This window comes from Hypomesus nipponensis, chromosome 28 (assembly GCF_054491055.1).
Source record: "Hypomesus nipponensis isolate SF chromosome 28, ASM5449105v1, whole genome shotgun sequence".
Taxonomy (NCBI): domain Eukaryota; kingdom Metazoa; phylum Chordata; class Actinopteri; order Osmeriformes; family Osmeridae; genus Hypomesus; species Hypomesus nipponensis.
In genome coordinates this window covers 7,072,882-7,345,983 of record NC_140388.1, presented here as the reverse complement: position 1 = coordinate 7,345,983, position 273,102 = coordinate 7,072,882, and the positions used below count along the sequence as shown (strand labels likewise).

Here is a 273,102-nt window from a genome sequence, read left to right as displayed (position 1 = left end):
TAAAAATAAAAACTGAGAAGGGGAGAGGGGAGAAACGAACTTACTACGAGGGGGATGGAACAGATTAGCACCACTATGGAGGTGCCGATGAGCAGGATGACCATCTGGATCTCTGCACCTGCCAAGTGCCCGAAGCTGCGTCTCCTCCTCGGGTCCGCGTTCCGCCCAAGATCGTTCCCGAACGACATCCTTCGAACGTAGCGTCGGTGCATCCGAATCAAAGCCCCGCACACCAGCACATTACAAATCACCGTGGCCAGGATGAGAAGGGAGCTGAACCCGGCGTACATGTAGGAGAAGGCGGCGTCGGAGCTCACGTTGCTCCGCCACTCTATAAAGCACCAAGTCTGGGGGTATTGCTTCTTCACCTGCCCCAAACCCATACTAGGCAGCGCGCAGAAGAACGCGTTGGATATGTAGATTCCTAGAAGCGTCAAGCCCGCTAGCCGTTGGTCCACATAGTCGTTGTAGAAATAGGCATGGTTTATGGCCAGGTATCTCTCCACGGACATGGCGCATATGATGCTGAGTCCCGCCAGAGAGAAGAAGAGCATGATGAATCCGAAATACTGACACAGGGGGTCCCCTCCTGGCCACGAGCCTTTGACATAAGTCGCGATGGTGACTGGGCTCGCGAGCAGTGTCCCTAAGAGGTCGGTCACCGCCAGTCCACACACCAACGTGTAGAACGTGGTCTCTTTTTGTTCCTTTCGTGATTTGCACAAGACCACTATGGCAATAACATTACCGATCACACCGAAAATAAACATGATTGAAGGTATGGTCGGGACCATGGCCCTCGTTGTCACAGTGGTGTTGCTCATCTTACCGCCCTGCAACTGAATCTATAGCCCAAGTATGCCAGTCACAAGATTTCCACTATTTCCATTCAAAAACAAATGCCAAGTTAACGCACAAATAAGCCATAGCCTACACGAACCATGTCTGAAGTGTGAAGTTTTCATAAGTGCAGTTATCCTTCGCTTGCCTCTTGAGCTCAAGGGTTTGCATGTAGTCAAGATGCAAGTCGATGGTAAGTATCCAGATGGTCAAATGACAGATCAGACCCGCGATCTGGTGACCGCGCTCCGGTGTTGTGCGCTCCAGTGACATGTGGTCCGTGTGTTTCTGTGAGCTCATTAACAGCACTGCGCGCTTGCCCTTCCAGCTCCCCTCTACGAAACTTTAACAGCCCCGCCCCTTTTACTCAGTCCCCCCACCCTGCACCCCCTCTCACCCGCTGGCTCCTCTCCATAACTAGATGCTGCATATATCTGTACTCTATAGGCCATCTTAGGCCATCTAACACTGTAAGAACAATGGGCAGGTTGTAAGAATCAGAACAAAGACTATTGTGTGTTCTTGCATCTTCCACCAGCAGTCCATTTACCCTGACCTCACATGTGTAGAAACGTATCCCAATAAATGTATCTTCATGTGAAAATTGAGGTTGGTTATAATAATATGATCTGAAGCAGAGTTTGTTTTGTGTCTTCTGTGTATCACTTGTAGAGCTTGATCACATCCACCCAATGGGTATCCCTCGTCACTGCCCTATCACAGAGTAAATAAATACACTGCCTACATGACGTCAGCCGTGTCCCTGGACCTGGAGCGGGCGTGTGCCATGCTGTTATGGTACCTCCATGCCCCCCCACACCCACCCACGCTCATACACCCCCACACACACATACACACACACTTCTCACACACACACACACACACACACTCATTAATGCACGAACACACGCGCACATGAACACTTACAAATGTGCACAAAGGACCCAAGTCTCTGATTACGGTCAAAAAGGCCTTTGAAGTGAGATGTCTGATGCCATATTCTGCCTGTTTTTCATCTGTGTCCAGTAAAGCAGGCCTGATAGTCTGTACAGCCGTGGCCATTTAGCTTTTGGGAGCGACATACATTTTGTGTTCGCAAAGCTTTCTGGGCCTTGGCATAAAATGACTGCTAACATAATCTCAGTAAATCATATCATCAGCACAGGGGAAAGTGTGAACTCGTTTTAGCCAGGTGAAATCACTATCATTCTGAAGAGCAGATTAAGAGCAGATTGACAGCTGTAAAAGAGGGGATTATTTGCATATATTGAACATTTTCACCCCCAAAAAGCTTTAAAAAATAAGAAATGTGCCTTATTGTATTCCAGTATTCTATAGAAACATGTGAAAACGTTTTCCTCAAATACTGAAACAGTAAACTTTTCACAAACATTTGTCATTGCCAAAACTTATGGCCACGACTGTACATCCGCCCTGGCCCGTGGTCAGGGACTGGGCCACATAGCTGCCTGCCATCTCCCCCCGCCACCCCCATCCCCTCGCTGGATGCCAGAGGCCCAGACGCTGGGCTCCCATGAGAGAGAGAGAGAGAGGGGGGGGGGGGTGGAGATAGAGAGAGAGAGAGAGAGGGAGGGGTGTGGGGATGAGGGTCGGGGCTCCAGGAAACCTTGACATGGAGTGGAAAAGGATAGATAACACACCTCCCCCCCAACATACCCCCACACACACCCCCCCCCAACATACCCCCACACACACCTCCCCCCCAACATACCCCCACACACACCTCCCCCCAACATACCCCCACACACACCTCCCCAGGATGAGCTGGAGGGAGATAGAGGGGAACAGAGCTCCATCCACATGTACTATTTGTGGAGATAGAGTACATGGAGTATGACACGGGCCTGACCCTAGGACTAAGGCATCTCCAGACCCTCATCTACTCATCCCCTCCCCTCATCCCTTCATCCTCTCCCCTCATCAACTCATCACTTCATCTCCTCTCTACTCCTAGTGCTTACCTGTAAGCCAGGCTTGGACCTTGGATGTGCCATGCCGGTGTTTGGTTTGTTTGAACCCAACCCCTAAGCTGGGGCCCCTTAAACACACAGTAGCTCCACAGAGAGCAGGAGCATCGCCCTGACCTTCTGTGCTGCGACGCCGCAGGGCCTGTGGCGTTTGAGAGAACCACAACAACAGTGTCCGTCGCAGGCCAGCGCCTCTGGAAGATCTCAGGGGACTGGCGTCGCTAAGTGACGGTAAGTTTGATGTTTGAAGTTTGAGGTTTGACGGTAAATCTTTAAGCGTGTTGGTTCGATGCTGGTGAAGACTTCCATCTTCCTCACCAGCAGATGTCTCCCATGTGATTCAGGGTTCTTTCGTGGAACGAGTCCAGTTTGTGAAAGGCAAGAATACATTTGGTGTCCTCTTTTGCTGGTGTATAATCAGTGTGTTGGACCCTCTGTCCACACCGCCCGCCCCATCCCCATCCTCCTGCCCCCCACCCCCCATCCCTCATCTCCCCACCCCCGCCTCCGTCCCTTCACCCCACAGATCCCAGGCCAACTGCCACCGAGCTCAACAAGGTGCTGGTTTGTGGGTTTACTGTCCCTGTGTCCCCTATCTCTAAACACACTCTCTTTTTCAGTTCCAAGGAAGGCTTTGTGTATGTCTGTGCCGGAGTCGGGTAAACTCCTAAATAACATCCGTGGACGTGTTATCGTGGGACTACTTGTTTGCAGCAGTCCCAACAAACCATGTACACAGACAGGCAGATGTAAACTGTTTGAGTTGGCACCGTGGGGGGTTTGAGGCCCCATGCCAATGAGAACACACTGGGCTCCTGTCCCTCAACAGGAGCCCAGTGTGGGAGATGATTCACTGCTGTGGATGTATGGGTTCCGAACCTGTGCCCATCTGCCTCTGTGACGAGTGATCTCAGTGTCAAACTGTAAATGTACACCAACCGGTAGAGGATGCAAATTGACGTTGGAAGAGAGCTTGTTTGGGACATATGATACTGCCACCTGCAACTGGAGTCAGATGGCTGAGTGGTTAGGGAATCGGGCTAGTAATCAAAAGGATACTAGTTTGATTCCCGGCCGTGCCAAATGATGTTGTATCCTTGGGCAAGGCACTTCACCCTACTTCCCTCGGGAGGAATCTCCATGTACTTAATGTAAGTCGCTCTGGATAAGAGCGTCTGCTAAATGACTAAATGTAAATGTAACTTCAAAGCCAGATGTTTATAATATCCATAAGAATGTACATATGATATGAATACACATTTTCGAAGGGATTTCTTTTTGGCCGATAGATAGTTGTTGTCTGGGTTCCCATGCGAAATCTTGGTGGTTCAGTTTAGTCCTGACCCCAGTACTCTCTCGCATAATCTACACACACTTGGAGCAGGGGCCACCTTTTTTGGTCTGTGTCTTGTAAGACACAAGACGGTTCTTTGGCACCAACCTCTCTAACATTATGAGAACTAGCGCTTCTAGTCCTTGGTCATCCGCTGGACATTCCTCATGCACTATTTGGACGTCGCTTTGGATAAAAGCTCAATGAATCAATGTGCAGTTAATGTTGTCCCTGAGGAACGGCAGGTTAGTGCACTGGCGGGGATAGTTCACAGAGTCCAACACAGCCCAATCAAGTCGTTTTATCTGTCTCTGGTTCCATGAGCTTATCTTCCACGATTGCCTCATTTCTTAAACCCGGTGACATCACCACTGTTGACTGTGCAGCTTTCCACAGAAAGCAGGTTGCGAAACAGTCGAAACTCTCAGAAGGAAGTGTCAGAAACAGCTGTTTGCAATGGTTAATCTGGGTCACCCCTGGGGGTCGTTCCTGGCAGGACGTGGTCATCTTGATGCATAGCCCTGGCCCTGACTGCACATTGAAGCAGCGTGGAAACAGGTGCTTAGAGAGGTGGACTCTGGGCGGGCATACATTAAAGATCTCAGACTCGCCACCCAGACGTGACCGAAACGGCCAGAGAGAAACCGAGTCGACCGCTTGTTGCTGAGGTGAAGCCACCTATTCCCGGATCTCATGAGTTGTGTGATATCAACTCGGTAATCACATCTTCATTCTCGCCCTCTGTGGTTTCCTGAGTGTGGTTGTGTACTCAGTGCATTGGGACACTTCCTGTGCCACACCATGCTTGCACAGCTCAATTTACCAGGGAGAAGAACGTTCACTTTCATAACGATTGAATTCTCGGTCTCATTCTGGACTCGTGACATAGCGATGACGCACCTGATGTAATGGGGCAGTGCATCTTGTGTGTCTCGGGGGCTGGGCAATCCATGTGAATGATGGCGTTAAACAGATCACCGCTCTGCCGATCAAATTAGGTAAATACACGTCCTCCATATTGCCTTTCTCCACTGCTCCACCTGCTGTCCCCGTGGGCCACAATCCCCTGGAACCCAAACCCCAGACCTCGTCATCTGCTGATAACAGAATCATATCTCAAATGTCATTGGAACTCTCGCTAAGGGGGTGTTGGTGTGCATCATTCTGTGTTTAAATGAGGTTTTCTGTTGTGAGTTTAGGGTTTATGTGACTGGTGTTTCACTGGGCCGCTGTGCTGTGTGGGTTCCAGGTCTGGATGACTGTTTGTCTGGGCCAGCTGGGTTCCAGGTCTTCAGGAGGTCCAGAGCTACTCCTTCACCATCGCACCACGTCACTGCCTTCCAGAGCCAGAGCAAAGACACACAGAACATAGAAACACAAATATGTCTCTAGAAAGCTGGACTAGGTGGTGTTCTAGAAGGCTGGACTAGGTGGTGTTCTAGAAGGCTGGATTAGGCGGTGTTCTAGAAGGCTGGACTAGGTGGTGTTCTAGAAGGCTGGACTAGGTGGTGTTCTAGAAGGCTGGACTAGGTGGTGTTCTAGAAGGCTGGACTAGGTGGTGTTCTAGAAGGCTGGACTAGGTGGTGTTTTAGAAGGCTGGACTAGGTCGTGTTCTAGAAGGCTGGACTAGGTGGTGTTCTAGAAGGCTGGACTAGGTGGTGTTCTAGAAGGCTGGACTAGGTCGTGTTCTAGAAGGCTGGACTAGGTGGTGTTCTAGAAGGCTGGACTAGGTGGTGTTCTAGAAGGCTGGACTAGGTGGTGTTCTAGAAGGCTGGATTAGGCAGTGTTCTAGAAGGCTGGACTAGGTGGTGTTCTAGAAGGCTGGATTAGGTGGTGTTCTAGAAGGCTGGACTAGGTGTTATTCCAGAAGTCTGGACTAGGTGTTGTTCCAGAAGTCTGGACTAGGTGGTGTTCTGGAAGGCTGGACTAGACGGTGTTCTAGAAGGCAGGCCTGACTGGAAGACAGCTGCTCACAACCTGATGGGAAATTCTTCTGCTGAACTGAGGAAGGGGCGTTGTAAAGTGTGTGCGTGTGTGTGTGTGGGACCCCAAATGACTGGTGATCCCCCTGACCTGCTGCATCCGTGACCTCCGAACCTCAGGATAAGGGTCTGACACCCCCCCTCCTCTCCCCCTCCTCCCTGTTGATCATGGCTTCCACACAGTCAATGTATGTTCATAAAGGTGTATCAAATAACCACAACGAAAGATGGTTGCTTCATAACAGCAAGATTATTTATTTACAATCATATCATCATACCTGATAAGTTGTGCCACTGAAAATTTTTTTTTGCTCAAATGTCATCCACCGTGGTTAAGAAATGGAGCATGTCCCACTGATTGGAAGCTAATGGATGAACAATTAAATTACCCCGCAAATAAATCAAATTTGTGGCTGCACCGATCATGTAATTACATTTGGCATGTTAATACAAATGTAATATACAAGAGTGACTTGCCCTGCTAAAACAGATCAAATCAGTGCATATTAAAGAGACTTTAATATATTGTTAATGCATTAGTTTCACAAATTATTTTAAACAGGCAATAAAAACATTAAATTATAATGTGTTTGTTTTCCTAACTATTTTAAACAGGCAATAATGAAATGTTAAATATGCTGCAGCTGTCTTTCGTAAATAATACCAGATTAATAAACATGTTTTTCCTTGGTGAGGAAGCCAAGTGAAACATTCTAGAACATTCTTGATGATTCTTATCCATTAATTGCAATGGGAGAGCAGCAGTCTCTGCTGCCGTTGTTTCACCCACGGCAAAAACCTTCCTAACATTTACACACCACACCTATAAATCAAAAGGGGAGGAAGAGAAAATAGTCCCTGTGGATGCAAAGCAGGCCAAGGGGGAGGGATACATCGACTACAAAGGGGAGGAAACCGTCTCATTAGGCATTTTTTGGAGGACATGGAGATCTTCATAAGGCACGTCCTGTAGCTTTGTACTTTTCATGAACAGAACATGGTTCTCACAGTTTCTACTTTAACCAGTTATCCAAAAGGAAATACATATGAGAAGAACTTCTGGAATCAACAGTATCTACTGAGACCAGTGTGTGTACCTGAAAGGTCCGATATTGGAGATGAAGATGGGAACCTAAACTCAACAGATCCTCTTTTCCCTCTGTTGTTTCAGTGCAGCAGATGGGCCTGGATATCGGATCAGAACCAGCCCTGCGCCAGCGCTAACCTCCTACGTCAGTAGATGCTTCCAGAAAGCTGGGAAATGAAGGTCAGAGCACTTGACTCGGCCCGGACACCCAATAACCACACAGCAGAACGAGCTGCTTCCTGCCTGCCGCACGTCCAGAATGTTTAAACACCTGCCCGTGTCTCGGACAAACCGGCAAAATGTCACGTCCTTTCTAAACCCAGTCTGACCAAATAATACGCCGGAAGAGTTTGTTTGTCGGAAAAAGAATGTCTGGGGAAATTATCTTCTTAGTCAACGATGAATGCTCCCATGCTACCAAAACAAAGAAAGAAATAAGTTGACACTGTGAGATTCCTGACTTTGATTGTTAATCTGAAACTTCTTTTTTTTGGGTGGGTGCAGTCTAAATAACACACAAACACACAGGGGAACGCTAGCTCTCTCAATGTCAAGTTTGTCTATTCAGAGATTTTAAGGATGTAAGACAACTCGTTTACCCAGCCACTGCCATCAGAATGACACCAACCAACCGCATTGCTAGGAGACAGCTGAAAGGTTCTCTCCTGCAAGGAGTATTTCTGTGCAGTACTGAGCTCCGTCTCTCTCAAGGAGGTGATAATAGGGCCTCAGTCTGGTTGCTCTGGCGACCGTGTATTATGGTCTGCCCTCTTAACCTGCACACTGAGGTCAGCCGAGACATCAGCAGAACCAACAGTTTGTTGAAGTGTTGACAGAGAGGGTGGGTGATGGACATAAGATGGAGCCCATCCATATTTGCTCTGTTAAGAGTAGTTCGGGGGAGAGATACCAGAGGTAATTCCGCATGTCGCGTGTGATGTAGAAGATAAGTCCGTGCCTTGTGTTCCACGTTGATGCCATGTTCTGTGGGTCAGTGGGAAAGCTTACAGATGGTCGGCTTCCACATGACTTGCAATGTTAGAGTCAGTCAGCAAGGAGCCTGCAGTCAACAATGGCACTTGTTTGTGACTTTAAGTATTCAAGTCTCACATATTCATCCAGGACGGCATACCAGTCTGTTTCCCAAGGCCATGCCATGAATACTGAATAGTTCCAACAGAATTGTGGAGCGTTACAAAGTCCACAACAGGTCCTTTTCCTGTCCGACAACTTATCTCTGTGAAAGAGGCGGAATGACCAGGCCCTGACTGGGTCACAGTGCTGGCTATGAGCACTATGTGTTCATACCGCTGTGTTCACACTACTGTGTTCATACTGCTGTGCTATACTGCGGCGGCCCTCGACCCTGGTCCTGAGGGACCACTGTCCTGTCTGTTTGACATGTGTCCCTGCTCCAACACACCTGGTTCAAATGGGTTGTTATTTAAATCAGGTGTGTTGTAGCAGGACAACATCGAAAACATGCAGGACAGTGGGTCTGGAGGACCAGGGTTGAAGACCGCTGTTGTACAGAACCAAGGTCAAACCCTGTGGGCTTCTCTTCACGCCAGGCTGTTCTGTCACAGCAGGAAGAGGACATGCTAAGGACAGACCTCCCAGTCACAGTCCAACACAGAGCAGTGTCCCGTCAGGGCAGCACCTATGATCCTAATCTCATCTTCTGAGTGCTTCCTGATGGTAGGGCGTCGATAAGGCCAAGGAACGCAAGTGCATTCATGGCTGCAGAGAGAACAAACTGTTGTTTTCTTAAGATTGGCAATCAGCAGTGAGCCTAGGGATTGTGTAATATGCATGGGATTCGATCTCCTGGGAGAAGGAATCTCTCACAAAAGCTAGTCTCTCTCTCTTTTGCTCTCTCCCAGTCTCGCTCTTTCAGTTCCCCCTCCTCTCTCTCTGTTCGGTTTACACACTCAAATAAGGGTTTCTCTCTCACAGTACTGTATCTCACACACACACACACACACACAGCCTCTCTCTTTCTCCCTCTCTCTCTCAGAGGGAGTCATGGGAGTGACAGGAGAGGAAAAGGAGTGGGAGGATGTGATGGTCAGATTTGTCCCTCTTTCCCTCCATTTGCTTACATGAGGTCATGGCAAACACCAGTACCTAACAATCAGAGGCTGAGCGTTTGTCCACAACACCACAGAGTCACTGCCACAACAGGAACAGCTGCTTACCAAGCACACAGCTGCACTGTCAGAAGAATGGGATTCACAAATAGCATTTTATTTTTTTGAGAGACATAAATATTGTGAATGCACCAACAGTTTGGGGTTGCGGAGACCTCGCACACATGAAACACGGCAACTCGTATTTTGAACTGGACAAAAAAGGGGGCGAGTGTTCACTGATTTGAAGTGTTGACGTATGAATGTCGATGACGTGAAGCTATTTTACGGACAAGGAAAAAAAGCAAAGTCCTTGACTCTCAAAGTTCTTGACTGTCTCCAACGTTCATCCACGGTGACCAGCCACTTACAAGATGCTGTCGGAACAGTTGGTGAGGCGGCAGTTTAGAGTCCTACTAGGGTCGTGCTACAAATCCACCAATAGGAATCCAGTCTCGGGTCGTGATCCACCTATCCCTGCTGAGCGGCTACCCTGGCCTCGATCCGAGCCTGCTTCTCCATCTCCGCCCTCTCCCTGGCCTCCACCTCCCTCTGGATCAGCAGCCCCCTCTCAGACTCCCAGTCCCGCACCCGGCCCGCGTACTGCTCCAGGTCGGGCACCTCGGCCCGGGGCAGGGCCTGCTGGGCCAGGGCTGAGACCAGGGCCTCCAGGGGGGCTGCGTCCACCTTCCCCTGGGACTGCAGCTGACTGAGCAGCTCCTGGAGGAAAGGAGGTAGAGAGAGGAGATGCATAACGTTGAGAGGATTTCCGATTTGACCTTGGCAAACACCCGAATACACGCCCTGATCGTGTCATGACGTTGCCCACTAAAAATGTTTTGCCTTGTGCCGCTAAAAGATGAAAATTGACTGATGGGTGGATATTATTGGTTGAAATTGGTTGGTATGTCATATTTTGTTTTATAGGATGCAAAAAAAAAAGAAAAAACATTTTGATATAAGAACACAAAGAAATGCAAAAATGATTTTTAGTCAATGTTTTTGCATAATTGTTAAAAAGGTGTACATTATGAATGGGATGTGAACTGACAGGGTCAGAAAGACATTTATCATTTAAGCTCGACTTTAAGGAACGTTATACTGCGTCCAAGGTCCCATATTCAGGGGACGGTATTTGGCAGCTCTTTACGACGGACCGAAATACTCATTTCAAGTCGCAGAAAGGTCAAAGGTCAATCCCTTCCACATCTCTGAGCCTAGCACCCACCTGGAACCTGCCGGCATACTGGGGGAGCTTAGCCCTCTCTGCAAGGTCATCCTCGTCCACCATCTTCTCCTCCTTCCTGTCCTCCTCTCCTCCAGACTCCTCCTTCTTGTCCTCCTCTTCTCCTGGCTCCTCCCCTTCCGAGGAGTCCGAGTCGGAGGCAGAGGAGAGTTCCTTCAGCACTGCCTCCACTGAGTCAATCTGGAAGAGACACCCAAGTTACCAGAGAGATACATTTACAATGGAGGCCTAGTACTCTGTAAACAAGACCAAAAAAAACATACCAACTCTAGAAGGCAGCAGAGTGTAAAGACATACAAAAGGGAAAACCCCACGTGCCAAATACACACAAACAAAAGTTATGTTTCACATTGGATTGCCCATATAAACAGCCCCTCTACAACAGGACTGCTCACCAGTGTGCAAAAACGGTGACCTGAGGGAGCGCTATCACTGGCACACTCACAGGACTCTCTCTACTTCCTGTCTGGCTAACGTCCTAGTATCTGTCCTGACTGCATTACCAGCGGCCTGCTCTCTGACAGGACAGCCCCAGGCCCCTTGGGGGCCACTTCTCACACCCACTCCCCCTTCTCCAGACTCCCCCAATCACATTACTCGGCGTCTGAGCCCCCCCCCCCCTCCCCCTGACAGGCCGCCTGCCTGTGTGGCTTACAGAACCACGGATGTGACAGCGCGCGTGGGCTCCATCAACGGCGGGGTCGTGCCGCAAACAGACCCCCCTGTCGGACACGGCGCCTGGACAGTAGCAGCGCTCTGCTCTTTGCCTCGTCGCTGTGCGTTAAATGCGTTAAGACGGCTTTTAGGGAGGCGTCCGTCTCTTGTGATCTGGTGGGACCAGCCCTGCCAAGGGGCAGGCGGCAAGGGGCTGGGGACCAAGGGCTGGGGACCAGGGAGGAAAGCTGGAGGCAGGGGGGTGGAGGGCATGGGCTACAGCCTGTTTACAAGAGGGCAGTGGGGTTAAGGGGAAGCAGAGGGCAGGCAGGTGGAGGCAGGGGGTGGCTGGGGGGTTTATACAGGGCCATGGGGTCAGGGGGAGGCAGGGGGGAGGCAGGGGGGAGGAGGATGGCGGGGGTTCATTCTGCCTACCATATCCTTGGTCAGCTTGACGTCTCCAGGGGCTGCAGCCACTTTCTCCATGACGGCCAGGGCTCGGCCCACATACCCTGGGGTCCACAGCAGAGGCATCCCCCTGAAGACTGCATGGATCCCCTTGGACATCTCCACCTTACCTAGGAGGTGGAGGAAGGAAGGAAGGGGGGCAGGAGAGAGAGAGACAGGGGCGTTGGGGTGGATGGGGAGGAAAGAATAACTGCATGAGTAACAGTGACGGAGAGAAAAGCAAAGAGACAAGAAGAGAGACACAGAGAGAGACAAAGAGAGGGAGAGAGACACGGAGAGGCAGAGAGAGAGAGACACGGAGAGGCAGAGACAAAGACGTATACTGACCCAGCAGGGCAGAGCCCAGCAGTTGGGCGCTGAGGCCCACGGTGTTGTCCTGCTTCAGCCCAACGATCAGCAGCGACGCTCCCAGGCCTCTCTCCTCCGACACCTCCAGGTTCCCAACACAACCCACAGAAACACGAGGTCAGCCCGCGTTTACGGTCCACCAAACGCGACACATAAAAAAAAACCACTCTTACTTTCAAGCAAACAGAACCGGCGGAAAAGGCCCACTTTGCCATTTCGACCGAACTCAAAAGAAAACCTCGCTCACCCCGAGCTTTGGCTTGGTTGCCAGGTAACGGCTGAGGGCGTAGAGAGAGAGGATCTGAGTGGAGGGCAGATCACAGGCCTCCTGGAGCATCACTTCCTCCACCACTGAGCAGGCCCCTGGCAAGACACACAGACATCAGGACAACCAAGGCTACACACACACACACACACACACATCAGCGAGGTGTAACCATGTGTGTTTTCGGGGGAGGTTTACGTCTCTCCCGACAATGAAGTCGCACCTTTGAAGTCTTCCTCTTTAATATAGGCGTCCAAGAGCAGGTTGAAGCTGAACTCGTCGGGGAATATGCCATACTGGACCTGGATACAATCATAGCACAAAGATGGAATTAACTTGAGCACGACCACAGGACAGACAAAAGTCCAGTTCTGGTTCATTAGGTGCCAAAACACGAGGCTGGCATGGAGAAATATTTCCAAGTGTTTTTTTATTTTTTATACACAAGTAAGTAAGTATAGGAACAATGTACGTCTATCTCTTGCTCCTCTTGACGATATCCGTCTGATAAACATAAATATATTGAAATAATCCCAAACCAGTGTGTGTGAGCAGCGTGTTTTACAATATATTCATTCAGCAGATGATTTCATCCAAAAGAACATGTAAAGGGAAATTTGAACCTGCAACCATTTGATTTACCGTCAAACACTCTAACCAGTCAAACACTCTAACCGCCATCCACCACCGCCATCCCTGAGAACAGGACCAGCTGATTTCCCCGCCCCATCAAGCCCTCTAAGGTACCTTGTTCTTGAGCGTGTGCAGTGCCTTGTCTTTGACTCCGTACTTGAGGCACTGCCGCACCCAGCTGTGGATGGTCCAGTCTCTGAGGTACCAGCAGTTCGGACTGTGGCGGAATCTTCAAGAACAAGACCAGAGGGAAGACCAACCTTCTCAAAACACCCCCTTTTGACATTTCTTATTCCGCGTGGAATTATGACATTTTAGAATGCTGGCCATGACGTCATGGGGATGGAGGGTTCTAGAACATTGGGTTAGGTTCTGGGCAAGGTCTGTTGGGTTCCAAGGCACTTCGACCCAGAAGGCTAACTCACCAGTCACAAAATAATTCAGTACCATTTGATGGAGTAAATCCCAAAAGCCAAAACACCTTAAACAAAGGACTGCTTTCAGTTATATTCTAAATATGTAATACTGTTTAATCACATTACAGAGAGTGGAAGGTTCCAGAGTAGAGGCTTAAAACAGCAAACCTCCAACTGTACAGGGTCTAGAACAAAGACCCATGCATGACGGAATGTTTAATGTTCTTACATCATGAGGCACCAGTTTCAGAGAACAGAAGTTTTCCAAAAGTGAGCTCCTGGTTGAAGCCAGTGAACAGTGAGACGTAAGAACACACGAGAAAGACTGTTCTTACCTGTAAAGATAATACTCTGCTTGATCAACTTCTTCTCTGGATGATATGCTGTCCACAAACTGAAAAAAAGATAGAAAATGTGTATATTTGATTTTTCTCATGAATTCATCATTAGTGTTAGTAATGCCTATATATTGTTGAAATGTTGTTATATGGCCTTGTATAGACCGGGCCGGATTAACAATTTGATGTGCCCTGGGCAAGAAGGCTCCAGGGCCCCTTAGATGTCATGTGCCCACGGGCAAGTGCACAGTTGCCCTAATGGTTAATCCGGCCTTGTGTATAGCTCTACATACCCGTGATATAGTCAGAGAGCTGACAGGGAAATTTCTTTCGTAAATCCTGTCCATTAAGGCAGCCAGTTGAGCTGAACACAGAAGATCACAGTCAGAACACTTTGACCATCACATTGACAATGACCATTTTGCAAGACTGTCTAGCGGGAATTCAAATAACTTATTTATTTATCAAACCCGTGCTGTTTACTGTTTAACTTTAATAAGCACATAATCAGCATCGTTAAAGCGACACTGCCCCCTTGTGTTCAATTTATAAACACACATGTATTAAGTTGAACCACAACACGGGCAAGCGTTTATGCTGCATCATGCAGTTTAGTGGTCTTCAACCTTGGTCCTCAGGGCTTACTGTCCTGTATGTTCAGATGTTTCGCTGCTCCAACACACCTGATTAAAATAATTGGGTCGTTATCAAGCTAAGTAGAAGCCTGGTAACTACCATTCATTTGAATTAGGTGTGTTGGAGCATGGGATGGTAATTGGCTACAAATCATAGCTAGAAATAAGCTAAATTCCGTCTTGATGTTATGAACCCCTTACCCAGATTTTGTGGATCTTTCTTTCTCGCTTCCCACAGCGTTGTGTCTGTGTACGCTGCGGACAATAGCCATCTTCTACCTGTACGGGATTCGACCATGACAATAAATTAATCGGATGGAAGAAATGGAAACAGCAAGTTGCTGACATTTAGTATAGTCAATGAACTAGTTTGATCCCAAATGTACAAGACGTTAGCTGTATCATCACTGCAGCTGCTAGCTTGTTGGTAGCAAGCTGTCTAGCTAACATCACATAAGCCAGCATACAGCTACAATAACGTCTGACAATAAAGATAAATTGATGACTACACCATATCAAACAATCACTCAGTTCTCAACTGACAATATTAGAAATACACGCTACTATAAAATGTACCTGCACAACTCAAATATGCACTTTTATGGATAACTTTGACAGCTCCAAGGCAACGCTGTAGTACGGAGGCTGCCATTTTGAGCAAACCACTTGACACATTTTACAGGGGGTTTCATGAAGCCCGCACTATCGTGTCTATTCACCAAATAGACAAGCTAAAATCATAGAACATTTTTGTCTCAATTTTATCACTGAAAATTGGATTGAATGAATTTCTTATTTTTTAAACGCTGGCTTTAATGCCCAGAATTCTCGAAAAAAGAAATTGAACCCGCCACTTATGTTATTGGTATGGTCTTGAATAGCGCTACTGTGTGGACTCCAGGATCCAGAGAGATGTTGGTCTTGTAAGCTGAATTCAAATACATTTCTCGTGTCCCCGGTGTATGATAACAATTGTTTGAATGATAAATCGTGGTAGTTGCTTTGCTCTTTCAACAAAAAACGCATCCTCTTGACTTTTTCTGGCCAAAGTGTCATATCAATATCGGATGGTAGAGGGAGCTCTTGTGAGGGGGATGTGGTGTCCAGGTTGAGCACAGCACGCATGGAGCAAACTGGTCTTTAAACCAAGTTCCCACTGAATCACATTCACTCCAAAAGACGACGACACAGCAAGGACATTGATTTTCTGTCATTCTTTTAAATGTGACATCTTACATCTGCCTCACTCCTAAAAAATAAATAGATAAAGTCTAGGAAAAGCGTGCTATAAAGTGGTCTGGACCAACCTATTTATTCCACTTTTTGTCATTTAATAAATGATTAAAATAAGTGCATTCCTGCAGGATTTAAGGAGGTGTCAGGTTGAGCCTGGGCTGGGTCCCCCTGCTAAACAAAAGCGGGAAGAATTTGAGCACCCTCTGCTTCAGTGGCTGACCAGCAAAACAGGAAGTCCTCACCTGAGAACTGTGCCAAAGAGAACACACAGGAAGTGAACCGTTTTAGTCACAACACTGGTGCTGCTTCCATCCACCAACGGATAGACAGTGGCCTTGCTCCAGCTACCCTTTTACCCTTCTGGAACTTTGCCTTCGTAGTCTAGAATTAGATTCTAGAAAAGTTCTACACCTAGATTCTAGAACTGTCCTCTGTAACCTTTGTCCACTTCAATCACTGTGCCTCATAATGTAGCCTGGAACAGGTCACATCACCACCGCACAGGAAAATAGAGAAAGAGAGAACCTGCTGTTGTTTCTAAGCAAAGGTTTGGTACTGTGTTCGTGTTCCTCACAGCGTCATACATGTCTATATGACCTAATCAAGATAAGAGAAAAGCTTAACATCCTTGCATGTGTCGGTGGATGTAAATATTAGAAACTGCAGATTGGTGATAAGAATCCAGAAGTATCATTTCTCTATACCTTTGTGGTGATCATCCCCTCTGCTTCCCCTTTACTGTAAAACCCTTTGCAGATACAACAAGCCTATCTACGTCAGAGTAGACCTCTATAGAAGCCCCCTCTGTAGTCTTCTGTACGTTTATTTATTCCGTTTTTATCATCACATGAGTCAAGAGTTGGCTGATGGACCATGCAAAAGTGCTCCAGGTCTTGTTCATACGGTGGTTTGCAGTGCCCCAGACGGACAGGGAGTGACGTCAAGGGGGCCGACGTGAACCAGGCCAGGAGAGGACTCGCCAACTGGAGGATTGACATTCGCACGGGCGAAAGGAAGGAGTCTGTGTTTGAAAACAGACAATTGCTTTCTCAAGCCAAGTCTGGTCACATCACGCGGCGCAGCATTTTCCACAGGGCGCCACCATCACCCTGCACGTCGGTATACGCGTCGCACAGTTGTTAGAGATTGTCAACTCGTGTTGTTGTTTTTTGATCAGAGAGGACTGAAAGCTGTAAACTCTTAACAGCTATTGGTTAAGGAAATGTCCCCTGCACTTTACATTCTGGATGTCTTTTGTGTTTGGTGCACTGAGCACTACTGTATGGACAAGGCAGTACGCATGAAGGCACAGTCCTTAAAAGCACAGTGTAGCCCCATAAAATCCCTCTATCAATCAATTAAGTATTGACTTTCCTGTATGTTCAAAACATATCAGACTGTCTCTTGTCTTTAGATTGTTTTTTATGGAAGACAGAGACCACAGGTTAGGATGAAAGAAGAACTCTGAATCATTTCCATCAGACCAACAGTCAAAAGTCACATCACCTTTTTAAACCACAGGACATCTTTTCCCATCAATGCTTACAGAAGATGTATTGTGTGTGTCTGTGTGTGCGTGCGTGTGTGAGAGTGAGAGAGTGAGTGAATGAGTGTTCCCTTTTCACCCTCAGACTCAGCTAGTAACCCAAGTTTCAGTTCAGCAGACCTGTGGGGGTGTGTATGACTGTATGGGTGTTTTTGTGTGGGTGGGTGGGTGGGTGTGTATGGGTGTGTATGTGTGGTCGTCTCTACATTACTCAGAGGGCTTGTCTCTGGTTGAACAGGATGAGACAACAGTGCTCCCAAACCGCTGATCAGAAGTCAGCTTGGTGACCTTGTCGTCATTGTTGCAGGTAGAGCAGGTGAGCCCGTGTGGGCTGATCCTGGACCTGCCTGACACTCACTCAGTTCTTCCCCTAATTGTACAGGCTGGTGGTTGGGATGGAAACGTAGAGTAGAGGAGGATGTGAGGAGAGGGATGTGAGCACTTCCTCAAACCGTTCACAGTTTCAACTTAGGAATATGGTGTTCTCTGTCTCTCTCTCTGTCTCTCTCTCTCTGTCTCTCTCTGTCTCTCTGTCTCTCTCTGTCTCTCTCTCTCTTTGTCTCTGTCTCTCTCTCTCTCTTTGTCTCTGTCTCTTCGTCTCTCCCTCACTTTGTTTGTTTGTTTTCAGTCTGATGATGAACACAGCAAGTCTACCAGAATGCATGCGGGGGCCTTTATTTAGGAGGCGCTTGGCTGAGAGGCTGATAGAAGGATGTTGGTGATGAGGGTGGACGCAGCCCTGCAAGAATGACACCTGTACACACACTTCTTCATAGTGTTCTAGGAATGACCAATAGTGGAAGGCCAAGCAAATGTTACACATAATGTGTACTTAAGTATAAACATACCATAACAATGCTCTTTTTCCGCTTGGAGTACCACTGTTGTACATCATCAGTGAGGCTAGGAAATAACCTCTTAACACGGTATGAACCAGTGTATATAAAGCTCATACAACCGGTAGTTCTGACTTCAATATCTGAATGGTTGACAGCCATGGTATATGTATGAAAGGTCACTGCTAATGCCTTTTCATAGTTCAATAATATACTCATGCACATATATACAGAGGCACACACATGCACAGGCAAACACACAGACACACATGCCCAGACACACACACACATGCACAGACACATGCACAGACACACACACGCACAGGCAAACACATACACACACATGCACAGACACACACACACACACACATGCACAGACACACACACACATGCACAGGCAAACACACGCACACACATGCACAGACACACACACACATGCACAGACACACACACAGGTTCGGGGACGTCCAGTCGGGGCCCCCTGACCCCCACTGAGCGATGCTCTGTGTTGGTTGGTTTGTTTGGGACCTGAAAGAGAGAAGGGGAGATGGGGGTTTCTCTTCCCTTTCCTTTCCTTTGTAAGAGAAGCGAGAGATCTCTGTTCTCCAAGAAGAAAGGCCCGGTCTTTTTCAAAGTCCCTGTGATGGTGTGGTGTGGTGGGGGAGTGGAGGGCAGGTGGACAGGCCTGATCCCCTGATGGGAACAGATGTGTGGCTCCAGCGACAATGTTCATGCTTTGTCCTTGCTTAGGAAAACACCCACCCTTCCTGGGCTTCATTTAAACAGATCAAGTCACGATTGAACCGTATTCAAATCTTTAATTTGTTTCATAAATAGGTTCACAGGTGTGATTTGTTTCATTGATAGTGGCTCAAAATCATTACAGGATCCCAAACCCAATCATGTTTAACCAATTGAAACTAATCACATTTACTTCTCAGTCAATCGGAAAATCATTGACAGAATCAGCGGAAGTTCTGTTGGTGAAAGAGGATTCTGAACATCATCAACATTTTTTTTATTACATCCATTTTTGAATAAGAAAAATCAACATTGGTATCTCGATTGTCTGGAAACAGGACATGCTGAAATCTCTTTTCATATGTTTTGATCAGGTGTTTATTTACAGTGCACAGAAAAAAAAGAATAGTTCAAAATCACACAAAATATATCTTTGAATTTCCAAAATATTTGTCTTATATGTTATATACAGATAAACCCTGATTAAAGTCTTTCAATAGAGACATGTTTGTTCACTTTTTAAAATCAGCTTCACAGCTTAAACAATACAGTTACAACTTAAATTGTTCCTTCCTCCCTCTCTGAAACGATTGTTTCATTAAAAAACACTGTATTTTGTATGTATGTTACCTAGAGAACTACAGGTCCTTGAAGAGGAAGTCATTTGACATCTAACACCTCACGGTAACACCTCACATATTGGAGGGATGACGGAAGCTTTTGAAATGTTCTCCCTGATCCTCATCCTCATCATTCTGATCGCTCTTTACATCCTCCATTTCCCCTTTCTCTGGTTCATCTGGCTCTGATTGGTTCGATTCTGAAGGGGGAACTGGATCACCTGGCTCTGATTGGTTTGATCTTGGGGGGTAAATTGGATCACCTGCTTCTGATTGGTCTGGAACTGGGGGATAAAATACGTCACCTGGCTCTGATTGGCTTGACTCTGAGTCTGCATCATTTGGATACACCTGGTCACCTCTTCCTGGGTCTGACTCAAACACCCGTCTATCTATCTCCAGGTAAAGCTGTCTCGCAGTTTCTAGTGGGTCACCTGACTCATAAACCAGTAAACCTGTCCCTTGGTGACTCGCTCTGTCAGCTGGTTCTGTGTGTGGCCAGGGCACCTCTGGCATGCCTGGCCCAGGGGATCTCACCTGGTCAGCAGTGTCATCCCTCGGATGACCACCTGGTTCTGATCCAGTGTCGGCCACCTGGCCACCAGTAGACTGGCACACCTGCCTGACAGCTTGCCCTGGGCTGAGCTGACATGCCCGAACTTCCTCACCCGGCAAATCAGCTGGGTGTCTTCTCCCTCTCCCCCTCCTCACGTGGGTACCCCCTACCTCCCTCCTCCAGCCCAGTCTGGTACCCCCTACCTCCCTCCCCCAGCCCAGCCCGGTAGCCCTTCTCCCCCGCAGCCTCGTGGGGGTAGAGCTCGGGGCTGGACTGGCTCCTCCGGTAGAGGCTCTCCTCCTCGTCCTCCTCCTGGCAGGAGCTTCCGGGCGCGCTCTCCCCATCCGACTGGGACAGGCGCAGGCTGGGGCGGGGCAGGCCGTGGGGGCGGGGCTTCTGGGAGAGGTCGAAGGGCTCTTCCTGGTTGAGGCGGGTCAGGAGGCCCAGGGGGGCGGAGAGACAGAGGCGGGCCCTGCGCCTGAACACTGGAAGGAGGAAGGAGGAGGAGGTCAGATGGCTGAGCGGTCATGGAATCAGGCTATTAATCAGAAGGTTCCCGGCCAAATGTGTTGCGTCTTTGGGCAAGGCACTTCACACCTACTTGCCTCGGGGTGTCCCTGTACTTACTGTAAGTCGCTCTGGATAAGAGCGTCTGCTAAATGACGTAATGTAAATGTAGTGTAAATGTATAAGAGGAGGAGGATAAGAAACAGCCAATGCTCCAATGCGCGCCGTTCTACCAGTCAAGATGGAGAAGATAAAGCCAGAGGTACTAATGGTTTGACCTTGGTCAGGTCCTCACCTCTGCCGTCGAGGCCTCGGTCCATGATGCCGTGCTTGACCTTCATGTGGCGCGTGAGGTTGCCCTTCAGGGTGAACTTGCTTGGGCAGTAGAGGCATTTGAAGGGCTTGCTGTCGGAGTGGAGGTGCATGTGGCCTAACAGGTTGTGCATCCTGTTGAACTCCTTCCCACAAAGCTGAGAGAGAAAGAGAGAGAGAAATAGAGAGAGAGGGATATAAAGAGAGAGAGGGATAGAAAGAGAGAGAGGGATAGAAAGAGAGAGAGATAGGGTCAAGACATGGGTAACGATCAACAATCATAGCCCCATTTTATACATTCCTTTATAAATATTTGAGTTGAGTCTTGAAAAAGACAGGCCAAACCACAAAGGCTACATTTTCCCAGTGAGAAATCTGCTCGCAATGGATTTGTGTCATTTACATTTCACATGCCATTATTTCTTGAAACGCAGCCAAGGGACTTCACAGAGTGAAGTGAACACCGTCCAGGGATTGATCAAACTGCCCTTCCTGATGCATGGCAATCTGCTGGATGACTAATGCTTTCAGTATGCAGGGCTGGGGAGCAGTACGTAATCATGAATGAATGCAAACATACACGCGCACAGCGAACCACACACACAATGAGATGTTCACACACTACTGGGGAAAAGGAGTCAGACACATACACATGCTCTCTCTCTTTCTCTCCTGTCTTTTTCTTTGTTTGTCTCTTTTTCTCTCTCTCCACCTACTCCCCTCTCTTTCTCTCTCTCATCTCTCTCTCTCTTTCCCCTCTCTTTTTTTCTTTCTTTCTTTCTTTCTTTCTTTCTTTCTTTCTTTCTTTCTTTCTTTCTTTCTTTCTTTCTCTCTCTCTCGCTCTCTCTCTCTCTCTCTCTCTCTCTCTCTCTCTCCTCTCTCTCTCTCTCTCTCTCTCTCTCTCTCTCTCTCTCTCTCTCTCTCTCTCTCTCTCTCTCTCTCTCTCTCTCTCTCTCCCTCGCACACACACGCACGCCCCCCCCCCCACCAGAGGAAGCGTCAGTGAGACGGGGCCGGGAGGAGGGCTGGGAAGGGCAACTCCTGCGCTGTCCTTCCTCTGCATTCCTTTTTTTTTTTGTATTTATTAGGGCGGTCCTTTCCTTCAGGAGGATAGAGGGACTGTACACTGTCCAAGAGGACCGTGAGAAAACAGGAAGCCCCCCTCCCCCCCCCCCATCCCCTCCCCCCACCCCGCCCCGCCCGCCCCAGCAGCGGCGAGAGAAAGCGAGATGAAATCTATTTGCGGGCTCGCTCTCCAGGGAGGCTGTGTGGAGGGCGGGGGGGGGGGCCATTGTTTGAGAGGCAGTTTGTGAAGCGATATCCTTCCTATGGAGGAGAAGGCTGCCAGAAGCCTCCCCTTCTCTGCTATCTGGTCATCGTTTCAACCCTCCGCCAGCCGGCCCCAGGGTCATGCACTCTGCTGCCGCAGGCCCTCTGCACTGCGCTGCCCGTCCAACCCCAAAACACAACCACAACTGCCCACACCGTCCGTCTCTCAGACGAGTGAGGCCGCGTGGCGTCGACGACGACGAAAAACCGCAGTGGAAGATTCGTCCCAGATGAAGCGCTGACAAGCCAATTCCATGCGTGTGGGACCCTGTCCTCGGGGGAGGGGGGGGGAGAGACCCACCTTACACCTGTAGGGCTTGCTCTCGGAGTGGACGATCATGTGGGCCTTCAGGGTTTGCTTCTGGACGAAGCTCTTGAAGCACAGGTGACACTGGTAGGCCCGGACGTTGGTGTGGATGAGGACGTGACGCTTCATGTTGGCCAGGAGGGTGAACTCACGGCCACAGATGCGACACTTGTGCTCCTTGACCCCCTGGGGTGTGGAGGGGGAGGGGGGGTGGAGGGAGAGGGAGAGGGCAGAGGGCAGAGAAAGAAAGAGAGAGATAGAGAGTGAGGGAGATAGAGGAAGAGAGAAAGACAAAGAGAAAGAAAAAGAGGAAGAGAGAAAGAGAGAGAGACAGAGACAGAGAGACAGAGAGACAGAGAGAAAAGTTGAGAAAAACACCTTTGGACGCAATGCTGGTTGTTGCCGAGCATGGCTGTGCTTCGGGGATGGTACCTTGTGTGTGAGACTGTGCTGCTTGAGGTGATGCGACTGGATGAACTCCATGCCACACTCGCTGCAGATGTACGGCCTGATGTCCCTGTGCTTCATCGTGTGGTTCTGCAGCTGGCTGGGGTACTGGAAGGTCTTCTGACACTCCCCACACCTGGGACACGGCAGGGAGAGCAGAGGCGGAGTGTGAGGGAGCACGTGAGTGTGTGCGCATGTGTGTGTGTGTGTGTGTTGAGGTGACCCCTCGCGGCTTGTGTACCTGTACAGCGTGGGTCCTCGGTGGGCCGTCAGGTGTCTCTTGAGCTGGGCCAGCGTGGGGAAGTCCAGGCCACACTCCACACACACGTTCCCCTGGTCCCGCTCGTGCTTCACCTCGTGGGACTTGAGCTCACTGGGGTAGGCGAAACCCCGACCACACACCGTGCAACTGGAGAGGAGGGGAGGGGAGGGGAGGGGAGGGGAGGGGAGGGGAGGGGAGGGGAGGGGAGGGGAGGGGGGGGAGGGGAAGAAAGGAGATGAAAGGAAGGGAGGGGGAGAAGAGATTAGAGAAAAGAAGAAGATTCCACTTCAGTTGACACACAGATCGGCCACCATCAACCCCTGCCCCTCCTCCACTGCCGACAGACCCAACACTCAAGCAGACCGTCCTCCCTCACCTGTAAGGCTTGACGTCGCTGTGCTGCATCATGTGTCTCTTCAGGTGGCTGGTCTGCGTGAAGGCCTTGTGGCACACCTGGCACTTGTGCGGCCGCGTGCCCTGGTGGGTGAGCAGGTGCGTGTGCAGGTGACTCAGCTGCTTGAACAGCTTGCCGCACAGGCGACACCCGTGGGGCTTGATGCCGCTGTGGCCCAGGACGTGCGTGACGAGGTTGTACTTGGAGGTGTACGACTTGTCGCACATGCGGCACTGCCAGCGCTTCTGGTCGCCGCCCGCCACGTCCACGTGGTAGCTGTCGTCGATGTGGATGCTCAGGCCCAGCTTCTCCTGGATGCTCATCCCAGGACGGGGGCCCCGGTCTGGGCCTCGCCGGCCCGTCCTGAGGCCCTCTCCCGGGAAGAAAGCTCCAGAGGAGAGGTGCATGACAGGGCCGGGCATGAAGAAGGGGTAGGGGAGGAGGCTGGGGTGGAGAGGGGGGAAGTAGGGCGGCGGGGGGTGGAGGAGGAGGGGAGAGGGGGGCCAGACGGGGGAGGGGCTGAGGGGTTCCTGCTTGACCTGGACGGGCAGGCTGAGGCCTGGAGGCCCGGTCCTGGAGAGGGCCTGGTGGTGGAGGAGCCGCAGCCTGCTTAGGTCGATCATCCCCGGGATGGGCTCGCTGGGCGGGGAGGAGGAGTGGAGGGGCCGAGGGAAGGGGAGCGGGAAGGGGAGGTGGGAGAGGTCCACCGTCCCGTCCCCGCCGTCGTCGTCGCCGCCCGCGTCCCCGCGGCGACCGTCCGCCTCTCCGCGGCGGGGCTCGCCGTCCCGCGGGGCGTCCATTTTGACCGGCGTCCGTTTGCGCTTCTGGGAGCCCTCCCGGGGGCTGAGCAGGAGGCCGGGGGGGCGGAGGAGGTGCAGGGGGGCGTGCGGGCCGAAGGCGCTGTGGTAGACCTCACTGCCGGGGGGCGTGTCTGTGTATCGGGCCGGGGGGGAGAGCTTGGGGGGCCGCAGGAAGAGCGGAGGGGGGCTCAGGTAGAGCCTGTGATGGGGGAGGGGTCGAGGGTCAGGTCTCAGGGGCGGGGGGGTCCTGCCTGGGGGGAGGCCCGACGTGTCTGTCTCCATCCTTTACCTGGGAGGGGAGAGAGAGAGAGAGAGAGAGAGAGAGAGAGAGAGAGAGAGAGAGAGAGAGAGAGAGAGAGAGAGAGAAAGAGAGAGAGAGAGAGATTACCCATCATCGCTTTGGACTTTGATGCTGATACACAGTATACTGTCTCAAAACGTATCTAATCTAATCGGTGAGATTATCTCAACCAACAGTGTGTCATCATTATTATCAGGACATTTGGTCTTTATGGTATGTACAAAACTGCATGCACATTATGTAATGGGATACTTCATGAGCACATACAGAATTTACATAAACTGTCTCTTTTTGACTGAAAATACATTTTCTGTACATGGTTGGAGTGACTGCTGACTGCACGAGAAACAATCTAAAACCATTCAACCTGTCACCTGTCACTTCTCGATTTCACATCCCTCACCCTCTCTCTTCCTCTCTCTGTCTCGCTGTCACTCACTTTCCCTCTCACTCTGTCTCTCTGTCTGTCACTCACTCTGCCCCCCTCTCTCTTCCCCCCCCCCCCCTACCTTTCTGTCACTCACTCTTCCCCCCCCTTCCTCAATCTCGCTCTCCCTTCCCCTCTCCCTTCACCTGTTTGTCTCCCCTGCAGTCAGGAACCAGACAGTTAACCAGTTCACCTCTCCCTCTCAATCGTTCTTCGCTTTTCCCTCTCTCTCTTCTCTGTTCATCTTTTTGAATAGATGACGGGCGTGCACTTCTCTTTTCGCCCTCGCCAGCAAGTTGATGCTAAAGGGCGTGTGTGTGTGAGCGTGTGTGGAGAGGGGGTGGGCTGAATTATTCTAATGATTATTCTGATCTACCTCACGCTCACCAGACCCGTAACATACTGTACAGAAACAAGCTCATCGGTCATTTACAGTATTCTGTAGGAGTGGTACAGTATTGCAAGCCAGAACATGTGTCATACAGGATACTGACAAATTCTGGCAGATGGTTTTTGGTGTACAAAAGCTGGTAACGTTGATCATATTTACGTAGTATGGGAGTTTGAGAGTCTTATAATAACAGATGGATAAGGAGCAAAAAAAAGAGAGAGGGGGGGGTGGAGAGAGAGACACAGGGGTGGGGAGGATGGAGAGAGAGATGTGGAGGACAGTGCAGAGACAGAGCAGTTAGGAGGAGAGAGGAAGGATAGAGGAAGATAGAGGGATGAGGAGGAAAGAAAGAGATTGAGATACAGGTGACTAAGAATAGTAGTCCATTTCAGTTGCAATACGAGCTATACGTGGTTATGTGAATAAGGCTGGACAATGTATTTTTTAAACCCCTAAGTAATGAAGACTTTGTTAAAGATGTTATGTATGGAAATTGCCTGTAATTGACGAATTTCTGTAATCAAATTTCAAAAAAATAAAAAACATATATTATTATAGTGTATTTAGAGCTAGCGAAACCAACTAGCAAAAAAACCATCATTAGGTACTACTGTTTCTGACTCTAATGTCAAGGAACTGTGGATCGTCCATACAGGTCTATGTAGATCACAGAAGCATGTTGTCCATCTATTTGTTAAATTAAAAAAACAACCTTCAGACAAATACCATGCTCCGTATGTATCCTCCACCACACGCACCTTCTCCCCCTTGTTTGGATTCCACATGACGTCTCTCAGACCCTGTGTGCCCCCTTACCCCACCCCCAGTTGCAATCATACCACTATCCCCCACTATTCTCCTACACACTGGCTATCTAGTATGTACACACACAATACCTCCCCTACCCCCCCCTCCCTACCCACCACCACCAACTGGGCTCCTACCACCCTTGCAAATATCTATTCTTCTTAAACATGTCACCCACAAGAATACTGGACATAACTATCCAGTATGCACATAGAGACGACCCCCCCCTCCCCTCTCCAGCCCTGCCCCTGCCAGTGGGCATCCCTGGGCGGAGGGGGGGGGGGGGGGGGGCACTCCAAAGTACAGACCCCCAACATCCCCCCTCAAGCCCCTCCTCACGCAGGTGCCAGTCAGAGCCCTAGAAGCCATGTGGAACTCACCCTTTCTGCGCGCTGTCTCTCTCCGGCTGGGAGTGTGTGTGTGAGCGAGCAGGCTGGAACTCTGCAGCAGCGCTACCTGTCTCTCTCTTCTCTCTCTTCTCTCTCTTCTCTGGCCCAGAATCTCTGCCGACTGAGTGGCCAGCCCGACGACGGACAGCATTTGAAGTGACTTAAGAAAGAGAACAGGAACATTCACTTTGTTCTCGTTTTTCAGATGAGTACCTTCGGAGAGAAGGAAGGAAGGGAGGGGAGAGGAAGTCAACAAGCCGAGTGCCTTCCTGCAGAAAAATAAGGAAACTCTCGATAGACATCTCCATTTCTCTATGAATCAAGGATTTCCACAATCTCTGGATGAGGCAAACTGTGAACAATTCAAATAAAATATGTGCATAGTGCTGTTCGGATATTGTTTTGTAGTAAACTGCAGTAAACTGTAGAACTGGATGTTTGGAACCTTTTTGAACTATGAGAGGGATGGTGGTCTGGGCTTCCATTGGCGTTTTTGCGTTTTTCACTCCTAAATTCAGAACTTGTTAAATAAGATAGCATGCCCTGCAGCAAATATTGGAAGCAATAATCCCTAGGAGATCAAATAAAAGTTCTATGTCTATCTATTGTTTTGTAGGGCTTCCAGTAAACACCAAAAAAAAGACTAAATTATTCATGTTCAACATTCCTTACTGGACTAATATCCTGCAGAGGATCCTTTGCATTTTCCTCTCCATAATGGCTGTAGTCATTATAAATTCTTTACAATATTATTTTACCAGACGAGGTTGTACTGCAATAAGGCCATTAGATCTCAAACGATTCCACGTGTGTCTATTAAGAGCAGATCTCTGAACACCAGTCTGAGTTCTGACAAAGCTTCAAATCTACAATAATATAGCTGTTACTCAATGTCGTCTATACACTGGGCATGGTAGTCTTGGAATGGTGAACCATCTGTAAAGTGTCTTCCCAACCACAAGGGGGCAGCCATATCCCACATCTTGAATCCATAGAAACCAGAAGAGAGCTGAATGTCCTGACTTCCTCTGTCCTGGTTGTCAGATATCTGGTTTTACATGAGCCAAAGTTATATCTCCCATCATCGGAATGACTCATCTTTTTGATAGCTGAGGTGATCTTCTCCGAACTGATTAAAAGTGTGGTCTGGAATTAGACCTGATGCTTGTGCTCGTCAATGTCGTGACCACCAATCAGGAGCCGTCCGATAATCATCGTAATTGAGCTTATTACAGTTTTGACAGTGAAAAGACTGATGGTCGTCATCATTATCGTGTTAATGAACCCATTCAATCAATTAACCCAAGACCCTGGACAATGTGTGTGTGTGTGTGTGAATTCATTTATGTGAGGTGCTAACAAGTTAATTGGAAGGCCAATCAGGTAAGTGACATCGGTATGTGTCCATCTGTCTGTGCCTATGTGTATGTGAAAATATTTCTTCATAGAAATAAGCGATCAACGATAAGTCAATGCAGACTTGAATTGAGCCATTCAATTACAAGAACCACAGCATCTTATCGGTGGAAATGATCTCAAGCCTTGATTCGAATCATCTCCCCATCACCTTCAGCATTACCCTACCTCTCATCTCCTCGTCTCCCTCCTCCGACTCCCCCAACCCTCTCCTCTCTCTTCCTCTTCCTCCCAGACCGTCTCCCCTTCCTCTCCTCTCTCACATGCACGGTCACGGACCCAGGGCCGTCACTTGCGTCACGATGCTCCACCGCCGGCTCTGATTAGCTCCGCCTCCTCTGCCCCGCCCTCGGCCTGACCTGACCCTCCGGGCGGGCTCTGTCACGGGAGGGGCGAGCGGGGTTGAAGGGGGGGTGAGGGGGGCGCTAACGAGGCCTAAGTGGCAGTCCGCTCTGGGAGTCACTCTCCGAGGGCGGAGCAGGATATATAAGAGATGGAAAGTGACCAGGGAGGGAAGACAACCTGTGCAGTCACCTGGGAGAGAACCTGAAGTACGAAACCAGCGTCCTTCGACTGTACTACCTGAAGATCCGCAAGAGGTAAAGCGAAGCTCTCCCAGAGCGTGCTCTCCTAGAATGTTCGTTTTTGTCCGTCACTGGTTTTTCTACCCATCTTGTCTCACTCGCGAAAATCCCCACATCTCTTCCTCCCTCTCTCCTTCCCCCGTCCTCTGCTAGAGATGTCTGGAGCTGCCGTGTCCGTGGGCCTTGTCTTCCTGCTGTCCGTCTGTTCGGCCTGCTACATCTCCAACTGCCCCATCGGAGGGAAGAGAGCCATCATGGACGCCCCTCAACGCAGGGTAAGGAGGCGCAGGGTGTTTCCGAGGCGCCGGGAGGTGAAACACCTGCTCACAGCCAACCCCCCCCCCCCTACGGTTCTGCTGGGAGAGGGGTGTTTCTGCTCGACCGATGACACCATTGACGTTTAGGGACTTGTTATGTATGTTGGTGGGATCATGTTATGTTATGTAGGGGCTTGGTGTGATCGTGTTGGATCCTGTGTTTACTTGAAGTTCTTGTTAAAGCAGGACTGGGCTGGAATGGGGGAGACCGTTGGGTGACTTCCCGTTAGGATGGAACACTGTCACGTTCTAGAATGTCTAAAGGTTGCCCCCTTGTCTTTTCCTCCTCCTCCTCCAGTGCTTGTCCTGTGGGCCAGGGGACCGAGGCCGCTGCTTCGGCCCCAGCATCTGCTGTGGTGAGGGGCTGGGCTGCTGGCTGGGCTCCCCGGAGGCTTTGCGCTGCATGGAGGAAAACTACCTGCCCACCCCCTGCCACTCTGGGGGGAAGCCCTGCGGAGCAGAGGGAGGTCACTGTGCTGCCCCCGGACTCTGCTGCGACTCAGGTGCACACGCGCGTCATCTCCCGTGGCAACACATCTGATAGGCATGACAGCGCATCTGGTAGACATGGGAACGCACCTGGTAGACACGGCAATGCACTTGATAGGCTTGGTATCACATCTGGTGCACAACAGCATGGAGAGTTATATGCAGTGTGTATGCAGTGTGAGCGATCGCTAAATATGCGTTAGAAATAAATTAATTATTTTATCCCTGTCTCTTCTCAGATGGCTGCGCTGTTGACCAATCCTGTTTGGCTGAAGAGGATGGCGAAGAACTAATCAGCCAATCAGAAGGCGACGACTCCAACGACATCATCCTCAAGCTGCTGCATTTGACTGGCCACGCCGCTCCTCATCGAATCCACCAATGAGCAGCCAAGGACCTCAGGGTTCCACGGGTGTCTTTTGGGAGGTTGGGGCTGAAGGTGGGATGGGATATGTAGTTCTTGGTCATGCCTAGTTGTAGTTCTTTGGCCGTCTCACCTATCAGAGTGCTCAGTGACCTCTCCCCTCAGTCACCAGACAGAATACCCGGACAGAATCCTGTTTGAACCATCTGAGGTTGCCTTTGTAATTATACCAATATATTTTGTGTACTGCATGTATTAAGAAAGTTCACAGGCCCACGAGAAGGACAGTCCTGATCTGTGTGTCTTGGTAATAAAGCTTCTGGAAGAATCTTTGTGCATTTGTCCTTTTTTGTACTGGCTGCTCTCTAAGAAGCTTACAGCGCTGTGTGTCACCTTTCCTGCTACGTAGCTTTGATCAGATTTTGAAACGCTTGGTAAGCGTGAAAACTATCAGCTGGTAGTACTACAGTACAGTCACTGAAGTTGTTTATTGTCTCTCTGGTGCTCAGGGTTACTCAACACAGGCTGTGAGTGACCATGGTGTGGCCTGTCACTCACTGGCTCCTATCTGGCAACACCAAGCACGTCTTTGAGGTCTGGCAATGGAAATATATGATTGGTGAACCTTGATGTGAGCACTTTGGTTGCATCACACCAGGCCACACACACACACACACACTTAAACCTGCTCTCCCACACATACTCAAACAGACCCTCTCATTTACTCCCCCGACCACAACCACAGACACACACATTTTTCTCACACACACACACACATTATCTTGAGCAACTTTTATCATGAGTGCAGGTCACCTTTGAACAGACCAATTTGGTCATCCACGTTTAAATGTCACATGATAGTTGCAGAGTTCACACACTGTATGTGTACCGCATGTACTCTAGTAATGAATCTAGTTTGTATCATATTAACTTCTGTTAAAACCCAAACTGCCATGTCACCAAAGCCATTGTGTGTATTTTTTGCAACATATTTACATCCAAACACAACATTTGGATGTTTGATCTAGATCAACCATCATGCTATCACGACTGCATTATTGCAATGTGTATTGTGTCAACAGGATGAGGTCATCTGAATTGGTGTTGAGATTATATATAATATATAAATAAGATTACGTATAATATATCAGGATGATGCAATGACCGACCAGGTCAGAGAGATACCATCTACAGACCAAGTCAGAGAGAGAGACAGGTCCGACAAAGACAGGGTACATCAATCCTGTCAAGATTAGATATGTTGCTTCTACAATGGGAGACCCCCCCGCCCCCGTGTGTGTGTCTTGAACTGTTCTTCAGGTCTTATCTCCCCCCTCCTCCACCCCCCCCCCCCCCTCCTCCACCCTCTGTTTCTGAGAGTGTAGTCCACTCTGATAACACAGTAGAGATCTGAGGGCGGCGGTCTCAGGTGACACACAGATCCACTCACACAGATCCAGGGGGAACACAGATAACACCACGCTGGTGTGCTGGAGGAAAACAACCCAGGCAGCTCTCCTGTCATTCCCTGTCCTCATCCACACCATCCTTCTCACAGTCTGTCATTCCCTGTCCTCATCCACACCATCCTTCTCACAGTCTGTCATTCCCTGTCCTCATCCACACCATCCTTCTCACAGTCTGTCATTCCCTGTCCTCATCCACACCATCCTTCTCACAGTCTGTCATTCCCTGTCCTCATCCACACCATCTTTTTCACAGTCTGTCATTCCCTGTCCTCATCCACACCATCCTTGAAAGTATCCTGAGTGTAGGCTGGTGGTGTGTGTGTGTGTGTGTGTGTGTGTATGTTTGCATGTGTGTAGGTGTGCATGTGTGTGAATGTGCATGATATGTTTGTGCACATGTGCGTATGTATGTGTGTGTGAATGTGTGTGTTGCTGATGTTGCCACTCATTATCATTCTTATCAGAAGCTAAGAATACACTGACAACACACACACAGTGAATCAACACACACATAGTGAATCAACACACACATAGTAAATCAACACACACACAGTGAATCAACACACACAGTGAATCAACAAACATTACTGATCAAACCAACAGGAGAACGAGTGTTTTGTGAAGCGTGAAAAAACAAAACGTACATCATTAAATAAATGAGTATTAAGTTTACAAACAAACAACAAAAGCATGTCCATTTTTGTTTAGCTTTGTATTTCTTTCTCTCAAAAAAGTCTACTGAACAGGTTTACCTTCTAGAAGACCTAACCAGATAGCGCTTGAGTAAAGAGAGGAGGGAAAGATATGGAGAGGTCGTAATTGCCGACACCTGAAGTTAATAATTGAAGTGTTTGGGTTGAGGAGAATATAAGAGAGATCCAGCTGGACGGACCAGCCCCTGTCCTCTCTGCATCCAGCCACAATGCCCTTCTCTGGGAAATACCAGCTCGAGACTCATGAGAACTTTGAGGCTTTCATGAAAGCCATCGGTAAGGCCTTCGAAACTCTGCTGCAAAGATTTTAAGTCTCGAGTTTAAGATTTGTAGATTATTCTCAAACTGTTGGTATAATCTGTCGATTTGGGAATGCTTTTTTTGTCACCCATAAATGTATGATTTGTCAGAATCTGTTCATGGTTATGACCAACTGCTGCTAATGTTTCAGAGGAAGGGTGCACTGCAGGGGGGCTGAAATGGCCAGCTCTAATAATGCCTGTGGTTTCATGTCTGCCTGCCCGTCTCTCTCTCTGACTCCCTGCATGTCTGCCTGCCCGTCTCTCCCAGGTCTCCCCGATGACCTCATCCAAAAGGGCAAGGACATAAAGAGTGTCTCTGAGATCGAGGAGAACGGGGACAGCTTCAAGGTCACCGTCACCACGGGAACCAAGGTTCTCTGCAACAACTTCACAATCGGCCAGGAGGCGGAGCTTGAGACGCTCACTGGGGAGAAGGTCAAGGTAAGCAAGTGATTGGTTCAACTGACTCAATGAGATCTCTACTTCAGCAAGAACGTCTGGTAGAGTTGGGGTTGATGTTGTTGCAATTCCTTTGAGGCATGTCAGTCTAACTGTCTGTTTTACACCACCCCCTCCCCTGCGCTCGTCTTCTTTCCCTGGGCTCCAGTCTGTAGTCATGAGGGATGGGAACAAGCTGAAGGTGTCCCTGAAGGGCATTGAGTCGGTCACTGAGCTGGTTGATGCCAACACCATCGTCAACGTAAGTAATCAAGAGTGGCTTCACATCTTTCTGGAATGAGACCAGATTTTTAGTGGGTTCTTATCTGTCCATTTTCTCAATTAGTTGTGATATCAAATGGATGGCCTTGTAACAATAAATTGATCTGTTTTTGATATGAAGGTGAACTGGAAGTTTTATGACTGCACTCTGCTCTCTTTCAGACCATGACAGTGGCTGGCATTGCATACAAAAGGACAAGCAAAAGATTGTGAAACTGCACCATTTAGACAAATAAAAATATGAATAACAACTGTCCAATTCTTCCACTGAGTAAATTATACAATGGTTATTGTAGGTAAATGTACTTGAGGGCAGCTTGCTAAAGTTCTTAAATTACTAAAAGCAATGTTACATGACATTGAAACTCAAACTCCAGTGGCTTTAAAACAGTCCTTTTTTAATGAAAACAATTGTACAAAATACTTGTGAAATAAGAGTAAATATTTAGCTAAACAGGTGGTGTTTGGACTGTGTGGGACTCCTTAGAATGTGATGGTCTTGAGGTGATTTGGCGCTGTCACAGGGAGTGTAACAGCCATCGAAGCGGATCTCAGGACAAGTTAATTTTCAGGTGGAACACTCCAACAAAGTTGAGTTGCTAGCTAGCTCTGCGCTGCCTGAACTATAACCAGGTGTCCTAGTTATGGTCAAATTCCCCATTAATCTGCTCTAAACGCCAACATGGAAACCTGTTCCTGAACAGCTATGTTTCTACAGGTGTCACTTCAACCCTTATCTAAATCACAAATAATCATTAGCTGGTTGGTGAGCATATCTATGAAGTAAGATGTTGGAGTGAGGCCCCACAGAGCAGGATTCTACGGATACATGGGAGGGAACAGCTTAGAGGTTTACCATTTGATGACACACCAAAAGGTCGGACATCTGTATCGCTTTGCTTAAAGCGTCTAAGTGAATCCGTTATTATGAACAAAGTCGGGGAGGGGGGGTTTCTGGTCTAACGGCTGTACAAGGCCTGCCGGTCGGATGACCTGTGATGAGATCCCGGAGCAGGGGGGACTACTTCTTGCGGCGGAAGAGGTTCTTGATGCCCTCCTCCACGCCCGCGGGCTCGTTCATCACGCTCATGGGCTGGTTCTTGAGCGCTGCCTCCCTCATGCTGTGGTAGACGTACTCGTTGGTCTTGAACATCCTGAGCTCCATCTCGGTCTGCATGCGCATGGCCTGGTGGAGGGGGGAGGGGGGGGTGGAGGGGGAGAAAAGTGAGATCAGATCAGTGTATCCCCGTCCCCGCTGTCCATGCATAGGCATGCAGCATGGAGCCTGTGTGGGCGTGCGTGTGTGTGTGTACCTCCAGGTCCTTGGTGATGGGGTGTGTGGGCCCGTGGGTGACCAGCAGGATTGCGTAGGCCTTACAGATCATGCCGTGGCCCAGCTCGATGAGCCCTGCCTGCCAGTGGGTGACCCCAGCCCTCATGGTGGCCATGCCCAGGGCAGCGTTGTTGGGGTGATACAGCTTGCTGCCACCAGAGAGAGCAACAATGGTGTTGACACAGCACTCAGAGACAGTGATCAAGGACAATGTGTCCTCCAGAATCTACTTGTGTCTCTTGAGAAGTGCAGGAACTGTATACTAACTAGATAACAAGTATTACTACTAGTACTCCTTTACTAGTCAGCTGAGAAGAGCTGGAGTCTAAATCAAGCCTCTAAAATTGACCTCTGGGGAGCTTCAGAACTGTAGATTTCAGTCTAAAACCTCCAAAAGACACTCGTCTAACGACATCCTAATAACGATCCTGTCGGCAAGCTAGTTACGAGTGAGTTACGACTGCGTCGGGTGGCCAAGTCCTAAACACGACTGTGTCTCCAGGGACAGGGGACAGGGGTCTGGGGACTGGGGAGGTCTGGTTTCAGATCTCCCGGCGCTGTGCCACTCACATGTATCCCTCCACCATCTTGCGGGAGAAGTCGGCGGCCTCCTCGGTGTACTGCAGGTAGGCGAGGACCTCGCTGATGGTGCTCCACATCCTCAGCTGGTAGATGTGGGTCTCGGCCAACACAGGCTCCGTCTTCGCCAGACACTCCCTGCAGAGCTTCACCACCTGGGAGAGGAGGGGGCGAGAGGGGGTAGAGAGAGAGGGGAGGAGGGCAAGTGAGTGAGGGAAGAACAGACAGAGAGAGAGAGAGAGAGAGAGGTAGACAGACGTGTGTGGATACCCCCGACGTGTGTGTTCCGATGTGTGTGTACTTTCCGATGTGTGTGTCTGCCCTGGCGTGTGTGTGTGCTCTGATGGTGTGTGCCGTACCTCATGATAGTTCCCATCCAAGCGTGCTTTGTTCATCTTCTCCAGAGTCTTCAGGCTGTACTCGGTCATCTCTTTGACCTGCTCCTCAGGTACCTAGCACAGGAGAGGAGAGGAGAAGAGGGAAAGAGAGGACAGGAGGGGAGGGGAGCAGAGGACAGGAGAGGAAAGAAGAGGAGGGGAGGACAGGAGAGGAAAGAAGAGGAGGGGAGGGGAGGGGAGGGGAGGGGAGGGGAGGGGAGGGGAGGGGAGGGGAGGACAGGACAGGAAAGAAGAGGAGGAGAGGAGAGGACAGGACAGGAAAGAACAGGAGGGGAGGAGAGGGGAGGAGAGGACAGGAGAGGACAGGAGAGGACAGGAGAGGACAGGAGAGGACAGGAGAGGACAGGAGAGAAGGAGAAGAGGGAAAAGCCATCAGGGGATGTGTCTCAGACTGTAGTTTTCTCTTTTCATCTCTCTGTCTCTTTCTCCCTTGTTCTGCCACACATACTATCTGTCTACCTATCTCTCTCTCTTTCACTCTCTCCCATATACACACCTTGACTCCTTCCACCTCCTTGCCCCCGAGCTTCAGGTCATCTTTGATGTGGTTTGTGCAGTGTTCACAGGTGCAGTCGAAGTAGTACTGCTGTTTCAGCTGCCTCTGCCTGGCCTCTGTCTGGTTCAGATAGTCCACGTAGGACACGGTCAGCTCCTCTCCCTCGGAGATCTTCCCCAGGGCACGCAGCTCGATCCTGGGGAGCGGAGACAAGCGGAAAGGGGGTTGAGAAAGGCCCCTGAAGAAGGAGTCTATGACTGTAGCCTCCAGCCTGCAGGTGCAGCTGGTGTTAGTGTCACAGCTGGCAAGTGACTCAACACGGGGGCTACAGACATGGTCAAAATTGTGTGTGATTGGTGAACCACAAGGTGATCTGTGCACACATTCTTGACAGACATAGATTTCCCTACCAAATCTATCCTTGTTAAGTGATGTAATAGGGGTCTCTCGCATCAGTGCGATGATAGGTTTGTGTTATCATTGTGATGCTATATTATTAGGTGTGTTCGACTTCATGCAGCACCGGCGGCGCCGACAGCTGGCTGCAGTCGGCTGCCTTGAAGCTGAGAATGCCATTGGCTGCTTCAAGTCAGCCGGCCTGCAAGCGGCTGCAGGCGACGCCGGCGCTGCATAAAGTCGAACGCACCTATTAGCATGGCGATGCTACTGAGTAGGCCCCTGATTAGTACAACTGTGCTAAACGATAAGCACGGCGATGCTAGTGTGTGGTTAGCACGACGATGCTAAACGATTAGCACGACGATGCTACGATGCTAAACGATTAGCATGACGATGCTAGCGTGTGGTTAGCACGACGATGCTAAACAATTAGCATGACGAATGATTAAACGAGAGTGATGTTGAGCGAACACAGGCAGAAAGGGATTCTCTAGACAGGAAGTCCGTTGTTGTGGGTTTCAAGCCAGGCACAGATCCCTCCAGCTACATCCCACGTTAGTCAGTTAGGTGCGACTGATGTTGCTGAGGTGACACAGCTCTGAACTTTCACGTCAGTTTGGAACTTTGTTCCTGGTTACGAGACAGAGGGAGCGATGAGAGGTGAGGTTACTATAACGATGAGCAGTGTTCGGAGGAGGATGAAATGTTGAAGAGTTTGATTGATGATGTTTTTAGCGAGGAGAGTGAGAAGGAGGTTTTCTGTGAAAGAGACCCACCTCCTTTGGGAGTGATACATAGTATTCACAGCCGATTGGCTGAAAAAGAAAGCAGGAAGTACTTTACACCAGTCTACGGTACTAACACTCACACACACACACAGACACACACACTTCTGCTAAGAAAAGAACTGCATGGGTGCACATGGGATAGACCAGGGCCCGGCTGAGGGGCTGTTGTTCTGGTTGCGGACGTGGTTGCGGTTGTGGCTGCGGTACGTACTTGCCGTGGTTGAGGATGACGGTGCAGTTGGGCCAGCAGTCGTGGTTGACCAGACAGAGGTTAGGGAACAGACCCACTCCCACCGCCTGGAGACCCCTCTGGTCACTGACTGTGAAGCCATTACAGTTAATCTGGGGAGGGGAGAGGAGAGGGGAGGGGAGTGGAGGAAAAGAGAGGGCAGGGGAAGAGGGGAGAGGAGAGGTGTGGAGAGGGGATGGTCGGAGAGGAAAAGAGGGGGGATGAGACAGATGGTGTCAGTTAAAAAGATTGAAAGACAGAAAAAAAGTGTGAAAACAAGAGCAGGGAGAACGCACCACTCCAAAGATGTGTGAGACGGTGTCGACGGTGTGCTGCTTGCTGTGGCGCGGCCAGTAGTCCAGGAAGTTGTGAATGTCCACCTTCAGCTCCTTCAGGTCGTCCTGAGGCATGTCAGAGATGTGGTTCTCCAGGTCGTCCAGGGTGGTCAGCTGCGTGTCTGACACGACCGCTCCCTCCTTCTCCAGGCGCCACAGGATACGAGCGGCCAGACTGGAGGTACAGTGGTGGGGGTCACGAGAGGGGTCATGGGGTCACAACCCTGCATGTCCTGTGGTTCTCATGGTTGAACCATTATTTTCTTTTTTATCCCTCCCAGTCCCTGCCTAGCCTCTGCCTTCCTCTTCCTCCCTCTCTGCATTCACCAATTCTTCCCTTCCCTCTCTCCCACCTTCCCTCGTCTCCTTCTCCCTTCCCACGTTCTGTCCCCCCTCCTCCTCCTGCCCCACCCCTCCCTCCTCTTCCTTGTCCTCCATCACCTCCTCCACCTCCTCCCCCACCTCCACCTCGTCCTTCTCCCCCACCTCCTCCACCTCCTTCTCCCTCACCTCCTCCAACTCCCTCTCCCCCACCTCCACCTCCTCCCCCACCTCTTGCTCCCCCACCTCCTCCTCCCCCACCTCCTCCACCTCCTCCACCTCCTTCTCCCCCACCTCCTCCACCCCCACCTCCTCCACCTCCTTCTCCCCCACCTCCTCCACCTCCTTCTCCCCCACCTCCTCCACCCCCACCTCCTCCACCTCCTTCTCCCCCACCTCCTCCACCCCCACCTCCTCCACCTCCTTCTCCCCCACCTCCACCTCTTCCTTCTCCTCCACCTCCTCCTCCCCCACCTCCTCCCCTCCTCTTACCGGATGTTCTCGTTGGGGGCCTTGCCGAAGGTCTTGATGGAGGAACACTCCAGCTTGTGTTCGTTCCAGCCGGCGCGCTGGCAGGTACGGTCGCAGTACTGTGACCACTTACACTGACCACAGCGCTGCAGGGTCTGCTGCCGGCGGAAACAGCTGTGGCAGATTTTGTCTGCCAGACTGGAGGAGGAGAGGAGAGTGTTCATGAAGTTAATAATATGTATTTTGTTAACCACAATTCAGTTTTGTTTAATCCACCAGATAATCGTTTCTAAATCTTGCTCAGTAAACATGTTTGATCATGTTTACTCACTAGGCTAGGAGACAAGCCAGAAATACAGTACAGTTGTCAAGACAGTCAACAGTGCAAATGTAACACATAGCAAGACTGTGAATGAGCAAGAATTCCCTTTTTTACAATGTTATGAATTGACAGAAACGTTTGTCAAGAATGGACATCAGTCTGCAATATCACCGACAGTGAAGGCAAAGTGCTTTTACAAAGACGATCACAGCACAAAGCCTTGGTGCACTACAGTGATATACCATTCACTAGGTACAGTACCTGTCAAAGACCACAGCAGCAAAGCTCGGCTCGGAGAAGATCACATCTCCGGCCCACATCTCCTTGGTGGCCTTCAGCCCCCGGCCCTTCCCTGGAGAGTCAAACACCTGCACGTTCTCCATGGCACAGGTAGTTGGACGAGAGGTCGAGAGGAGGGAGAGCGAGAACGTGAGGACGCCGGCGAGAGAGAAGGGAAAGAGAATGAGAGCGACTCGTCAAAGGGGGTTGGGTGGATGGGTGGAGGTAAAAACGGTCTTCGATATCTATTCAAACAACTGCACATTCCACACCCGGACTACTAAAATAGACCACCACCTCTCGAGCCATGCCAAGTTGAACAAGGAGAAGGGGAGTATCTTCCTCACAGGGATTTTACGTAGTCTTTACTTGACTCTCAATTCAATCTACATGATTGAATTTCATCCGTCTGGCTGTCATTGTGTTTTATGACTAAATGACATTTAAGTCACGATTTCATAATTTCTTGCTTATTCCTTCTGCATTTGGTTTCATAAAAGCGAAATACCAGTGAACACACCATGACCCCTCACTCAGTTCAGTTGGTTTGCTCCAAGCCCGGGGGGTATTTTGGTCCATCAGTTGGGCTTGTCCATCAGGGGCTTGTCATGGTGACGCTGGACAGCTGGTTGGAAGCAAGTCACCATGTCCCCCTGCTCTACTCTGTTCTGGCACCTTCTCCCACCCCCCTCCCTTCTCTCTCCTCCCCCCGCTCTCCCTCCCACCTTCATTCCCTCTCTATCTTTTTCTACACTCTTCTCACTCTTTCTTTCTCTCTCTCTTTCTCCCACCTCTCTATCTCTCGTGGATTCCCAACTTTTCCCCCCTGCTGTCTCTTTCTCTTTCTCCCCCCTTCTCTGTCTCTCTCGATCTCTCTCTTCCTCCCCCACTTCAGTCTTGCTCTCTCTCTCCCCTCACCTGTCCATGTCTTTCTCCACCCCTCTCTCTCTCTCTCTCTCTCTCTCTCTCTCTCTCTCTATCATTCTTGTTCTACAATCTTTCCTCTTTTTTTCACCATTCTCTCTCTGCCAAGCTTCCCCTCATTCCTCCCACTGACTCGATTCCGACACCTTCGCCTCTGCTCTCTGGGGGGCTATCTCAACCTCAAAAGGACTGACGATACTTCAGTGACCTTTGTCTCACTCGAGCCCTCCTCCCCTCCTAAGGTCATCGTCTGAGACAGTGTTGTCAGCCCTGAAGCATGTGGGCACTGTGACTTGAAAATAGAGCCGTAGACACATCAGAGAGAGGTGAGGGTGTTTAAGCTCCCTTCGCTGTCATGGGACAGATAGATTGAGACCCAGTGGGAGGACAGTTGAGATGCTAGTTGATAATGAGAGATAAGGGGGACACAGATCGAGGACCAGAATGTCCTTTTATGCGTCGGAAAACAAAGTTGCGGTTAATAATAGAGCTTTCGTTCTTTTGTTCTAAATATAGTAAGGAAGGAGAGATTGTTTGATAATTGCTTGGGGAATTTGACCTGATCTCATGAGAAATAGTTTTCATATAAGAATACAGCACTATTTCATGGCATGCCAGTTACAATTTTTATTTATTTTTTTACGCTTTTAATGTGCCTCTCAGGTATTCATGCCGGACAATGCCCCCTAGTGGCCATGGAGCCTGTTTCATTCTAAACTTGTGAAACATCCAACATCCACCACCTCACATCCACGGCCCCTCACAGTAAAATATGGAAGGTGGCATGTGCATGCCACCAGATGGCAGTGTAATCCTATCCCATTGATTTCTGAAGGAAAAGATGAGCTATTTCAGCCAGCTGTCCTGTGTCCACCTGATCTTCCTAATGTGTGTGTGTTTCCTCCCGGCCCGTTGTGTTCCAGCTGTGAGCAGCACCTCTCGGCTCAGCTGGTCAGTCATTAGCATTCCTGCCCGGGCACGGAGGCCTGCTGCTTCCTGCACAGCCAGCAAGCTTTTCGTAGGCTAGCCCGCTAAATACAGGACACCAAAAAGAAGTAAAGCCCTTGCAAACCTCGGACCACAGAGAAGCATAGGTGGACCTGAAAGAGGGAGAGAGAAAAAGGAAAAGAAGGAGAAAGAAAGAGATCGAGTGGGAGAGAGGGACAGAGAGAGAGAGAGGTCAGAGGTTCAGGTAAAGGTGGTCCTTTAACCTCCGAACACTATGACCCCCCCTACCCCCCCCCCCCTCGACGACTACCCCCCCCTCCCCCCCACCACCACCACCCCAATCAGCGGAAGTCCCAGCATGTACCCTCCACGCCGTCCCCGCGAGGCCGCGGGGGCCTTTCAGCAGCTGCCTTGTCGAAAGCAAACAGCGTCCGCGCCACGACAAAGGCCGCTGGCGCTGGAATGCTTCTCTTTTCAGATGCCGTAATCCCAGAACACACTGCTGTCACAGCCCATCAGGCAGCAGGCCAGACACAGGCCGCCCTGGGTCAGAAAGGTGGGGTCAGAGACGGCTAAGTCAGCCAGGGCCTGGGTCAGAAAGGTGGGGTCAGAGACGGCTAAGTCAGCCAGGGCCTGGGTCAGAAAGGTGGGGTCAGAGACGGCTAAGTTAGCTAGGGCCTGGGTCAGAAAGGTGGGGTCAGAGACGGCTAAGTTAGCTAGGGCCTGGGTCAGAAAGGTGGGGTCAGAGACGGCTAAGTTAGCCAGGGCCTGGGTCAGAAAGGTGGGGTCAGAGACGGCTAAGTTAGCCAGGGCCTGGGTCAGAAAGGTGGGGTCAGAGACGGCTAAGTTAGCCAGGGCCTGGGTCAGAAAGGTGGGGTCAGAGACGGCTAAGTTAGCCAGGGCCTGGGTCAGAAAGGTGGGGTCAGAGACGGCTAAGTTAGCCAGGGCCTGGGTCAGAAAGGTGGGGTCAGAGACGGCTAAGTTAGCCAGGGTCTGGGTCAGAAAGGTGGGGTCAGAGAGATCCGGGAGGAGAGGGAAGGAAGGGATGCTCGGGAGGAGAGAAAGACAAGAAGAGGTTAGAGAGGAAGAAAAGAGGGCTGAGGGGAAGGGGGGGGAGTGATACAGGAGACGATGTGATATTAAGGTTGAGATTTTCAGTGGGACTTCTGTGGTGTAGTGACTGTGGAGGACATACCATCTAAGGGAGGTCATGTTTCCATCATTCCAACTCTCCAGACACCCCAGGTGTTGTATAAGAGCAATCAACAAAAACATTGACAAAACCACCCAAAAACACGCTCACCCCGCAACTACCCCAGACACAGCAGCCATTACCGGCAGCGAGAGAATTCTCGGAACGCAAACGCAATGCGTGTGGACATACATGTGTTGTGTTTTTGCCGCACGCGTGACACGAGTGCAGACGGCTTCGCTCCGTGTCTGAGGTGTAATTGTTGTGTAAGCGGCTAAGTACTAAGACCGGCCCCACTTCAGGGCATAGCTGCTTTGAGGTCCTGTGTCCACACAGGTAATTACCGGGGAAGAACAGGCCAGCTATGTTAATGGAGGTCTTTGATGATGTTCAGCGCGCTGGCAGACAGGAGATGGAAGGGTTGGACGTGCAGACAGGACACACACGTTAGCTTGTGGGTTGCTCTCTGGAAGGCGGTCTTGTCGGTTTTAGTTTTTTGGGGGGGTTGTGAAAAAATGCAACCGATTTTGTTTCGATTTGAAGAGGTTTCTTTCAGCAGGGTTAAAAAAGTACAACAGGAGAGAGAAAGGACATTCATTATATTTGTTTATTTTCAGTTGGACAGTGAACAAGATTATGCGGCGCTGCTATGATCGATTCTTTAAAAATAAATAAACACACACACAGGACACATAAGACATGGGGTCGGACCTGCAAATACTAGAGCACTCCAGACGGTAGGCTGAAAAGAACAAATCCCATTTCTATCCCCTCCTTCTCTCATCCCTCCTTCTCTACCACCCCTCCTCCTCCTGCCTTCCCACCACGCACCCTACGTGACTGGAGAAGAAACAGATGGACATCAGCCACAACGAGCCGGATCACTTTAAGTCATGGATGGGACACCTTCAGCCCTCTCCCCACGCATCCACCCTGGTCCACCCTTCCCAGGGAAGGGCTTGGCTTCACCCCAGGCAGGAAGGGCCCTGAGGACTGACCTATGTACCCAGACCAGGTGCCCAGCTGTGGGAGAGGAGCTAGGAGAGGCCTGCAGCCTCACCTCTCTATTCTGGAAAGGTCTGGACTGCGGGACACCTTCTCGAGGAGGAGAAGGGGATGGGGGATGGGGGATGGGGGATGGGGATGGGGATGGGGAGGAGAAGAGAAGAGAGAAGAGGAGAGGAGAAAAGAAGAGAAGAGAAGAGAGGAGAGGAGAGGAGAGGAGAGAAGGGAGGCAGATGGGGGGGAGAGAAGAAGTGGAGAGGAGAAACAGGATAAGGAGGAGAGAGAGAGGAGAGCGAAATTGAGATGAGGGGAGGGAAAGAAGAGGAGAGAAGAGAGGAGAGGCAGAGGACAGGAGAGGAGAGGAGAGGGGGGAGGCAGATGCGGGGGAGAGAAGAAGTGGAGAGGAGAAACAGGATAAGGAGGAGAGAGAGAGGAGAGCGAAATTGAGATGAGGGAAAGGAAAGAAGAGGAGAGAAGAGAGGAAAGGCAGAGGAGAGGAGAGGAACAGAGGAGGGATGGGAAGGAATGGGCGGCAGGTGAGAGGAAAGCAGGGGATGAAGAGAGGAGAGGAGCAGAGAGGTAGAGAAGAAAAGAGGACAGTCCGAGTCCGACAGCAACATGGACAATGACATCTTCAAAAATAATCTTGCACATGGCTCTTCTTCCCCTCAACCAACAGACATCCTCCGCTCTCCCCCATACCTCCCACCACACAACAGGCAGACAGGAAGCAGGAGGAAGGCTCTCGCAGTCTACTTCCTGTCTAGTCACCACCATGTGACCGGAAGACGGAACGTATTCGAAAATTGCTGACATCCAATCAAGTGCTGCTTTTGAGATTTGGACACTTTTAGCTCAAAATAGGTTGACAACAAAGAGGATTGTTTTTCTGAGTAGCTTGGAGATGTGTGTGTGTGTGTGTGGATATCTCCAGAGGTCTGTCTTCAGGACAGAGCTGTGCTGCTGTGTGTGTGTCCATCTCTGTCTGTCGGCTCTGACACACCACGACCAGATCTCACTTACGTCTGGACCTGAACAAAACTGTGTGTGGGGGGGGGGGGGGGAATACTAGAACATTCTTAACACACGTAATGGCCGTAACAATACATAGACAGCGTACACACAATACACAATAGTAGAAAATGTATAAAGCAAAATAATATATTTATATATTTATACATTATGCATAATCAAATGCAGCTGCATTCATGGAGGTAGATAGCAAAAAAGGGTCCCAGAGTTAAAAAGGCTAATTGAAGTTGTGCTTTGGGAATGACACAGAAAGCACCGTGACAGTGGGATTATAGGGTTACATGTGTGTGTTTCTGTGTGCTTATTACATAGAGGCTGTACAGTAAATGAAAAGAGAGAGAAGGGTGGCAGGATGCAGCTGATCTCCTTAAAGCACCCCTCCAGAGCTCTGAGATGGAGGAGTCTGGGCGGACTGGCAAGGATCCCATTGGTTGAAGAGGAGCAGTTGGGACCAACCATGTCCCTGCTCTGGGGAAGTGGGGGGGGGGGGGTCGACTCACACGAACAGAACAGAGTAAGGAGGGCACCTGCAGCCCTCAGAGGAAGACTCCCGAACCCAGGAACCATGGCAACCAGGCACCGATGCAGCTGTCCAGAAGGTTCTAGAAGGCCAGGTGGAAAAAAGTGTCCAGGTGTCAGACAGGTACAGAAAAACAGGTGCGTGGTTCAGCTGATGTAGCGGATGAAGAAAAACAAACATGGATAATGGAGACGTGTGGGAGAAAAGACAGATAAAGTAGACAGACCGGTGAAGAGTGACAGCTAGACAGACAGACAGACAGACAGACAGGCAGAGCAGACAGACAGGTGTAGAGTGACAGCCAGACAGACAGTCATAGCAGACAGACAGGTGTAGAGTGACAGCTAGACAGACAGACAGACAGACAGACATGCAGAGCAGACAGACAGGTGTAGAGTGACAGCCAGACAGACAGCCAGACAGACAGGTGACTGACCGGCTGCTTTGAAGGCCGTCTCCTCCGCAGCGGTTGGAGGCGGTCATGGCGTCGCTCTGACACTCGGCACACACCAGCCTCTCCCTCACCAGCTGGGCGCTCCACAGGCTCAGTCTGCACGCCACGCTCACCTGCTTCACACGCAGGAACGCACAGTAACTAGAGAGAGGGGGGGGAGGGGGAAGGAAGAGAGGAGGAGGAGGGGTAGTGGGGGGGGGAGGGAGAGGTGGAAAGAACCGGTCAGTTTGACATGGTGGTTGTTTACATATTCTTGCTAAACAACATCTCCGCCCTGTGCGAGAGAGACATCCTGACTAAAACTGTGTGACAGTCTGTGTCCCATCGCATCACTGGCGACTTCAAGCAGGACAAGGGAGGATGTTAGCTTCAGCCATCAGTCTTGCCTGGATATTAGCAAGAGGTATCCACAAGATGAGCTTCACGACCGCGACCAGACCGAGGTGATGAGTGGTGCTCTGGGGCTGGGTGGCGTTGGGTTTCCGACACCAGATGGATGGGACTTTGTCTGGCTCTTAGTGTGTGTTATCTGCAGAGCCAGCTGTGGCTTTTGGCTTGTAAAGAGAGACTGTGGCGTTTCCGTGTCCGGGCCTGTGTTATTATCACAATTACTAATCATGTTCAGGAATCAAACCATGTCGTTTGGGAGTTCTGGGGTTTTGGAGGGTCAGGGTGACGTGAAGCGTTCTGACTCTGCTTTCCTCAGCTGTGGTTAGGCTGTTCCTACTCTGAAACGTGAACCCAACAACTACCCGACAGGTAGCTTGGGTCGTGTTTGAAACACACAGACGTGCTAAACACCAACACACACACGCGGTAATTAGGAAGCTAGTCTGGCGGGGGATTTCCATCCTTCACCTTTCTTTCTTCCTTTCATTAAGCTGCAGCCTGTTCATGCAGAACACATCTAATACTCTCCAGCTCCACCCAGACAGACACACACGCAGTCCCGGGTGCACACACACACACACACACACACACTGTACATACCCCCCCCCCCAAATACTGTCCATACAGCTCAGTCCTACAGCACATTGTCACCTTAGGTAGACACGTGGGGTCAGGTGGGGGTTCAGAATCAGATCTGGCAACCCCTGTACATACTAACACCATTGTAGCGTGTCATTTCCTGGCTGTGGAAGAAGGGGGTGGATGTGTGGCTACACCAGCTGTCTGTGTGTAATCAGAATAAGGCTTTGTGATCCACAGATAATGCGTCACATTCATGGGAGTAATTCTGCTCCAGTCCTCTGATGCTTTGTCCCCGAGTCAAAACAGAGGTGTCAAATGTCCACTTTAATCGACACAGAAGGCTCTCTCTCCTTTTCTCTCTGGCTTTGCCTCTCTTTTTCTCCCCCTCACTCCTTCTCTCCTCTCTCCATCTCTCTCTCTCTCACTCTCTTTCTCTCTGTCTGTCTGTCTGTCTCTCTCTCTCTGTCTCTCTCTCTCTCTAACTCTGTCTCCCTCCTTCTATCCTCCCTCCCTCTCCCTCCCCTCTCCTTCACCCCCTCCTCTCTCTTTGATTCAAGGTTCCTAGAGTAATGACTTTGGATGAGCGCCAGTCCCCAGTCAGGGCCCCTCTCCTGGCTCCCCCTGTCTCTCTCCTCCAGGGCAGCCTCATCAGACAGATATTCACCCAGCGGCTCCGGGCCAGGCCTTCCAGCCTCACTAGTCAAAACAGTCTGTGTGTCAAGGCAACCTTGGCCGCATCGCTTCCTTCTAATCATCTGTGACCTCCGACGCGGGTCTTTCCAGAAGGTCTTCTGAAACCGAGCTCAAAGTGAGCGGGATGAAGGCCGATGCCAGCTGGGACAATGTGGTCCGCGTGTTGAGATAGAGAGCTGTCGTTATTGTGAGCACATAGACACATCGATGCCCTCAGGCATCCTTGGGGCAGGTTGACATGGGGATGGGCCCAGATTGGGTCCGTTTAATAACGCTGCGTATCTTCACACACACACACGTACACACGTACACACACTGGACAGACACACACACGGCCTACCTGGCCTTCTCCTCCTTCATCAGCATGTGAGGCCGTCTCCAGGGGTCCTTGAAGTTCCTCTTGAAGGAGTCAGGCAGCAGCTTAGCCACCTCTGAGAGGAGAGACGGACGAAGAGAGAGACACCAGGGTGAGAGGAGAGAGAGACCAGGGTGAGAGGAGAGGAGAGACACCGGGGTGAGAGGAGAGGAGAGAGACCAGGGTGAGAGGAGAGAGACCAGGGTGAGAGGAGAGAGAGACACCAGGTGAGAGGAGAGAGAGACACCAGGGTGAGAGGAGAGAGAGAGAGACACCAGGGTGAGAGGAGAGAGAGACACCAGGGTGAGAGGAGAGAGAGAGAGACCAGGGTGAGAGGAGAGGAGAGAGACCAGGGTGAGAAGAGAGAGAGAGACACCAGGGTGAGAGGAGAGAGAGAGAGGAGAGAGAGAGACACCAGGGTGAGAGGAGAGAGAGAGAGACCAGGGTGAGTGGAGAGGAGAAAGACCAGGGTGAGAGGAGAGAGAGACACCAGGGTGAGAGGAGAGAGAGAGACCAGGGTGAGCTTTGAAGGAACTCTCAACCCACTCACATCCTTTAAAACCTATTGGGTGTAGTGTCTTAAGGAAGCACAGGAGGGCCAAAAAGCACAAACACATCTGTTTTTCCTCCCAGCACACGAGGCCTACTGTAATGACAAGGTTTCTGTCTTCATGTTGTTGATAGTTCCAGTGGACGTCCAGAGACACCAGGACTATCTTATCTCAAAGCACCTTGACTGCACTCAAGCAGAGGATGGCACTTAAGAAGCAGTTGAATTATGAGACTCTTAAACCAAACCAAGTTTTGGAGCATTACTACTTGAGGGTCGTCTGAAGGGTATCATCAGTTCTGGAGGAAGGAGTGTCTAGTGGAAGAGCTGGGAGGGGCTTCACAGAGTGCTGTACTAAGATATATCTTGTATTGTACTGTGTTGTTACATATTATTACTATGGGTTGGGACGTATGGACTAGTCTGGTTTGACTTCAATCATCCAAACATGAACACACACACGTGCACACACACACTCACACACACACACACACACACAGACCAAAACCCTAACACTAACCCGTCTCACCTTTCGCCGAACTGCAGATGGCGTTGTTTCCGAAGCACCCTCGTCGCTGTTTGAGGTCAGGGCAGGGCGTGCCCCCGTTTCTAGGGGGCACGGTCACCAGGCGACTCCTCTCGGTGCTGCCCCCCCCACAGGGGGCCGTGCAAGGGGACCAGGCACCCCAGGGGCCCACCACGCAGTCGATGGCTGCTGGGGGAGGGGGGGTTGGGGGGGAGGGAGGGAGGGAGGGAGGGAGGGAGGGAGGGAGGGAGGGAGGGAGGGAGGGAGGGAGGGAGGGAGGGAGGGAGGGAGGGAGGGAGGGAGGGAGGGAGGGAGGGAGGGAGGGAGGGAGGGAGGGAGGGAGGGAGGGAGGGAGGGAGGGACAGGGTTCATCAATATCACAGATCAGCCTCAGGAGCAATGTGGGGACCACTGTCAGAACCACACACTTGCGTTCCTGGATCTTCTGCTGTGCGTTCTACATGAGCCATTTGTGCGTCACTTTGTATAAAAAGCGTCTGTTGAATGAGTAAAACGTCAAACGTTGATGACACACATAAACAGAATGAGGCGTCTGTTCATGAACACACCATGACTGGAACTGATGACCTGTTCTTTTCTCTCACCCTCACACCCTTCAGACACAAGCCCAAGAACAAGACCAAGGGCAATCTTGAACACGCCCGTGCATATACCTGTGTGTGTGCGAGTGTGTGCATTGGAGAAAGAGACAGAGACAGAGACAGAGAGAGAGAGAGAGAGAGAGAGAGAGAGAGAGAGAGAGAGAGAGAGAGAGAGATAGAGAGAGAGAGAGAGAGAGAGAGAGAGCAGGCTGTACTCCCGGTCATTCCCAGGGTCTCGTTGTCTCAGTGACAGGGTCCATCTACAAAGCTACTGTGGAATCTCAGCATTCCTGCACATTAGTGCTGCCAACCTGATCACTGCTGTTCCCACATACACCCCCCCTGTGGCCCACACACACACACACGTACACACAGACACACACCCCACGCACACACAGTCACACATACTCTCACTAGGCAGAGTGACATCATATGAGAGGCTTCCTAGCTAGTGCTGTACAGTAAAACAATTCTGGAGCCTGTCTCTGCTACTGTACTCGACTCCCCTACTCTACTCTACTCTGCTCTACTGCAGGCCCCTCTGGCCTTCGCTCCTGTTAAGCAGTCAACCAGTCACACGGTCAGCCGGTCAACCAGTCAGTTCAGCAGTCAGTCAGACAATCAATGATGCAGTCAGACAGTTAAGCAGTTTGACATCCACTTAAGCAGTCAGACAGTCTGCCATGCCCAGTTAAGCAGGCAGCCACTAGTGGGGGGGTCCATCTGGGCGGCTGGTTCCCACACCCAGAAGGAAACGAGGGCAGTTTAATCCACGCGCTAGGGAGTGCCACAGAGGTCACAAGGCAATTAGCTAACTGTGGTGGTCGGGGCTTGCATGTCGTTTATACCTCACACACAGCTTTCCCACCACCCACATAGTCAAACACACACACAGCCCTCCCCACAAACACATGCACTAACACACACACACACACATATATATATAGCCACCCTCAAACATACACACACACACACACGACCGTCTGGAGTTTTAAAGTCACCTTTGTCCCACGGCCAGAGAAAGTCCCGGCTGACAACACATGCCAGCACCCCTGACCCCTGACCCCTGACCCCAGACCACAACTGGCACTTGTTGCTGCTCACCGCTGCCTCTCACCCTTCTGATAGTTGGTCTTTAAATACTGTCTGAAAGAAGCCCTCTTCCGAGCGATGTCAGAAGCTTCTAACAGCCCTGGACCTTTGACATGGTGACCTTCCAATCATGCCTCCTTCACTGGATGTGGAGGCAAGAACAGATTGTTCTGCTCTCCTCCACTCTCACTCTGCTGTCAGACTCTTTCCCCCCTCCTCTATCTCTCCCTCCCTCCCTCCCTCCCTCCATACCCACCCCTCCCTCCTCTATCTCTCCCTCCCTCCCTCCATACCCACCCCTCCCTCCTCTATCTCTCCCTCCATCCCAGCCCTGCTGCTTCTCTGTCCTCCTTCAATTGGTGTCTCTTCCTGTCCTCCTTCCCCTCTCCCTCTCCCTCCCCCTTCCCTCCCTCACCCTGCCCATAGCTATCTGCCCCTCCCTCCTCTCTGTGTCTGATGGGAGCCAGATGTCCATCTTAAGAGGACAGCCCCACCCCCAGCAGGGCATAGTGGTTTCTCCCTATTAAACTGAGTTAATAATGTCCAGAACAGGACTAAACCATGTAAAAGGTGTTAATAGGGATGAAGTAGACAGGACCAGGCCGTAACAACACACCGCCGTGTTTCCTGCTGACACCTCTAATACCCCAGAGACCGACAAACACAACCAATTAACCAACAGTTCATTACAAACACATGACCGGAGGTTGGTTTGTAGCCCAGCTAATGTGATGGGAGGTGCAACACACATGCACACACTCAGACACACACACACACACATCAGTGACAGGTTGGGGACCCTTGTGATCCTCCCATAGTCGTGCCCAGTGATCAAGGAGACATAACACATCCGATCTCATTACTGTACACACACACACTCTTACACACTCACACACACAAAATAACAAGACTACAACTCCTGTGTGTACGCGCATGTGTGTGGGGGGTTGGGGTATGTGCGTATGAGCGTGTGTGTGTGTGTGTGTGTGTGTGTGAGTGTGGAAGGTGGGAGGATCTCTCACTCGTTTTGACAGCATCACAGGAATGCTGGCAGCAATCAAGACGAGGAGATCCTTCTCTCCTCCTCAGTCCCTCCTCTTCCCCCCCGTCCTCCTCTATTCTCCTCCCAAAGCTCTCATTTCCTCTCCTCTTCATCCTCCTCTCCTCCTCCTCTTCCTCCCCTCCCTTGCACGCCCTGAGGGAGGCAGCCTGCAGTACTGGCACTGTGCAGCCTGGCTGAGACAGTCAGCCAGGGATATGAAGGTTATGTACGCTACGAGCAGCTTGCCTGTCTCAACACAGACTGGAGATAACACGCCTGCCTGCCTGCCTGCCTGCCTGCCTGCCTGCCTGCCTGCCTGCCTGCCTGCCTGCCTGCCTGTCTGCCTGCCTGCCAGCCTGTTTGTCTGTCAGCCCACCTGTCTGCCTGCCTGCTCGTCTCCCTGTCTCTCCTCAGATCCCAGCCACATCAAGCCCCCTGCCAGCTCACCTGCTGCAGCTGACTGAGTCTAATGACAGACTGAGACTCCTGCCATCCTGCCTCAGGAAGTCTGCCTCCACACACTGTCTGTCCTGCCTCGCTTAGGATCCTGCACTGCCATCAACGATGACAGAGGACGGAGGGATGGACAGAGAGAAGGATGCCGTGTGAGAGAGAGAGAGAGAGAGAGAGAGAGAGAGAGAGAGAGAGAGAGAGAGAGAGAGAGAGAGAGAGAGAGAGATGGAAGTAAAGAGAAAGGTGGAACAGAGAGAGGGAGACCTGAAGACCACTGCAGCAAAACAAAGTATGGACGAGAGTTCAGGAGGAGAGAGAGAGAGAGAGAGAGAGAGAGAGAGAGAGAGAGAGAGAGAGAGAGAGGGAACACACGCAGAGGCGGTGTGACAGATAACATCTAGATTAGCACGACTGGCCTGGCACATTGATCCACACACACACACAGGTCAGAGGGCAGGGTCAAGTTGATAGAGTTGTGCGTGTGTGTGTGTGTGTTTGAGTCTAACTCCCTGTGCCTCTCTCCCTCTGTCTCTCACAGATGATACACTGGCTGGACTCTCAAACACATCCAGGAGAGACCCTTGGCATTGGAAACCATATCCTAAACTGACCTGGACTACAACAAAAAAAAGAAATCATTAGGAGACCACATCACCACTGAACAGACAGGCCTGCTGGACTCCAAACACACACGCACGCACACGCCATCCATCAAGTAAGCCGTATTTCACGAGGATGCAGTGCTATTCCCACTGTTCCAGCCTAGTCCATTCCAGAAGGTTCTAGTTCTGCTCTGGTCCCAGAGGATTCTGTCAGGTGTGGAGACACGTTCCACAGGCACACCAGCTCCAGATAATCACCCCCAGGCTGCTGGCTGTGATTGGTCAGAGGGCACCCACATGGAAGTCCTTAACAGCACCTGGGACGAACACGCTAGACCAGGACTTGACTGGTCTGAGGTCAGTGGAGGGTAGGGGGGGTTGCTTAGTGGTTTGGGGTAGGGGTTAGGGAGACGAGGCTGGTCCTGGATGACTTGATGGCTGAGATGACTTAACAGACTGAGGCTTGATTCACGAACAGCAGCCGAGAGATGGTGTCAGTAGTGGAACTCGGATCGCTTCGTAACTGCCGGTTTTGAACGGAAAAAGCTTCTAAAATGGCTGTTTTCAAGGTTCACCAACAGTCAAATCTGAGGATCTGTCTGCCTGTCTGTCTGCCTGTCTGTCTGCCCGTCTGCCAGTGTACAGATGCCTAGATGAACAGACTTCTAAAGGCAAGGAGGGATGGATGTGTGGAGCAATGGAAGGATACAAGGATGACGGAAAGCCATATGGCGTCGTTTACGTAACTGCAGGCGCTTCATACATACACAGAGCGCTCTGCGGGTGCCCTGTCAGATCCTCCAACAAGAGGGTCCCAGAGCAGCTGGAGGACCCTCCGACAGGACAGGCTGGTCTGTGGGTGCTCGCTAGACTGCTCTTTACCCAGAGGGCTGGCTGGAGTCGAACATGTGTCTAAACAGAGAAGGGTCGGTGTGTGAACCTGAGGTGTTTTTAAACAGACTGGGGGACTGGTGTGTGTGTGTGTGTGTGTGTGTGTGTGTGTGTGAGGTACGTGTCTGTGTGGGGGGGATGCGTGTGTGGGGAGGGGTGCTGGGGGTGGACGGGGGGTGGGGGGGTGGGAGTTGAAGCGCTCTGCTCTCTTTCTGTCACTTGAGAGACGGCAGTGAAAGGTAATCCTGCCCGTATTTGGCACTGTGTCCCTGTTCCTCTAAGTATTTCTATTTGACCATACTTGGCGTCGGTCGTGGGGAAGGATGGAACAGCGGTCTGGAGACGACGGGGGAAGCTTGTTTAACGTCGCAGATCGAGAGCGTTATCTGACATCTTTTACAACCGCATGCGTAGACGGCATATTTGTTCTCTCTCTCTCACACGCACGCTCTCTCTCTTTCACACACACACACACACCATCGGCTGTGTGGCCTTCTGCCGTCGCCCTCATAGGAGAGGCAGCATCCGTTCAAGGAGAGGTGGGACTGCCTGGGTTTGAACAGCAACACCTTCCCAGCCCCTCACTCCTTCTCCCCCCAACATCTCCCCTCTCCTCCCCTTCCTTCTCCCAGCCCCTCACTTCTTCTCCCCCCAACATCTCCCCTCTCCTCCCCTTCCTTCTCCCAGCCCCTCACTCCTTCTCCCCCCAACATCTCCCCTCTCCTCCCCTTCCTTCTCCCAGCTCCTCACTCCTTCTCCCCCCAACATCTCCCCTCTCCTCCCCTTCCTTCTCCCAGCCCCTCACTTCTTCTCCCCCAAACATCTCCCCTCTCCTCCCCTTCCTTCTCCCAGCCCCTCTTTCCTTCTCCCCCTATACCATCCCCCCTCTCCTCCCCTTCCTTCTCCCAGCCCCTTCCTCGTCTCTCCACCCTCCACCTAAACCCAACCCCCCAACCTCTCCCGTTTTGCCCCCTTTTTCCCAACCTCCCGGTCCCTCCTCTTCTCGACCGCAACCCATCCCTCCCTCCTCTCCCTCCTCTCCCTCCTGCCTCGGCCTCACCCCGGCCCCCGTTCACATACGTGGAGCAGCAGAGCTGTGGATCGGCAGAAGGACGCGTGCCTACAAGAGAATCCTCAGGGTTCTGCTGCTGTCTCTGCCGGGATTCTGGTTGGTTCCGTGGTACGCTGCTGGGTTTGGGACCACCAACAGTACCACAACTGGACCAGAAGACACTAAAGTAACATGACAAGTGTGTTTCCAACACAAGGCTCCCATCTTTCTTTGATGTGCATGCCAAGTGTGTGTGTGTGTGTGTGTGTGTGGTGTGTGACTTTGTGCGTGTGTGTATTCTCTCTCTAGGGGTCTGTAAACCCTCTCTCCACACATTTCCCCAGACCCCGCGGTATGTGCTTTTGTGCTCCAATCGTTGTCATAGACGGGTCCCTTCAAAGCAAACAATTATGTCAGCAATGAAGACTGGTATGTGCAGTATGTCTCACTGTGTCTGTATCACCTACACGCCAACGAATCTTGTCTCCCACTCTGGTGAAAAACAGTCTATCTAACTTGGAATTTAAATCTATTGTAGTGTTGTCGGCTACCCAACCACAAATCGGATGGGAGCCGTGTCAAAACTACTCAAACTGGTTGTTTATTTTTAATGAACACCAAACTTTTCTCATGAATAAGTTGGACGGAAATTGTATTATTGAAGCTTATTCCAGATTCAATCTAGAAAACATTTGACTATACATCCTAAGATTTTGACGCATGTAAGACAAAAGAACGCAACATGCACTCACCGGATATCTGGCACACGCGCTGGTAGTCCTCACAACAGTCCCCGGTTTTCTGACAGTATGTATCACAGTAACAAACCGTTTTTCGTTTAGTGAACTCAAAACATTCGTTGTTTCGTCCAGTACAACAATTTGGGCTTTCTCTCTCTCCGCACCCTGCTTCAGCTTGGATAAAAAACGACCCAGAGAAAATCACCAAAATCCCACAGACAAAAACTCCGTAGCGCGCTGGAAACAAAATACGCACACCCATGATGAAAACTTCACCGGACGCTTTTGCGTAATTCCCACTGACGACGCTGGCTCTCTGGATACGGGACCACAGTTGCCTGTACCACTATTCAAATTAATCTCTCTCCTCTGAAGTCAGATGTATTAAACGGCGTCTAATCAAATAGATTCAAACGAAGCATGGTGTTTGGTCACTACAAATTAATTCCTCCAGACAAGAAATCACAAAGAGAATAGTCTAACGTTTTAAACAACAACTGCAGTAATCCGAAAACACACGCGAACTACCAATTGGAGCGTAAAGAGTGGAGTTCGGGGTGCGTGCGCGCACATACTCCCCTCCCGCAGCCCTGTCGCCACCGCGGAATAACGCCCCTTTGAGAGGGCTTGTCGGGATATCATTAGGAGAGAGCAAGCGATTTGCACCCCCCCCCCCCCCCCCCGTTTCTCCGTCTCTCATTAGTTATTTAACACCAGAAGGTGTTACACTTCTTTATGTTTTGGTCATCCTGTTTTCATGTGAAGTCTACCTGCATTTCAGGGGATGCGCACTTACACTATAAAACCATAAACTTTACGTATTACGTGACCGACACGATCAACTTGGGTTTCGTAGTTTAAACGGTGTGGTTGTCGTTATTTACTCAACAAACTATGCTGCAATACTTCAGTTTCTGAAACGTGGGTGGTATGGCGCTATTAAGCCCATCGCAGTGGCGGAGATGGCCCCTCTTCAGTCTGAGTTGAGAAAGGAGCGACTGCCGCTCTTTGAGAGTCATAATGGCTCGGGAACAATACCATTAATTTACCCTCCCCAGAATGCCTCGGAACAACAATACTATTACTTTCCCTTCAGCGGCTCCGAGTACCCTAAGACTCCCGGGGGAGTGCTCGTGCAGAACTGATGGACCTACTGTAAAAAGCGCATCTGGGGACATTGGGGACCTCAAGATAAAGAGTCCGCGCGTGCGTGTCTGTGTGCGTGTGTTCATAGAGAGAGGGGGAGGGGCTATTTTGGCCCGAACAAAGATAGGGACGTCCATCATTTGTTTGAGGTGATCAGAAGGTCTCCTTCAACACCAGACTGTGTTGAGAGGGCTGTAGTCTGACTGGGAGGGAATTAGAACAAGGCTAGTGTCTTTGTAGGCAAGAGAGGAGGAGGGGGGGGGGGGGGGGGTTGAGGAGGGAGAAAGAGGTAAGGAGGGCAGGGAGAGTTGGAGGGGGGGGGGGGGTTGAGGAGGATGCAGGGGAGGAAGGAGGGGGGGGGGCGAGGGTGAGGAGTGAAAGAGGAGAGGATACGGGGGGGGGGAGACGTGTGGAAGAGGGGAGGGAGGGGGGGATGGTGGGAACGAGAAGGGTGGACGGCGACGAACGACAGACCGGCCCAGCTCCTCAACTGCACAATACCCCACTGTCCAGGGGAGGGGGACTTCACTCTCATCCCTGTGGTGTGTGTGTGTGTGTGTGTGTGTGTGTGTGTGTGTGTGTTCCAAGGATAAGAGAGAAGGACCGTGTCAGATGAAGGACCCGATAACACATGGAAGACAGGCCTCTCTGCCTTGGGTTTCCTTCAGTCCCTCTAGTGTCCAGAGCAGGTATTGCACCCGCACCACGGCATCTGTCAGTTCTTCGACACCGGGCCCCATTCTAGGAGCTAATGACTGTCACTCATCATCACTATGAGCTGTTCTCTGGGTATATCACTCAAGTCTGGGAGGACTCCCCTCCAAGCAGACATCTCCAATCCTCGTCTTCTCTCTCCCCTCCTCCCTCCCTGGGATTGCTTTCACCTCCACCTCCGTCCATCCCTACCCCCTCTCTCTCCTTAACCTCCTCCATCCCTTCATCTCTGTGTGTGCGTGTGTGAGAGAATGTGTGTATTTCGGTGAGTGGGACAGTTGAAACAAGCTTTTGCCAAGTTCTGAACAATGCCCGTCCTGTTTGAGGACACCCCCCCCCCCCTACCTGTCCCTGATAGTTTGTCCCAGGGCTGTGTCATAGCTGCGACGGAGAGGACGGGCCAACTGAACGAGGGGGGTGGGGGCCCTCGTACGAGCTGCTCTTGTTGCGAAACCACAGCGGGGCAGGGAGAAAAGAGGTATTGTTGCACAGGCAGAAATAGAAAGTCTTGTACAAAAGACACTGTGTTACACACACAACGTGACACATACGTACACATGTAGTATACACACACACACACACACACGCACGCACGCGCGTACAATACACAGGGTGAGTTCGGGTAATCTGGGACAGTTTTGGCATGCATTTTCTCATTGGAGCTTCCTGTTTATCTAGGGCCCTGACCCTTTCTGTGACACACCACTCGTGTTTGGTGATTTCAGTCACATAACATCCATGCAAAACCTCGAGTCCAAGTTACGTGGACTAAACATTGTCATAGCAGGGCACAAAACATTTTGGAGTTTAGGTGTCCCACATTACCCAATGTCCCAGATGACCCGAATTCACCCTACGCAGAGTTCGCAAGTCACAGTTGGTCACCCAGCACCGGGCTTGTATCGCACGGGGCGACACGACATCACACGACAGGCTGGCCTCTCACAAACAGGCGGAGAACGATTGCAGTCATGATGTCTTTTATTCCCCCCTGCCGAGCCTTCGCAAGCTGCAGGGGGTTCCTCACATTCATCAGAGCAGACAGCAGGGCGCATGCTCAGAGGGACCATTGATGGCACAACAGCATCAACAACAACAACAACAACGACGACAGCAGAAGCCGGTTACCATGGTATCTGCTGGCATCACGGCTCGACATACTGACAAGCTGGTGAATTATGGATGTGGTTAAAGTCTTCAATCAACAGTGGGTGAAGGCACATGGGGTGAGGGGATGGGGCGCGGATGGAGCACATAAAACATATTTTAAAAGATCCCCTCTCCTCCTTTGTCCCCCCCCCCCCCCCCCCCCCCCCTCCACAGACAAAAACAAAACACGACAACAAAAGCCCACAGAACAAACACCATGATGGAATCCAGATATATTGACGAGGCAGGATTCTGGAATGTGCGGAATGCTGGCGTGGAACGGAGCGTTTCCCATGAGGGTTCCGTGTCGGAATGCGGTGGTCCTGGTTGGAACCCAGAACCTTCTGGAAGTGAGGTAGAGGTGCCAAACCAGAACAGAGACCAGCTGTGATGCTCGGTTCTACACACAGAGAGATGAAGCCATCTGTCTCTGGGCAGAACAGGAGGGGGGGGGGGGGGGGGGGGTCATAAAAGGGGGGTGAGTAGGGGAGGGAATATGGGGGTTGGGGAGGTCAAATGAGAGAGTGGGGTCATATGGAAGGGGTTTAGCCCGTCGCTGATGACGATGATCTTCACTGAACGTTTCTCTAAAAGCTTTGACAAAGTGCACACAGCCATATCAACCCACACCTTGACTGAGTTACAGAACACTGCACAGGCTAGTCTCACACAGACACCCAACATTCAATAAATACATTGATAAAGACTCTGATCAATATATTCTGGATGTATATATATATAGATCATATATATATATATATTTACACACTTTTCTCTGGTGTAGTTTATTATTTAATGTTTATATGTGACGGGGTCCTTAGCAGCTGGCACCTTGACCCACAACCCCTTACTAATAAACAATATTAACTATCATCTGCACTATAAAATATAAATCATCAAAGTAAAACATTTGCACTGAAGGCTTGGTCTTGGTGAAGGAAGGGAATTCATGTGGCAGTAAACTGCAGTCTCGCTTCTCACTCATTGCATCTCAGGGACTGACCAAGGATCAGATCCCAGCCGGAATATAGATATTATATTATTACAATTTAAAAAGCATATCTGATCCGAGGTCAGGTACTCTGACAAGCGAGCTGGTCACCTAGGCAACCACCCTGTTCGCCTGTAGGAGATCCAGGTGGTCACCCAAGCAACCTCTCCCCAGACGGTCACTATGTTTTCCAGACGACGTTGAGGATCTTCACCACCTCCTCGTAGATGATGAACACGATGGCCACGTCCAGACACACCCGGCCCAGTCTGGGGACGGTCCCCTTGTAGAACCTAAGAGACGAGCACCATTCACGTGAGTAGGAACTACTGAGACCGTGTGACTGAGTAGTGCAGGAGAATTGGACAGTAGGATAGGAGAGAGGAGTAGTAGAGAAAGGGAGGAGGGTAGGAGTGGAGGGTAGTGTAGGAGAGTGGATTTACATTTTACATGTAGTCATTTAGCAGACGCTCTTATCCAGAGCGACTTACAGTAAAGTACAGGGTCATTCTACCTGAGGCAAATAGGGTGAAGTGCCTTGCCCAAGGACACAACGTCATTTGGCATGGCCAGGAATCGAACCAACAACCTTCTGATTAATAGCCCGACTCCCTAACCGCTCAGCCGTCTGACCCCCTGTCAGTAGGAGAAGAGGGTAGGAGGATAGTGTAGGAGATGTGCACTCACGCTTTAGGACCTTCATGTTTCATGATCTTCATAGCACAGTCCAGGGTGCTCTTATACTTATGAGCCTCCAGACCCTGAGAAGAGGGAGGTAGAGAGATAGAGAGGTTAGCCATGTCATCCTCCCAGTACTGTGCTGAGGGAGAGAAAGGTGGGCTCTGGGGGCGGCGGGGGGGGGGGGAGGGGGTCCTGTCCCATACCTGCATCCTGGTCTTGACCACATCCAGGGGGGTGTTCCCAAAGACGCTGATAGCCCCCGCGATGGCCCCGAACGTTCCCGTCACCAAGGGGTTAATGGCCTTGTCTGGGTTATCACCTGGAGGGGGGGGGGGGGGGGAGAAGACTTCTATAGATGACCAGGGGAGGGCAGAAGGAATGATCTCTTTCACTCACTCACTCATTCACTATCTGTGTCTGTCTCACTGTCTGTCTCTCTCTCTACATACACACACACACACACACACACACACACACACACACGGCGTGGTACCTTTGTACCAATTCCTGAGGGAGGTCATGACGTAGAAGCGGATGGCCTGGTTGGAGCCTTGCTTCAACACGGTGGCTGTCAGCCCCTGGTAGGTCCCCATCACACCTGCAGGGGATGGGTGAAAGAGGAAGGGAGGAAGATAAGGGGTTAGGATGGAGAGAGAACAGGGCCAGGGAGAACCCAGGTCATTCCAGGGGTTGTCTGCTGAAGGCATCAGGACATGCACTGCCCCTGTTTGACCAGCAGGTGTCAGCCTACTCCTACTTCAATCTTTCAAACAGCTTTCTCCTGGATCCTGGTCCCGCCCCCTCCCATCTCCATGTCTCACCCTGTGTTCTGATAATCTCTCGGACTCCGTGGAAGAAGCCTCTGTACTTGGGGTTGGCAGAGCTCTGGTCGTGGATAAACTTCACCTTGGGGAGAAATAACATGCGTGTTATGTGAGGAGGAGAGTGTGTGTGTGTGTGTGTGTGTGGCTGTGTGTGTGTATGCAATTGTGTGTGCATGTGTGTTTGAGGTAAGTAGAGAGCTTCATTGTTGCAGCATGGGAACAGTCACTCAAGGACCTGATAAGATATTCATGAGTCCATCTCTCAAGGCAGCCGTCTGTCTAGGAATAATGGACATGACCTCTCGAGGTGCTGCCTCATTCTACGAAAGGCCAGGCAACAATACACCAGGACTCGACAAACTCCTCGAGAAGCAGTCAGCCAGTGAGAAGCAGTCAGTAGGTCAGAAGCAGTCTGTCAATGAGAAGCAGTCGTCCGGTCAGCCAGTCAGCCAGTGAGAAGCAGTCAGCCGGTGAGAAGCAGTCAGTCGGTCAGAAGCAGTCTGTCAATGAGAAGCAGTCAGTCAATGAGAAGCAGTCAGTCAATGAGAGGCAGTCGTCCGGTCAGCCAGACAGCCAGTGAGAAGCAGTCAGTCGGTCAGAAGCAGCCGTCCGGTCAGCCAGTCAGCCGGTACCTTAATAGTCTCCATGGGGCAGACGACGACAATGGCCTCCATGACCCCGGCGCCCAGCCCACACAGCAGCCCCCGGGTGCTGTCCAGGCGGCCGGACTCATCACGAGCATGGTTACTGAGGAACTCAAACACTCCGAACCTGGGGCGAGAGAAAGGGAGAGACAGAGACCTTTTAGAGTCTCTCTCTCACAGCAGCACAGTCCTGCATCTCTGCTGATCTCAAGGCCGTACAGGAAGTGCTCAGACAGAGCAGGAAGGGACTGGGGCCTTGGAGACGGGGACGGTGAGAGTGTCCCTGACTTCACCTGAGACACACACACACACACACACACACACACCATCCCCCGGTGTTTCCGTTAAAAGAAGCGGTAAAAAAGTGCACCGCATCAGCATACAGCGGATGCCCGGCAACCGCTGCCATGGAAGCCAGCCCAGTGTTCCATCTTACCTCAGGAGGCGTCGGTGTGTGTGTGCGTGTGTCAGTGTGTGCGTGTACGCGTTGCCTTAATCAGTAAGAGGATGCGTCGCCAGAGAGTCGTTCACCAGGAGGGTTATTTATAGATGGAATTGAGTTGTGGCGATGGCATGACAAGGCATGATATGCTTGGAGAGGTGAAGAGGAGAGGAGGAGGGGGATGAGAGGAGGAGGAGGGGAGGGGGCCCAGGGGGAGCAGAGACACGACGAGAGTGAGGCGAGACACTGTTGATAAATGCTTCTGTTTTCTTCAGTCTAAGCCGAGCCCTCTACTGTGTGCTCTGTGGGAACGGCGACTCATACATCAAGCTTTGAATACTGTTGGCCTATCTTACTAACTGACTCTCCCTCCCTCCCTCCCTCCCTCCCTCCCTCCCTCCCTCCCTCCCTCCCTCCCTCCCTCCCTCCCTCCCTCCCTCCCTCCCTCCCTCCCTCTCCCTCTGATATTTGTCATTCTGCCTTTGCTCTTCTTTTTCACTCCCACTCCCTCTCTCTCTCTCTCTCTCTCTCTCTCTCTCTCTCTCTCTCTCTCTCTCTACTGGTTTATTGTTTGTCACGTCGTTAGTTTGACTGACAACCGTGTCACAGCTCACTATATCTCTCAGTCAGTCAGCAGCAAGCCCCTCCCCTCACATATCAAACCCACCCTGTCTGTCTCCACCTTCAGAGCGCTAGCACACAAGAGGTAGCCACTGCCCAGAGGTTTGGAGAGACTCCCCAAGTTTGTGTGTGTTCAGGGAAGGACTGAAGAGGGGGAAATGCTGAGAATAAATACGAATAAGTTACAGTTCAGAAGAATTTTCAAACATACTACATCTATTTTGAATGAATGAGCCTTGAAACCGTATGGTTCTCTATCTCACGGTGGCTCAATGCATCACTTGCTGCAAAGTGGCCTTTTGGACCAAGAATCGGATTGGGTTTTGGTCATTCAGAGTGAGTGGAGTGATGCCCTGGGCCCAGGCCAGATTGGCTCTTCTACCATCTCTCTCAGCCAATTAACAGAGGGGGGGGCGGGGCACTTTATCTTCAGAACACAACGGACGACATTCAGCGTGAGTCAGAGGCACTCTGGTCGTCACGGCGCCCATGGAGGGGGGCCCAGCCCGCATTAGAGCTCCTTCTACAAGGTTAGCAGGTACTTTATGATATTGGGGGGGGGGGGGGGGGGTGTAGATAGGAGGAGAGATAGAGGAAGAGAGGAGGGGAGATAGATGAAGAGAGGAGATGGAGGAAGAGAGGAAGAAGAGGAGGGGAGATGGAGGAAGAGAGGAGGATCATGGGCATTTTGGGGAGGCTTGGGGGGAGGGAGGCAGGAGGAGGATGGTCGGTACAGGGGGGAACCGAAGGTCAGCTGCACCTCTCCCTCCACCCTACCCCCCCCCGTCCCCGTCAAGCTTCCAGGCAATCAGTTAATGGGATGGAGGAGGGATGGGAAGGAGGGGGGAGGAGGAGGGATGAGAAGGAGGGGGGGAGGAGGAGGGATGGGAAGGAGGGGGGGAGGAGGAGGGATGGGAAGGAGGGGGGAGGAGGAGGGATGGGAAGGAGGGGTGGAGGAGGAGGGATGGGAAGGAGGGGGGGAGGAGGAGGGATGAGAAGGAGGGGGGGAGGAGGAGGGATGGGAAGGAGGGGGGAGGAGGAGGGATGGGAAGGAGGGGGGGAGGAGGAGGGATGAGAAGGAGGGGGGGAGGAGGAGGGATGGGAAGGAGGGGGGGAGGAGGAGGGATGGGAAGGAGGGGGGAGGAGGAGGGATGGGAAGGAGGGGGGGAGGAGGAGGGATGAGAAGGAGGGGGGGAGGAGGAGGGATGGGAAGGAGGGGGGAGGAGGAGGGATGGGAAGGAGGGGGGGAGGAGGAGGGATGAGAAGGAGGGGGGGAGGAGGAGGGATGGGAAGGAGGGGGGAGGAGGAGGGATGGGAAGGAGGGGGGAGGAGGAGGGATGAGAAGGAGGGGGGGAGGAGGAGGGATGGGAAGGAGGGGGGAGGAGGAGGGATGGGAAGGAGGGGGGGAGGAGGAGGGATGAGAAGGAGGGGGGGAGGAGGAGGGATGGGAAGGAGGGGGGGAGGAGGAGGGATGGGAAGGAGGAGGGGACAGAAGACAAAAAGGGGGAGGCATACAAAGACAAGAAATGGGTTGAACGAGAAGGAAGGGTTTAATAAAGGGAAGAGGACATGCCAGTGACCTGTGTGACTGTCTCTCTGTGTGACTGTCTCTCTGTGTGACTGTCTCTCTGTGTGACTGTCTCTCTGTGTGACTGTCTCTCTGTAGCTAACCGAGCTAACTCTCTCTGTGTCCCCCTCCCTTCATCTCGGATTCCTCAGGCTCCTTCTCCCTCTACAGACTGGCACACACACACTACACAGTTCCAAAGCAGTTATAATGGGCACACGTTCAGGATTTCTTCTCCAGAACCATTCAGTCCGTCTAGCCATTATCCACCCTTCAAAGCACAAATGTCATCCCTGTCTCCTGTGTAATTATGTTATTCTTTCACAAGATGGCATTTACCACCCCGAAACACACACCAAGTTAAGAGTGTGTGTACGCGTGTGTTAGACTGTGTATGTATGCTAGAGTAGGTGTGTGTGTGACAGTGTCATGTATGTGTGTAGTGTGTGTGTGTGTTACACTATGTGTGTGTGTGCGAGCTGAAGGCCAGAGGCTGTCTGTATGCAGGACAGACAAGAGCAGTCAGGCAGGGCAGAGCTGCCACTCAGCCTGTCAGAGTGTGTGTGTGTGTGTGTGTGTGCTTCCTGTCAGTGTGTGTGTGTGTGTGTGTGGAACCCATACCTGACAGCTGATTTGGGTATGGATCCATAGAGCAGTGAACTCAGCCCTCTGTACAGCCCTCTGACTCCATGACCCTGGACTGTCTGTTTCACACAGTCCCCTGTCAGAACACACACGCACACACACGCACACACAGAGCCAGTTAGCCTGACGCAGCAGGTCCAAGGAACATCTGCCTGCAAGACTCATTAGGACAGTCTCACATCCTCAAAGATATCTGTGTGTGTGTGTGTGTGTATATATGAATCTGTTCTCAGTCAAATAAACAAGCAGGATGACAGCCTGCCAGAATCACTAATGCACCTAGGCATGACGGGTAATTGGATAATTAGGTCCAGAGAGAGATGATGGAAAGAAATAGAGAAATAGAGAAGAAAGTGGAAGAGAGAGAGAGAGAGAGAGAGAGAGAGAGAGAGAGAGAGAGAGAGAGAGCGAGAGAGCGAGAGAGCGAGAGAGCGAGAGAGCGAGAGAGCGAGAGAGAGAGAGAGAGAGAGAGAGAGAGAGAGAGAGCAAGCGATGAAGAGAGGGAGACAGAAATACAAACTCAATGATAGAAACCAAGATATTAAGACAAACAGACTCCCACACACACAGACACACTCACCGATCCCCCTGTATTTGGGTGGGTTGGCCCTCTCGTCCAACTGGAGCTGGGTCTTCACGTACTCTGTAGGGAAGGTGATGCAGATCTCTATACCTCCTGCGATGCCACCTGCAACACACACACAGGTTACATCAGGGTGTCACTATCCTGGTTCTGTCTGTCTGTGTCTGTCTGTGTCTGTCTGTGTCTGTCTGTGTCTGTCTGTCTGTGTCTGTCTGTCTGTCTGTCTGTCTGTCTGTCTGTCTGTGTCTGTCTGTGTCTGTCTGTCTGTGTCTGTCTCTGTCTGTGACTGAGGGGGAGAGCGGTGGAGAAAGGGAGGAAGAGAGCAGGGGAGAGAGGGTGGGGAGGAAGAGGGGAATGAGAAGGCTCTCATGTGGATGAATCAGCAGCAACGCTCTCCTACCACAACAGAGGACAGGCCCATAGATCATAGCAACCTTCACTCTCTCCGGTTAGGATTCACACTTCTGTACTCCTCCAGGGGGGAGAGACGGAGGAAGGGAAAGATGAATGGAGGCATGTGGAGAGAGAGAGAGAGCGAGAGCGCGCGCGCGAGAGAGAGAGAGAGAGAGAGAGGCGAAGCTGAAGGCTAATTAAATTATCTGCTTTACCAGAGGGAGGGGCTCTATTACAAAAGCCAAGACCTCCATTAGATCAGTGACACACACACACACCACCTCATGTACATCTGTGGGTGTGTGTGTGTGTCTGCATCACCAGCCGTCTTTTTTCCAAGGTTTTGTCCATGTTGTTAAGGTTTAGGTTGGTTACAGGGGCTGATCTGTGGGAACCCAGCTATGGCAGGATTCTAGCAAGCATTCTAGCGAGTCATGATGTTTACATGATCCAACACACACACACACACATTTGTAATCTCCTAATCCTGGTGGGGTACTGTGTAAGGATCCAGTCAGGAGCCGATCAGATCACATGAGTGCAGCCCTCTGTGGTTGCGTGTGCGTGCGCGGCTCACTGTGTCTCAGTGACACAGCGACAATGAGCCCATTCACCTCCTACAGCAGTAGCCTGCCACATGAAGCTTTCTGGGCGCCTGCGAAGGCTACTGAGTGAGCAAGGACTGGATACACACAGACAAAATATGGACCTGATATTAGAGGGGCTTGTTTGCTTTCCATTCCATGGCATCCACGCATGCAAACACACACTACATGTGACCCAACACACTAACATGCACTCGCGCACATTCTCTCTATTTCACACGTGTCCGACACGTGCACGCACACTTGCACGCACGCCACTTAGCCGTGAGACAAAAATGGCTCAGGTACAACCATGGCGTAATAGACAGAGAGAGACCATTAATCTCTATCTCCTCGATCGTCCACTCCTCTCTCTTCTGTCTCCTACTCTTATTTTCTCTCCTCTCGCTCTCTCTCTTACACACACACACACACACACACACACTCACACACACACTCTTTCTCCTTCCCCTCGAAAGCTTTTTCTTTCACATACATTCTCTCGCTCCCTCTCTGTCTTTCCTCCCCCACTTACTCTCCCTCCCTCCCCTCTATCACACACACTTTTTGTTCGTTATTTTACAAGATTCCTCAACCAGACAAACAAGAGAAACACTTCATTCATCAACATGACGTGTTGCTCTCTCCCGTAGTCTCTCTCCCTCTGTCTCTCTCTTCTACCTCTTTCACTCTCCTTCGCTTCCTCCATTTCCCCGTCGGCCTCAGACCAGTCATATAATCAATATCTCCATGACGTTAGTGATCAACCACAGCCCTGCACCCACAACCACAGCCCAGCACCCACAACCACAGCCCTGCACCCACAACCACAGCCCTGCACCCACAACCCTGTACCCACAACCACAGCCAGAGCCCATCACCCACAACCAGAGCCCTGCACCCACAACCACAGCCCTGCACCAACAACCAGAGCCCTGCACCCACAACCAGAGCCCTGCACCCACAACCAGAGCCCTGCACCCACAACCAGAGCCCTGCACCCACAACCAGAGCCCTGCACCCACAACCAGAGCCCTGCACCCACAACCAGAGCCCTGCACCCACAACCAGAGCCCTGCACCCACAACCACAGCCCTGCACCCACAACCACAGCCAGAGCCCGCACCCACAACCACAGCCCTGCACCCACAACCAGAGCCCTGCACCCACAACCAGAGCCCTGCACCCACAACCACAGCCCTGCACCCACAACCACAGCCCTGCACCCACAACAGCACACATGATCTAGCTGCCAGAACTAATGCTGGAGTTGGATCATCTCTGCAGCGCATAATTGGCTGTCAAAGAAAAACACTGGCATGCATGTACGCACGCACGCACGCACGCACGCACACACGCGCCCGCGCGCCCTGATGCCCAATTCAGGTGAGGAAGAAAAAGATGTGCCATTGGACAGTTCATGGACCATCGATGCATTCTTCCTACCTGAGCAGCGTCAAAAAACATGACGTCCTATCAAATCTACCAGACTGAAACCCTCTGACTCCCTCCCCTCCAGCAATCCCCAGCGTCACACCCCCCACCCAGCACGAGGCAGATTTATAGTTTAATCAACACCCTTCCGACTTCACAGCTGGGCCTCTGCTTGAATCACAATCACACACACACACACACTCACACACACAACACTGTTCTTGCGTCCCCATGACTCCTTGTTTGAATCAGGGAATCCTTTGAAAGACAGAGACAGACAGACAGACAGACAGACAGACAGACAGACAGACAGAGGCAGAGTGACAGACGAAGACCATTCTGGAACACGGTGGATCCGTCTGCTCATTGAAGTAGGCCTAACGAGCTTGGGGGAACATCTGCTCCACCAACAAACGACTTCCTGTTTCCCTCATGCCGTCTGGAGGTGCTGCACACTGGAAACATGTAGGAGGACATATTCTATATTCATGTCCAAAGTCACAGCGTGCAGAGGGGGGCATTTGAACTTGCAACCTTTTGATCTGCGGTCAGACACTCTAACCACTAAGCTCCAGACTAGGCAGGTCTCCATGCGGCTCTGCAGTCCTGTTAGATAACACCCTGGCAGCCCCAACCAACCCTGGAGAACATCTGTCCCCTTTGAACCTTAATCCAGGCAGGTCTGAGGACACACACACACACACACACACACACACACTCACTACACACTACACTCTAAACACACACGGGTCCCCCTACATGCTCACATTACAACATACACGGACAACTCTCCGCAAACACACTCTAAACATACTATGAACACAAACACACACATGGGTCACTACATATTTAGCCAGAAGACTTCAGCTTCAAACACGAGTCATTAATAGATCCTTAATATTTTCTGTTTGCATCGTCTGCGAGATGAAAGGCATAATTAATCTCTTCTCATGCCTTTTTAAGGTCTGTTCCCTCAACGCAGCGCTACGTTTCATCACAGGAGAGGAGCCCATTAATTTTACATGGAAGTGTTTTTAAGTGCCTGGAGCCCTGGGGTGAGATCCTCCCCACATACCTCTGGGAGGATGAGGCTGAGGAACAGGTCTCTCTCTTGGAGGGTTGTGGACCTGTTACACGGAAGTGGCTCACAGGGAACCTGTCTTGCCCGTCTGCCTTCCTGCCTGCCTGTTTGTGTGCCGGTCTTCCTGCCCGTCTGTCTTGACTTCTTGCCTGTCTGTCTGCCTCTGTTGGACTGTCTGTCTGCCTGCCTGCCTATCTCTCCAGGGGCCTGTCTGATACAACTCCTCAACATACCGAGCCACTTTCAGACGTAACAGAGTTCATGATACCAGAGTACCCAGGGAAAGTGGCAGTGTGTGTCAGTGAGTGAGTGAGTGAGTGAGTGAGTGAGTGAGTGAGAGAGAGAGAGAGAGAGGAGCAAAGGCAGAATGAGAGAGAGATGATGATGGACAGGGTGGGGTTTTGAGTCTTGCTCCCTCAAGCTCTGGTGGTTCGTGAGGAGAGGAAGGGGGAGGGGGGGACAGGGGGGGGGACAGGGGGGGGGGACAGGGGGGGGTCCACTGTGTGCGGTGTGAGTGAGCGTAAAGGGAACGAGTGCACACTTTGACGAGCCCTCCGAGCCACGGAGGAGACAGCCACTCAGACAACCTCTCTCTCTCACACACACACACACACACACACACACACACACACACACACACACGCACATCGATTAAAGCTGCCACACAACACGGGAACGCACAAACACAGAGCAAATCAAGAGCGGATATCCATTAGAACCTCCCTCCCCCAGGCCACACCAGCAATCAGCTTCTCTCTCACTCAGCGCGTCCCACCACCGGCCTTCCCCATTGGTTGCTGAGCGGGGGGAAGAAGTGATTGTCTGGGTAAGAAATAGAGGACTTCCATTAAGCCGGTTTGAAGAGCCTCAGGGGAAACAACCTCACACACACAGAGTGAGGACGGGCCCCTAAACGGGATGAGACCCGGCCCCCTTTGGCATGTCAAATGGGATCTGAAAAGACAGCACAATCTTTCTCCTGATTTCCTCTCTCTCCCTCTCTGCCCTCTCCTCTACGATATCCATTTCTCAACTACATCTCTCACTCTCTCACTCTCTCTCCTATCTATTTCACTCTTCCATGGCTGTTATAGTCCCAGGCCCAAGAAGTATTCTAACCAGGTATTCTAACTAACTTCTAAGTATTCTAACCAGTAAGTATTAGGGCAGAAGCACCTCAAGCTCTGTGATTGGATCAAAGAGGAGGCCAACTCTGTCAATGGTTCATTGAGGAAGCTTTTCTTGTTGTTTGCCCAGAGCCAAAAGGATAACGACAAGGATACGCACTGCCTGCCCAGTTCTGGAGTTATGAGTACAGACAAAGAACAAATGTTGACGCTGGCACACACGCGCACACACACACGCACATTACACTGATACACTGATCTGCTGTACTGTTTGATAGCTCCTGGAGAAGTGCTGGTGAGATTTACCAAGTGTCCGACGGGCGTCAGGACCATGCTAGCACCAGACCTGGTGAAACATTGCCTGATTACATCAGATAACAAACTGTTTGACCTGACTGGTTTTATGGTTGAGTGATAGATCATTACTCAGGGCATGGCCCTTAGGAAACAGCCTACACTTTCCTAACAGACAGATAGCCCAGAGCAAACTACTGAGGGTGGCAGAAACACAGAGATATGCTGCAAACGTCATCATGTCACTCAACCCTCCCCACAGCTCAGCTAGTCGGACTGGTTAGCCTAGCAGGGGAGGAGGAGGAGGAGGGAGGTGGATGGGGGGGGCTCCCCAGAACCGGATAAGATAACAGGAGTCAGGAGATCACGACCAACATGGCGTAAACAACACGTTTACGCAACATGGCCCTCCTGTACATGGTACATGGTACACTCTGTCGAGGTCATGCTTGGAAGATCAATTGAAGTGGGGTGAGAGGTCCGGGAGGGGGGGGGGGGTTGTCTTCTTCACCAGGATGAAGAGAACCCTGAAAGGTTTCACCGTGAAACATCTCGATGTCTGAACTTCAGATATTGTACTTGGTCTTTCTCCTCCCTTTGAGTGTGTTCACAGGGAATGTTCCCTGGTCTCTCTGAAGGCTGTGGTGGCTGATCACTAGGGCTACAAGATAGAGCAACGTGTTCATTTAACAAATCCATTTATCCACAACGACAGAGACACAGAGAGTTACACCCAAATAGGAAACCCAAACCACGAGCATGTAGAGATAGAGTCTTCTTCTGCAATTGTGTACTACTACTAATACCCCTCATCATCGCATTAGTCTGGAAAACTGTGACTGTACAGATCACCATGGCAATCGAGATCCCAGACCGCTGACAGAAAACGTGTATTAGCAGAAATCATGCATGGGGACCCTGGCTGGCTGTAACTGCACACACACTCAGCGAATAAAACCCAGTCTTAGATTGGAGTGGGGTGATAAAGGGGTGGGGTTCATTCTTGTAGTGACATGGACACTCAGATACATAGTATGCATACACAGAGGGAAATACACGAAGAAGAATGCACACTCGTAGGGATACGCCCACACAGAATTCAAAATGTGGTTCTCTCAACTATAGCAACTAACTGTCTAATTTGCTGCGTCGTGCAGGCCAAAATTCCAAACCTGCTGTTGGCTAACTACGTACACATGCACCCTGCAGTTAGTCCGTATAATAACGCCCCTCTGTTACACTGTCTGGGCCTCGATTGATCATGAACTGCAGCTAAACCCCTCATTCAGTGTTGGCCAAGGCTTTGTGAAGAAACAGTCTGAGTCTGTTTCTTGGTAACAGTGGTCATTTCAGTGTTCTTGGTTTTCACCACGCATTGAGAAAGAAACGACGCACTACACTCTAAACATAAGTAAAGTGACGATTTAACTAAACTCAAAATCATGAAACACAGAGAAGAACCAATATGGATTACACACTGCAAAGTTCCACGTAAACTCATTTAAATAGAGGTCTGGTCTCTGACCCGGCCTTGGCCAAGCCAATAGGGGGAGACCTGATTAATCAGGTGACACTACAGAAACTGTTGCTTTTACCAATGCCAAGTTTAATACAATTGTTAAATATCTATGACTTCATGGCAATTTAACGGAATAATCGTATAACATTTATTCACGAATGAACTAGTAGGCCTATCCTGCGATATGTGAACTGAGACATTTGTCAGGGTTGGACTGTGGGTGCAACAATATCATGCGACTGGCACATTCCGTTTCCAACAACATTCTAACCTGCCCCGCGCTCAATCCAGCGCATGACAGCTTTCAAACATGGACGCGCTCACCTCATAGAAGTTGTTCAGCGGTGCATGCAAACGTTGTGTTAACATTGTCACTGTGCGAACGATCGGATTGTTGTTCTTGACTTTACTCGTGGGCTCGCTTTATTTGACTGATGTACAATAACATCGTTGTCTTTGAAACGTAACAGTCATCTGTTGCTACAGCCGTGTATGTGTTGGTCTTGGAGAAATTGTGCAAAAACTTACCTGCTAAAATAGCCTTGCCAGGATGAGTTAATTTAGCTTTTCCTCCGGGTGCAGCTGCTGCCAGACACCTTGGTCTATGAAATGGGCTGACGAATTGAGTATTTCCTTGCATCTTACTTCAAGGATTATTTCTATCAAGCCTTAGGCGAAAGTCGATCAAAGTAGTATTCGAGCTAAAAAAACAAGAACTAGCGCGTCATCAAAACCTTCTTAGTGCCAGAGTTCAAGCATGAGCACGGGTCAGTTCTGCTGAGAGCTGCTGTTTATTGATTAAAGTGACTTGCAAGAATCTCCGCGCTGACTCTCTTCTGGAACCACCGCTGGCTGCCGTGCGTGGAGGGAAACAAGGCGGCACCCACAGCGGAGAGAGAGAAAGAGAGACGGGTCACTTTTGTTCCACATCAGGAAAAGGGCGGGGCTCTGTTTCAGTCTCTCACTCTCTCTCTCTCTACGTCATGTTTACGTACTTCACTCGCTTGTAGGTGGAGTGATATTGGTTTGAAAAATCGAATTCGACAGGTTGACAGATCCATAATGTAATAGGTAGCCTAGATAGGATATAGAGCAGAAAACCCTGGGAAGTAGCACTTCGGTACCGAACCACGGTAGCACGAGAACTAGTCGGACAAAGGCGCCTTCTAAAGATCATCAATCTTTCGCCCAGTGACTGTCATTGTTAGGTTTCACACAGAGATCCGTTTATGCAAGCAGATTCAGTCCTCTCTAGCAACAAATAAAACAATCAAGTAGAATGTCGAAAAACACATCGAGGAGGGGGTGGTAATATAGCTCAATGGCAGAGTTTTTTAACAGGTCAGTTCAAAATGCCGCCTACTGAATGTCTCTTTGGATATTAAATGAATACATAGTATCAGCCGTGTTGAAAGCTGATGTGATTTCAAGGAGGGAAGAGAGGAATGAACAAAGGTACAATGATACATTTTAAAAGTATTTGAACGGGGCCAGTACCAGGAGGAACTCAACCGAGTAGGCTGTAGGGGCGTCTTTTCAAATGTTCTCAGGAACGATACTTCCCCGTTCAGTAACTCCGTTCAGTGCGTTAACTGTACCCACTCCCAAGTGAGTCAAGAGACAAAGACGAAGACGAAGACCAGATGTGTGTGTGTGTAAACTTTATTTTCTATCGTTCTGAAAGCATGACTTGTGCAGAGAAATGGGGATGCCTGCTTGCGCACAGCTAAAATGATTTCGTTTTCTCCATGACAACCCATACAGCGTAGAAACACTCAGGATCCGGAGGACACAGCACACCCATAATCCATATGGTTATTCTAAAACATTCTCATTGGTTGCTGAAACTGAAAGTAAACAAATCTCTAAGTCATTGCTGCTGCAAACGATCGTGCTGAAAACATGGGTTTTATATGTTTTGTACTCGGCCCTTTTTGTATTTTGTCATTTTTCTTACAAAAGTTAATATGCTTTTACAACTACAACAATACTCTATAGATAATACATATGGTATGGTATTTCCCATAATATTGAACTTATTTGATTAGTTAGGCTCTCAACATAGCATCTTAAATAATACATGGTTCTCCATACATTAATGAGCGTACTCAGAACCACTGGTACCGGGAAAAGGGTAGGTTCTGTTGACCTGGTGTGTTTCAGTAAATGGATCAGCTGATATTCTGTTCCAGTAAGCCAGTGGGTAGTTGGGGGGGGGGGGGGGGGTTGGGGGTAAAGGTTTCAGAGGATAGACAGGTGTAGTTTGAGCACATCATGGGTCCTACATCAACGTACTGGGTCACGTGAAAGAGTTGTGCTCCTAGTTGCAGTGTTAACAGCGTAATATAGCTTGGCAGCACATGCAGAGACAACAGCAGAAAAACACTTTATCCTCAAGCCATTGTCACCCTGAGTCCAGAACCGTCCAATGTGGTGTACCTCTGAATGACCCATCTATAGTGTCCAGGCTTATTTTTGATCATGTTACCATAGAAGAAGACACGATAGTCAGGCTTGAGTATGACGTTACCATAGAAGAAGACGGGGGTAGTCAGGCTTCAGGATTATGTTACCATAGAAGAAGAAGGGGGTTTCAGGCTTGAGTATGGTGTTACCACAAAAGAAGACGGGGTATTCAGCCTAAAGAAAATAGGAGAATCAGTAGTGCGTGTATGGCATCTTTCCCAGAAGTCCTTGCGTTGCCAGTGTGTGTGTGTGGGGCAGTGAGTTCCTCCACCCTCTGCTTTAGAACACTGTGTTCTTGTTCGAATGATTTGACCCAACCTACGGAACTCCACTGCCCAAGAACAAGCTTTACAAACAAAGCTAATAAGACAGCCATGAAACAAGACGTGAGCGATGAGCTGATTTCACTCCTCCCCCAGTCTCCACCCCCAGTCTCCTCCCCCAGTCTCTTCCTCTTCCTCCAGTAGATAAGGCCATTGCAGTGCTTTTGGAGGGGAGGGGGGGTCAGAAAGCTGGATGCCGTGGCCCACCCTCCTTTTCGTCCCGTCGCCTCGGAAACAAAGTCTCTTTGTCATCAGTGCTGAGTTTCATCTCTAAAAAAACCATGATTCAGAGTGCTGTTCTACCATTAACACAGTTTATGCGGAACAGCAGGAGTACCTGGATGGGGGGTGGGGGGGACGTAACTTATCTTCTGTGTTATTAAGAGTTAAAAGCTGACTTCATGCTGTATCGCGCAATTCCCAGTTCGACTGCTAGGTGGGGCGGTGGGGTGGGGTGTTGGGTGGGTGGATGGATGAGGATAGGGGTACATGGGGGAGGGGGGGGGGGTCCTTTGTTGCATGGAGGAGGGAGATTGGGAAGGGGGTGGTGGTGGGCGTGGGGTACTTCGGTTTCAGGGGTCTCCTCTACATACTGTCGGTTGGGCTGGGTGACACCCAGAGCAGCAAGGTTGTGGTTTAGGTCCAGTGTGTGTGTGTGTGTGTGTTTGTGTGGGGGGGGGGGGGGTCTACATGTTGTATCCGTAGGGCGTCTGGGTGGGGTAGCCAGGAGCTGCGTAGCCGTAGGGGGGGTAGCCTGGCTGGGGGGCCACAGGAGCCGGGCCTGCCGTCAACATCAGCTGCTGGCCTGCTCACACACACACACACACACACAACACAGGGTCACTTACAACAAAGCTAGACATACCCAACACTCCGGAAAGGACTACTGACCTACCAAACACTAAGAGAATGACCAAACACCTACCAAACACTATGGCTGCAGGTTCGGTCACCTCCTCTTCTGTCTTCCTCAGACCCTCAGCTTCCTCCAGCTTGTCCACCTGGCCACACGGACGACACAGACGAGGTCAGAACTGGACAGGCGGTCGACATTCACACACACGCGGGCAAACACACTACACACACACACACACACACAGGCAAGCAGGCACACACACACAGGCACACACACAGGCAAGGGCACAAAGAGATACTCAAGACTACGCACACATTTGCATCACTCTCTAGATACATGGCAGTGTTCTAGGCAGTCTAGAGCAGGGTGGGGTTATGCTATTGACCACTACTGCACTACAACACCTTTATCAGAGCAAATACACAGAGCCTCAAACTATAGTGCTTCGATGCCATACAACAGGAGAAGCATCTAGAAGCATGTCTCAGCCTAGGGCTCCACAGTGCCATTCCAGAGCCATTCGTCTGAGAGTCCTAGTGATCCTCTCCATCTGTGTTCTCTAAAAGGAGACACTCAGGCCATGCCCCGATGTACAACACTGTGTGTTCAAACAAATCTCCACACCAGCCGACAGTTAAGCCTGGCCACGACATGCTGGGGGTGTGTGTGCGCTCCTCTCATGACCACAGGAGGGCAGCGTTGAGCAGTGCTGGTGTCAGGTCAGGCTACAGGTTGTCTATCGGAGCTAGCTGGCTAGCTAACGCATGCAAGGACTTGTACAGAGATGATTCAGCACTTGGCACCAGGCTAGTTTCCCTAAAAAGAATTGAATTTGGAGGATTTTGTTCTAAATAGTGTCATACAAAACAGTACCTCGAATAATCATGGTGTGTGTGTGTGTGTGTGTACGGATCACCACCAAGCATGTGATGAGCTCACAGGAACTGGAGATGGCCACCCAGTCTGACGTCGGGTTAGATTACAAGCCGTTGTGTCTGGTAAGCATGACCAAGCAGTCTGTGTGTTACTGGTGACCATGACCAAGCAGGGCAGGGATTCATCCTGTGTCTGGAGTGGCTCCCCTTCCTCCTCTATAACCCCTCCAAGCTGTCGCTTCCCACCATCTGTGACCCATGTCAATGGGCAGGAGGTGGGGTGGGGGAGGAGACTAAGGAAAATAGGGGGGGGGAGGGGCTAAGAAAAGGAAGCGAGGACAGGAGGCCACCCAGACAGGATGTCCCCCTCGGCTAGCTGGGTTAAGGGGTCAAAGGTCGGCGAGGGGGGGTTAGAGGACCAGAGAGAGGGGTCCGCCGGGCCCCGAGCCAGACACCTCAAGGTGAGCTAGCTCCTCCATGCTGGGGCCCCTACATCAGACACCCGGGGGGGCTATGTTACCACAGGAAGAAAACAGACAGAACCAAGAGAGAGAGAGAATGAGAGACAGAGAGTGAGAGAGAGAGAGAGAGAGAGAGAGAGACAGAGAGACAGAGAGGGAGAGAGATGTATAAAAGAGGGCCAGAGACCGTCACCTTCTCCATCGCCTCATCCACCTGGAAGAGAAGCCACACAGATGACCCCGCGTGATGTCACAGGTCAAAGTTCACCGGAAGGGAGAGCGAACGATCGCTGAGCTCCACTGAGTGGGTTGAGAACCCCCCCAGGGGCTTGCCACCTCACACACGCACACGCACACGCACACACACACACACACACACACACACACACACACACACACACACACACACACACCACACACACGCTCTCATCTCAACATGGTTCAAATCTACACACACACACTTGCTGGTCATAGAGGTACCCCACCCGTGAAGACTGCATACATATCTCCACACCATGAAAACCAAACAACACGCCACGGAGTCACTGAGTAACCCCCGGTCACGGGAAACAGCGCGGGTTTCGAGGCGGCGTTCCGGGGGGGCCCACCTTGGAGAGGTACTCCCTCATGACCTGGATGAAGTAGGGCATGGCGAAGTCCACCAGGCCGTGCCTCCAGGCCGTCTCCAGCACCACGTCGGGCCGCAGCAGGTCGTAGGAGGTGAAGAGGCAGGCGGCGAAGCACTCCCTCCGGCCCTCCTCCAGGAACCACTGCAGCAGCGCCTCAGCCAGCTCCGCTTCCTTGGACTCGGCGGCGTACAGCATGGCGTCCTGGGACGGGAGGAGGGGAGAGAGGGAGTGAGGAAGGGGGAGAGGGAGTGAGGAGAGGGAGTGAGGAGAGGGAGAGAGGGAGTGAGGAGGGGGGAGAGGGAGTGAGAAGGGGGGAGAGGGAGTGAGGAGGGGGGAGAGGGAGTGAGGAGAGGGAGTGAGGGAGTGAGGAGGGGGGAGAGAGGAGAGGGAAAAGAGGGAGTGAGGAGGGGGGAGAGGGAGTGAGGAGAGGGAGAGAGGAGAGGGAGAGAGGGAGTGAGGAGGGGGAGAGAGGGAGTGAGGAGGGGGGAGAGGGAGTGAGGAGAGGGAGAGAGGGAGTGAGGAGAGGGAGAGAGGGAGTGAGGAGGGGGGAGAGGGAGTGAGGAGAGGGAGTGAGGGAGTGAGGAGGGGGGAGAGAGGAGAGGGAAAAGAGGGAGTGAGGAGGGGGGAGAGGGAGTGAGGAGAGGGAGAGAGGAGAGGGAGAGAGGGAGTGAGGAGGGGGAGAGAGGGAGTGAGGAGGGGGGAGAGGGAGTGAGGAGAGGGAGAGAGGGAGTGAGGAGAGGGAGAGAGGGAGTGAGGAGAGGGAGAGAGGGAGTGAGGAAGGGGAGAGAGGGAGTGAGGAGGGGGGAGAGGGAGTGAGGAGGGGGGAGAGGGAGTGAGGAGAAGGAGAGAGGGAGTGAGGAGAAGGAGAGAGGGAGTGAGGAGGGGGGAGAGGGAGTGAGGAGAGGGAGAGAGGGAGTGAGGAGGGGGGAGAGGGAGTGAGGAGGGGGGAGAGGGAGTGAGGAGAAGGAGAGAGGGTGTGAGGAGGGGGGAGAGGGAGTGAGGAGAGGGAGTGAGGAGAGGGAGAGAGGGAGTGAGGAGAGGGAGTGAGGAGAGGGAGTGAGGAGAGGAAGTGAGGAGGGGGGAGAGAGGAGAGGGAGAGAGGGAGTGAGGAGGGGGGAGAGAGAAAGACGAGACACACACACACACCCACAGACACGCGCGTACAGACACGCAGACGCGCAGACGGCTGACCTTGTAGAGCTTGTCCTTCTTGCAGAGCTCCACGCTCTGCCTCCAGCGGTGGGTGCTCTTGTACAGGTAGGCGGCGATGCGGCGGAACTCGATCAGCTCGTGCTTCTCCAGGCGCTGGGCCAGGCTGATGGTGTCAAAGTTATCATAGGCATCTATGGACGCCCTCAGGCCCTGAGGAAGCACACACACACACACACACACACACACACCGGTATAAAAGGCACGGTCGCGCACACAACTAGATCGTCACGCCGACAGAGGTAAAGTTACACGCACTGGGTGCACGCACGTTCACAGACACACGCGTTCACAGACACACACACACCTGGTAGTCCTCCTCCTCGGTCAGCAGGTTGTTGAGGGCCTCATTCACTCCCTGGTTGTTGTGGCCCTGGACAGATCTCAGGTAGGGCTTCACCAGCTTCAACTGGCTCATCTAAACACACAAACACACACACACACACACACACACACACACACACACACCCTCAGGAGTTAATTATTTCAGAGGTCTGTCATTTCTTATGTCTCTTTTTGAACTCCAGCTGCAGATCTCCGTTCAAGGTTCACCGTGGTGAAGCAGGTTGGCGTGGTTACCATGGTGGGGTCGGTTAGGGCGGTTGCCACGGTGAGGCGGGCCGGCGCGGTTACCTTGGTGAAGTAGGCGACGGCGCGGCTGTGGTCGAGCCGCGGGGACAGGATGGCGAGCAGGTCGTTCATCAGCAGAGGCTTGTAGTCCAGGTAGAACTGGAGAGCCTTGTAGTACAGCTCCACGTTGGCCACCTGGAGACACACACACGTAAGAGACACACACACACACGTAAGAGACACACACACACACACGTAAGAGACACACACACGTAAGAGACACACACACGTAAGAGACACACACACACACACACACACAAGCAAGACACTAAGGAGCTGAGGCCTTACTGTGGGGGCCTAACCGCAGGGTTCGATATACACAAGCAAACATAACATTAATAAAAAAGAATATACATACATGCATATACACACACACAGGAGCCCATATTGTACACTCAATACCACGGTTAGCGAACACTTGTTTACCTTAGCGATGATGTCCTTGAACGGGCCCTCCTTCCACGCGTCCGTAGGGTGTGACATCATAGTGATGACGGCGTTGTCAAACTCCTCGTACTTGTCATACAGGAACACCAGCTCCGCCCACAGGTGAGACTGCTCAGCTGCACGCAAGACCTGATTGGACAAGACGGAGGAAGTGAGTGCACTCGCAGTTACACAAGTGTGAGCCGGTTCCTTTATACACACACACACACACTAACCTCTCCACACCCCTCCATTCTTTCCACTCCCTGTCCCCATCCCTTGCCCCTCCTACCCCCACACCATCTCCTGCCTCATCCCCCCATCCTTCTCCCCTCCACCCCTCATCATCCCTCACCTTCCTCCATCCTTCTCCCCTCCACCCCTCATCATCCCTCACCTTCCTCCATCCTTCTCCCCTCCACCCCTCATCATCCCTCACCTTCCTCCATCCTTCTCCCCTCCACCCCTCATCATCCCTCACCTTCCTCCATCCTTCTCCCCTCCACCCCTCATCATCCCTCACCTTCCTCCATCCTTCTCCCCTCCACCCCTCATCATCCCTCACCTTCCTCCATCCTTCTCCCCTCCACCCCTCATCATCCCTCACCTTCCTCCATCCTTCTCCCCTCCACCCCTCATCATCCCTCCCCTTCCTCCATCCCCTCTCCCCTCCACGCCCCACCCCTCTCCCCTCCACCCCTCTCCCCTCCACGCCCCACCCCTCTCCCCCTCCTCCCACCTTGGGGATGTTGACCCTGGACCAGAACAGCTCCAGGTGCTCCCTCATCTTCTCGGGCCTGAACTTGGAGTAGAGGATGGCCAGCTCGGTGAACATGCCCATGTGGGCGCGCTCCAGCCCCAGCGCCGCCTCCAGCAGGCCAATCAGCTCCTGGAAGAAGCCCCGGTCCTGGTAGTAGCCAATCAGCTCCTCCAGCTCGTCGGCGTGGATCACGATGTGGAGGCCGCAGATCTGGGCCAGGCGGAACTCCTCCCCGTCCACGCACGCAAAACACACCTGGGGGGGGGGGGGGAGAACATCACATCAGGCCTCATAGATATACATGATGTAGTTAAGTTTGAGGTTCTTACAGGCGTGTCTGTATCTGTGAGGCCATGTATATGTGTGTTTGTATGTATACAGTATGTGTGTGTGTGTGTGTTTGTGATACACAGCATGCGTGTGTGTGTGATATACAAAGCGTGTTTGAGATATACAGTATGTGACTGATATACAGTGTGTGTATGTGATATAAAGCATGTGTGTGTGTGTGTGCGCGCGCGCCCATCCCACCTCCTTCCAGGTGCGGGTGCTGTTGGCCTTGCGGCCGCTGTCCACAGCGGCCTGGTACTCGCCCAGGTGCACCAGCGTGGACGCCAGCCGGGCGAAGTTGGACACGTTGTTGTAGAGCAGCCTGGCAGCGTCGTACATGGCCTCCTCAAAACACCTGTCCCCCACCTGGCGGGGGGGAGAGAGGACAGAGCAGAGAGATAGAGACACACGCGCAGTTGACCTGTTGTTTGTGGGGTGCGTTGGCGTCGCCATGGGTCTTGCCTGCTCTGTGTGGGTGTGGTTAGGGTGTGTGTGTGGGTGTAGTTAGGGTGTAGTTGGGGTGTACTGGGGCGTTGTCGGGGTCTTGCCTGCTGGATGTGGGTGTGTGTGTGTGTGTAGTTAGGGTGTATTGGGGGCGTTGTCAGGGTCTTACCTGCTGGATGTGGGTGTAGTTAGGGTGTGTGTGCGTGTAGTTGGGGTGTACGGGGGCGTTGTCGGGGTCTTACCTGCTGGATGTGGGCGTTGTTAGGGCCACTAATGAACTCCTCCAGCTCGGCCAGGCGGCTGGTCTTGGCCAGGGCGAAGATCAGTTCCGTCTCCACGTAGGACTCCCGGGCCTTCTTACGAGCCATCTGGAGGAACTTCACCAGGTCCTCCCAGTTATCTAGCACACACACACACTTTAGGCATGCACGTAGGTAGCCTTTTCTGTTCAGTGCCTTTTTTATGCGCATGTGTGTGTGTGTGTGTGCGAGCGAGCGGGCTCACCGTTCTTGCTGGCGGCGTTGACCACCTCCAGGTAGGAGGAGGGGTCGTCCGCCTTGATGTAGGAGTCGATGGCCTCCTTCACCAGCTCCCGCTGCAGCTGGGCCCTGGCCAGCTGGCTCCACACGGCCGGCTCGTTGCAGCGCTCCGCAAACTCGTAGGCGCGGTCCAGGTTCCCTATGTGCTCTATCAGGACCTGGGAGATGAGGCGGGGGACGAGGCGGGGGGAGGTAGAGGGAAGGGAGGAGCAAGGAAGGAAGGAAGGAGGGGGGGGGGGGGGGGTGAGCAATGCGGTGAGCGTTGGGAAGAGTGCGGTCTCGAGTGCGGTGGCTTCCTGCAGTCTAGCCGGGGGCGTGTTCTGTACCTGGATGGCCGAGGTGTTGACGTCAAACTTCTTGAAGATGGCGAAGGCCTCCTCGAAGAGCTCGTTGCCGATGGCGATGTTGGCGATGTCGGGGGCGTCGTAGTTGTCCAGGCGGTTGACGTACTCCATCACGCGCGTGCGGTCCGCCTTGATGGCCGTCAGGATCAGCAGGTTCTGGAGGTTTCTGGAGCGCGGGAACGGACACACGGCGGATGTAGCGATACGGAGACGAGGTGCGTGTGTGTGTGTAGAAGTGTATATGCGAGTGTGTGTGTGTGTGTGTCTTACCTGTGCTCGCTGAACACAGAGTTGTCCAGGACGATCTTCTCCAGCAGCTCGATGAGCTCGTTGGGCAGGTCGGCCGTCATGAAGGCCTTGACTGTGACCGACACTTCCTCAGGGTCCTGGGTCTCAGACAGGGCCGTCTGCACCACCTGGGGGAACGCAGGAGAACACGGGTGGAACAGGGGAACACAGGAGAACACGGGTGGAAAAGGGGAACACAGGAGAACACAGGTGGAACAAGGCAACACAGCGATGCACTGCCTACTAGCACAGGCAGACTAGACCAGATAGACTAGACTGGTATCCTAGCAACAGATAGACTAGACCAGATAGACTAGACTGGTATCCTAGCAACAGGTAGACCTGAGTGGGTGGGGGGGGGGCTGACCTGGTCTATGAGCGGCCTCCTGAAGGGGTTGTCCTCTTCTAGAACGTTGGCCCAGAGGTCTGGATCCTTCCGTCGGACCAGGTAGCGAGCCTCGCTCTTGAACAGGGAGTTGTCGTTGCACACCTACGGCAGAGAAGCAGTTCAGCGGCTCTTCCTGGAATCCTCACGGTTGTATCAACAGCACGCGCATGTGTGTGTGTGTGTGTGTGTAAACGTCGGCATGACCTTCAATAACTAGGTGTGTGTGTGTGTTTACACGTGTGTCTACATTAACCAGGTATGTGGGTGTGTGTATGTGTATCCCTCTTGGCAAGGTCTGTGTGTGTGTGTGTGTACCTTGATGAGCTCCAGGTCACACTGGCCCCTCTCGTAGGCCACACAGGCCAGGTGAGGGTCTCTCTTGGCGCAGTAGCGTCCGACCACGGCGCTGTCGTAGAACGTGTTCTCCTTCAGGAAGCGCTCCGGGTTGTTGTTGCTGTCGATGTAGATCTTGGCCAGGGCATTGTGGGTAGCCGGCTCCTCGCAGCCCTCCTGGATACGAGCCTCCAGCCACGGCAACAACAGCTTCAGTCTGGGGGAGGAGGAGGGGATCATGTGTCAGATGGCTGAGTGGTTAGGGAGTCGGGCTATTAATCAGAAGGTTGTTGGTTCAATTCCCGGCTGTGCCAAATGACGTTGTGTCCTTGGGCAAGGCACTTCACCCTACTTGCCTCGGGGAGAATGTCCCTGTACTTACTGTAAGTCGCTCTGGATAAGAGCGTCTGCTAAATGACTAAATGTAAATGTGTGGCAATCAATGTGTTTCAAAATGCCCATGTTAGTTCATTAATACACGTTTCTTTCTTATAATGACAATTTCAAACCATGACTTCACTACTGATGGACACACGCGCTCGCGTTACCTGTTCCTCTTCTCCACCTCGGCCACCAGCTCGTCGGTGGAGAACTGTCCTTTCACCACCGTGATCAGGTTCTTGATGACGTCCTCGGAACAGTCCACGTCCAGGAGCCCTCCGATCACCACCGGGAGACGACTGGGGTTCACCTGGAACGCATACGCACGCACAACATCAGCAGCAATTCATACATACACGTGCACACTCTGATAGACACTAATAATGGGTAAGATAAATGTGGATACTTCAGATCCTTGATCTAATGCTGTACATTCCTCATGCATTATTTCTGCCTCGCTTTGGATGAAAGTATCTGCTGAACGAACGTGTCTAGCTCGTATCACGTTCGGCGTTCAACATGAACAAACTTCCGTGTATATCAAGGCCTATATATCTTGTGTACAATCATGCCAAGTCTGGAAGGAGGAAGGTTTCCGGCACCTTTTGGACGTAGATCTCGATGTACTTCTGCAGAGTGTTGCGGTACAGGTAGAGGACCAGGTCGTGGACAAAGTCGAATCGGTCGCAGACGATGATGAGAGGCAGCTGGTCGGTCAGCTTGGCTTCCTGAGGGCGAAGAGGAGGGAGAGCGTCGGGTCAAACCACAAATGTACTGTGTTCACGAAGGAAAACACCCAGCGCTGATGTTGATGACACCACATCTTGGTTGATGAGGATAGATTCCTGTGTGTGTCTCCCAGTTGTGAATACCTCTAAAGAATATAAACAGGAGTCACCTGAAGCAGGGGTGTGGGTTTGTTTTTAAATGTGGGCAACCACCTTTTTCAATAAGTGAGGACGCAGCCACCTGTAATGTATTTGATAAAAAGTGTGTGTGCGGGGGACTTCTTGTTCTGACAGCAGTTTTCTAGTATCATGAAACCTGAAGTCACCTGTGAAAAAAGGAATTCCGCTTCAGACTTGTTCTCTCTTTGCTAAGAGACAACGTGTGGACCTGTTTCCCAGACTCCCAATGCCCACTCCATGTCCTTCCTGTCAGGCGTGGACACCCCTGGTGTTGGTACCTTGAGGAAGTTCTTGACTCTCTCCGGGTCGTAGCAGTTGCTCTCGCGGCAGATCCTCTCCACCTCCTTGATCTGGCCCGTCTTGCAGGCCGACTGGATGTACTTGAAGTGGACGTCCGGGTCCTGGCTGAAGTTCACGATCGACCCCAGGAAGTAGAACAAGCCTGAGACGAGGGGCGGGAAGAGAGAGAGAGAGAGAGAGAGAGAGAGAGAGAGAGAGAGAGAGAGAGAGAGAGAGAGAGTGAGAGAAACGTCAGAGAAACCCAACACAGAGGAACACGATCCATCCGTTTAGAAACCTCAGTGCCCCCACTGGAACCAGGGTCCTTCCCCGATGCCATGTCTCCTTAGTGTAGGATCCCCGCCCCTCCACTCACCCTCGTAGCTCTTGAAGGACTCGAACAGCTCCACCAGGGTGTTGGCGCCCAGCTGCTCGTGGTACTTGGAGGCCACCTGGACGCTCAGCTGCAGGTTCTGCCGGATGTTGGCAGACAGCATGGCTCTCAGACACTCCACGGAGTCCTCCACCGAGAGGGAGCCGAAGAAGTTCACCAGCCACTGGAGGGAGGGAGGGAGGGAGGGAGGGAGGGAGGGAGGGAGGGAGGGAGGGAGGGAGGGAGGGAGGGAGGGAGGGAGGGAGGGAGGGAGGGAGGGAGGGAGGGAGGGAGGGAGGGAGGGAGGGAGGGAGGGAGGGAGGGAGGGAGGGAGGGAGGGAGGGAGGGAGGGAGGGAGGGAGGGAGGGAGGGAGGGAGGGAGGGAGGGAGGGAGGGAGGGAGGGAGGGAGGGAGGGAGGGAGGGAGGGAGGGAGGGAGGGAGGGAGGGAGGGAGGGAGGGAGGGAGGGAGGGAGGTTAATATAAAACACAGAGACAAACACACAGGTTCAAATATAATTACCCACACACACACACACACACTCACATTTACTACCATGCCCACCTCTCCATCAAGCAGTCAAAATTGCCACTACGGGGGGATGTCGTGCAAACACACACTCGGCCGTACCTCAGGGTTGAGCAGGTGTGTGTGCACGACGGCTCGCTTGATGTCGTACAGGTCGGTGTAGTGCTCCAGCGCCCTCTGCAGGAGGCCGGCCTTCTCACACAGCTGGGCGATGTGGGCGCGGTCGTAGTGGGTAAACATCTGATTCCCCAGGATGGCATCTGCCACCTACACACAAACACACACACACCCAAACGCAGACACATAGAATCACACATACCAACAAGAATATGTAACTACATAACAGTAACCTGTATTGCCTTTATGCAGTTTATACCCTTATTGAGTGTGTGTGTTTTGTGTGTGGGTTGTGTGTGCGTGGTGTGTGTACCTGCGGTGCGTGTATGAGGTTCATCTCCAGTAGGCGTGTCTGAAGGTGGCCCTCCGCGGGCCGGTTGTTCTTCAGGGCGTCCAATAGGAAGGAGGTACACTGCTGGACCAGATTGCCCTCCATAAACACATCCACTATCTGCCAATCAGAACAGAGAGAGGGAACACAGGCAGCCAGTCACAGACGAGGCTTAGACAGAGGTGTAGACTGATACGGAGTTAGACAGGAGCTCTACTCAATGGTGACTTTAACGGATTTTGACAGAACCTCCTGAACAGAAGCTCTTAATTCATGATTAATAGGACTTCCTGTTGTGGAGGACCAATGAGAGAGCTAATGGAACTACTTCCTGTTGTTAATGACCAAACAGAGAGCTAAAATAGAAACACTTCCTGTGGTTGATGACCATTAAGAAAACAGGAGGAGAACATCGCTATCCGTCCCAGGACCAGCTCCCTTCTGATTCCATTTAGCACTTGAGCAGCATCATTTAGAATGCCAAACTGGCCCCAGATGTCCCCTTCAGCTGTAAGACTGCGTGTGTGTGTGTGTGTGTGTCTGTGATTGAGATGAAGGCAGACGGGATCAGTAAGCTGCTAGGTCTTCACAGGAGGGGTCAGGCTATGTATGTGTGTGTGTGTGTTTGTGTGTGTGTGTGTGTGTGTGTGTTTGTGTGTGTGTGTGTGTGTGGTTGACATCAGTAGATTGGTGCGTGCGTGTCTGGATTCCTGGCATAGCTGGTCCATCTGGAATAACATAGGGAGGCTCCCATTCCACGCCCAGAGAGTGAGCGTGCGCATGCACACCATCTAGGGCTGACTAGTCAGACAAACACAACGGTCAAAAATAAATGGGCCATCCAGAAACTGCTTTTCTGGGGTCGTTCACTATTCCAACCAAGTTCAAAGCTGTTCTCTGACTTGCTGAGTCCAATATAGTCACGTGGGTTGGTGGAAGGTTCTGTAAGGTTCTAGAATGTGCCCCCCCCCTCCTGGTTGGTGTAACTGGCTCCTACCTGGTTGATGTTGGCCAGAGGTTCTTCCTCCTGGACCAGCATCTGGGCAAACTGCAGCCCCTGGTCTGGACTGACCCGCATCACGTTCCTCAACAGGAACACCCAGTCTGGGCTGTAGTTCACCTACACACACACAGCATTCAGTACATCTAGCATGTTCCTTCTCTTGGACACGTCCCCGTTTCCCAGAGGCGAGGTACCTTCTTGGCGTAGAGCACGATCTTCTGGAACTGTCCGGTCTCGGCGAAACACTGGATCACCTTGCTGGGGACGTTGGCCCTCAGGTAGACGCTGAGGGCCAGGGTGGGGTCCGCTGCCTTCACCAGGTCTCCCAGCTCCTCAGAGCACTCCAGCTACACACACACACACACACACACACACACACACCACCAAACATCCACACATCCAAAGATGGGTATACCCAGTAATGTGTGTGTTTGTCCACAGCCTGTGTGTATACAGTGTGTGTGTGTGTGTCCCCATGCTCCTGCAGTCCCACCTTGTCCTCTTTGAGCCACTTCTCCAGCAGCTGCTTGCGTCCCTGCTGCAGCACGGGCCTGCACAGCTCCAGGGACTCCAGCCTGTTGAGCTGGCCCGCGTCGAGCAGGATGCCAAAGTACTGCAGCAGGGGGGAGGCCTGGCCCGGCTGGGCCGCCACGCTCTGGAACTTAGAGATGGTCTCCGCTGTGCGCAGGATTCCCTGGGGGGAAGGGGGAGAGAATGGAAACGTTCATTTTAGAAAAGGGGACCAGACACATTGCCCCATTTAGTCACCAAGAGAACTCCAGTCCTCCGCATCCCCAAAACAACACGAGTCCTCGTATCTCCACATATCCCCGGCCCCGGCCTCACCTTGGGGGCCGAGGCAGCCACCTTGGCCGCCTCAGAGTAGGATCCCTGGGTGAAGAGCGTGTTGAACTTCCTGCTGAACAGCTCCTCCGCGCCGGCCAGGTTGGACCTGACGGCCATCCTCAGGCCCAGGTCAGGGTTCTGGAGGACGTTGGTGGCGTAGTTGACGATGTTCTCCTCCTCTACACACACTGATAACACCTGGAGAGGGAGGGAGGGAAGGAGGGGAGAGAGAGAGAGAGAGAGAGAGAGAGAGAGAGAGAGAGAGAGAGAGAGAGAGAGAAAGAGAGAGAAAGAGAAAGAGAGAGAGAGAGAGAGAGAGAGAGAGAGAGAGAGAGAGAGAGAGAGAAAGAAAGAGAAAGAGAGAGGAAGAGGGAGGAGAAAGGGAGGAGGTTGAGGAGGAGATAGAGGGAGGGAAACAAGGAGATGGAGGGAGAGAAGAAGGGAGAGAGGGAGGAGGAGAGAAAGGGAAAAAGGAATGTTCCAGAAGGAGGGAGGATTATTGGCTGTACGCATAAATAAAGACCTTCTACCAATGAGAGATGGAAGGTCATCGGACCTCCAGCCCTGACGGCTCCCCTCACCTGGCCCTTCTTGTTCACCCCGATGATGCCCGAGGTGGGCTCGTGCGGCGCCGTGACGAAGATGGTCTCGGCGCTGATCCGGTTCATGTAGATACACACTCCGGACTCCAGGTCATACAGATGGATGTAGCCATACTTGGTGATCAGGTAGATCACACCGTGCTTGGTGCCAATCTGAGGGGGGGAGGGAGGGAGGGAGGGAGGGAGGGAGGGAGGGAGGGAGGGAGGGAGGGAGGGAGGGAGGGAGGGAGGGAGGGAGGGAGGGAGGGAGGGAGGGAGGGAGGGAGGGAGGGAGGGAGGGAGGGAGGGAGGGAGGGAGGGAGGGAGGGAGGGAGGGAGGGAGGGAGGGAGGGAGGGAGGGAGGGAGGGAGGGAGGGAGGGAGGGAGGGAGGGAGGGAGGGAGGGAGGGAGGGAGGGAGGGAAATGTCATATCATGACAGTAGACTGTGAAACGAACTGAAGGAGACCACTTCAAAAGTCAGTGTTCCACATTTCTGTTCGGGCAGCGTGCCAGACGGCTCTCAGGGGGGTCCTGAGCGTACCTGCATGGCGACGGGGAAGTCTGTCTGGGCCTCGGGAGGAAAGAACACATCCACAGCCTTCTTAGTGAATGGCTGGTTCCCTGTCGCTGGCTGGCCCACCTCGATGATGTGCAGCTGCAACACACACACACACACAGGATTATGACCAGGGACGACATGGGGACTGGTATGTAACGTGGGAACAACTCAAAGACCTGGGATTGTTTTGTGTGTGTGTGCATGCCTGTGTGTGTGTGTGTGAGAGTGTGTGTCTCACCTTGCCCCCGGCCTGGGAGCGGACGGCGAAGCAGAAGAGCGTGGACGGGGCCGTGTTGGTCTCCACCTTGAACTCCCCGAAGGCTGCGGCGTGGCCCTCGATGGGCTGCGACACCTTCCTGTCCACAGAGTACAGCTGCATGGCCCCCACCACGCGGTTTTGCTGTGTGTGTGTGTGTGTGAGAGGGGGAGGGAGATGGTGAGTGGGTAGGGGAGTCAAAGGGTCACCAAGAGAACTCCAGTCCTCTGCATCACCCAAACAACACAAGTTCTCGTGTCTTCACATGTTCATATCTCCAGCCCCAGCCTCACCCGACTGCTTCCGTGTGCCAAAATGTCACGTGCGTATGGCCGAGGTGTGTGTGTAAGAGTGCGAGTTGAATGTGCGCGTGTGCGCAGTACCTGAGCAGAGATCCCGATGAGCAGTAGCCACTTCTGCTGTTGGTCCGTGCGGTAGTTGATGATCTGGCAGCCGGCCAGGCTGGCGTGCCGGTCAAACACTTTGATTGGCTGCGAGTCGCCCTCCATGCTCCAGTGGTAGACGGCCGCGTCGGTCACCAGGGCCACGGTGTTGACGGAAATCCACTTCCAGAACATGACTTCCTCCGTCATGGTGTGGGCCTTCATCTTGCTCTTCATCTCGATGTTGAAGATCTGGAGGGTCTTGGCAGCTGAGAGGGGAGGGGAGGATGGGAAGGCAGGGAAACAGAGAAGAGGGGGGGAGGAGAGAAGAAAGGGGTGAAGACGAGTGGATGGGAGAGGATGGGAAGGAGAGAAGAGGGCGGGAGGGGGGGAGAAGGGGTGAAGATGAGCGGATGGGAGAGGATGGGAAGGAGAGAAGAGGGGGGGAGGAGAGCAGAAAGGAGGTGAGCTGGATAGAACCAGTCTAGCTTCCCATCCCAGGTGGAGCAGGTGGAAGAGGCGGGCGTGGGTGGAGAGGTGTGACAGACACCAGTCTGACTGAACACACGCCGCCTCCAGGCAGGAAGGAGATATGGAAACAAACAACACGTCTCCCCACTGTGTGTTCTCTCTGACGTCTATGTTGGATAGTATGGTGGGTAGTCCACTTAGGGGTGTGTGTGTGTGTGTGTGTGTGTGTGTGATGCGTGTTAGACACCAGCTCTTAAGGTCTCCTACAATGTTCAGAGTGAACAGTGGAACCAGTGTTAAAAACTCCTTTAGACACGCGCACACACACGCACACACATTTTGAGGTACAGCATACCTTGAATGCGACAGAGAATGATCTAGAGATAAAGAAGACTAGATTCTCGCTCAACATCCCATTCAACACACACACACAAGGTGTTTGTGATATCTGATGAAGCCGGCCACACGGTCTACCAGCATTCGACAGGACATGCTTACACACGAATAGTTCTCACACAGGTGAGTGAGTGAGTGAGTGAGTGAGATAGATAGATAGAGGATGAGGTAGCCAAGTTCGTTTGGTGGGGTCCAAACGTTCTGACTTCCAAACAGGGATTCAAATCTAGGGGGTTCTGAATCCATAAAGATATGTGTGGCCAGACAGATGGCTGACCAACACATGATTATGACCGCAACTACAGATCAGAATGGCTTTCATGAGACCAGACCACTATGACCAGAGGGGAGGAGGAACAGACAGACAGGCAGGCAGACAGACAGGAGGACAGGAAGAGAGGAAGAGAGAGAGACTCACCGTCTGAGAGAGAACAGAAAGCAGGGGGAAAGAGAGCAAAAGTGTCAATCGCAGAAAGGCAGGAGGGGATTGAGGGAGAGAGATGATATTAGGGAGAGAGAGAGAGAGACAGAGAGACAGAGAGAGACAGAGGAAGCGAGAAAGGAAAGAACGAGAATGACAGAGAGGAAAAAGAATGAGAGAAAGACAGCGAGAAAGAAAGAGAGAGAGCACACTTTGCATCATAAGTCAAACATCTTTCTAAAATAACAATGGCCGCGGCCCTCCTGCATGCGTGCCCGGGTTGGACGCAGCAGTGGAATATCCTCGATCTATTTCTGTGCAGAGACCTGAGTCATCCGAGCGTACGCACAGCTGAGAGAAACCAGGCCATTAGGACAGAGATAAACAGATTCTCTCTGCTGTAGCCAGAAGGGAGATAAGGCTGCAGCCGGGACACTCTGAACACAGGCCGGAGAACGACAAACACACTCATCTTTATAACCTGTCCATTTAGCAGACTTTTATCCAGAGCGGGATAGAGGGGATTTAGACCTGCGACCAACTAATCTACAATCACAGTATCTACCGCTGAGCTAAACCCCCCCCCCCCTAAAAAAAAACTACAGTCCCCGACGGTAATTAAAAAGCGACGGATCATTTCTATTCTGTTGCATGGCGTGGCACCCTCCCATCGACAGCGCGGGGGTCGTGCGGTGGTCGTGCGGCCACCGCGGGGTGTACCTTTGAGGGCGATGACCTTGCTGGTGGGGTTCATGATGGCGCTGTCGGCGGTGATGGGGCGCCGGATGGGGTTGCTGGGGTCGGCCATGTCGATGATGACCACCTGGTTCTGCTCGCCCACCTTCTCCCGGATGCAGATGAACTTGTCCGACTCCATGGTCAGGTAGCTGAAGCCGATGTTGGCCGGGTTCACCCCCAGGTTCTGCAGCTGAGGACCGTAGATGGAGATGTTGGATATAGAGCACCACCCCCCCGCACACACACACACACGAGGAAAACCTTACAAAAGCACATGTGTATGCAGAACCATCTAGAACCACACACAAACACAAACAGACGCAAAACCAACCCCCACACCAGAAAACCCCCACACAGAACCCTCCACACCCACACACACACAAACACCGATCCTAATAATAATAAACAGAACTGATGCTATTCAAGCAGACCTCGTTAAAGCCCCCTGCAGTTTCTCAAGGGGACTTGTATCTCTGCTGTTTTCTCACCGTGGGACAGGAATATAATACGCTGGGTCCGTGCCAGTATGCCTTCACGAAGACAGCCAGTTGGTACCCAAACAAACACAGCTTCTCCCACACACACTAACACACTCTGGGGGGGGGGGGGAGGGAGGGAGGGAGGGAGGGAGGGAGGGAGGGAGGGAGGGAGGGAGGGAGGGAGGGAGGGAGGGCTGATGGATTTGAGGAGTAGGGCAAAGTGTGAAGGAGGAAAGGAGTTCATAAGAGACAACAAGATATGTGAGACAGATAGAGAGAGACAGAAAGAGAGAGCAAGTCAAAGAGAGCTTATGCCATGTTTGCAGAGTTCCAGGAAGCGCTAAAGGGCAGGGTGGGGGAGGGAGGGTGGGGGAGGGAGGGTGGGGGAGGGAGGGTGGGGGAGGGAGGGTGGGGGAGGGAGGGTGGGGGGGCTGAATCACTGAGTCACCACAATCCACCAGTTACTGTCAAGTTCCTGCTAACAACATGTCATCATGACTGATACAGATTATGTCTGGAGGACCTCTCACTCGAGGAAATCACTAGTATTGACGGTTATAGTAGCGTTGTGATAGGGTTCCCCCTGTTCAGATTAACCTGGTTGGTTCTGAGCTGGTTCTAGTGGTCCCAGGCACTGAGGGTTCTAACTCCAGACCTCCCAGACCCAGCCTGCTGAGAGAGACTGTAAATACCAGGACATGAAAGGAGGGAGAGGAAGAAAAAAAAAAAAGAGAGAAGGAGAAAAAAAAAAAACAGCTAAACAACTTGAGGCCCAAAGTCCTGGGTTTGCAAATTCCAAGCATTTTTTACTCGGCTGGAGCAACCTACATATACAGATCGGAGATGATGAGGGGGGGAGAGGAGAAGAGGAGGAAGATGAGTAGGGGAAGAGGGGGAAGGAGAGGGCAGGCGAAGAGGAAGAGACGAGGAGAGGACAGGAGGAGAGCAAAAGAGGAAGCGAGACAGAGTTGGCATGAGAAATACTTAAGGAAATTGAAGAAAGGCGGGAGGGGCATATATGGTTCTGACCTAAATGACTGCACCAGAGGAGAAAGGCTTTAGGAGTCGAACTAGCCCTGTGGACTTGTGTCTGTCTCACTAACTACAACTGTGCAGCCCTGGTACTACCAAGGACCAGAGTTCTCTGCTGAGGTAGCACTATGGATGAGGCTGGGTAGCTGATCCGAGTGTCTGCTCAGAGGGACCATGACTGAGGGTGGGGACTAGGGTCACTGGCCAGAGAGAGGGGGAGGGTGGGGGGTCTCCCAGAGAGAGAGACAGAGAGAGAGGGGGGGGTAGTGTCTCTAGTGAAAGGCCATTTCACAGCCACGGAGTTACCATAACAACGGGCCACAGAGGGAAGAGGGTGCAGAGCACGTCACAAAGTTTCTCTGGCGCAAGAAGCCGGGGCAGGGGCGCTAACTGGGCCAGGGGCTGTAACCGGGGGAGACGATGGGAATGGGAGCCCACATCAAACCGAACGGAGCAGACCTGACAATAACTTGCTTTTGATAAAAAAAAATGTGCAGATAAAAATGCAGACAGGTTAACAAACAACCGTCAAACGAGGCTGTCTGTACTCCTACTGCAGCTGTGATGTGGTGGCCTAGCACCTACCAATCAGAAAATAGATAAGCTTACCAAATAGCTCTGACACAGTTGCAGAAATGGAGCATCTCTGCTCCAAACGGCTTTAACTGTAAAACTACCTTGCCTATCTTCTCCCAAATAGCATCGCCCTGTTCATGGAATAGAGTGAATTAAACGTCATATATTGTTATTGTTACAACTTGTTATGTCGCTTGTTGAAACGTGACGGCCTATGCTATAGTGGTATGATCTAAGAATGGATTAAAGTTGTTATGAATGATGCGTGTAAACACGCCAAAGGATAAAAAAAACGGTAGCCTATCTAATACACCCAGTTGCTGGAAAGCGTCATGCTGCATAAGGTTGTGTTCTCGATTCACTCATAAACTCAGTACCCTGAAGTGTCAAAACAGTGCTGTTTTTGTGGCATTACACGAATCCTACGATGATTCTCAGTGACAGCGACGTTTTCCAGTTGAGCAAACTGCGGCGTGATTCAGGATCTGCAGTGTGGGATACACCAATACGATCTGACTGTTCAATTTTTACAAGTCATCATCAACCCGGTAAAAACTAGGCCTGTGTCTATATCGAGCGCCTCCACGCAGACCCCTTTCAGAATCCATTTAAATAGCGGCGTGGAGCTTCTGTTGGCGGAGTTTGTAGAGACGAGAAACTGCCGTAGAAACGCACCCGCAATATTTTGTCGTATTTTGTCGCTTCTCCTTACCTGCAGATGTTCCTGAAATCGTATCGGCAGTATCTGTGCCATTCTTGAAGCTTTATGTTAGGATTGTCCACAGAGAGAAGGAAAGGGGAAGGGGACACGAGGAGGTATAATTGCGGTATTTTACTGTAAGTGCCCCAATTGCCCCAAAAGTAAAATGTTGATGTGCAGCAGTAGGGCACTACAGGCTGGCGTTGATATCACTCGAATTCACTGACTGCTCCCATTCAGTGCACCGTTTGCAACACTCCTTGGTCAGATATCCCCTCCGCTGAGAAAAGTAGTCCATAACTATTAGCTATTTAGCTCTTTTGGAAAACAATACGTTAAAAAAAACTGAGCAACGTCTTATATTTATGACAAACAGTTGAACGTTTTACTTTAACACTCCTGTAACCAGCCGGTATAGTTTTCAAGTAAATATAATGCAGAAGGGGAAAAAATCGGATGTGCTTCTTGTACCCCTCCGCAGCCCCCTCCCCCTTCATTTGTACCAACTTCGAAGTAAGAGCACGTGACCAGCGCCCCCTCAGTCTGGGATTTCTGCAAACTCAAGTGCTGATGATCAATGACAGGAATGGATGTTACCACATCCCTAACAGGGGATGTGTCAATTGTTGAGAAACATGTGTGGATTATAACGTCATCACAATTATAACCATTTATTGACACATGTCATAGTTGATATCAACGTGTTTCATGTAGTTTAATGAATTAGAGGGGGAAAAAAGGAATGGTAACCACTTTGTCCATAGTACAGTATTAGCCCCATCCTGTAAAACAGTGCTGATCAGACAACTGATGGATTCTGTCTCTCAGCTACGTCCTCAGTGACTCAGCCAAGTTCTCCTGCCTCACGCCAAGTCTGCAAGTTACATCTGGGACCGTAGGCTACAGGGCGAGGCGGGTGAATCATATCAGGTGTTAAAGTTTGTACCAAATAACCTTTGTGAAAGGAATGGAACCTTAATACATCGATGAACTACTCAGAAGGAAAGTGTGACATCATAGTTAAGGCCTAGTAGATGGAACAGCGAAACAACGCTTATTCACAGAACGAAACACACAGACAGAGCTACCGTTAACCATCTCCCATCACCCTAACAGAACACAAACACTGCATAGTGACAAGGAAAAATGAAAAACACAAACATACTCACCCGCTTCGACAACAAATAAATACGTCTCAACTTTTAATAGAACTGAAATGAATAGAACTGAAACAACAACAGTGAGACCCAGGTTGACTGTGGATTAAAGAAGCGTGTCTGTGTGATACAGAACGCAGAGCAGACCACTACGTTGTGTTTCATACAGTCGTTTTGGCTTTCCACTGTTTGCCCGTGGCTTGAGGCAAACTCCTCATGGCGCTCGTAGGAAGTGGGGTGGAGCGGGGCGTGAATCTACGCAGTGGTTTTGTGGGTACTGCGGTTCTAGCGGCGGGCAGAGTGGGTGAGGTACGTGGTGTGCTTGGCCTGACTCTTGCTGTCTATCAGGAGCAGCTGGTTATTCTTATGGTAAGATATGATGTCCTGGAGGCTAGAGAAGAACTGTGAGAGAGAAAGAGAGAGAGGGGGGGGGGGTATTTTAAGGAACAGGGAGAATGGGGGAGGTATTGTTATAATCGTTACTTGAGTGTACACTTTTTTTTTTATGAATCACTGTAACTGATCTACGACAGTGGCCTTCAACCCTGGTCCTCATGAATGGGTTTCAATCAGGCTCTTGCATAGGGCTTGAGTGACCCACTCATTTGAATCAGGTGTGTTGGAGCAGGGAAACATCTACAACATGCAGGACAGAGGTCCCTGAGGACCAGGGGTTGAAGACCACTGATCTGTGAAATCCCTCCCTCTCTCACCTCTTCGTCGTTTTTCTCCTCCTCCTCCTCCTCCTCCTCCTCCTCCTCCTCCTCCTCCTCCTCCTCCTCCTCCTCCTCCTCCTCCTCCTCCTCCTCCTTCCTCACCTCCAACGCACCCCCCTCGACCTCCACACCCTCTTAAGGCCCCCCGCCCCTCCCTGTATCCCTCCGCCCATCTGGCCCCTCACCTCTTCGTTCTTCTTGCCCTCCTTTCCCAGAGCGTAAACGCGGGTCTCCTCCAGGTAGCGTATGGGGATGTTGTAGACCTTGCCCTTGTAGAGCACAGCCAGGGTGTAGGGCTGGCCAGAGCTCTGGGCTTTACTGTGGCGGACCAGGAACGCCCCGTCCTGGGAGGAGAGAGAGAGAGGGTGTGTGTGTGTGTGTGTGTACGGGGTGGGGTTCCTTAAGTATTTCACAGTTAGCAAGCAAACTCACGACAAAATTCTCCTTCCTCCTGTGTGTGTATCTGTGTGTGTGTGCGTGTGTGAGAGAGGGAGAGAGAGGGAGATAGGGTGTGTGTGTGTGCTCTTGGGAAATCCCACCTTGTTGATCCTCAGTAAACGGTCTTCAGCAGTCTTTCTGTCGCAGTCCCCAGCAAACCAATCCATGTCCTGGGACACATCACCATGGTTACCACTTTGAGAACCCTACAACACTAAGAATTTCCTTGCAAATCCAGCTCACGGTGACATTAGAGAGAGACACTGACCTCCCTCCCAGTAGTCATGCCGGCCTTCACACTCGTCGGAGAACCTTGACAGAGAGACACAACAGTTCGACAACATACTCTGGAACTCCCACAGCGCCACACTCATGACTCCCAATGATGTCGTTTCCCCCCACCCCCACCAGGAAGAGGACTCACCTGCTGGGAAGGTGTCCTTGGTGGGAGGAGGGGGGGGCTGGAACAGAGAGGTTTGATATTGGTTAGGGGAATCCAGCCTTTACCCCTCGCTTAACCGGGTTAACCATGGTGCTCCTGTCTGGGGAATGCAACCCTGTTGACATGGAAGAGGCCTTTCCTACCTGGGCTTGGGCTCCTTGAGGCCAGCCAGGCAGGGGGACTTGGAGCTCAGGTTTCGGGGAGGCAGTTTGCCTGGGAATGTGGAGCGTCTGACGTCCAGGCCTGTGGCCGGGGCGGAGGAGGATGAACAGGATGAGGAGGACGAGAAATGGAAGGAGGTGGAGAAGGAAAAGAAGGAGAAACAGGAGAATGGGGGGGGCGGAGGAGGAGGAGAAACAAGGCGAAGGGAGGAGAAGGAACAAGCAGAGAATCATAAGGCAGGAGGACGGAGGAGAAGGATGAAGGAGGAGAAACTGTGGAGGAAGAGAAGGGAGGTGACGGGTGGAACAAGGGGAAGAGGTGGAGGGGACAGTGGAGTGGACTTCTTACCTGGTCGGTCTGCAGACATCAAAAAGGCACTCTGAAACACAGCACAAAAGGATTTCAGACTTGTTGATTGTGTGTGTGTATGTGTGTGTGTGTACATGCATTGGAGCATCTTAGAGGTGTGTGTGTGGACTCACAGACTTGGCTCTGGGGACGGGAGGCCTACCAACCAACACAGAAGAAGAAAAGGACTGGTGAACTGTTACCCTAGCAACACATCTTACCCATGGTGGAGGTGTGTGTGTGTGTGTGTGGGGGGGGGGGCTTACTTGAGTGCAGGGGGAGGGTCGGAAGGTGGCTTGGAGGGGAATCGCATGGGACCTCGAGGGGGAGGGGGGCATGCTGAAGATGAAGAAAAAAACATAAGCACCATCATCGTCATCATCACAAGCATGATCCCACCTGAAAGCCTAGTGTGTTTAAACAGTACTGACCCTCGGCAGGCTCCAGATATACGTCATCACTGTCTTCCTGAAACCCACACACACACACACATACACACACACACTGGCATCAGTACCACTGGCTCCTCTGACAGCAGATGTGCTTCGCGGGTCACGTTAGGTGCGGCTCACCTGCTCTTCGTTAGGATCCAGGTACACGTCTAGACAGGAAGTGAGAGACAGGAAGTGTGAATTCAACTGCTACTGGGGTCTGGTTTGCGCAGCCTGTTGGCTGTGCTATACCTCTAGTGGTGAGAGAATGTAATGCGGCAACATTTCAATTTCGACCAGCAGGAGTTAGGGAGCTCGTCGGAGGCGCTAAAGAGTTTTCAAGTTTCAAGTTTTATTGTCAGGTACACAGAACAACACAAGGTCAGACTGGGCACTGACATTCTTGGGACAAGACAACGCAAGCAACCTAGCACAACATAACATATAAGTACTAAGAACATAGATTTATAGATCTATGATAAGCTCAAATAAAATAAAATAAAAATAAAATAATAGTAAGAGTGGGACTTTCACAAGGGCGGCGTCAGGATTTACCTTCCTCATATTGAGACGGGGGGGCGGGGATTGGGGCGGGGACGGGTGCGGGGACCGTGCGCATTGGCGGTGCAGCAGGCTTGGGGGCTGGCTTCTTCCCTGGTTTAGCATTCCGGTGTACCTCTGGGGCTGAAGGGTGGAGGACAGAGGGGTGACAGGGAGGGCAGATGAGAGATGGGGGGAGACGAGATGACAGAGGAAAGAGACGTGTTGGACGAGAGAGGGATGGGAGATATTGAGGTAGAGAGAGAGAGAGAGAGAGAGAGAGAGAGAGAGAGAGAGAGAGAGAGAGAGAGAGAGAGAGAGAGAGAGCGAGAGAGAGAGAGAGAGAGAGAGAGAGAGAGAGAGAGAGAGAGACAGGGGTAGAGAAAGAGGCAAAGAAGTAGAGAGAGGTAGAGAGAGAGAGGCAGAGAGAGAGAGAGAGAGAGGAAGAGAGTGAGAGACGGTGAGGAGAGTCCATCTCACGTTTGGAGCAGTTGGGGTCGATGTAGACCTCCTCTGAGTCCTGCTGTTGCTGCTTCTGGGAGAAATGAGAGAGACGCTTACTGGACATTAGACACTAGAGATATCAGCAGAAGACAGACAGACAGAGAGACAGACTTGCAGGCAAGCAGAGAGACAGACATAGAGACGGACAGGCAGACAGACGACATTCCAGCTATTACCATCGGTGCTTTCTTCATTGGCCTAGGAGGAGGAGCATGCCTGTGAGAGATCGTGGGATTGGACGTCAGCCCTGCGAACACCAAGAGTGAGCCAATAAGAAGAGACTCCAGCAGAGGACCCGGAAGAGACAGAGTGGCATGCGTCTCTGTGTCTCATCCATACACGTGTTCTGTGACAGGGTCTCATGGCGTGAGCAGGGGAGGCTGAGAAGAGGTGTTACCTAGATACATGTCCTCCTCCACCGGCATGGGGGGAACCTTAACGGTCGGACTGTCACATTTGGGGGGTGCTTCATATGTGTCCCCGTCTTCCTCATCCTTACACACACACACACACACACACACACACACACACTGATGAGTTCTCAGAAGAGCTCACTCTCATGTAATGTGAATGTACTAACCTTCCTTACTTACAAACTCATCATCTGGCCAGCCATAACCTGCATTCTCTTCTGAATGAGAGAAAGAGAAGGAGAGAGTGGGAAATTGAGAGAAGGGAGAGAGGGTGAAAGGGGAGAGAAGGAGGAGAAAGGGAAGTGAGAGAGTGAGAGAGTGAGAGAGAGAGAGAGAGAGAGAGAGAGAGAGAGAGAGAGAGAGAGAGATGATGGACAGGGTGGGGTTTTGAGAGAGAAGGGGGGGTTGAGAGAGCAAGAATAGAACAGATCAGTCAAGAGCTGAGTAACTGAGGAACAACGTGCAAAGCAAGGAGGTTTACAGCTCACCTATTCTTTTAGGTGGAGCAGGAGGTCCGCTGTGAGAAAGAGAGAGGCGGAGAGGGGTGTGGGTGATGGAGGGGGGGGGGGAGTGGATAAATAAGAGATGGAGAAATGTCAGCTGAGTCACTGTGTATTCACCCTTCATTACATCTCAAGGCGAGAGGAAGGGACCAGGTGAAACTCACAGAACGTCTGTTGTTTGACTTAATAGAGGTATGTAAGATAAGATAACATATACCTTTATTCGTCCCACAATGGGGACATTCGGGAAGTAACCATTGTGTACTTACAGATTCTTTAGTTTTTCAAAGAAGCTCTGGAAAAACACATACACAGTTCACATTACATGCTGCTCAATGAACCAACTGCCACACCAAAATGATCCTTGTCCAGAGAATGGTCAAAATGGTTTATTTGCGTCACTCTTGTGGTGCAGTATCATATAAGGCCAGCAGGGGGCTGTGTTGGAGTGCCCTATACACCCCTACATTTTTTGAACCCTTCATTGCCACAGACAGAAGAGCGCTTCTGTTTCTGCTCCTTCTGGCACCAAAAATAAAGTTTGGGCTTGAAAGGGGTTTAATACCGAACGGTTAATTCAGATGGTTTTATTTCTTAAGGTACATTAAATGTTTTTATTGTATGTTTTCTACTCTATTCTACGATATTATAATCTGTTCTGGGTTTTTTTGTCCGAGAGGCAGTGGCGTGACAGGGCTGGCCCATCAGATCCCAGAGATAAACAAAACAGGCATCAAACCAGGAAGTGAATCCTCGGCCTCACAGGTCCTATTCTTAGCAGGCAGAGAGGAAGAGAGGATGTAAATGAGGGGGGGGGGGGGTGGAGAGAGATGTAGAGGTTGGGAGAGAGCACAGCTGCATCTGGCAAATATGGTTCCTCTCTCACGCTCTCTCCTTCGCACAGACAGACACACATTGAGGCACACACGCTTGCGAGCAGGCAAATTCACAGACAAACACGCACAGCACAGTGGACAGGTATTCACTCATCTAGTTAATGATTAGATGGCTGGTGAGAGCTGCGACAGAGAGACCCAGAAAAAGAGTGAGACCCAGAGAGAGAGAGAGAGAGAGAGAGAGAGAGAGAGCGAGAGAGAGAGAGAGAGACCTAGAAGTAGAGAGACAGACAGAGAGAGAAATCTCAAAATCTCTACACTTACTGACATAACTGACAAAGCAGTCCGCCTTGAGTGTTAAACAACAGAATGCCTAAAAGCAGCCATGTTTAAATATCTTCCTCTTTAACGAAAATGAGTGTTTTCTTCAGGGGGACCTGGTTACCTAAGCTGCAGTTAGGAGCACACAGACAGGTGTCCAGTGTTCATGTGTTTCCAGCTAATTACTGAAGCCTGCATTGTTGTGGGTCCAAGTGGAAAAAGGAAATGGCATCCTGGACGTTATCTGTTGCAAAGTGGCAATGGAAGAAACACGCTACCTTAATATAAGTATAAATAACTAGTGTGCTTTGAAATGCGATGAAACGTTTATTTATTCACTAATCGGGTATGCCGTTTGATCACAGAAGCATGATTACAACGAGGGCCATAGGCAGCGTCAGAGATCTGGCTGACATCAAACCCGGGTTAAGGTCCCGGGTTAAGACATCGAGACCCTTATTCTCGGAGTTAAGGTGTTACGTAAACCACCCGAGAATCTCAACAAGTACCAAAAACTTTCTACGCACCTGGGGCCTGTTCCATAAGAATTTACCGTTAAACTTGGTTTATGGAACAGGCCCCAGGTGACACGTTATGCTTGTAAGAAGTGGCGTAGTAGGCTGACTGATATTAAGCATAACTGTTGACTTGACAAGCATAACCGACCATGACACCAGAGGCGTTGTTAGACATAAACTCTACTGGGGCACAGGCCCCTATTCATATCCCTTGTTTTCTTTCAAACTTGCTGCGCACAATGCACTACTAGGCTATAGAAACTCCCCTCGCTTAACCCATACAACAGTTCAGGGACGCATGTTTAATATTATCTTTGGCAGGGACATCAATAGGCCTATGCCAGTGCGCAAATTGTTTTCGCATTCATTTGAGCGCAAATAGCCTAATGTTTTTTTGAGCTTCATGTAATACTGTTTTTATGTTTCAGTCAAAATAAGATGATCGGTAGGCATATAATTAAAAAAACTGAAACACAAAATCTTCAGTTTTGTCATGTTTTCTTAGACTACCTCAATTCTGAATTCTGACCATTCTAACACCTGGACTTCTGTGTACGTGCCGCAGTGGGTATTTGGCAAGCTCAGAAGAACGCACATGCATTGCATCTGCATGCATCGGTTTGTGTTTTCGGTTCAACACTTATACAAGCGTTGATTGGGATACTGCGTTTATTTTTTTTTCCAGGATTATCAATCTAAATTAATCCACTGACAAATAAAGTAAATTGTTAAAACTCACACTTTAGATTTTACTGGGGAATAGCAGATTTATACTGGAGCAGGTGCCCTATAGTAAAAAGTGTCTACGCCCCTGCATGACACCAGAATTAATAGTCTGTAAAAGACGGTAAACGGTTAACAGTTGTCGAGGATGGGTCTTAGGCTACGTATCAGATACTGCATGAAGTAACAAGTTTAATCATTGTCATCTACTGGTGTCTCGTTGTTTTTTAAGACAGAATAAAGTAGCCTGGCCTATGTCGTTGATTAAAATGTCTACTTATTTTACTCAACTAATACAGGTACTTCCCTTTAGGATCCGTGAAACGTTAGGAACTTCTTTCACATTTCCTTGATGTGCGCAACAAACAGGTAATAGGTGAGATCATTTTTAGAAATGTGCCTTACCATAATTGCGATGCTTCCTTAACTCATCTCATGAAGATCTTCTTTTGTTCCTGGTCCCAAATGCTAAAAGACATGCAGCAGACAGGAACACAGTGGCCTTAACTGCACTGGGTAGTTATCAGATAGCAGCCACTAGATCCACGCTCTATCCCCTTCTCGTCCCCTGACGATTTGCATACCGTCCGACTTGCAGGCTAGGCAGGATAGCGCCCTTCTATATGTAGCCTCTGGGTCACCCAATCGTCTTTGACATTTTAATATTTAGTATAATAAGGAAACACGTTTATTTCAAACCATTGTTTATTAAAAATTTGCTGTATTCAGTGGAAAACGTTATGATAAAGTACAAAATTAATTACAAACATTCGAACTATTTCAAAACCTCCGTACACTGCTATACAATAAAGTCGCTATAAGACTGCAAAAATACATGAATTACATAAATATTAACTTAACACAACAAATAAAACAAAAAACAAAAAAAAGTGCCCCATGAGTATGTCAATGAGAGGTCACGTGATATAATCACTCAAAGACAAACAGGCAAGAAAAATAGTTTTTTTTCCGGAGTGTAGTCTACTAAGTGCTTAGCAATCAACGACCGATTGTTTTATTGCGACAAACACGCCCCCGTCATTTTTCATATAAAAACAATATAGTAAAAAGTGTTCCTTGTTATTTTTTACATGTTTTGCCGGGCTCAACCCAAACACGCCATGAAGTACAGTTTGTAAGGACAAGAGCCAGATTCCAAAGCCCCTCCTTCCATGTCTGTCTGTCTGCCTCTCTCTCTTTCTCTCTCTTCCCTATTCCCTATGTGATTTGAAAGAATGCTTTGATAGGCTGATAGCTTTGACTGACGCCACAGGGTAATTTCCACCTGCAGGAGAGGAGGGCTGGTTGAGGGTGGAGGGAGGGAAGCTTCAGACTGTTGTTGACTCTGATCCAGCAGAGGGTCAGGGAAGTTAGTGTTCTGGTACCACTGTGTCCTGGTTCTGGTAAACGCAAGCTCTAGTACTTGTTCTAGTACCACTGTGTATTGGTTTGGTGCGAGGGAGGGTTTCCAAAATACACAGTGCCAAAGACAGCTTCCTAGTATTCACCTGGTTTTGAAACACAACGTTTAATGTACTGATTATTGATGCAGAGTGGCTTCAACTGTATGTGTGGAGAGGAATACTAGTATCCTGCTCCAAAGGACCTATCCTCAGAATACAGGGATGTCACTGTGGCCGAAGGGACACTTTTCTGAAGAAGGCGGAGCTTGAGGAGGTCCTGATCAGGATTGAGAGCTGAGCGCGCAGGGCTCTGCTCTTCAGCACCACGCCACAGGTTACCGAGGCCCTGAGAACATCTATACAGGACACCCCCGACGAAGGGGTGTGGAGGCAGTTCGGGATGTGCCTCTGTGACTTCAAACTCTCAGTCTGTCCGTGTGTTAGCTTGGGCACGTCTGCGTTGGTGCGTCTATGTGTGTGTCTGTGTGTTTGTATGTCTACGTGTTGGTCTGTGTGTGTGTGTGTGTGTTGTGTGCGTGTGCTTCTCAGTTGGCCTGCATCTTGCTCTTGATCCAGTTTGTGTAGCGTGTGACACGCGTGTAGACGCCGGGGACGTCCTTCTTCCCACATCCGTCCCCCCAGCTGATCAACCCCATCAGGGTCATCCTGCCGTCCTTAGGACACACCAGGGGTCCACCAGAGTCACCCTGGAGGAGGGGCGGGGGGGAGAGAGGGTAAATCAATTGTTCCCACATTGACCCTTTGTAAGAGAACCCTGGATAATATCATTATCATTTGTCATTTTCAGCGTGTCGAGCAGCCTTATGAATGAATTCCTTCCCATTCCTTCTCACTCCCCCCAGTGTGACTTATTGTATTAGCGGCTTAGCCCGCTGAGCTAAAGCCCCCGCTCACCTTGCAGGCATCGTCCAGGCCGCGGGTGTCCCCGGCACACAGCATGTTGGCGGTGACCAGTCGCCCTGACAACACGTCGGGCACGCAGCGATCCTGGGGCCACAGGCGCACACGGCCTCGCTTCACCCGCTCCGAGTACTCATGATCAACTGAGGCAGAGAAGAAGAGAGAAGAAGAGAGGGAGAGAAGAAGAGAGGAGGACAGTGTGAGGACAAGTCCATGGAGGGGAGGACCGGAGCATTATGGGATGGGAGGGACATATTTAGGGTAAAGAGAGGCATTGTTGTGATGCAACCTATAGCCTCGAGAAAGGGAGAGAGAGAGAGAAAAAGAGAGGAAAGAGAGAGAGAGGAAAGAGGAGAGAGACAGTGGGAGAGAGAGAGAGAGAGAGAGAGAGAGAGAGAGAGAGCGAGAGAGAGAGAGAGAGAGAGAGAGAGAGAGAGAGGAAAGAGGAGAGAGATAGTGGGAGAGAGAGAGAGAGAGAGAGAGAGAGCGAGAGCGAGAGAGAGAGAGAGAGAGAGAGAGAGGAAAGAGGAGACAGTGGGAGAGAGAGAGAGTTCCCTTACACTCCTGCTTCCTCCCGTAGCCTGAGATCTCACACTCGGTCCAGTCGGGCAGAGCCAGGTTGGGGTCGGGCAGGCAGGCAGGTGTGACCTCAGGGGACGTCACCGCACACAGACCGATGTCACTCTTCAGCTTCATCAGGACTGAGATAGAGAGAGAGAGAGGTAGGGAGGGAGGAAGAGAGGGAAAGGGGGAGGAGAAAGAGAGGGGGCAGGAGAGAGAGGGAGAGAAAATACAGGGAAGGGGGATGAGCGAGGAGAAAGGAGGAGAAAGGCAGAAAGGGAGAGATTATTTTGAGAAAGTGTTAGGATTATTTCGTTCATAAAACACACACAGTCTGATTGTATTTGTGTTTAAATAATAAAGTAATGACTTTTTTGGTTGAAAGAGAAAGAAAAAAAAGGCTAACCGATGTCATGGTCGAAGTTTTCATTGTCCTTAATGTAGTTCTCGTGAATCCAGTACTTCTCCACCTCAAAGATCTGCTCACTGCTCGAGTTCTGCTTCCGGAAGGTTCTACCCAGAACCACCTGTAAGTTCTCTGCTTTGAACCTAGAAGATACATCATGTCACATTACTTTCCGTGGTGTGTGTGTATGCGTGTGTATGTATGTGTCTGTGTGCATGTCCTATGTGTGTGTGTGTCTGTGTGCATGTCATGTGTGTGTGCATGTCATATGTGTGTGTGTGTCTTATGTGTGTACTCAGACTCACTCCTCGTCAAAGCAGTGAGCGGCAGACAGCACCCAGCAGCTGTCTATGAGGACCGCCCCGCACAGGAAGCGGTGCATCATTCCTCGGGGGCTGTACACGTTGATGACAGCCTGCCACGGCTGCTCTGTGATGTCACTCTCCTGGCCGCCGTAGATACGGAACGCCGGCATGTTCAACGAGTTGTCTGTCCGCTGGCCACAGGTTGCTTTAGGGGAGGGAAAGAAGGAGAGAGAGGAGAGGCAAAGAGAGGGGGAAGGGGGAGATAGAGGGAGGAGGGAAGAGAGGGAGGAGCACAGGGGGAGAGAGAGATGGAGGGAGGGAAGTAGAGAAAGAGGGAGGTGAGGAAGGAGGAGAAGAGAGCGTGAGACAGAATACAGACGAAAGTCAACAATGGACGCAGTATTATGGGATGTCCAACATACTGAGGGTTCTGGATCGAGACATGACAGACCACAAGGAGGATCAGGAAGAGGAAGTGGGGCTGACGGAGGAGAAGGAGGAGTACGGGGTGAGGAGGGGGGGCGAGGGGGAAGAGGAGGTGCTGGAAGAAGAGAGCAATGAGGAAGTGAAGGATGACAATGAAGGCGTGTGGATGTGGTACCTTTGGGATTGTTGTTGTTGGTGATGGGGGCTCTAGGACCCAGCGTCGTGATGCGGCCGGGTCTGCTGGCTAGAGACAGGAATGAAAGACACAGCCGTAATCAGAGAGAGCGACACCACATCTCCCTCAGACCAGCTCAGACTGCCATGCTATATCGACCTCACGCTACCTCAGACTGCCATGCTACATCGACCTCACGCTACCTCAGACTGCCATGCTACATCGACCTCACACTACCTCAGACTGCCATGCTATATCTCAGGGCGCAAGAGTCCATGTATCTCTGTTTCCTGGTTACATGGAATACACCAGTTACATCAGAATGATGACAACAGTGCTGTTATTTGCTCTCGAGATTTGACTCATTCAAATGGGTAGCACAAAGGGTGTCACCTGGTCAGCCAGGTGACAATGAGGAAGTAGATAAGGCCTGAGCAGGAACCAGAGTGAAGAGTGAAGTAACCGTTGGCCTGTAAACCATGGCAGGGTAGGGGAAGGGGGGGGTTGTAACTCACAGCATTTGGTGATGTCACACACGTCCCAGGTGAGCTGCATGTTTTTGTAAACGTGACACCATGGGGCCCTCTCTCCGTCAGGGTTCCTGGGGGGGGGGGTCATCAGAAGGGATCAGGAAAGAGGACGAGTGTGTCTTTTGTGTGTGTGTGTGTTTGTGGAGCGGGGGTGTAATATATTGTGTGGGTGCGTCGTGTGTTGCATCGTGTGTGTGTGTACCTGCAGAAGTTGTGACTGCCCAGGCCCAGCGTCCTGGCATCTGACCTCCACGCAGTGTAGATCTTGCGGGACACGATAGGGGAGTCCCAGGACAAACACTGAGACCCCCCCTTAGTGACAGCTGTGGTCCCCCTGTAGGACTGTCCCGACCCCAGCACACACTCCAGGTTAGGGCCTGGAGACAGAGAGAGAGAGATAGAGAGATAGAGAGAGAGAGAGAGAGAGAGAGAGACAGAGAGAGAGAGAGAGAGACAGAGAGAGAGAGACAGAGAGAGAGAGAGAGAGAGAGAGAGAGAGACAGACAGAGAGAGAGAGAGAGAGAGAGAGAGAACTTTATTTTCCGTCCCAAGTGTTACTACATAAAAACATATGTTCTAATACTGAGAAGCCAGATGGCTCCTAGTGAACCGGAGTGTTGCCCGTGGTTACCTGCTGGACACTTGGGCAGAGAGCACAACTCCCATGACACCTCAATCCCTCTGTAGACATAACACCATGGGCTGCTGTCACTGTCTGGGTTCCTGCAGTGGAGAGGAGAGGGGGAGGGGGGGGGGGTGAAGAGAGGGATGGGTGGGAGAGGTGAGGGATGAGCTTAAAGTCACATCAGGACTACAGTTACGCCCAATCCTAAAGACACTGCGCATGGAAGGTCCAGTTCAGCCTGGGTACTACCTGCAGAAGTTGTGGTTCCCCAGGCCCAGGCTGGCAGCGTCGGGCCTCCTGGCGGTGAATTTCTTCCCCCGCAGAGAGGTGGAGTTCCAGTTGATACACTCGGAGCCGCTGCGACTTATTCTCCAGGTGCCGCGGTAACCCCCACCCTGGCCCACCACACACTTCTCACTGGTGTCTACGGAAGGGAGGAGGGGGGGGACAGGGAACGAGAGAGGGGAGAGGAGGAGAGAAAGAAAGACAGAGGGGAAGGGAGGAAGAGAGGGAAGAGACGGAGAGAGAGAGAGGAGAGTTCAGTTCAAATGAAAAGTAGACATTGATATCAACACAGTCCAGTATGTGTGTATGTATGCACATATCGCGATGTGCGCCGCGCGGGTGAAATGTCCATTCGCGCCATTTCGCAAATGACCTTTGGAAAGTGACATCAGATCAAGTGAATGACGGTCGCTATGGCAGCCGACATGTGTATCTGAGGTGACGGTGTCTGACACCCTTCCTCCTATCTCTAACGCCCTCCAGCTGTACGCTCCTACATCGCGGTGACTAAGAGCGCCACAGCTAACACGACTGCGTTTGATGGTACCGCATCTACGCAATCATCCGTATGTGTCAGGGTGTTCAGGATTGTTCAGGAGAGAGTAAAAGCGTTAGAGGAATTGAGAGAGAGCAAGAAAGAGAGAGACAGAGAGAGGAAGAAAGGAAGAGAGAGACAGAGAGAGAGAGAGAGAGAAAGAGAGAGAGAGAGAGAGAGAGTGAGAGTGAGAGTGAGAGAGCGAGAGAGAGAAAAAAAGAATTTAGCGAGAGAGAGAGTGAGCAAGCGAGAGTGAGAGATGTGGTTTTGATTACGATAATCATAGTCACATGATAGGGCTGGCCTCTTGGCTGTGAAGCCAGTCCATAGTGAGCGTGAGTGTTCTGGGAATGAGCCGATGTTCGTGTCAGCGCCGAGGTCAAAGGTTTCACACCCTGACCGCGGTGACGGCGGGAGACACCCGGCGCCGACCAGCTTTCAAAACCCAAACAAGCTAGTCAGCGAGAGATGGTTATGTTTCATTCAGCTTGGTGTAGTGTTGGACAGGGTTGGATGTAGCAGGGTTGGATGAACAGTAACGGGGTTGGATGTTGCAGGGTTGGATGAACAGTAGCAGGGTTGGACGTAGCAATGTTGGATGGACAGTAACAGGGTTGGACATAGCAGGGTTGGATGAACAGTAATGGGGTTGGATGTTGCAGGGTTGGATGAACAGTAGCAGGGTTGGACGTAGCAGCGTTGGATGGACAGTAACAGGGTTGGATGTAGCATGGTTGGATGGAGAGGGGTCTTACCGATCTCACACTGGGAGCCCATGAAGCCTGGAGGACACTGGCACAGGTAGTCTGAGGAGTACACCGCTTCCTTACAAGTACCTCCGTTATAGCAGCGAGACACATAGCAACCTGGGGGAGAGAGAGAGAGAGAGAGAGAGAGAGAGAGAGAGAGAGAGAGAGCGAGAGAGAGAGAAAGATATGTTGGAATCATTAAACATTATGGGGGTGTCCTAGAGATTCAACCATCCACTAGACTAGAGCAGGCGAGACCAGACCAGGGTAGATTAGACCAGACCAGACCAGACCAGACTGAACTCTGTCCATCACAATGAAACAGGTAATGAGGAGAGGTGGAGGAGGGTATGAGTGGAGACAAGGGTGAGGGCTTGGGAAAGGAAAAACATAGAGGCCGACACAGCAGCCATTCTATTAAGTGTGTGAGTGTGTGCCTGTGATTGATGTGTGTGTGTGAGGGTTAGGGTTGTGTGCGTGTGTAGGTGTGTGTGTGTCCACTCACTGGTGACGGGCACAAAGTGACAGCGCTCTCGTCCTCGTGTGGAACAGCGACAATACTCGGCGCGCTGTCCGCGCCACCTCATCCACGACTCGCCATAGTTACGGACGGCTGCCGTCTCCCCATCCACACACCTCGCTAAGAGGATGCACACACACACACACACACACATGGAGAGAGACAGAAACAACATGAAGACAAGGACACACGTTTAAACATACTAACACTCGTCTTCACTTGGGATGGAACAACAATGATTGATGACAGAAAGAGAGAGGTGGGGGGGGGGGTGGAGAGGGAGAGCTAGAAAGAAATGGGTTTGTGAGGGGGAGTGACACATGACGGGACACGGGAGACAGGGAAACAGTGCAGTCTCACTCACCTCTGAAATATCGAGTCCCCCTCTTGCTGCGTCTGAGCTCAACCTGCCACACGGAGAGGGAGGAGAGGAGGAGAGGGAGGAGAGGAGGAGAGGGAGGAGAGGAGGTGAGGGAGGAGAGGAGGAGAGGGAGGAGAGGACGAGAGGGAAGAGAGGAGGAGAGGGAGGAGAGGGAGGAGAGGAGGAGAAGAGAACAGGGGAGAGGAGGAGATGTCAGGGAACAGGACCCTCTCACTAAGGTAACACACACTCACAGTAGTTGGGAGTGGATTTGCATGGAAGTTTCCAGCTTTTATCAAACACAGACAGACAGATAGACAGACAGGAAGCAGGATGGAGGACGTGCTGTGCTGTTACTGCAGTAGCAGTCTGTGAGAGTAACACTGAGTATAACTTGTGGTGTGAGGTGGCTGCAGTACCTACCTCGTCCGTTAGGGCGCAGCAGAGAGCTGACAGGAATATGAAGAGTCCCAATGTTCTGTACATGGCTGGAAACGCGCAGACTTCCTGTAACACATGAAGAAGAGTCTGTTGACATACAGGTGGTAGAATAAGAATTCACTCATCAGATCAAGCTAATGGGGACGGTGCCTAACACACGGCCAACTAGAATCATATATCATTCAGCGGACGTTCGAGGGTGAGGAGGGCCAACCAGGAAATGAACAATGGTCTCCCATGTCAACACAGACCAGCTCTGTGTTATCCATACTTGGCTTGGCTTTCCAACACGACAGAGGGCGACACCCTTCCTTCAACCCTCTACCCTGCCTCCCTCCCCCCTCCTAGCCAGGGAGGAGGACAGTGAGGCACTGGGAGCATGTGTTTGGGAAACGCGAGGTCACTTTCAAGTCCCTATAAGTTGTGGCGATTTCCTGTTATACAGAAAGTTGTAGCCGCGTTTTTGCCAATCAGATAAGGGTCTGCCGAGTCGTGTTGATGTTGGCTGGTGGTTGGTGTTGACGCGGTAACAGTCCAGCTGTGTTCCAGTGTGGTGAGGACAGAGCAGCACATGGTCGGGCAGGTTCGTCCTACGTAACTGAGACTCTCATATCGTCTCCACTGAGAAGCCTTCGTCCTTCTGCTTGATAAGACACGCACGAAAGAAGAAAAGGCCATTTTTGCCTCATCCATCGCAAACGTTTTGGTTTGAAAACGACACTGATCCTGGTTCTGTCTCTATTCTGTCATGGGTAGCAGGGGTGTGTCCTCCTGCACCCCCCCCCCCCCCCCCCCCCCCCCTCCCTCCTCCACTTCTTCTATTTGTGTGGAGTCTGTTTACCCCCCCCCCATCCTGAGGTAAACAGGATGACGGCCATCAACATCCAACCTCCCTCCCTGAGTCCAATCAGGACACAACTGACACCCACACTATGTGGAGACACACACGCACACACTCTCTAGGAACACACACACACAAACACAAAAGCACTCTCTGGACACGAGTGAGAAGGGGACCGTTTGGTGGCGGCAGCCTTGGTGGACGTTCCGCCGCTCTGTGTTGTTGCAGCTCCAGATGACGTTCCACTGCAAAAGGAGCTGAGCAGATGTCGGAAGACCAGAATGACTCACGACAATTAAAAGAGAGAGAGAGAGAGAGAGAGAGAGAGAGAGAGAGAGAGAGAGAGAGAGAGAGAGAGAGAGAGAGAGAGAGAGAGAGAGAGAGAGAGAGAGAGAGAGAGAGAGAGAGAAAGAGGGAGAGATGAGAAAAGTGTAGGGAAAAACGCCACGTGGCTTACTGTCTACAAGTTTGGGTTCTGACCCCCTGCCCACCAAACACACACACACACACACCTACATCCAAACCACCCAGAGCAGACGCAAAGCAGAGCTCCAGGGTGCTTCGCTGTCTCCTGTGAGCAACACTGAGTCAGCCTGGGAAACCAACGGGTGAGCGTGCGGAAGGAGGGAAGACAGATGAGAAATAAACACAGAAAGAGAAAGAGAGAAAGAGAGAAAGGTTTCAGAGACAATGTAAGTGATTCTGGGAGTGCATGCACACGCGCACACTGACACACAGCCATACACACCCACAGCACTACGGCCCACAGGCCCACACACACAGCTGTCGGCAGTTGAGTGACTCAGTGCGTGTGTGATTGGTCTAGTAGACAACAGCACTAGTGTTAGGATATCTGAATGAGGTAAAACTGCTTCGCTGGCAGCCGCACAAAGACACACAAGCACACACTCGGCATTACACACAAACACACACACACAACCACACACACATGCACACACCAACAGGAATGTAGAGCTAATAATCTCACAAGACACAAAGAACTGTTCATGGTTCCTGGAACAAAGACTTTCTACTTGGTGACAGACTAGTACTAGAAACTACTTTTTGCATTGTTCTACTTTATGCTCTCTGTCCGGCTTTCTCTGTTTCCTTTGAGAAGCCCCCCCCCCCATCCGGGCCCCCGGCCCCCCATTCCCCTCGCCCCCTGTCAGACCACTACATATGTTTCCTGATAAACCAGCTAGTCAGTGTGCGTTCTACAGTGTGTCCTTCATCTTTCTCTCTTTGTGTGTCTCTCTCTCTCACACACACACACACACACACACAAACTCCGGGGTCTCAGTTGTCTGTCACACAGCTGGTCTCAGGCACCAACTGTTCTCCATGCATTGTAAAAACATGCACAGTCACCCATGCAAACATGCACACAAACTGTAAAACAGTCAAAAGGCTTATCAGATGTAAGTACAGTTCTTGAAAAAAGCCTGTCTAGGTTTTCCAGTAAAAATGAGAGTGAAACGAATGTCCTTGTTAGGATTAGCATGGCACTTGTCTGTTCCACCCTGCTCATTAGTGGTTTAGTCTGGGCTGTGTGGACTTGAAACACTCAAGCCTGAACCTTCCCACAAGCCTCTGTGGGTCTCAGTTCTGAGAGGTATAGCAGTTTTTCTCCTGCTAGACTATGAGTCAGAATCGACCTTGTATGGCTAGTTGACATTGACACGACACCCCCCCCCCACCTTGAATAAACACACATACATTCAGTCTCCCACTGACCCAAGCCCCCAGTCTGTGGTGGGAAGATGAGTAGAGCCCCTACCAATGACTAAACGTTCTGTCCCGCTCTCTACCACAGCCACCACAGAAGAAGAAAATATGTGTCCCGCTCTCTATTACAGCCACCACAGAAGAAGAAAATATGTGTCCCGCTCTCTATTACAGCCACCACAGAAGAAGAAAATATGTGTCCCGCTCTCTATTACAGCCACCACAGAAGAAGAAAATATGTGTCCCGCTCTTTATTACAGCCACCACAGAAGAAGAAAATATGTGTCCCGCTCTTTATCACAGCCACCACAGAAGAAGAAAATATGTGTCCCGCTCTCTATCACAACCACCAATGACAAGCCAAGAATTGGGATCAGCATGACCTGCCTTAGAACCACAGGATCTGGGATGGGATCTAGTTTAATTTCTTTCTTTCATTTAGCAGACACATCCTATCCTTCAGTGGTGTGTAGATGAACTGGTGAGACTGAATACTGCCACTCCCTCCATCACATGCATGTGCACATATACACACACAAACATTCTCTCACACATACACATATACACACACAAACATTCTCTCACACATACACATTTACACACACAAACATTCTCTCACACATACACATATGCACACACACACAAACACACACCCTCACATACACACACACAAATTATCTCACACACACCAACACAAACTTCTACATGCACATACACCAGTTCTCTCTCTCTCTCACACACACACACACACACACACAGATTGTTCTGGCTCCACGGCCTTCCCAGAAAACAGAGAGGGTCTGTGGCCACAAGCCTCCCTCTCTGACCTGCAGGTGCAGAGACGCTCCAAACAGAAGAAGAGGGGGGGGGGGGAAGATAGTCGAAATCAACAACGAAGAGATGAAAGAGGAGGAGAGAAAGGGAGAGAGCGCACAGAAGAGAGAGCGGAAAGTAGATACCTCGCGGAGAGAGGTGAACGGAAGGCAATGGATGAGAGGGCAGAACCCCACAGGTCAGCAGGGAGGTGGTGAGTAGTCAGGGCTTTGATTGGAGAACGGTTGAGTCATCCAATACCATAGAACTGCACAGGGGAAGGACTGGAAGACAGATTACGGCTGGCATAGCAGTGCTGGGCTGGCAGTGTGATACAACAGTGTTACAACAGCAGTACAACAGTGCTAGAGCAGTGTTAAAGCAGGGTTGTAGGAGGGTTACAGCACAGTTTAAACAGTGTTGCAGTAGTGTTATAGAAGTTAGGACCAGACAAGCCAGGAGTCATACTGCTGAGTACTAACGCACTGAAGGGGCCCCTGAACTAGCAAACAATGACAGCTCCACGCTACCCCTGACTGACCAGAAACGCTCACACACACACACAGACAATGGATACAGTAATGAACTCAGTGACCCATACCCAACCCTCAGCAACATGATATTGCCATTTTCTGAAGACAAACACAGAACCACAAAATGAAGGTTGCCCACTGTCGTCATCCCCACCACACACACACAAATTTATATCTGTGACTAAGAAGTTATCTAAGAACACTGGCTACTTAAAATTCCTGACTGACAGTTGCAAAGACTCAGAATGTGATCTCATTCCAGACTGAATATTAGCTAGATAATAGAAGACTGCTGGACCGTGACACAGTGGTAGAGAATGTTAGAATGAAGGATGGTGCAGAGAAGGAAGGGAAAGATAAGTAGACGACTGAAAGAGTGAGTAAGATGTAAGCTACTAGGTGAATTCCTCCTGCTTCTTTCACCTGGGGTATTACGTCTCCCACAAAAATATCTTACTGTAGCCTACCGCGCCTAGTCAGAAGGCTGTGCATGTAAAGATTTTTGCAAAAAGACATTCTTTCACACAACTGCACACCTGATGCGTATTGAAAAATATAACCTACAGCAGCTATACCTCAATACCGCAACAACAAAAAATTGGGGGAAAAACAACACTTCGATATTGCAGTGTAGCCTACGGCGACGAAAACCCCCGTTTAAAAATCCGCGTCTTACCAAGTATTGTGCGTGCACCGGTTTGCTTCTTCTCCGTATCTCACACGTTAGAAGGCGTCCTTGGTGTTTTTGGAATATAGTGTTCTCGATGCCAGCCTTCTTGCCGTTTTATCCAGTGTGTGAGGAAGAGGGAGGGCGTTTGGGAATGAGCAATAGGAGACGGGAGGGCTCACAGGATGATGATGCTGCGTGGGCGGTTTCGGGACTGTCCCTACTCCCGCTGGCAGGTATCCGGCCAAAATTGTCAAAAGGTTCAATATGCAATAGTCACTATGATTTAAGACACGTTGACGTCATATTGAATGACCCAATATTACTGACCACTGAAGACCCGTTAAGCAAGCAATTCTGTGTATTCTATATCTGTACTATCCAACTCATGTATTTAAGCATGGCTGAGAGACAGAGTTTCACTCATGCCATCAGTTTGTCTTGAACTGATTGTTTGATCCGGGTACTCGACTAATACACCAAAGAATCAAACTCCTTTCCGTTGTCGTGAATCCTTCGGCCTGCCTTCTTCAGATAACCTCCCTATCAGTACGGAATCACAAAAGACTACCCTAACTATGTCTTTGTTCTTGATGTGTCTACGCCTTTTCACATGCAGCATCAATACATTGTGTGTAACCTCAAAATGTCCATAACAATTTATTGCCAAACCGGTAGAACTGTTAGTGATTGTGTCCCAGAACCGCAAAACTGGCATGTTTCATCATGTAAAACTGATGAGGCAAGTTACCAAACAACACTTTCACATCCAACTGCCGCTTCAATATACATCCTATAGGCCTAAAGCATGGTGGAAGAGAGCAGGGACTTAATGAAGTGGTTGGCTTCAGGGTTGATCCTATAGGACTTTAGAACCCTTCTACCAAACCCTTCCCTTTCCTCAGGAAGTCTACTTAGCCAGTAGAATGGCACCAGGTTCTATTAGAATGCTAAGCCATTCTAATTCAACTGTTGGGTTCTAATTCAGTGGTTTGGAAGGGTGGGGGACCATATTGACGGCTGACGCCTTGACTCGTCAACGCCATCTGTGTTGCATTAGTGAGGAGTCCAAGTTTGGATGAGGATATGCTCCAATACACACACAGTTCACCAGTCCTGTTGTCGTAGCAAACTGGAAAATGATGACGAAAACAAGAAAGAGTGTGCGAGAGGGAGAGGGTAGCATTGTTAGAAGGGCATTGCTAGAAGTCTTAAACGTTGGACTTAAACTATGTGGTATGGGGAAAAATGAAGCTCTGCTCTTGTCACTATTACCTTTATCAGTTATTTTTAAATTACACCCTATTTTGGGACCAGAGAAAATGAAACTGCACCATATTCGTCAAGCGTAAACAGGAAGTCCTACTACAAACACTTTAACTCTCGAGAAGCTAAGTGGTTCGTCACACACCACGCACACGTCAAGGAACACGCAAAACACATATGTATTGTCAACATGGCATTTCCCTCAGCAATAAACAGAGTATACAAGCATCACAGAATGAAGGGTTTTCCATTCCAATGAAATCATTTGGGTCACATTTGATCTCCCCACACTCCTAATATGTGACTAAATCAAACCGGGTTACTCTAGAATGCATCAGCGGATGTTTACTTAAAACACACTTCATATAGTGCACATGAAACAGTACAGACGTGTGCATTAGCTGGGTTACACGAGCAATAATAAGGATTCATCTTATAGGCCTTGTGACACACTGGTGTTATTATGGGTGTTACTCAAGTTCTCAGGTTTAACACCCCCCCTCGTATGTCGCTTTGGATAAAATCGTCTGCTAAATCAGTAGGTCATGATTATTATCGTCCCTTCTGCTTAGAAGGTAATGATACACTCAGCTCACGATACAATATGTATCACGATACTGGATGTACTATACAATACGTATCACAATATTTTGATCAACATTTAAAATTTAACTGAAATTCAATTAACAGATTTATTTCAAAAAATTAAACATTTTCAATCATTTTTTTTGTTGTACATATAATTTAATTTACTCAGTTCAAGCGATTTCTGTGAACGCAATGAATGCACGCATGACACAGGTGCTGGTAACTTATAAAATAGGATCAAACGGACGTCATATTGTAAAACTATTGCCATAAAAATACATATCGTAAAAATGTTGTATCGTGATGTATTGTTCCACGATATATTGTTACACCCCTATTAGATACTGTTACATACAGATAAATGTTCTACATTTTGTATTTAAAACTCTTATATGTTTACCGTATGCACCTTCCTGTCATAGTAAATTCCTTGGCTAATAAAGCTGATTCTGATTCTCCCCTCTTAGACATTCAGGTGTCTGGCTTGGTGACTGGGTTGTCTACAATGACATGCTGGACATCGCAAATGGTTCCAGCTCAGGTGTTCTTCCCAGCGGTGTGGAACCTGGGGTGGGGACAAGTGGTCAGCCTGGTCCCCTGACCTCCTGACCAGCTTCTGGCTAAGGCCATATGCCTATGTTGGGACATACAAACACTTTTATTAAACTTGTACTTGAGAAAACTGTGGTGACTGATACAGTAGTGTTCTGATTCCTAAATCAGATGTAACTGACCGTAAATGTGTAACTGACCCCCCCCCCCCTTCACCCCCTTCCCCACAGGGTTCCGCCCCTTCCTACCAACATGGAATTAAACACACACAGAAACACTCACACACAGAAACACTCACACACACACACAGAAACGCTCACACACACACAGAAACACTCACACACACACAGAAACACTCACACACACACAAAAACACTCACACACACAGAAACACTCACACACAGAAACACACACTCACACATACAGAGAAACACACCCCCTCCTGACCCTAACCGTAACCCACACACACATTCTGATGACATCCAAACATAACATAAGTGGGTGATGTCCTCTGTTGAACTATGACCTGCTTTGCTAACCCTGCTGAGTGGAGATGCGCCAATGCCCTGATAGGCGTTCTCCACATCCTTATTATTATTACAACATTGTATTTCAGCACACTATGAATCTATAACATTTTGTGAAAATAATGACAAATACCTGGAAATCTGGGATCTGTCTGCCAAACTGGACCTATGGCTAGGACCATAGGCCTATTTTAGGACGTACTTTTATTAAACTTGATCTTGAGAAAGATGTAATGACTGATACAGTAGTGTTCTGATTCTTGTAAGTGTATGGCTTAAACAGGATATCCCATCCTGCTTGACCCTTGCTTGACCCCACGTGGGGTCAAGCAAGGGTTTCATCATCTCTGTATGATCCAATCCATTGCGGCAACTAATGCAAGAGCAAGCAGACAGATCGTTAGTTGATCAATCTCATCTGCAATTACAGCAACTTGTTTGAAATAGTTTGTGGATGAAAAACTCAGAATGACCACGAGGTGTTTATAAAACAATAAATTAGACTAACTTCTCAGGAAAACCTCATGAATCAAGCTTGTTTGGTAAAGTGCATGAAACATTTAGAGTTTAGAGATCTAGGGATAAGATCCCAGCTGTGGCCTACCTCGGTGACCAATCGGGATTGAGGGAATTAAATACAGTCATACACGGTAAATCAGAAAACTGTTAAGATTCACTTGATAGCGAATCCTGCTGTTCACCATAGATGTTTTTTTTATTGTAATTTTCTACTCAGTTGTCTTCACAGCAGTTATTCACATGCAACTATGTTCTCTCGTCTCAATTGGCCAACGCATCGCAGAGGCGGACTGATGGTTTATGGACTGAACTGCTTGTAGGTTCAAAGGAAACATGAGAATCAGGAAGTGTTTTTTCGCCAGTTACAGTAGGCCTACATGGTCCCCGAAAATGAAACAAAGAAAGTCGTATTTATGGACATTGATCAATTGCCTTTTAAACGAGTTTAAGTAGTCTGGCTTCACAAAGTAAAAGTTTGTGTTAACTTGTGACGGTCAAAGTACCAAGGTAAGACTTTCCCCACTGTACGAAAGGTGTTTTGTAAGCGCGCAGTTGTGTTATGGCAGAGGATTTAAGGTCACATTCCAGAGCGATTAGAGACAACATGAGCCGGGTTTTATTATTTCTTAATACAGCATCATAGTTTTCGAATTATCTTAAAAGTTTGCATAACTTGGTTTAGTCCGACAGAGGCCTGACAGGGTAGGAAACAACATTGCCAGTGTATTTTGTTGTGCTAAAATGTCAGCTATTTTGTATCTGGTCACGCAAACGTATACATACCCACACATATAATGTAGCCCACATTCCTAACTAGCATATTACACGGTTGTTTAAAATCAAAAACAAAAAAAATACACATGCTAAATATTAGAGCTTTTACCTGTGAAGCATAGGCCTACCTTTAATGAGTTATTTTGTATTGACGTGCAGGTCCTGTGCACGAGTATGTGATTGGTATGTGACAAGCTAACATACCAAAAGCTATTAAGTCGCTAATGACTGGGGAAGATATCAGCACCAGTGGACAGTAAGACCTGTGAACGATCCATCAAGGATTGGACCAGAGGTTTTGGACAAGGTTTTGAACTGTGAAAGAACCATGAACCGAGTGCAGCAGATCCAGACCTGCGGTCTATGGGAGCTGAAGGAATGCCTGGGGAATGGAGGATTTGGAAACGTGACGTTATGGGTGAACAAGGTAAACAGTGTAGATGCATCTAGAATGCGTCTTTACTTTTCTTCTCTTTCAGGCCTCCTCCTCAACAGGTCGCCCTCTCAATCAGTCTTTTTCTGTCCCTCTCTATCTCTTTCATTCTATTTTTTCAGTTTTTCTTTCTCTCTTGTTCTCTCTCTTTTTCGATCCCCCCCCCCCCTTCTCTATGTGCATTATAACTCTTTCTTCTGAGGCACAAAGAGGTTGTTTCATCCTCAGGTGACGTCATCTGGGCGGTTGAAAGGAATAGAATGTTCTACTGCCTCTCCTCTCCATTAGCCTGTTCAAATGGGCTGGGGAAGTTGAATGAAACGATACCCAAGTAACACAAGCACCGTCTCTGTGTCACTAATAGGTTGGGTGAGATGCCCCAGGCTTGTGTTCAGGGTAGGGGACGATGACTCCATGAGCTTCCTTCCCTCCTTTCTTTCCCTCCATTTTGTATTTATTTCTGCCCCACTCTTCTCTCTCTCTGTCACTTTGGCTCTCCTTCACTCGCTTTCTCGGCGGGAAATGTCACACGGGCATCATCATCGTCCGGTCACTATAGATAACTTTCAGCCCCACCCACCGCCAGCCGGATTCAGAGGAAGAGCAAGCGATGCGGGAAGTGATGGAAGTGAAATAGGGTTGGAGAACTGCTGCCACTCCCACCATTGTGATGATTTCACATCCTGTTTCAATGGCAACTTCCTGAGTATCAGTGGTGATGGCATCCGTTGCTGTGTTTTCCTGATTTATTGATGATGTCATGTGTAATCGAGAAGGTAAAGTGGTCCTTTGGGTTGAAGGATTGGTGAGGGGGGCATGGCAGTGTTGGTCATGCACATAGTTTCTCAGAAGTGTACAGGTCACAGATGAATGAAGTAATTGGTGACTCAGACCTTAATCTTAAACCTTTGTATGTGTGTGTGTGTGTGTGTAGGACACGGAGGAGCAGATCGCCATCAAGCAATGTCGTCAGGAGCTGAGTGAGAGAAATAGAGAGCGCTGGTGTATGGAGATCCAGATCATGAAAAGGTGAGTGTGTGTGTGTTTGTGAGAGAGAGAGACAGGGTGTGTGTGTGTATGTGTTAGTATAAGAATGTTTGTGAGGGATTGTCAAACGCGGCCACCTTCTAGGTGCCACCTACAGCTTCCTGTCACACAGCTGGTAAAAGCCCCTGTCTCTGGCTCCTGTCTGGTCCACACCCTAACAGACAGATCCTGCACTGGTCTCTCTCTGGTCCTGACAGGTCTCTCTCTTGTCTTACCCGGTCCTGACTGGTATGTTTCTGGTCTGTCTTAGGTCTCTCCCTGGTCTTTCTGGTCCTCTCTGTTTTCTGTCTGGTTTTCCGGATGGTCTCCCTGGTCCCTTTGGGCTCTCCCTGGTCTCTCTGTGTTCTCTTTGGTGTGTCCCCGGTCTCTCTCTGGTCTCTTTCTGGAACATCCTGGGCCTCTGGTCTCCCTAACGTCTGGGCTGGGAGATACATTACCCAGCCACGGTTAGCCGGGCAGAGAGCCCGAGTCTGCCATTTGTGGACCCGTCAACATGTCCTGACGCCTCCTAGCAGGGTGGAAAATTCCATGACAGCTAGAGACATCCTAAATCTGTTCCCCAAAATCTGTTCCTCGAAATAGCCTCGAATACAACATTTCGACCCCACTTGTCATAAAGCTGACCACAACACGTTTAAAGGACATTCGAGTTTCTCCAGAGCGTGGGTTGGTCGTTCTGTAAAGGGCAGAGAACCTCGGCTCCATTCCGGAGCCCCTGGTTTGGGTTCATCTAGTGTTGTTGTTGTGGTTTCAGGAGGTCGGCTCGGGTCGACATGCTAATGTCTTTGTTTTCTTTTGAGTGCCGTATGCACTCGTGTGTGCGTGCGTGCTCGTGTGCTTTCGGGTCACGGTTTTTAACAAGTGTGTTGTTGTCAGACAGACATGGTCTCCACCTCAACCGTGGCCTGCTCCCACACATTGCTAGTGGAAAAGCCACAGGGCCGGACCCACGTGCACACGCACCCGCCCCATACACACACACTTGCACACACACACTTGCGCACACACACACACACACACACACACACGTACAGAAATGCACAGCACTTAGTATCGCAGCTCTGCATAGTAGGACAAACTTAGTAGTGCAATTGAACATGTAGGTACACACACACACATACACACACACACATGCTGATTTTAATAACACAAACATTCATTTCATTATTATAGGTTTAAGATTTTTAATCAGGCTTATGTTTCCAGTATTGTCTCTATGCTGGAGCTTATAATCAGTGTGTATTCACACAAACACACATTCACATATCCACACACATACACACACAGACACACACACAAACAGCCACACTCTCACACTCACGGACACACACTTCCATACTGATGCTGACTGGTTATGGCAGGTGTTGGTGTTAGTTGGTCTCGGTTCTATGAAGGATCACTAGGTAGGTGTTTAGTGACACTCTGGTTTTTATTGGAGTGTGTTGGAACTGTTTGTGACCATGGAAAACAGGTTGTTACTCTGTTATGCCAGGACAGCGGGCAGGAGAGATAGAGAAAAAGAGGAGAGAGAGAGAGAGAGAGAGGGAGTAGTGAAGAGAAATGGAGAGGGGTCGTATTGTTTTGTTAACAACAGAAAAACAGAATAAAGGGTGGGTAGATGTACGATCGTTTTATGGTGTCTGTCGAGGACTTATATAAATATGTTGTTGATGAGGTATTTCTGAAGTGTGATTCTGACAGAGGAATGACACATGGTTTCTTATAAGGAAAGATCCCTTGTAAAGCTTTTATTTTGATATTGAATTGTTGGGCTGTAATTATTTAATCATTAAACTGTGTAATTGTTAGATCAGAGAACCACAGAGAACCGTACAGATGGGACGATAGTTTGACCGAGCCATGTGTATTAACGACCACTGCCTTTACTTCTCCACTCTCTCTCCATCTCTATCCCCTCTCTCCTCTCTCTATCCCCTCTCTCTTTTATGTCCTCTCTCATTTCTCAATGTCTATCCTCCCTCTCTCTCTCTCTCTCTCTCTCTCTCTCTCTCTCTCTCTCTCTCTCTCTCTCTCTCTCTCTCTCTCTCTCTCTCTCTTTCTCTCTCTCTCTCTGTCTGTCGGTCTCTCTCTCTCTCTCTCTCTCTCTCTCTCTCTCTCTCTCTCTCTCTCTCCCCCCCCCCCAGACTGGACCATGTGAACGTGGTAGCAGCCAGGGAGGTTCCCGAGGGTCTCCAGAGGGCACTGGGGGTCAACGACCTGCCCCTGCTGTCCATGGAGTACTGCCAGGGGGGGGACCTGCGCAAGGTAGCCGGGACTGCTGTGTGTGTGTGAGTGAGGGAGTGTGTATGTGAGAGAGAGAGAGAGAGAGAGAGAGAATGAGTGTGTATGGGGTTCTGGTTGTGTGTGTGGTTTGGTGTGTGTGTGTGTAATGCTGAGTGTGTGCTTGTGTGCCTGCAGTACCTGAACCTGTTGGAGAACTGCTGTGGAATGCGTGAGGGTTCTGTCCTGATCCTGCTTAAGGATATATGTGAGTATTTAACAAGGCTAAGTGTATGTATGTGTGTTTGTGCTGGTGTAGCGGTTGTTAGTACAGACACGAGTCGTGCGTTGTGTCTGTGTATGCAACAGACGTGGTCTTGCAAGTTCTGTCAGAGTTTTCCGGAACGTGTTCATCCCTCACTAAGTATCGAACGCGCCACCGCTGACTTTCCAAGTGTGACCACTACCAGCTACACTAAAGAAAAGCTATTCATTGACGCGGGTGGCCTGTTTAGATACTTGAGGAGTGAGTTTCACCAATTCACACAGGCTACACTGGCAGTGTGGTTAACTTCCCGGATGGTCACTCACTGTGACTTTCTAGTGACATCATCCATGACCTAAACCATCGCCCCTTAGTCACACATACACAGACACACACACAGGGTAGGAAGCATGATCCAGCCACAGAGAGCACGCCTGATCTCACTGGAGGTCCCTCTATGGAGAGATGCTCTCAAAGTCACCTCAGAACATGACATATTAACTACCTCTCTGTCTCTGTCTCTGTCTCTCTCTCTCTCTCTCTCTCTCTCTCTCTCTCTCTCTCTCTCTCTCTCTCTCTCTGTCTCTCTCTCTGTCCCTCTCTCCAGCCTCTGCTCTGACCTACCTTCACAAGAGGAGGATCATTCACCGAGACCTGAAGCCTGAGAACATCGTCCTGCAGCAGGGAGAGAAGAGGGTATCTCCTCCTTCCTGCCTGTCTCACCCCACCATACCTAGTCTCACCCGCCTGTCTCGTTTCACCAGACCTAGTCTCTCCTGTCTCACCTCACCAGACCTAGTCTCTCCTGCCTGTCTAACCTCACGTCCCCTTCAGCTCTCAGCAGCGTGTCGTTACATAATGCTGGCCAGACATATTAAATAAACCAGAACACCCTGTTCTATTGTGTTCATCAAAATGAGATTCACCGTCATAAAAGATGTATTACGAGAGGTCCTCTTTCTCTCTGACCCCCCTCCCCCTCCACCTCTTTCAGTTGATTAATAAGATCATAGACCTGGGCTACGCCAAGGAACTGGACCAGAACAGCCTATGTATGTCCTTCGTGGGCACACTGCAGTACCTGGTACGTCGTGCACGCGTGTGTGTCGGTCTGTGGGGTGTGTGTTGTGTGGTATCTGTTCCGTTTTTGACCTCGTTCGGTAATTAGTCATAGGTCATAGATAGTGGGCCCCGATGACTTCTAGTGCCGGGATTCAAACTGATAAGAGCAGGTCTGTTTCTCTTGCTTAACCCCTCATCCCCCCCCCCCCTCTCCCAGGCTCCTGAGCTCATAGAGAGGCAGAAGTACACGGTGACGGTGGATTACTGGAGCTTTGGGACCGTGGTGTTTGAGTGCATCACAGGGTTCCGCCCCTTCCTGCCAACATGGACCCCCGTGCGCTGGTATTACTCACACACACACACACACACACACACACACACACACTCAAACACGTACAGAAACACTCACTCACACACACTCACACATGCAGAGAGACACACCCCCTCCTGACCCTAACCGAAACCCACGCACGCATTCAGATGACATCCAATCATAACGTAAGTCAGTGATGTCCTCTGTTGAACTCGGACGTGCTTTTCTAACCCTGCTGAGTGGGGGGTGCGGCGATGCTGTGATAGATAGGCCGCTCTCCACATCCTTATTATTATTATTATTACAACATTGTATTTCAGCACGCTATGAAACTATAACATTTTGTGAGAATAATGAAGAATGCCTGGAAACCTGGGCTCTGTCTGCCAAGATGGACCTGTGGGAGGAGCCATCAACACCTCGCTTGTGGCGTGTGTGTGCGTGTGTGTGTGCGTGTGTGTGTGTGTGTGTGTGCGTGTGTGTGTGTCTGGCAGGTCCCACACTGACATTCTCTTCATTTTCCTCCCCCCCCCCCCCAGCTATAACAAGCTGAAGCAGAAGAATGATGATGACATCCACATCTATGAAGATCTAGCAGGAGAAGTTCGCTTCTCTTCACACCTGCCCCAGCCCAACAACCTTAACAGGTACACACACACACACACACCTGCCCCAGCCCAATAACCTCAGCAGCCACACACACCTGCCCCAGCCCAATATCCTCAGCAGCTACACACACACACACACACACCTGCCCCAGCCCAATATCCTTAGCAGCTACACACACACACACCTGCCCCAGCCCAACAACCTCAACAGGTACACACACACACACCTGCCCCAGCCCAACAACCTCAACAGCTACACACACACACCTGCCCAAGCCCAGCAACCTCAACAGCTACACACACACCCCTGCCCCAGCCCAACAACCTCAACAGGTACACACACACACACCTGCCCCAGCCCGATAACCTCAGCAGGTGTGTGTGTGTGTCCCAGCCTGCTGCTGGAGCGTCTGGAGAAGTGGCTGCAGCTCATGTTGAGGTGGTCCCCCCAGGAGAGGGGCAAGGACCCTGACGCCACGCCCAGCAACTGCTTCTCTCAGCTGGAAGCCATACTTGAGCTGAAGGTACACACACACCACACACGTGTACACCTACACGTCTACACACACACTATACGTCTATACACACACATATAAACACACTCACACCACACTCTCCCTCTCTCTGTCTCTCTCTCTATGTCTCTCTCTCTCTGTCTCTCTCTCTCTCTGTCTCTCTCTCTATGTCTCTCTCTCTCTGTCTCTCTCTCTCTCTGTCTCTCTCTCTCTCTCTGTCTCTCTCCAGCTCGTTCATGTGTTGAACATGGTCTCTGCTAAGATGCTCGTGTACCCAGTCTCAGCCAGTGAGAGCGTCGCAGACCTACAGCAGCGAATCGCGAGTGACACCGACATCCCTCCAGCCAACCAGGAGCTCCTGCTGGAGGCGGGACTAGCCCTGGAGCCTAGCGGGAAGGCCGTGCAGTGTGCCGTGGACTATACTGTAATAGACCATCGGCACTCTCACACACACACACACACACACACACAAGGTCTGTTTTTTAATGCTAGTGGGGCCGCCCGACTAGCGTTCATATTTGACGTGTGTGTGTGTATCAGGAAGTAGATGGTCGTCGTGCCGACCTGCCCCTGGTCTTCCTGTTTGATCGTTCTTCATGCAGCTACGATCCTCCATTCAACCCACGCACCCTCCCCGAGAACATACGCTTTGTCCGTGAGTTCCCACACACACACTCACCCGCTCCCGCACTCTCACACACTCACTCTTTCAGCCTCCCTCTCCCATTATCCGTTTGTCTGACTTTCAACCCTTCCTCTCTCTCACTCTCCCATTCTCCATGTTTCTGTGACTTTCTACACCCCCTCCCTCCCTCCCTCCCTCTCTCTCTCTCTCTCTCTCTCTCTCTCTCTCTCTCTCTCTCTCTCTCTCTCTCTCTCTCTCTCTCTCTCTCTCTCTCTCTCTCTCTCTCTCTCTCTCTCTCTCTCTCTCTCTCTCTCTCTCTCTCTCTCTCTCTCTCTCTCTCTCTCTCTCCCTTCAATCCATTTGTCTGTGACTTTTTCTACACCCCTTGCCCCCCCTCCGTCCCCCCCTTCCCCCCTCTCTCTCTGTCTCTGTCTCTCTCTCTTTCTGTAGAGAGGGACCCTAAGCAGGTGCTGTCCTACAGCCCTCAGAGGAGGACGTCAGGGCAGGCGTGGCACTCCATCCGCTCCCTGAAGGAGGACTGGCAGCGGCTGCAACAGGGCCAGAAGGTGGCCATGTAAGACTCACACACACACACACACACACGCTCGCGATCATACACACACGCGCGCGCGCTCGCTATTTCTCTCTATATATTTCTCACACACACACACTCTCTCTCTCTCTCACTCACATTCTCCCGCTCTCTCCCACACACCGTCTCCCTGTCACACACACACACTATTTCACAGACGGTCGTGCGGGGTGTGTCTCTCTGTTGCAGCATGAGTTTGCTGAGGCACAACTCCTCTCTGTCCAAGCAGAAGATAGAGATGGTGTCCATGCACCAGAGACTGACCGCCAAGCTGGACTTCTTCACCACCAGCCTGCACATCGACATGGACAAGTACCAGGAGCAGAGGACCACAGGCATAGGTAGTGGATCCCAGGCATAGGTACTGGATCCCAGGCATAGGTAGTGGATCCCAGGCATAGGTACTGGATCCCAGGCATAGGTACTGGATCCCAGGAATAGGTACTGGACCCCAGGCATAGGTAGTGGATCACATGCATAGGTACTGGATCCCAGGCATAGGTAGTAGATCACATGCATAGGTACTGGATCCCAGGCATAGGTAGTAGATCCCAGACATAGATTACTGGATCCCAGGTATAGATACTGATGTAGGTGGAGGCTGGGGGTGTGCAGGTCGATGATGATGATGATGATGATGATGATAATGATGATGATGCTGTCCTCAGCCTCAGAGAAGCTGCTTGCTGTGTGGAGAGACATGGAGCAGACAGCGGTCAGCTGTGGCCAGGTAGGACTGGAGACATCCCTCTGTCCCCGCTCACGTGTGTGTGTGTGTGTGTGTGTGTGAGTGTGTGTGCGCGCTTATAGACGGCATTCTAAATGTTCTCAATCCGTTTTAAACGTGTGTGTGTATGCATGCGTGTGCATGTGTTTGTGTGTCAGGCGGAGAGTGTGAGTAAGCTGGAGGAGGAGATGATGATGCTGCAGACCGATATCGTGGACCTCCAGAGACAGCCCTGGAGGAGTGGAGAGGCCCTGGACACACTGTGAGTAAAGCCCATTCCTATTGGCTGAAGGTGGTGAAAGCGGTGATTGTGAGAGGTTGTCGGTCACGCGTGTGGGTCACGTGACTTGGGGTTGATCCCTGGAGAGGCAGGAAGTGATGTAATGAGCAACGCAGAGACACCTGTGATGAGGACCACCACCACCACAAACACACCACAGACTGCTTTCTCACACATCATAACTGCTTTCTCTCATCTCTGTCCCTCCCTCCCTCTCTCTCTCTCCCTTTCTTTCTCATCCTCTCTTTGTCTCTCGCTCTCCCTGTCTCTTTCTCAGTGAAGGCAAAGCGATGGAGCTGGTTCGTAAGCTGAGAGAGAAGCCCAAAGGTCAGACTTCACCTCCTCCTTAAAAAAAACGTTTCCCTTTCCATCGACCGTGCCATCGTACTGAGGCCGTCACATCCTTTACCCTACATCTTTCCTTCGATCGACCTCCCTCCACTTCTCTATCTCTCTCTCTCCCCCCTCCATCTCTCTCCCATCCCTCTCTCTCTGTCCCCCCTCCATCTCTCTCCCATCCCTCTCTCTCTCTGTCCCCCCTCCATCTCTCTCCCATCCCTCTCTCTGTCCCCCCCCCCTCCATCTCTCTCCCATCCCTCTCTCTCTCTGTCCCCCCCTCCATCTCTCTCCCATCCCTCTCTCTCTCTGTCCCCCCCCCCTCCATCTCTCTCCCATCCCTCTCTCTCTCTGTCCCCCAGACCAGAGAGCCCCTGGGGACAGTCAGGAGGTGGTTCGCCTGGTGGTGCAGGCTGTCCAGTTCTACGAGAAGAAGCTACGAGACTTCTACACACACCTGAGGTCGGCCCACAGTCCACGCTTCTCTGAATAGCTGGGCCCATCCCTGTGTGTGTGTGTATCTGTGTGTATGTGCATCCCTGTGTGTAACTATGCGTGTGTGTGTGTGCAGTAAGACGGTGACGTGCCGGCAGCGAGCGATGGAGATGCTGCCGCGGGTGGAGGGCGTGGTGCAGAGCATGGTGGAGAGCGAGCAGGTCCTCATGAACCTGCAGGAGAAACGGCAGAGGGAGCTCTGGAACCTTCTCAAAGTGGCCTGTGTGAGTGGACGCTGGGACACACGCAAGTCCGTACGCGCACACGTGCCCACGCGCGTACAGACACGCCCGCCCGTAGACACATACACGCGCTCGCGCGCAAACACACACACAGACACACATCCGCAGGCTGAGGAAGAGCATGGTTAATGTCATCCGGACCCTTCTCCTCCCCACCCCCTGCAGAGTAAGGTACGCAGCCCTGTCAGTGGCAGTCCAGATGGGGCACTCAACCACTCCTCGGTCCCCCCTCTACTGAGCCCCAGACACAGCCTACAGCACCTGTGAGTACACACACACACACACAAACAGAAACACACACAGAAACACACACAGAAGCACACACAGAAACACACACAGGTGGAGTTGAGAATGGACGTAGCTGTTGTGGATGTAGCTGTGTGGATGTAGCTGTGTGGATGTAGCTGTGTGGATGTAGCTGTGTGGATGTAGCTGTGTGGATGTAGCTGTGTGGATGTAGCTGTGTGGATGTAGCTGTGTGGATGTAGCTGTGTGGATGTAGCTGTGTGGATGTAGCTGTGTGGATGTAGCTGTTGTGGATGTAGCTGTGTGGATGTAGCTGTGTGGATGTAGCTGTGTGGATGTAGCTGTGTGGATGTAGCTGTGTGGATGTAGCTGTGTGGATGTAGCTGTTGTGGATGTAGGTGTTGTGGATGTAGCTGTGTGGATGTAGCTGTTGTGGATGTAGCTGTTGTGGATGTAGGTGTTGTGGATGTAGCTGTGTGGATGTAGCTGTGTGGATTTAGCTTTAGCTGTGTGGATGTAGCTGTTGTGGATGTAGCTGTTGTGGATGTAGCTGTGTGGATGACGCATGTGAATGTTTCAGGGACGAGTCTCTGATGGAGGAGAGCAGGACGTTTGAGAGCAGACTCCAGAGTCTGCTGAGAGAGACCACTCAGGAGGCCGAGAACGACATGCAGGTACACACACACACACAACGTAAGACCTACACACACACCCTAACACCTACACACACACACACACACACAACGTAAGACCTACACACACACCCTAACACCTACACACACAAACAACCACACAACGTAACACCTACACACACACATTTACATGTATTCATTAAACGGTCAAAAGAGTGAGTAGTAGTAAGTAGAGGGACATTCCCCCGAGGCAAGTAGGGTGAAGTGCCTTGCCCAAGGACACAACGTCATTTGGCACAGACGGGAACTGGCAATTTTCGGATTACTAGCCCGATTCCCTAACTGCTCAGCCACCTGACTCCGCACACACACACACACAACCTAACACCTACACACACACACACACACACATGCGACCTAACACCTAACGTAGGCCTCACAAAATCACTCAAATATAACCTCCCTGTCTCTCCCTCTCCCCCACTGTTTCTCTCCCGCTCTCCCTCTTCCTGTCTCTCCCTCTCTCTCCGCTAGAAGCTCAGAGACTGGTCCTGGCTGAGTGGAGAGCAGGATCTCTCCAGCGACCTCTCCTGAGTCCACTGCCAGGTCAGTCTGCCAGGCCGTGTCAACCAGAGTCCCGCACAGCTCCTGTTTTTGTAAACCACCTGCGCCCTGCAGTGCTTCAACCTGCACCCACCCTGCCCTCTAGTGGTCAGGATGAGCATCATCGGGATTGTGGATGGCGGCACGTGTTCTAGCTTTTGGGACACATCGTAGCGTAAAAACATTTGAGTTTATTTCATTCCTTCTCCATTTGTTTCAAAGTTTCTAGAAACATTTTGACATTTACCAAGTACCTTGGTTTTTCCAGGAGAAAATGTTGCTGTTGTAAATAACAGTGTTATTGTTTTAGTATTGTGTGTGTGTGTGTGCATAGTGTGTGGACTGGCAAGACAGTATACTTTTCTTACAGCCCTGAGAATCTTGTTGTTTTTGTTGTTTTTTTTACCAAAATGTATTTATTATGAATACAATTTTACAATCTGATGTATTGGTGTTGAAAAAAATTATTCCTGTCAAGTTTGAAATTGGAAACTTTGTTCAAACTGAGTAAAACATAATATGCATACACAAAACTGTTTCACATTCTTTATTCCATGAATTCCTTAAAAGTCAGTTTGAGGTTTGAACTATCCGTAACTTTCCTCATTTCAAGCACAGCACAGACACCAAATGAAACAAACGATTGACTGGATAGATAAGATGAAAAAGAGGAACAATCAACTGCTACAAGCCCCTCCCACAATGCATAACCATGGAAACCGACTCACGATGGAGATGTTTGAGGGTCACAAATTTCAACCAATCAATGAGTTACTACTAAGCACTCTGGATTTGCCATCCACTCGTATTGCAGTTTACTAATATCAGTTAAACAGATAATAAATACCCTCTGTACGTAGTCCGGAACTCCTGTTCTGGAGAACATATCTCTACGACGTTTGACAACATTACTGTTCTGATGTGCTTCCACAGCAGCTACAACAAACACAGCAAAAATCAAAAGCCTACTATTAATCTCTGTAGTGTTGAAGAATCAAACGATTATATAACACATGATCTCAGGCAAAGATGAAATGATCTCAACAGATTTGTACTAGAAGAGTGCTTCAGCCTTTCTCCCACAACACTTATTTGAACCATGGACCAAGTCGTTGTCATGACACCCGACTCCGTCTCACCTCCCGCCCTACTCCTGACCTGGCGTTGCCTGGCGACCCTTCCTGAATTGGAACTCCGAGACTCTCTCTCGTTCACTCCCAAGAGAACGCAGATGGTGGGCGGAGCCACTCGACGAGGGGTTGCCAGGTAACGTCCAAATCGGGGGAAATCGGTTCTCCGTCTGAGGTGAGGAGCCCTGCGGGTTTCGCTCGGCCTCGTTGTCGGGGTATGTATTTTTTTTTATGCACTTGATCGTTTACAAAGGGGCGTTGCTACGGAGAGAGCACAGAGATCTGCCGTACATCATATGGAACCCAGACAAAAAAAAAGAACAACTCGGGTAGCTGACAGTCCGTCTGTTTATTACAGTACTGCAGGTTGTAGACGTGGAGGGTGCCCGGGGGGAGTGAAGGGGTTAAGGCCAAAAAACGGGGTGGTGTACGTGTGTTTCTGTGCGCACAGAGGGGACATGTGACAAGGTGTGACAAGGGACTTTGAGGTTTTGTCGGAACCAGGCTCTATTCTTTCTTCTCTTCCTCCTCCTCCTCCTCTTCGTGCCTTCGTCCTTATGCCTCCAGCTCGAAGCCCATGCCCACCTTGTGTCCGCCGGCGTTGAAGTTCTTCCCGTCGATCAGAGCTGAGAGGGTGAGCTTCACTCCTACCGAGAGACGGGAAGAGAGTTGGGGAAGAGAGAAGAGGGAGGGAAAGAGAGGAGGGAAAGCGAGAGAGAATAGATAGTGGGGGTGTTATGTTGGTATGTCGGTAGGCAGGTAGCTGTGTTATGTTTGTAGGTTGATGGGTGTGGTGCGTTTGTATGCGGGTGTGTTCCAGGTAGGTGTGGCCCTGTCGGTTACCTGGCCGCAGGCTCTGTGTGTATCCAACTCCAATCAGGCTGGCGTTGTTCACTTTGGCCTGAAGGGGGAGACAAAGAGAGATGAGCAGTCACGCCATGTGGCGGCAGATGATACAGCCAACCAAGAGTGGACTTAAACTGCTAAAGGGACTGGAGAGAGGGCGGGAAGGAGATATAGCCAGATAGAGAGAGAGAGAGAGAGAGAGAGCGAGAGAAAGAGACAGAGACACACACATGCAGAGAAAGACACAGAGAAGCTGGTGTCTCTTGAGATACCGACAAAGAAAGACGAAGGGGGGTATTTCTCTCCTGCATGGGTTCCCCCCCCCCCCCCCCCCCCGTCTCTGCCTCTCAGACTCACAGACAGCGAAGCGTCCTTGTCCAGCTGGTACTTGGCCGCGATGCCGAAGCTGGTGTTGTTGCTGCCCGCCGTCCAGGCCAGGTTCACCCCCGTCTCCAGCTGCTCATTCACCTTCTGGTAGATGGAGCCGCCGAACTCGGTTCCGTCGTTACTGAAACACAGAGACACAGGTGAGGACCTGGGCTCCACGGTCACCCCCACTGCCCGGCGCTCGAGCCCGAGTGTCTAGACGGCGGTAAGGACGTTTTTTCCGACATCCTCTTTTCATGACTAAAGATCGTCTGTGGTTTCGTCCATGCCGATGACTACATGTAATAATAATGTACTTATTTAGCAGACAATTTCATCTCAATTAGGGGGGATTTGAACCGGCATTCTCTTGATCTTAATCTGCCGTCAAACGTTTTAACCACTGAGCTACACCCATCACCCACAGATAAATCGAGTCCTTGCTCGTTTCGCTAAATGTTCAGGTGTTTAGTGCGAAGCGACCTGACACAGTGAGTCCACTCACACGTTGGTGTGAAGCTGGAAGTCTCCCGCCTTGTAACCCAGCGCAAAGTTGTTCTTGGCCAGTTTGGACTTGGCCGTGTCGAAGGCCATCTGGTACCCGGCCAGCCAGCCCTCGTAGCCGAGCACGGCAGCGGCGTGCACGGTGGGGCCCGCCATGTCGAAGTCCAGATCACAGCCCATGTTGATGAAGTCCCGCTTGTAGGCGGTCTTCAGCTTGGCACTCTTCTTCCTGCGAAGGGGAGACGGAGGGATGGAAAGAGGGAGGGAGGGGATGGGAGGAAAGAACGAACGTTTGGCCGTGAGGGTCCGCCCTTGAACACAAGATCCGCCAACACACTAAGCAGCCTATCTGGCTGTGTCTCTGCGTGTCTGTCTGTCCAAGTCTTGCTAATGCCGTCTGTTCTGGGCCTGCTGTGCACAGGATGTAGTCAGAGAGACAGCTCACCCAGTGTTGGGCACGAAGGAGGTGTCCAGGGCCACCTTCAAACCCTTGGCCAGCTAGAGAGAAAGAGAGAGAGGGAAGGAGAAAGACAGTGAGTGAGTGTAAGGGGTTACGGGGGGTGGCAGATAAATAATTGACTGTCTATTCACTCCTATACCAGGCAGGCGGCCATCTTGCTTTCCAGAAGAGTCGGGTCCTCACCTGGTCTTCCACAGTGATCTCGGTGGTCAGGGTGTTGTCTGTGTTCCACTTCTGGTTGAAGCTGAGGCCCAGATCGCTGACCTTGTACTTGGTCTCCAGGTGGCCTCCGGCCTTCCCTGTGTCAGTGTTGCTGGTGCCAGAGGTGGCAAACTCCTGAAAGAGGGAGAGGAGGGAGGGAGGGATGTTAGTGAGCATTACCAGACGTACTGTCGAGAAAGCACTGCAGGAGACGTCAAACCCAGGACATCGACAGAACACGAGAACGCCGACGTGTGTTAAAAGACAGCGGCATCACCAGAGTGTGACAGGGGTTATGGAGAGGTGACAGTGGAGGGGAGGTAATGACATTATGGCTTTAGGAGAAGAGGGATGTAGTCTATCAGCTGGGACGTGGCTGCAAAGTTGAAAACTGGGGAGAAGAGCTCTCTCACACACACACACACACACACACAGGACAGCTTATCCTGCAACACACACACACACATTCTCTTACCATCTGACAATGAAGTCCACAGAGGAAGCAGGAAAAAGACAGGAGAGAAAGAGAGGCAGTTAGATAAGAATCGCTCCCTCTCTCACACACACACCTGAAAAAAGAAGCATCACTCGTGTGTCAAAGTTGATCTGATACATGCTGGGGTGTGATAGATCATCCAGTCAGAAGGGAATCATTGGTACGTTCATGTTATTAAAGTATTATCAAGTTAAAGTCTAGATCTCAACAGCTTGTGGGAGCTCTGTAGGCCACTGGTCAGAGGCAGGGATGTGCCCTGTTGACACGGTCACTCACACACACAAGCGCACACACACACACAATGAGAGACACACAGACACTCTGATCCACACACAGACATACACACATAGAGCCAGACTGTGAGTCAGCCATTTGGACAACACTGTACAGCCCTGGGGCATGGGGTCTAGACACAAGGCTTACAAACCTAGACGCACACACACACACACACACACACACACAGTGAGAAATAAATACACAGTACATTTGTGTGAGACAGAGGAGAGAGAGACAGAGAGAGACAGAGAGAGATAGAGAGAGACAGAGAGAGAGAGAGACAGAGAGAGAGAGACAGAGAGAGAGGAAGAAAGGAAGAGAGAGACAGAGAGAGAGGAAGAAAGGAAGAGAGAGACAGAGAGAGAGATAGAGATAGACAGAGACAAAGACAAGAGGACAAGGAAAAGAGAGACAAAGGGATAATAAGGAAACTCACAACTCCACTCTGGGCCTTGGTCTTGAGGTCCAGCTTGATGACACCGAAGCCTAGAAAAAAAAGAGGGGCGGGGAAGACAGGACAGACAACCAATAAGAAAGGGGGAGAGGGAAGGAGAGAGAGAAAGGAAGACAAACGTCAGGCCTCAGCTGTGTGTATGGACGTAGTGCGCGGTGGAGAACCAGAGGAAAAGGAGAGAAAAGGGGGAAGGCATTTTGGACTATTGAGAGGCAGACCCTGTGACCCCTAGGGACTGCGCTCCAGAAGTCAGGGGTCAGGAGGTCACCATCTGAGTCCTGTGCTCTTCTTTCTTAATTACCCCAGAAAAGGAGATGCGGGGGACTGTGTGTGTGCGTGTTTGTGTGGGTGTAAGAGAGAGAGACTGGTGAGCGCACGTGTGACTCACCATAACCCTTGCTGAAGAGGTCTTTGGCAGATTTGCCCAGGTCAGCGTATGAGGGGGGGACGGCCATTTTGACTGTGGAGAAACAAAGGTAAAAGGTTTATCACTTACACATATGCACAAACATACAGTACAGCAGGGCCACAGAGGCTAACACACACACACACTGCACTGTAAACAGCAATATCTCCACACAGCACAAGTCTATGAGTACACACAGGTTGCTACTCTACAAACACAAAAGTCCACAAAGCACCTAGATATGCTTCAGCATGGTTCTCTAGAAGGGAAACACTAGCACAGTAGCAAAACATGTGCCAACTGGCATAGTGTTTACCAACTACAGTAGCAGAGCATCAACAGATTAACATGTACTGGCCAACCTGCTGTTTACTTCAAGCACCTTCCCGCGGCTGGTGAAGAGAAAGCACTGATGGTCAGCCGGCCTGTTTTGATAGAAGCTATTCAAGGCTAAGGTAGGCTACAATAGCGGTGCATCCCAATACCCCGTACTAGCATACTACCATACTACGAAGTATGGATATAGTATAGCCTCCTGAATAGTGGATCAATCAGGTCCTGCAAGATACACTAAGGATCTATGCTAGGCTAGGTCTGGGTTCTAGGCTAAACTAGGCTAAGTCTGGTTGCTCGACTAAACAACGATGGGCTAGACTAGGTTATTTAATTATAGGTTGTCTGGGTGCCTGCTAATAGTCTAGACTACACTGCTTCATGTAGGTGCTATGCTAGGCTACCACTGGACCTGTGATACACACCACCCCCAATCACGTTAACCCCACTGATTCTCTGGCAGTATTCCTCTAGCCAGCAGCTAGCATTGTAATCTCCAATGGGATTGCCTATCTGTAAAGAGGCTGATGTTCTGTATTCACTAAATACTACAACAATGTTGACCCTCATAGCCTCGACAGGCAACATACTAGCCAATGCTAGTGGAGTTATATTAGGATTGGATGGGCCCGGTACATTGCATGGCTAATAGCTAACCTTCAGCCAAAGCATCCCATTGTTTGACTCTCTTCATAGAAGCACTTCATTAGAACCGCTTAACAGAACCTCTTTATAGAACCACTTAAATCGAAGGGCTTGTGGTGACTTAGTACGCAGGTAACCTGAGAAAGAGAGACGCCCCGACTTGTCCTCCTTGGTTGGGTATTATAATCAGGGTTGTGTAATAAGGTGCAACAAGGGCACATCCCCATGAAGCCTAACCTAGGTATGCTTGGCATTGATGCGGATGGATGGGTATAGCTCAGTGGTAGAGCATTTGACTGCACATCAAGAACAATGTTGATTTGGATGAAAGCATCTGCTAAATACATACCTACTTACATACATGTCCACCAAATCTGTTCCCAGACGCAGGCTTGTCAGCTGATTGACTGGGGCGGTTGGTTAGTTAGTTATTTAGCAGTTAAGTGTTAAGTTTGTCATCTGCTTGACACATGCACCCTGCAGTGTTAGCATGTGTTAGTATGCGGTGGAGGGGTCTTGCATGGTTGCAGTAGTACCCACCCTGATACGAGTCCACACCACAGAATATTGAGTGAGACTGGCCACATTTGGCCACTCAGCAGTTCTCACCACCACACACTTCACCGCACTATGCACAAGGCTACTCGTCATCAGGGCCCCGCGTGTGTGTGAGTGAGGGCATGTTCTGTGTATCAAGGTGACATTGCCATAGTGGGGCGTGTCCTTCCGCAGGGGGCTTCATCTCAACTCGTCTGTAAAATCACCTTTCTTGCTCTCCTTGTCTCCTCTCCTTCACCACCTCAGTCAGTCGGAAGTAAAGTTCCACCTCAAAGCTATCACCAACCACACCCGTAACTAACAACAGACCGTAAAGGAAATATAAGAGAGGAGAGAGTAGGTATAGGAGGAGGGGGAGGAGGGGTTGGAGAAGACGTTATCTAGAGCTGTGGGATCAAAGCTCAACGTAGGGACCATAGTCTAGGGACCCTGATGACAAGACATTCCCCCCGCCCTCTCTCTCTCTCTCCCCTCCCCAACCCACCACCTCTCGCTCTCCCCCGCCGCCACTCACCAGGTCCCTTGGGTGTGTGCTGCTCACAGGCCCCACAGCTGCCTTTGCTCTCTGCCTGCTTGACCTCTACTGTGACCTCCTCCGCCAGCGCCGCGCTCACCACGCTCACCACTGCCGCTACCTGCTCCTCTGCTGTCTCTGACATGACTCTTGGTGACGGAGGGGGAACGTTGCAAGGAAGGAAAGCACATCGTTGGCATGCATTCTCGTACTGTTCTCACAAACAACGGGAGACCTTTGTGTGTCACCAGCACCTCTTTGTTAGGTCATAATCGCTGGCTTTCTCTCAGAACCTAGGAAAAGGGGTCAGCTTGGCTTACGTGCAAATGACACCCAGATACAGCACAAATGAACCTCTGTAATTGACATCAGTGGGTCAACAGCTGTGTTACTAGCCCAGACTCACTCGGCCCTCATCGAGCGTCACAAACACAGGTCCCTTTAATGATGTTAAAGAGATACCATGATGTAAGGAATGAGAAGAGCTGCTAATGCAGTCACAGGCCATGCGGTTTGTGTTCTGCACCTCTGAACTGAACCGGCACTGACAGAGGGAGGGGTTTGGCGACGCGTGATCTATAGGCCACACGTGTGTGGGACTGCAGAGACTACTGGGCTGTAAACCACACACCCACACACACACACATATACACGCACACAACGGCTTTCTCTCATGTCTTCCTGCAACTTCAGTGTGTTTCTGAGAGACTGATTCTAGGGGAAGTCTGCTGACCTAGCTTGATTGCCAGCCTGTCTCTCAGTTGACCAACCCCTACAAGCACGCACACACACACATTTGCCCTTTCTCGCCTCCCTCCCTCCTTACCTTGTCCCTTGTTGCCCCCCTTCATTCCCCCTCTCCCCCAATACCTTGCTCCCCTCTTTTCCTCAGCTCCCCTAACCCCTGTTCTATATTCAGCCGGGGTGAACCTGACACTGCCACTCATGTGACCGTGCGGTTTTCAAAATGGTCGCTTTGCCCTTTCAACCATTCAGCACCTTTCCTATAACTCTGACCTCCACCCCCTAAACACCCACCCCTCCCACTTTCACACAAACCACACCTCTCTCTCCCTCTCTCTCTCTCTCTCTCTCTCTCATACACACACACACAAACACACACACATACACACTCTACGCCTTCCTTTCCTTCTGCACCCCTGAGAGGAGCACATGTTCGCTGAGCTCCTGGGGGTCATATTGACACCATGAATCACCAGCCACAAGACCGGAAAACACCTGGTGACATTAACAGCAATGTGGCGGCCCTGCTGAGCTTCCAAACCACAAGACGACCACAAGGATCGTCTGAGCAAAGAAGAAGAAAAAAAGAGACAGAATTTGCAAAAGCGTTCAAAACGACACCACCAATTACCCGCAGGTATTCAGCCTAGGTCTGGTGAACTGCTTTGTCACACAGTGTCATCCTGTCTCTTTATAATTCACTCACCAGACTCTATATCCTACTACACTCACCAGACTATATATCCTACACTCACCAGACTCTATATCCTACACTCACCAGACTCTACATCCTACTACACTCACCAGACTATATCCTACACACACCAGACTATATCCTACACTACTCAGCAGACTCTATATCCTACACTCTATATCCTACACTACTCAGCAGACTCTATATCCTACACACACCAGACTATATCCTACACTCTATATCTTACTACACTCACCAGACTCTATATCCTACACTCACCAGACTCAATATCCTACACTCACCATATTATATTGTACACTCACCAGACTCTATATCCTACACTCACCAGATTATATTGTACACTCCCCAGACTCTATATCCTATCTTCACCAGTTTGCCAAGCTGAGTGCCCCACTGGCAACCCCATGTTTGACATGTAGGATGAGGAATGTGTGTGTGTGAGATAAGGACGACAGCAGTCATGTTACACCTACTGAATTTATAGCCTGGATGTGACCCACAGGCCTGGGTGATATTGTTCATGTATCATGACCTACTCAACATGACATTCCTATTGGCCACACCAGACCCGACCAGAACCTGTTTTCCTTTGAGGTCTACTTTCATATAGTACTTGTAATAATGCTACCAGACCCTCGTGTCATCCAAGAGAACAGTTTTAGAGATATTTCAATATCACTGGTAAACCCATTGTCTAAATCATCTACCATGAGTGGCACAATACAAGTCACTGCACTTTACGGTAAGGTTGAATTACATGGACTACTATTTTGATAAATGCTTTAGAGGATTATTGTTTTTGTGTGACTTGTTTTTTATCACTTGTTTTTTTGTGTGATAATAATAGCTCACATAGTAGGCCTAGGCTACTAGAACCATATATAATTTAGGTTAGACTCCTATGGAGCATGTAAACGGATCAAGAAGGACTGTTCCTGTGCTTGTAGTCTACTTCTTACAAATAAACAAGAAAGTTGACCTTGAAACTTGGGTTAGATCGTAGGTAAAATCCCCTATCTCTTATTCTGCAGCTGTTGGCGCTAAAACATGGAGACAGCGGTTGGTTCAGGGTCTTTATCGACGTGGGCTTTTTGAGATTATGCTTTCAGGACTTTGGATAGCGACAGATACCATTACTTCTCAGGAGAAGGCAGGCCTAACGTTGGTAGCCTACTATAGGTTACATTTTATGACTTTTCCACATACAGTCGTTCCATTTTCACTTTCATTTAATCGCCATCCACTGGACTCCGCTCCACTCTCTGTTACTGAACGTCTTAGTGGTGGGTTGCCAATAACGGGACGGCAGTAGCAATTGAAAACTGGAATATTCATGGTCATTTCATGCAAACCACCGTGTGCGTGCGCAAAGAGCTGTCCCACAGAAGAGGATGAACCTGCTTGTCATTGTCCCCGGGACGGAGACTGTAGTAGTAGGCTAGGCCATTTTTTATCCCCTAACAACACTCGCTAAAACAACTACCCATATAATTTACAGCACGATATTGTCCTTTGGGATAGACAGATGGTCAGAACTCCATTGTTCATTCTTCAATGCATAAGGCTTTTTTTGTCCGTTTAACATTCGACCTACCCTCTAGCATTCACTTTTAAACTAACAGTGGTTTACTTAATGGCATACGAGTAGTTGTATTATAAGAAAATACAAATAGAAGCGTATTATTTCGCGCTGACATTAGTAGTTTGCTTGAAAGGCCTGTAAAGCCAATGCAGCCCTGGAACATTGCGGACTCGCCCCCCCTCCCCCGAATTTTACATGTTTCCCCTCCCGCAATAACTCAAAAAAATCACAAAGACACAAATACAACACCATTAAATACATAAACAGTCTAGACACTTAGCGAAGGAACGAATGCACTGTACACGTCAATTTCTCCTACCTTGTAATAGTTGAACGATGCGCACAGTTTCAGAACGCTGTGTATCGCGCAATAGGGCACAGTGAAGGAGAAAGCAGCGAGGGGCGGACGGACTGAGCAGGCGCATTCAATCCACAGTGAGGGCGGGGCCGTTGCATAATTGTCATTGAGGAAAGAGGCAAGGCATAAACAAACCGTTGAAACAAACAGAAGTTTCCTTTTTTGGGGGAATGTTTGTTATTTGCTATTGCTTCATTTCTTACCAAGAGGTGTTTTAAAATTGACACATCAGACTGGCTTGTCCTGCATCCAGGGGTGCTTTTTGGCAGTCCAAATGGTCATAAACTATGAGAGCGAGCGAGAGAGTATGCTCTACATCACTCTGATTCGTTGTATGGGAATATCCCATACAACGAATCACAGTCGGTCATTGGTATATAAGAGTGTCGGTTAAAAATACCCAAGTGTTGCTTATGTGACTATAAACACAGCAGACTGGACACTTCTGGCAGAACTGCTTTCAAGTATTATGTTTTAGCTAGCTTCACAGTAGGATGAGCTAATGGTTTGAAAATTGAATGTGTAGCTGGCCTACTTTGTAGCGATAGTTGTATGCAAAACTAATTGATTGAACTAAAGTAGCCTGGTCTGAACGTTGACGTTTCCTTTTAATCGTTTTCTTATGAAAAATTAGGAAACATATGTCCACGCTAGTTGTTCACTTGTCAGCGTAATGTCTGTAATGACAAGTTCAGAGCCTTTTTATCTGCTGTATGGGTCATCAGCGTTGCCATGGTGAGGAATTTGGCTTCAGTAGTGTTGACACTGCGTCATCAGTCTGCGTGTTGTTGACCAAGCAATCAACGTCAGTGGCTTAACAAGTGTCTTTCTTTTAAGATTTTACAGGTAAACTGAACGCACGGTCATGGATAATCGCTAATATCTGCATTTCGCTTTTTATATCATTACAACGTACTAAAAACACTATTTTCATGCTATCTCTGTCAACTCTGTTTGCTTAACTTAAATAGCCAGCGAACGATGGTTTACCTTAGCCTGCCATTAACGATAGCCTAGCTACTGTAGCTAGCCATGCTCACCAGAATCAAGTATTTCTGTTGCGTTTGAAAACTAGCTAGCTAGTTAGCTCATCAGATCTATATACATATAACAAGAGCATTCTGACTACTTCTTGATTCCTGTTCGTGAAGGTGCTTGAGTGATGTGTGAGGGACCGTCTATGATATCTGGGCCTATCCCCCCAGACCCCTCTCTGTTCCCTGAGTACTACAGGCGACCAGCCTCAGGTAAGATGTTACAGCATAACTTCTAACCTTCTACCTCAATTAATTTTCAGTGCTCATGCCCTTCATTGCTGAGTATTATTGGTCTGTGAAGTAGTCATTCATTCATAACGTTAACCTCACTCTCCCCCATCCTCACGTGTGTTCAACCAAAGCCAGGGGTCGCCTGGAGGGGAATGTTGAAGGGGGCCCTGGCCTGCTGTCTGGACCCCTGGCTCCAGACCCTGTCATGTACCCTGGCTTCTACAGTGCCCGTGCCCCTCGGGCCCCCCGCATCAGCCCCAACGCCACCCACATCCTGGAGAGGGGCCAGAAAGGTGTGGTAGGGGCCCTACTCAAACTGGATGGGATCTCTCTCAGCCCCAACCCTCCCAAACACAGTAAGGACAAACAGTACTTGCTTACAGGGTCCACACACCCTCCACATTATGACTTTTTCTCAAGTCACAGTTAAAGTTACTAACTCATATGTAGTAAGTGTGTAAGTGATGTGTGTTCAGTGTCAGTGACTCGTCCAGTTTTGCTTGTCAAACTTGATTTGCCTAAACTTGATCTGGGACAGCAATCCTTTTGCAGCCTTAACCAGGAAACTTACTCCATAAAATCATATACGCTAGGCCTACTTCATACTGAATCAGGTGTACTGTAGATAATCATTCTCATCTGGGTCCAGCCACTCACCCATCTCTGCAGGCTGTTTATTTAATATTGAATGCAGTTAGTATCTAAAGCAACATACAACATGCATACAACGTGCACCTGTGTTGTGTCCCTCAGAGCAGGTGCTCCGTGACTACGGGAAGGAGAACGTGCGCCGGCTCCGAGAGATCCAGAGGAGGTGCCGGGAACAGGAGGTCCAGAGGCAGCAGGCCCGCCCCGTGCCCGTTAAGGCCCTCTGGAGCTCCCCCAAGTACCAGGACGTTCCCTCCAGAGTCATGGCCCAGCTGCAGGTGAGGTGCCGTCCCGTGCGGGGCCCGGTGGAGATCAGCATCCGATCCACCGTCAGCAAGCATTCAACGTAGCACCCAGTCACTCTCGCACGGGTCTTTTTCGCGTAGACAGAGTAGCTGTTGACTGTTTGAGGCCACTTCTTGACCACTTGCTTCTAGAGGATTGTGAACGTTGTTATTCTTCACCGAAGTGCGGAAGATAAGGCTCCTCAATTTCTCCTCCTAGCAAGAGACCAGCCCTCCTGCCAGGCTGGAGTGTCAGAACTTCCTGAAAGCCCACTCCCACTGCGGCTCTGCTGGTCGCCCCCGACCACAGCAGGCCCCTTCACCCTCTCCATGTCCATCTCCTCGTCCCGCCTCACACAACAGCACCCACAGCCTGCAGGTGAGAGGATATTCTGTATCAGATGTGGGCAGAATAACATTCTGGGATTTTGGGAGGTTTAGGAACAAATGTAAGGTACAGTGATAACACTAAGCTTTCACGTCTAATATTGATTTGCATGTTTTTACGTTCACGATGAATTGACTTCTCTTCTGCCTTTTGTTGTTCGCGGTGCCCCAGTTGGAGGTGCGGGGTAGGACAGTGGACTTTGTGAGCCACAACGCCCGCGGGGCTAAGAAGACTGGACTGCGACGCTCCCAGTCTCTGACCAGCCTCAGCAACAAGCCTGTTCCCAGCGCTGTCAAGGGACAGGTCCCTCAGTAGTGAGTTCATCTCTGTTCAACACAAAATCACCCCTTTCCTACCCCTGTGTAGCACCAGTTTACAAGCACTGGGTGCTGAGATGTGTATATACCATCCATTTACCATGAACAGTGATGTTCTCTCTGAAATGTGCATATCATGTTTTTCTCCTTGCTCCCTCATTCACATACCCTCACTCTCTCTCTCTCTCACTCCCTCATTCTCACTCATTCACTCTCTCTCTCTCTCTCTCTCTCTCTCTCTCTCTCTCTCTCTCTCTCTCTCTCTCTCTCTCTCTCTCTCTCGCTCCCAGCCTAGAGGAGAGGAAGGAGCAGTGGAGGAGGGAAGCAGAGGAGAGGAGGAGGAACACCCCTGATCCCTCCGTCCCAGCTGGCCACACCCTGATTCCAGAGGGGGAGAGACAGGAGACTCTGCAGACCCTGAGAGACAGTACGTCTCTCCTCCTCCTCTCAGCGTGCCTACAGACTAGTCTTCCCATTAAGCTCCTTATCTTAGAAGGCACGTGTGATGCGCTCAAATGAACACTCGTCCTGATGCACGCTCTCTCTTTTGCTCCCTCTCTCCATCCCTCTCTCTGTCTTTCTGACTCTCTCTGTTCTCTATCTGTCTGTTTATTTCTCTTTTTCTATATCTTTCTCTCTTCCTCTCTCCTCCCACTCTCTTCTTCCCTCTCTCTTTCTCTCTCTCTCTCTCTCTCTCTCTCTCTCTCTTTCTCTCTCTCTCTCTCTCTCTCTCTCTCTCTCTCTATCTCTCTCTCTCTCTGTCTCCCTCTCTCTCTGTCCTTCCCAGCCCACAAGACTCTGGTAGCTGAGCTGCTCTCTCTCCCGGTGAGGGCTGACACCCTGAGCACTCGCTCGCGTCGTAGCCAGCTGGACCAGCAGCTCTCGGAGATAGAAGAGGCCATCAAGATCTTCTCCAGGGACAAGGTCTTCGTCAAGACCAACTCCTAACCTCCAGTGGCCAGGGGAAGATTCTGCCAGAGGAGAGAGGACTGAGGAGATGTCATGAAAGACTTGAAGGAACTGTGTTCTCTCGTTAGATAACTTTTATTTTCATAATGCGCTTACAAATGTTAGAAAAAATAATAATTCTGAATCTGAGTGAGCTTGTAAATAGTACAGACTCAAGAGCTGTTAGATGTGAATTGATTGAATGAAGTCATATTTTTTCCTCTTTGAGGTTAAGCAGGATTTCTTTGTATTTCATATTACTGATACTGAATGTATGACACAGTTTGATCCTCGATAGACTCTTGGGTGACAGACAATATACATTTTCTACTTTACAGTAGTCAGCTATTCTGTAGGAAGGTTTGTGGAATGGATATCAAATCAACTTTTTTCAACTGACTGGAATGTTACCCTGTATTTTCTTATAAATTGTGTTTGTAATGTCACTTGTGTGATATACTGCTGTTATTCTATTGAAACTACTGACTATAATGAATCTGTCATGCACAAATGTAGGATTTATTTTTGTGTGTTTTATAAAAAAAATGTTACTGGCCAGTATTTGTTTGGGGTGCTGTGGACCCTTGGACCATCTATTACAACATGGTTTTTGTTGTCTTTAGTTATTAATCCGTGGGTACATACAATATATATATATTATATATAGTATAAAGCAAATATATATATATATATATATATATATATACATATTTGCATATATATATATATATACATTTTAATACAAAACACATTAAACATCCTACTTGTGCTCCTCCATAGGCACGCCCCCAAGTTCTATGACGTGTGACGAATGCCCGGCTGCCCCCTCTGATCTCATTGTTCAGTAGCTCTAGGCTAACCGCTAGTTTAGCTAGCTAACAGATACTGCTGGTTCTTGTTAGTGAATTTGTGTGCAAGTACACATAAACACGACTATACAACGATGAGTAAAAGGAAAGCGCCACAGGAATCCCTAAATGAGGGAATTACAGACTTTCTTGTTGGTGAGTTATGGGCATCTGGCTATGGTAGCTCTAGCTGCTTTCAGTAGTCGAGAAGTGCAAGTTGGCTAGCTAGCTAGCTATCCTAGCTAAACAAGAGTCAGCGTAGCGAGCTGACCAGAACACAAAGACACTTCAAGCCTTTCTCAGGCTGATTGTGGTTTAAAGTTGGAATTTTTAAAGCTCCCTGTCATGTTAAGGTTCAATGACAGGCTCTGGATAAGTGTCTGCTAAGTGATTGAATGTTTATAATTTGGCATTGTAACCAAGCACCATGAGAGAGCTTATTAGCCTAAACCATAACCCCAAAACAAACAGCATGTGCTTCTGCACTACCCACTGACCGCAGTGAAATGCCATGCTTTTTAAAAAGCCACCTACAGTAGCACGCCACTGAATGTCCTTGCTCTCTGTGTCTGTGATTGTCCTAGAACTAGCCAACTATGAGAGAAATGTCAACAGAGCTGTCCACAAGTACAACGCATACAGGTAGGACGATAAATGTGCCGATTCATTGATACTAAGTGTTTACTTCTATTGCATGACTATTTTACCACGTAGATAAAGGGCTGAATGGTTGTACTATGTTATGTTCCACAGGAAAGCTGCATCTGTTATCTCAAAGTACCCCCAGAAGATTAAAAGTGGTACAGAGGCCAAGAAACTGGTTGGTGGAATATATCTTTCTGCATTTAATTGTAATGCAATAAGGAAGTACCACTCTCCAGTGTGAAGGCACAGAGTTTTAAAGTGTAAAAAAAAGTGCAAATAAATCACCTTACAAAATTTGCCTTTTTTCTCAGGACGGTGTCGGTGCTAAAATTGCAGAGAAGATTGATGAGTTTCTACAAACAGGCACACTCAGGAAACTGGACAAGGTGGGGGTCTGGGGAACGGTTTAACACAGCCCTTTATGTACTTGATGTATTTCCCCAAATTCCATCCTAAAAGACGTATCTGTGTTGTGTTTTTAGATTCGTAATGATGATACAAGTTCTTCCATCAACTTCCTTACCAGAGTGACTGGTATTGGGTATGTTCTCCTGCTCTACTGCACCTGAACACCTGGAATGTTGAAGATATTGTTTTCTAAATTGTATATTATCTATTCATCTAGACCTGCTGCAGCCAGGAAGTTCTTTGACGAGGGAGTCAAGACCCTGGAAGGTATGTTGAGATTGTTTCGATTTTTTTGAAACCTCACACTTCAGATGTAGTTGGACTGAAGACTTGAGTTCAAGGACTAATCAATACACTGCTGTATCTTTTAGACCTGAAGAACATTGAGCACAAGCTTAACCATCATCAGCAGATTGGGCTCAAGTAAGTGTGCTGGCTGTCCTATATACATAATACATACATAAAATGTGTGTAACCTGCATGACACTGTGTCCTGCTTCCCGCAGGTACTTTGAGGAGTTTGAAAAAAGAATTCCACGTGCAGAGATGCAGACGATGGAAGTGAGTGACTAAAGTATGGTCCGTTTGCACTGAAACATCTTGCATATCGTTGTGTTTACTTGAACCGTGTGTGTGTGTGTGTGTGCGCGCATGCAGGCGCTTATCCTGAAGGAACTGGAGAAGGTTGGCACCGACTACATCGGCACAATCTGTGGGAGTTACAGGAGAGGTGAGATGATGCAGTCAATGGTCAGGAAAGTGAAGGATCAGTGGGTGTGCATATTAATGCAGGCCCGGTAGCACTCCCTCTATGTAAACTTGCACGTCGCTGCACTGTTCTCTCAGGAGCTATGGATGATAACATCCGTGGGGAGAGTCATTCAAGGATGGGTTGCCATGCTGTATTATTGTTAGATCGGGGGGGCAATAGTAACAACATACCATTGTCTGAAATAATTCATGCTTTATGGTGATAACACCCATATTATTGTGTGTGTATCAGGTGCAGAGTCCAGTGGGGATATTGACATCCTCCTAACCCACCCAGATTATACTTCAGAATCTGAGAAGCAGGTATTTGTTCACCCCAAGCATGACCTCTGCACCACAACTCCAGTGCAGTGAACGGTCGTTGCATGGTCTCACACCTGCCTCCCCTTCTCTCTTCCCCAGGCCAAACTCCTCCATGACGTGGTGGACCACCTGGAGTCCATCGGGTTTGTGACCGACACCCTGTCCAAAGGGGACACCAAGTTCATGGTGAGGCCTGGCGGCGTTTAGAGAGGGGGTTGCTGGGTGTTGTTCGGTGTTCAATGGCGCTACGTCTGAGCTGGTCGCTGTGTCTCTAGGGGGTGTGCCAGCTGCAGCCGAGCGATGAAGAGGAGGAAGAAGAGTACCTTCACAGGCGCATTGACATCAGGTGACTGTGACAGCCGACCAGCCCCTCTCCTCTCAGCTCCTCATCTCTCAGGCTTGGTCCTTATTGAGCAGGGTGGTCAAAAGCATGGCAGGCTGTTTATGTTGCTGAAGATGTATTGTTTCAGTACAGAAATCCACACTAGTGTTATCAGACGCTTAAAGAATCTACATCCTGTTTTGAGTACAGGGTGAAGGAATATTAAGGAATATATGTAGTTATACATATGTGTCTCTTTTTCATATTTTTCGTCGGTTCTGCTCCAGGTTAATTCCTAAGGACCAGTACTACTGTGGCGTTCTGTATTTCACTGGGAGCGACATCTTCAACAAGAACATGCGAACCCATGCTCTGGAGAAGGGCTTCACCCTCAACGAGTACACCATCCGGCCACTGGGGGTCACTGGTGAGTCATGCACGCTGAGATCAAAGGTTAAACCTTGAGTTGTCCAGAGGAGCTTAGGACAGTGTGCGAGGGGTATGGAGGAAAGAAGTGTGTGTGTGTGTGTGTGTGTGTGTGTAGCACTGTGATTGCTGATGCAACTTTTTCATATGAGAGCATCTACTAACGATCACTGGGATGTACATTGACTCGTTACACTTTTGTAAAAGCACCTGAAAAATGACTACATTTCAAATGTCTTTTTTCTTGTCCTTGTGTATTGTCGCTCTGGCTAGGCATGGCAGGGGAGCCTCTGTTGGTGGACTGTGAGAAGGACATCTTTGACTACATCCAGTGGAAATACAAAGAGCCAAAAGAACGCAGTCAGTGAAGGGGCTGAGACACAAGCTGTTGTTCTCAAAACAATGATTCTGCGTCAAACAAGGCTGAAAAACGTGTGCACATTGTTGTTTTTGTTGTTTTGCTTTTTTAATGCTTTTTCTTGGTAAATCAGTGAATGAGTATTGATGAGACGTAGAAAATACAATATGGGTCAATGAGGAAAAGAAATATTGTCAAGGCAGAATTTTTACATTGTTTTACTTGTTCCATGATCATACATGACATCTATCATAGATGTCTATTTACATATATCATTTTCTGACAGATCACACAAACAAAAAAAGTTTATTTATTGGTGACTCTTTTGGTTTCAATCCAACTTAACATGAATAAGTGAATGAGTAGGAAAGGTGCTTAGTGCTGGTGTGTCTATCAGCAGCCTGTTTTGGCTGATTGCTTATTAAACTTGCTAGGCAACAGTGGTTGTAGCTTTGTTGACTACAGACACAACCAAGCCACCGGGCCATTGCACAGGGGTACCAGATATTTAGTTATGCTGTCACAGCTGTATACAGCATCCCTGTGATGGTTTTCCTCCAGACTGTCCATCAGGATTATATTTATTGTGCTTGAAAGATATTAGTCAGTTATTTGAAATGTAACTGCCCAACCCTTGATGTGGTTATTAATGACCTATATCTATTTCTGATGGCTTAGTCAGTCTAGATGTAATTTGTGTGTTCTTATATGGTGCTGCAGTATGCTAAGTTGGAACGTTGTTATTTTTATCTCTGTAGAGGTTAGCAATAGAAGAAATTCAACGTTGAGTTGATTCTTGCAAGCAGTGGAACAGTAACTTGGTAAATAGCATTTGTTATATTTCTTTTTTTTTGTCAAACGTGTTTGAATTGTGTATGGTGTGGATATGATAATAAATGTGAAATGTTGTCATTATAGTTTGAACTGTTAGCCTACTTGTTACTTGTACAGTATCACTGAAGGGGTGGGAACGTGCCTTTTCAGAAGCACCACATTTTCACTCAAATAAGGGCTACTCAGAATGTATAGTATGCTAAGATGGCTACGGTTAGCAGTGGTCAAAAGTGCCACTAATTGACATTTGAACCCAGGCCACCAAGTTGGGTCCTCAACCTGTATGGTGTGCACACGTATTACTTTTATATTATTTAATTTGGGCACAAATCTAGCCTACATGTCTGTCAAACCCCGTAAATATACTCTGAGTGTAGCCATGCTCTTATTCTGAAAGTGAATTCTAAAGGCAGATTCACGGTAATGTTTATACCCGTTGTCACGGCAACCAAGAACCTTTGTGAGCCGCAAAGCATGATGGTTTGAAATAAAATGCTGACAGAAATACCAGTGGAACCAGCAAAATTTGACCAATTGCTGAGATGCATGCGTTACTGTTAGCCAATAGGACGTAACTGCGATCGAGTGCTTAGTCAGTTACACACCCTCATCTTTCTTGTCAACCACTTTGCGGGAGTTGAAGCTGTGCTGTGACCAAGCGTTTCTGCAAAGTATACAACCAACCACCGTTGGGAATACCAGGTAAATTCGTCATAGCTAATCAACTTAATATTTTATTACAATTTGGCACGTGATTTAAGCTTCGAATTGAACATAGGTCGATTAAATGAACGGAGTTTAAACGCTAGGCATCTATGCCTTGGTCTGCATGGTTGTCCATCATTCATTTTTGCACGGAGCTAGTTAGATCTACTATAGTTAGCTCTAGCTAACTGGCTAACCAGTATTCATGTTTTTAGGAGTTTACTTGACATAATAACGTTGACATAATTACGTTGACTATCTAAGTTACTGCTAGCTATTTGTAAACATGTTGGAATTGTAACGTAACTAGAGCTAACCATCTATATTATAGGTAGCCTACCTCTATCTAAATAGTTAATTTGTAGGTCTTTAGATACTGGTAACATTAGTGAAGCTCATTAGTTAGCTACCTGAAGTAAGTTATAACAAAAGGTGGAACAAGTGAGACTAGTCCGATTTCTTAAGAGCCAGGCAGTAAGGCGCGCTCGTCACTCCCCCGACGAGATTTTCTGCTGAAAAGCAGTTGGAATCAGCAGCGGGCGGTATCCATAGAAACTACGCACAGAGCGGTAGTCAGCCTATTGTGGTTGAAAATGTTATGCAACATTGATAAATGATAGCTACATCAATGATATGCAGTGTGTCTGCCATTATGTAACTGGCACGAGTGCAAAACTGCTTGCTGTTGCTAAGCCTTGATCTAAGATGCTAAGCTTGACGTTTAGTGGGAACGCTGGCTTGAGTCGAGCTGCTTCACGAGTCCTTTCATCTCGCTGGCTTGGAGGCGCGATAATGCGGATTTGGATAGGATGGACTGGATTTTCAGCGGATCCTTTTCTTCCGTGTAGGCTACTGTTGGTAAAAGTAATTCTATGTGTTTTGGTCTCCCAGGGCAACCATGTCTGACAGAAAGGCGGTGATCAAAAATGCGGACATGTCCGAGGAGATGCAACAGGACGCCGTGGAGTGCGCCACGCAGGCTCTGGAGAAGTACAACATCGAGAAGGACATAGCTGCATACATCAAGAAGGTACACACCTGCCCATCATAACTGTAGATCACAATAGCCATCAGATTTTTGGCATGTTTCTAACATACCCGCCTGTGATGGTAATCAGAGCCAAGCAGGACTACTGCCTCACCTACTGTACTTATCGCATTGCATGACTGTTTAATGGAAAGCATGAGGAAGGTTAGGCCTATTTCCCAGTCTTTGGCTTCCATCTTTAAAGGAGCCATTAGCACTGATTACCCCTCCTTCAAAACGGTAATTGGTGACTGCCCAACTCTCATCTGTGTTAATTCCTACATGTGTGTTTGTGCCTCTCCCAGGAGTTTGACAAGAAGTACAACCCTACTTGGCACTGCATCGTTGGGAGGAACTTCGGCAGCTACGTGACTCACGAGACCAAGCATTTCATCTACTTCTACCTGGGCCAGGTAGCCATTCTGCTCTTCAAGTCAGGCTAAGGGGCCCTGCGCCTTGCCCCCATCAACTGACCATTAAACAGTGACTGACTGGACAGAAAGGCTCTATCATTCCTGGCCAACGGGCTCTGCCCTCTTCTGTGCTGCTTTAAACTTTGTTCCCCCTTTGTTTATGGAAAAAAAACTACAAAAAAACATGGCCATGTGAAACAAATGAAATCACTTGTATTTATTTTTGTTTTTCTATCACATTAGATTTGATGTCTCAGATTTCTTTTTTGTAATTAAAGCAATGTTTTTGGCTGGGTATACCTTTTGAGTAATTTGTTTCAGGTGTTCATGCTACCTTGTTGACACTGGTAATGTAAGACTGTATGAAAGCAGCTTTAGACTGTAGCTCTCTGGACCAGCTCTGATGGTTGCGTAACCAGGGTATGTTCTACCTGGAGCAGTAATATGGGCCATCATGCTACTGAAATAGAATTTCTACCCACTCCAGTCACACAGGCTCAGGTGATGGGGTTGGAATAGGAAAATCACAAGAGGCTTGTTTATGCTAATGTGGCATCCATGAATTGGACATAGCCTTGGACTAGGCAACAAAAGGGCTCAGATTGTAAAGATTTCAGACCTGCAGGAACATGCTGACAAATGACATGCCAGACCTGGAAACCACCATACTGTCCAGGTTTTGTACAACCTTGTCTATAAATAAGACTGCACTACAATGAATGAAAACACTTCAGTCCTCCAGCAGAGGTAGCTAAAAATATCAATGGAACCAAGAGTGATTTAATTAGAATGTTGGCAGGCCAACATTGACCATTTTGAAAATAAAATTTCTCGGCCTTCTCAGTTATTTATAAACCATTGGAGCATTCGTCACCTCTACACCCACATTGGGTACGCAAAATAACATTGACGCTAACAAAAGCCAGTGGCACGGGGCATAGGTCTGTGGTACTCTTTATTACAACACGTTTAGAAAACCAGCTTGTGAGGGTACACGCCGTTGGACAGGCAGAAGGATGAACGCAGGTAGCCCTTGAGCTGGGGGACCTTCTTGATGAGGGGCAGCAGCTGGGAGTCCACAGCCTTCTGGTCCTCCTTCCTCTGCTCTGTCAGCTGGTAACTCTGGGGGGAGGAGGAGAGGGGAACAGGTTAACACCATGCCAACTCCACTCACTTCCTGGAGGGCATCAACACAAGGCTGGAGGGATCACATCAACAGCTTTAGATGTTTCTTTTCTCACATTTAACAGGAGAATGGATTTAATACCCGATCACAATAGCATAGGAAACAATTAACTACCACTTGTTAAATTTGTGACTACCCCTAATTTGGAAGGCATCTGTTGTGGAGCGGGGCGACTACTGTACCTCCTTCTCTGTGTCGAAGATCTCGCCCTCCTGGTGGCGTGGTCTCCTCAGCCTCTTCTTCTTGAAGTAGGCGTCTGACAGGGTCTTGGGGATCTTCATGGTGGAGATGTCAACCTTGGTCGCCGTGGCGATGACGAACTTCTGGTGCGCCCTGCGCAGGGGGACGCGGTTCAGGGCGAGAGGGCCTGGGGGAGAGGAAGGGTACGGAAGGACTTGTGAGATCAGAACACCCAACATTGACTTAGAGCCGTATTGTGTTGCAAACAGGGGCAGGTTCTCTCACCAGTGACGAGCATCAGACCGCTGGAGAGCTGCTTCAGGAACACCACGCGCTAAGGGGAGCAAGCACACCAGTCAGTCCTTCAGGTCCACCGTCTCATCTCATCCTCGCCTAAACAGCTGCTGCCCAAGTACCATCCAAATCTACTAACTAGGACTGCTAAAAAACACCTGAAGATCTAGCTAAATTTACATCTGACCAGCCAATGAAAACCAACCCTCAATAATAAATGTCATGGACAAAAACAAGGGCAGTAACATTTAATAAGACATAATGGGACCACCAATTTACATAATAAATGTGCCGTTTCACAAAATTACACGCTCCCAATTCAATAGCATGAGTGTCCTCTGCCTATCAAGCAGCCCTTGACGTTTGCCACCCTGCAGGGCCTGGGCTGAGCGTGCGCGTCTGTGTGGGTGCACTGCTGTGTGCTGGCTCCTCTGCCTGCCTGCCTGCCTGCCCCCGCACTGGGCTCAGGGAACAGTCGTTTGTGTGTGGGATGGGGGGGAGAGGGAATCGGATTCCGACTGTGGAGGTGTCGTTTAATGAGTGTGAACGTGCGTGGGAGCACGCCGTCGTGAGGGTGAAGCCACAGCATTATGGGAAGTCACCGGCTCCACTACAGGAGATGGGGCGCGTGGGGGTCAGGCGCGGCTGTTGTAGGCACACCCGTCAAACCCACTTCAGGCATACACAGGCTGACCCCGGGGGAAATGACTCACCCGCATGTGCTGGAAGATATGCTGGAAGTGTGTGTGTGTGTGTGTGTGGTGTCCGTGCCTGTGTTGGGAGTGGTGCGTGTGTGTCCATGCCTTTGAACGGAACAGCTCACGCATGTGTGTGGGACAGCGTGTATATGTGTGTGGTTGGCGCTCACCTTCCCACGGTGGCGTCCGGTGAGCAGGACGAGCACGGTGCCAGGAGTGATGCTGGCGCGCAGCTTCCTCTTGTGCTGGCTGAAGGGCTTCTTGCCGTGGCTCTTCAGCTTGCGGGGCACGTCCTCTGTGGGGTAGTAACGGGGCTGGTGGGAGGGGGGGACGGGTACACGTCAGAAACCACCCCAGCAGCCATGTCCACCAGCAAGACAAGACCGCGGAAACCAAACACCGTCTTACAGGGAACGTCCCAATGACGGCCTCCACAGGTTCAGCCAGGAATATACAAGGCAGAGCAGTGCTCTGACACCTGTTGGGGAAGAGGGACTCACCATCTTGCGCAGCTTGACGACGCGAGTGCCTCCATTCTTGTCTCCTCCTACAGTCTTGGTGACTGTAGCGGGTGCCTTCACCTTCAACTTCTTCTCAATCTAAAAAGACAACAACAAAAAGTTTCAAACCACCTCAGACCATGCATGCCACAAATGTATAAGCCACATCCATAGCTTGAAATGTTTCATCTAGGGACAAAGCTTGCGGGCCCCATGCTGAAAAGTCGGCGGTTCAAATGCCTCCAGCTCATCCTGGGCCGGGGTCTCACCTTGGTTGTGGTGGTCTTGGTCTTCCTCTTGTACATGGCTCTGCGAGCGTACATGGCGGAACGGGAGTAGCGGCCGATGCCCCTGGCCAGAACCGGGTTCCGGCTCCCGTGTTTCCTGACAGCCTTCTTTTTATCTCCCTCGGCCATCTGAAGACAGGTAAAACACATTCGGAGTCAGGACGCTATGATCCCGAATACTTTGCTACTACTGGCTTGCTAGCTAAGTAGCTGCGCAACACCAGCATGCCAGTAAGTGATGCACAATAAGGCTTTGAATCGCACCTAAGAAAATCATTTTCATGGTGGTTTGTGAACATTAACAAATTGTAGGCGTTAACCAAAACTGAAAAACCGGCATGGGTCACTGTCAGGTAAATGCATGCATAAATTGCGGCATTACAGATGCTAACTAGCAGGCTAGCACCTTACAAACTTGAATTATGTTCCGGTCAGCCGGCTATGCTCGGTGAAGTCTAGAAATACCTTTATTATTACGTCCGTTACGTGCCTCAGAAATACAGTAGAACACTAACACAATTTTCAGGATTCAAACAGATACGTAACCCAAAGACAGGCAATAGGGCTTTACAACGCGTCCATCAAGCTATCATATTATCACAGGCCAAGCCTAAACATTAGGTAATATATTTAAGTTTTTGTCCATGAAATGCTGACATTTTCACAAATAACGGGTCTTTAACACAAACAGAATAGCCTCACTTCAAAGTGAAATGGTAAATCTACTTAATTCACCAAGATGAATACCGATTTTATTTCGGAACAAATGTGAGGAGAAGCCATTCCTACCTTTGCTATGAAAAAAAGAAAGACATCCGGGGATGTGACGCATATATTGACGTCGATTGTCTCGGCTACGTAACGAGCGTCCCTCCATGTTTTTCATGGAACTTGTAGTTCAGAGCAGGAGAATACGTTGTATTACAACCCACAGCTTGAGCCGTTTTCCAACTTTCTTACAGCAAGGATGTTTTCGTATAATTTCGAACTGCAACCACGGATACTCACATAAAATGTTTGAACTATAGCACCTCTGTAACTAAAAGCCATCCGTATTACATTACACATAGGCCTACTTTTTGATGGGACGGGGGTGAAGAGTGCATATGATAAAGAACTGAACAGTCTAACTTATGCTAGATATTTATGAGGTAGGTAGGACAAAGAATAAATGGCACGACAAATTCGCAATCAAAAGTTTATTGATATGATAAACAACATTATCCTGTATAGTAGGGTCCACAGTATTGACACATTCTTGGGCACTGTGTGCATCCCTGCCATGGAGTGAAGGGAACATAAAGAGAACGGGAGAGAGAAGTGGGGTAGAATCTGTACTGTCACATACAGTCAAGTTACATTTGGGAAAAAACGTTATCGTTTACCCTCATTCAATGGTTTTTATTCTAGAGGTATTTATGCCTTATAAGCAAGCAGTGTATTCAAGGCACACACAGAACCAGTCCAACGGAAAGCAGTAAACCTTGTTCATAGGAACTGACATACGTTAGCCCTTTAACAGTGTAAGGCCTCTTCACCAGAAGGTCAATGGTTAACACAATCATCTTGAATATAAAGTTGTTAAAAAAGTAAATGTTCTCACAGATACTACCATCCTCCTAATCTTTGCTGAACACAGACATTGTAGGAGTGCCTTTGAAGAGAAAATGTGTCTTCACGAGTGTATTTGGTGCAAATCTTCTTTTCAAGTTAAATTTAAAAAAAGTCTAATGTTATAGCAAGGCGATGGTGTGTGTTCATTGCACTGAATGTGTGGATGGCATTTCTGAATATTTCAATGAAAGCAGTCTGTGGAGTACTGTTTTGAAGACATGGCAACAAGTATGTGGACACCAGCCAGTATATGGACACCTCCTTCCTGTCAAAACAAATGTAATTCCCAAATCTTGGTCATTAATATGGAGAATTATACTGAGCATGGGTCCACATGTGCAAAAGTAACTTTACATTCTATTTTCCATGCGTACTGCTGAAGTAGTACACTTCAGAGTACGGACAACAGAAGAAAGTACACTTTTTAGTGTAAAGGGTTTGTTCTTCACTGGGTGTTTTCGATGATGATGGCGATGCCCTGTCCTCCTCCGATGCAGGCAGATCCTACAGCATACTTGCCTCCACGCCGCCTGAGGAAACCAAAAGGGCCATCCATGAAAACATAATTTTTAAAATATTCCTCACATTATAGCAAGGGATACATGTTTTGATAAACACGAAGAAAGCTGTGACCTGAAGAATCGAATGATTGGTTACCAGGTTTTTACGATAAATATGGATACTTTGTGAATTGACTTTCCTGGTATGATAACACTAAAATAGATATGGCGGTGTGTGTATATGTGTAGGCATATGTGCGTGCATGTTCATGTGTGTTTCTTTGAAGGTGTGTGTGTGTACCGATCTGTGTGTGTTCAGGTTACCTGAGCTCATGCACCAGGTGTGCAGTGATGCGAGCTCCAGAGGCTCCCAGGGGGTGTCCGATGGCGATGGCTCCTCCGTTCACATTGCACTTCTCTGGGTCCAGGCCGAGCGCCTTGGACACCGCCAGGTACTGGGCGGCGAACGCCTCATTCACCTGTCACACACACAACCGTCAGGACCGCTCTGGCGAATCGGATAGTTCTTGTGTATCCAAGCATGAAGTATTAGTATATGGTCAAAAAATTGTAGATTTTGGGATAATAAATGAATGAATGGATGAATAATTTCTTCATACCTCTACCAGATCCATGTCTTGCAGAGTGAGACCTGCTTTCTTCAGAGCTTCAGTGATAGCAGGAACAGGGCCTGTGACAGAACACCACATCTTAGCAAACCAAAATAGGAACGAGACTCCGTGGTGATCGACAGGGGATTCTAAAACCAACAGTCGCACCTGTGTCTAAATGAAGCCCATTACAATCCTTGCTAGAAAGGAATAAATCACTTCAGTCCCAATATCAGCCCTTTAATATCAATCACTCACCAATTCCCATGATGCTTGGGTCACATCCTGAGATGTGATAGGCCACTATTCTGGCCAGTGGGGTGAGCTTGTGTTCCTTCAGCGCATCCTCACTGGCTATTACCACGGCAGCAGCCCCATCGGACACTCCCTGCAGACAAGGAAGAAAGCACAGGATTGATTAAAACAAAGTGTTGCCAATGCATTGAACATCTTAAATAGTTTTGTTACCATCACTGTACAAAAGCAGGAAATTGTGGGATTTTTTTTTGTCTAACTTCAAGCATTTCTACAACTTGTTCCAGGTTTCTGGTCTGTTACTCACGGATGCGTTGGCAGCCGTGACCGTTCCTCCCTTCTTGAAGACGGGCGCCAGCTTGGCCATCTGCTCCAGAGTGGTCTGTGGGCGTGGGTGCTCGTCCTGGGTCATGGCCACCTTGCCCTTCCTACCCTTCACTTCAATGGGCGCAATCTCAGCTGTGTAGTGGCCACCCTCGTGGGCTGTGCATACGGACAGAAGGAGAACACAGTAAGAAAATAAGACTGACAGGAACCTGGTAGGAAGCCTGTATTAGGAACTACAAAAATGCAGGTATCTTGTGCTTTGGTAGGTGATAGTCCTTTACATTTAGTAGAAGCAGAAGGAATTGCATTGATCCCCAAGGGGAAGGAGTATATTCCTAGATGTCTTCCTCTGCGCTTATTTAAATGTGACATTAGATCTATAGGCATAGTCTTTAGGTCTACAATAACGTTTACAGTAACGTTTTTAGAATCGACAGAAAATATACATGAGCCATTTAGTGCCTCATGTCGGTCTGTCACTCGATTATCTTGAAATTCGGCAGGTGTATCACTCAGAACGCTACTTGTGCAGTGTCGAGCACGATCCGACAAAGAAGGCTTTGGCAAAATACTTGACAAAGTCCTTCCTTGAAGGGAACAGGGAGCACGACTGACCAGCTTTCCACTTCTGCTGGGTGTGGTGTGCGTACTGGTCGCACGCCTCTCTGGAGATCTCGTACTTCTCAGCCAGGTTCTCAGCAGTGATGCCCATCGGGATCTTGATGTGCAGGTCGGTAAGCCCCGCCCACAGAGTGTCCTCCAGCTAAGAGTCATGCACGCACACACACACGCACACACACACACACACACACACACACACACACACGTACCAAGGACTTCTGATGAATGACAAAGAACGAACTTCTAAGCCCATGTGAACAACATCTGCCCACAATTCACTCAAACCCTTTTCAAATAAACCTCAACGTTCTTGAAATATTGTAGGTGAAGATGTTGGAGTGCCTATTTCATCAGTACTAACTATGTGGCACGCATATTTATCGATTTGTGCTACTGTCTACGTAAATAAGGACAATGTGTTTTGTTTACCTTTAGATCAAATCCAAACTTGGTTCCAAAGCGAATGTTACGCACGGCATACGGTGCCTGGCTCATGCTCTCTGAGCCTCCGCACAGCACCACCTCGGACTCCTTTAGTTGGATTTCCTACACCCACACACACACACACACACACACACACACAATGAAGACAACATTTGTTACAGAAACACACACTGTTGCAAATCCAGTGACCTGACAACCTTCGCTGTTGAAGCAGAACAAGGTGACTCATGGATTTGCATCCATGACTCTGCTCGTTAGCAGCATGCTATGTGTTCCTGCTAATCCGTGTTTCCTAACAGTGAGTGTGTGCGGGTCTACCTGGGCACCGTTGATGATGGACTGGAAGCCGGAGCCGCACAGCCGGTTGACGGTCAGCGCGGGCACGGGGATGGGCACCGCGCACCTCAGGCCCACGTGGCGAGCGATGTAGGCTGCATCAGCAGAGCTCTGGAACAGAGGGGAGAGAGGAAGAGGGAGAAAGATAGCGAGAGGGGAAGGAGAGAATCAGTTCCAACCTTTAGTCAATTGAAACAATTTGCCGTTCGTTCCAGAGGTTTTTCTTGCTTTTGTTTCTTGAGCTGTGGTTGGGAGTCAGATGGCTGAGCAGTTAGGGAATTAGGCTATTTATCAGAAGGTTGCCGGTTCGATTCCCGGCTGTGCTGAGATGACGCCTCGGGGGAATATCCTTGTACTTACTGTAAGTCGCTCTGGATAAGAACGTTTGCTAAATGACTGAATGGTTGCTGTGCATGTGGTTGCTGTGCATGTACCTGCATGACGTTACCCACGATGACGCTGTTGACCAGCTCTGGAGCCACACCCCCAGCAGCCAGGGCTGCTTTGGCAGCATGTGCTGCCAAGTCCGTGGCAGTGTGGTCCTTCAGCACGCCGCCATAGGTGCCAAATGGGGTGCGCTTGGCCGACACAACAAACACACCTGGTGAGAGGGGTAGACTTTTTAGGATGAAACTAAAAGGAAGGAAGAATCTCTTTCTCCTTGATCTCCCTGATGGCTGGAAGGTTCTCCACATTTCAACAGTTTAAGAACCATATAAGACCCCAACCTCCCAATTTAGAACGAGCCACGTTCCACACCAGGAGATTGATATAAGACAGTGGCATATAGGTCACTCTGTACTGGATAGATGGGTCACACTGATAACAGTAATGTTGATACAACGATGAATAGTGTCACTGTCACCTTTGACCCATTTTACTCTCCTTGCCAATTTATTTGACATTATAAAACTCTATACTGTCATGATCGGCTTGCACCTGAGATTTATTCGAAATAAGGTATCTGCGTCACTCGTCTCGTTTCTATTCAGAAACATTTGTGTGGATTTCATTCATTTCTACTCAATGGACACAACTGTCAGCCTGTGCACAATGTTCACAAAGATAAATTTAATTTAAAGTCTCATCAGCAACTTCGATAGATTCTTGATAACTTGACAATAATGTCTGTAGTCAGTTCTCCAGATATCTAGCTAGTATTTAACAAGTTAACCAGCTACGTAGTCACTCATAATACAACATTTACATAAGTATTCTACACTCGCGTGCTTGCATGCATGCATTATGCAATTAACTTGCTTATATATTTTCATAATGTAAACAGAAATGTACCTCTGAGCAGCGCCATTATATTGATTCCACGACAATGATCAAGGGTGTCTGTGTCTTGAGGTACGTGCGTCCCGAATACACTTTTAGCTAAACACAGACAATCTTGACCTTTTGCCTACAATACATACTGATGAAAGTGTCTTAGCATTGATGGAAACACTTTCGATCATTTTTAAATCAAATTTTACGTATTTGATTATATATAGATATGTTTATAATACCGTAGTATACAATACAGGTCAAATGAAACATTGCTTTTTTATTCGGTGTAATATTTCTCATATCTTCTTTCAAAGTTGCAAAATTATTTTTTGCATTTTCCGACCACAATGCATTAGAAAGTGCGGTTTCAGATTCAAAACTTCGTTTACTTGATTATTCATGAACTGCACTGTACTTCCGTCCTGTGGCTGTCAAGGGGACAGCAATGATATAATTTGAAACAGACTTGAAAAGCTTTTATCAAAATATGCATGAAAAGTGATCAAAAGGAACCATGTCGTTAGCGATATCGCGTGCCCTGTGCAGGGTATTGACTCGACAGAATGCAACGCCAAGGTAAGTAGAGCCCTAGTTAGTGCTATCTTTGATGTACCCACGTTGTTAATAGCTAACACGTTGAATACACTGAACTAGAGCCGGAGGAAAGCATCTCTGGTCCTGTCACTAGTGCTTACACACCAGGTCGTTCCCGCATTTAATGATTCTTTATTTATGCTGTTGTCCCAGATCTGTGCTGGCAGTGAATGGCCAGGTAGCACAAGCTCCCTGGTTTGCTTCAGTTCTCACGTTGAAGACCTCAGCCCCGCTAAGGTAAGTGTAAGATCATCTGACTTGTTAATCCGCCACGACAAGAACAGCATCTGTAGGCTGCGATCTTAACACTTACCTTGATCGAACAGGGCTGAACCCAGGAGAAAGAAGAAGGTGGACCCCCGGAGGGACCAGATGATCAGGGAGAGGATGAAGAAGAAGCTGAAGAGGTTGGAGAAGGTTCCCCCGGAGATGATCCCCATCGAAGACTTCATCACTCCAGCGAAATATCTGGACGAAGCAAGGTATAGTTCACAATACGAGCTGTAGATTCTGTAGATACTGTGTGTGCTGGCTGGAAACAGGGCTGGCCACTGCAAACCGTTCCCGATGTTGATGGAGATGCGATCCATCTCCATTGATGACCAGCTAGAAACTTTGGAATGCTGTGGTTAAGCCTGGTGGTGAGCCGTACTGTCAAAATGTGTATTTGATTAAGTCATCATTCGCTTAACTCATCCAGTGTAGTCAGGGGTTAATGTTCTGTGTTGTTTCTCAGGAGCCGTGCACCAACTCAGCTGTCCTTCGAGGATAGCGAGAGGCGAGCTCTGCTGCTGAAGGAGTGGTCCCACTACAAACTGGTAAAACGACCTGTCAAAACCACTTGAGAATATGCATAATATAATGCATTAAAAAAGTCATGATTTCATTAAGACATACCAAGTAAGCATGACGTTGTGTTCTATGAGAGAGATATTAGGCCTATTCTTATGTGTATAGCATCCAAAAAAGGCATGTTTTATCTCCTGTGCTTCTCTGGGGGTTCTCACTGTGCTTCTTGTTCCCCCCCACTCAGAAGCAGCACCGGGCTGAGATGGAGGCTGTGGGCCAGGCCCTGGAGGCCCAGGCAGAGGCCCTGAAGGAGCTGCGGCTGGAGTCGGAGGACCTCTACCAGGCTGCGCTGAAGCCAGACCCCCTGCTCTTCCCCTTCAGCCAAAAGGGGCCCTGTTTCACTCCACCCAAGCCCCAGTACGAAGCACCGGAGGGCAAATACACGGACATCACCAAGGTCTACACTCAGTGAGAAGGTGGGATGAGGAGTAGTTGCATCTGGTGTTGCAGGTCCATCTTCAGACGAACTTGACGTGACAACGGGCCAGACGTTTTTATAAGATTTCCTCAGAAAAAGGATCACACCCAGGTGGATTGCGTCCGCTGTCACGTCTTTGCAACTTCCACAAAACTGGGAGGGGCTTGCGTTCGTCAGATTGGCAGTTCTATCACGTGTTAACTGCCGGAGGAAGTTGTTCTGTCCATAAAAAAGAAAGATGGTTGATTGCAACGTCTCACCGTAGTGTGGTTTCATCAGCTCATTCAGTGTTGTCATGTTTGAAAATGTAATACTGGGTATGTCCCAAAATGTACAACATCAAAACCCTGAAATTCATGTTTGTTTTTTATTGATATGCATTGATCAGATTCATGTATATTACACACACGGTGAATGAATGAATCATTAAAGGCCATTAACATACTTTGATACTGGTGTCTATTACAAAGGCTTCAGCAACACAATCATGCTAATTAGTTATTCCATACAATGTTATGGCTGTCTGGTAAGAGGGTGTCAACTCAAATTACTATGATCAAATGCTATCTATATTCCATGTCCCTTTATCTAGCATTTCCAAAGTACCAAAAGTGAAATTCTCAGGACAAAGTTTGACATCTTTAAACACTTGCTGAGCCCATTCATACAAGACCCTGAAGTGTCTGGCACAATTCAATCTCACAGCTTCACACAACCCTATATCAGTGCAGGAAATTGGATACCACTGGAGTACAGCCCATGAGGTCATACCGCCTTCATTGTAACCTCCACTGGGCAGAGAACCTCGGGAGGCTTCATGTACATTTCTGCAGCAAACTGGCATCTCAGAAGTCTTTAGCCCCACAGAGGGCTCGGGCAGTGCTGTGGGTGGGTGTTCAGGAGTCCTGAGGCTTGTCCTGGTTCAGGGGCAAGTGCCAATCTCTGGGAGGTTCTCTCCTCATCTCCCAGACAGGGGTAAACTTCCTCTGCTCTGCTACCCTCTTCCTCTCACTGCTCTGTAACGCCTCCTGGACAACGCAATAAAATAAAAAACTCAAGTCAAGGGATGGCTTTGAACCAAGTGAGCACGCAAGCACACGTGAAAGATAAAGGCAGTTTTCGTATACGCGTCACCAGTTGCTTGTGTCAATGAGTACATGAGAATGTGACATTCCACCAGACACATGATTGTGGCGTCTACTCTACCTTGGTTTCTGGGTCTGGATGTTTCTCCCACTGTTTGCACATGTTGAAGTCCTCTTTCCATTGCTGGCAGGACGGTGACGTGCCATGAGCGTAATAGTGGTGAAAACGGTTCCACAGGCTTTTGCAGTGCCTGAACTCACTCCAGTAGACATCACAGTTACGAGGAGGCTAGTGGAGGTGACACAGACACACGATGAAGGGACTGGTGTTTCTGGCTAATGTGAACTGACAGCAACAATTTAGCGTACCTAGCTAGCATAGCTCCCTCGCTGTGTTTTAATTTAGATTATATAACTTTACAGCAAATAACTTGTATGCAGTTTGTAATGCTGGGCATGTGATTAAATGTACGTCATGATAAAAATACAGTCTTTCATACGTTACCCTCCACATCGCTTCAGAGGCTGCCATTGTTTTTTTTTCCCCAAACAGACGTCACAGCGTAAAAGACGTTGAGTCACGAACCTTGCTTGGGGCCAATAAGAGGTTACGTACGCACACAGCTTCCGCCCACTGTCCGGAGCGATTCCACCGTTTACCGAAAAGCGTTTCTTATATACCAGAGCCATATAAAAATATATATTTATAAAAGATTTATATTGCTCTGTTATATATTAATTTACGGATCATTCCTGCACTAAGACAACAACATTTCAGAAATAAATTTAAGGAAGACGAATATACAGAATGTTCTTTATTTCAAAACAGTAGTCCTAATGTCAAGAGTTTATAAATAAAATAAAAAGCAGTCATGCCACTCACCCAAGATTGACATAATCCACAAGGTCCTAAATCCCAACCCAATTGTGAAAACCCTCAAAACAATGTGATGATTAGAAGTAGGCTATAGTTTTGTCTTCTAAACATTTGACAGTGGCCCTTCAAAATGAAGGACAGGGCAAAACTGGGGAATCCATCGGCTACTTTTCCCCAAAAAGAAAGTTAAATGGAACTAAATCGTGACTCAGCCTGTGAAACAAATAACCCAAAATTAAAACACACAGGCTGAATGTTGAGGGGATTCATATTGTGGATAAACTGGGAAATGATCATAATATGTTTAGGCAATGAAAACCCCTTCCTTTCTGATGCCCCCACAGCAGCAAATCTTTGCTCTGAGGGACCAAGCGACCGCAGTTGTCTTTGTGGCCTGCATGTATTTGTTTGTGTTGTGTTTGGGAGCGTTCAGAGTCTGTGTTAAATCAGTCCGGGCCTCCAGGTTAAGACGTAAAGCCTCATGGCTTCCTGCCCTTCTTGCGTAGTGACTGTCCCTCCCCAGAGAAGGCGATGAACCGGCTCAGCTCATCCTGGTGAGGACATACAAGACACATAAGCAGGAATTAGTCCTCTAAATGATCTATCTGGCTCAGGTATAACCGTGCAGCTTAGAGAACCTCACTATAACACGTACCACTAATACAGCGTGTCAAATTCATCTCTCGAAGCAACAGTTTGCCGTATTTCATTTACAATGAAAAAAACCCCCCAACCCAAGTTGTTGTCTTTATTGGGTGGTTTAATATGACGGTACGGCACTCACATCCTCCATGGTCCTCCGGGGCTGGGGTCTGGAGTTGCGGATGAAGGTGATCCTGCCCACCTTGTACTCGTAGTTAGGGATGCCCCTGTGGGCAGTGGAGGTTAAAGGTCAACACCATCGGTGACGTCATCACCGCTCATCGTGCCCAACCGGGAGTTTGCATCATCTGACATTCCTATCAACTCATCATCTACTGTAGGCAACTTCGGTCTTGCTTTCAATGTGTTGTATTCTACCATGTGAGTATGAATGGTCAAGCTATGTGAATGGTTGGTTATTTATGTACATCGGAATTTTTAATGTAAGAATATTCTTAGCAAAGTGTCTCGCAAAGACACGACTAGACTGACGCAGCCCCCCAGGTCTGATGGACTCTGTTAGGTACATGAAGGAGGCTTGTCAAGCTGATCCCTGAATGACTAGATGCAAGAGAATCATCCCGTTTCACCAACTACTGTTTACTCCCTGTGAACATCCAACAGCGCAGACTCTAAACACGGCTGACGTCTGTTCACCTTTTAATGTCGCTGGGATCAATGGGGACGGGGCTCGGCTCGATGCCCTTCAGCTTGCCGTCAAGGCGGTTGCCAGAACCAGTGAAAGCCTGCATGGGAATGTTTCGATTAGAAACGTATGCTTTGCTCCCATGCTCACTTGCGTGTATATGGTGAATACATGTAAAGAGAACTGCGACTGTCTACAACTGACCCGGAATCCCATGTCCATGTCAGCATAGCTGTTGGCGTCTCCTTCCTCCTCCTGAGAGAGAGCGAGAGAGAGAGAGAGAGAGAGAGAGAGAGAGAGAGAGAAAGAGAGAAAGAGAGAAAGAGAACCACTATTGTGAGTCCAGCCAACTGGGTCATTGTCTACATTTAGTTTGTAATCTAGTTTCTACGGTAGCACTCGTTTTTGTCGTTTTTAACCTAGAATTATCCGATATTTCACATCCGATATTCCCTATGTTGTTTGTACTGTGGCCCCTCCACGCCCTGTGGCCCCTCCCCTCGCCCTGTGGCCCCTCCCCTCGCCCTGTGGCCCCTCCCCTCGCCCTGTGGCCCCTCCCCTCGCCCTGTGGCCCCTCCCCTCGCCCTGTGGCCCCTCCCCTCGCCCTGTGGCCCCTCCCCTCGCCCTGTGGCCCCTCCTGGTGAGCTGCAGCTGCAGCGGTGCTCCTACCGTGGGCTCCTCGTGGTGCTGAGGCCTCCTCTCAGGCTCCTTGTACCCCAGCGGAGCGTCAAAGTCCACCTGAAACACCGGACACACATCCAGGTCACGGATATCCGACAGACAAAACTGTAGCTCTAACTGACACACATTTACCATGGTTGTATTTCGGACGGTTGGTATTACTGTGGCAGGGGGACTTACATTCATGTCACACTCGATGATGGACACCGCTTTGTCCGGCTTGGTTTCCATGACCCGTAACTCATAGATCTGACATGAGAGACAAGCAGGAGAGGAAGGGGTAAGGTCACATGACGGCATGTATCCCACGTCCTGAATTCCTACGGCTTCGTTAAAGAGACGTGGTCCACGGTCTGTTACCGTATTTCAATGTTTACCTTTTCATTGTAGTTGATAGCGATGACATCGCCTGTGGTTAAGCAGGCAAAATTTCTCAAGGCATTTTCCAACCTGTGACACAGAGAAACATAGCCACAGGTCAGTTTTCAACCAGAAATTGAGGTATTTAGGTATAATAACTTTGTGCCAACCTCTGTAGCAGAAATATTATTTAAAAACGATTCTATTCTGTCAGTTAACCCTTCTTTATCCAAGCTCAACCGTTAAAACGATATGGATATACCCAATAACAGTCCAATCTTAATCTATCAGTCTGTGTTTGAGATTCTAAACATCCAGAGCGTATGGAAGGCTGCTGTCGTACACTGCCTTGGGGTTGGTGATGTCCAGGAAGTCTGGGCTCTGGGGCTGGAACTTGGAGTATGTGGCCACCATGAGGTTGACACTCTCCACCTGAACCAGCCCTCCTTCCTCCAGGAGCAAGTTCTGCATCATCTACAGCCAGGACACACACACAAATAATTGCTTTATGATAGTATATCGGAGGTAGTCTATTCTCCTCATGTCATGTGTACACAGAACTGAAAAGGTAGAACAAGGTTTTCCATTTTCGGAACAAGTTAAAATAACGTAACTATAAACATGATTTATGAGTAAATATAGCTTTTGTTGTCAAGTTCAACAACATGGTTCAACTAACCCAGTGTGGCAAGTAACAGATTCCCTCATCTGCAACAAACTCCAGCACACCACAGTGAGTCATTCTGTCTGAGTTCTTGTTGGTCAGCTTAAACAGCATGGGGTAGGTGATGTTCAGTCTGCCTGTGTGGGGGAAAGAGATCAGAGCTATCTGTCAAAAGGATTTTTCTTTGAAGAACACGTCCGGGTAATGTTGGAGTGAGAATAATGGAAAGTAAGCTACTTACTGAGCTGGTCAAGAGCGGATGGCGGCATTATAACTACAGACAGAACAGAAAGCATACATTAACTTTGGTAGCTAGCAATTGCTTGTACTAAGAACGGCCCAGTTGAGCTCACATGGTTCAGTACAAGTGCTTCGTTGGAGTGATGCATTGGTGACATTACATAGCTACGTTCCGTCATTTTACTACGTGGACTGGACACGGCTACAGTGATACATTTTGTATATCTGTAGTATAATATCACAAACTTTTTCCTCCTTTCTCGACGTCCGACCGGTCGTTGGGACCTGCCAGCATAGACACCGAGTAGCAACGGTATTGCGTGGAGAAGCGGTTTTGGAAAGCCCGTGGAATAGGGTGATCAAACATGTTGAAGGAAAACTGCAACACACAAACAAATTGGACAATTAGCTATTTCAATCTGGATAGGTGCTGTTGTTAACAGACTGATTCAAGCGCAACAAAGCTATTCTTGGATATTTTACAATAAAATTGGACTGCAGTGACAGTGCATCTTTCTTTCGTCATGTTGTTGAACAGCTAACGTTAGCGATTGCAGCGTTGCTTACAGGCAAGAAAAAATCCTATGCTATACTGTCCTCAATGTTTGGTATTGTTATTACTTACCATGTTGACTATTGGGACGTCAACTTCCTTAGACCAAATAGTTTAATACAGGACCTTTTAGTATATCCCTGTGCAACTAAATAGTAACAGTTGCATCCAATGTTGTCTTCCTCTTCAACCACGGAAGTGATGTCATAGTAGGTAGTGACGTACAAAGCCCTAGATGTTTTTTTGTGTTTTGCTCTGTTAACATTAAGTAGTGTCATAATAACAATGTCTCTAAAGTAAATTTCCTGAAACAATATACATCTTTAAAACACAAATCCCATCTTCATTCAAAACCACACTTTAATACAAGTCTTACAAAGACCATACATACAGTATTGGCAGCATACAGGTTGATCAGAACAGGAGTAGTATAAAATCCACAATGGCTCTAACAGAGGTGCAACTACACATGATAATGACAAGCCCCTTCCTCTACCACAGAGAGTAGTACCCTGCTTTACACAGACATATAAAACACTCAGAGGAGAAAGCCCTGGGATAACCGCTGCACATCTTGTGTGTCAAAGGTAGTCAGTGGCACTGTAGGTGTTAGGTGTTTTGGTAGAGGTCTGAGTCGTGTTCGTCTCAGGAACGCCCTCCTGTCTGCTGGGTTACGGTTTGTGTGTGTGTCTGTGTTCAGACCGGTGGCCAGCTCTTTGCTACCTCTTGGTGCATGGCCTCAGGAAGCCACTGGCAGTAGGCAGACAAGAGGACTGCGGAGAGAAAGAGATACAAGAGAGGGAGACAGAGAGGGAGATGGGGAGAGGTGGGGGTTGAGAGAAAGAGGTGGTCAGTAAAAGAAAACAAACATATAAAATAATAATAAAAAAATATATACATCTATACATTTAGCACATAGACACACTCACATTGGCTGTTGTTCTTCCAGGCAGCGAGCAGGGCCTCTCTGCAGTCCACCGTTTCAGAGGCCAGGGCCCCCAGCACAGCCTCAGTCCTGGGCTGAAGTCTGGGAGAGGACACACCCTCTGGTTAACACTCACACGACCGTCACCCAACTCATAACCAACCTACCATTCATAGTATACACATGACACTCACTCCACACACATTGAAAACACGAACCCTTTTTTTAAATTATGGATTCCCATTGGCTGACGTCTTAGCGACAGCTAGCGTTCCTGGCCTACACACAGATACGTGGAGTGTTGTGCGGAGGAGTGTTGAGAGGGGTGGTGGGTGGAGGAGTTAAAGGGTGTGGTGTAGGAGGGCTACTTACTTGGCCCAGCTCTTCAGCATGATGGACGGGCTGGAGAGAAGGTGGGCACTGTGCCGCTTCAGTTTAGGACACACCTGAAAACGTGACACACGCAAATGTCAGTTCCATGGACGAGCTGATTCGTCCACACGAAGAAGCTAAAGCCGCATGACTGAGCTTGGACAGCCCTGGACGGTCACTATGGATGACTGACGACGGCGGGTCACTGTGGAGGGCCCAGCTCTGGACGATGCTAGGAGGATGATCGTGGATGACCTTGATCTAGAGCTCTGGGGGGTGTTTGGTCGGAACACCAGGGCAGTGAGGAGGGCGGACTCAACAGCTGTGTGCACACACTACCTGTCCCTCCAGCAGGAACCTGGCGAACAGCTTGTAGCGGTCAAGGCCTTCTGGGTAATCCATCTCCATAGCAGGAAGCTGCCAGGCCACACGGACTGTGGCGGGAAGAGAGAGAGATGAGACGAAGAGAGAAACAGAAACATGGATGAGGGACAGAAGGAGATTTAAATAAGAGAGAGGATGGAGCAAGGGAGAGAAAGAGGGGGAGGAGAGTCAGTCAGGAGAACGGTTAGACTGAGAGTCAGGAGACTGTCAGTCTAACCGTTAAGACAACAAAGGGAGGTGAAGGGAGAGAGCAGCAGGTGACTCACAGAAGGTGCTGGGACAGTGGCACCTCACCCTGCCTGTGGCCTCACACAGCCAGGGCGCCGGGCTCGACAAGGGAGAGCCAAAATGGCAGTACTGCGGGAGCAGGCGGGGCACCCATTCTGGCTCCACCGCTGACACACCTGGGAGAGGGGTGTCATTCGTGTTAAGTGGCTTTTACTGGTTGGGACCACATTTTGTGACAATGTAATAAATAAAAACACACACAACTTAACACCACAACAAAACACAAGCCAAACATCACCATCACAGAATTATGGTTTAGAGTTGATGTTATTGTCTGTTTTTGTTATTGTCTGGATTGCCCACGTTCCTGCGCGATCCCATCGCTGTATTCGACAGGAAGAGAAGCACTCATGGTCGTGGTGAACACACCTCTCATGTACATCTTGGTGGTCTCCATGACCTCTTGGTAGACCACAAACAGAGGCAGGGTTTTGAAGAGGGCGGAGGAGGGGTGGATGTACACAGGCTCGTCCAGGAGAGCCGTCTGGAATACAACAGCAGGCATTCACGACATCAGGAAGGAGACACAACCACAAATGATTCGTCAGCCCAGTCTGCTAAAAGAATACATCATTATGACTGAACATGGCTGGATCTCACCTTGTAGCCGTTCCTCCATTTGGGGTCCAGCATCTCCTCGGGCTGGACCCGTCGGGCCAGGTGGTCGCCCAGCCCCGCCAGCACCACCTGACGCAGGCACACTACCTGGCTCTCCGTGGGCGGGGCCATCTTGGGGTCCACGAACACGCCCACCGCCGGACACACGGCATTCACTAGGGGAGAAAGGCTTCTGCTCAGTGTTTGTCTGTGTGGGTGAGGCTGTGTGGGTGTGTGTGTGTGTGAGAGAGAGAGGCGACGTGTGTGTGTGTGAGAGAGAGGGGACGTGTGTATGCGAGAGAGAGAGAACACGTGTGTATGTGAGAGAGCCAATGCGTGCAAGAAATGGAGAGATTGTGTGTGTGTGAGAGAAAGAGAGAGTGTGTGTGTGTGAGAGAAAGTGTGTATCCTTTGATGTGAGTGTGTGTGTACCTGCGTTGGTCAGCTGCCCTCTGAGCCTCCTGATCTCCATCATAGCTTTATACCTCAGTCCGTTCTCCTCACAGAACTGAGCTGTGCAGCCAGCAAACTCACAGGCCCCCACGGCACCTACACACACACACATACACACACGCTATTCATCAGAATTCCCTAAGTAAACTAATGTACCAGCATGAGCTGCCAAAGGGTGCCACCAACAGGCACTGCAGTATAGAGACTAATTCTATTTAAAAGGAGCATTTGATGGCCGCTCGACTCCCATTCTAACGCTTCCTCACCCAGCATGACCATGAGATCCCCCAGGAGCAGCGAGGCTCCCTGCCCAGCCCACAGCCTCCTCATCTGGCCCAGCCGGGCCCGGCGCTGAGCCAGCTTGGAGCTCTCGTCCTCACTGCCGGCCGGTCTGGGGGGCACAGAGACACACTCATCTACATCTCCAGAACATTCTAGAAAACAAAACAAAAACTGTGCCGAAAAACCCCATGGTCGAATCACTCCTTTTTCTTTCTTTCAAGAACTTTGGATGATCCTTGATTTTCTGCAGTAATTTCTATAGCACTATATACTTATATATATATATATATATATATATATACACACATCGCTTTGGCTGAAAACCTCTTTGAAACAAACACAGCCCATGTCATATAAACCACCACCCTAACACTTATAGGACTATTCAAATCCCCCTTCAGTGCACCAGACGCCCCACCTGTCCAGGTCCTCCATGATCTCCCGCACCGTCATGGCGGCCACCACGGCGATGACGTAGGGCAGGCAGTCCTGCTGCCGGCCCAGGGCCAGCATCTTGGCGTAGCGCGGCGCCACGGGGAAGGAGGCCATGGCCCGGCCCAGGGGGGTGACGGGACAGCTCAGACGAGCACGCTCCATGTCCTTCACCCTGCGAAGAGGGGAGAGAGAGAGAGACGGTTAGGAAGAGAGAGGTGGAGAGAGAGAGACATAGAGAGAGAAAGGTGGAAGCTTACCGTCCAGTGCGCGGGGGTTCCTCCAAGGCCCCCAGGGAGACCAGCAGCTGCTCTGCTGCTACCAGGGCCTCCATGGAGGGAGGAGTGGGGAACGGGAAGTTCACCACCTGGACACACACACACAGATATTCTCTAGTAACTGTCTTTTCTGGATCTCTGTGAAGGGGTTCTGCGTTCTGTGAAGGGGTCTGAATAAGGTTCTGTGTTGTGGTACCTTATCTATATTGAGGTCTTTCATCTGCAGAACCAGGTCCTCAACAGGCCTGCGAGTGATCTCTGCCTCGGAGAACGGGCTGAAGTCTGAGAACACTGCCGACGAGTACAACCTGCACACACACACACACACACACACACACTTCAGCTACTAACACTAACAAGGAGACAACAGACGAGGAAGAATTTGCCTGCAAAACCAGCCAAGAGGCTTTTGTTTCCCTCTCTCAACAATCCTGACCTATAGCAGTGCCCGGGTTCCGTTCGGCCGGCCCTCCCAGCTCTCTGATTGGCCGAGGCCTGTGAGGTCCAGGTGACCTTGAAGGAGGACACCCCGGTGACACGGTCGTAGAAGCGCTTCTTGACGCGGCCGCAGTCCACCACGTACTTGATCCCCGGGATGGTGAGGGAGGTCTCCGCCACGTTGGTCGCCACCACGCACAGACGAGCTCCGGGAGGGGGCGGGCTGAACACCTGCACACACACACACAGGTTAACACACGCAGGTACACACATACACACAGGTTAACACACGCAGGTACACACACACACAGGTTAACACACAGGCAGGTACACACACACACGTATGTCTAGTCAGTGTGTCCTCACCTTGGCCTGCTGTTCGGGCGCCAGGAGAGAGTAGAGAGGGAGGACGTAGAGGGGATGGGAGGGGTCTGCTTTCTCCTCTACGCACACACACACAAAAGAAGAAACCGTTTCAGGGCAAACACATTATTTAAAAGTCGATTGTTTCTGGCTTTCTCAGCGGGAACACCCACCTGTGTTCCCGGGGTCGTCTCCTTCCTCCAGGAAGGACCCCTCCCCCTCCCATCCGTCGTCCTCGCCAACCCCCGCCTGCCGGTCCTCGCCTTCCTCGTCCATCGGGAGGGCCGAGTAGGTGTCCAGGTCGATCCGCGGCAGCGACTGAAGGATGAACACACACAGAACCTCAGTACGTTCCTATACACACACACACGTTCTGGATAAAGGTTCTGGACAGAGCGGCGAGGGTCCCTACGTACCACAGCCTTCTTCTGCTTGGCCTTCTTAAACTTCCTCGTCTCCTCCGAGGCGTCGGGCTCCTCCCCCTCACCTGAGGACACTCAGGGTTAATCACATGACCTGATGATATAATCACACTGGATATTACACTGTTTCACGTTAGCGTGCAACAGTGTGTAGCTCACCAGTGTCGGTGTGTTCCCTCCTGCAGGGGAAGGCCTTCCTCAGTCTCCTGCACACGCTTTGGACCTCCGCCTGACCCGTCAGAAACACCAGGATCCCCCCTGGAGACAAACACAGCCCACTGTCACTCACACACACCGGCTGTCACTCACACACACCTGCTGTCCCTCACACACACCTGTGGTCATGTCTGTGTCTCCGTGTGTGATTCTTTGTGTGTGTGTGTGTGTGTGTGCTTGTACTGAATGTCTAGCTGTGTGTATATTTGAATGGGTGTGTAAGTGCGTTGGATTATGTGTGTGTCTGCCCCTGTGTGATTGTGTGTGTGTGCTTGTACTGAATGTCTAGCTGTGTGTGTATTTGAACGGGTGTGTAAGTGTGTGTCTGCCCCTGTGTGTGTGTGTGTGTGTGTACCTGGGGGCAGCATGCGGTGGATCTTGCAGGTCTGGTGGAACACCTCTCCAGAGTAGTCCTCCAGCGGGGTCCTCTTGTTGAAGTGGACCGACACAGGAAACTGCCGGGCGTCCACCTTGAGGACGGGCGGGGGCGAGGGAAACAACTTCCTGTTTTCTGTGAAGTCCTCCACACGCAGGGTGGCAGACATGACCAGCAGCCTCATGGGGAGGCCTTTCTGTGTGACACACGCAGGAAACACCAGGTCACGCCAGACAGGAAACACCAGGTCACGCCAGACAGGAAACACCAGGTCACGCCAGACAGGAAACACCAGGTCACGCCAGACAGGAAACACCAGGTCACACCAGACAGGAAACACCAGGTCACGCCAGACAGGAAACACCAGGTCACACCAGACAGGAAACACCAGGTCACACCAGACAGGAAACACCAGGTCACGCCAGACAGGAAACACCAGGTCACACCAGACAGGAAACACCAGGTCACGCCAGACAGGAAACACCAGACAGAAAGGACAGACAGACAGCCAGGACAGACAGCCAGACAGACAGTAGGACAGACAGGACAGCCAGACAGCCAGAACAGACAGACCCGCTCACCTTGTTCCTCAGGGGGACGATGCGAGACAGCAGGCCGACCAGGATGTCCGTGTACACACTCCTCTCATGGGCCTCGTCTATGATGATCACACTGTACCTCTGGAGCAGGAAGTCCTACGCCAGAGACACAGGGAGAGAGAGAGAGAGAGAGAGAGGGTGAGAGACAGAGATGGCTGCTGTAGGGGCCAACATGAGGAGGGGTGAAGAATGAAGAGAGGAAAGGGTTGTTTTTTTACCTTTTGAATCTCCTTCAGCAGGACACCATCTGTCATGAACTTGATTTTGGTGTCACTCGTCACATTCCCCTCGAAGCGAATCTGATAGGACACCACCCTGGATACCAGCACAAGTGGAGGAGATTAGACTACATCATGTGCATTAGGATGACTTTAAGAAGGTGCCTACTTGTGACCTTTCACCCCAGATTAAGACTTAGGGTTGATGAGGACGGAGGAAACCCTGGTCGGATAACCTGATACTTAAGAGGAGTGGAAAGGAGGAAGCGAGGAGAGAGGAGGAGAGAAGATAGGAGAGAGGAGGAGAGGAGGAGAGAGAGAAGAGAGAGGATAGGAGAGAGGAGGAGAGAGAGAGGAGAGAGGACAGGAGGAGAGAGAGGACAAGAGAGAGGATAGGGTAGAGCAGGAGAGAGGAGAAGGAGAGAGGAGGAGAGAGGATAACAGAAAGGAGGGAAGAGAGGACAGTTCTCAGACCGTGTGGACACGTTCATCTCCTTGGCCACTCTCTGGGACATGCTGACAGCTGCCACTCTCCGGGGCTCTGTCACACCTATGATCCCACTTCCACTGGAGGGAGAGAGGAGCGACGGAGGAGAGAGAGAGAGAGGTTGGGAAAGAGAGGAGCAGCGCAGGAGAGAGAGATGGTGGGGGGAGAGAGAGAGACGTTTTCAAACATGCTCATTCATACTTTCTCAACCTCTGTCTTTACAGACGGCAAGACTGGGGGATATCGAGAGGAAAACCAACAACAGAAGGGTTCAGGATGAAGGAGAGGGGGGGTCGTCCGCTTGTGTACCTGGCGTAGCCGGCCTCGTACAGGAACTGGGGCACCTGGGTGGTCTTGCCACTTCCCGTCTCTCCACAGAGGACCACGAAGGGGTTCTCCTTCACCCCCTCCATGATCACCTGCTCCTCAGCGAGCACAGGCAGCCTCAGACGGGCCTCCTTCACACACACACACACACGCACACGCAGAAGGAAAATAATCACATGCTGCTTGTGAAGTGCACACAAACTATCACTTCATATGTAAACCTGATAACAGGAGGTCCATGTCCACACACACCTGTATCTGAGGCAGTCGGTCCACGGGTATGAAGACAGCCGGCTGGGAGTCGGTCTTACTCGAGCACTGGGCCGCAGCCCTCCCCTCTCTCCTCTCCTCCGTCTCCTCCCTCGCTTTCTTGACCTCCTCCTCCGGACAGGGTCGAGGAGGCTCCTCGGGCTTCTTCTCCTCCACCTCCACCTCCACCCCTCCGTTCTCCAACTCTTCCTCATCAGAGGAAGTGTCTAAATCACTGCTGTCGTCCTCCTCCGCCCTCTCATCCTCCTCGTCCTGCTGATGGGTCCACTTCCTCTTCCTGTTGGCTCCGCTTACGCTGTTGATCCTGGGCCCAGAGCCTCCCTCCTCCACCTCCTCCAGGGTCCTGGACATCACAGGGGAAGGCGGGGTAAGAGAGAGGCCACGTGTAAGTGTGTGTGTGTGTGTGTGTGGTTATGTGTGCGTGTGTGTGAGACAGACAAGAGTGAGGAAGGAAGGGTGTGAATCTGTACTTGTGCGTGCGAGAGTGAGGAAGGGTAGGAGGATCAGAATGTTCTAGTGTGTGTGTGTGTGTAACTCCATACTGTTTATTCTGGTACAGCTTGTCTCCTGTGCCCATCTTGGAGGTGGTGTAGAGCAGTTTCAGCTCCGCCTCAGGAATCTGCACCTCTGAGAGCTTGGTCAGGATGTCTGCTCTCTGCGACACACACACACAAACTGAGCATTTCTCAAAACAAACCCATTTTCCATCCTACTATAGACTCTGGAGAGAACAGTGTCTGAGATGACAAGGTCATGTTCTATGACGTTGGTGAGATGAAGAGGTCACTTTAAATTAGTGTTTTTTCGTGTTGGCGAGCGAGGACGCTTACATGAGCTTTCTTCTCTTTGAGCTCCAGAACTTTCTCCAGGTTCTTCCTCTGTTTCTTAGTGAGAGGCGCCTTCTTATGCACTGGCTTCTGCAGGCCTTTCTTCTCCTTGGGTTTGGAGGCTGGGAGGACCAGCGCGTTGCTCTCGTCCAGCCCCTTCAGATTAGCCCCATCTGGGGGGAGAGGAGGGAGGAGGAAGGGAAGTATAGAGAGGCTTCTATTTTTACTAGAACAGACCGGGTTTATAATAGCCAGATCATATTTAGATACTGATGTACCTAGATAGGAAATTATGTCTCTAACCCTAACCTTATCGCTCTCTCTCTCTCACGCACACACATACCTCCTTCCATCTCTCTCTTTCTGTCATTCTATAACTCGCTGTTGCCATCCATCTAAGCAGTTTCTGTGACCACTTCATATGAATGACTGTTTCTCACCTTTCAACTCCACGACTACATCTGTCACGGGCTTCCCTGCCTCCGGTGCCGGTCGTGTCTCGCTGTCCTGCTGCCTCCCCTTCCAGTTATGTTTCTTTCTCAGTCTCCCCATCTCGCCCAGAGATCGCTGTTACAAGAGCACAGACAGGACCTCTGGGTGTAAATAATGACTGTTTATTGAGCTGGACAGTGGAGACTTAATCGCGATGACTATCGCTGTCGTTGCAACTTGCAAGAAGGAGATGAGAAATATCTATGCCATTAAAACGTTAGCAATTAGCTAAGCTTAGATATTAAACACAATAAGGTAAACTACAAACATCAAACCTTCACACCAAATCTAATCAACCAGCTGGAGGGTTTTTCCGACTCCACTCACATCCAATATCTCACGTGTAAACAACAAGTGGTGCTGGTGTAGCACTTTAAATTGTCCGTCGCATTTCCTTGGCTGCGTACAAAGGTTCCGCTACAAATTTCACCTCATCAACTATAGTAAGGAATAGAGATGCCTGTAGCAACTATTAATACTTGGCCGTGAAATACACTATAGTATGTAATGGCACTGAACAATGTACTTAGTTGTACAGACAAAACTTTCTGTGGAGACAGGGAAGGACAAGACACTGCATACAGCTCTTTAATTTGATTTAAATGCCCACACAGTAAAACATAACATACACATATATGAAAAAATGCATTTCTTAGCAATAAGAAAATAACATAGCATGACTAATTATAATATAAAAAATTATTATATAAAAAAAAAATATGTCAAAAAAGGTCAAGTTTTTTCAAAAACCTAGACATGATTCTGTTTGATTTAAACTTACAGTTTGGATACAATAAGCAGGAAAAACTCCCTTTTTTCAGAATCTGCTATCCTTCAAAGGCTCACGCTCGCTCCCCAGACAGCCCTCCCCTCCCGTGAGGCTCTCGTCGGCGGTTCGGCGCGCCTCCCGCGACAACCTCTCGAACCGGCGCAGGAACACCACCACGGCCACCAGCAGCGCCGCCTGCAGCAGCACAAACACGCACAGGCACACCTGCGACGCCATCGCCAGGTCACAGTACCAGTAGTGGCAGGTGTCCAGCACCTCCTCCTCCGTCAGGTAGACCACCAGGCGCCCCCTCAGGTCAGGAGGGAAACTGCAGTTGACGTGGAGGTGTCCGGCCTTGGCGACGAGGCTGGCGTGATCCAAGCCGTCGCCGTTCAGGGGCCCGTGCGGCTGGCGCAGGAGCCAGGCGCGCAGGTAGAGCACGCCGCAGTCGCACGCCCACGGGTTGCCGTGGAGAGAGACGGAGCGCAGGGAGGGCAGGGAGTCCAGGATGCCGTTGGGGAGGGAGGTGAGCAGGTTGTCGTGGAGACGGAGGTGGGTGGTGTTGGACGGGAAGCGGGGGGGAGGGAGGAGGTGGTTAGAGAACGCTGGCTGCAGTCCACCTGACCCTTTTGGCAGGAGCAAGGGGAGGGGCACACCGACGACCCTTGAACTCCGATCCCAGACAGGACGAGTACACACAAGAGAGGAGGCCCCATCATCATCATCATCATCGTCTTCATCACCGGTCACTGTAAGAACAGAACACAGAGCTTCATCATCATCATCATCATTGGAGCCTCACAACCCTCACACAACAGCAGGCTGATGATCCCTTAAAAAAAATAACACAATCGTCAGGCTGAGTAGAACCTCCCCTTTAAGAATCAGTCTTGATCATACACCTGCACTGTGTGGATCTTTGCCTTTAATGTCATCCTCCTTTAGATGAACCCGCAGAGAGAGAATCTCTAGGGGCCTCTGAAGGACAGGGGCCAGGAGGGAGGGAGGGGGCGGGAAGGGGGAGGGGAAGGCGAGGCCAGGGGGATGGATAGGAGACAAAGAGGCCGGATGAGGATGCAGAGAGGGAGGAAGCTGGAGTGAAGTGGAGGCTTTCCTCGTCTCTGGTTGTGAACGGTTGTGGGATGCAGATTACAGGTCTCACTGAGAGATACGTTTAATACGGCATCTTCCCTGGGTGGGTCTGACCCAACCGTCTGAGTGTGGCAGAGAGAGATAACCCAACCAGGATAGAATTCCCCCAAACAGGAAGTAAAATAGCACAGGATTGTCATGACACAAGTCATTGAGAGGCCATGGAGTTTCTTGTTAGACTGTCTGTGTAACTATACAGTTACAGTTAGACTGGGTAGATACGTATTACAGTAATGTTTACTTATAAAGAGCAAATCACGTCTGTTGTAAACCGGTAGTAGTAGTCAATTAGAGTAAATATCAATTTGATTAATTTCATGTTGAGGTATCAACATCATCCAAGGTTCTATTGTGGATTACAAATCAAAAGTCAAATCAAAACTATTTAAACAGTTTAGCTGTTAGCATATGAAGAGGTCTGTCCTTAAACCACTGATCAGTTAACAACAAGTAAAGAAAATGCTTACTTTATTATTTGTTTACTGTTTAAAATGTTTTGAATATGATAAACAATGTTTGATCTATACCTTGCGATATTAAGCTCATGAGCACAGAACCTTAACCTTTGGTTATGTCCAGGAGAGAAATACGCCTATCCATTAATTACGTTTCTTGTATCATTGATAAATTGATAGAAGTCTGTTATATTATGCCTGCATAGCCATAAGTTGGGTCTTTGTAAGGTGTGACTATGAAAGGCCTATGTCACTGAGGCAAGTCAGAGGTCACAATATTTCCAGAGTGTATAATGCCATGCAACTTTGAACGAGGAAAATAGAAAAGAATGACAAGGCCATTTCTGGGAGCCCTATCTAAAGACCCAAACAAAAGCTATCTAGCATGCAGTGTCCTTTTTCGCTGCCTGCAAAGGCTATGTTAATCATTTTGTATCCTCCCATATTGTGATACCATTTACTCTCTTGATTTTCTGCATTCATTGTCAAGTCTTCTGTGATAATCAACTTGAGTGTAACAGACTCCTGCACCTCACATGTGTAATAAATGCATTGATTTTGTCTTAACCTTGTTTTGACCAGATCTTAACAAATCCTTTCATTGACTTGGCACTTTCAGAGCAATTGGGTAAAAGAGAAACATCTTCACATATTATTAGACATCTACACAGTTATTAGAGTAGGTTAATGCTTCTCAAACTGTTTCAATTATCCTCCTTCAGGAGCAAATTGATTCGTTCTACTGTTAATCCCTGCAGTCTCACTGTAGTCTGAAGTCTTACCTTCTCTTCTTCACGTGATGTCTGGAGATCCTGAAGGGAAGGTCCTTCTGGCCAAGTGGAGGAGGAACGTGTTTCTGTTCGCGCGAGGGGCACCCTGTTTCTGGCTTTAGGAGAGGCACATAATCATACAGCCCCAGCTGGTACACAGTGATAACATAAAACACACGCACACACACAGTCTTTAAGAGGCAGTACACAGGAAGAGGAGCAACATCTCTCTCCTCAGTACAAACTGAGAGAACTTGACTGACACAGACACACAGACACACAGACACACAGACACACACAGACACACAGCACACAGATACCAAGACGACAACACTGTATATTTTACATACATACATATTGCAGTGCATAGAATACTAAGTTTTGAAATGTTTGTGTTGTAGTACCAAGGAGTATAATAGTTAACTATACAGATGACTATAATCCATTTATATGATTGATAGCAATAAATAGTAGTACATGGTAGTATTTATTAGTTTGGAGAAGGTGCAGGTGCATGTATACCATGATGTTGCTGCTAAAGAAGAGAGACTGGGGAGATAAGCTATGACTCAGCATGTTCTACTGTATCCTGTCAGCAAGTTCTACTGTATCCTGTCAGCAAGTTCTACTGTATCCTGTCAGCAAGTTCTACTGTCAGCAAGTTCTACTGTCAGCATGTTCTACTGTATCCTGTCAGCATGTTCTACTGTATCCTGTCAGCAAGTTCTACTGTATCCTGTCAGCAAGTTCTACTGTATCCTGTCAGCAAGTTCTACTGTCAGCATGTTCTACTGTCAGCACGTTCTACTGTCAGCATGTTCTACTGTATCCTGTCAGCATGTTCTACTGTATCCTGTCAGCAAGTTCTACTGTATCCTGTCAGCAAGTTCTACTGTATCCTGTCAGCAAGTTCTACTGTATCCTGTCAGCATGTTCTACTGTCAGCATGTTCTACTGTATCCTGTCAGCATGTTCTACTGTATCCTGTCAGCATGTTCTACTGTATCCTGTCAGCAAGTTCTACTGTATCCTGTCAGCATGTTCTACTGTCAGCACGTTCTACTGTCAGCATGTTCTACTGTATCCTGTCAGCAAGTTCTACTGTATCCTGTCAGCAAGTTCTACTGTATCCTGTCAGCAAGTTCTACTGTATCCTGTCAGCATGTTCTACTGTCAGCATGTTCTACTGTCAGCACGTTCTACTGTCAGCATGTTCTACTGTATCCTGTCAGCATGTTCTACTGTATCCTGTCAGCAAGTTCTACTGTATCCTGTCAGCAAGTTCTACTGTATCCTGTCAGCATGTTCTACTGTATCCTGTCAGCATGTTCTACTGTCAGCACGTTCTACTGTCAGCATGTTCTACTGTATCCTGTCAGCATGTTCTACTGTCAGCATGTTCTACTGTATCCTGTCAGCATGTTCTACTGTCAGCATGTTCTACTGTCAGCACGTTCTACTGTCAGCATGTTCTACTGTATCCTGTCAGCATGTTCTACTGTCAGCATGTTCTACTGTATCCTGTCAGCAAGTTTTACTGTATCCTGTCAGCAAGTTCTACTGTATCCTGTCAGCAAGTTCTACTGTCAGCATGTTCTACTGTATCCTGTGAGCAAGTTCTGCTGTATTTTCTGTTATACATTTGCGGAGGAGAAGGAATCATTTGGATACTCAGGAGGTTTGGAAGGAGATGAATCAAGACAGTTTATTTGTCATCGTTAGAACCTGGGTTCAGGTTTCAGTCACAGCGCAGTAGAAAGCAACAACACTACCTGGAGACTGACAGCAGAGCTGGGAGAACCAGGTCAACCGACACAGAGGCACACACACACACACACACACACGCACCCCAAAGTCATATATACAGGCGGACATGAAAACACAGGTCAGGCACATTTGTTAGCACACACACACACATCCTTTCATTCGAGCACTCGTTCTCTCTCTCTCCATCACACGCACAAACACGAACACGCACACACATACAGGACCTCCCCCTACTGTACACAGCTCATGCTTAGGGATTTAAATTCCATCATTTGCCATTTTGAGCCAAAGCTTTGACAGCAGCTGTTCTTCAAAGCAGACACATATGAACGCTCTCCAACTGCTCTCTGGACAGAGCGTCTGAAGCAGAGGAACAGACAGACAGTGTGTTGACAGCGACAGCAGTCGGAGGTCTCTTAGCTGCAGATATAAGGAGCTGTAGCATGCTCCTACATGCACCACGTACAGTACAGAGACCTACTGCACATAGCTACCCTCTCATTATAGCAAAGAACCTGAATTCAGCAGTCAGCAACTGGCATTAAGTGCTTTTTCAATGTTGCCAGTAAATGCAGAATATTTTCAGAGAAAAAGTGATCTTTTTAGCTCATGCCCAAACATCGCTTGTTCTTAAAAGAATTAATGTATATTTATACAATTCAGCAAAAATACATAAAAAGTGCCTCAGACAGAAACAGTCTTTTTGGACAACAACCAGATGAAAACACTAAACACAAACATATACGTACGTTCAACATGAATACAAATGAATATCTATATTCAGATATAAAGCTGCAAAAAATCTTGCAATGCGCATACCCTGGAGAAATACCCTAAAGGATTCATCATTATATTCATAAATTAGATACAAGTAGCGGTCAGTTAAATTACAAGGTTACAATGGTTCATAATAACGTTATATTAGGATCGTTACCAATATTAAGAAGTGGGCTCGCAAACGAACACACAAAATATGTAAAAAAAAACATACTATTATCTAGGCGGACAAAATATACAAAGCATAGGACAGATGAATTCACAGCCACAGGTGTGCCGCTACACAGAGTATATCAGTAACATGTTGGTACAGTTGACTGTGATGTGTTGTGGCATTCAATGTCTGACAGTCTGGGTGTAGTTCAGGCACTGGCCAGCAGGTGTCACTGTGGCTTGAGCCTGCTCTGGGAATCGTCATGGTAAATCACTCTTGGTCATGGATCTGCTGCTGCATCTTATTCAGCATCTCCTGCATCCTCTTCAGCTGCGGGGAGAGAGAAGTAGAAGAAGATGTATTACATATCACTGTGTTGTTAGACATTACGCGGCTAACTTCAAATCTACAAATGTACTCTTGGCCTCCCTTTGAGTGTGTGAGTGTGTGTTTGTGTGTGAGTGTGCGTGAGAATGTGTATGTGTGTGTACTTCCGCGTATGAGTGAGTGAGTGTGTGTGCATAAGTGAGCGATTGTGTGCGTGTGCGCATGTATGAGTGACTGAGTATGTGTGTGCATAAGTGAGTGATTGTGTGTGCGTGTCGGTGAGGAGGGGCTCTGAATGTTCACCTCCTCGTCTTTCATCTTGATGAGCTTCTCGGTCTCCACGTCGGGGGTGGACAGGGGCAGGAAGGGGGTGGGGCTGTCCACGCGGTTGTCCTGGGTCAGTTTACTGTGGACCGGGGAAGGGAGGAGGGGAGGGGGAAGGAAGGAAGGAAGGAAAGAAAGAGAGGAGGTAGGACAGGATGGAAGGCAGGAGAGGAAGAAAAGAGGGAGGGAAGGTGGAAAAGTTAGGAGATGTGATATTGAAGTAACTTTGTCCATCCAATAGTTTCTCGCTGCATCATCAAGAACATTTTTTATCTGTCTCTGTGTCTCCATGTTCTTTCCCATTTTGTTTTCTGTCTGTCTCGCTCGCTCGCTCGCTCGCTCGCTCGCACACACACACAAACACACACACGCACACAACCACACACCTGGTCATCTCCTGGATGCACTGGGCCCTGTAGTTCTCATAGTGCAGGTCACAGGTCACATCTTTCAAGTCATGCATGTGTGACCGGATCAGCATGTTCCTCAGCTTCACAAAGTCACAATGGGACTGGTTCTCCACTGAGGAGGACAGAGAACGTCACCATCATCATCATCATCATCATCATCATCATCATCATCATCATCACTTTCATCACTATCACCATCATCACGACTATCAACATCATTGTGACAGTTGGATACAATTAATTCTATTCCAACATGACATACTATTGATCAGTAGACTACAGTAATTCTGGCTGAGATGGATGTGTGTGTGTGTGTGGGCTACAGTAGAGGTGGGTGTGTGTGTTCCTCACCCTCTACGATGCCCCAGGGGTACAGACGTCCTCGGACACGTTGGCCTCGAGCCTCCACCACCGTGTTGCTGCCGATCACTGCAAACGGAGCACACTCCTGCACACACACACACACACACACACACACACACACACACACACACACAGATGTACACGCACACACACCCGCACACAGGAACACAATGGAGGGAACACAAAGTTAGAATCCTCTCTGTATTATTGTTGCATACACACACACACAAACACGTAAACCCTGTGTCTCACCTTAAGCTCCTTGTCCAGCTGCTTAAACTCTTCATCCTCGTCCGAGTCACATTCTGGGAACTGGTACACCTTGATGCCAAACTTCTCTATCTCCTCACGAACCTACACATATACACACACGCGTGCAGACACACGCGCACTCATGTTAACTGCATGTTTGCATCTGTGTACCATTTCCGTACGCTGGCCCGCCCTGTGGGTCAAAGGAAAAGAGCAACACATCCTGGTTTTATACATCAGGATCAGGGACGAGGAGAGGATCAGGGTCAGGGTCGGAGGTCAAGGCAGGGATGAGGTCAGAGTTCGGGTCAGGGAGAACTCACTCTGTCTTTCAGCCTCTTGATCTCGTTGGGAGTGAGGCAGTCGGCCTTGGAGATGAGGGGGACCACGTTGACCTTCTCATGAAGGGCCTTCATAAACTCCACATCTACCGGCCGCAGCCTGGAGACACACACAAACACACACATATATATATACAGGTACACAGACACAGTGTGTGTGTCTGCGTGTGGATTTGTCTCCCAGCTACAATGAACGCACTATCGACGACACACACAAAAACACAGTGAGACTGTCAACATGTGAGAGACTGAGAGGCAACACAGCCACAAAATGAATGTTTCAACGAAATGTCATCTACATCCATGAGTTGACGCAGAGGAAGATCTCTTTTCTGGCAGCATGCGAGGTGTCCTGAGGGCTGAGGGAGATCCCTGAGCCTGGGTTGGCTGTGAGGGGAGTGGGGGTGGGTGGTGGGGGTGGTGGGGGTGAGTGTTGGTAGGTGGGGAGGGGTAATAACAGTGTTTACAGTGTTAACACCATCCTGTAGGCTCCACACCTCCCACCAACACCCTCCGACAGCACATTCTTCCGCGTGTGTCCGTGTGTGCAATTATGGGTGAGCGTGTAGAAGAAGAAACGTTTATTTGATCGAGCGATGCGATACACAGTCGCGTGCCGGGGAATGGCGACACCACTTACACCAAGACCAGCGAAATGAGGCGGCGCGTGCGTGTGCATGTGTTGGCCCACGCGAGCGTGCGTATTCTCACCCGTGTCCAAAGGGAGGGATGAAGTAGAGGCAGCAGTGAACGCGGTTGTCCTGGATGTTCTTCCTGTTCAGCCCGCTCTCGTCTCTGAAGTACTGCTCAAACTGCTGGTCTATATAGTCTGTTATGGGCTTCCAGCTGGGTCACACACACACACAAACACACACAAGTTAGCCAAAGCTTGCTATAATAAAACAAGAACCACTAGCTATAAACAGTATGGACCAGGACCAGGGCAATCAGCTCACCACTCATTGTTGTTGACAGCATCTCCAAACCCAGGAGTGTCCACGATGGTGAGTTTGAGCTTGACTCCTTTCTCCTCGATGTCAACAGTGTGTTTGATGATCTCCACCGTCTGGTTGATCCGCTCTGTGAGGGGAGAGGAGGAGGAGGAGGAGAGGGAGGAGGAGGAGGGTAAAGAGGAGGAGGGGGAGGAGGAGGGGGAGGAGGGGAAGGAGGGGAAGGAGGAGGAGGGGGAGGAGGAGGGGGAAGAGGAGGGGGAAGAGGAGGGGGAGGAGGAGGGGGAGGGGGGAGGAGGAGACGGAGGGGGGAAGGAGGAGGAGGGGGAGGAGGAGGAGGGGAAGGAGGGGGAAAAGGAGGAGTAGGATGGAGGAAGAGAAGTGAGGAAAAGAAAGGGAAGGAGGAGAGGAGCGTGGAGAGCATGGAAGAGTGTTAAGGAGGATCAGGAAAGGGGAGGGGGGAGGAGGGGAGGAACATGATTGTATTGACGCTGGTTGTCCTGTGTTGTAGAGGTAAAGAGGTGACCATCCCTTCCTCTGACTCACTCAGCTCTGTCACTTACCTTCAGCGTTGAGCAGCTTTCTGTCCTTGTACAGGTCTGTCAGGAACAGGCTGTTCACCAAGGTGGATTTACCCATACCAGACTCCCCTGTGACACACACACACACACGACTGTTGGTGTTTTTGTTTGCGTCTTTAGTATTGCTTTTGTTTGAACTCACGCACACACATACACACACACAGACACACACACACAGACACACACACAGACACACACACACACACACACACTGACCTGCAACCATGAGAGTGAAGTCAAATCCCTTCTTCACAGATTTCCTGTGGACCTGGTTAGGCAGCGTGGCAAAGCCCACATACTGCTTCTCCTGTGGGGGGAGGGGGAGAGGGGGAGGAAGGAGGGAGGAGGGAAGGGGAGGAGGAGAGAGGAAGAGAGGGAATTAGGCAGAGCAGGGCTGAGGAGGAGAAAGCGATGTCATAAAGGTCTTATAGATTCAAGATAGACTCTATTGTTTGCCACATTGTGTAAGCAGGAGAGAACAAAGGCTACAATCTAGTCATGCTTTTGTGATTCATCGATCCATCACCACACACTCTAGAACCCTGGAACCGGTTCCATAATCACAACACTAGAACCCTGGAACTGATTCCAACATCACACTTTTGAATCTTCGAACCTGTTCCATCATTGCAACACTCTAGAACCTTGGAACCAATTCTATTAGCCTCAAACTATAAACCCATGAGACCATGTCCATCTTCACCACATTCTATAAACCTTGATTCCGCATCCATGTTACTTTGCCTGTCACAAACATTTTAGTATAGTCATGGACACATGGACTGGGTGCATTCTCAGGCTTATATAGATGTCTTGAAACACTGCAATAGTTTGTCAGGTTTATACTGGACATAGAACTGCAAAATGCTTTCATACCATTCCACAGGATCACTGAGTTGGGATTCTCCAACTGGACAGACACTGTATCGTACACACAAACACGCACGTACGCACGCACAAGCACACACACACGCACACATACACAGTACCATTGGAGACCAATCTCTTACTATAATACTGTAATGCTGCTGGGTGCAACCATACACACACACACACACACACACACATAGCAGCACAGTTGACCACTGGCAGGCCGGTTGCAGAGTAGTGACAGAGCCTTATTGACCAGTCCTGAAAGGCTCATTCACTCCCAGCCCACTCTGAGCGAGCTCTCTCCAAACACACAGCTAGGGTCCTGAGACGCTGTCATAACTTGTCATCCGCATATCCGACAGCCCCTGGGGCAAAGAGAAACAAACCACACACAGACGCCAACAAAGTAGCACACCCACCCACACAGACACACACCCACAGACACACAGACACAGACACACAGCCACAGACACACACCCACAGACACACACCCACATGACTCCAGTGGGAGCCAGGCGAGGCCAGGCCCGCAGGCAGAGAACGGAGAAACCTGCCGATCAATGAGCTATCACACAACCATTCGAAAACACCAGGGTGTGCGAGATCTCTCTTTCACACACACACACACACACACACATTTACACACACACACATATATACACCCACACCAGCAGGCAGAATGCAGGATTCATGACATCATGACAACACAGCTCAAGAGAACCTGTGAGTTTGTATCACAGCTTGCTGAGGTTTATGTATGATGACTCTTCTATGAGTCCAAATCAGTCTGGCTGCCTGAACCTCTGTAGTACTCTCCCCCTCTCCCCCATCCCTCTCTCCCCGTCCTCCATCACTCTCTCTCTCTCCTCCATCCCTCTCTTCCATCCCTCTCTTTCACCCCTCTCTTCCATCCCTCTCTCCCTCTCCTCCACCCCTCTTTACCTTCTGTCGGGCTGTCCTCACTCGGGGGCACAAAAGACGCTCCACCAACTTCTCCTGGAGCATGATGGCATCCATACCAGACCAGACTAGACTAGGACCGAGACCAGACCCAGGGCCAGACCCAGGACCAGTGGAGGGCAGGAGGACCGGAGCGGTAGAGGAAGGTCCAGTGGACTGTGACGGGGCCACCTCCTCCAGCTGTCAGAGAGACTCGGCTGTTCTGCTGCTGCTGTGACGACGCCTCCTAAGACCTAAAGTCTGCTCCTCCCTGCCGCACCAGCCCGAACACACACACCTCTTTCCTGTTTTCCCCCTCACTACGTCTTTGTTGCACTCTCTCTCTCTCTCTCTCTCTCTCTCTCTTTCCTTTCAGCCCCGCGGTGGAACACAGCTTCTTGTACAGACAGGTACCGGTATAATAGAGAGGGAGAGCGAAGGAAAGAAACAAAAAGAGAGACAGCTAGAGAGAGAGAGATAACGAAACAGAGAGCCGGAGAGACAGAGAGAGAGAGCGGGAGCCAACGAGCGATGGAAAGTGGTGAGTGAGGTAGAGAGAGGTAGTAATTTAAGGGAGGAAGCGAGGGAGGTAGGAGAAGACGGGCGGAGGAATGAAATACTCTCATTCATTCATCCTGCAGTTCCTCCCCCTCTCTCCCCGGCTAGAAAAATAAAGCTTTTAGTAGCCAGCCACCAGCCAGATGCACACACACACACACACACACACACAAGCACACACAAGCACACAATAGATAGACACAGACACACATACAAAAATAAACTAACATTTCACAATATGAAAAAGAGGCCAAAGGATTAGACACGGTGCCCTGAATCTAACCCTGGAAGAATCTCTGGTTCCTGTGTGGACCTGTAACCTTAAGTCCCTTCTGACAGAGACAGCTTAACGAAACAAAGCAGAAAGGTCCTGTCACTCTAGCTAGCCACCAAAAGTAGCATTTTAGCTCGACGTGTGTGAGTGTGCGTGTGGGCGAGGGTATGTATTTGTATTGTCGGTGTGAATAGAAGGCCTGCCCATGTGTGTGTGTGTGTGTGTGTATTTTCTGTGCGAATACAAGGCTTGCCCATGTCTAGACGGCATATTAAAGAACAAACAGCTGGCTTGTGAGAAGCCCAGCTGTAAAGAGCTTGCAGTGAAAATGCACGAGGAGGAGACCATGAGAGCACTTAAGCAGGCACACAATTACTGCCAGATGCAGGGTTTGTCAGCGAGCGAGAGGGAGGGAGTAAACGAGAGAAAGAGGATTGGGGAGAGAGGACGGAGAGGGAAAAGGGAGAGATAGAGGGAGACGGAGAGGGAGTCAGAGAGGAGAGAGACAGAACGACAGGGGGAGAGTGGAGGGAAAGGGGGAGGAAGAGAAAGAAGGAAGACAGACAGAGACAAAGACTGGGCCATATTGGTTTAAAGAGAAGGCTACGTGGGTACAGCCACGGTGATTCCACAGTAGCTCTTGGTGTTCATGGTCTGCTAGTTCTGATCTCAGCCACAGGAGGGCGACAGAGGGGTTCCGGGGACACGAGGACAACCCGGGGAGGAGAGGGAGAAGGAGGGAGGGGCAGAGTGAGGGTGAGGATATGGGAACCGACGGATGGAAGATCAATGGATAAAGATGGAGCTCAGTGTGTGTGTGTGTGTGTGTGTGTGAAAAGAGTGTTTAAATAATAGAGCAGATGTCCTGGAGTGACATCACAATAGACCCCCTCAGGCTCCTCCCACCTCTATCACTAGCCAGCTGTCTTCCAATCTGATTGGCTGTGACACCTGCATATCTCCCAGACACACACACACACACACACACACAGATATAATCACAACTATATTTCAAGTGTGTCCAATATCCACCAAACAATGTTCTAGATGCTAAGCTGAGGCTGAGACCACCCATCCCATCAAACAACACAGTGTATTAACTCTCTCCTGTCAGCCTATCTGCTCCAATCAAAACAACCAATCTCCATTCTGGAATAACAGCCACACTTTTCAGTCAGATTATGAATAAATCTGTGCGTGTGAGTGTGTAAGTGCATGTGTTAGAGTGTGTGTGTGTGTGTGAGTTTCACACCCTTTTTGTATGAAGGCAGTTTCAGGTCTGGTTCACAGCCGGTGCCACAATCTCCAACCAGTTCTGCGGGTTTTGACGGCAAAAAAAAACAGCTTGTGGCCAGGATAACTGGTTCCAGAACGGCACCAACTCGTAGCTCGTCTAGAACCAACCCTAGACCAACTGAATTTGTGACCACCATGTAAAAAACAGAGCTTCAGGGAGGAACTTCCATTGACTGTGCTTGGCTTCAGCACCAGCATGGACGTCAAATCTAAACTGTGGCCCACGGAGGAGACTCGCTGTCTCCTCGCAAGGGATTGTGATGTCAACGTAGGCTTGCAAAACCAGGAGCAAGACTTTCAACAAACACTGTGGTAAGGCATTGTCGTTGTTGTGCTTGTTGGTGCTAGCCTCGCTTGGGAAAGTGGAGACATATACACACGTATACAGTGACAAAGTGACGTGGCTCTCCTGGGCAAAAGCGGTTTTTAGAAGATTTCGCAAGCTGAACCAACCGCCAACTGACAGTATCAAGAGCCCAGAGCCAGAACTTGGCAGAGGGTCTCAGAGCCTGTCCATATCCCAGTGAGCTGGGCCCAGACCCAGACCCAGCCCAGCCACCCCTGGCTCCAGCTGGGATGGTGTTCCAGTCATATGTCACTGCTGTGGCCTTTCAGGAAGTGCTTCTGAAAAGGCCACAGCAGTAAACTGCACGCCTATTAACAAGAGCAGGACATGAACACACGCACGCACATCCACACACGCACTCGCAGCACAAAGGAACGTCCACACACACACACACACACGCACAAAAACAAATCGTAAGTGTTGAATACACAGATACCAGCAAACGTGCACACACTCACACACCCACACACCCACACACCAGAGAATTGGCGAGGCCAAACAAACATGAGGCCAGGTTGTCTTTTTCTCAGAGACAGAGATGTGAGGAGGTGTGCCCTTCTGTGAGCGTCCAGACCCCGGCAGAGCCACACAGCAGCAGCGTTCACGTCATTAACCTCCAATGGCTGACTGAGGGGCGTCTGACCGCTGACACGGCGAGAAACCGGACCGGAAGGTGGAGATAATGGAGAGATTGAGTGAGGGTGAGCGAGGGAGAAGGGCAGAGAGATTTAGAGATGGGGGAGGGGGGAGGAGACAGGGAAGAGGGAGGAGGTGAGAGAAAAAAACATTGGAGAAGGAAAGAGGGACTGAAAGAGATATAGACCTTTAACCCTCACCCCCCCCCCCCCATCCCTCCCTCCATCCCTCCACGTACAGCTTGCTCTTCTGAGGGATGTGAGTGTCTCCCCGCTACGCGTTCTTTAGCATGCTAATGCGACAGCGTGTAATTGCTCTGGCAACAATAGGCCACCCCAGGGAAGGGCTCTTGGCTAGCGTAGCCTAGCGTAAGCGTCTGCCCACTCCTTCACAATGGGTTCTCACATAGGGGTGGGGGTGTGGGATGGGCTAGCGTAGCATTAGCATTTAGCATCTGAGAGACACCCCGTGGAGGGTACTGAGGTCCTGTGTCACACGGACGGGGAGAGAGACACTCCAGCAGCGGGGACACAAGGGACATTTCAATCAGGTCGTCAGGGAGACATCAAACCATGCATGTCGTCACGGCGCCTAGGGGTGGAAGGTGAACTCAAGCTGACATATCATTTTTTTACATGTTAGAACACTACAAGATAGACACTACAACACAGAACTAGAACATTCTACCAGTAAACCGGTTCCACCTGACAGGAGCCAAATCGGTTTCCTAAATGATTTCTTCAGAACTTCTAAAAAAATGGAAAAACCTCAGATGCCACAGTCTGGGTCCAGGGATACGTCCATGTTGACTTGTCTTACATGGGCCTCCCATCACAGAGTGAGACGTGGAGGAAGTGATCCGCTCTGTTTCATCCAGCTCATTGGATCTGAGCAGAAAAACTCTTCTCCGAACAACCCATAATCCAAAATGTATCAAGGTCTCTCCAAACTGTTCATGACGAGGGCTTGGAGGAGTGGAATCTGGGTCAGGCCTGGGTTATTTCTGAGCCAGGAAGAGCTGCATGGGTAGTGGGGGGGGCTTTACAGAAGCACAGGAGGCAAACCTATGTGTGTGTTTGTGTGTGAGGGATGGGGGGGTAGGAAGGGGGGGGGGCATAGCAGTCTATACAGGAGCACAGGCGTGGAAGACCTGGGGCAGGAGATGAAAGATAAATTCGCTGTAATGTGATGTTATACACACACACACACACATGTAGACACACACACACACACACACACACACACACACACACACACGCTCTACTGGATAACTGGCATTGTGAGAGTATGAGTTTAGAGTATGACAGGGTGACGCGTGGCCGAGAACACGGCTACAACACCTGGAGGCCTCCGATAAGAACAGGCACCATCGCTCACACACCGCCATGGGAACACACAAACACACACATTCACGTGCAGGGTGTAACCAGGTGTGTGTCACCATGAGGAACACAGGAGGTACAACTGCAAAAGCTCCTATGTTGGTGTAAGAACAGCACAGACATCCTGGTGTTTGTAGTCGAGCTCAATCGAATGATGACCATAGTCTCTCTTTCTCTGTGTTGGCCTCCCCCCTGCAGAGAGCAGCCCGCCCCGGGTGGGGGGGGGGGAGCCCCGCCCATTCTAGCCCCACAGCTGCTCCTCTCTTCTCATGGAGGAGGGGGTCAGGGGGCCATCTGTGGCTGCGAGAGTGTGTGTGTGGATGTGTGTGGGTGTGTGTGAGAGTGGGTGTGTGTAGGTGTGTGTGAGAGTGAGAGTGGATGTGTGTGTGTGTTTGTGCATGTGGGAGGGGGTAGTGGAGGACTGCTCAGCCTGGAGGGGCAGATGTATGGATGCAGATGCATCTACAAGACGTTTGTTTCTCTGGGCGGAAGAAAGATCAACCACTAAACGTCTATGAACTGTCTGTCACACAACCACTAGGTTTATAAAAAGGTGCAGTACTTTCATAACTAGATTGTATTTTCATAGACTTCAGTTGGTTGCTTTTCATTGGTTGCTTTTCATTTGTCTACTGGGTTGAGGAGATCTACATGGACAGGACAGGACCTCAAACTGACATCACTGGTCTAACTGGTCACTCTGCTGGTAGTGGGAGATGTTAGAGGAGGGACTTCAAATCCCCACTCACATTCTTATTCACACAGTAACCATAGAAACCAATAGTGCAGATTACCAGGATGTGTGAGTGAGCCCCCCCCACCGGCCCCTAGCCTACGCATGGCCTGTCGTCGCCGCAAGGGATTGTGGGTATGATATAATGTGATGTTTCTCAGACGAGAGATTAGAACGAATGGAACGTTGTTGCTAGGCAACCCGTCAGAGCGACGGTCTACCCTGGTGTGGCTGATCAGATTGGTGATGTAGCCTAACCTGGTAGCTCTCTGTCTCTATTTTCCATCCATCCCTCTCTCCCTCCCCCGCTCTCACCCTCCCACAACCACTTCCATCCCTTCACACCATACAGTCAGATAGTGACTGTATGTATGTGTGTGTGTGTGTGGGTGTGTGAAAGTGTGTTTGTGAGAAGGTGATTGTGCGTGTGAGTCAGAGAGGGGAGAGGGTGCAGGGTGCAGGGTGCAGTGTGAAAATGGGTGAGAGTGTGGGAGCGAATGGTAACTGCTAACACCTGCTACAGAATCTCAACTGTAGTCTCAGAAGCTCTGTGACATCATCAGTGTACAGTACTATACACACAAATACCAACACACCAACAGCCGTAATAATCCTGAGGGGAAAATCCCAGATTAGGATCCCGGTGCCAGGGTTTGCTTGGACTCTCCAAGACGGGAGATCCCCTGAGGAATGTGATGGTTTGACCCTCACAGGCCCCACCTCAGCGTGATGGTTTGACCCTTACAGGCCCCACCTCAGCGTGATGGTTTGACCCTTACAGGCCCCACCTCAGCGTGATGGTTTGTCCCTTACAGGCCCCACCTCAGTGTGATGGTTTGTCCCTTACAGGCCCCACCTCAGTGTGATGGTTTGACCCTTACAGGCCCCACCTCAGCGTGATGGTTTGACCCTTACAGGCCCCACCTCAGTGTGATGGTTTGTCCCTTACAGGCCCCACCTCAGTGTGATGGTTTGTCCCTTACAGGCCCCACCTCAGCCCGCCACACCACACTAGAGGCTTCCGCACACACAAGACATACACATACATATGTAAACACACACAATCACAATCTCACACACAATAGATACACATGTCTATGTACGCGCACACACACACACGTGCACACACACACACTCCTCTTGTCATTGTCTCTTACTCAGACAGAGAGGCCAATGCAGACCTGAGATAGTCCTCCAGCCCTCCCATGAAGGATAGTATTTCTAGCAACTGAGCTCCACCTGCATGACCCTGCAGTAGGGGTAGGCCTATCTGTGGATCACAGCTCATTTCACATTTTAGCGGGTATATGGGATATCCCTTTGTATCAAAGAAACTATTCCGCTGACCTGCAGTTTACTTAAAGATACCTAGACATACCAGGAACCTTGGCTAGTAAATAAAAACGCCCTTTCTTTCGGGAAAAACCGTCAAGAGACTCTCGAGAAATCGTTAATTCGAACGGAAGCAGGTCACTGTAGGGCTATACGAGGATGAGGGCACGCGGCAGAGGATGGGGGATGAGAGAGAGCCTTGGGTACCATTCGAATGCGTGCGCATCCTCTGTGCTGAATCTGTCCAACACGCGGCCAAATATGGTTATATATAATCCCGGGGGTTATTTACATGCTCATCGTAGCTCGTGATGCGATGGCATGGTAACCGGGTCTTGGTGATGACGATTACAAAACATAACCCATATAGGTCAGATCTAAAGCAAGGCCCGGTAACCACTATGTTGAAATCAAGGATGTCTGTGTGACATCTGATACCCCGGTTTGAAAGGTAAACGCTGTATCCGCTGCATGCCCGCGTGCACTTGAATTAGGATACGCCATTTGCATTGTTTTCTTTCATTGAAAAACGCATTCAGTGCAACAGCCAACCCTGTTTCTTACCTCGGTGCTCTCATCTGGTGGTCATTGTTGAGTCGGATGAAGCGCAGGTGGACGGACACAGCGACGCCCAGATACATTAGGAGAGAGCGACAGAGAGCATGAAACCAACCACTGTTTTTACACAACAGCGTCAATACAAACACGTCAAATCTCACAGGTCTGATTCTTACCCGATTTAATCGGGATCCGGCTCTTGTAGCGAATGTTGGTCGTCATCTTCACCACTCTCCTCCTTTGCTCTTGCGAAAGGACGGCTCGTTAAAGCACCCTCTCTCCTCGCGTCATCCACGGACCGGTCTGTAGAGGGAGGGGTTGCGACATCGCCCAAAACCCCGCCCCTCTCGGTGTGGTACCCAGTTGTGGTTCCAAACAAGCTGATTTTGACGGGTCTGTCTGTGATAATATTGCATTAACAATTTCAACTGACCTGCAGTGACTACTTTCTACAGTAACTTGGACGAAGGAACAGGGTACCATGTCAAGCACTGAAATGTTTGTAAACATGGTCTCAAGCATCTATTCATCACTGAACAGTTGTACTTTTCAGTCATTCCAACTGAACTCTATCCCTAGCGATCCTATGCACCTAATCGTATAGAGTAAATTAAGTGTTGTATCTGCAGTATTATTACTGATGAAAACCTTTCCAACCTTACTAGCTCCTTTAGACATCCTGCAGTCCTACACCACCATCTAGAGGAGTGAAAAGGAGTTGTAGGTCGGTGTGACGTTTTTGGCTAATTCAATAGTAGCTGTTGCCACTAGAAGGCGCTCCAGACTGATTGTGTTGCACTGATGAAGCCGAGCAATAAAAAGTTAACTAGTTTGACACACGTGTGATACGTTCTCTCCATGAAGAATCAAGATAGCAGCAGTATTAAATGGCATATTGAACTTTTAAAAAGGTAAAAAGTAAACTCAATTGTTTTGGTCAGAACTACAACATAAAGATACTCTGCATTAGGCTCAGTCTCGATATTATTCAATATTAGCAGCAGCATTTCCAGAAACCATGGCTGATAAATTGGAGTTACTTGAACTGTCACGTCCGCTCAGAGACTTTCAGAGATCCTGTGTCTCTGGGCTGCCACCACAGCTTCTGCTCCAGCTGTCTGACTAAGTTCTGGGATCAGGCTGAAAACAAGAACTGTCCAGTCTGTAAGATAAAATAATCTAAAGAGATTCTAGATATCAACCTTTCATTGAAGGATTTAGCTGACTCATTTGCTGGGAGACAGAAAGCAGGATCGTCTGGAGAGAGGAGAGGAGAGGGGGGGGGGGGTCTGCTTGGTGTGCCAGACCTCCAGAAAACACAGATCTCACACCTGTGTCCCAGTAGATGAAGCTTCCCAGCATCACAGGGTGAGAGGAAGATGTCAGATAAACATGGTGTTTTGAGATCAAATACAAGGACACTCTTGAAGTGGTTAAAGTTTCCTTTAACGGATAATACTTGTGGAAACTATTTATAATTTCTGTTGCCACTGCACAATAACTTACAATCTCTCTTTTCTGATTCATTATAGATGAAGATTGTAAATGTATGTTGTGGCATTTCAGGAAGAAATTCAGACTGCCCTGAAGCCCTTAGAAAAGAAGCTAGAGGACTGTAATAAAGTTAAACTAACGTGTGAAAAGATTGCAAAACACATTGAGGTACAGTACAGTACGTTTTAGCCATTGCTGTGACCAACAGGCATTGAATCACTCACTAAAATGTATTGTTTAAAAACAGATTATAAAATGCTAATGTGAGGTCTTCTCTGACTCTAACAGACCCAGACAGTAAACACAGAGAAGCAGATGTAGGAGAAGTTCAACAAGCTTCACCAGTTTCTACACGAGGAAGAACAGGCCAGGACTGCAGCTCTGAGGAGAGAGGGCAAAGAGAAGAGTGAGACGATGAAAGAAAAGATTGAGGGAATAAATAGAGAGATGGCCTCACTTTCAGGCACAATTGAAGCCATGAAGCAGGAGCTAAATGCAGATGATGTGTCATTCCTGCAGGTAAGGATGTTTCAGTTGACAATTCATGCTAATCTGATACATGGTTTTGATGACTATACTTACCATTGCTGTTTTCTGTTCATTCAGCACTTCAGAATCACAGAGAAGAAGTATGTGAATTTATCATGAATCTTTTTTTGTTTAACTTTTAATCTCGACCCTCATCAACACTGATCATGAACATGTGTTCCAGAGCCGAGGTCACACTGCCGGATCCACAGCTGGTCTCAGGAGCCCTGATAGACGTGGCCAAACACCTGGGCAACCTGACCTTCAGAGTGTGGGAGAAGATGAGGGGGGTGGTCAGCTTCACTCCTGTCATTCTGGACCCCAACACTGCATCACCCTGGCTCTCTCTGTCTGATGATCTGACCAGTGTTAGATACACAGGCTCAAAGCAGCAGCTCCCTGACAACCCAGAGAGGAACACCAGGTACCCCACTGTTCTGGGTTCTGAGGGGTTCAGCTCAGGGAAGCACAGCTGGGAGGTGGAGGTGGGGGACCATCCTGCCTGGAATATAGGTGTGGCCAGAGAGTCAGTAGACAGGAAGGGGAAGCCTTATACAACCCCAGAGTATGGACTCTGGTGTATACTGCAGAGGAGTGGTAAGTACAGACTCTCCCTCTGAAGAAGATGTGTCCTTCTACGACCCTGAAGACATGACTCACATCCACACTTATAAAGACTCCTTCACTGAGAAACTCTACCCATACTTCTCTATTGGAGGAGCTGGTGATGCCAAACACCTTGACGTAAAGATCTGCCAATCAGAGATGTCTGTGCCTGTGATGTCACCCAGTGAGGGGTGTGGTAGATGATGACTGTGCTACCTCCAGCCAAGCAGGAACATAGTTCTGCTGCTCTAAGGAGAGACGCAAGAGTTCTGCAGAGAAGTCCTGTTTCAGTCTCATTAAAATATGTTACAAATGAATCCATCTCTATCCTCTGTCTGGTCTTGATGCAGATTGATCCATTTTCAAAAAACCAACCCCAATCTAACAGTGTCATACTTACAAGAGTTCATGTTAAAGATGATATGTGTCCACACACAACCACAGATACTGCAAATGCAAATATGGATATGAAAAACATGTACCTGTATCATGGCTACAGTGTACACCTTTCACACCTCATAAAAACAGACTTTCCAGTGTGACCAACTTGAGTAGAACTGAAAGATTACTTCCCTTCTCTTGAGGAGAACAGACACCATAGAAGGGAGTGAGATTGGCACAACTAACCAATCTCCTGATGTGTTTCTAAGGGAAAATAAACTGTTCTTTGTACTGCTTTTGCCACTTGAATGTAAACTCTTCAACAATGACATTTTATGAATGAAATAAGACTACTGATGCAGTTATTTAAAAATATATACACACGAAAACAACCGCAATAATACTTTTGTAGTGGACACACACCTCAAACAATACTGGAGGCCAGAGAAACATACACTTCACAATTTTCACATTGTAACTTATTTAAATGTTTTAACACTGAAACAAATGACAAGTTCCTTAGCTAAATTAAACTCAACAGAATATATACAGATTAAATCAACTTCTTAGGGATGTTCTTTATTTTACCGTTGTGCATTATAGTGAATCATTTAAAACAATTTTGTTTAAACCTTCAAATGAAGACACTAAACGGTTAACACAAATATAAATAGGTTACTCTAAGAAATTTATTTTCTTCACAAATTCATGAGATATTGAACTTGTTTATTGAGTCTTGATTGTTGATGTTTGAAAATATTCCAGAATGCATGCTAAGTGTTTTATCTATTACTGTTGAAAACCTGTCCAACCTTACAAAGACTTACTAGCTTCTTTGGATATCGTGCAGTCCTACAGCACCATCTAGAGGAGTGAGAATTTGTTGTAGGTAAGGCATAAAGCAAGGGGATGAACTATCAAATTGAAAGTAGATTTCTAACATTGCATAAAAGAAGCAAGACGCAATTTTAGGGTGTGGGACAGACGTAGGAGTTACGTGTAACTTTTGACAAGGTAAAGAGGAAACGTACTGTTCTGATCAGAACTACAACATAAAGATGCTCTGCATTGGGCTCAGTCTCAGTTATATTTGATATTATAGGCAGGATTTCCAGAAACCATGGCTGATAAATTGGAGAGTTACCTGAACTGTCACGTCTGCTCAGAGACTTTCAGAGGTGGGATCAGGGATCAGACTGAAAACAAGAACTGTCCAGTCTACGAGACAAAATCCTCTAAAGAGACAAAATCCTCTTCTAGATATCAACCTTTTATTGAAGGATTTAGCTGACTCATTTGCTGGGAGACAGAAAGCAGGACCGTCTGAAAAGAAGAGACGAGAGGAGGAAGTGGAGGTGGATGAGGCGGTGCAGGTCAAGGAAGGGGTGGAGGTGGCATGTAGCAAACAGTCAGAGGAGTCTAAGACAGTGGTTTGGGTCGTCAAAGAGTCTGAGGTGCTCTGCAGTCTGCACAGTGAGAAGATCTGGATGTTCTGCCAGGAGAATAAAGAACCCGTCTGCTTTGAGTGTAACTACTCCAAACACAGATCTCACAACTGAGTCCCAGTAGACGAAGCTGCCCGGAGAACAGGGTGAAAGCAAGAAGATCGTCAGATAAACATGGTGCTTTGAGATCAAATACAAGGATACTCTCGAAGTGGTTAAAGTTTCCTTTAATGGATGATACTTGTGTATACTATTTTTCATTTAATTTGCCATTGCACAATAACTTACAATCTCTCTTTTCTGATTCATTATAGATTCCTTTTGTAAATGTCTGGGATGTGTCATTTCAGAAAGAAATTCTGACTGCCTTGAAGCCCTTAGAAAAGAAGCTCAAGGACTTAAAACTAACGTGTGAAAAGTTGCAGAACCCATTGAGGTAGAGTACAGTACGTGTTAGCCAATGCTGTAACCCACAGGCATTGAATCGATCAGCAAAGATTTGTTTATTATGAAAAAACGAATATAAAAATTCTAATGTGAGGTCTTCTCTGACTCTAACAGACCAAGACAGTAAACACAGAGAAGCAGTTAAAGGAGAAGTTCAACAAGCTTCACCAGTTTCTACACGAGGAAGAACAGACCAGGACTGCAGCTCTGAGGAAAGAGGGCAAAGAGAAGAGTGAGACAATGAAAGAAAAGATTGAGGGAATAAATAGAGAGATAGCCTCACTTTCAGACACAATTGAAGACATAAAGCAGGAGCTAAATGCAGATGATGTGTCATTCCTGCAGGTAAGGATGTGTTTTGTAGCAACCAGGGAGCCAAGTAACAGCATACAGCCAAGCACCACCGCTGGACGTGCTGTGGGCAGCTCTGGCTCAGGGGATCCAGGCCTGGTTTGACCGTCCTGCTCCCAGTCATCCAACAGGAGTTCAGCTGGTTTATTAACATCATAGTTATATTTAATCAGCAACGTTATATTACTGTCAGATAAGACAAATATTTTTAGTAAACATTTTGTTGGGATTAAGAAGCTTAGAATAGACGACACCCCAAGTGTAAATCATTTTGGTATTTTCTTATAGAATATTTCAAATCTTTGGGATACCATGTATTCCAGGAAGTAGATTTTAAAAAGATGTCGGTAAAGAAGTCATGTTTTAGTCTCTTCAAAGCTTTTCAAATGAATCCTTCTCTATCCTGTCTGGTCTTGATGCAAGGTGATCCATTTTCAAATGACCAACTTCCATCTTACAGTTGCATAATTACAATAATTCATAAGAAAGTGTTGATCACAAACTCAGATGTTGGAAACACAAACTTGGATATGAAAAACATGTACCTGTATCGTGGCTACAGTATAGTGATACCTTTCATACTTCATGAAACCAGACTTTCCAGTATGAAAATAACTTTCCAGTATGAAAATAACTTTCCAGTATGAAAATAACTTTCCAGTATGACCAACTTGAGTAGAACTAAAAGACTGTTTTCACTTCCCTGAGGAGCATTGCCAGTGCTGCAGTGTGTGAGATCGACAGAATAACCAAAAGAAACAAAGAAATAAGAATAAGACGCCTAAGAGAGGAGACCCACCTGTCCTGGTCAGAATTGAAGGATCCTGAACTGAATTAGGACTCCTGAATACTAGCAGAAGCACTGAAGACAAAATGGCTGAGAAATTGGAGGGTTTCCTAAAATGTCACCTCTGCTTAAAGACTTTCAGAGATCCTGTGTCTCTGGGCTGCCACCACAGCTTCTGCTCCAGCTGTCTGACTAAGTTCTGGGATCAGGCTAAAAACAAGAACTGTCCAGTCTGTAAGAGAAAATCCTTTAAAGAAGACCCAGGAGGAAACTTTTCATTCAAGGATTTAGCTGACTCATTTGCTGGGAGACAGAAAGCAGGATCGTCTGGAGAGAGGAGAGGAGAGGGTGGGGTGGTGTGTAGCAAACACTCAGAGGAGCCGAAGTGGTTCTGTGAGGAGGAACAGAGAGCTGTGTGTCACATCTGTGAGTTCCCTGACGACCACGACCACAAGGTGGTTCCTCTGGAAGAGGCAGTGAACAGCCTGAAGGAGAAACTGAAGGATGACTTACAGTCTCTGCAGGACAAGCAGGACAAATACAAACATGTGGAGGAGACGTACCAGGAAGTAGTGCAGCACTCTAAGAAGCAGCTGGTCACCACGGAGACACAGATCAGGGTTCAGTTTGAGAAGCTGCACCAGTTCCTGCAAGAGGAAGAGAAGGCCAGACTGGCAGCTGTGAGGGAGGAAGAGAAAGAGAAGGGGAAGACTATCTCCAGAGAGATGAAGAAGATTCAGGCCCAGATATTCTCTCTCTCCGTCAGCATCTCTGCTGTGAAACGGCAGCTGCTGAAACAGAAGGTGTCGTTTCTCTGCAGCTTTAAACACACTCAGTCCAGCACCAGAGCCAAGTTCACACTGCCGGATCCACAGCTGGTCTCAGGAGCGCTGATAGACGTGGCCAAACACCTGGGCAACCTGACCTTCAGAGTGTGGGAGAAGATGAGGGGGGTGGTCAGCTTCACTCCTGTCATTCTGGACCCCAACACTGTAAACCCCTGTCTCTCTCTGTCTGATGATCTGACCAGTGTTAGATACACAAGCTCAGAGCAGCAGCTCCCTGACAACCCAGAGAGGAACACCAAGTACGCCACTGTTCTGGGTTCTGAGGGGTTCAGCTCAGGGAAGCACAGCTGGGAGGTGGAGGTGGGGGACCATCCTGTCTGGAATATAGGTGTGGCCAGAGAGTCAGTAGACAGGAAGGGGGAGCGCAAAGCATCCCCAGAGTATGGAGACTGGTGTATACTACAGAGGAGTGGTAAGTATGAATATGGCGGAGGAGGGACTCTCCCTCTGAAGAGGAGACTCCAGAGGATCAGAGTTCAGCTGGACTGGGACAGGGGGGAGGTGTCCTTCTACGACCCTGAAGACATGACTCACATCCACACTTATAAAGACTCCTTCACTGAGAAACTCTACCCATACTTCTCTATTGGAGGAGCTGGTGATGCCAAACACACTGACATAAAGATCTGCCAATCAGAGATGTCTGTGTCTGTGATGTCATCCCAGTGAGGTGTGTGGTAGTTGTAGTCCCACTCCTCTGAACTGCAGTGGTCAGCTGTCATGTTGCTGTTCCCTGAGGAAATGAACCTGGTTGATGATGATTGATGATGATGATGATGATGATGATGATGATGATTGATGATTGATGATTGATGATGATGATGATGATGATGATGATGGTAGAACCTGCAGGAGGAAGATCCCACCTCTCTTCTCTGTTGGTCACTCATGAAGGATGTTAAAGTGCAGTTTGAGAATCTGATGGTTGATGACCTGGTGGGTGATCTGCATTTGACTGCAGAACAAGAAGTTTCAAGTTCAAATGTCTCCCTGTATGTTGCTGCAGATGAAAGCATCTGTTAAACGAACACATTATTATTATTGTTATGATAAACTTGTCAACCTGTCCAATTCAGGTAAAATATGATCCTACATGTATGTTAGTCACAAACAGTATGAAGGTGTTGGAGTTGGGCCTCAGCCCTCATACTGGGTCTGTTGTGTCTCTATCATCTGCTGCTTCTATGAGAAGGTAGGATGCAGTACTGGGGATATGATGTCATACCTACAACATACATGTAGATATACTTCATATGTGTGTTTTGTGGGAGGAGGGCTTGATCATGTATCGTGTTTTTAGATCTCTGAAAGGAGGTGTGGTGGAGGGTGGGGGTTGATGTATTCATGTTAAGATATCTTTGTAGTGAAGTTATATAATAATGACTGAATCTAGGGTCCTGGGGTGATGTAGTAATGATCTGAGGTATTTATGTTGGAGGGGATTTTATCACTGTCACAGACATTTGGGAGTGTGTCATTCGTAGATTCTAAAAGAGCAGAAAGTTAGTGAATTCAAATCATTATATTTTCAAATATGTTAATGAGGGTTTAGGATTAAGCAGCTTGTATGTTGTCCTATGACTGATTTAAACAGATTTTGTGTTGTTTGATCTCTGTAGTAAAATAAATGGTAAAATGATTGCAAATTGTTTGTTCCCTGCCTTTCATTCACAACCTGATTTCACGAGTTCAGTAACACACCAGCAATTGAATAAATGATGTTTTTATTGAAGCAGGGCTGGTAGCAGGTAGCCTGGTCCTAACCAGACTCTCGTACATTTCATTTGTACAGAATCAAAATCAAAATTGAGCGGAAGTAGGTAGGAGGGCAGAGCCAGGCTAGGTAGCAGAGCCAGGCCTGGGGTCCTGAGGAGACGAGAGAGTGATTACTGGGATGCACAGGAATGAATGATGTGAAGGCTGCATGCATATTTACCAGGCATTGAACTTGGGGTGTGGCGTCCTAGTGGCTCACGTCCGAGCAGCAGCTCAAGCAGATCCCCAAAAGGAACAGACTCACCTAGCGGGCTGCAGACTCACCTAGCGGGCTGCAGCCTCACCTAACGGGCTGCAGCCTCACCTAGCGGGCTGCAGCCTCACCTAACGGGCTGCAGACTCACCTAGCGGGCTGCAGCCTCACCTAGCGGGCTGCAGCCTCACCTAGCGGGCTGCAGCCTCACCTAGCGGGCTGCAGCCTCACCTAGCGGGCTGCAACCTCACCTAGCGGGCTGCAGCCTCACCTAGCGGGCTGCAGCCTCACCTAGCGGGCTACAGCCTCACCTAGCGAGCAGCAGCCTCACCTAGCGGGCTGCAGCGAGCACGAGTGTGGTGAAGGTCAGGGAGGTCCTGACGTAAGAGTGGTATGTCTGGGGAGACCAGCGACCTGGGAGCTGGATGGTGCAGCAGTCCGAGTCCTGCCAGTGAACCCTAAAGAAGACCCAGAAGGCAGGGCGGATGGGAAGGGCCTCAAAGGCGGTCAGGAGGCCTGAGGCGCCCGGGAAAGGAGGAGCAGAAGACGTCCCAGAACAGGGAGAAGGTGGAAGCCAACTCAGCTGCCGTGAGCTCCTGGTGCCAGGCAGGTTCAGGGTGGTGGAGCAGGACGATGGTGCGGGGGGCAGAGACCTGGGACGGGAGGAGAAGGTCGGCCAGGTCCACGTCATCACCCTGGAGGACGGCTGCCTGGAGGGGGGGAGACACGGGGGAAGGTCTGGAGGCAGAAGGGGCCGTGGGGCGGGCAGGGGGAGGAGCCGTGGTCAGAGTGAAGGTGGAGGCAGGGGCGGGCAGGGTCCCGCGTGCACTAGTATTAGGATACAGCATTTGCATTGTTTTCTTTCATTGAAAAACGCATTCAGTGCAACAGCCAACCCTGTTTCTTACCTCGGTGCTCTCTACTGGTGGTCATTGTTGAGTCGGATGAAGCGCAGGTGGACGGATACAGCGACGGCCAGATACATTAGGAGAGAGCGACAGAGAACAGCATGAAACCAACCACTGTTTTTACACAACAGTGTCAATACAAACACGTCAAATCTCACTTACCTGATTTAATCGGGATCCGGCTCTTGTAGCGAATGTTGGTCGTCATCTTCACCACTCTCCTCCTTTGCTCTTGCGAAAGGACGGCTCGTTAAAGCACCCTCTCTCCTCGCGTCATCCACGGACCGGTCTGTAGAGGGAGGGGTTGAGACATCGCCCAAAGCCCCGCCCCTCTCGGTGTGGTACCCAGTTGTGGTTCAAAACAAGCTGATTTTGACGGGTTCGTCTGTAATAATATTGCATCAACACTTTCAACTTACCTGCAGTGACAACTTTCTACAGTAGCTTGGACGAGGGAACAGGGTGCCATGTCAAGCACTGAAATGTTTGTAAACCTGGGCTCAAGCATCTATTCATCACTGAACAGTTTTACTTTTCAGTCATTCAAACTGAATTCTATCCCTAGCATGCCTATACACCTAATCATAGAGTACATGATCTCGGCCCTCATACTGGGTCTGTTGTGTCTCTGTTGTGTCTCTGTTGTATCTCTGTTGTATCTCTGCTGTATCTCTGCTGTATCTTTGTTATGTGTTGCTTCTTCAAGAAGTTAGGATGAAGTACTGGTGATGTATGTAACACCTACAACATATACTGTATGTGTGTGTTTTGGGGGCAGGGGTGCTTAATCATGTATGTTTAGGCATCTGAAAGGAGGTGGGATGCAGGGGTGGGGGGTAAGGTGAATCTTAAATTTGACAACTCATTGACAACAAATAACAGGGGATATGTTATTTACATAACCCTGTTTGGACATATTCCACCTCATGAAATCAGCTCAGCTCAACCTGTACTTCACCCAGGAGCTGTCCCGCATCGCCCAGGGGAAAAGGGGTGACGGCCTACGCTGTGCACCCAGGTGACTGTCCTGCTCACGCTCTCCCCTGGCTGCCTGGAGGCCTGGAGCAAGGGGCTGGGGGGCTGGAGGGTTGGGGGGCTGGAGGCATGGATATGGGGGGCTGGAGGGCTGGAGGGCTGGAGCAAGGGGCTGGGGGGCTGGAGGGTTGGGGGGCTGGAGGGCTGGGGGGCTGGAGGCATGGATATGGGGGTCTGGAGGGCTGGGCAGTGACCATACTAGCTGGAGAGTGTTAGTAGTAGTGGACTTGATGTTGTGGCACTCATTCAGGAACTGAGTCACTTATGTCATCGTCTCTTTTTCGTCGCTACTTCTGTCGTTCCCTCACCTCTCCCTCTCTCTCTCCCTCTCTACTCCCCCTCTCCCTCACTATGTCTCCCCCCTCCCCAGGCTATGTGCAGAGCAGCTGGACCTGCCACTACTCGGTGCTGTTCAGGATGCTGATGCAGGTGGTCATGTGGATGTTCTTTGTGCCGTGTGAGCTGGGGGCTCAGACGGTGGTGTGGTGCTCCGTGTCCGACGAGGCCGCCAAGCACAGCGGGGGCTACTTCACAGACTGCCGGCCAGCCTCTCTGAGGCCCTTCGCCAGAGACCAGGGAGTGGCCAAGAAGCTGTGGGAGGCCAGCGAGAGACTGGTCAACCTGGTCTGAAGAGATCTGGAGAGACTGGTCAACCTGGCCTGAAGAGATCTGGGGAGACTGGTCAACCTGGTCTGAAGATATCTGAAGAGACTGGTCACTCTGGTCTAGAGATATCTGGAGAGACTGGTCAACCTGGTCTGAAGAGATCTGGTGAGACTGGTTACTCTTCTCTGGAGAGAAAGAGGGCTGGAGAGACTGGTTATGTTTTTGTTGAGATGTGTGTTTTAGTATTTATTTATTGTGCATTAGGATGTATTGTTTTCTAATGTTTTTTATACTTTAAAATTATGACATTAAACAGTTATGTTTTCTTCTGAATACTTCACATACATAAAAATAGGTTACTCTATGAAATCTCTTTATTTACAAATTCATGAGGCATTTAACTTGCTTATTTAGTCTTGAATACTGATGTATGAAGATATTTCGGACAGAATGCACACTAAGTGTTTTACCTAAATCTTTTGAAAATCTTTTCAACCTTACCAAGACATACTAGCTCCTTTGGACATCCTGCAGTCCAACAGCACCATCTAGAGGAGAGAAACTGTAGTGCAGTTATAGGTACATACCGTTGCAAGGGATGAACTATGAACTTGTTAACTGAAATTGAAAGTAGATTTACGACATTGCATTGCTGAAGCAAGACGCCATTTCAGGGTGTGGGACAGACCCGAGAGTTATGTTTGGTGAAGTTTTAAAAAGGTAAAGAGGCAACTTCATTGTTTTGATCAGAGTTAAGATACTCTGCAGTAGATTATATCTCGATATTAGCGGCAGTATTTCCAGAAACCATGGCTGACAAATTTGAAAGTTACCTGACCTGTCACGTCTGCTCAGAGACTTTCAGAAATCCTGTGTCTCTGGGCTGCCACCACAGCTTCTGCTCCAGCTGTCTGACTAAGTTCTGGGATCAGGCTAAAAACAAGAACTGTCCAGTATGTAAGAGAAAATCCTCTAAACAAGACCCAGGAGTAAACTTTTCATTGAAGGATTTAGCTGACTCATTTGCTGGGAGACAGAAAGCAGGATCGTCTGAAGAGAGGAAAAGAGAGGAGGGGGTGGAGGTGGTGTGTAGCAAACACTCAGATGAGCCTAAGTGGTTCTGTGAGGAGGAACAGAGAGCTGTGTGTCACGTCTGTGAGTTCCCTGCCCACCACGACCACAAGGTGGTTCCTCTGGAAGAGGCAGTGAACAGCCTGAAGGAGAAACTGAAGGGTGACTTACAGTCTCTGCAGGACAAGCAGGACAAATACAAACATGTGGAGAAGACGTACCAGAAAGTAGTGCAGCACTCTAAGAAGGAGCTGGTCACCACGGAGACACAGATCAGGGTTCAGTTTGAGAAGCTGCACCAGTTCCTGCAAGAGGAAGAGGAGGCCAGACTGGCAGCTGTGAGGGAGGAAGAGGAGGAGAAGGGGAAGACCATCTCCAGAGAGATGAAGAAGATTCAGGCCCAGATCTCCTCTCTCTCCGTCAGCATCTCTGCTGTGGAACAGCAGCTGCTGAAACAGAAGGTGTCGTTTCTCTGCAGCTTTAAACACACTCAGTCCAGCACCAGAGCCCAGGTCACACTGCCAGATCCACAGCTGGTCTCAGGAGCGCTGATAGACGTGGCCAAACACCTGGGCAACCTGACCTTCAGAGTGTGGGAGAAGATGAGGGGGGTGGTCAGCTTCACTCCTGTCATTTTGGACCCCAACACTGCAAAATCATCTCTCTCTCTGTCTGATGATCTGACCAGTGTTAGATACACAGGCTCAAAGCAGCAGCTCCCTGACAACCCAGAGAGGAACACCAGGTACCCCGCTGTTCTGGGTTCTGAGGGGTTCAGCTCAGGGAAGCACAGCTGGGAGGTGGAGGTGGGGGACCATCCTGACTGGAATATAGGTGTGGCCAGAAAGTCAGTAGACAGGAAGGGGAAGCTTTATGTTAACCCAGAGTATGGAATATGGTGTATACTGCAGAGGAGTGGTAAGTACACTGATGGTCTGGGTAACACTCTCCTTCTGAAGAGGAGACCCCAGAGGATCAGAGTTCAGCTGGACTGGGACAGGGGGAAGGTGTCCTTCTACGACCCTGAAGACATGACTCACATCCACACTCATAAAGACTCCTTCACTGAGAAACTCTACCCATACTTCTCTATTGGAGAAGCTGGTGATGCCAAACACCCTGACGTAAAGATCTGCCAATCAGAGGTGTCTGTGATGTCATCCCAGTGAGGTGTGTGGTAGTTGTACCTGGTTGTTGATGATGACGATGATGATGACGATGATGATGGTAGAACATGCAGGAAATAAATGCCACCTCTCTAGTCTGTAGGTCACTGAAGGATGTTAAAGTGCAGTTTTATATTGAGACTGGTCACTGTGGAACCTGATGGTTGATGACCTGGTTGGTGATGCACATTTGAGAAAGATGTCCAGTAACCAGATATGTTTGTGAGGGAAGGGATTTTATCACTGTCCAGACATTTGGGAGGGTGTTGTCTGTACAGTTTGAGTCGGTAGAAATTGTATTTTTAAATCATGATATAATCTATTTTCTTAATGAGAAGTTAGGATTACATCTTGTATATGTTGTCACTATTGATTCCAGTGGATTTTGTGTTGTTTGACATTGACCAAATGAAAGTTTGAACTGAAAGTTCAAATTGTATATAATCATGTTCTGTACTGCATCCTTACAAATCATTCTACCCACAAGCACATTCAAGCAGAATTTATTTTTAGAAACTGAACAATTTGTATGCTGTTGTTCCATGTCACTTTTTAAAAAGTTTATGTTATGTCACTGTCATTTGAAAAATCTATCAGAATAAATTTTAGTACATTTTCATAAAATGTTTGTGAAGTGTTTTTGTGCTATTTAATTCAATAAAGCATACCCATGAATTCTCATGACACGTTTTTTTAAACTTAGAATTAACCCCAGAGGACATAGATGTGTTCACATGATGTCATATCCTGTCTGTGTTCTACATCGTCTCTGGTAGGATGCTGTGTCTTTCCCTGCCTCTCAACTACAACCTGATGTTGTGAATGTTAAATTAACAAATCTTTGACCATAAAGCGAACATGTTGGAAACTGGAGATTGGCCAGTAACAGAAACCCTTTTTGGACATCTCCCACCTTAGGAAATCACAAGAAGAAAATATGTTTAAATTCGGATTTTATTGATAACAGTATGACACATTTCCTTATGCTAGTTAAACATTATTAAGATCAGATTGAGGACACTTGGAGTGGTTTGAAGGCCTATTATCTTAGGAGAGAAAGTATAAAAAGGTTATAGGCCTATTTTCTGGACGTCAAATCTAACTGCTCATCTACAGCTGAACTGAACCTGAAGAAAAGGAGGTCTGACAAAAGCTTCTGAAGCAGTGAGACACACGAGTAGACCAGTAGCACTCCATTACAGAACAGACATACATGCCATTTAGCCCACATACAGCAGCTCTCAATCCTAGACTAGTTGGGAACTCTCCCACATCTCTCTCACCTCCTCACCCACCAACGTCTTCTAGCCTTCCAAACTCACTGACCTTCCTCTCGCCCCAACAGTAGAAACATGGTTCGGTCCACGCTGAAAATCAACACTGCCGGAAGTTTCATCTCAACACTATAATCAGTCATCATAAGATCCCGTTCTGTACACATACTGGGGAAAGGCATCATGAAGTTACATTACATTTGATATATTATAATAACAAATGGGAAAACGAATTAAGACGTTTTGCATTGCATGGACAACATGTAAAAACAGAAACCGTTTCAACATTCGTTTTAGCCTGATTGTTTTTTAGGTGATAGAAATAGACAGTGCCATGGAAAGGACGCTTCTATAACTGCAGCTAAGGCTGAAACCAACAACATGATCCAGACATTCATGTAAACAATGAATTGCTAGTATGGTCTGAACTTTAACCATAGTACCATTACAATGTGAGATCTGCTGTTTACACAGAGAATAACCCACATGATGCGAATGATCCATCTTAAGAAAAGGACACTTCCATAGAACATAACCACACACCAGCAACACTTTCGGCCTAAATATAAAGTTATAAAGTAAACAAATCCCTTTAATGGATGATGAAGTCCTGGAGGAGGTTCTATAGTACAGAAGACAGATTAGCTGATTGGTTGGTTGGTATTGATGTAGGTAGAAGGGGTAGGGGTGGAGGAGAGGGCAGATGGAGAGGACAGATGGGTGGAGAGGAGGAGAGGAGAGAGGGAAGATGGAGAGGAGAGATGGGTGGAGAGGAGGAGAGGAGAGAGGGAAGATGGAGAGGAGAGATGGGTGGAGAGGAGGAGAGGAGAGAGGGAAGATGGAGAGGAGAGATGGGTGGAGAGGAGGAGAGGAGAGAGGGAAGATGGAGAGGAGAGATGGGTGGAGAGGAGGAGAGGAGAGAGAGAAGATGGAGAGGAGAGATGGGTGGAGAGGAGGAGAGGAGAGAGAGAAGATGGAGGAGTGTGGTGGAGAGGGAGAGAGAAAGAGAGAGGAGAACAAGGGGATGGGTGGAGAGGAGGAGAGGAGAGATGGGTGGAGAGGAGGAGAGGAGAGATGGGTGGAGAGGAGGACAGGAGAGAGGAAAGATGGAGAGGAGAGATGGGTGGAGAGGAGGAGAGGAGAGAGGGAAGATGGAGAGGAGAGATGGGTGGAGAGGAGGAGAGGAGAGAGAGAAGATGGAGGAGTGTGGTGGAGAGGGAGAGAGAAAGAGAGAGGAGAACAAGGGGATGGGTGGAGTAAAGGGGACTGATGGAGAGGATGACGTAGAGGAGAGGCGACGGGTCGATAACCCCCCCCCCCCTCCTCCTCCCCCTCCTCTTTCACTCATCCCCCTTCATGTTCATCTGCGCCTGCATCTTAGTGATCATCTCCTGCATGCGCCTCAGCTGCAGAGACAGAGAGAGAGAGAGAGAGAGAGAGACAGAGAGAGAGACAGAGAGAGAGAGTGAGTGAGCGAGCGAGGGAAAGACAAAAACACACTCAGTGGGTTATGTGCAGTTATGTGTCACGAGAATAGCTACTTGAACATCAACACCTAACCCTTTGGGCAGTACCTCCCTCTAGTGGTCAAGTATGAAACATGCGTTCCAGCTCAGGTGTTAGTGTGTTGCTTGTTGCTTCCTCCTGATCTTGCCCATACCGGGATTTGAACCTGATGCCCTTGGACTCACGAACGCAACAGTCACCTCTATTGACACCGTTTTAACCAGCTACACCGCCGAAAGGCTAGCTCTTCGATGGTACGGATGGGGAAGTGTTTATACCAAGGAGAGTGCTTTTAACCAACATTCAACTGGGTTCCACGTGCCCTGAGACCAGACACCCGGGGGTCCAACAGACCACTGCTTCCTCTATCTCACTTCCTGTGGGCGGGCTGTGGCCGCTCTCTAACCAACACTGGTCAGTCCACTAGACTGGGTCAGGCTGCAGTCACATGGTGGGACGTGTTCATGTCCACACAGCCAGGCTGCTGCTGGTTCACCAAGCTGCTAAGCAGCAGGAATGCAAGCATGCTGGGAGGTAGACAGGAGCTCCCAGAAACACACAGGTCAGGTGACGAGGAGTAGGGAGAGAGGAAGAGAGGGGGAGAGAGAGAGGAAGAGAGGGGGAGGGAGAGAGGAAGAGAGGGGGAGGGAGAGAGGAAGAGAGGGGGAGGGAGAGAGGAAGAGAGGGGGAGAGAGAGAGGAAGAGAGGGGGAGAGAGAGAGGAAGAGAGGGGGAGGGAGAGAGGAAGAGAGGGGGAGAGAGAGAGGAAGAGAGGGGGAGAGAGAGAGGAAGAGAGGGGGAGGGAGAGAGGAAGAGAGGGGGAGAGAGAGAGGAAGAGAGGGGGAGAGAGAGAGGAAGAGAGGGGGAGAGAGAGAGGAAGAGAGGGGGAGAGAGAGAGGAAGAGAGGGGGAGAGAGAGAGGACTGGAGGTAGAGAGGAACAGGGAATGGACCACACACAAACTGAACACAATCCAGGTCTGCTTCCAAACTGCTTAGTGTGTACTGTGTAAAGGTTCATCTATAATCTGTAACCTCCCTGTGACTGACCTTTCCTGAGGACAAAACCAGTCAGTCAGTCAGCCGGTCAGTCAGCCAGCCCCGGACAACATTCTATACATCCCCCCAGACCTTTTCCACCAGATAACTAAGCCAGACAGGAAATGATGATGATGTCACATCCTGTGCCAAGGCGTGTTGACCAACAGTCCTGACTGCGCCGCGCCCCTGTACATTGCCCCCGGCAACACAAACAGAGCCAATCCAGAGCCATCAGGAAGTGCGGAGCCGTGTGTAAGCCAGTGACGGGAGACAGGTATCACAGCAGTGAGACAGGTGACCCTGTATGTGGCAGTGAGACAGGTATCACAGCAGTGAGACAGGTGACCCTGTATGTGGCAGTGAGACAGGTATCACAGCAGTGAGACAGGTGACCCTGTATGTGGCAGTGAGACAGGTATCACAGCAGTGAGACAGGTGACCCTGTATGTGGCAGTGAGACAGGTATCACAGCAGTGAGACAGGTGACCCTGTATGTAGCAGTGAGGCAGGTAATCACAGCAGTGAGACAGGTATCACAGCAGTGAGACAGGTACATGCATCTTCTCACCTCCATCTCCTTCTGCAGGAGGATCTGGTCCTTGTCCACAACATCTTCCTCAACATCCCTGCAGGAGAGGAGAGGGGAGGAGGGGAGGGGAGAGGGGTGAGGGGAGAGGGGAGAGGGGAGAGGGGAGAGGGGAGAGGGGAGAGGGGAGAGGGGAGAGGGGAGAGGGGAGAGGGGAGAGGGGAGAGGGGAGAGGAGGAAGGGAGAGGAGGGGAGGGGAGGATAGTAAAGAAGGGTTGAACAAAGGAGTGAAGAGAAGAGGCAAACAGAGTGTTAGCAATACGATGTTTGAGAGACATGTGTGTCTTTGCTGGTGCGTCTGTGTGTGTTTGTTAGTGTGTGTGTGTGTGTGGACAGTATCTCACCTGCCAGCTCTCTTCAGTCTCTCGGAGCGGAAATTCTCATAGTGCAGGTCCTGGGTCACCTCCTGGAGGTCCTGCATGTGGGTGCTGCGAGACACACGCATTTCTCTCCTCAAACACCAGGTGGCAGCAAACGTCAGCTAACATTCCACTAAGACCATCTACACAGAACGCAATCTTCTTTCATTTCATGACTTTAATACTGTCCAAACAATGCCGTAATCCATCCTTTTGGTATCTTTCTACATTTCTCTATACACAGATAATGATGTACAGTCTTATTAGGATTCCTCCGTAAGGAGGAAACCTATTGTTATTGGTGGTTTTATTATTTAGGATTCCTCCGTAAGGAGGAAACCTATTGTTATTGGTGGTTTTATTATTAGGATTCCTCCGTAAGGAGGAAACCTATTGTTATTGGTGGTTTTATTATTTGTAATTCTTGTACCATGGGAGTCAATGGCAGCCCCTAGACCCCATCGACAACTTTTTGTGAAATTTGGCACACTCATTAAGGACAGTTTCTTCTATACCTACACCAAGTTTCATGTCTCCCATTAGACCACTCTAGCGCCACCAATGGGTCAAAGTTGGACTTGTGTTTACACACGCAACTTTTGAACCGTATGACTAATTTTCAAAAATGAGGTACCATTGGATTCCCTGGATCAAGCCGAGTTCAACGCACACCATGGCGTTAATTTCCGGTTATATAGATTTCCCGCCATTTCCGGTTTTATCAAAAACCTTTGAAAGCCTACTCCTCCTACAATTTTTGTCATATATTCTTCAAAATCACCAGAGATGATCTTCAAACCAAGCCTCACAAAAGTTATCAAAGGAATTTTGATCCTCATAACCGTCTGTCCGGTACAGCCAATCAAATTCATCAGAAAAGCCGCCAAACAGGATGTGAAGTCATGTCTCAGCAAATCTTTGAGATATCAACACTAAACTTGGTAGATCGGAGGAAGACACTAGAACATATTACCATGTGCAAAGGCAAATTCATATCTCTAAAAATGATTGATATAAATCAAATTGAACTTATCGCTAACGCTAAAATAATGCTTTGCACATCAGCCAGTCAAAAACTGATACTCTGATTCAATCACAAGTTCATATGAAGACTCTTGAGAATGTTCATAACACAAATCTGTGAAAAAGTTGACTGTAAGATGAAAGGTCGATTTTTGGTGAATATTTGAAACATGCTTGCTTGGCTAATTTCTAGGCAAATTTCCAATGAATGTCTCCCCTGCTCCTCCCCGCGCGTGCTCCAAAATCTCACACACACTCAGCCTTCCCCTGACACACGCGCGGCCAAGACGCACACGCAACATTTCAGGAGAGTGTGGGCTGACCAAGCCCCCACTCATTCCTTGGTCTTTAGCAAAGGCCCATGTGGCTCTTGATGGTATTGCATTTCCGATTTTGTATGCAATGGTAAAAAGGTCTCAAATCCTGAAACATTGATAGTATAGACCAAGAGTAAATACCACACCTCAAATGGCCCACCATTACCCATAGGTGGCGCTATAGGCCACGCCCAAAAGCACAAAGATACAAGGCTTTCTGGAATGGATAGGTTCACCAAGCCCCCTCCCTTCACGTATTGGCTTGAAAAAAGGCCCATGTGGATCTTGATGGTATTGCATTTCCGATTTTGTATGCAATGGTAAAAAGGTCTCAAAATCCTGAAACATAGATAGTATAGGCAAAGAAACAGTTTAACAAAAAGCCCATGTGGATCTTGTTGGTATTGCTTTTCCGATTTTGTATACAATGGTAAAAAGTTATAAAAATCCTGAAACATTGATAGTATAGACCAAGAGTAACTACCACACCACAAATGGCCCACTATTACCCATAGGTCTTCCCTTGACACACGCGCGGGCTTGGCAAGACGCACACGCAACATTTCAGGAGAGTGTGGGCTTACCAAGCCCCCACTCATTCCTTGGTCTTTTGCAAAGGCCTTGTGGATCTTGATGGTATTGCATTTCAGATTTTGTTTGCCATGGTAAAAAGTTCTCCAAATCCTGAAACATTGATAGTAAAGGCCAACAGTAACAACAACACTTTAACAAAAGCCCATGTGGATATTGTTGGTATATTTTTCCGATTTTGTATGCAATGGTAAAAAGTTAAAAACATCCTGAAACATTGATAGTATAGGCCAAGAGTAACTACCACACCACAAATGGCCCACCATTACCAATAGGTGTCTCTACAGGCCACGCCTTAAAGCACAAAGCACTTCACTTCTTGTGAAGATTAAAGCACTTCACTTCTTGGCTTGAAATAAAGGCCCTTGTGGATCTTGATGTTATTGCATTTCAGATTTGGTATCCCATTGGAAATTCTGCAGCATTGATTTTTCTATACAGTTACAATTTGTCAAGAATATACATTTTTCAATGGTTCGCAATGCTTTACATGTAAGCCAGTCAAACAAGTTCATATGAAGACTCTTGAGAATGTTTAGTACACAAATCTGAGAAAAAGTTGACTCTAAGATGAAAGGTCGATTTTTGGTGAATCTTTGAAACATGCATGCTTGGCTAATTTCTAGGGAAATTTACAATGAAATGTGTCCCCTGCTCCTCCCCGCGCATGCTCCAAATTCTCACACACTCATTCTTCCCTTGACACGCGCGGCAAGACATACACGCAACATATCAGGACTGTGTGGGCTGACCAAGCCCCAACTCATTCCTTGAATATCAGCATAGGCCCTTGAGGACCTTGGTGTCATTGCATTTCCTACTTTGTATGCAATAGTAAAAAGGTCTCCAAATCCTGACACATTGACAGTACAGGCCAAGAGTAACTACCACACTTTACCCAAAGCCCATGTGGATCCTGTTGGTATTGCATTTCCGATTTTATATGCAATGGTAAAAAGTTTTTAAAATCCTGAAACATTAATAGTATAGGCCAAGAGTAACTACCACACCACAAATGGCCCACCATTACCCATAGGTGGCGCTACAGGCCACGCCTTAATGCATAAAGATACAAGGCTTTCTGGAATGGATAAGCTCACCAAGCCCCCTTCCTTCACTTACTGGCTTGAAATAAAGGCCCTTGTGGATCTTGATGGTATTGCATTTCAGATTTGGTATGCCATTGGTAATTCTGCAGCATACATTTTTCTATACAGTTACAATTTGTCAAAAATAAACATTTTTCAATGGTTCGCAGTGTTTGGAGGAATCCGCCATTACTGCTTGCAGTTATATTTTGTAATTCTTGTACCATGGGAGTCAATGGCAGCCCCTAGACCCCATCGACAACTTTTTGTGAAATTTGGCACACTCATTAAGGACAGTTTCTTCTATACCTACACCAAGTTTCATGTCTCCCATTAGACCACTCTAGCGCCACCAATGGGTCAAAGTTGGACTTGTGTTTACACACGCAACTTTTGAACCGTATGACTCATTTTCAAAAATGAGGTACCATTGGATTCCCTGGATCAAGCCGAGTTCAACGCACACCATGGCGTTAATTTCCGGTTATATAGATTTCCCGCCATTTCCGGTTTTATCAAAAACCTTTGAAAGCCTACTCCTCCTACAATTTTTGTCATATCTTCTTCAAAATCACCAGAGATGATCTTCAGACCAAGCCTCACAAAAGTTATCAAAGGAATTTTGATCCTCATAACCGTCTGTCCGGTACAGCCAATCAAATTCATCAGAAAAGCCGCAAAACAGGATGTGAAGTCATGTCTCAGCAAATCTTTGAGATATCAACACTAAACTTGGTAGATCGGAGGAAGACACTACAACATGTTACCATGTGCAAAGGCAAATTCATATCTCAAAAAATGATTGATATAAAGCAAATTGAACTTATCGCTAACGCTAAAATTATGCTTTACACATCAGCCATTCAAAAACTGATACTCTGATTCAATCACAAGTTCATATGAAAACTCTTGAGAATGTTCATAACACAAATCTGTGAAAAAGTTGACTGTAAGATGAAAGGTCGATTTTTGGTGAATATTTGAAACATGCTTGCTTGGCTAATTTCTAGGCAAATTTCCAATGAATGTCTCCCTTGCTCCTCCCCGTGCGTGCTCCAAAATCTCACACACACTCAGCCTTCCCTTGACACACGCGCGGCCAAGACGCACACGCAACATTTCAGGAGAGTGTGGGCTGACCAAGCCCCCACTCATTCCTTGGTCTTTAGCAAAGGCCCATGTGGCTCTTGATGGTATTGCATTTCCGATTTTGTATGCAATGGTAAAAAGGTCTCAAATCCTGAAACATTGATAGTGTAGGCCGAGAAACACTTTAACAAAAGCCCATGTGGATCTTGTTGGTATTGCATTTCCGATTTTGTATGCAATGGTAAAAAGTTATAAAAATCCTGAAACATTGATAGTATAGACCAAGAGTAACTACCACACCACAAATGGCCCACCATTACCCATAGGTGGCGCTACAGGCCACGCCAAAAAGCACAAATATACAAGGCTTTCTGGAATGGATAGGCTCACCAAGCCCCCTCCCTTCACTTATTGGCTTGAAAAAAAGGCCCATGTGGCTCTTGATGGTATTGCATTTCCGATTTTGTATGCAATGGTAAAAAGGTCTCAAAATCCTGAAACATAGATAGTATAGGCAAAGAAACACTTTAACAAAAAGCCCATGTGGATCTTGTTGGTATTGCTTTTCCGATTTTGTATACAATGGTAAAAAGTTATAAAAATCCTGAAACATTGATAGTATAGACCAAGAGTAACTACCACACCACAAATGGCCCACTATTACCCATAGGTCTTCCCTTGACACACGCGCGGGCTTGGCAAGACGCACACGCAACATTTCAGGAGAGTGTTCCTTGGTCTTTTGCAAAGGCCATGTGGATCTTGATGGTATTGCATTTCAGATTTTGTTTGCCATGGTAAAAAGTTCTCCAAATCCTGAAACATTGATAGTAAAGGCCAAGAGTAACAACAACACTTTAACAAAAGCCCATGTGGATCTTGTTGGTATTGCATTTCCGATTTTGTATGCAATGGTAAAAAGTTAAAAACATCCTGAAACATTGATAGTATAGGCCAAGAGTAACTACCACACCACAAATGGCCCACCATTACCAATAGGTGTCGCTACAGGCCACGCCCTAAAGCACAAAGCACTTCACTTCTTGTGAAGATTAAAGCGCTTCACTTCTTGGCTTGAAATAAAGGCCCTTGTGGATCTTGATGTTATTGCATTTCAGATTTGGTATCCCATTGGAAATTCTGCAGCATTGATTTTTCTATACAGTTACAATTTGTCAAGAATATACATTTTTCAATGGTTCGCAATGCTTTACACGTAAGCCAGTCAAACAAGTTCATATGAAGACTCTTGAGAATGTTTAGTACACAAATCTGAGAAAAAGTTGACTCTAAGATGAAAGGTCGATTTTTGGTGAATCTTTGAAACATGCATGCTTAGCTAATTTCTAGGGAAATTTACAATGAAATGTGTCCCCTGCTCCTCCCCGCGCATGCTCCAAATTCTCAGACACTCATTCTTCCCTTGACACGCGCGGGCTTGGCAAGACACACACGCAACATATCAGGACTGTGTGGGCTGACCAAGCCCCCACTCATTCCTTGAATATCAGCATAGGCCCTTGAGGACCTTGGTGTCATTGCATTTCCTACTTTGTATGCAATAGTAAAAAGGTCAGGTCGCTGACACATTGACAGTACAGGCCAAGAGTAACTACCACACTTTACCCAAAGCCCATGTGGATCCTGTTGGTATTGCATTTCCGATTTTATATGCAATGGTAAAAAGTTTTTAAAATCCTGAAACATTAATAGTATAGGCCAAGAGTAACTACCACACCACAAATGGCCCACCATTACCCATAGGTGGCGCTACAGGCCACGCCTTAATGCATAAAGATACAAGGCTTTCTGGAATGGATAAGCTCACCAAGCCCCCTTCCTTCACTTACTGGCTTGAAATAAAGGCCCTTGTGGATCTTGATGGTATTGCATTTCAGATTTGGTATGCCATTGGTAATTCTGCAGCATACATTTTTCTATACAGTTACAATTTGTCAAAAATAAACATTTTTCAATGGTTCGCAGTGTTTGGAGGAATCCGCCATTACTGCTTGCAGTTATATTTAGGATTCCTCCGTAAGGAGGAAACCTATTGTTATTGGTGGTTTTATTATTTGTAATTCTTGTACCATGGGAGTCAATGGCAGCCCCTAGACCCCATCGACAACTTTTTGTGAAATTTGGCACACTCATTAAGGACAGTTTCTTCTATACCTACACCAAGTTTCATGTCTCCCATTAGACCACTCTAGCGCCACCAATGGGTCAAAGTTGGACTTGTGTTTACACACGCAACTTTTGAACCGTATGACTAATTTTCAAAAATGAGGTACCATTGGATTCCCTGGATCAAGCCGAGTTCAACGCACACCATGGCGTTAATTTCCGGTTATATAGATTTCCCGCCATTTCCGGTTTTATCAAAAACCTTTGAAAGCCTACTCCTCCTACAATTTTTGTCATATATTCTTCAAAATCACCAGAGATGATCTTCAAACCAAGCCTCACAAAAGTTATCAAAGGAATTTTGATCCTCATAACCGTCTGTCCGGTACAGCCAATCAAATTCATCAGAAAAGCCGCCAAACAGGATGTGAAGTCATGTCTCAGCAAATCTTTGAGATATCAACACTAAACTTGGTAGATCGGAGGAAGACACTACAACATATTACCATGTGCAAAGGCAAATTCATATCTCTAAAAATGATTGATATAAATCAAATTGAACTTATCGCTAACGCTAAAATAATGCTTTGCACATCAGCCAGTCAAAAACTGATACTCTGATTCAATCACAAGTTCATATGAAGACTCTTGAGAATGTTCATAACACAAATCTGTGAAAAAGTTGACTGTAAGATGAAAGGTCGATTTTTGGTGAATATTTGAAACATGCTTGCTTGGCTAATTTCTAGGCAAATTTCCAATGAATGTCTCCCCTGCTCCTCCCCGCGCGTGCTCCAAAATCTCACACACACTCAGCCTTCCCTTGACACACGCGCGGCCAAGACGCACACGCAACATTTCAGGAGAGTGTGGGCTGACCAAGCCCCCACTCATTCCTTGGTCTTTAGCAAAGGCCCATGTGGCTCTTGATGGTATTGCATTTCCGATTTTGTATGCAATGGTAAAAAGGTCTCAAATCCTGAAACATTGATAGTATAGACCAAGAGTAAATACCACACCTCAAATGGCCCACCATTACCCATAGGTGGCGCTATAGGCCACGCCCAAAAGCACAAAGATACAAGGCTTTCTGGAATGGATAGGTTCACCAAGCCCCCTCCCTTCACGTATTGGCTTGAAAAAAGGCCCATGTGGATCTTGATGGTATTGCATTTCCGATTTTGTATGCAATGGTAAAAAGGTCTCAAAATCCTGAAACATAGATAGTATAGGCAAAGAAACAGTTTAACAAAAAGCCCATGTGGATCTTGTTGGTATTGCTTTTCCGATTTTGTATACAATGGTAAAAAGTTATAAAAATCCTGAAACATTGATAGTATAGACCAAGAGTAACTACCACACCACAAATGGCCCATTATTACCCATAGGTCTTCCCTTGACACACGCGCGGGCTTGGCAAGACGCACACGCAACATTTCAGGAGAGTGTGGGCTTACCAAGCCCCCACTCATTCCTTGGTCTTTTGCAAAGGCCTTGTGGATCTTGATGGTATTGCATTTCAGATTTTGTTTGCCATGGTAAAAAGTTCTCCAAATCCTGAAACATTGATAGTAAAGGCCAACAGTAACAACAACACTTTAACAAAAGCCCATGTGGATATTGTTGGTATATTTTTCCGATTTTGTATGCAATGGTAAAAAGTTAAAAACATCCTGAAACATTGATAGTATAGGCCAAGAGTAACTACCACACCACAAATGGCCCACCATTACCAATAGGTGTCGCTACAGGCCACGCCTTAAAGCACAAAGCACTTCACTTCTTGTGAAGATTAAAGCACTTCACTTCTTGGCTTGAAATAAAGGCCCTTGTGGATCTTGATGTTATTGCATTTCAGATTTGGTATCCCATTGGAAATTCTGCAGCATTGATTTTTCTATACAGTTACAATTTGTCAAGAATATACATTTTTCAATGGTTCGCAATGCTTTACATGTAAGCCAGTCAAACAAGTTCATATGAAGACTCTTTTGTGAAATTTGGCACACTCATTAAGGACAGTTTCTTCTATACCTACACCAAGTTTCATGTCTCCCATTAGACCACTCTAGCGCCACCAATGGGTCAAAGTTGGACTTGTGTTTACACACGCAACTTTTGAACCGTATGACTCATTTTCAAAAATGAGGTACCATTGGATTCCCTGGATCAAGCCGAGTTCAACGCACACCATGGCGTTAATTTCCGGTTATATAGATTTCCCGCCATTTCCGGTTTTATCAAAAACCTTTGAAAGCCTACTCCTCCTACAATTTTTGTCATATATTCTTCAAAATCACCAGAGATGATCTTCAAACCAAGCCTCACAAAAGTTATCAAAGGAATTTTGATCCTCATAACCGTCTGTCCGGTACAGCCAATCAAATTCATCAGAAAAGCCGCCAAACAGGATGTGAAGTCATGTCTCAGCAAATCTTTGAGATATCAACACTAAACTTGGTAGATCGGAGGAAGACACTACAACATATTACCATGTGCAAAGGCAAATTCATATCTCTAAAAATGATTGATATAAATCAAATTGAACTTATCGCTAACGCTAAAATAATGCTTTGCACATCAGCCAGTCAAAAACTGATACTCTGATTCAATCACAAGTTCATATGAAGACTCTTGAGAATGTTCATAACACAAATCTGTGAAAAAGTTGACTGTAAGATGAAAGGTCGATTTTTGGTGAATATTTGAAACATGCTTGCTTGGCTAATTTCTAGGCAAATTTCCAATGAATGTCTCCCCTGCTCCTCCCCGCGCATGCTCCAAAATCTCACACACACTCAGCCTTCCCTTGACACACGCGCGGCCAAGACGCACACGCAACATTTCAGGAGAGTGTGGGCTGACCAAGCCCCCACTCATTCCTTGGTCTTTAGCAAAGGCCCATGTGGCTCTTGATGGTATTGCATTTCCAATTTTTGTATGCAATGGTAAAAAGGTCTCAAATCCTGAAACATTGATAGTATAGACCAAGAGTAAATACCACACCTCAAATGGCCCACCATTACCCATAGGTGGCGCTATAGGCCACGCCCAAAAGCACAAAGATACAAGGCTTTCTGGAATGGATAGGTTCACCAAGCCCCCTCCCTTCACGTATTGGCTTGAAAAAAGGCCCATGTGGATCTTGATGGTATTGCATTTCCGATTTTGTATGCAATGGTAAAAAGGTCTCAAAATCCTGAAACATAGATAGTATAGGCAAAGAAACAGTTTAACAAAAAGCCCATGTGGATCTTGTTGGTATTGCTTTTCCGATTTTGTATACAATGGTAAAAAGTTATAAAAATCCTGAAACATTGATAGTATAGACCAAGAGTAACTACCACACCACAAATGGCCCACTATTACCCATAGGTCTTCCCTTGACACACGCGCGGGCTTGGCAAGACGCACACGCAACATTTCAGGAGAGTGTGGGCTTACCAAGCCCCCACTCATTCCTTGGTCTTTTGCAAAGGCCTTGTGGATCTTGATGGTATTGCATTTCAGATTTTGTTTGCCATGGTAAAAAGTTCTCCAAATCCTGAAACATTGATAGTAAAGGCCAACAGTAACAACAACACTTTAACAAAAGCCCATGTGGATCTTGTTGGTATATTTTTCCGATTTTGTATGCAATGGTAAAAAGTTAAAAACATCCTGAAACATTGATAGTATAGGCCAAGAGTAACTACCACACCACAAATGGCCCACCATTACCAATAGGTGTCGCTACAGGCCACGCCTTAAAGCACAAAGCACTTCACTTCTTGTGAAGATTAAAGCACTTCACTTCTTGGCTTGAAATAAAGGCCCTTGTGGATCTTGATGTTATTGCATTTCAGATTTGGTATCCCATTGGAAATTCTGCAGCATTGATTTTTCTATACAGTTACAATTTGTCAAGAATATACATTTTTCAATGGTTCGCAATGCTTTACATGTAAGCCAGTCAAACAAGTTCATATAAAGACTCTTGAGAATGTTTAGTACACAAATCTGAGAAAAAGTTGACTCTAAGATGAAAGGTCGATTTTTGGTGAATCTTTGAAACATGCATGCTTGGCTAATTTCTAGGGAAATTTACAATGAAATGTGTCCCCTGCTCCTCCCCGCATGCTCCAAATTCCCACACACTCATTCTTCCCTTGACACGCGCGGGCATGGCAAGACATACACGCAACATATCAGGACTGTGTGGGCTGACCAAGCCCCAACTCATTCCTTGAATATCAGCATAGGCCCTTGAGGACCTTGGTGTCATTGCATTTCCTACTTTGTATGCAATAGTAAAAAGGTCTCCAAATCCTGACACATTGACAGTACAGGCCAAGAGTAACTACCACACTTTACCCAAAGCCCATGTGGATCCTGTTGGTATTGCATTTTCGATTTTATATGCAGTGGTAAAAAGTTTTTAAAATCCTGAAACATTAATAGTATAGGCCAAGAGTAACTACCACACCACAAATGGCCCACCATTACCCATATGTGGCGCTACAGGCCACGCCTTAATGCATAAAGATACAAGGCTTTCTGGAATGGATAAGCTCACCAAGCCCCCTTCCTTCACTTACTGGCTTGAAATAAAGGCCCTTGTGGATCTTGATGGTATTGCATTTCAGATTTGGTATGCCATTGGTAATTCTGCAGCCTACATTCTTCTATACAGTTACAATTTGTCAAGAATAAACATTGTTCAATGGTTTGCAGTGTTTGGAGGAATCCGCCATTACTGCTTGCAGTTATATTTGTAATTCTTGTACCATGGGAGTCAATGGCAGCCCCTAGACCCCATCGACAACTTTTTGTGAAATTTGGCACACTCATTAAGGACAGTTTCTTCTATACCTACACCAAGTTTCATGTCTCCCATTAGACCACTCTAGCGCCACCAATGGGTCAAAGTTGGACTTGTGTTTACACACGCAACTTTTGAACCGTATGACTCATTTTCAAAAATGAGGTACCATTGGATTCCCTGGATCAAGCCGAGTTCAACGCACACCATGGCGTTAATTTCCGGTTATATAGATTTCCCGCCATTTCCGGTTTTATCAAAAACCTTTGAAAGCCTACTCCTCCTACAATTTTTGTCATATCTTCTTCAAAATCACCAGAGATGATCTTCAGACCAAGCCTCACAAAAGTTATCAAAGGAATTTTGATCCTCATAACCGTCTGTCCGGTACAGCCAATCAAATTCATCAGAAAAGCCGCAAAACAGGATGTGAAGTCATGTCTCAGCAAATCTTTGAGATATCAACACTAAACTTGGTAGATCGGAGGAAGACACTACAACATGTTACCATGTGCAAAGGCAAATTCATATCTCAAAAAATGATTGATATAAAGCAAATTGAACTTATCGCTAACGCTAAAATTATGCTTTACACATCAGCCATTCAAAAACTGATACTCTGATTCAATCACAAGTTCATATGAAAACTCTTGAGAATGTTCATAACACAAATCTGTGAAAAAGTTGACTGTAAGATGAAAGGTCGATTTTTGGTGAATATTTGAAACATGCTTGCTTGGCTAATTTCTAGGCAAATTTCCAATGAATGTCTCCCTTGCTCCTCCCCGCGCGTGCTCCAAAATCTCACACACACTCAGCCTTCCCTTGACACACGCGCGGCCAAGACGCACACGCAACATTTCAGGAGAGTGTGGGCTGACCAAGCCCCCACTCATTCCTTGGTCTTTAGCAAAGGCCCATGTGGCTCTTGATGGTATTGCATTTCCGATTTTGTATGCAATGGTAAAAAGGTCTCAAATCCTGAAACATTGATAGTGTAGGCCGAGAAACACTTTAACAAAAGCCCATGTGGATCTTGTTGGTATTGCATTTCCGATTTTGTATGCAATGGTAAAAAGTTATAAAAATCCTGAAACAGTGATAGTATAGACCAAGAGTAACTACCACACCACAAATGGCCCACCATTACCCATAGGTGGCGCTACAGGCCACGCCAAAAAGCACAAATATACAAGGCTTTCTGGAATGGATAGGCTCACCAAGCCCCCTCCCTTCACTTATTGGCTTGAAAAAAAGGCCCATGTGGCTCTTGATGGTATTGCATTTCCGATTTTGTATGCAATGGTAAAAAGGTCTCAAAATCCTGAAACATAGATAGTATAGGCAAAGAAACACTTTAACAAAAAGCCCATGTGGATCTTGTTGGTATTGCTTTTCCGATTTTGTATACAATGGTAAAAAGTTATAAAAATCCTGAAACATTGATAGTATAGACCAAGAGTAACTACCACACCACAAATGGCCCACTATTACCCATAGGTCTTCCCTTGACACACGCGCGGGCTTGGCAAGACGCACACGCAACATTTCAGGAGAGTGTTCCTTGGTCTTTTGCAAAGGCCATGTGGATCTTGATGGTATTGCATTTCAGATTTTGTTTGCCATGGTAAAAAGTTATCCAAATCCTGAAACATTGATAGTAAAGGCCAAGAGTAACAACAACACTTTAACAAAAGCCCATGTGGATCTTGTTGGTATTGCATTTCCGATTTTGTATGCAATGGTAAAAAGTTAAAAACATCCTGAAACATTGATAGTATAGGCCAAGAGTAACTACCACACCACAAATGGCCCACCATTACCAATAGGTGTCGCTACAGGCCACGCCCTAAAGCACAAAGCACTTCACTTCTTGTGAAGATTAAAGCGCTTCACTTCTTGGCTTGAAATAAAGGCCCTTGTGGATGTTGATGTTATTGCATTTCAGATTTGGTATCCCATTGGAAATTCTGCAGCATTGATTTTTCTATACAGTTACAATTTGTCAAGAATATACATTTTTCAATGGTTCGCAATGCTTTACACGTAAGCCAGTCAAACAAGTTCATATGAAGACTCTTGAGAATGTTTAGTACACAAATCTGAGAAAAAGTTGACTCTAAGATGAAAGGTCGATTTTTGGTGAATCTTTGAAACATGCATGCTTGGCTAATTTCTAGGGAAATTTACAATGAAATGTGTCCCCTGCTCCTCCCCGCGCATGCTCCAAATTCTCAGACACTCATTCTTCCCTTGACACGCGCGGGCTTGGCAAGACACACACGCAACATATCAGGACTGTGTGGGCTGACCAAGCCCCCACTCATTCCTTGAATATCAGCATAGGCCCTTGAGGACCTTGGTGTCATTGCATTTCCTACTTTGTATGCAATAGTAAAAAGGTCTCCAAATCCTGACACATTGACAGTACAGGCCAAGAGTAACTACCACACTTTACCCATAGCCCATGTGGATCCTGTTGGTATTGCATTTCCGATTTTATATGCAATGGTAAAAAGTTTTTAAAATCCTGAAACATTAATAGTATAGGCCAAGAGTAACTACCACACCACAAATGGTCCACCATTACCCATAGGTGGCGCTACAGGCCACGCCTTAATGCATAAAGATACAAGGCTTTCTGGAATGGATAAGCTCACCAAGCCCCCTTCCTTCACTTACTGGCTTGAAATAAAGGCCCTTGTGGATCTTGATGGTATTGCATTTCAGATTTGGTATGCCATTGGTAATTCTGCAGCATACATTTTTCTATACAGTTACAATTTGTCAAAAATAAACATTTTTCAATGGTTCGCAGTGTTTGGAGGAATCCGCCATTACTGCTTGCAGTTATATTCTAGACTTGAATTTTTTACATCGTTCTCACTCCACTTCGCTTAGTTTCAAAAACTAGAATGTAACAAGTAAAAAGTAGAATGGAACTGGAGTCCTCTGGTGCTGTAGAGTATTACAGGCGCGTACCAGTATCACCCTCTTCCTAACCAAAAAAACTACACTACCCACAATTCCCACCCCGTGTTGCCGCGGTGACTCACACAAGCATGGTGCGCAGTTTGAGGAAGTCATTGTGGTCGGGGTTCTCCACCTCGACCACGCCCCACGGGTACAGGCGACCACGGATCTTCTTCCCTTTCACCTCGATCAGCTGGTTGGAGCCAATCACAGCAAACGGAATGCTGGCCTGGAGGGAGGGAGGGACGGAGGGAGGAGAGGGGAGGGGAGGGGAGGGGAGGGGAGGGGAGGGGAGGGGAGGGGAGGGGAGGGGAGGGGAGGGGAGGGGAGGGGAGGGGAGGGGAGGGGAGGGGAGGGGAGGGGAGGGGAGGGGAGGAGAGGGGAGGAGAGGAGAGGAGGGGTGTGGGAGCAGAGGAGAGGAGACAGAGGGATGACAGGAGGACTGTGGTCATTCCCTGCTCAGGACTGGAGGGGTGGCAGAGGGTGGGTGTCGGCAGCACAGGCGGATGATGTTCTCCCCTCACGCGCACACACTCCTGGACGGGGGTGGAGCCTCACCTTCAGGACCCTGGTCTGCTCCTTGAACTCCTCATCTTCGTCCGAGTCGGCATCAGGCAGCTGGTAGATCCTGATCCCATGCTCTCCGATCTCATCCAGGATCTGCAACACGCGAGCAACACACTGGTCAGCGACCAGGGGTCACGACCCCATCCGGACCCTTTTTTTCCATCCTCTGATCAAAGTTAACTTCGCAGCCTCCCCGTCGTTGGCAAGGTGACTGCCCGTCGAGCCATCCTCTCTCTCCAACGGATTCAGAGAGGATGAGAGGAGGCAGAGAGAGGGGAGGGCTTGATGACATAATACCCTTGACTTCGAACCAAACCCTCTCATCCCCAAAATCCCCTCAACCCCCCCCCCCCCTCCCCCAACTGTCTTCCAAACCCGGCTACCCTCCCTCTAGTCTCCGACCGGTTTCAACATCACCTTGTTGCGTTTGCGCGACGCTCCGCGAGTGAGGCGGCCATCTTGTGTTCCCCCAGGGCCCCAGTGACTCTGACTGGCCTTATTACTTTCAAATCAAAACAAGCTGGGAGGGGAGTCGCTCCACAAGGCGGTCAGTCGCCTGCGAATACCTAGTGCGGTTGTTCTGCTACAGGGCGCGGAGGTTTAATTAAAGTAACGTCAGGGGGGGTAGAGAGCCAGAGGGCAGGGGGTGAAGAGGAGGGTACACGAAAGAGTAAAGCGTTTGAGCACAGGAGTCAGTGTGTGTGTGTGTGCGATGTGTGTGTACGTGCGTGCGTTTAACCCTTCTCCCCCCCCCCCTTCTTTGTTCTGAGCCCCACCGGTTGCAGAAATAGGCCAACAAAGGCCTTTCTTCCCCGCAGCAGAATCGAAAAGGACAGGCAGTATTTATTATCACTAAACATCAAAGTGTGTTTGTCAGCTCCACTCACAATGCAACAAACTCACATCACAATGTGGCCTTACGTAAGCCTGGCCCCCTCTCCGAAAATGTAGCGGCCTGTGTTTCCCTCGCGTTTGGAGGGACTTTCATGTCACATCGAGCAAAGGACAGCGGGAGTGAGTCAGTCGAGAGTCTGGGAAGTGACTGTCGATTTTCCCTCCAGAACAGCCTGCTGTTTGGGCTCCCTGTTATGGCTGCGCCTTGTTTTCTCAGCCAGCTCGGCTCACAGGGGTGTGTGCGTTGGGGGGGGGGGTGTGTGGAGGAGAGGGTATTGTTAGGGACCACATCTCAAAACAAACAGACCCTTACCAGACTAAGAGGAGAGCAAGACATGGGACCAGGTCCTCGCTTCATGTCTTACAACACACACACACACACTCTACACAGAGAGTCAGACTACAACACACACACACACACACACAGTCCGCTAACACAAGGCCGGATAAGCATCAGTGTGCCGAACAGAGGGTTTTGAGAAACCTTACAGGGAGAGGAAAATCAACAGATATCACGCACAATGGCAGGAACAAACACACAAATAACTCAACTGCTACATAAAGGCAGAGGAAAACGGAGGAACATACAGCAAAAACGCCGAGCAGAAAAACGTGAGAAATTTCTGTGAGAAGGAAAGAAAAGAAAACGTTTCGAAACGACTGAGCCAGGCAGCGTACGCTGAAGCAGACCCCAGAGATTCTTTCCAGCAATTTGCCCAGAAGTGAGACTTCCACGCATACAAAAAATACCACAACAACATTTCCCCCCCCCCCCCCGAGTTTAGACCCACCTTCTAAAACTGGACTCCTGGACGAGGCCAAAAGTGCCGATGAGGCATGATGACACACATCTCTCTATTTAGCGGCTTGCCCAGCCCAAACCTGCTAATTGTTATTTACCTGGGTCTACCTGGGTTTAGCTGGAGCATAACATCTATTACCTTGCTAACCACAGGTGTAATAATAACAGCTGCCTAGGTGTCTGAATCACTGCCGACTGTCAATCCTCGCCTACTGGAGGGTGCACTGGAAGATATTCGGAGATTCCACAACTCCAGTTCATCCCCGCTGATGTCATCGATGTCTAAATGCAGCCCAGCACACCCTATACCTCCCACCCTCGTTATCTCCTCTCTCCCTCTCTCCATCCTTCCATCAATACCTCTTCCCTCCTTCCATCTCTCCGTCTCTCCTTTCCTTCCTCCTGCTCGGACCACAGGTGGAGTGAAGGAATCATCAGACGGAGAAATGTCGCGAAAGAGGGAGATGGCCCACCAGAGTTCTTTAGAAGGAGCAGTCAGCCACTATGCAACCCCCCCCCCCTTCACCGGCCTCTCTTCTCCTCCTTCCACTAAGCTGTTTTTATTGGCACACACACGTTGGCACTGGGAGGCCATTTTGATTTAATGACCATCCTGTTCCGCCTGGCGTTCCCAGTAACAGACTCCCTCCTTCCCTGCTCCTTTCATCGAAACCTTTCACCTTCCATCCATCCCTCCTTCATCCTCCTTTCAACTCTGCCCTCTCCCGTCTTCCCTCCCTCCCTCCGTCCTCCTCTCTCTGTGTAATGTTGTGGTTGGCGGCGCGCGTCAGGCCCGACCTATCGGGAGGTAACAAAGGCCGCCGGTCCGTGCCTCGGCGCTAATCAGGACAGGAAGTGAGAGACAAGAGATGCAGGGCCCGGGGATGTGTCGAGGCCCCAGCTGACGTGATGGCCTGTTTGCGGAGCTGAGGGGGGAGGAAGGGGGGGGAACGGGTTCCGTGTTTCGGGAGATGGAGTGGGCGGGGGTGAAGAGGGGAAGATAAGAGTGGAGAGGAGTGAGGTGCGGAGAGGGGAGGGTAGGGGGGAGGGCACAAGAGAGGAGGGAGGGAGGGGGAGGAGTCTGAGAGGGGGGGGGGGGTCAGTTGAGGAGAGCGACAGTTTAAAAGGCAAAACACAGATTAGGGGAATGACAGCACCAGCGTGGAAAACAAACGCTTTCAACATCAGCAGACTCATTTCGCGGTTCAGGAAGAAATCTTGTTGTTCCAAGCCCTCCAGATATAGCCCAGCTGTGGGATGGGCAGGCTCTGGAACAGCAGCCGCTGGTACAATGGTGTTGGTGTAACCTCACGCTGGGCCTGGGCCTGGGACCCAAGACCCCCCCACCCCGCCCCCCCCACCCCCCCCCCCCCCCCCGCCCTTCCATCACACCAGGTCAAGTAACAACAGGTCCAGGAACACCGGAACTTGACCAGGTCCAACCAGGGCCAGCCACATTGGGTCTAGTTGCACACACACACATACATACACACATACAGTTTCTCTGCATTTCCCACCTGTGCCAGACCATCTGTACTGCCAAGTTTGTTTATTTGACTTGGCATTGTATGCGAGTCTGTACAAAGCTACAATTGCACCAGGGAACAATACTTGGAAGTAAAAAAATTGCACAGAAGCATTCTTCATGAAGTCAACAATGTGCAGCCTGAAGACCTCACCACTGCAGAAACAATGACAAGACATCTTGACAGTGTTGAGCACCAAGGGAGGGCCGAGGTAGGAGGAGCTCCGGACTGATGCTGGGAAAACATGTACGCAACCAGGCTACATAGACTAGCCCTACAAACCAGGCTACATAGACTAGCCCTACAAACCAGGCTACATAGACTAGCCCTACAAAACAGGCTAGCTAGGCTAGCCCTACAAACCAGGCTACATAGACTAGCCCTACAAAACAGGCTAACTAGGCTAGCCCTACAAAACAGGCTACATAGACTAGCCCCACAAACCAGGCTACATAGACTAGCCCCACAAACCAAGCTACATAGACCAGCCCTACAAAACAGGCTACATAGACTAGCCCTATAACCAGCCTACATAGACCATACAGTAACCTAAATACTAGAGAGAATATGCTGACTCCTTGTTCCAGGCCCCTAACTGTTCCCCACAACTAAACAGCCTGAAGACTTAAACACCCAGAGGGACAAACGACTGTCTTTACAGGAAATGTCTTTACCCCCTCCTCACCCCCCTCCTCACCCCCCAGGGGTCTCAGGGGCCACAGAGCCCGGATAATACAGACCCGGAGGGGGGCAGGACGGGGGAATTAGACCCCCATACCGAGCACCACTCACAAGCACACTAGCACACACACACACAAAGAAAGACAAACACGCACCTCAGCGTCTAACGGGCATAATCTGGCCTCAGAAAGACAGCAGGAGATGGATGAGTGAGTGTGTGTGTATGTGTCAGTAGATGTGTGTAGGGCGGAGTGTGTGTCAGTAGATGTGTGTAGGGTGGAGTGTGTGTCAGTAGATGTGTGTAGGGTGGAGTGTGTGTCAGTAGATGTGTGTAGGGTGGAGTGTGTTTGGTTTTCAGTGTTACACTCCTCTTTCCCTCCGCAGGTAGTCTCTTCCCGTGCAGCATTCCACAGCAGTTCACTCAGCAGTCAGAACGGCCATTTGAACGAGACCAGTACCCATAGCACCACACACACACACACACAGAGGATTAAGCGATGGTACAGTTCAGACCACCCAGTTCCCCCTCTGATCACAGCTTGGTAATAAGGTTCATAAGCTAGCGTCTCACACACACACAAAAGTGTCACGAAGGAACCATGTCGGCCAGGATACGTAAGTGATGACGTCCCCTGCAGGTTTGGTCTGGTGTGGTCTGGTGTGGTCTGGTGTGGTCTGGTGTGGTCTGGTGTGGTCTGGTGTGGTCTGGTGTGGTCTGGCTCCCACAGCCAGCCACATGAAGCCCACACACCCCGAGATGAATCGGAGAGAGACAGGAAGCAAGGTAGACGTGTAGGAAAGAGCCCAGGCCGGAATCAACCCCAGGCCCCTGTGTTGAGATCATGGGGTCGCGCCCCCTAAGAGATGGTACAAACTTACAACAGGGTAGATATTTGTTTAGTGATACAAGCACTTTACCAGTATAACATAGCAGTGCAGCTATGTTAAGATACTGTGCTGATGTAGCAGACCATACATGCAAGGGCTTCGAACCCACATTCTGGGTCAAATACTCCCCAGAGTTAAACCGAGTGTGTTCACACAGGGGGCAGAACAGTGATTCCTTATCGCCAAGGCTACACCTCAGGACCTAGCATGAGGTGCTCGTAGCTGGACCTAGCATACCGTGGCACAGTTCTGGTGCCGGAGGTAACAAGAAGCCGAGTCAGGATGGTAGAAAACTCCGGCTGCACGTTTGTCTTCCTGCCCGAGCCCTTCATCCCCCCGTTCCAAGCCTGAGAGAGGCCTCCGTTTACCTCACCCCAGCTCGCTCTCCTCTCCCATCTGTGTGTGTGTGTGTGTTGTACTCATTTTCTTCAGGGGGAAGCGAGTATTTATTGTTCTAATCTGTTCGGAAGCGTGGGGTAAGACTTGGCACAATCACTGGGCAGGGGTCAGATAAATAAATAACCCTGCAGAAGCCCGCGTGTTTGAGACACTGTCAGGAAAGGGAATGCGTATCGTAAGCACGTCCGGATACACACACACACACACACACACACACTGTAAACACACACGCATCTCGGACACACACACGCGCGCCTTGGACACACGCACGCACACAACTTGGTCACACACAAGCGCACACACCTACACACATGCGCTTTGGACAGACACACATACTTGTACACACACACACACACAGCGTTTGTTAGCCAGGATGAGGTCGTCGTTATTGGACCTTTACCAAGCAGCGCCAGCCTGAGGCAGCATGAGTATGGTGGTGGACGCTAGCGGTTCGAGCTTTTAATCAAGTCTACCCTCTCAACCATCTCACTAGCTGACACCAGCTAACGTCCTGTTGTTTTCCCTCTCTCTCTGTTAGCCATCAGCGAGCTGGGGGAGTGTGGAGCCTGTGTTTATCCACTTGTGAACGAAGTGGAGGATGAAGAGGGATGGCACGCAAAGGATGTATATAGAAGGGCGAAGAGAGGAGGGGGTGGAAGGGGGAGAGAGGAGGGAGGAGAGGGGGGAGTGGAGAGGAGAAAGAAAGGGAGAGAGGGAGAGAGGAGGAAGGAGAGAGGGGGGAGTGGGCGAAGAGAAAGCGAAAGGAGCGAGAGAGAGAGAGAGAGAGAGAGAGAGAGAGAGAGAGAGAGTTGATCAATTGTCCCTCTCCTCGGCAGTGCGAGAACACAACTGGACCAGGGTCCCCCCGGCCTCGCTGACCTCTGACCTATAGGAGGGGACCTGCAGTTGGAGGCCACAAACCTCCCTAGACACACACACAGCGCATGCCAGGATGACATGAGACACTGTATAGGGGCCAAATTAATCCCACCGAACCTCGTCTCTCAAGTGACATGTCATCTAAACCCCGCTTACTTCACATGTACCCTCCTACTCAGTTAGAACGCCGCCATGACATCCCCTTCAGGACTGCTGGTCCATGACGTCGCCTTCACGACTGCTCCTCTGTGACCGCTCAGTGAACAGGACATATTGGACAGCCAATCCCCCTACCCAGTCACACCCTGCAGTGTTGCCCTCCTCCCTCCAGGGTGGTGCTGAGCGAGTCGGAAGCCGGTGACGGTTCCCGTAAACGGGAGCCTATTAGCGAGCACGGTTTCACTTTTACTTTTATGAGTCTCACTGTCTGACAGAATTCCAGTCTCAACCAGTTTGGAGTGAGCGAGTGAGTGTGTGTATGTGTGTGAGTGAGCGAGTGTGTGTGTGTGTGTGTGTGTGAGTGGCCGTGCTGGGCCGCCTCAGATAAGGAGGGAAGCAGGGCGGAGCTACTTTAAGAGTAAGCCCCGTACAGGATATGACTGCGGGGTCCAGACACAGGGGATCAGCTGTCCAATCCGCCCAGCTCAGGACAACTTATGAGCTCCAGAACCCTGGCCTCTCAGCATGGGACACTGACTTCAGAGAGACAATTAAAAGAGGAGGGAGGCACAGGTGGAGATGGGGGGAAGGGGAGGGGGGGAGAAAGAGGAGAAGGGGTGGAGAGATAAGTAAGTTGCACAGACGTAGACGCGGGGGGGGGAAGCGAGACAAGGAAAAGTGTGTGGGACAAGAAAGAGAGAGTGAGCGAGCGAGCGAGCGAAGGAGGGGGGGAGAGACCAGTGCACCAGAGGCTCGCTCTGTAGCTGATAAGGCTGAAGTATGCAGGTCCTGAAGACTGCGATTTGTCACTGGAGCAGTCCCCACACATTACAGGAAACCTATATTGTTCTGGACAAGCTGTTTCCCCCTAATAATACCATGGGGGCCGTGAGGAGCCTGGGGAGGGGGGAGGGAATGTGGTGAGAAACAAACGACCCTAGACCAGTGAGAAAGTGCCAAGTGGAAAACAAATAAACTAATAAATATCAGGGTTGAACAACAATGAAGGTCATTAATCACTCTGTAGTGGCGGGCAGTCTGGCAGCTCACTGGCAGCTTGGGAAGAGCTGAGAGGAGAGGCTGGGACAGTCAAGTCCTGGTCTGAAGCTACTCTAGGTCTGTAGCTACTCTAGGTCTGTAGCTACTCTAGGTCTGTAGCTAGTCTAGGTCTGTAGCTACTCTAGGTCTGTAGCTACTCTAGGTCTGTAGCTACTCTAGGTCTGTAGCTAGTCTAGGTCTGTAGCTAGTCTAGGTCTGTAGCTACTCTAGGTCTGTAGCTACTCTAGGTCTGCAGCTACTCTAGGTCTGAAGCTACTCTAGGTCTGCAGCTACTCTAGGTCTGTAGCTAGTCTAGGTCTGTAGCTAGTCCTGGTCTGTAGCTAATCCTGGTCTGTAGCTAGTCGAGGTCTGCTGCTAGTCCTGGTCTGTAGCTAGTCTAGGTCTGTAGCTAGTCTAGGTCTGTAGCTAGTCCTGGTCTGTAGCTAATCTAGGTCTGTAGCTAGTCTAGGTCTGCAGCTAGTCCTGGTCTGTAGCTACTCTAAGTCTGTAGGTACTCTAGGTCTATAGCTAGTCCTGGTCTGTAGCTACTCTAGGTCTGTAGTTATTCTACATTGTAGCTAACTTGGTCTGTAGTTTCACAGTCTAGAAGAGGCTGGAAGGCAGCAAGGGCTGTTAGCACGTACACTATCACACTAATCAATCACACTGCATACACAGTTCTGGTCCAACTGGGCCTCAGTACACCACTACGAGGCGGGGCCAACTCCACTACACTGCATCTAACTGGGTTAGAAAGATAACAAACACACAGGAGACCTTACCAGTATACTCCCTTCTGGTCAAGTTCCTAGAATGCGGTCCTTTTAGGTAAACACTGCCACTAAATAAGTGGGAGTGTTTGGTTGTTATTACTTCTACTTCCTGTCTATAATGACTTCTCCAGGAACCAGATACCATTTACTTCAATTAGGCCATCCATGCTGTATCTGAATGTGTGTGTGTGTGTTTGTGTAGCTAGTCCTGGTCTGTAGCTAGTCTAGGTTGAAGCTAGTCTAGAATGTAGCAAGTCCTGGTCTGTAGATAGTCCTTGTCTGTGGCTAGCTTTGCTGTAACTAGTCTTGGTCTGTTGTTAGTCTAGGTTATAGCTAGCCTTGTCTGTAACAAAATCCTACCAGTTGACCCTACTGGCCATGTTCCTAGAATGCGGCCTCCTTAAACAGAGCTCTGATTGGCTGTTATTACTTCTACTTCCTGTCAATAATGACTTCTCCAGGAACCAGATACCATTAACCCCAATTAGGCCATCCATGCTTTATCTGAGTGCATGTGTCTCTACGTGGTAGCGTTTGTGTTTTCTAATACGTGCTACTGTGAGTACGTGTGTTTGTGGGGCTCTGGGAGGGGGGGGGGAGAACCATGGGAACCAGTTGTCCAAAGTGTGTACAGTAGAGAACGGGAGGGCAGGAAAGAGGTGGTGATGATGCTATCTCAGCATTCCTCCTCCTCCTCTCTCCCCCCAGCCCGCCTCGCTCGTCCCCAGCCCACCCCAGCACCACATCAACCCCACGAGAACACAGAGCACCACCTCAGGAGTGAGGTTAAACCCGAGGGAAAGCTGCCATCTACCACGGCGGGCTATGACTGAAGACTATAGCAGGAAATGTGGCTTTGTTCATCTCAAGGACCAGTGGAACATTCGGTTCAGGACAGGGAACCAGTCTACCCCTAGTGCCACACAGTTCCACCAGCCCCCCCTCCACCCATGCAGAGCCTTGGCAGGGCAGTGGTTCCCAGGCAGTGGTCAGGGTGGCTGAGCTGAAGGGTCTCCAGGCAGGACACAGCTACTCTCTGGAAGGAGGCTCCTATTGTGTGGATCTGGTCACTACAGCTCCCTGACTGTCTGAGAGGCGCTATATCAGCAGTTTACTCAGAGTCAGTGTGTGTAGTGTGTGTAGTGTGTATGGCTGTGTGTGTGTGTGTTTGTGCGTGGTGTGTGTACAGGGAGATAAAGCAGTGCTACTGGACCCTGGCTAAGCACGCAGGCCAGAGCTCCAGAGCTCCAGGCCCATTCAGGCCTTCCCCAGGCCCAGGACAGGACCCCCCTCCCCGGGGGAACAGGTCAGCAGCTCTGAGGTCTGAATGGAGGACGGGTTGGGGGTCTGGAGCCGAAAACACAGACAGCTGAGGGGCGGGGCGGGGGGAGGGGGGGGGGGGTGAGGGGCTGTGGCTGAAAGAGTCTGGAAAAGCGAGGGAGGAGGGCGGAGAGAACGCAGAGGAGAGGAGATAACCAGGGACAAGGAGGAGAAGAAAGGAGAGGAGAGAGAACAAGCTGAAGCAGGAAATCCTATTTACACAGCCTCGTTCTCCTCTCTGCCCAGCATGAGTTATCAGCTTAACATATCTCTCCTGGGGGGGGTGTCTTTGTGCGTGTGTTTGTATTGTATGTGTATTTCTGTGTGTGTGTGTGTGTGTGTGTGTGTAGACCTGCTGCTTTGGAGAGATGAAAGGGAGGCCAGCCTGAGTAACCTGGCGACAGTTACAAGACAAGTGTGTGTGTGTGTGGGAGGGGGGAAACAGACAGCTGGATTGGATCCAGTAGGAAGCATCTGGAAGGAGAGGAGACTCTCTCTCTCCCATCTCTCACTCTCCCTCTCTCTCCCCTGCACATCAGGAGGAGTCACCTATTGTCTGTAATCTTGCTGTATCATCACAAACATGCATCCATTATACATCAGACGCGCCCCCCCTCCCCACACACACACACACAGAGACCTCCAACGTGAGGACTCTCACACACTCACGGATGTCCGACTGGCTGCCTCTGTCTGTTAGCACCACGACGGGCCTCTGGGATTCTATTGGGATTCTATTGTTGTTCTGTTCCTACTTTCTAATGAGGACTCCATCTGGGGGGGGGGGGGGGTTGGGGCTTAGAGACACCAGAACAGGTTGTGGTGTATCCTGTTACCCTGGCGACAAGCACACCCACCACAGAGGAACTTTATACAGCGTGTCTGTCTGTGTGGGTGGGTGGGTCTTACCCTCCTCTTGAGACGATCCCTCTCTTTCAGAGTCAGGGTGTCCGCCTTGGCGATGACTGGAACAATGTTGACCTTGCTGTGGATGGCCTTCATGAACTCCACATCCAGGGGCTTCAGGCTGGAGAGAGAGAGAGAGAGGGAGAGAGAGAGAGAGAGAATTAAAGAGAGAGAATTAGAGAGAGAGAATTAGAGAGAGAGAGAGAGAGAGAGAGGGAGAGAGGGAGAGAGAGAGAGAGAGAGAGAGAATTAGAGAGAGAGAGAGAGAGAGAGAGAGAGAGAGAGAGAGAGAGAGAGAGAGAGAGAGAGAGAGAGAGAGAGAGAGAGAGAGAGAGAGAGAGAGAGAGAGAGAGAGAGAGAGAATTAGAGAGAGAGAGAGAGAGAGAGAGAGAGAGAGAGAGAGAGAGAGAGAGAGAGAGAGAGAGAGAGAGAGAGAGAGAGAGAGAGAGAGAGAGAGAGAGAGAGAGAGAGAGATTAGATTAGATCTGTGTGTGCTTGTGTGTTTGACTATGTGCGTGTGTGTGTGTGAGAGAGGGACTGTGTTCTCACCCGTGTCCGAAGGGGGATATGAAGTAAAAACAGCAGTGAACTCTGTTGTCCACGATGTGTCTACGGTTCAGCCCACTCTCATCATGCAGGTAGCGCTCAAACTGCTGGTCGATGTACTGGATGATGGTTCTGAAGCTGCACACACACACACACACACACTGATCAGGCTAGGACAGGAGGGTGTGGACGATCATGTTTCCCAGAACAACCACCACACACCGTACTTTACCTCAGCCCCAGACCATAATATCACTGGCCTCTAAATCAGTATCAGAAAGGGGGTTTAATAGCCAGGAAAGTTTGCACCGACAAGGAATTTACCTTGGCAGGAAGGTGCATACGTTCAACATATAGGAATCTTAAATCTTGAGGGAATCTAAAGTTCACAGTTAGAGAGAGAGAAAGAGAGAGTGAGAGATTTCGAAAGAGGGAGGTAGAGAAGGAGAGAGGGGGGTGGAGAGATGGGAAGAATGTATAGAGAGACGGCAGGAGAGAGGGGGGAGACAGGAGAGGGGGAGACAGAAGAGGGGGGGAGTCACATGCCGGCATGTCTGACGAGCAACAGGAAAGTGAGCCAGGGAAGGGAGGAGGAGACGGGGGGGGGAGGGAAGATGCTCAATGTTTTTCATCGAGCAACATGGCCCTGAGTGCTCTCCGACACCTCCACACCCCCGCACTCCAGAGGGGAGGAGGGGGGGGAGAGTGAAAGAGAGCAGGGGAGAAGGAGACTAGAGTGCAGGAGTAGAAGAGGTTAGGAGGCAGGGAAGGAAGGAAGGAAGGAAGGAAGGAAGGAAGGAAGGAAGGAAGGAAGGAAGGAAGGAAGGAAGGAAGGAAGGAAGGAAGGAAGGAAGGAAGGAAGGAGCACTCAGTACTGGAACAACAAAAAGATGTAATTTGAGTGACAACATTGTATGGGCCAAGCACACACACACCAGTCCTGGCTGTTGATGGCGTCTCCGTATCCGGGGGTGTCGACCACGGTGAGGCGGAGCTTCACTCCTCGTTCCTCGATCTCCACCGTGGACGCCTCGATCTGGACTGTCCTCTCGATCTTCTCTGAGGAGGGAGGAGGATGGGGAGGAGGAGGAGGAGGAGAGAGGGAGGAGAGGAGGAGAAGGAATGAGCAGGAAGGACAGGAGGCAGAGAGAAAGAGAGGAGGGACGGAAGGGGAAAAACATGTTTCTGCCGTACAGCACCTTATTTAGGAAGCCACAGATGTTGTGCTGTATGCTCATTAAGAGATGAGCCTCGCAGAGCCCCAGTGCTGAAAACAAGCTGACCTCTTCTATTAAGAGAAAGCTCTGGAGAGATACGGGCGGAGAAGTTTCATAACTTTAACATCAAAACATCTTCTTTACAGTGACTGACTCAGGAGCAGCTTAGAGAGCTAAGCCTTGCCTCAGGCCACAATAACCCTGGTCTAGCACTACCCAGACAGTCTCCCCCCCCCCCCCCCCCACACACACACAGCCCACTACATACCCCTACATACTGCCAAACATTGAATACTCTACCCCTACCTCCCTTTACCCTCCCCCGCCTACTTCCTGAACCCCAATTTCCCCAGCACATCTATATTTAGCTACTACTACCTGTAACTACTCTACCAACATACCCCCACGTGCCCCTGGTCTAAGTAGATACCCCCTGCCTCCCCCTGATCCCATCAGATGCCCTCCCTGTCTCTTGTCAACAGCAACACACATTCTCAGCATTCTGGATGCTTCAGGCTAGGCAGGGGCCATGGAATCAGACATGCCTCCTTTATTACAGTGTGTGCGTGTGTGTGTGTGTTTGTGAATAATGTGTGTGTGCATGTGTTTACCTGCAGCTCCTGGTATGTATCTCTCTGGGTAAAGGTCTGTCAGAAACAGGCTGTTGATCAGAGTAGACTTGCCCAGTCCAGACTCCCCTGCAGAGAGGCAGACAGACAGACAGACAGACAGACAGACAGACAGACAGACAGACAGACAGACAGACAGGCAGACAGACAGACAGAGTCAGCAGAGAGGCAGACAGACAGACAGAGAGAGTCAGCAGAGCGGCATGGATGACGGCAGGTCAGCAGATCAGATCCTGGGCTGCAGTCTTCGGATGACTAGACTCACCGACGACCATGAGGGTGAACTCAAAGCCCTTCTTCACTGACTTCCTGTGGACCTGGTTGGGGAGGTTCGCAAAGCCAACGTAGCCTGCAGCCTCTGGGAACTGAGAGGGGCCCACACACACACACAGATTCCAAAACACACACAAACGCACATACAGAAAAATACAAACATGTACACACACAGAGACATGCACATATGCAGAAAAACACACAGAAACAGAAACACACACATAGAAACACAGGGTTCAGCTTTTCTGTCCTGCTGTACTGTACTGTGTACACAGTGAGAGTCAGAGAGACTGACATGAGTCATTTCCCCCTCTGGCCTGTGGCCATCATACAAGCTAGCAGTCTCTATTGTGTGTATGTGGTAGTGGGTGGGTGGTTGGGCGGACCACTGGGTGTGTGTATGTGCGTGTGTGTATACTGTGTGTGTTTGCATGAACAGCGTGTATGGGGGCCTGTGTGTGTGTTTTGATAAATGGGTTCATTAAGATCAAGATGGGGATAAAATGCCAGAAGCCATAAGGCTGTTGATGTAATAGTAGCGTTTATACAGGATATCCTCCCTTTAAGTGCATGGGCTAGGCCAGCCTGGTGTGTTTGTATGTGTGTGTGTGTGACTGAGGTGTTTCAGAGATAGAGGGAAAGAAGAGAAAGGAGAGAGACAAAGAAAGAAAGAGAGAGAGAGATAGATAGATAGAGAGACAGAGAGAGACAGAGAGCGACAGAGAGAGAGAGAGATAGAGAGAGAGACAGAGAGCGACAGAGAGAGAGAGAGAGAGAGAGAGAGAGACAGAGAGCGACAGAGAGAGAGAGAGAGAGAGAGAGAGAGAGAGAGAGAGAGAGAGAGAGAGAGAGAGAGAGAGAGAGAGAGAGAGAGAGAGAGAGAGAGAGAGAGAGAGAGAGAGAACAACAGGAGAAAGAAGCACCGCACTGCTCCATCCCATCAGGACCCTCACAATGCCACACCAGGCCGGACGTCACCTGCAAGGGCTGATCTGGGCTCAGATTGGGATCCACTCACCTTCCCTTTCTCTCCGGGCTGAGACATCACGACTGATCCTGGACCTGCGGTCGGAGACACAAGACAGACGATGCGTCAGAACACAAACACCACTGGGAACACTATCTCTCTCTGTCTCTAATTCCCTCTCTCCCGCTGTCTGTCATGCTCTCTCTCCCTCTGTCTCTCATTCCCTCTCTCCCGCTGTCTCTCATTCTCTCCCTCCCTCCGTCTCTCATGCTCTCCCTCTTCACACGGTGAGAGATTAGGAGCGTGTCTGAGAATGAGAGACAGTGGGCATGTGCATTTTGGTGTACGAGAGAGCGAGTAAGAGAGAGGGCGTGAGGGCGTGTGGTGGTCCTGTTCCAAAAAGGCCCTGTGGCCGCGTTATCAGGGCCGCTGCCGTCGGACAGACTGAGCGCTGGGGGTGATGGTCCGAGAGGGGAGAGCCCGTCCACTGTTACGCAAGCCCGTCCCAAGACAGAAACCAGAAACGCCTCAGGGAACTCTATGTATTCACACTCCTCGCTGCATATTTGAACAGACGGACCTTCAATGGTCCTGTGTGTGTTGATCCATTGGCCCTGTATCCTTCCAGACAATCACTCACTCTCTCGCTCTTCCTCTCCCTCTCTCTATCACAGACACACACACCGTGAGGGCCTGTTCCCAGTGTGGGAACAGGCATTAGCAAAGTCGTGGACGAAGAGAGCAGGACCATTATCGCCGTGGTAAAAGCACAAAGACAACATGACAGGAAGCAGGCAGCATAATACCCACGTAATAATGGAGACTTAATCTGCCTGCCTTCTGGGGGTGATTAATACACACACACACACTTGCAGAACTGAATGTTGCCTTTGCACAGACACACACACACAGACACTTGGAACACTCAGTTGTTGCCTTCCCACACCAACTCTAATTAACAAGCCCCACGTAGGCCAAAACATGGCTATCACATTTGACCTGAAGGAGATTAAACGGTTTTAGCCTCGAGTGGAAAAATGCCACCTTAGCTAAGCCAAAGTCCCAGCATGTGAGGCGTTTGTACTTGATTTATGAGTTGGATTAAAGCCATGAGGGTGGTGGGGGGGGGTAATTAACATGTTCCTTCTACCAATAGACTAGACCAGGGAGGGGTCGACATGGCCAGGGTTGAGGACTGTACATTTGTGTTCTGGTTGTGAAATGGAGAAAAAGCCAGCTGGGAGTCGATGCATTCACGCGCCTGTGTCACCACAGCGATGTAGTGCTTCCTGTAACAGCAAGTGAACAAGAACAGCGGTGGGACCAACTGTCTGGCCTGGGACCAGGCTGCTCAATCAACTGCAGATGAGAAAGAGAATCAAGTTTGGCATGAAGGCCCTCTACAGACACACACACAGAGATTGAAAGGGGAGTTCCTGGCATGACTTGACTCTAATAAAAGTAGCCTACCCGGGGAAGAAGGGGGGGGGGGCTGTGATGGTGGGAAGCACCGACAATAACATACAACATGGCCGCCATGTCTAGAACCGGGTCTATGAATTGACAAAGCACAACAAGGCACAATAGCCGGAACGAGGGGACCTTTCAACTGGAAGGAAACCGTGTGGCTCTTCATAACAAACACAAAGTTTAAAGCACAGGATGATAAGGCTGTGATGATGCAGACTGAGAAAGCCTTGTGCAGGGACTGAGGAGGTAGGGGGTGCAGGGGCCACATTTCCCAACTCCTGTACACACCCGCCCAAATTCACACACACACATCCCAGCCACCTACAGCCGTCAAACTGATTCATGGCTCCTTGTTTTGTTCACACCATTGAGGATGTCTCCGTCCATGTCTTAGCACGAGTCAGCAGGATACTCCACTCCTATGGCAGCCGGGTCCGAAACAGCTCCGTCTAGACCAGAACACACCAGAACAGTCCAGAACACACCAGAACAGACCGGAACAGTCCAGAACAGTCCAGAACACACCAGAACAGACCGGAACAGTCCAGAACACACCAGAACACATCAGACCATACCCATTCAGAACACGTCAGACTAATCTTGAACAGACCAAGCACGAGACACCGAGACTAGACCAAACTAAACCAGTTCTGACCAGTCCAGACCAGACCAGTTCTGTCCAGACCAGACCAGAGATGAATGCAGGTCATGAGGTGGGAGGTCAGTCTGGGGTCAGTGACCAATACATCTGTTCTGCACCTCCCAAAGACACCTTTTAGTCCGTTTCCGGGGTACAGGAGCATCTGATGCCAGACCAGCCTGCTGAGTCGACCAGTGGAGGGAAACAAGGAGCTCATAAACGGGCCTGCTAGCCAAGAGATACGACAGCCAAGATGGATGATAACTCTTCTATGGTGGCCCTCCGCCACGTCTGAGATCACACACTCACACACACAATGAGTGCCTGGTGGAATTGTTTCCTTCTGTTATTGTAATGTTACCCAAAACATTAAAAAATGATTTTGTTTGAGGATGTGACACTCAGAGGTCAAGAATACATCGGATCAGATGTTTTAAGTGTTTCACATCAACGCCCAGAGCATTCACAAGCACGCATTCTGTGTTTGCTGTGATTTATTTGAGTTGTGTTTTAAGTTTAAGTACCTTACATGTTGGATGACGTTGGCCTACAATAAGCATTGGAGTTACTTGAATGAGTCCTTTTAAGTTGTACCTATTTTCCCCCAGAAACCTCATGTTTATTTCTGGAATGTTTCCACTTGGGTTGTTTGCGACAGTAGAGCTACGTCCACACCCAGTCTGAGAAAAAAATGTCCATACCCGGGGTTCAAGCCCTGAACCAAATATAACGGACAAGCTATGAATTGTGGTCATTTTCATAATATTTTGAATAATATCGTGTGTGTTATTATATATAACACCACATTGGAAAAGGAATATCCAATTGTTCACATGACAGGCCTACAATGACACTATTTCTTTAATGTCAAACTTCTAGCATGCAACAGTTGGGCTTCCGAGGAGGTTGTTATGATCTGTTTATCCGAACCACTAAAACCTTCTTTCTCTGACTGGCATTGAAAACAGCGATTGTTAACGACTATTTAAATTCTTACCTGAGTGTCACTTTTATGTCAAGTAAAGAAGAATGGATTTGTTACCTCCTCGTCTGTCTATCCAAGACCAAGGAAGGAAGTCCCGGAAACAAAGTAGAACTCCACCTTCATCCTTGACGCTCGTTCGTTGTTGCAGGCGGGGCTTAGTGTCACTGTTGCCATTACGGCTCAAATTATGAGGAAGCTAACCAGCCATTTGCATCAGCTGTATGATCCAATATGACCGCTTACGTGTTACAGTTTCTCCCGAAGGCGACATTGTTGCTATTCCTTCAACGTCTAGACAAGCAGGGCGGGATTAAACATAATTATACACTGTGAGAAACATTGGACATAGTATGGCTTGAACACAAATGGCGCTAAGTAATGTTTTATAAAAGTAAAATAAAACGGTAGGACACCCTGCTCAAAGGAAACATGGCAAATATAAACTATGTTTACATATTTTCATTGTATTGTTTCAATAACGTTAAGACCACTGCATGTGTTTTTAAACACTGAGACTATCTACTAACCCTATATGGTGTAGGGGGTGGTAGTATAGTTCAGTTCATTAAACTCTGACTTTGTATGTAATTGACTTTGACATTTTCTTACTGAAAAACAAGTCTATCGTCATCCCCTACCCAGCCCGGCTCCCCGTACAGCCTTACTCACGCCACATAACTGTTCACACACACAATGCGCACTGGACCGCTTTGTTCATTCTCGTCCAATTTCCCTGCCTTCTCATTGGTGCTTTGAAGATGCGATGGCAACCCATTGGGTGAAAGTTTTTCCTCCAGCGTTAACACTTGTAGAGCCCCCCACCCCGTCCCACCCCGTCCCAGCACCCCCGTCCCATTGATATCCATGCACCAGCACTATTCTTCCAGTTGTTTGTACAATCCGCCAGTCGGTTAACAAAGCGAGTAGAACCTGTATCCACTTGTTCGTCAGCGAGAGTGATGTGCGAATAACAGACTACCACGTTTCTGTACAGCTATAGGGTCTCGAGGAGAAACAACAGTTTGCTTTACACACAGGAGGGAACTTTTTTCCACTTTCTTAAACTACATTTATTTCGAGAAGAAGCGAAGATGGTTTCGGCCGGACTGGAGATCTTGGGGCTGGGGCTGTGCGTATGTGGGTCGCTTCTGGTGATGGTGGCATGCGGGCTGCCTATGTGGAAGGTGACCGCGTTCATCGAGGCCAACATCGTGGTGTCACAGACCATCTGGGACGGCCTGTGGATGTCTTGCGTGGTGCAGAGCACGGGCCAGATGCAGTGCAAGGTGCACGACTCCATCCTCGCGCTCACACACGACCTGCAGGCGGCTCGGGCGCTCACGGTCATCTCGTCGGTGCTGGGTGTGTTGGGGCTCATGGTCGTGATCGCCGGGGCACAGTGCACCAACTGTATCCGCGACGAGAACGTCAAGGCCCGGGTGGTGAACGCCGGAGGGGTCGTCTACATCATCAGCGGACTGTTTGTTCTGGTGCCTCTTTGTTGGATGGCGAACAACATCATCTCGGACTTTTACAACCCACAGCTGCTCTCGTCCCAGAAAAGGGAGATTGGAGCCGCGCTCTACATCGGCTGGGCGGCCACGGCTTTGCTACTGATTGGGGGCTCGCTTCTGTGCTGCTCCTGCCCATCCAGCGGTAACACGGGCTACTCGGTCAAATACGCACCACCGACAAAACGGGCCACACCGAACGGAGACTACGATAAACGGAATTATGTGTAGCTGTATCGGATCCCCTACCTGCTGGGCGACTACAGACTGCGTAATTGTGGTTTGTAGTCTTAAAAGAACTCGTTTTTTTTTTTCAAGAAAAGTTGTTTTTGTTTTGTTTGCACCGTCGTTTTTGACTCTGAACTTTGAAATCAATTGAAGTATACTGCCTGCGCCACACTGGCCTTTGTAAACACTGTTGAACAACCTATTCATACATCTGTTCGGTCTCAGCAGGACTAACGGGTATGGAGACCAAATACTGTCTGTGATAGACCGTTACAAGAAAGGAGCGTGTTTGTTTAAGCTTAGTTGTACGAAACTGTCTTTTTTTTCTCCTATAAACAAGTGTTTTGCATTCCAAAATGTCTCGCATCGTCAGAAGTTTGTTTCTAAAAAGTCACTGGTTAGGTGCAGTCCAGATGGTCCTGGTAAGATGCAGCATAAAGGGGTTGTTGAGGACAGCGATAATAACTCTGAAATATTGCGGAGTCTGTCCTTAAAAAGAGCACCATAAGTATGTGAAATCACACCGGAACTCCGGGTTGAGAACAAATACAATCCCTAAAAAGCGCATAAATAGACTTCAAAATACGCGCAAAATTCCAGTCTAATATTGGCAGCATCCATCAAACACCAGTTAGTTGAGAGGCGTCACACCTGTTCCACAGACCCAGGCTCTTTCAGGAACAACTAAGATTTTCTTCAGTTTTCCAAATATTCTTTGAGCGCCTGCGTACTTTTATTTTTGGATCTACACTACAGTGTATGTTTTTTTGTTCTATAAGTTTGATGTGTAGGAGTGAACTGCTGTTAAACTGGTTTGGTTTTTGTGAGTGTTTGATGTTATGATTCATATTTGTATTTGATGCAATATTCTTACTTTATTTTTAAGTCAATTTGTTACATTGAGATTAAACTGACTCTATGGTCTCAAACCTGATCAAGTCTAGTGTTTTTTTAATCACGTTATTGAATAGGCCTTTATTCCGCCACGGTCAAAAAGTCACAGAACATCCAAGTAGCCTACATGGTGTTTGGATAATATTCCAGACATGCGCATATAGTCTGCACTGCCAGAAGCACCCGTTCCCAGCGCAGATGCTCAAACCCCCACGGAGGGAGAAAGTATTTTGACGAACCATAGAAATCCAGATGACAATGCCCATTCAGCGAGAGTGGGGCTCCGCTGTTCAGCACACAATACCACCACCCACCCCCCACCCCCCATCCCCCTTTCAAACCAGCTCTCCCTCAGTCGCGATGTGATGTAGGCGTTCAAATTGGGGGGCTAGGGAGAATTTCGGGAAACTTCTTCCCGCAAGTCATTCCTTTATCTCCCCTTCCCGCCTTTGCACTGAATTAGAATGATTGTTTGTTGGAAAATAGAGGCTCCCTTGAAATTGTGTGTGTGTGTTGGGGGTGGGGGGGGGGGGGGGGGGGTTAAATTAAATTATACATTTCATTATTTGTATTTGTGGGAAAATAAATGTAACATTGAGCCAGCCATTTCAGATGGCATAATTCATCTAAAATGTTCAAAGCTTAGAAGTGGATTTCCAAAGCTTACATACTTTCACTTGTAAAAAAGACTCTTAGTGGGTCATATGCCCAACTTACAACTATTAATTCTACTGCTTATTCACCATAGTTAACGTATGAGCTCAACAGATCTGAACAGGAGTTTTAAGATACGTTGAGAGTTTATTACAGCAGGTAATCTGACTGTAAGTGAGTCTACTAAAACATTGATGTGTTGTACTGTATTCATGGCCTGCTCTGATGGGTCTCCCGTGTGCTCCAGTACATAGTGATGCTCAGGACTAGACAAGGGTCTGGGTAAGGCTGGACTGGACTGGACTAGACTGGGCAGGGAGATGGAATGGGCCGGTCTGGTCTGGAGGGTAATGCTGGCACTGGTTTGGTGTGGTCCAGTGTGGTCTGGTATGGTTCAGTGTGGTCTAGTCCAGAGGGCGAGGCTGGCTCTGGGTGGAGGGTGGGCTGGCTCTGGGTGGAGGGTGGGCTGGCTCTGGTGCTGTTTTTCTGGGATTGTTAGTTCCACTCTCTTAGTCACTGCACTCAGTGTGACAAAAATGGGGGTGGGGGTCCTGAGGGTGTGTGTGGTTAAGAATGTGTGTTTGTGTGTGTGTGTTTGTGAGCGTGGGGTTGGGGGTGGGGGACGCACCTTTAAAAAAGACCCTCATTCTAGAAAGAAAAGAGGCAAACAGGGCTGACAACGTCACTCAATAGACTCTCCCCATGGCAACCAGTCAAAACCTGCGGTTGCCCCAGTGACAGGGCCCTATAATGTGGCGGTATGGATGAGACTAATAAAGGCCCCCAGCCAGCAGACATTCCAACACACACACACAAGTACACATACACACATACACACTCTGTAGTGTGAAGAGAGGATTTACTGGTCTGATTCAGCAGTTGTCGACAGTGAAGTCTACTTAAGTGGAAAAACACATTTGTTTCAATGTGTTGAATTGATGTGCCATCCGAATGTTGCCAGGAAGAAAACCAACACCACCAGTCTTAGAGACAGGACTGATAAAGAAATTGAATCGTTTTCAACATAGGCTCTGATGATTTATGATTTGTTCTTAAACTCCTTTGAATCCTTCAGGATATGTCCATTACATCATTGTGGTAGTTGTGTGTGTGTGTGTGTTTGGGTCAGGTCAGGTTGGGGGTTTTGGTCAGGTCATCGGCTCTCTTGGCTTGACCTTTGAACCCTGACCCTGGTCTGTGTTCCGTTAAGTCGGAAGTCATTCCTAGGCACATAATGATGTAATGTCTGAAATCATAAATTGCATCATGGGTGTAAAATGAGATGCTGTCACCCTGTAATGTTGCCAAATAATCTGATATCAATTAAATATGGTAGATTCACTTGAAAGATTAAAGCAGAAGAACGGGGCTCCCAGTGGCGCGAGGCCCTGTGCGGTGGCACAGTTGGCACTACCCATGCAATGTTTCTGCAAACACACCATCTCTGAGTGAAGATCTCTGTTTATCTCAAATGTTATCTCAAATTTTATCTCAAATTTTATTTCAAATTTTATCTCAAATTTTATCTCAAATTTTATCTCAAATTTTATCTCAAATTTTATCTCAAATTTTGACAGCACATCTATTTTCCTAATACCCTGTATCTCCCTCTCACTGTATCTCTCTCTTTCTGCATCTCTCTGTATCCCTCCCCCCCTGATATCTTAACATCCCCCCCCCCCCCCCCCCCACACCCCAACCCTCCCATGTGCAAACAGATGTCTACATCCTCTTTGGTCTGGCCTTCCACTTCGCCGTACGCCCTGTGCCATCCCGCCCTCCAGGGTTGGTGTTCATCTTGGAAGCTGCCTCTGGCAGGTGTCTGTTAGGGGGCGAGGTGGGGAATGGGGGAGGGGGGAGGGTAGGGTGAGTGAGTGAGTGATCTCATTAGAATGAAGCATGATGTTTACGTTCCTCTTCCAGTGAATTACAGGGAGTGCCCAATGGAGGAGCCGTCGGAGCCGTCTTGGGCAAGACTCGGCGAATTGTTTCACTTATCGCCCTTCGGGGTAGGGTAGGTGCGAGGCGAGGTTTTCGACGTGCAGCGTCAGACTGCTTATCGTGGTGGACAAACTCGCACGCACGCTTGTCCTCCTCCACCCCATACACACACACGCGCACACGCACACGCACACGCACACTCAGTGTAGACAAAGGCCTGATTGGCAGCTCTCCGCTGAGATGAGGAGGAGAACCTAGAGTTAGAGGAATGTCCTGAGAGATCAGACCACACTGCTGATTTAACATGGATTTCACAGCTTATGAGCTATCACTGTCTCTTTGTTCCTCTCTCTCTCTACCTCTCTCTCTCTCTCTCTCTCTCTCTCTCTCTCTCTCTCTCTCTCTCTCTCTCTCTCTTGTTTGCTCCCTCCCTCTCTTTCTCTGTGTTTATGTGTCTCAGAGTAAGTTACAGAGTTAGTTACAGAGTTAGTTACAGGGTTAGTTACAGAGTAAGTTACAGGGTTAGTTACAGAGTAAGTGACAGGGCTACTCACATAATTACAATTTGTTACACAGTTACTTATAGAGTTGGGTACAGAGTTAAGCTTTGTAACAGGGTTGGTTACAGAGTTAGGGTTAGTTACAGAGTTGCCTTCAGGATTAGTTACAGGGTTAGTTACAGAGTTAAGTACAGAGTTAGTTACAGGGTTAGTTACAGAGTTAGGTACAGAGTTAGTTACAGATTTAGTTACATAGTTAGGTACAGAGTTAGGTACATACTTAGTTACAGGGTTAGTTACAGAGTTAGTTACAGGATTAGTTACAGAGTTAGGTACAGAGTTAGTTCTCAGAGGACCCCAGTGGTCCTGAGCTGCAGATGTCTGCTATAAACATCAGCTGTGGAGACACAGATTTGAAAAAGGAAACAGTAATCAGCTACACACAAACAAACAATATAAACACAAGCACTTACCCACACACTCACACATGCGTTTACACCCATACGCACCTACACCCAGACACACATACACCCACACACGCACACTCTTAGCATGGGTGCACACACACAGGATCCGGAGGCTCAATTAGTGCATTGTTTTGACACTAATTGTGTCTTGCAGGAAATTCAGTGGTGCTATTCTGAGCTTCTGAGTGTACAGAGAGCAGCTCTGACGAGAGACGTTCACCGCGGCAACAACAGTCAGATGTTTTTTCCACAGCTACAGCCGACGGAGATAAAGCTTTAGCCAGCAATCACGACCAGAACTCAGACACGGCGACAGCTCCAGTGCGTGTGTGCTTGTGTTTGTGTACGTGGCAGTGGGTTTTCCTCCCACCTCAGAGCAGGAGAGCATCTCGGCTCCTGCCTCCTGGGCTGCAGCACTCAATAACACCGATCGATGTTACCATCATCTCACACCTAGCCCCCCCCCCTCTTCCCCCCCCCCCACGACCCTCCCCAGGAGCGGCTTCTGCTTCAGTTCTTCTGGACCAGGGGTCAGAGGTAGAGACCGTTACAAAGAGAGGGACTCCACAAAAGGAGAGACTTCACGGGAGTCAGAGGTCGCTGCAGGACGGGGTCCTGGTGGGCCCCCTCGGCCCCCTCGACCCCCTCGGCTGAGCCTGGACCATTTGTAGCGGGCCAAGGATGAGGTGGGGCGGTGGCTGTGGTACAGGCCTGGGGTAAGGGCAGCAACTGTGGATTTGGAAATACTGTAGGTGGGGGGGCCTTAGCCTGTGTTTGTGAGACATTTTGAGTGTGGGTAGGTACCAGTATGTGTGTGTGTGTGTGTGTGTCCACATCAGTCCCTTAAAAAGTGTGAGCATCCGTCACATTGAATCAGTGTGCATGTTCACATCACTGCCTAAGCGTGTGCTTGGGTGTGGAACACGTATACGTGTGTGTGAGAGAGACAGTGTGTGTGTCTATGAGTGTATTTTTGCACATGTGAGCGTGTGTAAGTGTGCGTGAGAGACGGTGTGTGGGGGAGAGTGTGCTGTGGGCCTTTGTGTGTGTGCGTGAGCTCCCTGTAACAGTGTGTGTGTGCGCGTGTGCGCGCCTCAACTGTGACACAGCGACAAGCGGAGAGAGTCAGCTGTGGGGCTTTGTCTCCCTGGTCGTCCAGTAGGGCTAATCCCATCTGGAATCTGGGGCCGTCGGAGACGGGGAGAGAGAGCTCCCAGCGGACGCTACTTTAAAAGGGAAGATGGAGAGAGGGAAATGAAGAAAGAAGGGGAGGAGGGGGGGCGGGGGGGAGAGAGAGAAAAAAAGGAAGAAGCCAGGATGAGGAAAGAGGACGCAAATAGCCGGACATATATAGAGGGTGATGGAGAAGGAAGCTTTGATGAAGAGAGCAAGAAAAAGAGAGAGGGAAGGAGGGGGGGGGTTGTTGTGAATGAGGAGTCTGAAGTGTGATGATTGTGTCCCTCACACGTGACCACACAGGGAACACTGGTCACGTCCTGGTCACTTCCTGGTCACTTTCTGACGTCTTCAAAACAGTGGAAGATGGAGGTGTCACCAGGTAGCCATACACCAAACCATACGTTTATAAGGCCAGTTACCCAACAAAGAGCCCAGACACATCACTGTGTAGTCAAACGTTTGAAAAATGTGTGAATTGAAAGGAAAGAGTACCGACAGTGACACACACACACACACACACGGTGTTGTTTTGTCAGGCTCTAAGCAGCTTATCAGAAGTCCAGTGAAGAAAAGGCAACATGAGAGTGGGAGGCCTTGTGTCCAACACACACACACGCATGTACCACACACACACACACACACACACACACACACACACACTATGTGACTCTCCCTCCTGCTTGTAAATATGTGTGCGCGTGTGTCTGTGTGTGGTGTGAGTCTGTGTGTGTGCTTGGGTATGTTTGTCTGTGTGAAAAGAGAGTGTGTACTTTTGTGTATGTATCCTTGGTGTATGTGTGGTTGCGTGTGTGTGTATTGTGTGTGTGGGTGTGTGCGCCACATTCCTCCAGGGTAAAGCGGCGTAAAGGCCAGTGGCCCCACACCACTGGGGGCGGAGGAGGGGATGGAGGGATGGAGAGGCAGAAGGAAGGAACAGGGGGATGGGTGCAGTGATATGGGCGGATGCAGTTGAAGAAACCAAATGGGAGGATGAAGAGTGAAGAGTAATGGAGAGAGAGAGAGAGCGAGAGAGAGAGAGAGAGAGAGAGAGAGAGAGAGAGAGAGAGAGAGAGAGAGAGAGAGAGAGAGATAGAGGAAAACCCCACTCTGTTGGTAAACATTCATTTGGACTTTGTCCATCTCTCTTCTGTAGGTAATAACCCAGCCCCACCCTGTAATTGCATTGTGTGCATGTGTTTGCATGTGTTTGTGTATGTTAGTGTGTGTGTTTGTGTATGCGTGTGGGTGCGGGTGTTTGTGTGTGTCTGAATGGTTGTTTGAGCAGAGGATGTTGAAGTATCTAGAAGAGTAAATATAGATGTGTACAGCAGTGTACAACAAACTTGTAGACCTCTGCTTTGGTTCTCACCAGGGAATAGTGGGTTCCCAAGATGAAATGCGCCAGTCTCCGTACATTCAAATGAAAACATATAATAAATGAGTACAATGCAGCCCGACTGTTCCCTCTGCCTGACTGCCATCCTAAAACACTGGGGCTCTAACCCTAGACCTGGAGAGCTGTCTAAGCTGTCCTCAGACCAGCTCTGCATGATCAATCAGATTACATTGGAGATCCAGGACCTGGTCCTGGGTCAGTGTGAGAGGGCAGGGGCCTGGTCCTGGGTCAGTCTCAGAGGGAAGGGGCCTGGGTCAGTCTCAGAGGGCAGGGGCCTGGGTCAGTCTCAGAGGCCAGGGGCCTGGTCCTGGGTCAGTCTCAGAGGCCAGGGGCCTGGTCCTGGGTCAGTCTCAGAGGGCAGGGGCCTGGTCCTGGGTCAGTCTCAGAGGGCAGGGGCCTGGTCCTGGGTCAGTCTCAGAGGCCAGGGGCCTGGTCCTGGGTCAGTCTCAGAGGCCAGGGGCCTGGTCCTGGGTCAGTCTCAGAGGCCAGGGGCCTGGTCCTGGGTCAGTCTCAGAGGCCAGGGGCCTGGTCCTGGGTCAGTCTCAGAGGGCAGGGGCCTGGTCCTGGGTCAGTCTCAGAGGGCAGGGGCCTGGTCCTGGGTCAGTCTCAGAGGCCAGGGGCCTGGTCCTGGGTCAGTCTCAGAGGCCAGGGGCCTGGTCCTGGGTCAGTCTCAGAGGGCAGGTGCCTGGTCCTGGGTCAGTCTCAGAGGGCAGGGGCCTGGTCCTGGGTCAGTCTCAGAGGGCAGGGGCCTGGTCCTGGGTCAGACTGAAGAGCTGCAGCAGCAGCAGCAATGTGTTGGTAAACACACCCTGTTCTGACGTGACCATGCGCTGCTGGACATTCCAGCTGCAGGAAACAGGATGGACATTCTCATTAGAGCACCGAGCAATAAAAATGAGAAATGACGCACACACACTGAAGTGCACAGCCACACACACACGACTAAATGCACACACCTGAGCATACAATTGTGTTTACAACGCATGCATATACACACACCAACGTGTGATATTACCCACTCCCCACATATTCAGGGCGATGCGGCGCCTTCCATGTTTTGATAATCTCCATGACAACCAGGCCAGCATATCCTGTGAACCCACACCCACCTACCCCGACACCCTCTCCGCATGGCGGGTCAAGACCTCAGCCTGATTGGAGCGTGATAAGAGCCTCGATCACTCAGCAGAGGACCCCCACCCCCACCCCAGCCTCCTCCCGGCCCCCACCCCGGCCCCCACCCACCCTCCTGGCTCCCTGTGCTGGCTGGACGGAGCCCAGAGATGGGAGGAGGGTCTAGAGTTGTGTTCTGCAGTGTGGTCAAGGTCAGGAGCTGCTGCCCGAGTCACCTTTGGCCCAGAGAGGACCTGACAGCGTCCAGGAAAGACGCGCTATTGTTGCATCTTGAAAGCCTAGTTCTTCAACTGAACTTTGTGTTACTTTGAACCCACGAATCAATCCGTGAGTTCCAATTCATAAGTGTATTCGACCATTTGAAATTTGAGTTACTAAGTTATTATAAATCATTACATATACAACATATTTATAGTCTGCACATTTCTGCACAACTGCTCCTTGAATTTCATTCAACCTGAACACAACTGCATACTACAGCACCCAGAATCCCCCTCTCTTCCCCCCTCCACGGAGGGACAGAACACAGGGAGAGGATGACAAGGCCAGGTCAATACAATGTCGTTTATTATAGATATATGGACACTAACACTCAGACAATGAAAACAAAGACAAGAGCACTATTTACACGGGGCTAAAACATTTAAAAATGGACACACATTTACAAAATGGCTGTACAATATGCACATGGCATGGACCATCGGTCGGCTCGGTTGTCGTGCGTCCTGGTCCAGTCAGAAGGGTCCCTGCTGTGTTTAGGACAGCAAAGTGACGAGCGCGTCCAGGAACTTGCTCCGGTCCTCCATCTTCAGCTCTATGACTAGACACGCAGAATGGGAGGTCACGACACAATAAGCAAACATTTCAAATCAATTTCCCCCAAAAGGGACTTAATAATTGTATAAACGCAATCAGCTCGGAAAACAGACAAACTAGTAAACTCAGAGAGTACATTAGAGTTCCGGACCGATCGTTTGACTGGGTGTCGAACCCTATATCTGTCTAGAATCCAGCTGCTTAACCATCGACATGTCATGTCTGCCCCCTAGTGTTCAAAGTCAGAATAGGCGGACCAGAGTCCCCAGGTTGGTGTGGCGTCTTCCCCAGCAGAGACTTACTGGACGTGTCAAAGTGGTCGTGTAACGTTCTGGAGCTCGTGCTCTCTGCAGCCTTCTCAAACGCCCTGCCGAAGAAACTAGGGGAGAGAGAGATAGAACGAGGGGGAGAAGGAGAGGTAGGGAGGAAAAGAAGAAAGCGGAGGAGGGAGAAGAGAAAAAGGTGAGGGGGCGAGGGGACAAAAATCGCAAAATCGCGAAAATCGAACCTGTCGGCTCACAAAGGTTCCACAGCGGACAAACAGGAAGTGTCTCCTCACTTCTTCTTGTCGGAGGTCTCCGACTCCGGGGGGATGCCCAGGACGATGACAGTGCCCTGCTCGGCCTTCATGGGCGCTGCTATGATGAGGGGCAGCAGCTTACAGCGCTTGTTCCTGGTCTGGGGGGGGGTCACAGGAGGAGATAGAAGAAGAACACCCGGCAGAGATGTAAGTAACGGATGCAAGACAGGGAACCACAGAGGAAGAGGAGGAACCACCTCGTTCTGGTAGTACTACCATCATTGACCTGTCGATCATATAGCAGTTATTATGCGTTGAGGAGTGACAAAGATGGCTGGACTGATGAGGCGGGAGCAGGGGGATGGGTGTGTAGCCTGTGTGTGTGTGTGTGTGTGTGTGAGAGGTATGACTCACAGAACGGACGAAGGCTTTGAGCAGGTACTTGCAGAGCAGAGTTAGGGCCATGGGCTTGGAGAACAGCTTCACATCAGGTGTACCCTGCACACACACACACACACACGTGGCAAAAACCACTTCAAGATCTAATACTACTACTACTTCTCCTTCTCACACGCACTCTGTCTCTCTCCCACAAACATTACACACACACACACACACACACACACACACACACACACAGACACACACCTCCATGAGGTAGCAGTAGAGGAAGGGGCCCTGGGACAGGATGAGGTTGGTGCAGATGCAGCTGGCCACAGTCTGCTGGACGGCCATCAGCTTCCTCTTAGCCTGCTCTATCCCCAGGTGGAGCCCCTCCAAGTTACTCCTGCAGGGGGAGAGGGGAGGGAGAGAGACAGGCAAGACGGGAAGGAAAAGCGAGAGTTGAGCAAGAGAGAGAGAGAACGACGTTTCTTCGGAATCTGTTCCAGAAACCACAGTAACACGGTGCTGTGCAAAAGTCTGGAACAAGTGTGAGCTCTTGATGTACTGTGTGTGTGCGTGTGTACCTGGAGAGGCAGTCCAGGGCTTTGATGAAGTTGTCCCCGGCCCCCTCGTCCTTCTCCGTGCTCTCCAGTAGGGCGGCGGCGGCGTGCACCATGTCGCTGGCCAGGAAGCGGTTCTTGAAACCAAAATGGACGCCAAACGTCTGGATCCGGATGTCCTTCATGCTGGGGGAGACGGAGGAGGAATGGGGGAGGGGGGAGAGGCAGATGAAGACAGGCGAGAGCGAGTGACAGGGAGGAGGAGGGAGATAAAGCTCCACACACACAGACATGACCCAGGCTGCAAGGCCTCGACCCGTCTTCTACTGAAGACTCCTACCCGTATTTGTTGGAGGACTCCTCGATGACCTCTCGCAGGTTCTCCTTGATGGACATGTCCATGGAGTTGAACTTCTGACGCACCTGCTTCAGCGGGAGCCTGGAAGCAGGAAGCAGGGAGGAGGAGGGCACGTTACATCTCAACCCTAAACTATCCCAGCTGGTCAATGGCATGATAGGAATGAACTCCCCCTCCCCTTTACCAGTCCTACCCCCACCAGCCTAACCCATGCAGTCTAACCCCAACGGTGGTTCTACCCCACCAGTCCTACCCCGGGAGGGACCCTAACCCCCCCCCCCCCAGCCCGCCCCCTTGGCCTACCCCATGTCAGCCAGGAACTCCTGGAGCTTCTTCTGGCCGTGCATGGACCACAGCTTGAAGTTGCAGGAGGTGTAGCAGGAGTTACAGATGCTCTCGTACAGCGACCAGTGCTGGTAGAGCGTCAGGCGCAGGCTGGGGCCAGGGGTCAAGGGGTTCAAAGGGAATGTGGAGACAGAGACACACACACAGAGACAGAACGAGAGAGAGAGAAGAAGGAGACAAAAGGTTTGGTAGAAGGACGAGACGAGTTTGGGTCAGAAAGTAGAGCCATAGAGAGTAGAGGCTGTAGAGTCAGAGACAGTAGAGCCAGTGAGAGAAGTGCCATAGAATAAAGCCAGGGGAGTCAGAGAGCGTAGAGGCAGTATAATCAGAGAGTACAGACAGTGAGAGTAGAGCCATATAGAGTAGAGCCAGGGGAGTCAGAGAGCGTAGAGGGGGAGATGAAGGCCCGAAGGCTGGGTGTGAAGGATACTCGTACTCGAAGGAGATCCTCATGCAGTCGATGGAGAGCGAGTTCTCCTCGTCCTCGTTCCGGTGGTTGTGACGAGACACGTGGCGCTGCAGGGTGGCGATGTCCGTCACGTACTTCATACTGGACACACGGGGACGCATGTCAGGGCCGTGTGTGTGTGTGTGTGTGTGTGAGAAAGGACGTTACGTGTTCCAGTGCAGTGGAGTACAGTTAGAGGGCTCTTACTGAGTGATTTTATCGTGAACCCACTGGTCGGTCAGTCCAATGACGGCCCACCTACAGAGAACAGACAGAACTGTCACCAGACCACCACACACACACACACACACCCTTCCCTGTGTTCTCTACACCAGTGGTTCTCAGGCCCCCAGAAAACAGACACCCTCAAACTTGCCTCTCTTTCCATAGCTATACAAGTCTCTCTTTAACAACATAGACCTCAGTCACCTCCTGCCCCCCCTCAGAAGCGTTTCTTAAGCCCAGTAATTGGTGCTTACCACAGCATGTCCTTGGTGTCTTTGGTCAGCACCCAGGCCAGCTCGAAGATCACCATGGCAGCCTGTCAAACAACAGCAGATTAAGCCCTGCCCTGGTATGCAGGCTACGGCTCCAGTCTAGCGACACAACCGGGGGCCCGTTCCATGAAGCGAGTTTGCCCAATAAGCCAGGCTCACGTCAAGGTACTTTCCCTTGCTTTATGGAACAGGGCCCCCTCGGGTGCTTGCGTGTCTGGTGGACCTGACTGGCGTGGCGGAGAGAGAGGAAGCGGACCCCCCCGCGGAGGTCAAAGGTTAAAAACAGAGCCTACTCACTGAGGTGCCGTGGTATTCGTACTGCTCGTAGTCAAACAGGATCTCTCGCCTGGGGGGGGGGGGGGGGGGGGAAATGGCGAGCATGGGAGGACAGCGACAAACAACAAGATCAACAACAACAACAACAAGGATGACATATGTGCGGGAAACCAACAGGCTCAGTCTGAAACCAAAATGGACGCCGTGTAGGAGAGAGTTTTGCTGACTCATCTCACCTGCGAGCCTCCCACTCCCTCTTCGCCCTCTGGCGCTCAATCCTCCGCTCCACAGCTCCCTGTAGGACACGGGTCATGATAATGACGATAGCAGAGAGACAATAACAAACACACAATGGCAAATCACAGAACAGGACGTCCCGCCTCCTCCCCCCCCCCCATTTGACTGACAGGCTCCACGACAAACCCAAGTATCCTACGAGTCGTGAGCGTGCTCCGTGACCTCCGGCCTACCTCATCGAACCGCCTCCGTTTCCCAGAAGGCTCCGAGCCTGCTTCGCTCTCGTTCCCGGAGTCCCCGCCGCCGGCCTCTCCCTCCTCCTCCTCGTCCTCGCGGAAGATGTCGTCGTACGAGGGCACGTCCAGGTCGTCGTCCTGCTTAATCAGCAGCTTCACCTGCGGAGACGAGGAATGTGGGGAAGAAAAGGTCTTTTAAGAGCACAACGACGGATGATACTTTTCACGCGTCCAAACGCACGGGACCCAGCGTCCGTGACCCCTGACCTGGCTGTCGTTGTAGACGTTGACCACGTCCACGGGGCGGTGCGTGTCACAGATGAAGAAGACGGAGTCTTCGTCGGGCTGCAGCGTCTCCAGCAGGTCCACGTTGGCGCCGCAGTTGATCAGGACAAAATAACGGAACTGGGGGGGGGGGGAAACGTAGAGGGAATGATTTAGTCGCCATGGCAACCCACTTTACATAGCCTCACACGGGACATAGCATGTCACATTAAATCCAAACATTTTTGGCATTGTGTGCGCCAGGAGTCCTGACGCAGGATACGATGACCTGCTCAAAGAAAACATCTCTGACATCTGTAGCGACAAGCAAACCAACCGAGCATAACATCAAAAATGTGAAACTAATATAGAGAAGAAGAAAAAAACCTGAATATTCCACATATTCAATCAAGATGCGTGTAAAGGAGGCTCTGGCTGGCGACAAGAGCTCACCTGCTCCTTGTGTTCCATGAAGGCTGTGCCCAAGTCCTGCCAACCTGAGACGGGCACCAAGGTGTACTGCACCTGGTCGCACTGAAACAGCGCCTGTGGAATACATGTAAGAAGGTAGCCTACTGTCATTAACTAATTTAAAGCACTCAGTAACAACACCCTTTAGATGTCCAAGGCCAAAAGCGGTGTTGACCGAGTAAGTTATTGTGGGAATATTAGTATATTTGTCTTTTCTTCTTGCAGCTATATTTTCAAGCTACTTTACGTGCCTTGCAGTTCATTAATGAATTGTTCTTATTTATCCACTTTGACAAACGTCAACTAGCGAATTACACCGAAAGGCATTGTCAATTGACGGGGTTCGCATTACCTGCAGTATCTTACAGGCGCACAGGGCATCTATGTCCGACGCGACCAACAATGCGACTCTCTGGAAGAACAGATATGATAATAAGTTAATTCAAGTACAAACGCGGAGTTACAAACCAAGAATCACACTGCTGTAGCTAGTCAGCTACACACATTAGCTCTACTGTATGCTTGTCCTCCTAGTTGGAAAGAAAGTGCGCTGACCTGGTTGACAACAACATCGTAGAACTCTTTTTTAATGTCCGTCACGAACATTATGGATTTTCAGGACTGTTGAGCAGAAACTAAAACAAAAAATACTTTGAATACTGTACTTGAGGCAAGCTGGTTAACTACTTCGTTTGCTGCCGGATCTTTTTGTTATGTGTTAATTTCCTTGTTAGAAATACGGCGCCAAATCCAGAGTTTAGAACAACCAATGAGCTGTCAGGAAGTGACCAATGAATGTCAAGGAACCAGTGAGAAGTTTAACCCTTTCGACTAACCCAAGGCCCGTTTAATCATTTAAAAACCACATACCAATTATTGATACTAATATAATAAATACGTATGACATACGTTTCCAATGCTTACCGAGGCAAACGTTTATATTACTGACACCTGATGTATATTTACCAAGAAGGTAACCATGCTGTGGATAAGCTCATTTTTATTAAGAAAACCTCAGTGTCACCAAGAAATCCAGAAGAACATACACATTTAGGACAACGTGACGGTGAATAGATCAGTGTACCTACAAGCTGACGTACAACAGAGCAGAATAACGTCCGCAGGTCAAAATGTCCATAAGAATGGTGGTTACAGCATCACCCCTCTCCACCATGAACAGCAATCTCCATGAGAACAGAAAAAGCCAAGCCAGGCTAGTTCTGCTGGTGTCTTAACAGTGGACCAGGTTTAAAAATACTTTATTATCAGTTTCAGCAGAGGGGCAGCGAGTCAACAGACATGAGAAATCTAGCAACTCATAAATCCTACAAGAGACGACTGTGTAACTCCCTTCTGTGTGAAGGAAAATAACAGATTGGCTTAATGTGAAGTACATCCATGCCTAGTCTTCCCCATTCATCAAAATCATAATTCTAATACATTTATCATACAAATGTTGAAATTCTTATAAATATGACCTATCGAATAAACTTGGATAAATACAATTAATCTGTAAAAAGATTATTTTCTCCCCCCTTCACCCTCTCATTCCAGACAGACAAATTCCATTCCACAGATGAAATAATTCAGTTTCCCGCAATTGGTTCGGCTACAGACACGATCCCACCCCAGACATAATGTATCACCAGGCAACACTTCACAAAAAAAGAAAAGCATGACATACAACCACATAATGAGTAAAAAACTAAACAAAAACAATAATCACAAGCTTTGACAACAAACTATATACCTATTGGAGTTGTTTCACCCACATGATGATCACTTATTCAAAGACAATCATCATGAGCAGAGAGTCAGGGAGGGGGAAGCGACCCCCACCTCCAGAGCTGCCCCTCGACCTCGGCGGTCTGTATACCACAGGTGAGCACGTATGGTATACATATACAGTATTTGTGTGTATAGTATTCATGCAGTGGTCAGGGTCAGAGGTCAAGAGAGGAAGACGGTGACGTCGAAAGGCACACGTCCGTCTGGAGCATTGGCTGAGCGTTCTGATTGGACGGGATCAGGCCGAGGACGATCCACACAGGGGACGCTTGATTCGCACTCCACCCGTCCAGTGAAACGGAATCGAAACTAACGGTCCCCGCAAGTACAAACTTTGAGCCAAATCAAGCCGACATTGCCTTGTGATATATCCCACTGCTTCCAGAACCACTGACACAGTTGGAGGAAGAAAACAAAAAAAACAGATAAACTTGAATGCGAGTAGAATCCACGCACAACAGTTCGCAATTCCTGTTTACAAATACAATACATAGATATGAGAAGCACTTCCTGCTTAGAAATACAATACGTAGATAGGAGAGATGTGAAACCCTGATTTAACGGTTAAGTGCTCTAGTAACCTGCGTGCCAAGAGGACCCTCAGGGCGCACCAGGGGCAGCCCTGGGAGTCTTAGCACCACGCGCCAACGGCTTCCACCGTGGACACCCCTGCAGGAATCACTGACCTGGCAACACCGGACTGGTGAGCTACGCAACACTGATAAGCTATGCAGGTGTGGGTGTCAAGTGTCATCATCCATCGCCTCATGGTTTCTCTGGGCGGTGTGTGTGAGCGCGTGTGTGCGAGCCCTGAGTGCGAGCGTGCGTCTCCCTGTTGTAATTCGCATCAGGTTTCTGTCAGGGTGAAATGTTCCCTGGGATGAAAACCAGGATTGTGTGTGAGCTGTTTGACGCCGATGAGCAGCAGCAGGAAGCGCCTTCAGAAGAGGCAGAGGGGGAGGGGACCTCCACGCAGGTCCCACACGTACCCTTCAAAGCAGCCACCTCAATCCCCAGATACCCTTCAGACCAGTCCCCCTCCCCTCAGTGTCCCACCAGCTGGTGGCGCGTGTTTCAGACCCGGTATGAGGTGGGTCAGTGGCAGAGTTGTGCGAGACGCTCAGCTTGGATGCTGTGGATCAGATGGAGTGGTGGAACATGAAGATATGCATGTATGTAGTGGATAGGGGGGAAGTGTGGACCAGGGGAGATGTGGACCAGGGGAGGTGTGGACCAGGGGAGGTGTGGACCAGGGGAGATGTGGACCAGGGGAGGTGTGGACCAGGGGAGGTGTGGACTAGAGGAGGTGTGGACCAGGGGAGGTGTGGACCAGGGGAGATGTGGACCAGGGGAGATGTGGACCAGGGGAGGTGTGGACCAGGGGAGGTGTGGACCAGGGGAGATGTGGACCAGGGGAGGTGTGGACCAGGGGAGATGTGGACCAGGGGAGGTGTGGACCAGGGGAGATGTGGACCAGGGGAGATGTGGACCAGGGGAGATGTGGACCAGGGGAGGTGTGGACCAGGGGAGATGCGGACCAGGGGAGATGTGGACCAGGGGAGATGTGGACCAGGGGAGATGTGGACCAGGGGAGAAGTGGACCAGGGGAGATGTTGACCAGGGCAGCTGTGGACAAGAGGAGGTGTGGACCAGGGCATCAGCACTACAGGGGCAGTATGTAGTTGGAGTTGGCCAGCTTGCGCTCCTGCTTGGAGGGCACGGCCTCTCGGTGGCGTAGGGGCCGGTGGCAGTCTGGATCCTGCAGGGAGGGGTAGTGCTGTCTGTAGCACAACCAGGAGAACAGCATGCCCAGGGCTGAGCCCGCCAGCACATCTGCACAGAGGCGAGAGGGGGGGAGAGTACAGAGGTGAGAGAGAGCACACACAAGCACACTATCAAGCAGTCGTGAACAACGCACAAACACACACACACCCACCACCACACAGACACACACACGCCATCGTGCGGTCACAAGCGATGCGAATCGAATCCCAGTGCAGCCCGCGGGCAGTGAACAAGCCCGATCTTCCTCATCCTCACCTTGCCAGTGGTGCTTGTAGTCGCACGTCCTGGAGAGGGCGATGAGCACGGCCAGCAGCAGGGGGCTGAGGAAGGCACACAGGCGCCAGGCCTGGCCACGCCCCGCAGGGCTGAAGCAGCGCAACTTCCCCCCCACGTACAGCGCTGTGAAGCCCAGCCCTGCAAACGCAACTGTGGGGGGGGGGGGGGTAGAGAGGGAAGAGAGGGGGAAAAAGGAGGGGGGAGGAGGGAAGTGATGGGTGAGAGGAGGGAGGGCGATGAGACAGGCGAGAGGTAAGGGATGGAGAACCGTTGATAGAGAGGAGGTAGCGGGAAGAGAGGGGGAGAGGGAGAGGAGGGAAGAGAGGGGGAGAGAGAGGAGGGAAGAGAGGGGGAGAGAGAGAGAGAGAGAGAGAGAGAGAGAGAGAGAGAGAGAGAGAGAGGAGGGGGACAGGGAGCGGGGGAAAGGGTAAAGAGGGGCAAAGGTGTAGGAATCAAGAGGGAAGGAGACAGGAGAGAGGGGGGACACAAATGTGATTGAGAAAGGGAAGTGAAGTGTGAGAATGAGAGAGAGAGAGGATCAGAAAAAAGAGAGCATCAGCAACACACACACAGGATGTAACAAGCCTCTGGCTAAAACTCTACTCAGCTACCAGCCTGCCTTGATGTTCACTTGAAATCTAGGCTTATATAACCAGGGACCATGGAGGACACCCAGGAGGGCCTACGAACAGCCAATCAGAGTGTCTCTTACAGGAGGAGTGTCCGCTGGGGAAGCTCTTCCTGCCTTCGATGACCACTTCCGGGTCACCGGTGCAGTGCAGTTCCTGGTTCATCTGTCCATCGGGGAAACAACGATAGAAGAAGTCTGGTCTCGGCCTAGAGCAGGAACGCACACAGGCATGACATCCAGTATTCAAACCACAGACATTTGCATGAACAGTTCCCACACTCATAGATGTAATCTATGCTCTCACTACTTCTATGTTATGCCAGGTTGCTTTGCGTTGTCTTGTCCCATGAATCTAAGTGCCCGGTCTGACCTTATTCTGTGCACCTGACCAATCACAAACTTGAAACACACGTCTCTTGATGAAGGTGACTCACCTGCCCACAGCCAGCTTGATGGCGTTGGTCACCACTCCGTTCAGCACCAGGGTCAGGCTCACCGCTGACAAACACAGGAAGAAGAAGAAGGCTTCTCATCTCGAACCCACATCCCAAGACAGCACATCAAACTCCCTGGATTTCCGTTTACAGCCTAGTGCCGAGTTCTACTGTTTATCCTCCTAACACTGTTTAAACTCTGACAACCAGTCTGCACAGCATTCAATCAGAACAGCCCGTCCTTAACCAGTCAAACAGGAAGGCCCATCGGTGGAGCCTTTGACTGCAGGTCGAGTGCAGTCACGCACTTGAGGACGACATTGTGAACCGGGATGGTGTATTACAGGCTCTGTGAGGTATCGGCAGTCAAGTCAAACACGCCACTCTGCGTGTCGTAGCAGGCCCTTACCCAGAGACCCCTCCCTCACATCCCCTCGCTCCGCCTTCCCCAGGACAACAAACAGCAGGATCACCAAGAGAGGGGTGAAGAACGCCACGGCCTGATTGGACGAGAGAACACAGGTCGTAAGCCATTGTCAGTGGAGTGGATGCGGTCGGAGGCAGTTAAGTGTGTCATGGTGCGTCGTGTATGATAGAGAAGGAGAGAGGTCTAGTGTCAGTGGATGGTGAGGGATGTAGCCTAGATTGAAAGTGAGCCAGGGATCTACATCAGTGTTTGTTACATAACTGGTGCAGGAGTTTGAACTCGACACGGCGTGGTCATAGTCCTACTCCACACAACTCACATAGATATTTACACACAATACACACACAGACACACACAAACCTAATACTCACAGACACGCAATCTTGACACGCACAGAAACACAAACACAGACAATACTCACAAACATGAGAGAGGTGGGAACGTGATCTCTCTTCACCGGGTGGAACTTGTACAACCACATTTCTTCCGGTTGAATCTGACGGTGGAAGGGGGAAGCTGCTCTGTCACTCTGACACACACACGCACGTACACACACACGCACAAACATTCACGCACACACACGCCGACGGGTAAGATAAAATCACCAAAACTTCCACAGAAAACAAAATGATGCAGGCAACCAGAAGCCATGTTCTACTAACAGGAACACCACCAGTAGAGCCAGTCTGACAGACAACTCGGACAGCAGGATATTCCTCTTCATCTCGCCGCTCAGGGGGGTGTCCAGGTCAGGCACTTTACTGGGCTCTTCTCTCCACTGCTCTGGTTCAGACCACCGGCATCTTCTCCTAAGCTTGGAGAAAGAGAGACGCTTTTCTTCATTTTATGCAGATGAACTAGGCACAGAAATACACTGCTACTTACAGTTTCAAGACTGAGGGTGTTAATTTGTAGTCTTGTTTCGGTTCTTTTACCATTTGAAGGGACCGGTGAGAAAATGCCGGTAGACTATAGCCCTCACAGATCTAGTATAGTCGACTTCAGTTGATTGGAAGAGTTGAACAAATGTACAGACTAAATACACTGAGTGATAGGACAACGCCAATTAATACACCCATCTTACAGGAGCCCTAGCATTTCTGCTGTACAGTACGTAGCATAAACAACACTGAAAGCTCGGAGTTAACTAGGCTAAGCTGAATCTAGCTACATCTGCCAAGCTAGCTACTACTAGCTAGTTAGCTACACATCTGGCTATTTCCGCAGGGGAGTCACTCGGTGACAGTGCCGTATACTTACTGACAGCACTAACCTCAAACTCCCAGCAACGTATTTTTCCACCTAGTATCGTAGGTCTAAACTGTTGACTAACGTGACTCGGCCCTCGAAGTTGCATTCGCTTTTAATCCAATAAAAAGGACTGATGTTAAACCCCACTGCAGACAAGGATGCCCGGAGCCTCGGTGCGAAAGCTTTGTTGGGTTCGGAGAGGAAAGTGTCCACGTCATGTCAGTGGAGGCGCCACCTGGTGGGCCATGTGAGTACTGGTTGCTACTGGTTTGGCGTATCTTCTCAAATGATAAGCTTCATTATGACTTTAGATAAAAATACCGTATCGTTTGTGTAATATTACTTCCACAGGTTTCATTCCAGGTAGGAAACATATAGAATAGCAAAATGGAAATATGAAGTGAGTCCAATTTAGAGCAGAACAAGCAGAAACGGAGACATATTCACTGAGACAGAGTACAGTTTTATTAAGTAAAATTTCTGGCATGTTTAGACTCCTGCAACTCCACCTCCTTCAGAATGAAAAAAGACAGAATCAATAATAATTTTCAAATAAAAAGACAGTCATGTACAAAAAGAGTGTTGTCCCAACAGTCACACACATTTACAAGCTCAATGTACAGGCAACAGCACACCACAGATAACATAAGATCCTATGCACGTTCAATGCAAACTATGTACAAGTCTTCGACGTAATGTAATTATAACATAGTTATAACTGGTCTGGTGCTTCGTGTTCGTCCACTGTAATGGAAGCAACATCGAGATATTGATAGGACGCCAGGCAGAAACATCAGGGCCGACTCACCACAAGTGGGGGGATATGTAACTATGGCAATGAGTTCCTTTTCATAATTTCCTCAAACTGTATCACAGAACGATCTACCTGCCAGTTAAAAAACAGTAAGGGGTCAGCGGTAACAATTAACGTTTATTTGCACAAAAACCAAGGAGACGCACATCACACATGAAACCGAACGCTCGGGCGATGGGGGTCGCATTGATTTCCGTTTCTTGCCACACACTTTAAAAAGTTCCCTCCGTCTAATACGTTACTGCTTCAGTCCCTTTAGTTGAGAAACACTATACTTCTTATCTGTGGCCACAGCACAATGCACTGGAGCAGCGCAGGTAAAATACTGGAACTGTGACTGAGTAATGACATCGCGTCACACTCGCTGACCTCTTCACATGGAAGTAGGTGACAAGACATCAAGTCACACCGGTGAAAAAAGTTCAGGGAAAAAAAATGAAGGCGCATTGGGAAACCTCTGTGCAATAGCGGAAAGAAAAATAGAATTTCCACATAAAAAAGTTATAATACCAACATGTAACAGTTTTTTTACACAAACTTATAGATATACTGTAGATATAACACTATATTGATAAAATAATTCATTGGAGTTCAGTGTAATGGGATCTTTCACACAGTTTTTGTCAGAAAGAGCGAGAGTAGGATTGTGTTTAGGACTCAGGTTTGGAATGGTCACTTAGTGAGTGTTAGTGAAGGCTTGGAGATCACCCCCCACTCGCCATTACCAGAGCATGGATATCTAACAACCACCCCCAAATCACATATACGGTGTTGTAATAATCATTCATGTAATATAAAAAACAAATACAGCAATAAATACAATTAAAAAAAAAAAGATTATAAAAAGAAAAAGGAGGAAAAATAATTCAAGTTTAAAAAGGTTAACATGCAGATCGTACTTAGAAGACAAGGTGACCTAAATTCACATCAGCTGATTTGGAGTTGTGCCAGCTGAAGTGGTTTAAATCTGCTCTGCTCTCTTCCACCACACTGTTCCATATCCCCTGACCCCATTTGGCAGGGTTAAGGCCAGTCTCCAGAGTCCATTCAATACATTTCAAAAAGGACTTGATTTTCAATTGAAGTCAGTCATTGGGGCAGTCTGTTGCATTACAGTATTTTCGGGTTCCTACTTGATTGGCACCATCTGACTCAGTTTTATAAAGTGATTACTATATGGATGTTGAGTCGTCTCAGCTGAGCCTGGACTTAAACAAAAAGCTTTTTAAGGGCACAAATACATAACACTAAACAGCCAAACGTACCAGAGAAAGTTCAAACAAGATAACAAACAAACTCTTCGAAGCGAGTTTAGGCTGACAAGGCAGAACCTCTGACCTGCGTTATACAGGCTCAACATACAGGAAGTCACAACAACGTCATTCTGACCAATGAGGAGCAGCCCGAGGAATCATTACACCAATAGGAAAAAAAATTAAATGTATACGACGACTACATAGAGATTAACAAAGTGTAAAGCTCCCTATAATTTTTTTGTTGTTGTTGATAAATTCTATTTCACTTAATACTTTAGGAAGGGAGGGTAACTTTCCTACAGCTGTGTTTGAAACATAAACGACCTAGTATAAAATATGATGTGATAATAATTACAAAATCAGATCTTTTAAGATGAAAGCTTAAAAACACTGTACATCAGACACTGAAGTTCTGTAGCATATTTGTACATAACACAGAAGTTCTGGGTTTACACAATGTACTGCAGTTGTTAATAGAAAAATCCAAGAGTGGTACCGTGGGTGGAACTGTAGGAGTAAGTCTGGTCTATCATGTTAACAGGTGATCATGTTCGGATACCTGGGATGAACGGTGCATCAGAAACATCTGGAAGGTTCTCCAGCATCACTCTCAAAAGATATTTGGACGAAGTTGCTCCACGAAAGAGCCGAGAAGTTACGATACAGTTAAAATGTTGCCAACGTCACTACAGAGAAGAGGTATTCATTTCAAACATGTACACGGGTCATATTCATGTTCATTTATATACACGCACAACACGTTAGGTGGAGCGTAGCTAAGCTTTGAAAACGATGGGCTGTGAAAGTGCTTCAGAGAAGAGTTAGCGCAAATGTACGCAAACGACACAAGTGGTGCACAGTAGCCTAGGCAACGCACAATCACTGACAGGAACTGCATTGTGGGTGGGGGAAAGGATACCACACCTTACCGGCCCGACCGCTAAGACGTATCTAGGCCAACAAACCGTAGCCGTGGTGACAGCGCTGACCTGTCCTATTGAATGCAACTGGAACATCCCCACATCCCCACATAAACATCTTTATAATACTTGTGAGGAGAGTTGGAGGGGTGAGGCAGTCCTCTCTCTCGCCTAACCCCCTCCTCCCCGCCCCCCCTTCCCACCCCTCCACCCCCCCCCAAGACTTTAGTAGTTTACGATAAGCCACTTCTGTACACGACGGGTAGAGTGAGACTTGTCCAGACAAAACGCCACGAGCACGTGCGTGGCGTGCCGCGTCACTGCGTGTCGTCGTGACAACTCACTTTGGTAGTAGGACAAGCTCCACGAACGTACGAGGGGGAAAAAGGAACGGGACGCGACCAGATGGCTCGCTCGCCCCGCGCCGTGAGAGGACCCCGTCTGTAAACATGAACAAACACACAGATATCACGTTCCTCTATGACACGGGAGTACTTGTTTTATCAAATACATGTCCAGGTAGGTCAGAATGTAGTGTGTGGTCCAGAAATAATTGCACAACTCTGACTCCCTGCCCCCCCCCCCCCCACCACCCCCCCCCCAGAGAAGAGAGATAGAACTATAGCTGGACTGGTGATCGCTGGAGTGTACGATCATCTGTTCTGGGTCACAGTTTCCAAACTGTGTACAGGCAGTGAGTGTGTGCGCGCGCGCGTGTGTGTTTGTGTGTGCGCATGCCCGACCCCAGCTCACAGGAAGTAAACAAACTTAAAAAAGCAGCATGGAGGTGAGTTTTTGCTCAAACCCCTTGTGGAACTTTGGAGGAGCTTGACAGGTTGCCAGGGGCGGGGCCTGTGGGCAGGGACACGCCTCCATCTCTCCTCCGTCTTCTCCTCTCCTCCAGGGGGGCGGCTGCTCATGTTAAATGTCCATCCACTGGTGTCTGCATCCGTCCAGCCCTCCAGCTACTGGCAGTCCCAGCTCTAAGTGCTGGCTGTTGGGTTTTTTTTTGTTCAGAGTAAAAAAAACAAAAAAAACATCAAACGGCAGCAGTGGTTTATGCGTGTTGACCGCAACCTTCTGCGGACCAATCGTAAGCCAGTAAGAACAGTGTACTTCCTGGGAGAAGGGGGGGGTTGGGTGGGGGTATACTGCGGGGTGCAAGTCTCACTCTCTGGCCAGCAATGGCGGCTCCTCCTCGGGGTCCGCCGGCTCCTCTTTCACCCTGACGGGCGGGCTGGAAGGGCTGGGGGGGCTCGGGGCGGGTGGAGCGTGGTGGGGAGGGGCGGAGCCCAGGGGGCTGAGGGGGTTGTGATCGGAGCAACAGAGGCGCCCGTCCAGGGAGGAGGGGGCGAGGGCGCCGCCCTCGTGGTCGCTGCAGAAGGAGCGAGGGCAGAACTCACAGAGGGACGAGGCCGGGACGCCGCACACGCTGCAGTCGTGCCACGGACACTCCCACCGACCTGGGGGGGCGAGAGACATAGGAAGAGATGGAGGGAGAGAGAGAAATAAGGAGACAGAAAATGAGAGAGAGACGCAAGGGAGAGAGAGAAAGAGACAGAGAGAGAGACAGAGAGACAGAGAGAGAGAGAGAGAGACAGAGACAGAGGGACAGAGAGAGAGACAGAGGGATAGAGAGAGAGAGACAGAGGGACAGAGAGAGAGAGAGAGAGAGAGAGAGAGAGAGGGACAGAAAGACAGAGAGAGAGAGAGAGAGAGAGAGAGAGAGAGACACAGATAGAAAGGGAGAGAAATGGAGAGACAGATGTTTGATGAGGGCTCCAACTCAAGAGAGAACAATCAAACACACACACGCTGTGTGTCTCCTACCATACGGGGGCTTGGTGAGGTTGAGGCAGAGCAGGTGGTAGGCTTTGGGACAGTCCTTCCTGTCACACATGACCAGCTCCCCGCCCTCCCCGCAGAGGAAGCAGCAGTACTCGTGGGTGTGTTTGCCCTCTGGGCGGAGCTTCCTCTTCTTGGGCTTCAGCTTGGCGTTCCTCGCCTTCTCCTCCTTCTCCATCACCACGGCGCTCTGACACACACACACACACATACATACACACACACACGTAAATAACCAGGAAAAGTAATATTAACACTACAAATGGTAGACAGACAGGATACACAGATCTGGTGTCGTAATGATATCGTAGTGGAGTGGTTATGTTGTCAAAACATGTATTTAATAAAGCTGTCGCGAGTTGTCATAAAGTAGTCATGATGTCATAACGCTGTCACAACATTAAGTGGTCAAGAAGTGCCATCGCAAGCGTGTCAAAAAACGCTCCTCGTGTCACGATGCCGTCACGGGGGGGGGTGTCACACAGTGGCCGTGGATGGGCGTGGCCTCACCGTAGGCCGCACCCCCAGGAAGCCCGAGCAGTTCTCCGCCCCGCAGTGGCAGGACGTCCTCCTGTTCCCCACGCAGTCCAGGTTGTAGTTGAAGGTCAGCTCCGAGCCTGCAGACGGAACGGACGGTCACATGACCCGCTGTCCTCCTACAGGACTAACCCACGCATGCCCCCCCCCCCACTCCATCCTCCTTAGAAGACCCCCCTAACCCCAAGGCTCCTCCTGCTTTGCCCCCTCCAATGAAATGATCGTTTTTTATTAGTCAAGAGCTTGTGAGAGAGTGTGTGTGTGTG

General features: G+C 49.3%; 32 protein-coding genes and 1 long non-coding RNA gene across 45 annotated transcripts in view; 12 read left to right on the top strand and 21 right to left on the bottom strand.

Annotated features, from left to right (window-relative positions):
- Window positions 1-1,161, bottom strand: part of ptger4a (prostaglandin E receptor 4 (subtype EP4) a) — a 2,606-nt gene extending 1,445 nt beyond the window's left edge. Inside the window, exon 1 of the mRNA XM_084694816.1 lies at window positions 45-1,161. Within this exon, the coding sequence (XP_084550942.1) occupies window positions 45-824 (780 nt within the window). The 5' untranslated portion in view covers window positions 825-1,161. The remainder of the gene's footprint in view (window positions 1-44) is intronic.
- Window positions 1,162-9,461: 8,300 nt separating this feature from the next.
- On the bottom strand, window positions 9,462-15,022 carry mrps27 (mitochondrial ribosomal protein S27). Its single transcript, XM_084695202.1, has 11 exons — window positions 14,939-15,022; window positions 14,564-14,641; window positions 14,021-14,091; window positions 13,725-13,783; window positions 13,088-13,202; window positions 12,564-12,642; window positions 12,323-12,438; window positions 12,055-12,157; window positions 11,695-11,837; window positions 10,588-10,785; window positions 9,462-10,079 (listed from the first exon to the last, which is right to left on the bottom strand). The coding sequence occupies exons 1-11, from the start codon at window positions 15,012-15,014 to the stop codon at window positions 9,831-9,833; spliced, it is 1,287 nt and encodes a 428-aa protein (XP_084551328.1). The 5' UTR covers window positions 15,015-15,022; the 3' UTR covers window positions 9,462-9,830.
- A 4,995-nt stretch (window positions 15,023-20,017) lies between these two features.
- Window positions 20,018-24,537, bottom strand: znf366 (zinc finger protein 366). The gene is made up of 6 exons (XM_084695325.1): window positions 23,438-24,537; window positions 23,041-23,208; window positions 22,785-22,935; window positions 22,347-22,538; window positions 20,700-20,874; window positions 20,018-20,382 (listed from the first exon to the last, which is right to left on the bottom strand). The coding sequence occupies exons 1-6, from the start codon at window positions 24,535-24,537 to the stop codon at window positions 20,018-20,020; spliced, it is 2,151 nt and encodes a 716-aa protein (XP_084551451.1).
- A 4,188-nt stretch (window positions 24,538-28,725) lies between these two features.
- LOC146219763 (isotocin-neurophysin IT 2-like) lies at window positions 28,726-29,761 on the top strand. The gene is made up of 3 exons (XM_084694749.1): window positions 28,726-28,845; window positions 29,186-29,390; window positions 29,616-29,761. Exons 1-3 carry the CDS (start codon window positions 28,726-28,728, stop codon window positions 29,759-29,761), a joined length of 471 nt encoding a protein of 156 aa, XP_084550875.1.
- Window positions 29,762-32,089: 2,328 nt separating this feature from the next.
- On the top strand, window positions 32,090-33,195 carry LOC146219762 (fatty acid-binding protein, liver-type-like). The gene is made up of 4 exons (XM_084694799.1): window positions 32,090-32,198; window positions 32,493-32,665; window positions 32,832-32,924; window positions 33,107-33,195. Exons 1-4 carry the CDS (start codon window positions 32,132-32,134, stop codon window positions 33,155-33,157), a joined length of 384 nt encoding a protein of 127 aa, XP_084550925.1. The 5' UTR covers window positions 32,090-32,131; the 3' UTR covers window positions 33,158-33,195.
- A 126-nt stretch (window positions 33,196-33,321) lies between these two features.
- Window positions 33,322-39,136, bottom strand: smyd1b (SET and MYND domain containing 1b). 3 transcript variants are annotated; one of them, XM_084694796.1, is made up of 10 exons: window positions 38,877-39,132; window positions 38,315-38,491; window positions 37,463-37,676; window positions 37,149-37,279; window positions 36,926-36,964; window positions 35,751-35,946; window positions 35,216-35,308; window positions 34,848-35,011; window positions 34,258-34,426; window positions 33,322-34,130 (listed from the first exon to the last, which is right to left on the bottom strand). In XM_084694796.1, the coding sequence occupies exons 1-10, from the start codon at window positions 38,996-38,998 to the stop codon at window positions 33,966-33,968; spliced, it is 1,470 nt and encodes a 489-aa protein (XP_084550922.1). In that variant the 5' UTR covers window positions 38,999-39,132; the 3' UTR covers window positions 33,322-33,965. The 3 variants fall into 3 exon arrangements, with proteins under 3 accessions (XP_084550922.1, XP_084550924.1, XP_084550923.1); XM_084694798.1 differs by lacking the exon at window positions 34,258-34,426 and having other exon boundaries at window positions 38,877-39,136; XM_084694797.1 differs by lacking the exon at window positions 36,926-36,964 and having other exon boundaries at window positions 38,877-39,129.
- Window positions 39,137-44,007: 4,871 nt separating this feature from the next.
- LOC146219760 (somatomedin-B and thrombospondin type-1 domain-containing protein) lies at window positions 44,008-55,047 on the bottom strand. Its single transcript, XM_084695008.1, has 5 exons — window positions 54,551-55,047; window positions 48,069-48,254; window positions 46,975-47,065; window positions 44,952-45,110; window positions 44,008-44,597 (listed from the first exon to the last, which is right to left on the bottom strand). Exons 1-5 carry the CDS (start codon window positions 54,798-54,800, stop codon window positions 44,492-44,494), a joined length of 792 nt encoding a protein of 263 aa, XP_084551134.1. The 5' UTR covers window positions 54,801-55,047; the 3' UTR covers window positions 44,008-44,491.
- Window positions 55,048-57,361: 2,314 nt separating this feature from the next.
- LOC146219759 (tricarboxylate transport protein B, mitochondrial) lies at window positions 57,362-71,881 on the bottom strand. The gene is made up of 9 exons (XM_084695087.1): window positions 71,506-71,881; window positions 64,543-64,650; window positions 63,939-64,038; window positions 60,676-60,814; window positions 60,041-60,125; window positions 59,713-59,817; window positions 59,423-59,538; window positions 59,226-59,299; window positions 57,362-58,831 (listed from the first exon to the last, which is right to left on the bottom strand). The coding sequence occupies exons 1-9, from the start codon at window positions 71,615-71,617 to the stop codon at window positions 58,720-58,722; spliced, it is 951 nt and encodes a 316-aa protein (XP_084551213.1). The 5' UTR covers window positions 71,618-71,881; the 3' UTR covers window positions 57,362-58,719.
- A 2,397-nt stretch (window positions 71,882-74,278) lies between these two features.
- cltcl1 (clathrin, heavy chain-like 1) lies at window positions 74,279-93,965 on the bottom strand. 2 transcript variants are annotated; one of them, XM_084694659.1, is made up of 32 exons: window positions 93,649-93,965; window positions 90,832-91,039; window positions 88,824-89,092; window positions 88,423-88,584; window positions 88,167-88,280; window positions 87,625-87,798; window positions 87,044-87,241; window positions 86,691-86,891; window positions 86,392-86,544; window positions 86,192-86,314; window positions 85,177-85,314; window positions 84,849-85,013; window positions 84,223-84,403; window positions 83,846-84,009; window positions 83,262-83,387; window positions 82,827-82,969; window positions 82,261-82,495; window positions 81,925-82,047; window positions 81,540-81,685; window positions 81,252-81,435; window positions 80,891-81,083; window positions 80,629-80,786; window positions 80,144-80,308; window positions 79,592-79,867; window positions 78,853-79,002; window positions 78,430-78,561; window positions 78,104-78,214; window positions 77,779-77,949; window positions 76,567-76,788; window positions 76,146-76,172; window positions 74,692-74,767; window positions 74,279-74,571 (listed from the first exon to the last, which is right to left on the bottom strand). In XM_084694659.1, exons 1-32 carry the CDS (start codon window positions 93,688-93,690, stop codon window positions 74,453-74,455), a joined length of 5,049 nt encoding a protein of 1,682 aa, XP_084550785.1. In that variant the 5' UTR covers window positions 93,691-93,965; the 3' UTR covers window positions 74,279-74,452. The 2 variants fall into 2 exon arrangements, with proteins under 2 accessions (XP_084550785.1, XP_084550786.1); XM_084694660.1 differs by lacking the exon at window positions 76,146-76,172 and having other exon boundaries at window positions 93,649-93,962.
- Window positions 93,966-94,326: 361 nt separating this feature from the next.
- LOC146219757 (uncharacterized) lies at window positions 94,327-99,535 on the bottom strand. Its single transcript, XM_084694941.1, has 17 exons — window positions 99,276-99,535; window positions 98,968-99,005; window positions 98,772-98,868; window positions 98,551-98,621; window positions 98,351-98,405; window positions 97,886-98,014; window positions 97,472-97,500; window positions 97,331-97,367; window positions 97,166-97,238; window positions 97,034-97,058; window positions 96,900-96,930; window positions 96,536-96,632; window positions 96,372-96,412; window positions 96,216-96,259; window positions 96,049-96,117; window positions 95,695-95,853; window positions 94,327-95,195 (listed from the first exon to the last, which is right to left on the bottom strand). Exons 1-17 carry the CDS (start codon window positions 99,412-99,414, stop codon window positions 95,079-95,081), a joined length of 1,251 nt encoding a protein of 416 aa, XP_084551067.1. The 5' UTR covers window positions 99,415-99,535; the 3' UTR covers window positions 94,327-95,078.
- Window positions 99,536-102,375: 2,840 nt separating this feature from the next.
- plat (plasminogen activator, tissue) lies at window positions 102,376-114,720 on the bottom strand. 2 transcript variants are annotated; one of them, XM_084695269.1, is made up of 15 exons: window positions 114,523-114,720; window positions 109,914-109,997; window positions 109,494-109,536; window positions 109,115-109,249; window positions 108,616-108,726; window positions 107,290-107,464; window positions 107,047-107,138; window positions 106,618-106,792; window positions 106,401-106,486; window positions 105,886-105,954; window positions 105,285-105,489; window positions 104,980-105,122; window positions 104,573-104,713; window positions 104,007-104,155; window positions 102,376-103,798 (listed from the first exon to the last, which is right to left on the bottom strand). In XM_084695269.1, the coding sequence occupies exons 2-15, from the start codon at window positions 109,974-109,976 to the stop codon at window positions 103,637-103,639; spliced, it is 1,749 nt and encodes a 582-aa protein (XP_084551395.1). In that variant the 5' UTR covers window positions 109,977-109,997; window positions 114,523-114,720; the 3' UTR covers window positions 102,376-103,636. The 2 variants fall into 2 exon arrangements, with proteins under 2 accessions (XP_084551395.1, XP_084551396.1); XM_084695270.1 differs by lacking the exon at window positions 114,523-114,720 and adding an exon at window positions 113,460-114,381.
- A 3,542-nt stretch (window positions 114,721-118,262) lies between these two features.
- Window positions 118,263-130,513, top strand: ikbkb (inhibitor of nuclear factor kappa B kinase subunit beta). 3 transcript variants are annotated; one of them, XM_084694580.1, is made up of 22 exons: window positions 118,263-118,472; window positions 118,899-119,166; window positions 120,107-120,201; window positions 122,364-122,484; window positions 122,638-122,707; window positions 123,312-123,400; window positions 123,699-123,788; window positions 123,984-124,108; window positions 124,619-124,726; window positions 125,082-125,211; window positions 125,432-125,626; window positions 125,743-125,857; window positions 126,278-126,401; window positions 126,609-126,760; window positions 127,088-127,149; window positions 127,305-127,408; window positions 127,704-127,753; window positions 128,125-128,224; window positions 128,334-128,481; window positions 128,665-128,762; window positions 129,326-129,419; window positions 129,915-130,119. In XM_084694580.1, exons 2-22 carry the CDS (start codon window positions 119,068-119,070, stop codon window positions 129,969-129,971), a joined length of 2,226 nt encoding a protein of 741 aa, XP_084550706.1. In that variant the 5' UTR covers window positions 118,263-118,472; window positions 118,899-119,067; the 3' UTR covers window positions 129,972-130,119. The 3 variants fall into 3 exon arrangements, with proteins under 3 accessions (XP_084550706.1, XP_084550705.1, XP_084550704.1); XM_084694579.1 differs by having other exon boundaries at window positions 129,912-130,119; XM_084694578.1 differs by having other exon boundaries at window positions 118,264-118,472; window positions 129,326-129,438; window positions 129,915-130,513.
- Window positions 130,514-140,627, bottom strand: vdac3 (voltage-dependent anion channel 3). 2 transcript variants are annotated; one of them, XM_084694583.1, is made up of 10 exons: window positions 140,530-140,627; window positions 137,170-137,318; window positions 135,102-135,173; window positions 134,696-134,745; window positions 133,470-133,622; window positions 133,272-133,324; window positions 132,828-133,055; window positions 132,314-132,464; window positions 131,954-132,011; window positions 130,514-131,757 (listed from the first exon to the last, which is right to left on the bottom strand). In XM_084694583.1, the coding sequence occupies exons 2-10, from the start codon at window positions 137,312-137,314 to the stop codon at window positions 131,666-131,668; spliced, it is 1,002 nt and encodes a 333-aa protein (XP_084550709.1). In that variant the 5' UTR covers window positions 137,315-137,318; window positions 140,530-140,627; the 3' UTR covers window positions 130,514-131,665. The 2 variants fall into 2 exon arrangements, with proteins under 2 accessions (XP_084550709.1, XP_084550710.1); XM_084694584.1 differs by lacking the exon at window positions 137,170-137,318 and having other exon boundaries at window positions 140,530-140,621.
- Window positions 140,628-140,827: 200 nt separating this feature from the next.
- enkd1 (enkurin domain containing 1) lies at window positions 140,828-145,066 on the top strand. The gene is made up of 8 exons (XM_084694581.1): window positions 140,828-141,414; window positions 141,720-141,815; window positions 141,968-142,192; window positions 142,590-142,762; window positions 142,989-143,147; window positions 143,328-143,470; window positions 143,764-143,900; window positions 144,261-145,066. The coding sequence occupies exons 2-8, from the start codon at window positions 141,731-141,733 to the stop codon at window positions 144,419-144,421; spliced, it is 1,083 nt and encodes a 360-aa protein (XP_084550707.1). The 5' UTR covers window positions 140,828-141,414; window positions 141,720-141,730; the 3' UTR covers window positions 144,422-145,066.
- Window positions 145,067-145,217: 151 nt separating this feature from the next.
- polb (polymerase (DNA directed), beta) lies at window positions 145,218-149,419 on the top strand. Its single transcript, XM_084694582.1, has 14 exons — window positions 145,218-145,425; window positions 145,854-145,911; window positions 146,023-146,089; window positions 146,226-146,300; window positions 146,397-146,455; window positions 146,540-146,589; window positions 146,694-146,745; window positions 146,829-146,883; window positions 146,980-147,052; window positions 147,326-147,396; window positions 147,496-147,582; window positions 147,672-147,742; window positions 148,006-148,145; window positions 148,418-149,419. The coding sequence occupies exons 1-14, from the start codon at window positions 145,365-145,367 to the stop codon at window positions 148,510-148,512; spliced, it is 1,014 nt and encodes a 337-aa protein (XP_084550708.1). The 5' UTR covers window positions 145,218-145,364; the 3' UTR covers window positions 148,513-149,419.
- Window positions 149,420-149,885: 466 nt separating this feature from the next.
- dynll1 (dynein, light chain, LC8-type 1) lies at window positions 149,886-151,778 on the top strand. The gene is made up of 3 exons (XM_084694586.1): window positions 149,886-150,038; window positions 150,933-151,071; window positions 151,374-151,778. Exons 2-3 carry the CDS (start codon window positions 150,940-150,942, stop codon window positions 151,509-151,511), a joined length of 270 nt encoding a protein of 89 aa, XP_084550712.1. The 5' UTR covers window positions 149,886-150,038; window positions 150,933-150,939; the 3' UTR covers window positions 151,512-151,778.
- A 641-nt stretch (window positions 151,779-152,419) lies between these two features.
- On the bottom strand, window positions 152,420-154,775 carry rpl6 (ribosomal protein L6). Its single transcript, XM_084694585.1, has 6 exons — window positions 154,609-154,775; window positions 154,340-154,438; window positions 154,010-154,153; window positions 153,133-153,181; window positions 152,850-153,034; window positions 152,420-152,603 (listed from the first exon to the last, which is right to left on the bottom strand). The coding sequence occupies exons 1-6, from the start codon at window positions 154,753-154,755 to the stop codon at window positions 152,451-152,453; spliced, it is 777 nt and encodes a 258-aa protein (XP_084550711.1). The 5' UTR covers window positions 154,756-154,775; the 3' UTR covers window positions 152,420-152,450.
- A 1,035-nt stretch (window positions 154,776-155,810) lies between these two features.
- Window positions 155,811-160,765, bottom strand: acaa2 (acetyl-CoA acyltransferase 2). The gene is made up of 10 exons (XM_084694857.1): window positions 160,628-160,765; window positions 159,769-159,935; window positions 159,317-159,445; window positions 158,984-159,100; window positions 158,549-158,696; window positions 157,914-158,089; window positions 157,610-157,739; window positions 157,361-157,431; window positions 157,065-157,219; window positions 155,811-156,770 (listed from the first exon to the last, which is right to left on the bottom strand). The coding sequence occupies exons 1-10, from the start codon at window positions 160,641-160,643 to the stop codon at window positions 156,686-156,688; spliced, it is 1,194 nt and encodes a 397-aa protein (XP_084550983.1). The 5' UTR covers window positions 160,644-160,765; the 3' UTR covers window positions 155,811-156,685.
- A 239-nt stretch (window positions 160,766-161,004) lies between these two features.
- Window positions 161,005-162,914, top strand: mrpl40 (mitochondrial ribosomal protein L40). Its single transcript, XM_084694858.1, has 5 exons — window positions 161,005-161,185; window positions 161,357-161,440; window positions 161,530-161,685; window positions 161,940-162,021; window positions 162,237-162,914. The coding sequence occupies exons 1-5, from the start codon at window positions 161,124-161,126 to the stop codon at window positions 162,462-162,464; spliced, it is 612 nt and encodes a 203-aa protein (XP_084550984.1). The 5' UTR covers window positions 161,005-161,123; the 3' UTR covers window positions 162,465-162,914.
- A 318-nt stretch (window positions 162,915-163,232) lies between these two features.
- c28h22orf39 (chromosome 28 C22orf39 homolog) lies at window positions 163,233-164,161 on the bottom strand. The gene is made up of 3 exons (XM_084694859.1): window positions 164,061-164,161; window positions 163,677-163,844; window positions 163,233-163,498 (listed from the first exon to the last, which is right to left on the bottom strand). The coding sequence occupies exons 1-3, from the start codon at window positions 164,085-164,087 to the stop codon at window positions 163,367-163,369; spliced, it is 327 nt and encodes a 108-aa protein (XP_084550985.1). The 5' UTR covers window positions 164,088-164,161; the 3' UTR covers window positions 163,233-163,366.
- A 196-nt stretch (window positions 164,162-164,357) lies between these two features.
- Window positions 164,358-168,419, bottom strand: ufd1l (ubiquitin recognition factor in ER associated degradation 1). Its single transcript, XM_084695345.1, has 12 exons — window positions 168,291-168,419; window positions 167,912-168,044; window positions 167,667-167,699; window positions 167,441-167,562; window positions 167,105-167,235; window positions 166,779-166,851; window positions 166,582-166,650; window positions 166,390-166,458; window positions 165,925-165,975; window positions 165,732-165,820; window positions 165,217-165,301; window positions 164,358-164,983 (listed from the first exon to the last, which is right to left on the bottom strand). The coding sequence occupies exons 1-12, from the start codon at window positions 168,291-168,293 to the stop codon at window positions 164,912-164,914; spliced, it is 930 nt and encodes a 309-aa protein (XP_084551471.1). The 5' UTR covers window positions 168,294-168,419; the 3' UTR covers window positions 164,358-164,911.
- Window positions 168,420-168,560: 141 nt separating this feature from the next.
- dhx37 (DEAH (Asp-Glu-Ala-His) box polypeptide 37) lies at window positions 168,561-177,636 on the bottom strand. Of its 3 annotated transcripts, none has more exons than XM_084694462.1 (27): window positions 177,540-177,636; window positions 177,213-177,339; window positions 176,776-176,945; window positions 176,488-176,600; window positions 175,928-176,288; window positions 175,658-175,806; window positions 175,336-175,428; window positions 174,862-174,958; window positions 174,626-174,739; window positions 174,024-174,240; window positions 173,612-173,710; window positions 173,447-173,517; window positions 173,204-173,348; window positions 173,034-173,110; window positions 172,666-172,898; window positions 172,426-172,537; window positions 172,212-172,318; window positions 171,938-172,126; window positions 171,504-171,628; window positions 171,217-171,333; window positions 170,788-170,960; window positions 170,557-170,671; window positions 170,166-170,303; window positions 169,855-169,949; window positions 169,516-169,589; window positions 169,148-169,245; window positions 168,561-168,991 (listed from the first exon to the last, which is right to left on the bottom strand). In XM_084694462.1, exons 2-27 carry the CDS (start codon window positions 177,322-177,324, stop codon window positions 168,915-168,917), a joined length of 3,471 nt encoding a protein of 1,156 aa, XP_084550588.1. In that variant the 5' UTR covers window positions 177,325-177,339; window positions 177,540-177,636; the 3' UTR covers window positions 168,561-168,914. The 3 variants fall into 3 exon arrangements, with proteins under 3 accessions (XP_084550588.1, XP_084550590.1, XP_084550589.1); XM_084694464.1 differs by having other exon boundaries at window positions 177,592-177,610; XM_084694463.1 differs by having other exon boundaries at window positions 177,548-177,603.
- A 217-nt stretch (window positions 177,637-177,853) lies between these two features.
- gp1bb (glycoprotein Ib platelet subunit beta) lies at window positions 177,854-180,544 on the bottom strand. The gene is given in 3 exon segments (XM_084694466.1): window positions 177,854-178,611; window positions 178,614-178,782; window positions 180,423-180,544. Coding segments are annotated over 2 exon segments (690 nt in total). The 5' UTR covers window positions 178,774-178,782; window positions 180,423-180,544; the 3' UTR covers window positions 177,854-178,081.
- Window positions 180,545-182,089: 1,545 nt separating this feature from the next.
- septin5a (septin 5a) lies at window positions 182,090-188,917 on the bottom strand. Its single transcript, XM_084694465.1, has 11 exons — window positions 188,472-188,917; window positions 186,873-186,963; window positions 186,639-186,725; window positions 186,082-186,205; window positions 185,837-185,971; window positions 185,108-185,225; window positions 184,785-184,886; window positions 184,521-184,617; window positions 184,146-184,281; window positions 183,739-183,841; window positions 182,090-183,438 (listed from the first exon to the last, which is right to left on the bottom strand). Exons 1-11 carry the CDS (start codon window positions 188,544-188,546, stop codon window positions 183,379-183,381), a joined length of 1,128 nt encoding a protein of 375 aa, XP_084550591.1. The 5' UTR covers window positions 188,547-188,917; the 3' UTR covers window positions 182,090-183,378.
- Window positions 188,918-197,521: 8,604 nt separating this feature from the next.
- On the top strand, window positions 197,522-198,463 carry LOC146219742 (zinc-binding protein A33-like). Its single transcript, XM_084694752.1, is given in 4 exon segments — window positions 197,522-197,596; window positions 197,684-197,706; window positions 197,790-198,209; window positions 198,211-198,463. Coding segments are annotated over 4 exon segments (720 nt in total). The 5' UTR covers window positions 197,522-197,524; the 3' UTR covers window positions 198,416-198,463.
- A 1,887-nt stretch (window positions 198,464-200,350) lies between these two features.
- LOC146219741 (uncharacterized) lies at window positions 200,351-201,187 on the top strand. Its single transcript, XR_014751034.1, has 3 exons — window positions 200,351-200,473; window positions 200,599-200,716; window positions 200,830-201,187. It is a non-coding gene; the product is annotated as an uncharacterized LOC146219741 (long non-coding RNA).
- Window positions 201,188-201,385: 198 nt separating this feature from the next.
- Window positions 201,386-204,093, top strand: LOC146219740 (zinc-binding protein A33-like). Its single transcript, XM_084694870.1, has one exon. The coding sequence runs from the start codon at window positions 201,709-201,711 to the stop codon at window positions 203,137-203,139; it is 1,431 nt and encodes a 476-aa protein (XP_084550996.1). The 5' UTR covers window positions 201,386-201,708; the 3' UTR covers window positions 203,140-204,093.
- Window positions 204,094-207,521: 3,428 nt separating this feature from the next.
- LOC146219739 (E3 ubiquitin-protein ligase TRIM35-like) lies at window positions 207,522-209,853 on the top strand. The gene has a single exon (XM_084694764.1). The coding sequence runs from the start codon at window positions 207,798-207,800 to the stop codon at window positions 209,226-209,228; it is 1,431 nt and encodes a 476-aa protein (XP_084550890.1). The 5' UTR covers window positions 207,522-207,797; the 3' UTR covers window positions 209,229-209,853.
- Window positions 209,854-210,161: 308 nt separating this feature from the next.
- LOC146219738 (septin-2) lies at window positions 210,162-245,713 on the bottom strand. Of its 2 annotated transcripts, none has more exons than XM_084694621.1 (12): window positions 245,614-245,713; window positions 242,513-242,556; window positions 241,487-241,586; window positions 241,204-241,290; window positions 240,311-240,434; window positions 239,379-239,513; window positions 238,833-238,950; window positions 228,556-228,657; window positions 228,081-228,226; window positions 213,974-214,057; window positions 213,612-213,669; window positions 210,162-211,905 (listed from the first exon to the last, which is right to left on the bottom strand). In XM_084694621.1, the coding sequence occupies exons 2-12, from the start codon at window positions 242,537-242,539 to the stop codon at window positions 211,840-211,842; spliced, it is 1,047 nt and encodes a 348-aa protein (XP_084550747.1). In that variant the 5' UTR covers window positions 242,540-242,556; window positions 245,614-245,713; the 3' UTR covers window positions 210,162-211,839. The 2 variants fall into 2 exon arrangements, with proteins under 2 accessions (XP_084550747.1, XP_084550746.1); XM_084694620.1 differs by having other exon boundaries at window positions 245,569-245,669.
- Window positions 245,714-246,431: 718 nt separating this feature from the next.
- cldn5a (claudin 5a) lies at window positions 246,432-248,229 on the top strand. The gene has a single exon (XM_084694637.1). The coding sequence runs from the start codon at window positions 246,648-246,650 to the stop codon at window positions 247,296-247,298; it is 651 nt and encodes a 216-aa protein (XP_084550763.1). The 5' UTR covers window positions 246,432-246,647; the 3' UTR covers window positions 247,299-248,229.
- Window positions 248,230-256,010: 7,781 nt separating this feature from the next.
- cdc45 (CDC45 cell division cycle 45 homolog (S. cerevisiae)) lies at window positions 256,011-261,609 on the bottom strand. The gene is made up of 18 exons (XM_084694802.1): window positions 261,428-261,609; window positions 261,225-261,284; window positions 260,855-260,947; window positions 260,405-260,542; window positions 260,135-260,296; window positions 259,901-259,959; window positions 259,686-259,734; window positions 259,371-259,432; window positions 259,099-259,149; window positions 258,874-258,993; window positions 258,402-258,533; window positions 258,081-258,179; window positions 257,765-257,926; window positions 257,445-257,583; window positions 257,211-257,294; window positions 256,836-256,954; window positions 256,579-256,655; window positions 256,011-256,280 (listed from the first exon to the last, which is right to left on the bottom strand). Exons 1-18 carry the CDS (start codon window positions 261,476-261,478, stop codon window positions 256,216-256,218), a joined length of 1,722 nt encoding a protein of 573 aa, XP_084550928.1. The 5' UTR covers window positions 261,479-261,609; the 3' UTR covers window positions 256,011-256,215.
- Window positions 261,610-261,855: 246 nt separating this feature from the next.
- On the bottom strand, window positions 261,856-267,664 carry plpp5 (phospholipid phosphatase 5). Of its 3 annotated transcripts, none has more exons than XM_084694538.1 (8): window positions 267,474-267,664; window positions 266,876-267,022; window positions 266,635-266,742; window positions 266,196-266,286; window positions 265,787-265,850; window positions 265,434-265,558; window positions 264,701-264,871; window positions 261,856-264,493 (listed from the first exon to the last, which is right to left on the bottom strand). In XM_084694538.1, exons 3-8 carry the CDS (start codon window positions 266,692-266,694, stop codon window positions 264,324-264,326), a joined length of 681 nt encoding a protein of 226 aa, XP_084550664.1. In that variant the 5' UTR covers window positions 266,695-266,742; window positions 266,876-267,022; window positions 267,474-267,664; the 3' UTR covers window positions 261,856-264,323. The 3 variants fall into 3 exon arrangements, with proteins under 3 accessions (XP_084550664.1, XP_084550665.1, XP_084550663.1); XM_084694539.1 differs by having other exon boundaries at window positions 266,635-266,729; window positions 266,862-267,027; window positions 267,487-267,664; XM_084694537.1 differs by having other exon boundaries at window positions 266,876-267,027; window positions 267,487-267,664.
- Window positions 267,665-271,040: 3,376 nt separating this feature from the next.
- Window positions 271,041-273,102, bottom strand: part of nsd3 (nuclear receptor binding SET domain protein 3) — a 15,430-nt gene continuing 13,368 nt past the window's right edge. The window contains 4 exon segments of the mRNA XM_084694536.1: window positions 271,041-271,448; window positions 271,626-271,917; window positions 272,285-272,489; window positions 272,810-272,916. Coding sequence (XP_084550662.1) covers window positions 271,376-271,448; window positions 271,626-271,917; window positions 272,285-272,489; window positions 272,810-272,916 — 677 coding nt within the window. The 3' untranslated portion in view covers window positions 271,041-271,375.

Coding starts and splice junctions, on each gene's coding strand:
- LOC146219759 (XM_084695087.1), bottom strand. CDS start 71,617: ATGCAAGGAAATACTCAATTCGTCAGCCCATTTCATAGACCAAGGTGT. Junction 60,815..63,938: donor ATACCCAAATCAGCTGTCAG/GTATGGGTTCCA, acceptor CTCTCGCCCCAG/GTTCGGAGTGTTTGAGTTCC. Junction 59,818..60,040: donor AGAGATTATCAGAACACAGG/GTGAGACATGGA, acceptor CATCCCCTGCAG/GTGTGATGGGGACCTACCAG.
- vdac3 (XM_084694583.1), bottom strand. CDS start 137,314: ATGTCAGAGACAGCAGAGGAGCAGGTAGCGGCAGTGGTGAGCGTGGTG. Junction 133,623..134,695: donor CCAAGGCCCAGAGTGGAGTT/GTGAGTTTCCTT, acceptor TCCCTCTTTCAG/GAGTTTGCCACCTCTGGCAC. Junction 133,056..133,271: donor TCCTTCGTGCCCAACACTGG/GTGAGCTGTCTC, acceptor TCCCCTTCGCAG/GAAGAAGAGTGCCAAGCTGA.
- acaa2 (XM_084694857.1), bottom strand. Junction 158,090..158,548: donor CCAGCAGAAGTGGAAAGCTG/GTCAGTCGTGCT, acceptor CCGTATGCACAG/CCCACGAGGGTGGCCACTAC. Junction 156,771..157,064: donor CACCTGGTGCATGAGCTCAG/GTAACCTGAACA, acceptor TGGTTTCCTCAG/GCGGCGTGGAGGCAAGTATG.
- LOC146219762 (XM_084694799.1), top strand. CDS start 32,132: ATGCCCTTCTCTGGGAAATACCAGCTCGAGACTCATGAGAACTTTGAG. Junction 32,199..32,492: donor GGCTTTCATGAAAGCCATCG/GTAAGGCCTTCG, acceptor CGTCTCTCCCAG/GTCTCCCCGATGACCTCATC. Junction 32,925..33,106: donor ATGCCAACACCATCGTCAAC/GTAAGTAATCAA, acceptor GCTCTCTTTCAG/ACCATGACAGTGGCTGGCAT.
- dynll1 (XM_084694586.1), top strand. CDS start 150,940: ATGTCTGACAGAAAGGCGGTGATCAAAAATGCGGACATGTCCGAGGAG. Junction 151,072..151,373: donor TAGCTGCATACATCAAGAAG/GTACACACCTGC, acceptor TGCCTCTCCCAG/GAGTTTGACAAGAAGTACAA.
- ufd1l (XM_084695345.1), bottom strand. Junction 166,852..167,104: donor ATCACCAACCCCAAGGCAGT/GTACGACAGCAG, acceptor TCTGTGTCACAG/GTTGGAAAATGCCTTGAGAA. Junction 164,984..165,216: donor CCCGGAGGACCATGGAGGAT/GTGAGTGCCGTA, acceptor TGTCCTCACCAG/GATGAGCTGAGCCGGTTCAT.
- septin5a (XM_084694465.1), bottom strand. CDS start 188,546: ATGGATGCCATCATGCTCCAGGAGAAGTTGGTGGAGCGTCTTTTGTGC. Junction 185,972..186,081: donor GCTGTCAACAACAATGAGTG/GTGAGCTGATTG, acceptor TGTGTGACCCAG/CTGGAAGCCCATAACAGACT. Junction 184,887..185,107: donor TCAAGAGGCTGAAAGACAGA/GTGAGTTCTCCC, acceptor GTATATGTGTAG/GTTCGTGAGGAGATAGAGAA.
- mrpl40 (XM_084694858.1), top strand. CDS start 161,124: ATGTCGTTAGCGATATCGCGTGCCCTGTGCAGGGTATTGACTCGACAG. Junction 161,441..161,529: donor AAGACCTCAGCCCCGCTAAG/GTAAGTGTAAGA, acceptor TTGATCGAACAG/GGCTGAACCCAGGAGAAAGA. Junction 162,022..162,236: donor AGTGGTCCCACTACAAACTG/GTAAAACGACCT, acceptor CCCCCCACTCAG/AAGCAGCACCGGGCTGAGAT.
- polb (XM_084694582.1), top strand. CDS start 145,365: ATGAGTAAAAGGAAAGCGCCACAGGAATCCCTAAATGAGGGAATTACA. Junction 146,590..146,693: donor GGGAGTCAAGACCCTGGAAG/GTATGTTGAGAT, acceptor TGTATCTTTTAG/ACCTGAAGAACATTGAGCAC. Junction 146,746..146,828: donor CATCAGCAGATTGGGCTCAA/GTAAGTGTGCTG, acceptor TGCTTCCCGCAG/GTACTTTGAGGAGTTTGAAA.
- LOC146219760 (XM_084695008.1), bottom strand. CDS start 54,800: ATGGGTGTGCGTATTTTGTTTCCAGCGCGCTACGGAGTTTTTGTCTGT. Junction 45,111..46,974: donor ATGAAGGAGGAGAAGGCCAG/GTAGGCCGTGTG, acceptor CCCTCTCTCTAG/TTACTGTGCGTTCCTGCGTG. Junction 44,598..44,951: donor GACGGCCTTCAAAGCAGCCG/GTCAGTCACCTG, acceptor CTGGCCTTCTAG/AACCTTCTGGACAGCTGCAT.
- plpp5 (XM_084694539.1), bottom strand. CDS start 267,570: ATGCAACTTCGAGGGCCGAGTCACGTTAGTCAACAGTTTAGACCTACG. Junction 267,028..267,486: donor TACGTTGCTGGGAGTTTGAG/GTTAGTGCTGTC, acceptor TCTTTCTCCAAG/CTTAGGAGAAGATGCCGGTG. Junction 266,287..266,634: donor TTCCCACCTCTCTCATGTTT/GTGAGTATTGTC, acceptor TCGTCCAATCAG/GCCGTGGCGTTCTTCACCCC.
- smyd1b (XM_084694796.1), bottom strand. CDS start 38,998: ATGGAGAACGTGCAGGTGTTTGACTCTCCAGGGAAGGGCCGGGGGCTG. Junction 35,947..36,925: donor ATGTATCACTCCCAAAGGAG/GTGGGTCTCTTT, acceptor TCCGCTCCCCAG/GATCGAGCTGCGTGCCCTGG. Junction 35,309..35,750: donor AGGAGGTGGAAGGAGTCAAG/GTGTGTATATGG, acceptor CTCCTGTGCTAG/GTACCTGAGGAGCAGGTCAA.
- cldn5a (XM_084694637.1), top strand. CDS start 246,648: ATGGTTTCGGCCGGACTGGAGATCTTGGGGCTGGGGCTGTGCGTATGT.
- cltcl1 (XM_084694659.1), bottom strand. CDS start 93,690: ATGGCACAGATACTGCCGATACGATTTCAGGAACATCTGCAG. Junction 81,686..81,924: donor GGAGGCCGCTCATAGACCAG/GTCAGCCCCCCC, acceptor GCGTTCCCCCAG/GTGGTGCAGACGGCCCTGTC. Junction 76,789..77,778: donor AGAAGGACAAGCTCTACAAG/GTCAGCCGTCTG, acceptor CTCCCGTCCCAG/GACGCCATGCTGTACGCCGC.
- rpl6 (XM_084694585.1), bottom strand. CDS start 154,755: ATGGCCGAGGGAGATAAAAAGAAGGCTGTCAGGAAACACGGGAGCCGG. Junction 154,439..154,608: donor CCAAGACCACCACAACCAAG/GTGAGACCCCGG, acceptor TTGTCTTTTTAG/ATTGAGAAGAAGTTGAAGGT. Junction 154,154..154,339: donor TCGTCAAGCTGCGCAAGATG/GTGAGTCCCTCT, acceptor CCCTCCCACCAG/CCCCGTTACTACCCCACAGA.
- plat (XM_084695269.1), bottom strand. CDS start 109,976: ATGTACAGAACATTGGGACTCTTCATATTCCTGTCAGCTCTCTGCTGC. Junction 104,714..104,979: donor AAACTTCGACCATGACATCG/GTTAGCCTTTTT, acceptor TCTCTATCTCAG/TCCTGATGAAGCTGAAGAGT. Junction 103,799..104,006: donor GCCTGGACGATGCCTGCAAG/GTGAGCGGGGGC, acceptor CCCCTCCTCCAG/GGTGACTCTGGTGGACCCCT.
- LOC146219738 (XM_084694621.1), bottom strand. CDS start 242,539: ATGTCTCAGCCCGGAGAGAAAGGGAAG. Junction 241,587..242,512: donor AGCCCGGAGAGAAAGGGAAG/GTGAGTGGATCC, acceptor GGCCCCTCTCAG/TTCCCAGAGGCTGCAGGCTA. Junction 213,670..213,973: donor AGACTGAAGAGAGCTGGCAG/GTGAGATACTGT, acceptor CCTCTCCTGCAG/GGATGTTGAGGAAGATGTTG.
- c28h22orf39 (XM_084694859.1), bottom strand. CDS start 164,087: ATGGCAGCCTCTGAAGCGATGTGGAGG. Junction 163,845..164,060: donor CCTCTGAAGCGATGTGGAGG/GTAACGTATGAA, acceptor CACCTCCACTAG/CCTCCTCGTAACTGTGATGT. Junction 163,499..163,676: donor ATCCAGACCCAGAAACCAAG/GTAGAGTAGACG, acceptor TGCGTTGTCCAG/GAGGCGTTACAGAGCAGTGA.
- mrps27 (XM_084695202.1), bottom strand. CDS start 15,014: ATGGCAGCCTCCGTACTACAGCGTTGCCTTGGAGCTGTCAAAGTTATC. Junction 14,642..14,938: donor TGCATATTTGAGTTGTGCAG/GTACATTTTATA, acceptor AATCCCGTACAG/GTAGAAGATGGCTATTGTCC. Junction 13,784..14,020: donor GCTCTCTGACTATATCACGG/GTATGTAGAGCT, acceptor TCTTTTTTTCAG/TTTGTGGACAGCATATCATC.
- LOC146219757 (XM_084694941.1), bottom strand. CDS start 99,414: ATGAAGGGTGAATACACAGTGACTCAGCTGACATTTCTCCATCTCTTA. Junction 98,406..98,550: donor CAATGAAGAAAGCACCGATG/GTAATAGCTGGA, acceptor CATTTCTCCCAG/AAGCAGCAACAGCAGGACTC. Junction 96,413..96,535: donor GGCCTCAAGGAGCCCAAGCC/CAGGTAGGAAAG, acceptor AACCTCTCTGTT/CCAGCCCCCCCCTCCTCCCA.
- ikbkb (XM_084694578.1), top strand. CDS start 119,068: ATGAACCGAGTGCAGCAGATCCAGACCTGCGGTCTATGGGAGCTGAAG. Junction 123,789..123,983: donor TGGGCACACTGCAGTACCTG/GTACGTCGTGCA, acceptor CCCCTCTCCCAG/GCTCCTGAGCTCATAGAGAG. Junction 127,150..127,304: donor CAGCGGTCAGCTGTGGCCAG/GTAGGACTGGAG, acceptor TTTGTGTGTCAG/GCGGAGAGTGTGAGTAAGCT.
- LOC146219739 (XM_084694764.1), top strand. CDS start 207,798: ATGGCTGACAAATTTGAAAGTTACCTGACCTGTCACGTCTGCTCAGAG.
- znf366 (XM_084695325.1), bottom strand. CDS start 24,537: ATGGAGACAGACACGTCGGGCCTCCCCCCAGGCAGGACCCCCCCGCCC. Junction 22,539..22,784: donor AGCACAGTCTCACACACAAG/GTACCATCCCCG, acceptor TCCACACCCCAG/GGGGTCAAGGAGCACAAGTG. Junction 20,383..20,699: donor CCGAGGCCTCGACGGCAGAG/GTGAGGACCTGA, acceptor TCCTCCTTCCAG/TGTTCAGGCGCAGGGCCCGC.
- cdc45 (XM_084694802.1), bottom strand. CDS start 261,478: ATGTTCGTGACGGACATTAAAAAAGAGTTCTACGATGTTGTTGTCAAC. Junction 260,297..260,404: donor ACGTCTACAACGACAGCCAG/GTCAGGGGTCAC, acceptor TCGTCTCCGCAG/GTGAAGCTGCTGATTAAGCA. Junction 258,180..258,401: donor GAGTTCCTGGCTGACATGGG/GTAGGCCAAGGG, acceptor TCCTGCTTCCAG/GCTCCCGCTGAAGCAGGTGC.
- enkd1 (XM_084694581.1), top strand. CDS start 141,731: ATGTGTGAGGGACCGTCTATGATATCTGGGCCTATCCCCCCAGACCCC. Junction 142,763..142,988: donor GAGTCATGGCCCAGCTGCAG/GTGAGGTGCCGT, acceptor TTCTCCTCCTAG/CAAGAGACCAGCCCTCCTGC. Junction 143,901..144,260: donor TCTGCAGACCCTGAGAGACA/GTACGTCTCTCC, acceptor TGTCCTTCCCAG/CCCACAAGACTCTGGTAGCT.
- LOC146219740 (XM_084694870.1), top strand. CDS start 201,709: ATGGCTGAGAAATTGGAGGGTTTCCTAAAATGTCACCTCTGCTTAAAG.
- dhx37 (XM_084694462.1), bottom strand. CDS start 177,324: ATGGGGAGACTGAGAAAGAAACATAACTGGAAGGGGAGGCAGCAGGAC. Junction 173,518..173,611: donor GAGGGAACACACCGACACTG/GTGAGCTACACA, acceptor GAGTGTCCTCAG/GTGAGGGGGAGGAGCCCGAC. Junction 173,349..173,446: donor CCAAGCAGAAGAAGGCTGTG/GTACGTAGGGAC, acceptor TTCATCCTTCAG/TCGCTGCCGCGGATCGACCT.
- LOC146219763 (XM_084694749.1), top strand. CDS start 28,726: ATGTCTGGAGCTGCCGTGTCCGTGGGCCTTGTCTTCCTGCTGTCCGTC. Junction 28,846..29,185: donor TGGACGCCCCTCAACGCAGG/GTAAGGAGGCGC, acceptor CTCCTCCTCCAG/TGCTTGTCCTGTGGGCCAGG. Junction 29,391..29,615: donor CGGACTCTGCTGCGACTCAG/GTGCACACGCGC, acceptor GTCTCTTCTCAG/ATGGCTGCGCTGTTGACCAA.